At 41.1% G+C, this 238,856-nt stretch overlaps 2 protein-coding genes across 19 annotated transcripts in view; both read left to right on the forward strand.

Annotated features, from left to right (window-relative positions):
* The window catches only part of NRCAM (neuronal cell adhesion molecule), a 318,604-nt gene extending 254,012 nt beyond the window's left edge, over window positions 1–64,592 (forward strand). For 3 of the 18 annotated variants that reach the window (XM_082399714.1, XM_082399731.1, XM_082399725.1), the window contains 18 exons: window positions 10,056–10,199; window positions 11,465–11,576; window positions 13,251–13,417; window positions 13,822–13,969; window positions 15,343–15,467; window positions 15,912–15,941; window positions 17,496–17,597; window positions 23,100–23,297; window positions 23,395–23,465; window positions 24,466–24,691; window positions 25,088–25,203; window positions 26,541–26,745; window positions 30,072–30,194; window positions 31,467–31,652; window positions 32,682–32,717; window positions 45,373–45,504; window positions 46,487–46,565; window positions 56,597–64,592. In XM_082399714.1, coding sequence (XP_082255840.1) covers window positions 10,056–10,199; window positions 11,465–11,576; window positions 13,251–13,417; window positions 13,822–13,969; window positions 15,343–15,467; window positions 15,912–15,941; window positions 17,496–17,597; window positions 23,100–23,297; window positions 23,395–23,465; window positions 24,466–24,691; window positions 25,088–25,203; window positions 26,541–26,745; window positions 30,072–30,194; window positions 31,467–31,652; window positions 32,682–32,717; window positions 45,373–45,504; window positions 46,487–46,565; window positions 56,597–56,834 — 2,438 coding nt within the window. In that variant the 3' untranslated portion in view covers window positions 56,835–64,592. The remainder of the gene's footprint in view (window positions 1–10,055; window positions 10,200–11,464; window positions 11,577–13,250; window positions 13,418–13,821; window positions 13,970–15,342; window positions 15,468–15,911; window positions 15,942–17,495; window positions 17,598–23,099; window positions 23,298–23,394; window positions 23,466–24,465; window positions 24,692–25,087; window positions 25,204–26,540; window positions 26,746–30,071; window positions 30,195–31,466; window positions 31,653–32,681; window positions 32,718–45,372; window positions 45,505–46,486; window positions 46,566–56,596) is intronic. The other 15 variants (XM_082399724.1, XM_082399716.1, XM_082399726.1 and 12 more) reach the window with 6 other exon arrangements.
* A 43,219-nt stretch (window positions 64,593–107,811) lies between these two features.
* Window positions 107,812–223,493, forward strand: LAMB4 (laminin subunit beta 4). Its single transcript, XM_082400401.1, is given in 51 exon segments — window positions 107,812–111,236; window positions 111,238–111,339; window positions 114,440–114,575; window positions 117,169–117,242; window positions 118,364–118,384; window positions 118,388–118,552; window positions 119,937–120,000; window positions 120,179–120,339; window positions 120,343–120,393; window positions 121,512–121,628; window position 121,632; window positions 122,934–122,999; window positions 123,002–123,121; window positions 137,824–138,003; window positions 140,383–140,429; window positions 140,431–140,493; window positions 142,842–142,921; window positions 143,850–144,021; window positions 148,188–148,319; window positions 155,309–155,384; window positions 155,387–155,472; window positions 158,576–158,685; window positions 159,463–159,569; window positions 159,572–159,582; window positions 165,470–165,647; window positions 167,201–167,244; window positions 167,248–167,344; window positions 168,797–168,956; window positions 168,958–169,005; window positions 169,449–169,606; window positions 171,077–171,157; window positions 171,160–171,274; window positions 171,276–171,289; window positions 172,148–172,311; window positions 172,315–172,368; window positions 177,146–177,242; window positions 181,876–182,251; window positions 185,826–185,858; window positions 185,860–185,915; window positions 185,918–185,980; window positions 188,624–188,660; window positions 188,662–188,871; window positions 189,771–189,832; window positions 189,835–189,971; window positions 192,834–193,122; window positions 198,182–198,389; window positions 201,135–201,279; window positions 204,173–204,346; window positions 205,626–205,809; window positions 212,589–212,653; window positions 212,657–223,493. Coding segments are annotated over 51 exon segments (5,502 nt in total). The 5' UTR covers window positions 107,812–111,197; the 3' UTR covers window positions 212,729–223,493.
* Window positions 223,494–238,856: the final 15,363 nt, after the last annotated feature.

The following is a 238,856-nucleotide window of genomic DNA, read 5'->3' on the forward strand; positions in this document are numbered from 1 at the left end:
GAGTCGGAGGAGATGGATGGGGAGGCTAGGAATAGAGACAGTGGATATGACAAGAATAAGAAATACAACTGTCTTAATTTAAAGAGGTTTTCATTCCTAAGTAGAGCCCAGATGTTCCCACGTTCTGCAGTCTTGAAAGGTCACCATCCCATTTAATACCCAAAGAAGAACACATCCTCTGACCCCAGTCCTCTGCTGGGTGCTCCATCTTTGACCAGTTTTCCCTCCCTCCGTATTGCTGAGCTCATCCTTGAGCGATACCTGTATGGTCCTAGCTGCCACGTGTCACCTCTTCTGCCACCTTCCCTGGACCACTCGAGCTGTCTCTCAGCCAGGTTGTCCAGGCTGCCCACCCCCCGCTGCCAGGAACAGTTCCCCAAAGTGTGACCACAGGCTTTCCATCAGTCTTCTAAATCACAACAAAGACCAGTTTTACAAAACTTGGTTAAAGGCTTGAGCATAATATAAGGGAATTATAGCAAAGAAAACTTAAAACGGATATTGCATCTTTCTGCTCCCGGATTCCTAAGCCGTGGCCATTCACAGGCACCCTACTGCCTTTCCTTTGTCTTGACCCCGCTCACCACCAGCTGCTACCGAGAGGCGAATCTTTGGACATTTTCCCCTTCTTGAAGTTCAGACCTTCTCTTAGACCCAGAGAGAGAGAGAGAGAACTGGTTTCTGTTTAAAACCCAGCCTCAGGTTCACTCTCCCAGTCAGTAGCATAATAATCTGCAAAGATATTCTTTACCCCCAATAAAGACAACCTTCAGGATTATGATGTAGAGCAGCTTAGCTCCTCGTTGCCTCCAAGCGAGAATCAAAAATTGGTTCTACTCTTACATACCCAAAAGGTCCATTAAACTGGCTTTCCTGAAATAGTCTTCACCCTAAGATGGATCTGAAAGCTGCTGGCAGATTTTAAATGACACACGTCCCTTCTTCTCACCATCAAGGTCTTAACCACTGCAGGTCTAGAGGGGGTGAGAGACCTGGTTCCATGAGTGTTTATTAGGAGTGTGTGTCACACAACACAGTACTTATCGGATCCTCAGAAACAGACAGCCTGTGTTTACTGTAAAAGGAAATAAGTTCCTGGGAGAACACAGACACTAAGGAGGCCAGCATTTCGGGTTTGGATATTTCCATTCCCAATTTTAGCTAGGATCAGGATCAGGAAAAACTGCAGAGAGTATTTGGGGTTGTGCATTGGGAAGCTGTTGCCACTCTCAGAGACGTATAGGTGAAAACTGAGAAAAAGTGGAAGAAAGCCCAGAACTGAAAAGTAAGTTTTTTGGTAGAGTATCTGATTTTCTTAGGAATGTGTTCAGAATGGCATAAAGGATGGTGCGTGCTCAGCACTTTGGCACTGTGTTTTGTATCTCAGAGGTTCTGTGCCAGTTTATGGAAGGTTAAATGTGCCCCTGAGGTCTGGCCTCAGGGAAACTGACAGGTGGGAGGGGACATCCATCATTTCTGAGCAGGAAAGCCAGGGAGCCAGGGAATGTTGGAAAGATAAATCCTCAAGCTCCGCAGCCAGAATGCAATCATAAGCAGGGGAAAATGGAGATGTAGGTGGGTCAGTGACACAAGGACGAGGGGAGATAAAATAAGGAAGCTGATCTTTCCTCCTGATGGGCTCAGCTTGTGAGCCTTCCAAACCGGGCACAGGTGGTGCCTCTCAGGGAACCCTGTAACTGCAGCTGTAATGAGTTTTGAACTTCTAGGTGTAAAATAAGATTCAAGGGTGTAATGTCCAGCACAGGGATTATAGCCAGTATTTTATAACTTTATATGGAATATAATCTATGGAATATTGAATCACTATGTTCTACACCCGAAACTAATCTAATATTGTAAGTCAACTAGACTTTAAAAAGTCAGCTTTGAAATTGTACTCATAGACACTCCCCTTTAAATGAAATATCTGGGGGGAGGATCAACAGTGAAAAGCCTGCATTTTGGGGACAGGGGGTGCAGGACAGTGGTCCCTGGAGACAAGTGGAACCTGTCTGCCCTAACCCCGAATCATCTGATTGGGTCCAGAACAAAATCTTTCAAATCAGGTTCCAGATCAGTTCATTTCTTCCATCCCCAAAGTATGTGTTAAGTGCACGCTGGAAGGAAAACAGGAGGCTCAGCAGAGCTAGGATGAGAGTTCCACGGTGCCTGCAGATCCAGGGCCCCTTGGCCTCTGGCGCGCCTCGGAGCAGTCATTCTGGTGGGCGAGCAGGAAGAGAAACCCCGTGCGGTCTGGCAAAAAAGCCGGGGGCCCTGGCCGCCAGGCTGCCCCACAGTGCTGGGAGCAGGTGCTGTGTATTTATACCGAGGTGATGAGAAGTGTCCCTGGAAGGTTTCTTTCTCCACATCTGGTAGCCAAGCTAAAAGTGCGTGGATTACTGTTTGGAATCTCGGAACTGAAAGGTGACGTTGGGCTTGAGGCGCCGGCGGGGGGGGGACCCTCACAGCTCTCTGCACGATGGTACTGCAGGGCCACCACTGTTCCCCATCCCCACCCTCAGCCGCTAGTCTACCTACAGCTTCTGCTGAATGACTTCTTGGCTAGACACTGTCTTTTTTTTTTTTTAATTTTTAATGAAAATTTTTTTTAATTTTTAATATAAAAATGTTTTAAATTGTATTCAAGTATAGTTGATTTACTGTGTTGTGTTAATTTCTTTTTTTTTTAATTTATTTATTTTTGGCTGTGTTGGGTCTTCGTTGCTGTGCATGGGCTTTCTCTAGTTGCAGTGAGCAGGGGCTACTCTTCATTGCGGTGCACGGGTTTCTCATTGCGGTGGCTTCTCTTGTTGCGGAGCATGGGCTCTAGGCACATGGGCTTCAGTAGTTGTGGCACGTGGGCTCAGTAGTTGTGGCTCGTGGGCTCTAGAGTGCAGGCTCAATAGTTGTGGCGCACGGGCTTAGTTGCTCCGCGGCACGTGGGATCTTCTTGGACCAGGGCTCGAACCCGTGTCCCCTGCATTGGCAGGCGGATTCTTAACCACTGCGCCACCAGGGAAGTCCCTTTGTTGTGTTAATTTCTGCTGTACAGCAAAGTGATTCAGTTGTACATATACATATACATTCTTTTTCATATTCTTTTCCATTATGGTTTATCATAGGATGTTGAATATAGTTCCCTGTGCTATACAGTAGGACCTTGTTGTCTATCCATTCACTATATAATAGTTTGCACCTGCTAATCCCAAACTCCCAATCCATCCCTCCCCCACACCTCCGTCTCCCTTGGCAACCACAAGTCTGTTTTCTATGTCTGTGAGTCTGTTTCATAGATAAGTTCATTTGTAGATACTAAGTCTTAAACAGCTACGTTCCAACTGAACCCTACCTGTCCCGCCCTGTGTGGACCTCTCCTGATCCAGGAAAGGGAGAGGGAGTAAATGAAGAAGAAAACTGTCCCCAAATCGGTAGAATTCGAAGAGCCTCGTGCTTCTCCCCTGTCCACCCTGCCCATGAATTCGGACGCCTCTAAACAGAACTGCCTTTGAGGTTTGGGTCCCATTCTGGAAACAAGAGACTGGGGCTTGTTTCTCATCTGCAGTTTGCTGAGTTTGCAGCCCACAGATGCTTTCAACAATGACAGGGCAAGGAGGAGGGATGGCAGAGAGGCAGGGGTAGCAGGAAAGAGCAAAATTTACCATAGTATATAGTGGCACAGGGTTGGCATGGTGAGGATTCAAGGGGAGACTAGAGTAGACACCAGAGGTTAGCTGGGAGCACAGGCTGGCTTGCTGACACCTTCTACTTAAGACGCTGCAGAAACCTTGGGTGGACCATTTGCCAAGGGGCAGGGACAGGGAATAGCTGTGCTTCTGCAGTATCATCGTGCAGCACCCCCACCAGGTGCCTGACATCGCCGCCAGCTGCAACACAACAGAGACATTATCAGGGGACCACAGTACCAGATACACAGCCTGCCCACTCCTGACTTGTGGGCAATCACCTAAGGACATTGCCACTCTCTCCTCCCACCTCTGCGGGCTCTGGCTGCCAAGGGCACATAAGGACTGTAAAAGGAGAAGCTAGATCAGGAGGGGGAGGGGTCAGACTTGGGTTCTGTTAGCCAAATACAGTGGTTTTTTTCAATATGTATTTTATTTATTTATTTTGGCTGTGCTGGGTCTTAGTTACAGCATGTGGGATCTTTTAGTTATGGCATACATGCGAGGTCTAGTTCCCCGAACAGGGTTCGAACCCCGGCCCCCTGCATTGGGAGCGCAGAGTCTTACCCACTGGACCACCAGGGAAGTGCCAGCAAAATACAATGTTATTGATTTGTGACTGTGCATTTCAGTCCTGGCACCTACTGTTTTACAAAACCGGAAGAATTCATTCAAAAAGAGCCTGGGCTCTAATCTCAGTATCTTCCAAAGCTCTGTCCCTCCAGGACTGGCCAGGTTACTTTTAACTTTCCTTGAAGCAAAAAGCAGACTTATTAAATATGGAATTTGTCCAAAACCACCTAAAATTTTTTTTTAAACATCTGCAGAAGTCAGGAAAAAGAACACAGCTGCAGAGGTGCTGGTGCCGAAAAAGAACTTTGATTTTTATTGTGTGACCCGCAGTGTCTGGGAGGATGTGGAAGTAGAACCCAGGATCAGAAAGAAAATGTCCAAGGTCAAGACTGTGGACACCGAGATTCCTGTCCCTGTCCTAGAAGGCAGCATAGAGCCTAACACTTGTAGATCTTTAATGATCTCACATGTGAGTTGGGGTAGATCTCTCAGATCCTTCCACATGGAGCATATGTAAGATCACACTATTATTACGTTAAAAGACCCCTTTTCTCTGAAAGATGAGAAGGGGATGGAATGAAGGGAATAAGAATGGACAGAAGACCTCCTCCTGCCACAGTTACATATTTTGCTGGCATGGGAGGAAGAGATTGAAAGCCAGTAACACATGATGAGCAGGCAGAGGAATGGAGGCGTGGTCCAGGATCGACCCAAGATTCCACCAAGGCATCTTTCTTCTTCCTTTTCTCAAAAGTGAAGGGCTCAGGGACTTCCCCAGTCGCACAGCGGTTAAGAATCCACCTGCCAATGCAGGGGACACGGGTTCGATCCCTGGTCCGGGGAGATCCCACATGCCGCAGAGCAACTAAGCCCGTGCGCCACAACTGCTGAGCCCGTGCGCCACAACTACTGAAGCCTGTGTGCCCTAGACCCCGTGCGCCGCAACTACTGAGCCCGCGTGCCGCAGCTACTGGAGCCTGCACGCCTAGAGCCCGTGCTCCACAACAAGAGAAGCCACCGCAGTGAGAAGCCCGCGCGCTGCAACGAAGAGTAGCCCCTGCTCGCTGCAACTAGAGAAAGCCCGCACACAGCAACCAAGACCCAACATAGCCAAAAATAAATAAATTAATTAATTATTTTTTAAAAAGTAAAGGGCTCAGTGACATCGCTTATAGGGGATAGAATGCCTAGATGGAGAAGAAAAGTCATCTCTTTCCGCAGAGATTTGTTCTACATTACGCTCAGACGTTCAGATTTCAGGAGATGTTTATAAAGGAGACTAACTCAGAAAATCTGAGCAGTAATCAGGCATTAAACAAACCATTAAGTCTGTAGTTTCTCATCTCCGAGGTGCATATACTACTATCTACTTAATCTGTTTCACAAAGCTCTTTTTATTTTTATTTTATTTTATTTTTAAGTCTATAGCACCCAGTATTCCCAGGTAGTCTGCCATCCAAGCACTAACCAGGCCTGACCCTGCTTAGCTTCCGAGATCAGACGAGATTGGGTGCATTCAGGGTAGTATGGCCGTAGACCACAAGGCTCTTTTAAAAATCAAATTATGCAACAGATATAAAAAATATTTTAAAACTTGATAGTACTTTTTACATGTAAGGTGGCACTCACTGTTATTATTCTCACTTTCTAAATGTTGGAAGCGTTCATGGTTTTGGCCAGCTGTGTCAGGAGAGGTAGAATAAAAGAAACCATTGTTGGGAGACTGTCACCCCAGTTCTGAACCTTATCTTTGGGGCTTTAAGTTGTATGGTGGTAATTCTATGCTCTTCAGTTTCTTTCCCCAGTGTGCATTTATGGCAATAGAAGTTGATTATTCCCAGAATTAGTTCTTATTCCTTTGAGTAATTTGGGTTTGGATACTGGAGAGTTACTCCCACCCAGTAGCCAGGACACAGAGTCCAAAGGCTTCAAGTCTCTCTGCACTAGCAATTTGATTCTTTGTCCAGTACCCGTTGAGCTTCCATATGTCACCGTGAGAGTTCCTGGGTTTGCTTGTGTTTCTTTAGTAAGTGCTTAAGGAGAATGGAGACCAAACCCCCATGGAGAAATATCTGCTTTTCCACTCTTAATACTCTCACCTAAAGGGTTTATTTAATTTCTAAATACCTCGCCAAAAATAAATATTTGGAGGCTGCACCATTTAGCAGAAATAAGGCAGATACACTCAGATGCCTCTCAAGCAAAGAATAACATCGGAAAGAGTTGATAGCAAAAAAAAAAAATGCAGCTGTGAGCTACATAAAAGCTCTTTTAAATGGTGTATATTGTGGTTGATGAATCCCTACTAGGGGAAGATCGTCCTACTGGCTTTGTGAATTGAACTAGTCTTCCATGTTCATGGTGAGGTAACTTTTTATTGTGGTTAAAAAAACACATAACAGGTCCTACTGTGTAGCACAGGGAACTATATCCAGTCTCCTCGGATAAACGATAATGGAATGTAAAATAGTTAGCTAGTGGGAAGCAGCAGCATAGCACAGGGAGATCAGCTCGGTGCTTTGTGATGACCTAGAGGGGTGGGATAGGGAGGATGGGAGGGAGGCTCGAGAGGGAGGGGATATGGGGACATATGTATGCACATGGCTGATTCGCTTTGGTGTACAACAGAAACTAACACACACACAAAAACAGATTATTGAAAAAAGAATGTATATATGTGTAAAACTGAGTCACTTTGCTGTACAGTAGAGACTGGCACAGCATTGTAAATCAACTATACTTCAATTTAAAAAAAACATGCATAACAGAAAATTTACCATCTTAACCGTTTTTAAGCATATAGTTCAGTAGTGTTATAGTACATTCACACTATTATGAAATAGATCTCCAGAACTTTCTCATCTTGCAAAACTAGAACTCTATACCCATTAAACACACGGTGATGTAATTTTTAAGAGCTTAGTATATTCAAGGAATTTGGAGGGACTCCTGGCCCTCCAACGCCTGCTGGGTCCACAGAGGTGCAGTCAGAATGGACACGGCGTGGGCGCTGGGAGTCCCCTGAGGAGGCCCAGCACTGAGCGCTCAACTACTGGGTCCAGAAGTGCTAAGAATAATTGACAGAGAAAGAGATTCCCAAAATGCTGCTCTGTACCAGCACGCCTTGCTGAGGCAGCGGAAAGACATTGCTGAGGGTATGTGTCAGAAAGGCCCCGATGATCCTGGACTTGCGATGTGGGACAAGGAACACGGGCTGCGCTGAGGGATGCTGCATTCTCAGGGCACCTGGCCGCCGGCCGCAGCACCAGTCCGCTTCCTAGGCTAGTGTGGCGTGTCAGTCCTCTGCTGTCATTAACTGAGGAAATCTATACTCTGTCAAAGGAATTGCAACTTGTATTTTTCTTCTGGTTACAAAGAACATGTTCCTTAAGGCCATTTTGAAATCATTAGAGTCATAAACAGCAGATGTGAGCTAAGATGCCAACTCAAAGCATCTTGGCTCACCTATCATTAGTTGAACTAGTTGGAGCATCTAAGATGATTTCCTAAATTAGCTACTGACTGTGGTCAGAGTGTCAGACATACAACTACATACAGAACTGTGTGATAGTAAATTTGTGTGATTTTAAGCCACTAAGTTTGGAGTAACTTGTTCAGCGTCAGTAGAAGCTAACGCAGTACAAGTAGGCATGATACTTTGAATATGCGTGATAAAACAAGGATAAATAACTATAGTTTGATTTATTTTTATTATTTATTTTCATTAATAAACCACAGACGAACCAGCTATTTGAAGCTTTTTAAAGTGATAAAGGAGTCTAAAGGCAGTGATAAATATGTCTTAGGTGCCCATCCTTTCCTGCCATCAAAGAGGAAAAATGGGGACTTCTCTGGCAGTCCAGTGGTTAAGACTTCGCCTTCCAATGCAGAGGGTGCGTGTTCAATCCCTGGTCGGGGGAGCTGAGATCCCACATGCCTCGTGGCTGAAAAACCAAGACATAAAAAAAAAAAAAGCAATATTGTAACAAATTCAATAAAGACTTTAAAAATAGTCCACATCAAAAAAATCTTTAAAAAAAAAAAAAAAGAAGAGGAAAAAGGGTGTTTAGAATGAAAGTAAAGGCTATTAAGTGGTTCAAGGTGCAAGAGCAGTTTAAGAGGAATGGTGCTGTTATTTATTTTTTTAATTTACTTTATTGAAGTATAGTTGATTTACCATGTTGCGTTAATTTCTGCTGTACAGCAAAGTGATTCAGTTTTACATATATACATTCTTTTTCATATTCTTTTCCATTATGATCTATCACAGGATATTGAATATATGGGTGCTGTTATTTAGATTTGATTTTGATCAGCATGCTGAGACAGACACCTACTACCCCTTTCAGTGTACTTTTTTTTCTTTATTTTTGGCTGCGTTGGGTCTTCATTGCTGCACGCAGGCTTTCTCTAGTTGCAGTGAGCGGGGGCTACTCTTTGTTTTGGTGCGCAGGCTTCTCATTGCGGTGGCCTCTCCTGTTGTGGAGCACGGCCTCTAGGCACATGGGCTTCAGTAGTTGTGGCTCACGGGCTCTAGAGTGCAGGCTCAGTAGTTGTGGCACACGGGCTTAGTTGCTCCGCGGCATGTGGGATCTTCCCGGAACGGGGCTCGAATTCATGTCCCCTGCATTGGCAGGCGGATTCCCAACCACGGCGCCACCAGGGAAGTGCTTAGTGTACTTTTAAAGCCTTGTAATGTCACAGCCTAAGATTTAGTGTTCACAAAAAGGAAAATAGGTCCAATAGCACAGCACTTCCAAATTGTTGGGCATGCCTTGGACTGAATTCTCATATATTATATTACCAACCTGTTCCATTCTGCTTCAGTAAGGATCAATCCTGGTCTTGACATTTTTTTAAGTATTTGAGAGATTTAGTGGAAACTGCTGCCTTTAAGAGAAATCTCACATAATTTATTTCTACTTCAGCCTCAGGAATTGTCAAAACAAGAAAATACATATTTTCCCATTTGATTATTAGCCCTATATTTGTTTACATATTTTTTTATTTATCAATCTATTTCAATAAGAGGCTCTTAAAAGACTCAGGTTTGGATGATCTAAAGGATTTCTATTTTTGGAGTAGATTTTGCTGTCTCCTCTTGATAATTAATTTGCCTCCTCAAAAATAACCATAACTTCTTTGTGAACAAGGTAATTTTTTTTTTTTTTTTAACATCTTTATTGAGGTATAATTGCCTTACAATAGTGTGTTAGCTTCTGCTTTATAACAAAGTGAATCAGTTATACATATACAATATGTTCCCATTTCTCTTCCCTCTTGCATCTCCCTCCCCCCCACCCTCCCCATCCCACCCCTCTAGGTGGTCACAAAGCACCGAGCTGATCTCCCTGTGCTATGCGGCTGCTTCCCACTAGCTATCTATTTTACATTTGGTAGTGTATATATGTCCATGACACTCTCTTACCCTGTCTCATCTCACCCCACCCCCTCCCCATATCCTCAAGTCCATTCTCTAGTAGGTCAAGGTAATGTTTTTCTGAATTTGTATTGCAGTTTACACCTAACGTGTTGCTCTTTTCCCCTGCGTCTCTCAAAATAATATTGAAAAGAATCAATCCATTTAAAACTAAATGGTTATCAAGCATATACCCATGATGATAAGTGATAACTAAATTATGAGGAAGGAAAACTGGTTTCTGCTTGGGTTGTTGGTCTTCTCTTTCTTACTGCGTATACCTAGATCAGTCTTCCACTTACTGTAAATTAGAGTTCAAGCTTTACATCTTTTAAGTAAAGAGGAATGAATATATACTTTTTATTTTTACACCCAAACAGTTGCCCCTGATGACCCCAGCAGAAGAATAGATGGCGATACCATTATTTTTTCAAACGTTCAAGAAAGATCAAGTGCGGTGTATCAGTGTAATGCCTCTAACGAATATGGATATTTACTGGCAAATGCATTTGTAAATGTCCTGGGTAAGCTCTCCCTTTATTAAAGACATGGCAAATTAAATTAATGACCGCTGTTGTTTTTCATTCATTCAGCAGAAATATATTAAGCATCTACTAGGCAGTGGCACAGAACTTGGAGCTGTAAGGGATATACAAAGATGGATAAGATAACAAACCTTGCCCTAAAGGAAATTACAGTCTGGCCTTAAAGTTCTTTCATAACATGGTTTTTACAAAGGCAGATTCCTCATTGTAGAGATAATCAAAGAGGCTGCTCTGTTCATAGACAGTTACATTGTGTCAAACCCCTCAAAAGGAAAAAGGCATGGGTGGGCTCTTCCTAACTGAATGTGACTGCTTGTTCCATCCTTAGAAACTGACAAGCTGAATGACAATTTCATGATTCTGATTTTTGAAAGTAAGTCATTAATCGTAATGTTTGGCCATGACCTAAGTCACAGATGTACATTTATTTATCAATTCATAATAATATGTTTAGAAAACGGTGACATAAACATACTCTGAAAGGGTTGGGTTTATGTGAACATGGTATTTCTCATATGGGGCGAAACTACTAAAATACCAAATTTGTTAAGAATTTATGTGAGAGTTGTTTTCATGATGCCGGGGAATTATATTTCACCCCTGTAAGTGGAGTAGGTTCCCTTTCAAACAAAATTAGGGTCAGGAAGCCAACCGATATGTGGTATTTTTTCCCTCATGCTTGAAATGAAGGTCAGTAAATCACAGGAAGAGCTGAGCGGTTAAGATGTTGGTGGAGGGAGAGGAAGCAGTTTTGATTCTGGTGCTGTTTTGAGTCATCAACATTCTGCCTTTTTTCTGCCGGCTTGGATGTTCGCCACCACTCCCCCCTCCACCCCCCATTATTACCCCGAGGTTCTGATGGGTCAGTCATCCAACAAAAGTGTATTTGGCCATTATTTTTTGTGCCAGACACTGTGCTGGTTTATGGGGAGAAAACAATAAAAAGTCCCATTCCCTGCCTGCAAGGAACTCACAGTGTAGTTGGAGATATAGATAAAGAAATCAGTTATTAAAATACTGTGCCTGATTAAGATTCAGGACGTGAGGCAGAGGGAGGAAACTTGTATTTTTCCACTTTGAGTGACTGGCAGGGTCATACTTGCCTGAGAACATAAGGGGAGAGATACATTGGCTGTGCCTTAACATGGATTCTAATGGCCTGAAAAAAAATACAATAAAATACGGGTGGGCCTAAGTGTTTATTTTATTTTAATATTTACTTTACCTTTCCAAAACGTTTTTAGCTGAGCCACCACGAATCTTTACGTCTGCAGACACACTCTATCAAGTCATTGCAAACAGGCCTGCTTTACTAGACTGTGCCTTCTTTGGGTCTCCTCTACCTACCATCGAGTGGTAAGTAGTGGCCATATCTGTTTGTCATATTTACATTTGCCAAAGCCTTCAAATTTCTCAATATGTGGGGTTTTAGAGAACAGACAGGAAAAAGGCAGTGCAGAAGCCATCATCCTATTAATTATTAAATGTATTCACAAATATTTATTAACAACTCACTCTGTGGTAAATACTGTCACATGGATGATCTCTTTGGCAGCACGCTTTGTCCATCCCAGAGGGATATGTAAATGTTTTTGAAAGAAATTAAAGTGGCTGTATTTTACAGTGCTACGGACATCACCCGGGACGTCATGAATGATGGCGAGAGGGACGGGTTGGGGGACATTCCTTGGTAATAAAATATCATTTGGAGCAGACACAGGGTCCATAAGCTTAAAAAACAGAATTTGCTATTACCAGTGTTCCTCTCCCACTGAGTGTCCTAGCTTGGAGCCAGCCAAGCTCCCCTGTATCCTTTCACTCCCTCTTTATTTTTTAAACTTTATTTATTTATTTATTTATTTTTGGCTGTGTTGGGACTTCGTTGCAGTGCGTGGGCTTCTCATTCCGGTGGCTTCTCTTGTTGCAGAGCACAGGCTCTAGGCATGCAGGCTTCAGTAGTTGTGGCACTCGGGCTCAATAGTTGTGGCTCACGGTCTCTAGAGCGCAAGCTCAGTAGTTGTGGCGCACGGGCTTAGCTGCTCCGTGGCATGTGGGATCTTCCCAGACCAGGGGTAGAACCCGTGTCCCTTGCATTGGCAGGCGGATTCTTAACCACTGCGCCACCAGGGAAGCCCATACAGCCAAGCTCCCCTGTATCCTTTCACTCCCTCTTTAGACCATCCCTTTTCACGTACCACTCATGGTATCAGTCCTGGTCATCCTCGCAGCTTGCTTTAGCATGAGCTGAAAGAGACAAGGCCAGGAGAGGCAGCAGCTCAGAAAGAATGAGTGAAAGAAAATTGGAACATTCATTTATGGATTGTCTATCAGGTGCCAGACACTATGTGGGGCTCCACTTCCTGGTGTGAGATTAAAGCCAGGTGTAGGATTAAAGCCCAAACACGGATGCTTTTGCAGAAAATTTCCTAGCAAAGGAGATGGATTAACGCTTAGTTTCACACGGCTTTTCATCCATCCTCACTTCTCCTGTCTGACACTAACCTGGAAGCTCAATGTGGACATACTTTACATGCGTACTTTCTTCTTCTCCTTCCCTGAATATTTTCCTATTTATACTCTCAAAAGTACAACCCTTGTAACCTTGAAGTCAAAATCTCTTTAGAATTGTAACGTGTAGATGGAGTTACAAACACATCACAGCAGGGGGGAAAGGTCAAAAAGAGCAGTCTTCATTGTGTCTATTTTATTACTTATTAGAGATAAAATAGGTAATAATGTGTTTATTAAGTTATGAATCTCTTATAATGAAAATTACAAATTAAGTGTTTTGTATTGTCATCCTAATTCTTCAAGCACCATTTATCACTGAATTCTCCAGTTTGACATCTGTCTTTGCATTAACCCCCCTGATTTACAAGCATGCAATATACTTGTGCAGATTCCAAACGTCTCTGACCTTGATACTGTAATGCAGATCGTGTGGTGTGTTGGACCTTGAACAGGGCATTTCATGTCTGACTTCAAATTATAATATTTTTATTCCTCTTTGTGATCATTTTCATAATGAAGGTTTAAAGGTGCTAAAGGGAGTGCTCTTCGTGAAGATACCTATGTTTTACATGAAAATGGAACTTTGGAAATTCCTGTGGCCCAGAAGGACAGTACAGGAACTTATACATGTGTTGCAAGGAATAAGTTAGGAATGGCGAAGAATGACATTCACTTAGAGATCAAAGGTGAGGCAGAGGTGGCAAACACTTTTTCAGTATTATGAGACTTTGAGCAAATTCTCCAGCTTTTAAAAAAAAATTTTCTTTATTGAAGTATAGTTGATTTACAATGTTGTGTTAATTTCTGCTGTACAGCAAAGTGATTCAGTTATACATATATGCATTCTTTTTCATATTCTTTTCCATTATGGTTTATCACAGGATATAGAATATAGTTCCCTGTGCTATACAGTAGGACCTTGTTGTTTATCCATTCTGTATGTAATAGTTTGCATCTGCTAACCCCAAACTCACATTCCTTCCCTCCCCCACCCTCCTTCCCCCTTGGCAACCACAAGTCTGTTCTCTATGTCTTGATTCTGTTAAATTCTCCAGCTTTGGCAATGGATAACGGTAACTTTCCATTTCAGATCCAACGAGGATCATTAAACAGCCTGAATATGCAGTGGTGCAAAGAGGGAGCACGGTGTCCTTTGAATGCATAGTGAAACACGATCACACTTTAATCCCCACCGTCACGTGGCTGAAGGACCACGGGGAGCTGCCCAGTGACGGAAGGTATTTGAAGACAATTTCTTTCCTTTCTCTTCCTTCTCTCTTTAAGCTGCTCTTGAACTAAAGGTTTATTGCACAGTAACTTAATGGTTATGTTTTTAAAGTTTCTGAAGTCTGCTCTCTCTCCAAAGTAGATATACATTTTCTCTTCATGCTATAGAATATTTGGACCTAAAAAGGTATCAAGTTATAGAAATAAGACCCTGAGAATGTTTGTCTATCTTTGTGTTGGTCTCCTGTGTAATTCAGGATGTGAAAAACCTTTCAGGTTTTGAACAACATCCATTGTTTTCTAACTTGTACCGTGCACTCTCAACAGATGTTTTCATTCCCATTTTACAAATAAGCAGAAATACGATCTCTTTAATCATCAGAGTGAGCCTGAATCTTCATCAGTGTTTTACAGGACACTAGTTTTTTTTTGGATGGGGAGTTTTCATTTTACCTAAAGCGAGTAGAAGGAGGAGAAGAAAAAAAAAACAGGTAAAGAATTTGAAAGAGCCTGAGCACATTGTATTGCTTTAGCTTGGTATGAAAGAAAGGTCATGCCCATTTTCCAGGTGAGGCTCTCGATTTGTCAAAGTACACAGAGTCAAAGACGAGAACTTTAGCTGATGCAGAGGGGCTACAAGCATCACCCCGACAGGAAGGAGTGTTGTCTGCTGGTAGAAATGGTTTCTGTGGCTTCTTTCAACTATGCCCAAATGGTGCCCTGTTGCTTGTAAATGGCCCTTAAAAGAACTATGTGGGAATTTGTGATTAACGATACACACTACTATATATAAAATAAACAGCAAGGACCTACTGTATAGCACAGGGAACTATATTCAATAGCCAGTAATAACCTATCATGGAAGAGAATCTGAAAAAGAGTATTATATATATATATATAAAACTGAATCACTTTGCTGTATACCTGAAACATTGTAAATCAACTATAGTTTGATTAAAAAAAATAATAATTAATATCAAATTATTTAAAAATACACACTTTGTTAGAAATTGAGCTGGCTGAGTGGTAGCAGCAGAAGCCTAGGAAAGCCCTCTTTTCAGGGTAACTGGAGCTGCCCCCGCTCAGCTCTAGAGGCCCCTGGTCTTAAGGAAGCTCCTAAAAACTCCAGAGGCGTGGTTGAAAGCCATCAGACTAAATGACTTGACATCACTTCTAACCCAAGCTTCTCACTCATTCAAAATGTTTTCCAACTTTAATCACTATCAAAGTGGCATGTATTGTATAGGATTTTAGCTCTAATGTGCTGCAAACCTTTATCATCTTTCCCTTTTACCAAGTTCACAGTTGCTTTCATGCCAGGAAAACCGTCATTGGGTGTGGTGGGATGTCCATTCCAGCCGCTTTGAGCATGTGATGATTACAGGTTCACTGTTGACAAGGACCATTTGGTGGTCGCTGATGTCAGTGATGATGATGGTGGGACCTACACATGTGTGGCCAACACAACTCTGGACAGCGTTTCGGCCAATGCTGTGCTCAGCGTTGTCGGTAAGAGCTAGAACACGTACAGCACAGCTGGCTGCCCTGTTTTAGGTTGAAAGGAAAAATTGTCAGTAGTAACTGTTTGCTTGTTACAGTTTTAGCATTTTATAGGTGAGTTAAATACCCACATCTTTCTTCTGTGAAAGATGCCCTTGAGCCAGTAATTTCAGTATAAATATACTCTGTAGCAGCACTGCAGTAAAATGGTGGTTAAGCACATTAGTGATATTTTTATGAGAAAACTGGGGGGAAATGATCTACCTTTATTTAAAATCGAAGGGGTTTTCCCCCTATGTTGTTACTGCATGTTTATCAATGCTGTGTCTCACAGCTAAGCGTAAGGCTCAGGTTTATAATCTTAATCATGCTCAGTCTTTGTCTTCTTGTGCTATCTTATATCTGTCCGCTACTAATTTTGATTAAACTCCTTTATATTACTGTCCTTTCTAGCTCCTACTCCAACTCCAGCTCCCATTTACGGTAAACTAATATGAGTCCTTTTCTCTGTTTTGTTTCAAACAATTTCACATGTACAGAAGAAGTCCATTACTTTCTTTTCTCTATCATGTCATTGTGCTTCTTTAAGGAAAAGGGCTCTGTCAGGTGTTCTGCCGTGTTGTCCATTTACTGCTATAAATCATTTCTTCATTATAACTCTGGAACTTTTCACTGAATATATTGCCACTCGCTTCCAAGTATTTCATGTGTTATTGCAAAGTCATTTCATTTGCTAAAAGTCCCTCTTTGACAGCATTTCCTTGTAAAGTAGCATAGTGCTTTTTCAAAAGCTATCGTCCATATTTTACAGACTGAAAAAGCAATTTCAAATATCATTCCACAACTTAGGTTTTCATTTCAATCTATTAAAAGTTGTTCTGGAAAACTAAATGTTGTTTGGGGATTCCATTTTCAAGAAATTTACATAGGAAAACAATGGATGCTTAGTACAACATTTGACCATTCTATCAAAGAAAACCACCAACTCACTGTGTTCACAGAAGATAAATCACTAAAGAAAGACGAAAAGGAGGACACTTTCACGTCACATGATTTTTCTGAGTTGGGAAGTTAAATCAATTTTTTTCCCGAAATCTTTTTGATTAAAGAACCCTCATGTTTATTCAACATATAAATACAAAAATTAATTTTGTGGTGAAAACTCAGCTGGATGTTACATAGTATTATGAATTATGCTATAGAAGACCTGTCCTTTGTAGACATTTACTGCTTCTTTACTGGTAGGAAAGAAGTGCTCATATTTTTCTATGGCCTCTGGCTCCCCCAAGAGCCAGAGTCACTGCCAAGAGCAAGGTCAGGAAAAGACCCAGGGGGAACATTAACTCTCTAGATCTCAGAAGCACCATTAGAAGAGGCAGACACGCTCCTCAGACACCTTCGTCCCAACAGGCATCTGTACCCTGGTGTCCTCTGAGAGGACACACCTGAGAATAAACACACCTCCCTGTGTGCCTGACTCACTTGTACTGAGCGTCCACATAAGGTTGCATGCCGAGGTCTACCTGCATAGCATCAATTTTAGAATTCCCTTAAAAATATAAATATTCTTCAGGTGCCCCCAAATCTGTAATTTAGCATGTTTCAGAAAGAACACTTGCATTTTCTTTTAATAGTACGTACATTTGCCTGTATTTGTTTTTCAGCATTTCCTATTCTCTGTTTCCCATTTATTAGAAATTCAGCTTCCGTATTAATTTTTCTGTTTGTGCTCCTCTATGTTTATGAGAAGACACGCACTGAGAGTGCTGGAGAACCATACATGTCCTCCCCTGGCTTTGGTGACAAGGGATTTAGTTTCATTTCAAAGAGAAGCAAGCAGAGCTCATTGAGGGGTTCTCTTGGGTGTGCGTGTGTGTTCCCAGCAGCCTCAGCTGTTTTCATTTCCTTTCAGTTGCATGCTCACTGGCCATTACATGTGCTGTGTCTTTAAGAGTCCCCTCCGAGAATAGTATCATGAGTAAAGGAGAACCTCCTAAGGTCGGGTGGTTAACTATGATGTGTGTGTTTGGTCTACAGATGTCCCAAATCCTCCCTTTGATTTAGAATTGACGGATCAACTAGACAGGAGTGTTCAGCTGTCATGGACCCCAGGCGATGACAACAATAGCCCTATTACAAGTATGTGGTGTCATTTGCTTTTTCACTGATAAACTTAATGATTATTTTCAAAGCACTGTATCCCATGTAATTGAAATTCCTTGCAAAAGATATTTGCTGGCATTCTCTGCTTCATTGCTAATAGAATCAAAACATTTATTTATGTTCTGTTATTCAGAGCTGGAGTTATTCCTGGTTACAGCTTCTGGTTTGGGACACTAATTAATTGCTGAAGATGTTAATTAAGCAAATACACTATCATTTTGTGTTTAAGATCCATAAGAATCACCTTCAATTTCTACCACAGTAGGAAGATGTATTGCAAGTTATTCATTTTGCCCATTAATATGGGAGAAAACAATAGAAGGACCAGTCTAGCTATTAGGAAATTGAGACTTGGTGAGTAAAGTGACTTTTCAAACCCACAGTTGGTAACAGAACTGGGGGTAGACATCAGGTCTCTTTCTTTCCATTAGCCCTGGCTACAAAGTGGCACAGTCACCAATGTCACCTCCTCACCTTGATGACATCAGCCTAGACAATAAAATCAGGTGAGGGACCATGCCATAAGGGTACTGGAAGAGCTTAGTAAAATTAGACTATAGATAAGCTTATAAGTTTTAAAACCAAAAAGATACCTAAGAGAGTAGACACAAGTCTGTAATATATTATTACCTTCAGGTATATACTGCAGGAAGACTAAATTCCTTTCCGATGATGACCTAAGATACTGCTGAAGTGACATGTGTGTTGATTTATTGCACCTGCTGGTAAAGCAGACCAGATCCAATGAAATTAAACAAAAGCGTCCTCTCTATCTTGTGTTCTTTGGTGGTGTTCCTTTCTCAGTGGAGTTTTTGGTCCTTGATCAGAATATGTATTCATTCATGCTGAATCTTCCAGTCAATTCAGTACATTAGCCAGATTTAGCTGGTGAGGATGGTTGGAGACTCTTTTTACCCATGTTAAAATGATACCATTAGATTTCAAGGCATTTCTACTCTTCGTTCATTCATTCAACAGACATTTATTGAGTACCTATTATGTACCAGGCATTCTTCTAAAACAAAACAGTCAAAAATCTCTGCGCATATGAATTTTATATCTTAATTGAGAACACAAATAAGATAAAATTAATACGTGTTATGTTATTGTGTATAATGTCATTATATATATGTATATATGTGTGTAAATATATATATATATATGTATACACACACACACACACACACACACACACACACACACACACTACTCAGATCTCCTTTTAAGAGACAACCCACTACAAGGAATGTCAGCAACAGGCTGCATCTGCTGCCCCCTCCCTAGGGATCAGCTGCAGTGTTCCCGTGAGGCCCCTCTCTTCCTGAGCTAGTCCAGGGACTGAGCACAGCGAGGGTCCTAGATTCAGCCATGCCTCCTGCAGAACTTCACTCTGGGCTCCTCGCTGACCTGGCTGAATCTATCTGTATTGGAGACTGAGGCTTTTTCCACACAGACCTCCTTCCCCTCTCCTTTCTCAGCTGTCAGACCTGCATTACGGTCTGAAGATCTTCCCTGCCGTCTCCTGCTTTCTCTCTCTTTTATATTCCATGGACTCTTCCCCAAATAAATCTCCTACACATTTAGTTCTGTCTCTGCATCTGCTTCCAAGAGGAGTCAAACACACATATATCTATACACATGATTATGTGTGTGTCCATGTTTAGGCCATGCAAAGAACAAAGCAGGAGAAGGGGAGTAAAGAATATGAGGGTCAGGGGTATAATTACAAACAGGGTGGTCAGGAAAGGCTACCTTAAGAAGGTAAGATTCCTATGGAAAACAGTATGGAGGTTCCTTAAAAAACTGAAAATAGAGTTACCAGATGATCCAGCAATCCCACCCCTGGGCATATATCCAGAAAAAATGAAAGCTCTAATTCAAAAAGATACATGCATCCCAGAGTTCATAGTGGCACTATTTACAATAGCCGAGACACAGAAGCAACCTAAGTGTCCATCAACACATGAATCGATAAAGAAGATGTGGTACATATATACAGTGGAATACTACTCAGCCATAAAAAAGAATGAAATCATGCCATTTGCAGCAACATGAATGGACCTAGAAAGTATCATACTAAGTGAAGTAAGATGGAGAAAGACAAATATTAGATGATATCACTTATATGTGGAATCTAATAAATAGTGCAAATGAACTAATTTATAAAATAAAAATAGACTCATAGACATAGAAAACAAACTTATGGTTACCAAAGGGGAAGGGGGGGGAGGAATAAATTAGGAATTTGGGATTAACAGATGTGCACTACCATATATAAAATAGATAAACAAGGATTTACTGTATAGCACAGCGAGCTATATTCGATATATTGTAATAAACTATAAAGGAAAAGAATGGGGAAAAAGAATATAGTTATATACATCTATTTATGTATAACCAAATCACTTTGCTATACACCTGAAACTAACACAATATTGTGAATCAACTATACAGCAATTAAAAAAATAATAAATTTTAAAAAAGAAGGTAACATTTGAGTATGTCAATAAAGACATGAGGAGGGAGGTAGTGAACGCACTATGCATTTAACTGAAGCAAGACCTTTCCAGGGAGAGCAAGAAAAACAGCAAAGGCCCTGAGACAGGAGCATGTCTCTCGGAAGCCGCTGTGGCTGGCTGGAGTGAAATGAACAAGAAGAAGTGAAGGAGGAGAGAAGGTCAAAGAGGCAGAGAGTTGGTGGGTGGAGTTGGATGTCCACTGTGCAGGGCCTTGTAGGGGTTGGGAAGGAATTGGAGGGATTTAAGTAGAGCAGTGGTCCCCAGTCTTTTTGGCACCAGGGACTAGATTTGTGGAAGCCAGTTTTTCCATGGAGGGGGAGCGGGGGGATGGTTCAGGCGGTAATGTGAGCCATGGTTCAGGCAGTAATGCAAATGATGGTTCAGGTGGTAATGCAAGCGATGGGGAGCGGCAGATGAAGCTTCACTCGCTCGCCTAACAAGCCACGGACCAGTATCGGTCCACAGCCCGGGGGGTTGGGGACCCCTGAAGTAGAGGAATGGATCACACTGGCTATTGTATTGAAAATGGTCTAGAGAGGAACAAGAGGGAGAATGGGGAGACCAGGCAGAACTACAGTTCTCAAACCATGCATTGAAATACCATACAGAACCTCAGCAAACCTCAGGGGTGCCTCTGGATATTAAGTTTTTGATTTTTAAATTTTGGTTTTTATTTTTTTTATTTTTTTTGGCTGCGTTGGGTCTTCGTTGCTGCACGCGGGGTTTCTCTAGTTGTGGTGAGCAGGGGCTACTCTTCCTTGTGGTGCGCAGGCTTCTCATTGCGGTGGCTTCTCTTGTTGCGGAGCACGGGCTCTAGGTGTGCAGGCTTCAGTAGTTGTGGAACATGGGCTCAGTAGTTGTGGCTCATGGGCTCTAGAGCACAGGCTCAGTAGTTGTGGCACACGGGCTTAGCTGCTCCATGGCATGTGGGATCTTCCTGGACCAGGGCTTGAACCCGTGTCCCCTGCATTGGCAGGCAGATTCTTAACCACTGAGCCACCAGGGAAGCCCCAAAATTTTGGTTTTTAAAAAACACTGTGACGTCTGTCAGACACCCCATGAAATACTAGCTGGAGGCAGTTCACAGTTTCAATATTAATAGTGCTACATCACACTGTGACAGCGTCATATCTCTGCAAAGCCTTTGTGGTGATAAAAAGAGAGTACCATGTGAAAATAAGTGTGAAACAGGAAATGAGGAAGATGGTGTCAAATCTGTTTACAAGGTTGGACAAGTTATGTGGTGCCCAGTAGATTTTAAGACATAAACACTTATTAGATTATATAGACCTAACTCCTTAATACACAGAAATGTATATCTAAATACCTATTTTTTGCATTTCTTTTTTTTTATTGAAGTATAGTTGATTTACAATGTTGTATTAGTTTCAGGTTTACAGCAAAGTGATTCAGTTATACATATATTTTTTTGACATTCTTCTTTATAGGTTATTACAAAATATTGAGCATAGTTCCCTCTGCTATACAGTAGGTCCTTGTTGGTTATCTCTTTTATATATAGTAGTGTGTATATGTTAATCCCAAGCTCCTCATTTATCCCTCCCCCTACCTTTCCCCTCTGGTAACCGCAAGTTTGTTTTCTATGTCTGTGGGTCTATCTCTGTTTTGTATATAAGTTCATTTGTATCATTTTCTTTTAGATTCCACATATATGCAATATCGTATGATATTTGTCTTTCTCTGCCTGGCTTACTTCACTTAATATGATTGTCTCTAAGTCCATCCATGTTGCTGCAGGTGGCATTATTTCATTCTTTTTATGGCTGAGTAATATTCCATTGTATGTATGTGCCACATCTTCTTTATCCATTCATCTGTCGATGGACATTTAGGTTGCTTCCATATCTTGGCTTATTGTACATAGTGCTGCAATGAACATTGGGGTGCATATATTGTTTCAAATAAATACTTATTTTTTACAAGGGTAAAACATGTACATACCACAAAATTTTAATAGAGACAAGAGGGTAGGTATGCACTGAAAAGTAAGTGTTCCTCCCACCCCTGATTCTCAATTCCTCTGGTGACACCAGTGTTACAGTGTGTATCCTCCAAGAGGTAACACATGTACTTTCAAGCGTATGTGTATGTGTATATGTTATAGTAAATCTTTTTATTTTTATACAACTGTAGTATCCAGCACACGCTGGATTATGTTCTAAACCCTACTTGGTTTCACTTAACAATATATTTTAGAAATCATTCTGTTTCAGTACACGTGGAGCAGCCCTATTCATTTTTTACAGCTGCAGAATATTCCATTGTGTGGATGCATCATAATTTATTTAATCAGTGTCCTATTGATGAACATTTAGGTTGTTTGCAATTAGGTTGTTTCAGTTGCAAACAATGCTGCCATGTGGATTCTTTTTCATGTGCCTTCGAACATATGCATGAGCACATTAATTCAAAATAAATTGCTGGAAGCACAATTTCTGTGTCAAAGGGTCTCTGAGTTAAATATTGTTAGATGTTCTAAATTGTCCTCTATAGAAGTACCAATTTACACTTCCCACAAAGTATGAGAATGCTTGTTTCCCTGTGTCATAGTTCACAAAGTGTGTTAAATATTTGATTGTTGCCAGTCTGTTTGGTGGGAAATGGTATCTCTCTGTATTTCACGTAACATCTCCTGTTATGAAAAAAATCAATCATCTTTTCGTATGTTCAAACTTTCCTAGGAATATGTGGGTCACTTCTAAACAGTTTTAAGGAGCTAAACTCAGCATGCTAGAGAAAGCATACTCTTATTGGATTTGCTTAAGTGTTGAGGACGCTAGGCTTCTGAAATCAAAATATTCTAGTGAATTTTTCTTGAAAGTGAGATAATTCACATTCAGCTGCTCTTGTTAGATTGTCCTGTTCGTTATCCTCGCAACCTACCATTGGGTGACTGAATTCATGTCTTGGACTTGTTGTGTGTGTGTGGTGTGGCCAGAATTCATCATCGAATATGAAGATGCAATGCATGAGCCGGGGCTGTGGCATCACCAAACTGAAGTCCCTGGAGCTCAGACCACAGCCCAGCTGAAGTTGTCGCCCTATGTCAACTATTCCTTCCGAGTGATGGCAGTAAACAGCCTGGGGAGGAGCTTGCCCAGCGAGGCATCTGAGCAGTATTTGACTAAAGCTGCAGGTAAAGCAGGACTTCTGTGATATGAAATAAAATAGAAAGGTTTTCCACTGTTTGCAAAAGACCAAAGTTTACGAATATGTGGCTGTTTAACTTCTAGAACCAGATAAAAATCCCACGGCTGTGGAAGGGCTGGGATCAGAGCCGGATAATTTGGTGATTACGTGGAAGGTGAGCTATGTCTGAAATACTCAACTGTATCTTAGAGTGGAAAGAAAAGTTGTTTTTAAATAATACCTGTATTAAAATCCCCTTTCACACATTTTTTGGAGTATATACATATATCATATATTTATTAATTGTGTAGTAGTTAAAAGCTTGATCCTTGGAGCCAAAATGAATGGTACAAACCCCAGCTTTGCCACTTAGTAACTGTGTGACTTTAAGGCATTTCTTTAACATCTCTACTGTGTATCTGTGTGATGGGAATAACAATGAATCAACCTCATAAGATTAAAGGAGTTAATGCACTTATAACGCACTTAAAGCGGTGCCTATCACATAGAATGTGCTCAATAAATGCTAGCTTGTATTGTCACCATCGTAGAGAACCATCTAGAAGACAGGTACCAGTAGTCAACTTCTTCTGCTTTTTTCTTTTTTGGCCTGTCTATTTTCTGGACTTGGAAAATTAATATATATTTACTTGTGTGATCTAAAAACTTATTTTAGATAGATCCAGACATCCATACTTAGATACATACATGTTTGTATATACTTAGATACATACATGCCTGTAGAAACAGGATAGAAAGACAAGCCAATCTCTTTTTTTTTTTAAAGAAAGAAGTAGTTCACAATTTCAGTCTCCAAGTAAAATAGACAGTGAGGTGCTGTCACACAACCAGGAACACATAAAGGAAACTATATACCTGGAAAGTTTTATGTCACCTACCCATGACTGTGGAGCCAGAATCTGAGAGACCTAGGTGGTTTTTACTACTTCAAGATAGAAATTAACCACCTTTGAAATGTTGATCCCAAACAAGCTGTGAATCTCATCACAGGTGAAAAAAAGGACAGAAGGTCCCTGGAGAAAATTGTTCATAGCTTGTACTTTAGTGGCGCAGCGCTCACCGTCTTTAAGTCTGAGAATTGAATTTACCGTTCCAGTAAGAGATAGCACCGCTGATCTGTTTTGTAAGCTCTGATGGTCTGGCTTTTCTTGTAGCCCTTGAATGGTTTCGAATCTAATGGACCAGGCCTTCAGTACAAAGTTAGCTGGCGCCAGAAGGATGGTGATGATGAATGGACGTCTATGGTTGTGGCAGATGTATCCAAATACATTGTCTCGGGCACCCCGACCTTTGTCCCATACCTGATCAAAGTTCAGGCCCTGAACGACGCGGGCTTTGCTCCAGAGCCAGCTGTGGTCCTGGGACATTCTGGAGAAGACCGTAAGTGCCTGATGCTACTTCATGTCTGTTTTTCCCCAGCAAAGCAGACTTACCAAAGTGCAAGTCAAGGCCATGTCCAGAGGTGCTGAGATTGGGAGGGAGGATGGGAGGCAGCCATGATTTAGCTCAACATTTCTACATCTAAACAGCCTGCTACGTAGAAAATAGGTTCAGCGTGTTAAAAGTTATTACTTTTTAAAAAGATATATTGTTCTCACAAAGTCAAATGAACAGAGCTCAAAAAAAAAAAAAAACTAACATCTATTCTCCATCCTTGATAATACATAGAATCAGGCTGGGGCATGTTTCAAGCCAAAATTAGGAGACGGTGACATTTTTTGCATGAAATTCAAAATGACACTGATACTTCTACCCCCCTTTCTCATCTTTCCCTAGTCCCAATGGTGGCTCCCGGGAATGTGCACGTAAACGTGGTAAACAGCACCTTAGCCGAGGTGCACTGGGACCCGGTACCTCTGAAAAGTATCCGAGGACACCTGCAGGGCTATCGGGCAAGTGAAAGAGACCTTTCGTGTTCTTTTCTTAGAAACAGTCCGTCGGCCAATGCCAGACACCCTTTGCTTGGCCAGAGGAGGCCTTGAGAGTTCATCAGGTGTACTGCCTCAGGAAGCCTACCTCTGAAGCATCCCAGCTAGAGCTGGATTGAAATCTCACTGCACACAAAGGGAGAAAAAAATTCTTTCTCCATTTTTCCCACAGATAGTCTACATTCTGCCAACTCAACAGTAACGGCATGCACGAAATGGGGAAAACTAATGTTCAAAAAGCTAGAATGTAATGAAATGCACCTAGCTTTAAAACCACACTGACTGTGGTTTTAAACGAACAAAACTATGTGCTGAACAAACAAAACTATCCAGAAAACAATGTAGACTTTTGTTTTAAATAGCTTATAGTTCAAGATCATAGAGTTCCAACTCAGTCATTCTTATAAACATCACTTATCTGTGTTCTTGGGACGCACAGAAAGACCGATTCATAGTTTTGATTGAGAGGTGGTCAAAGAACTTTCACACCTACCAAGGAAGTCAAGGCTTTGATTGGTCAAACCCTGACCTCTAGAGGTCAGTTTTTGCACTGCATCATGTTCAACTTTGGGTTTTTGGTTTTTCTTCCTCTAAGACTGCTAGATTCTGTATATATGTTGATTTCTCTTGAAAGTGCCTTTAAACTCCTAAGATGACTTTAAGAGGGCTTAGTAAACAACAGTTCTGGATTTCTATCCAAAGTTAATCAACACTTTATCTCTTCAAAATCTGTGTCTACAATTTCATACCAAAAAATAAGTATTTTTAATTAAGTGATGCAGTTTGGCATAGTGAGAAAGCCCTAGACTTGAAGTGGAGGGTCTTCTTACCTCTTGATAGCCCAGGGGCTCTTCTGTACTGTAGGAGTAGTAATAATAAAAGCTTCACTGTGGTTTTTAGTATTAAACTAAATGATATATTGTACATGAAGTTGTATTAACTCTGGAAAAGTATGTAAATATTGGGCAGTAATTTTTACCATTAGAATATTTTATACAAGTAAAGGACACTTAAATCCTTCTGTATGGGTCTCATGCGGTTTCGTTTCTTTGGTTTATTTCACTTAGACTTCTCCAACAACATGGCATAACCGAGCTTCATGACGATTTCTTAATTTCCCTCATTACCTGTGCCTCCTACTCTCCTGCCTCAGAATTGATATCTGTCCATTGTTCCACTAGTCTAAAATGTACCAAGGGAACTTTCTGGGAAAAAAGATAATAATAAAGCTTTAATTTTGTGAGCCTGAGGATTCTGTTGGCTCCCTTGTCCATCCCTGACTTTTACTCTTGCCGTTTCAGATTTACTACTGGAAGGCACAGAGTTCATCAACAAGAAACAGACGCCATATTGAGAAAAAGATCCTCACTTTCCAGGGCAGCAAGACTCATGGCATGTTGCCCGGGCTGGAGCCCTTTAGCCACTACACACTGAACGTCCGCGTGGTCAATGGGAAAGGGGAGGGCCCAGCCAGCCCCGACAGGGTCTTCAATACCCCGGAAGGAGGTAGGGTGGACGTGTCACTGAGATCCTAGCAGCATGTGGTGCATCCTGAGAGACTTTGCGTGACCGATGGGCCCCCAAAGAAAGTATATTCTGGAAGCCAAATGTGATTTTCCCACAGATGAACACGGCACACACAGAGCTGACAGAGTGTCAGCTCGTCTATGGCCTGAGGGTGTGGGGAAGGCTTCAGAGGCTTCCCTGAAACCCCCTTTCTCTTGACTTAAAATTTTTCTCCACAGTTAATCACATGGTCAAAAACTTGGCTAATTTTTTGTTTTTAATTTTTAAAATTTTTATACAATTTTTTTTTTTGGCCGAGCTGCATGGCTTGCAGAATCTTAGTTCCCCGACCAGGGATTGAACCTGGGCCCTGACAGTGAAAACACCAAGTCCTAACCATTGGACCACCAGGGAATTCCCTATTTTTATACAATTTTTAAATGTTACTTTCCATTTACAGTTATTACAAAATATTGGTTATATTCCCCATGTAGTAAAGTACATCCTTGAGCCTGTCTTACCCCCAATAGTCTGTACCTCCCACTCCCTCACTCCTGTATTCCCCCTCCCTCCCACTGGTAACTACTAGTTCATTCTCTATATCTGTGAGTCTGCTTCTTTTATGTTGTATTCACTACTTTATTGTATTTTTTAGATTCCACATATAAGCACTATCATACAGTATTTATCTTTCGCTGTCTAGCTCATTTTACTTAGCATAATACCCTCCAAGTCCATCCATGTTGCTACGAATGGCAAAATTCCATTCTTTTTTATGGCTGAGTAGTATTCCATTGTGTGTGTGTGTGTGTGTGTGTGTGTGTGTGTGTGTGTGTGTATGTATATATATATATATACCACAGCTTTTTTATCCATTCATCTATTGATGGACACTTAGGTTGTAGAACCTGCTAATTTGATGCTGACTTGGGTCATTAACTTTCTGACCCGAAGCAAGTTATACAATTTCTCTAAACCTCAGTTACCTTAGCCAGAAAGCGTGAGAACTAGATGTGATCACCTAAGAAAAATATCTAGAAAGGAAAAGAATCCTCTAGGTTGTAGTTTACTTCTTTCTCAGTGCACCTTTGCAATTCATGCTAATGTGGAACTGAGTTAGAAGGTTGGCGGTCTTGACAGAATGTGTTGGAAAGAGAAAGGAAGAATCATTGCAAGTGTGGGCCATGGCAAGGGGAGGAGGAAGGGAGAACCAAACATAACTGATGTAGGAGCGGGGGCCAGAGGAGTCAGGACACAGCCACCTGGGAGCCTAGTGGATGAGGAGAGAGGGCCATGTAGTAAGAAAGGCACTAGCATGGCCTTTGCTTATCTTGAATTTTGCCTCAAGCCAGTATTGAAAATGATCCAGATAGCTTCTGTGGATTGCTTAGGTCTTTTTTTTTTAAATAAACATTTTGGTTACAATTTTGTTTTAGAGGACAATTCTTTTTTTATTGAAGTATAGTTGCTATACAATATTATGTAAGTTACAGGTGTACAGTCTTTTTTATGACTGAGTAGTATTCCATTGTAGATATGTACCACATCTTCTTTATCCATTCATCTATTGATGAACACTTAGGTTGCTTCCATGCTTGGGCTATTGTAAATAATGCTGCTGTAAACGTTGGGGTGCATGTATCTTCTTGAATTAGTGGGTTTTTTTTTTTTTCGATATATACCCAGGTGTGGTTAAAAGCAGTTCACAGACAAACCCTGTCCTGGCTCCTGGTTGAAGGGCTCATGGTGTTGGCAGCTGCCCAACAGCCTCTGAGAATCATCTGTGTCCACCTCCTATCTAATTACAGTGGCTTGTCCTCAGCCTCGTTGCTCCTTGGAGGTTTAGGGCTCCTTCCACTAGAGGCTTTCGCTAGTGAGACCCTACACTGGCCCTTTAGATGGCTCAGGGGAAGGTGCCATAGAAAAGAGAACCAGGGAATTAAAGAACAGACAAGAGAAGAGTAGTCTGTCCAAAGACACAAAGGTAGGAAACATCATGGCTCCTTCAGGGAACGGTAAGTCAGGCAGCCGAGAACGGTGAGAAAAGGGAGGAAGGTCAGCTAGGGAGGACCAAAACAATGGATAGTCTTAAATGCTATGGATATTAACCCTCAAGCCAGGAGCTCTTAACCTGAGGACGGCAGTCTCTTCGGGTGTCAATGAATGGGTTTAAGGAGCTCTGTGAACCCCCTAATATTATATACAAGGTGCGTATATTTTTCTGGGGAGAGTTTGGGGCTGTCATCAGATTCTCAAAGGGGTGATTTGCGGAAGCTTAGAACTATGGGCCAGGACTGTTCTAGGCAAGGCCACCAAGGGTCTGAAGGGGGGCAGTGGTGGAGAGACGAGGAGGGAATGGATACAGTTGAGGTTAGCAGGGTGGATGTGGCAGGATCTAGTGTCCCAGGAGATGGTGGAAATGAGGCAGAGGGGGAAATTCAGCTCGACTGCCTGGTTTCTGGCTAGAGGGACAGGAGGTTTTAGGGAACGTGGTAGGTTGGGTAGAGAAGGTCATGATCGTGAGGGAGGGCTGCCATCGTCCATCATGCTCTGAGGAAGTGAATAAAAGAAGACAGGGCATGTTTCCGCTGGTAATTTGCCAGCCTCTGCCACGGAGAACCTGACACCCTGCGCTCCTTCCCCAGAGCCAGGGCTGTGCCAGCACCCAGGCTCTTGTCCATCACTGCGAGCTGCCGGCCGTCTCTCAGCTCTCCGGATAAGAGCTCCTCTGCACTTGGGGCGGCTGGCTCAGGCCCAGAGCCCGGCAGGCAGGGTATTCTGACTGTTTGGAGACACCTGGTTTGCTGGAGAAAACAGTCCTTAATAGCCCAGAAAACAGCTGCTTCTACTCAACGGTCTGGTTAGAATAGTTCCACTCAGTCACTAGTTTGCTTTTATTAAGACCCCATTCACGAAACAAACAAGTACCATCTCTTTTAAAACCATTGGTTTGGGTCCATATAAAGGCAAAGCCCTTATGTATTTGGAGAGGATGGTTTTAATGAATCTAAATGGAAATGGTGAGGGAAAAAGAGGAAAAGCGAAACAGGTTTCTATTAACGTATTTTCAGCTGAATCAGGAACAAAAATGAGTTACAGAAGACAAAAATCATGGGGAATTCCCTGGCAGTCCAGTGGTTAGGGCTCCGCACTTCTGCAGGGGGCACGGGTTTGAACCTGGGTCAGGGATCTAAGATCCCGCATGCCGTCTGGCGCAGCCAAAAAAAAGAGTCTTGATGAGTTGTGTGGACCTGGTGAAATATGTCACTTTAATACAGTTTGAAACATTCAGAAACCTTTGTGTTGACTGTATGTCTCATTTGAAGTCCCCAGCGCTCCATCCTCTTTGAAGATTGTTAATCCAACGCTAGATTCTCTCACTTTGGAATGGGAGCCACCAAGCCACCCGAATGGCATTTTGACAGAGTACACCTTAAAATATCAGCCAAGTAAGTTATGGGGAGAAGGAAACAGGGAAATATGGTTTACGAAGGAAAAAGACTGTTATCTTAAAATACAAACGGGGTATTTCTTTACAGCTGTAGAATATATACATATACCTTCAAGTGTTATTCTAGAAGGAACTTCAAATCATACTTTTTAAAGAAAAATGACATGTGCTTTTGAAAATTAAATAACATGTAGAATAATACAGACCTTGAGCATGGGGTTTAGGTGCATGCTGTCATTATGTGTGTAGGCGTCATGTATTGTATAACCAGCAAATGGTAAGAAGAGGGGTTCCTTTGGCACAAGGCCTCTGAAGATGAGATTTGGGGTTATTTAACAACCCATGACTCCGCCTGCAAAAACAAAGACATGAGAAATGCTATTGCGATTCAACCAGAAAATTCTCCCAGCTTAGAAGCCCATGGAAAATGTATTTCCCCTTGTTACACCATATTATAGGATTTTTTTTATGGTTTATCCCATAGTTTATTTTTTTATATTTAAAATGTATGCAAAAACAATTAAATATCTATGTATATATATTTACATATATACATACATACATTAATATATGCATTTGTATTAGAATCGCAGTGTGACCCTTGAGATTATCATTTTTTAAAATTTTTATTGGAGTATAGTTGATTTATAATGCTGTGTTAGTTTCAGGTGTACAGCAAAGTGAATCAGTTATACATATACATATATCCACTCTTTTTTTAGATTCTTTTCCCATACAGGTCATTACAGAGTGTTGAGTAGTGTTCCCTGTGCTATACAGTAGGCCCTTATTAGTTATCTATTTTATATATATAGCAGTGTGTGTATGTCAATCCCAATCTCCCAATTATAGGACTATGTCAGGTTATCAATTATGTCAGACAAAGAGTGAGTAGGATTACAAAAGTCAGTGTAGTCCAGGTTTAACATTTTTGGTTGACACATTTATTTACGATAGTCTTCCTACAGCAATGAACGGGGAATGCACTTTGTTCTTTTTTTTTCATGGCGGTAACATTGGTTTATAACATTATGTAAGTTTCATGTGTACAACACTGTATTTTGACTTCCATATACACTACAGTGTGCCTACCACTAAAGTTTAGTTTCCATCCGTCTCCATACAGTTGACTCCTTTACCCATTTCAACCTCCCCCCATTCCCCTTCCCTTCTGGTGACCATTGTTCTGTTCTCTGTATCAGTGTGTTTGTTTTCTTTTGGCTTTTTCATTTATTTTATTACTTTATTTTGTTTATATTCTTATTGACAGTTAACAGCACCCATGAATTAGGCCCTCTGGTAGATTTGAAAATTCCTGCCAACAAGACCCGCTGGACTTTAAAAAATTTAAATTTCAGCACTCGATATAAATTTTATTTCTATGCACAAACAGTAGCAGGATCAGGAAGTCAAATAACAGAGGAAGCGATAACAACTATGGATGAAGGTAAGATGGGTATGTATAAAATCCATATAACGAGAAGTATCGTGAGACAAAAATCTTTAAGTTTATGCTTTTTCTTTCCTTCTTACCATGGAAGTATCCATGCTACCCAATTAATACAAACACTTATCTGTAACCTCTCATTCTGATATATATATATATATATATATATATATATATATATATATATATATATATAAGCAGCTATTTAATTCATACTGGAATAATGATTTGATGTTTGTTTTTTAAGTCCCTATGAAATTTTTAAACTTATATTAAAATATTGAGGTGAGAGTGGGAAATTACAGTATTTTGCCACACTTAAATTCAAAGTTCACGGCAATGTTTTTTCCTATCTGCAACTTTACCTATATACCCACATACACATATGTGTAATACACGCACACACAGACATGCATACCTACACACAAATAAATATATGTAACTGTGGTTCTGGTCTTGATTCACCAGAAAATAATTTGCTAGTCTGCATACTGATTTAGGTTTTCTAGCAAGGAAATCAAAACAGTTATTAAATAATGCATGTACTTTGTGTTTGAGCATGGGACTTCATAGTTTGCTATGCCATCTGGTACAGAAAGCAAAAGAGCCCCATTAAAGTATTTAGAAAAAGAATGAACACTTCCTTTAATACTTCTAAAAATGATTTTGAAAAACTTGAGATTCAATGAAAATGATCAAAAACATTGTAGAAGGTTTTGCATGTCTCTAAATTGTAGAATTGCTTAAGGATCATTTATTTGATTATCTTCCATAGCATAAGAAATTGACATTTTTACCCCAAAATTGGCTTGAAATCTCCTAAGCCTTCTTACATAATAGGCAAGTATGAATAAAGCGCTTTAAGTAATGTGGAGATTTGATTACTGGTAAGTTTGGGAACAAAAACGTACCTTTGTCCCCTGTACCTGATGTGGTACGCTCCATTCTTCTTGCATGCTTTAGCATTTTAAGAAGTGTTTTTATGTAGCTTTACATGCTAACTATATAGTGTCCTATTTCTGTTTCCCTTTGTGAAAGCTGGTATTCTCCCACCTGATGTAGGTGCAGGCAAAGGTAAAATCATTCAACTGCATGACTTTCTACATGTGTGAAATTTGCCATGTTAACCATGGGGAAGTGCAGCATGGGTTAAAAGAGAAAATATTTAAAATAAGCTTTGAAGCACCAAAAGGAAGATAAGATCCTGCAAGATCTTGACTTTAAAATTCATGTCTAGTCTTTTTTACAAGGAGAAGGCCACCCATTGAATTCACCTTTTCTCAAGACTTATCCCAGGTCCAAATCCTAATCTTGGCTTTTAATGCTATGACCGTGGCTAGACCAGACAGGACCCAAACTGTACCTTTGCCGCAGACCCTCATGATGGCCATGCCGTCTGTGAAGGGTTCAGAAATGTTAGTCCCGTGATAAAAACAGCCAGTCAGAAATCAGACCAGCCGAGCTTCCTGTTCTAATCTGATTTACCTGTACCCCTCCTAGACACAGTGCACACGTTGCTGGCATCACACTACACTGTCCTCCCGGAATTTCAGCTTAGCCGTACTCCAGCTGCCCTGGGACTGAAAGCCTCCCCAGTGGGATCCCCTCTGACCAAGTGTTCAGGCAGCCCGCATGCTCTGCTCAGCTGTGTTATTCCATTTCTGTCTTCGCCAGACTGCTTAAGTCTCCTCCTGGGGAAGAGCCAACAATCACAGTGAATTACTTTTGTTCTCCTTTATTGCTCACAGCTCTCTGGATGAGGAGGATTGGTTGGGAGAATGGTGCTGGAATGAATTGTAGTATTTCTTCCACCCAAAGATCCCCCCAGTCTTTGACTCTTGGCTCTTGGTAGATTTGTCAGCTTTTTAGGGAGCAGTGGAGGCCGCCCTGCCTCACATGGCAGTGGTCTCATGTAGAGCACCCCTGGCCAGGGATTTTCTTGGGCTTTGACAGACTGAACAAGTACAAATTGGAATGAAGAAAAAGTCGACCAAAAGAAATAAGTGCTTTGCCCTAAGTTGTTCAAATCTCGGGAGCTTAGGCCTGATCATATCTTCTCTTTTCTTACAAATCTTATGTTCAGAGTCTTGGTAAATTTTAAAACATAGATCAGGTAGATTTGGGAATGATTGAATAAGAACTGTAGCCATTTTCAATCATCTTAATAATGTTTTATAGGTGTTTTTACCCTTGAAAGAACAAAGTTGTAAACATTCAAAATGTTCGCAAGATCGTGGAAGGATGGGAACCTCTCTTTTATATGTGTGCTTCTTTCTGGGGATGATTAGATAGCCATTAAAATCCGTGGTGGATTTACAATAATTTACTGCTGGGTTCCCCTTAGACCCTTTCATGGAAGCGTTCCAGAGAAAGCCTGGCCGCTTTCCCTGTGCAGTGGCCATGCCACTGGGGCTCAGCCTAGAGGCAGTAGCCGATTAATTGAGCTGCAGCAGGGCAGTTCGTGCTTTCCGTTGACTTGTCATATTGGAAGAGGACGTGCATGCCACTGGAAAAAAACATCACCCGCTGATTTTTTTTTTTTAATTTTATTTATTTATTTATTCATGGCTGTGTTGGGTCTTCGTTTCTGTGCGAGGGCTTTCTCCAGTTGCGGCGAGCGGGCGCCACTCTTCATCGCGGTGCGCGGGCCTCTCGCCATCGCGGCCTCTCCCGTTGCGGAGCACAGGCTCCAGACGCGCAGGCTCAGTAGTCGTGGCTCACGGGCCTAGTAGCTCCGCGGCATGTGGGATCCTCCCAGACCAGGGCTCGAACCCGTGTCCCCTACATTGTCAGGCAGATTCTCAACCGCTGCGCCACCAGGGAAGCCCCTCACCCGCTGATTTTAATGAATTCAGACTGACTAAAAGAAATGTCAATTAATATAGTTGAGGTTTTACCATTTGATCTTACTAAATTGAATTGTGAATTACTTCTGATTATAGAGACAAGCAAAAAGAGAGTCTCCGAAGGTTCCTAAAGCCCCCAGTGTTGAAATCTGGTGGAACTCAGATATAAAGAGAAACGGTGTTTAAAATTTTTTTTAAAAGCTAAATCTAACCTTCTTTTCTATATTGTTTCATTTAATAGTGCATCAGTAAGTAAACATTGCTTGCATAAAATGATGATATTTTACCATGATGAGACTTTAAACTGCTAGAGAATAATTTGTTTCCCTGGGTTTCCCTTCCTTAAAAATATTTCTTTTTTCAATCTAGGAATGAATTCTATCCTCTTCTCTGTTTTCCTTCTTCGTGTAGAGTTTAGGGACTTTCTGGGAGACAAGAAAAATAAAAATTCTCCACAATCGTTCCCAATTTTAGTATTTTTAATATATCTTTTATATATATATTTTTAATCTTTTATATTTTAATTTGAAGCACCATGAAACAGAGTAAGAGATGAACCATTGAGAGAAAACAGGTGTGATATCCTTGGCTATAGAAACATCAGCCTCTAGGGATTTTCATTCACTTATGAAGAGAGGAAAAGAGATGGCTCTGAGTTTACATTTTAAAATTTTCTTACAGACTTTAAGAGATGTGAATGAAACCCAGGCTTCCAAATATACAATTACATTGTATGCATTTTGTATACAATTACAAAATGATTATCTAAACCATGAAGTAGAAGCCAGGAGAGTTCAGTTAGCTGTATTATGCCAGGCTAACCCTTTTCCTTACCGTTATCCTCAGTTTGAGCATGGAAATAGGTACTCGAAATCTTCAGGAGTCACTTATTTTGGTCTGTGTCTTTGGTCAAAACTCTCAATATCGGTGTAAGAAACTGTAGATGTTTGGCTGCTTTTGTTCAATTTCTTTGTCCATTTAAATAACTTCAGGGTCTGGGGTTCTAGGAAATAGACCTGTGAAGGCATCTATAGAAATGAACTGAAAACACGCAGATAATGGATTTGACTTACGGTCCCAGTATTGCTGATGGATGGACCCTGCTTTATCTGTGGACTATTATCTGCTTTCTCACCTTGGGACCAGTCATCAGGACACTTTTGTGAGGTGACTAGTTGGGGCACAGGAATAGGGAGAAACTAACTGGAAAGTCAGGAACTGAACCTGGCTCTTGACCTAATTAGCAGCCGACTGTGGTCAAACAGGACAGAGCAGAGGACGGCACTGAGGCGCAGGTGACGAATCCTCTCTGTGGTCAGACTCTCACTGTATCATTACACCAGAGTCCATTGCACAGCTACCACTTAGGTCAAGAAACAAGGCCAGTGAGTAAAAATCAAGTTTAAAGTTCACAACTTTATTTGGCCTGAACTAAACCAAACCAAACAAACAAACAAAACAGAAATCTCCAACTATATAGAAGGTTCAGTCAATCAACAGCTCATGTCTATCTGGCCCATAAAAAGCATCAGCCTTTTTTAAGGCACTGTGTGTTAGGACAGTAAGGCAGACTCTGCCTTTGATGTGCTTACAATCTGGCAGGTAAGACAACACATAAAAAAAGAGTGAAAAGAGATGGAATTTGAACAAAATGTTACCTGAGCTTAGAGGAGTGAGCCATTTATTTTGCCAAACAGGATCAGGAAAAGCTTCCCAAAGAAAGTAATATTGAACTTGAAGGACGGATAGAATTTTGGCAGATGAGTCAGGGGGGTGGGGTGTATAAATTCTTAGGAGAGGGAATAAGCCAAGGCATGGGGTTTAAAAATCCACAGGATGTTTGGGTTATACCCAGCGGTCCACCTGTGGGCAGAGGTAAGCCATCCACATTTGAAACAGGGAAGTGACAGGATCAGAGATGTAGTTTCGGAAGCTAAAACGTAGGTAACCACGCTGGTGGGCTGTACAAAGAAAGACTTAGAGTAGGAAGAGAGATTAGATACAGATTTAAGAAAGCCTGGAGGAGAAATGACAATAGCACATCCAAGGAAACATTGCCTGGCATGTCATAGGTGCTCAGTGAGTGTTAGTTCAGTAAGTGCATGAGTGGGGATTAAAAGCAAGGAGGGTTAGAATTCTCTATGATAAAAGGGGCCAAACCGCATAACCTTAGGAAATTGCACTGTCTCCTCTGGGTGTCTTTAAAAATAAGCTGATTGCTCTTCTGTTGGAAGGTATGGTTCTGCCTTGAACATCTTCCATAATTACCCCAAGACTAAATTCCTCAGTTTCATGATTCCAGAAATTTTTAAAGAAAAGTAATGTTTTGCCTGGGTTCTTTGCCACTGATGTGTTACACACATGTTCATTAGTACTGTTGTAAATATGTCTCTGTTGCTTGATCATACTCCTATCATTATTCCTTTAAGAGGAGAACCTCAGACAACTGAAGTCAGTTAGGTCCACAGAAAGACTATATATAATTCCATAATCAGTTTTGTTTTCTGCTGTTTCCCACCCTTAGCACAGAGGGGCACACAGTATATATGTGATGGTGCATTAGATCACAGAGGTCAAATGCATTATTGAATTTCTTTAATATACTTCTCTTTTTGATCCCAGGAAAGGCTATTTCATCGAATTTGTTGCAGTGGAGGGCTTTAGCTTCTAAATTATATAACATACTTGGGAATTTTAGAGTCTGAGTAGCCCATTCATGCTTTCTGGTTTACTATGCTAGGATGTTTTCCCAGGGATAATAATTGATCTTATCATTGTTTAACTATCCAAGTTAACATAGCTGTAAATATGTCATTTTTACTTTAGGCTATTGAGGAAAGGCTGATGGAATTGTCAGGCTTAGGTAGCCAAATAACATCTTTTAATGACTGTAGATGTCATCTTAACTAGGTGAAAAGCATATAGCATCGCGTAGGCTCCGTAATTTGGTGTTTCAGGCAGCCGTTTAGATTGCACTATGATTTTTCAGAACATGATACATAACGAACACCCGGCAGGTAAGATCATCTTGCTTTCTGGGGTGTGTCAAGTGAAGTAGTTCTTCTTCCTTTTATTTCTTGGTTCTTCACTTCTGATAAAGAGTATTGGGCATTTTTTTTTTTTTTTTTGCAGCTTCTCTTCCAGTGTGCCCTAACTATCCAACCTTCTCCAGAGTAGGTGCTCCTCATCTGGGGTCCCTGAACTCCCTAGAGGCAGATTCTTAAAGAAATGTGTGACTCAAAATAAGTCAGAAGCTGGTATTCTAAGGAGCATCTTTTTCTCACCCAACACAAATTCCTTAAAGACCTGCACTGAGATGATAAATAGCGTGGAAAAGCAGCCACTAGTATGGGGTTTTACCTTGCAGTCTCCCATGTTCTGTGACCTCTGCCCCCGGCATTGTTTGGCAGCTCCCTTCCTGCTGTACATCAGTAAATGGAGACTCTGATGTTCCCTGGGACTGTCTCTCATGGACAACAGTTTACACTGTTCAGGACCCACATCACAGAACTCATACATTTTAATTCAATAGAACTCATTATTTCTGATTACTAATTTATTTCCTAATGCTGTAGTTTAAGAAATGAAAACCCTTTCTGTAATGAAAGTGAAGTAAGAGGGAACCCTGAATTTCAACAGTCAGTTCTAATTTCATTTTACTGGAACAATTTCAGGGTACTTAAGCTTATTTTACATGTTGTGTGTGTACGTTTTTGCAGTTGGATTGTCTGTCTGTTTTATTTTTCTGTTGTATATTTACTTCAAGCAGTAAACCCCAGGATCAGCAAACTTACTACTGCCACTGCTGAGACCTCAGCCAATATCAGTTGGGAATATGAGGGACCAGAGCATGTGAATTTTTATGTTGAATATGGTGTAGCTGGCAGTAAGAAATGATTTTGTTACCCGGTTTTTAATTTGGGGGCTACATTTGAGGAGATTGAGAACATTTTCAGGATGTACTGTGGATCATGTTGAAAAATAACTGGATCCAAATAAATGGATCAGATGTATCTGAAAAAATCAGAGCGAACCATCAACCTATATATTTTATATGTAACTAGGAATCTCTTTGGTTCATGTTATTAAATACAAGGGACATAATAAGTTCCATTGCATATGTTATTTTCAGGTTGTGGTACCTAAAACTGTTCTTTATCCACGACTTGTAAACAAGAGTAATAATGAATAATTATATTTCTATGTTTAATGGATCCCCAAGTCAGGCACTCTACTACATCCTGGCCACATCTACTAGGAGATGGGGCAGCTTTAGTTTTCAGCAGTTTATGAGAACCCGGTGCCCCCTCCTTAATGAAGTGTGCTCTGCACGTAATGAGCTGGGTGGCCAGTGAATGTTTGTGACAAAATGTTGAATATAGTCCAACTTTCTGTTTAGGCCTTTATCATGCAAATAAATATTAAAAAAAAAAACTATGGGTTTAGAAAAACCAGTACTTGGGAAAGGTTGAATCTATAACTTGGATAAATTTTAAGGTATTTAAGTTTACCGAACGATTCATCTTGTGGACCTTAAAAAACAATCCTTTCCATAGTTCGATCCAGCTATTTAATGTATAACAGTTCTTTTTAGAAATATCATTAGAGAAACTCAATTTCACAAGGCAAGGTTCAGATCAAGAAGCTTCCTTTGTATCAAAAAGATTTAACCCAATGGGAATATATGCAATTAAAATGCAATCTGATATCCAGTCGATTTTTCTCTGAGGACGTTTTCATTTATTTCTTCATTTTCACTGATTTATTTGACATGACTCAACTTATAATCATCTAAAATGGTGAACTGAAGCACCCTAGATTTTGTCTTTAGCTTATAAAGTGTATTTTCCTTTCTGGAACGGCATTAAGTGACTTCTGTTCCCTTAAAAGATTCAAATGTGTTGTTTTTGCAAAATTTCCATAGGCAAAGAAGAATGGAGGAAAGAAACTGTAAATGGTTCTCGGAGCTTCTTTGGGTTATAGGGTCTAATGCCAGGAACAGCATACAAAATTCGAGTTGGTGCTGAGGGGACTCTGGTTTTGGGGGTTCAGAGGGTATGTTTGAGACAGGCCCAGGTGAGGCACACACCACGCCCGTTCCGGCTCCCAGTCAGAGGTGAGGCCACCCAGCGCTCCAGCTGGAGGCGGGAGTGCTGGTGGAGCTGTGTTTTGGGTAGGGGTGTCAACTGTGCGGCCCAGTTGGGTGAGGAGTTAGGTTCTTGATTGTCTTTGGCTCTTTATATCAAATGAATTACAGAATTGAGCACATCATCTTCTAATCACACGATGGCCAAAACCATTACAAAAGCAGAGGGAAATATGATTCTTAACCTACATGATTTGGATGATTCAATTTTTCACATCATTTACATGTCTAAACTTTCCCTCGGAGTTAGGATGGAATTTTTGAAATGCTTTAGAGCTGAAATAACTCATTGATAAAGTCACAATTTTTTATGCCAGAATGGACTGTAATCCAGCAGAACCCTGCAGTTTGGGTCAGACAACTGATGCAAAGAACGTTAAACTGGTATAGAGCAAGAAATTGTTCAATGCGTGTATTTCATTATCATACCATATTTGACTGCCTGTATGTATTTTAGTTATGTGAACATTATCACAATACACAAGGACATTACAGTTTCTAAAATAAAGCAAAAAGTTTCTAAAATAAAGAAAAATGTTCTTGTAAGATGCAAGAATATTCCTATTTACTCATAAGATGGAAAACAATCCCCACTTGCTTCAATTTTAAGAAGGGTCGTGTGGTGTGTGTTCATTTTGTGATTCATAAAACCATGTTATATTCAGTCACTTCATGCATTCTTGGGGGCATGTTGCATTTCCTGTAGAACCTTTAGGCAAAAATGTGTTTTTTTGTGTGTCTTTCCTTACCCAAGCATTATGATTTTTAAAGTCATTTCTTCTAATTTAGAAAAGATACAAACGTGAGTGGTTTTTTGAAACAGAAAGAAACCAAAGGTAATAGTCAATAACTTCTTAAATAAAGGTAATATTAAAATACCTTATAAAAATATTCATGTGCTAAAATCATAATGCTTAAGGAAAAAAATTTTTTTCCTTTTTTTGTTTTTGTTTTGGATTTTCATATCCACTTGCGTACAGAGTTCTAGGCAAATACTGTTTTAAACTTAAAAGAGGAATATCCATTCACAGCTAGTGGGATGAGGTACTCAAGTAGATATTCTGCCCATATTTACAACTAGGATGCTAATAATAGTAACAGCCGTGGCATTTATTCAGAGCTAATCTGTACTAGGTGAATGGTTTTCTTGGCTTTTCTCCTTCGGTCCTTACAACAATCCTGTGAAGGAGACAATGTTGTTACCCACTCACACCCCACGTCAACGACCAGTAATGAGAGGTAGAAGGCCTACCCTGTCACCCAGCTAGAACGCAGGAGAGCTCAGCCTTTCAACACTGAGGCGAGACTCTCACTACACCCTCTGTTCAGGGCCACGGAGGCCCACATCCCAAGGGGAACGGGTTGTCTCAAAAATGACCACCCCGTTCAGCACTTGGGGCATCTTTCCAGCTATTGTGGACCCTTCGTGGCCCCAGTGTACTCCCCACCTTACAGATCTAGCTAGAATTGGATTCCACCCACAAAATCAGGTTGTGGCATATTTTTTTGGTCCTCTTCTAGGACAGAGGGCAAACCCTTTAGAAAAACATTTTGTCTTCGGTGTTACTATACCTAAAGTAACAGCTGCAGCTGGCAAGTAAGTTCAAGGTGAACAACTATCATGGGTGGGCCATTTTTGTGTGCCAGCGAAGGAGAAATAGGACAAGGTCACAACCACTTATTGTCACCTTTGATGTGAGAGAATAAATATCTATTAAACCCTAGTGACTTTAGTTAACATATTACCTCTAGGAGCAAATACTGTTAATCCAACTTCCTTGTTCTTCCGGTTTCCATGTCTGTCCTGTAGGGATGAACTCCAGGGCGACAGTATTGTCTTCTGCTGCTCTTGCTTTTCTCTCCTTCAGCTAGGTTTTGAGGTGTGAATGCCAGTACTTGGCGTGGAAACATACCATCCTGGCTGATTTTTTAACTCTTCGCGTGAATGAGCTCCTTCTCTCTCTGAGTTCTGCGTATTTCAGGAACTTAGACTCGACTTTCATCTGTGCTTGTTTTATGAATCTTCTTAGCATGACACTGTCTCTGCCTTTGATAGTCTGGATTTTTAAGGTCTATTTCTTAATTTTTTTTCCTATGGCACACACCGGAAAACAAATCAAAGAAGACTAGAGGCGGTGTCCTGCTGTCATGCTTCTCACCCACACTTTTGTTAAGACCCCACCTCCTCTTCTTGCTTTCTCCCCTCCTTCCCTCAATCATTGTGTCTCTTCTCTACTTTCACAAAAGATGTAGAGCAGATTTGCTTTTACTGGGCCCAATAGTTGGGGTGTATTTTTTAGTGGATTGTATTTTTTTGGTCAACTACCTCCAAACTTTGGCCAAGGTCATTGTTTTCCCTTTCTAAACATTTCTAACTATTTTAACAGGACACTTTTATACATAATGGGTTCTTCAAAAATAGCCATTTATCTCACTCTTTTTCTTCCATGTTTTTAAAAATTTTTTAGTTTTTATTTTATATTGGAGTATAGTTGTTTAACAATGTTATGTTAGTTTCAGGTATACAGCAGAGTGATTCAGTTATACATATATTCATTCTTTTTTAGATTCTTTTCCCATTTAGGTTATCCCAGAATACTGAGCAGAGTTCCCTGTGCTATACAGTAGGCCCTTGTTGGTTATCTATTTTAAATATAGTAGTGGGTATATGTCAATCCCAATCTCCTAATTTATCCCTCTCCCCACCTTTCCCCTTTGGTAACCTTAATTTTGTTTTCTAAGTCTGTGAGTCTCTTGTCTTCCGTGTTTATTCTGTTATTCTAAGTACTCAAGGACATTTTCCTCAGAGACCTACTCCCACACAGCACAGGTTAAACATGAGACAACAAGCAACGTGATGGAGAAGATTGTTGTTAAGACTAACTTCTAGGAAACAAAATCAGTTTCATGCCTCTGGCTTCTTTTCTGTTTTCGGATTGTTTATATTTGTCTATTTGTTTAATGTGTTGCTCTATGGCTTATTCAAGTAATACATGAATATAATTTTACTGTAAAAGTTTTAAATAAAGGGACAATCCTCTGTCACTTTCCTACCCAATCCTACTATTACCCACCCACTGAAACTCAGATTCAAGAAGAAAAAGCCTCACAGGCTTCATTGTGTGTGTGTGTGTGTGTGTGTGTGTGTGTGTGTGTGATGCACAGTGGTGGCCATGACTTGGGTTTGTATGTGCATCTGTAGTTAAGATGATTTTGGAATGTCCTGGGAACACTTGAAGCCTCTTATAGTCATTCTGGGCTTCAGATCCCTTTTCATATGGATGGGAAATCAATAGAAGCTATTTTCACTTACATAATTTTTGTTTTATAACAACTTGTGGTGCGTTTGTATGTGTGTATGTATACATACGTGAGCATGCATACACGTGCACCTCTTAACATACTGTGTCCGCCCAGTCTTAAATAAATGGGATAGTGACATATTTGAAACTTTTTTCTTTAGACATAGGGGCAAAAATTCAAAGTCAACTTGGATGTTCCTTTATCAGCTGTCAAGAAACATTTCTACTTTGTGCATAGTTGCATAGCTGCAAACTGCCAGCCAGCAGTTCAATTTTGACAGTTACCATCTCTGTTAAGACACTGTTAAGACAGTGTCTGTGCTAATACTTGAGGATCTTATTGCCGTTTGCCCTTACCAGTTGCATTTAATTAGATGAAAAACGTAAATGCAGATACTATTTATTAAAGGGCTGTAAATCATTAAGCATATTAAAAACAAGGACTCTGTAACTTCAGTCAAATGCTCCATAGACTTACACCAGTTGGTTTTTGGTTCAGTTTCAAAGAAAATGTACAAATCAGAGACCGTGTGTGAATTGACAGAACTGTGTTGCCAAAGAGTATGTACTGATGGACTTTTAAAATATTTCAAAGATAGGAAGTCCCTACAACATTTTATTCTCCGTAAAGACTTCTGCAGAGTTGATGCCTGGACATCAGTGCATTATAGCAGTAGCGCATAATGGCTGGTACCATGTTCTTTGGAGTCCGCAGTCTTGGGTGAAGCTCCAACTCTCAGGCAAGGTCTTTACCCTTTCTGAGCATAGGTTTATTCCTCATGCCTACCTCACAGGATTTTTGTGAAGACCGAATGAGATTTTGCCCTCATCACAGTGCCTAGTATAGAATAAGTTTCAAAATGCTAGCTCTCGTTATCATTGTTTTCATCTCCATCCTGATGATGGTTATGGTATGTGTATGGTAGGGGGGCCCTGCCCATACTCATGTTTCAGTTGTGTCTAACGATGATACAACTCAAAACCCCGATAACCAATGAGACACAAGGGGCTACTGGGGAAAGGCTACTGGCAATTTAATTTATACTCCAGAGAATGTATTTCCACTTCTCATTTTATTTCTTCAACACACATCCACATATTTTTCACATTCCTCTTCACACTTGATTTTAAAAATTTCATTTTTCTCCCTATCCTTTGGGTGGAGAAAAAAGGCAATGAGGTGCTATTTTTGCAACATAGAGCAGAGCCTGGGATAGGTGTCGCCATGCTTCTTTCTGCATCCAGCAATCACATACATCTAACCCAACCATGTTAAGTGGATTCAGAAGAAATTTAATCAAAAAAGAATGATATAGGCATTCTTATGAATTAAAAAAAAAAACCTTTTACCTTGATTATGGTCAAAAGAGAAAAAAATCAAGACCTTTTTTAAAAAGATTCATACCAGTGTTTTCAACAAATTCTCATGGGCTTGTCTGAATAGCCATTGATGCTGCACTTTGTCCCATTTGATTGTCACTTTTGAATAATACTGGAAATGCTAATTATTCTGTGTTTTTCTTAGGAGATTTGCATACTATGATTGGTTGAATAAGGGGCTTCACATTATTTGACTCAAAACAGAATAGAGGAAGACTTAAAGTACATGTATACATGTGAATGAGTATTTTCTTTCTAAACTGGACACTTATTCCAATAATGATACCACTGATCAAGATATATCTCAAAGTCTTTTGATTGGATTCTGAACGATATTGAATATTGCTTACTGATCCTTTGAGGGTAAATAGGATTTTTCAGAAATTTCCCCAAATCCTTCAGAACCAACTCTTATAAATGAGATGAATAACAAATGAGATGAAAAACAAATCTAAGTAATATTTTGGGTGCAAGTCGAGATGTTATAGAAAATAATAAGGTTGGTTATCTTATGTGGACAGGTTTCATGTGTGGAAAGTTTTCTTTTTAAACAGAAGGTTTCCAACACATTTGGGAAAATTGCAACATCATTGCAATGATATTTTAGCCTCCCAAAGTGGTTCCTTTGAAAGAAAAATACTCAATTAGATGTATACATTCTGTTCTGTTTAAAATGGTTTTCTATTCTTATCATTGTAGTTAATGTACAATTTATCCCATAAACAGTAAAAATTTTAATTGGTTTGGGACTGTGTTTCTGTTGAAAATATATAGTGAAAATAACTATGAACGCAGTGCTCAGCAGGGTTTGTTAGCATTGAATGGTGTTAGCAGTCGGATTTCTCTATTTGAATTTTTTTAATTATTGAAGATTTTTCAGAGTTAAGTATTTATGTAACTCCTGATCGGTAACTGACAGATTCCAAGGCGGGGCCACATGTAAAATATAGAAAAGCTTATGTACTATGGCAGTTTTTTTTTTACTACAAGTGACTACAACAGTTGTCACCTCCCCCTGAACCCATTCACACTGACACCATTGATTTGTTTTCCAGCGATGGCAAGCCGGCAGGTGGATATAGCGACTCAGGGCTGGTTCATTGGTCTAATGTGTGCTGTCGCTCTCCTGATCTTAATTTTGCTGATTGTTTGCTTCATCAGAAGAAACAAAGGTGGTAAATATCCAGGTAAGAAAGAAAGATTGAAATTGCCGTATAATACTGCATGATGATCCATTAAACTAAAAAGAAATCATGAGAGTAATCACAGAGATTGCAATAGGTGTATCCTCCCAGAGCCATACATTTGGACTTTTCTTTTCAAACAATTTTTGATCCCTTTATATGTAATGGAAGACTCAACATTGCCAAGGATCAGAAGACACTTGGGGGAGCAGATGAATCAGTCCTCTGAAGGTATTAGTGACTCTGCTTCCTTAGGCTTTACATGAGTCATAGGTGCTGAAATAGCACCTAAAACCAACAGGCAGAGGGAGAAGGTACCTGAAGTTTTCCAGAAGAAGTGATGCATGAACTGGGTCTTGATATCATGATGAGTACTGTTGCTTTCCCTATATGGTTAATGTTTTGTTCAATTTAGTGGATCCAGTGAATTTCTATTTTCTTTACCTGGCCATTTCCCCTTCAGTGGCAGAGAAAAAAATCTGCAAAAAAATTAGATTTACAAAAACAATTTGTAACCATGAGAATAGTTAATAGATAGATTGGTAAAATAGAGGGAAATCTTAGAAGCTTCAGACTTATTCCTTTAGCAGGTGAGTAAGAGACTTGTGCCAAAATGCTTATTATATGAAGTCAACTCTGTATGTTAATTAGATGTTCATTCTACTAATTTACCTCCAAGAGACTAGAACATCAAAATATATGCATAGGGGGTTCCCTGGTTGCCTAGTGGTTAGGATTCCGGGCTTTCACTGCCGTGGCCCGGGTTCAATCCCTGGTCAGGGAACTAAGATCTGCAAGCCACATGGCAAGTAAATAAATAAATAAGTAAATAAATAAATAGCCACATGATACATCTGGTTGTATAACTCTATGGTGTATAGAATTATTTCCCACTGCTGTATAGCTCATAGAGTGCACTCCTAAAAACTTTGAATAAGGAAACCCAGGATCAATAGATAATAATGTCACTTTGGAATATTTTTAGTTAAAGAAAAGGAAGATGCCCATGCGGATCCTGAAATCCAACCTATGAAGGAAGATGACGGCACTTTTGGAGAATACAGGTGAGCCCTTGCTTCTCAGCCACCCTTCCCCCTCCCTGCCCTGAACAGACACCACACTCAGTCTCCCTAGAATGGGATTCAGACAGGAATGCGCTCTGCCTGGGATTTCCTATTTATCTCAAAAATTAGTTTAGAGACACTTGCGTGTCTAAATGTTTACATACCCCGCACAGTTAAAATAATCTCACTTTCATTAAAAAATAAATTTCCGTCTTAGTGGTAGGTTTGGAGATGGAATATCTTCCACTCTGTCCTATTTTCCAGAGACCTTTGCTGTAATTGATCAACATAGAAAAGCTGGTGTGTGATAATAAGAGTTAAAACAACAATAAAGACCCTACAAACCTGCATTGTAAAGCAAACTATCCCTGTCATTCTCTAAGCAGTGCTTTTGTAAAATTTATGTTACTCTTTTTCATCTTGGATTTGAAGCCTTTTTTTCCAAAACAGGTACCTGTACCCCCTCCTATTAATCATGAAATGATGACCAGGCTGTTTTAGAAGCCGTTAATTATTAAGAAATAGCACAGCCCTGGAGGCAGTGTATTAACTCACAAGGTTTTGCTAAAACATTCTTGGCTTGGCTCTGTCTTTAAGGACAAATTTAATGTAACCTATGTGCTAAATACTTTTTTTTAAAAAAAGGAAGAAAGAAACTGTTTAAACAAAGATATTCTTGCCTAGGGGGTATAGGTCTTTTTAAAGAGAGATAAGTGGTTATTTTAGATATGTTCAAAAACAAAAACAAAAGATATACTTATTCATTTAAAAGATTGGGATTTTGGTGTTCCAAAAGAATACATCTATTAATCAAATGCCTTTGCACAGTGTTCTTTCTTTCTATAAGCCTCTTGTTTATATAAAGTATAATCTTTTAAATGTGTGCTGAGCCGGTGCTGAGGCTTTTTTTCATATCCATTATTCAGTGATCAACTTGTAAAATAAACCCTAATGATATTCATTATATCCAAAGAAATAAATAATCAAAACAAGAGGAGAAATGAATGAAATTGATGACAGATGCAAGAGTTTATTAATAATGTTAGCTGCTGGTACTTTGAAAAGATCCTAAAAATTTTTTGCCGGAAGAAAAGGCTTTTGGGTGAAATAAAATATGTCACTATTGTGATTGCCAGATGACATTTACAAATAAGATATGTGTCTTAATTTTCACCTGTCTCTAGAGCTCATTTCTGGTGTCTCCGTGTCAATATCACAAGGGGCAAAATAATGCCAAGGATAAGAAATATGAGAACTGATTGAGAAAAACTGTGTATTTTTTTTACAAAATTAGATTCACGCCAGTCTCCACACAGATACAAGTGTTTTTCCTGTATATCTCGGCACCTCAGCTTTCATTCTGATCCCCTTTTCAGAGGAGATGACTGTGATTTTTAAAACTCTTCAGAATTCTGTATCTTAGGATACAGAAAAACATCTAGTGAGGGTTGTCTTGATGTCAGATGTTGACTCTGAGACTGAAAGGGTATGAAAACCTCATTCAGCATCCGCACCTGTCCACCCGCAAGGTTTTATAACGCATTAAAGCAGCCTGCAGATGGCCACAGCCTAGGGTTGCCAGGCCTTAGGTTGGGTGAGTTGAAACCTTTGCTGATTTCATTCACTCTTCTACACATTTCTCCTGTAAAGCAGGGGAGCTCATAATTACTAAATAACTTGTTATTTTTAGTGTTCCTGTGACTAGAATTCTACCCAGGATATGCACACCACTCCCTTATTTGTAGTGCTAAAGCTGGATCTTTAATATAACCTGAAAATATCATGTATTTGCATGAACTGAAAACAAACCATTGCACTCCATACATTCTTCACATGGTGATGGGTTTCTGTTCTACATTATCATGCCCAAATGAATCTGGCAATGTACTGCTTACTCCATGCGTCTCAAATGTCAGCTTGCTCTTAGAGTGATGTGAAACCATGATCTGATGTGATATGACTTTCTCAGGGTCCCTCTGCTGCGTACTCCATTAAAACATGATTGAAATTGAAGTTGAATGTGAACTCATCTGGAATCAAGAGACTTAGTTTTACTGTCAACTCAGCCACTACCCTTGATTTCTTTAGATACGGCGTTTAATCTGTCTCATTTTTTTCATCTATAAAACGATAGAGTTGTTGAAGTACGAGATGATCTCCAAAGATTTCTAGTTCTATGATTGATTTCTGTGCTCCTTTACAAACTATCTGCTAATGAGTTTTAATGTGATTTGGGGTTTCAGAGCAGTACATAGCAAATATTTTGTTACTGGCCTCATTATTACTGTGTTTACATTTATTTGGTCATATTTATTTGTCTTGGTGTTAATTCATATGTGATATGTTTGTGAAGCATTTTCAAATGGCTGTCTTTAGATTGTGCCCTGAGTTTCTCGGAAGAGAAAGATTTTTCCTTGGGCTTATTGAGTACACACACATTGGTTCGTGTGTGAAGAAAAAAAAAAACGTGTAATTCCATTGATCTGGGAGTTGCCAAAGGAAATAAAGTTCTGACGGGTGTCTTAAACCTGAAACACAACTCAGTGACTTTTTTTCACTGAAGCTGAAAATTCATAAGGACAATGTCACAAGTGAGATCACTTCCGAAAACACCCAGCCACCCTTTGCTACAGAGGTGGCTTTGTCCTGTGACTTCCTGACATGACCTCAGAATTTTTTCCCTTTGGTTTCTTTTCTACTGAAAAAAACTAAAAGACCTTTCATTTCATAGATGTCATAATGAATGAAAATGGTTCCAACTGTTTATTACAGAATTTTTTTAAATAATACATTTAAATATCATTCTTCTCCCTCAATCACAAAAGTCCCTTCTCTGCTTTGCACCTTCTAGAAATTTTGAGTTCTGTATTATTTATTGATTCTTATTCTTTTTCATTCTGAAACTAAATTAATATGCTGATCACACACAGACACACACAAAATCAGGGCTATTGCCTAAATGTAAATGAATTCTGTTGATGATTTGCTCGTTCTCAGGCTTGAAGATGAAACCATTTCTACATGGTTGGCTCTGAACCAGCAGGTATTTCATAGTGCAAAGAGGGATGGAATGTCAGTGGCCAAATTTGTTGTTTTTTTCATGTGCTCTAATCTTGTACCCTCACTCCAACACCCACCCCCAAGCAGTCACCCTCTGGTGGAAGCCTGCAGCTTTCTTTGTTTGTTTCTTTAATTATACAGACAGTAGGATCTGCACCCTTACTAGCATATAGAAAAATCAGAGAAACAATGCAACTAACCGTGTAAGTATTTTTTTATTCTTCAGATCCATTCCTTTAAAAACCAGAATGAACATAGGTCATAAGCCATATGACCATGGTACTTGAATTCATACCATAAATGGAGGCTCTTGGCATGGGAAGCTTGTCACATGAACTTGACCCTGCTGCAAGCATGTTAACCCGTGCTTGTAAGGCTTGGATGATGTGAAGATGTGTTGCATTTGTTATATACTTTAGATTTATTCTGCTCACAGACATAAACTGATATGTGAGCAGTATAAATAATGACAGACTTTCACAGGGAGTGTTTGGGTCATGAATGTCAAAAAAACCCTGCAGTATGGTTCGGCCATGGTAGGATGGTGACTACAGGAAAATCAGACCCAACGATCACAGATGTATCCATCGTTGCCGCATTTTACTCAGCAGGCATTCAATGGATACCTTCTGTGTGCACAATCCTGAACAAAGTGCTGCTGAGAAAAAGTGAACTCCCTAAAATTCATTCTTTAGGGTAAGGGAAAGGAAAGAGTATGTTCCGATGCTTTGTCTCACATCATAAAATTGATGAAGAAGAAATGACAAATGTGTTAAAGTTAGAATTTTGAAGAATTTCCAAAATGCCCACTCTCTCTTTTATTGTTATTTTACAACGAATTCATTCAACCAGTATTTATTGAGTGCCTACTGTATGCTAGGCTATGGGGATATTAAAACCAATAGAATGTTATCTCACTAGTTTATAGTCTAGTGAGGGATGCAGGGAAGTAAAAGAACAATCTGAGCATAGTGTGAAGAGTGCTATGAAAGGGAAGGGATACTGCTGAGGCACCAAGGGGGCAGGGGCAGGAAGCCAAAGCCAAGTGCATGGCCTTGAAGGAGGTGGTACAAGAAATCTTCCCAGAGGGAGTAATGCAGGAGCTGAGTTTTGAACATTCCTTTCATGGCACAACTTATAGCAATGAATAAAGATAATCATGGATGTAAGTATCAAAAATATATTTTATGGCTGTATATACTATTTTATGACTGTTTTATTACTTATTTTGAAATTTGTTCAATCTTTGACATTCTAGGCTAAGAACATCTTGACACCTCCTGTCCTTAAAAAATTCTTATAAAAATGTGGATTTTTTTAAAGCTTTGAATACTGTATAGCTAAATAGGGATGTGACTATTCAATCATCTTCTGTAACTTCTAAATTCCTCTCATTTCACACTTAAACTGGACCAAGCAACTTCCCTTGGCACAATGTCAAAAATAGTTGACTTACTCTTTCATTTGAAAATTCATCTTTGAGTTGAAAAGAGGCAAGCACTCATCCAGAGCTTCAGCAGAGACTTGTCACTGCTCATCACATCTGGAAAGTTCTAAGTGTGTGTGTTATACAAGGGATTTCTTAGAAAAAATATCTCTCTGAGGTGGGGTCTGGAGTGGAGAGAAGAGGTGTGATGGCAGGTGGTGATTTGTTAGGTACAAATCACGTGCCAGGCACTGTGCTGGTGCCTCATATACATTTTTCTCATTTAACCAGATTGTAATTCCTGAAGCAGGACATTACATCACACCACTTTCTAAAAAGTCTTAAAAAGATCTTGAGATGCCTTTGAACACCTTTTTCTGGAAAGACTCTGTTTGTGGGTAGAGCCTCCCTTTTCTTTACTTCTCTTCTTTCAAGCACAGCCCATGTTGCTGTAGATTCTCATCCACTATGGCCATTAAGCTGGAAACGATGTTTCCAGGGAGCCCCTTCCCTGGCCATTACTCATGACTGGTGTGATGGTGTGTATAAAAATCCAAATGAATCTGCAGGAAAGTATTAGAATTCATAAGAGAGTTTAGTAATGTTGCCTGACACAAAATTAACATAAAAGTCAATTATATTTCTTTGTACCAGCAAACAGTTGGAAAATAGGATTTTAAAAATGATTCCAGTTATGATGACATGAAAATTTGATGTAGGAATAAAGCCAAAAAAAGATCTCCCTGTATTCTATTCCACTGATCAATTCGTCTACCTCTGCCCCAAAACTACACTGTCTTAATACAGTAGCTTTGAATGAGTCTTGATAGCTGGTAGGTCAAGTCCTCCAACTTTGTGATTCTTCCTACAGAAGTTTTTAGATATTCTTGGCCTTTTTCACGTACATATACATCTTAGAATCAGCTTGCCAAGATCCACATAAAAACCTACTGTGTTTTTATTGGAAATAAATTGAATCTAAAGAGCAATATAAAGAAAGTTAACATATTTACCATGGGTCTTCCTGTCCATAGTTATGGTATATCCCTCCATTTTATTTACCTCTTATTTAATAGCTCTGAACACGAGTTTCATTTTCATGGGGGTCTTACACATATTTTTGTTCGATTTGTTCTTATCTACTTCATATTTTTATGGTATCCAAAATGGAATTATTTTTTAAATTTCATTTTCCACTTGTTTGCAAGTACTTAAATAAAATTTACTTTTATGCTGATATGGTATTAAGCAACATTACTAAACTCTGTTTTTATTCTGATGTTTGCCTGTAGGTTCTTTTGGATTTTTTACATACATAATCATATCATTTATGAATAATGACAGTTCTTTTCTTCTTAATACACGTCTTCTATTTCTTTTTCTTATCATATTGCTTAGTACTTCCAATGCAGTTTGTTTGCTTGTTTGTTTTTGGGTGGCTGCGTTGGGTCTTCGTTGCTGCACGCGGGCTTCCTCTAGTTGCAGCAAGTGGGGGCTACTCTTCATTGCAGTGCGCGGGCTTCTCATTGCGGTGGCTTCTCTTATTGTGGGGCACAGGCTTTAGGCACGTGGGCTTCAGTAGTTGCAGCACATGGGCTCAGTAGTTGTGGCTTGCGGGCTCTAGAGCACAGGCTCAGTAGTTGTGGCACACGGGCTTAGTTGCTCCACGTCATGTGGGATCTTCCCGGACGAGGGCTTGAACCCGTGTCCCCTGCATTGGCAGGCAGATTCTTAACCACTGCACCACCAGGGAAGTCCCTCCAATACAGTTTTGATTAGAAGTCCTAATTATTATTTCTGATGTCAAACAGAAAACTTTCAACATTCACCATCAAGGATGACATTAACTCAAAGTTTCTTATAGACACAATCAGATTAATGAAAATACTTCTGTTCCCAGTGTATGAAAGTTTTTTTGTGAATGTGTGTTGGATTTTACCATATACCTTTTTTCTAAATCTACTGAGATGATCATAAAATATTTTTCTTTTCTTCTGCTAAAATAGTGAATTATATGAATTGGTGTTTAAATGCTAAAACAAGCTTGCATTCCTGGAATGCAACCCAACCTGGTCACGATATATTATCTTTTTAGCAGATTGCTAAATTCTATTTGCTCATGATTTCTTTGGGATTTTTTCATCATTTGTGTTCATAAATGAGATTAGCATGTAATTTTACTTTCTCAGGGTATTCTTGTTGGTTTTAGATATCAGTGTTATACTAGACTCACAAAATGATTAAAGGAGTGGTTCCTCTGATGTGTCAAACTTGAACATGTCCAGAACTGAACCACTGATCTTCCAGCCAAAACATGCTGTGCTCCTGAGTAAGGGTAATTCCATTCTTCCTGCTACTCAAACCAAAAATGTTGGTGTTGTCTTTTTCTCTGTTATTCCATATCCAATCCATCAGCAAATCCTGTTGGTGCTACCTTCAAAATATGTCTGTAATGACCACTTTGGACCACTCCCAGTGTTCCACTCAGGCCCAAGTCATAGCCCTCTCACTCCTGGATTATTGCTGTAATTCCCCTAGCCCCCTAGAGCAGGGGTTGGCAAACTTTTTCCGTAAAAGGCCCAATAATAAGTATTTTAGATTTTACAGGCCACACAGTTTCTGCTGCAACTCTACAATTCTGTTGCAGTGCAGAAGCAGCCAGAGACAATACATAATAAATGGGCATGGCCCAATTTTGCTGTAGTTTGCCAACTCCTCCCTCTAGGGTAGGCTATTCGTAACACTGATGACAGTAATCCTTTTTTTTCTATAAATTTATTTATTTTACTTATTTATTTTTGGCTGCGTTATGTATTCGTTGCTGCTCACGGGCTCTCTCTAGTTGCTGTAAGAGGGGGCTACTCTTCGTTGTGGTTCGCGGGCTCCTCATTGTGGTGGCTTCTCTTGTTGTGGAGCACGGGCTCTAGGTACGCGGGCTTCAATAGTTGTGGCACGCGGGCTCAGTAGTTGTGGCACGTGGGCTCTAGAGTGCAGGCTCAGTAGTTGTGGCGCATGGGCTTAGTTGCTCCGTGGCATGTGGGATCTCCCAGCCCAGGGCTCAAACCTGTGTCCCATGCATTGGCGGGTGGATTCTTAACCACTGTGCCACCAGGGAAGCCCGACAGTAATCCTTTTAAAATGTAAATCAGATCATGTCACGCATCCATTGAAAACTCTCCAGTGACTTCCCATCTCACTCAGAGTTAAAGACAGAATCCTTACAATGTCCTACAAGACCCTGATCTAGCTCTATTACCTCTTTTATTTTAATCTCTCTCTGTCTCCCTCCCTCTCCCCCGCTCCACCCCCCACCTCCCTCTGAGCTCCTTTGCCATTCCTAGAACAGGCTTGCCCCACCTCAGGGCATTTGCACTGCTGTTACTCCTGTCATAATGGCTCTCCCACCAGCTATCCACCTGGCTAACTCAACCCTTTTAAGTCTTTGATCAGATGTCACTTCTTAACAGGGCCTTTTCTGGACATCCTATTTGAATGTCAGTCTTCCATCCCCTCCCCTGACACCTTCCATCCTCTTTACTCAGCTCTGTATTTTCCATAGCACTAATCACCTTCTGACATACTCTATAACTAATTTTTAAAATATGTTGATTGTCTGTATTTTCCCCTACTAGAAGTAAGCCCAGTGAAGTCAGGGCTTTAGTCTATTTTGTTGCTGCTCTATCCCGTACGACTAGAACATTATGTCTTAGAGTAGGCACTCAGTAAACATTTATTAGATGTATCATGGATGGATGGATGGATGAATCAAAGAAATGCCATAGACTAGAATTTCCTGGAGTGTACACCTTGGAACACTAGTTCTACAAAGCAGAATAATACTAATAGTTGGAATCCAGGTGACAAAATTCTGCTCACTATTGAAATCCTCAGTAGAATTAAGTGTCTCACCAAGTCATGGGCAGTATTTCACAGGAAGTATTCAAGCGCAGCCTAGAAGCTAATGATTAAATTCCAAAAATGTGCAAGTTATTCTTACAATGGGTTGGAGAACTGGATGCTATGTTCCCTACAATGCCCCAAACACAGGCCACCCCAAGACTCTGTGATACCTCCCCAGCTGTTTATTAAAACGATAATATCATTTATTTAATTTGTGACAAGCACTTGTGTATTGCTAAAACAGGTAATTTTCAATAGCATATGCCAAAGTCATGTGAAGCCAGTATTATTTTCTAGTCTTGAAATTTTCTCCTTGGTGAAAAACTGGAGACCCTAGTAGAAATTATTGGCCGAAGAGCCAGAATGTTTGTGCATCGTGAAATATTTGTATCTTGGCTAAAAATAAAAAAGAGTTACTCTTCAAAGGAGAGGGAGCAGTTAAATCCTAACACAAATTCCTAGGTGAGATACTGCAGCTCATGGGACCTGTCTTTTACATGAAATCTTTTTATTTTTTACTAATGTTGTTTATGTTTCCCATTTTTGCCTTGGATTTTTGTTCTTTGAAAGAATACAAAAGATGTCATTGCCTTTTTTTTCCTTTTTTTTTTGAAACCAAATGTTACCTGTTAGGGACTAGGTTAGTATGCATACCTAGTTACTTGACGTGTGAGTGAATGTTCTTAAACATAGTGATTACTCTGCTACTTCCAGATATTGTGCTTAGGGGTTCAAAAGAGACATAAGCAAATATAGAGAGAGAGTCCTACACATTTTTATAAAATTACACTCCTCAGATTCCACACTGCGGAGAAGGGAGTAGTAAGGTAAAAGTGAGGGCAGGAAATCTTTGCTTTTGCATTTGCACTCACACTCTTCAGAATATATTGACATGCCATTAATAGTACAGATGCAGTGCCCTGAAGTTAAAGTATGTCTCTTTCCAAATTAATAAATCTTTACCCATTAACTAAAATTCTTACAGAAAAAAAAAAATACTGTATACAATCAGTATAAGGATTTTGCTTTTCTTCTTAGGCTATTTTCATTTGTTTCTTCTGCATCCTTTTAATGGAATGTGTAGGTCTCTTGAAAGGTAAGGTTCAAGTTTACAAGTCTGGCCTGTACTCAGTAACAAAAAGATTTGAGATGCAGGATTTTGCTTCTTGCTCAGAAAAACAAAAATCCATATTTCACACTTAACCAAAATCATTCTCCATTCATATCCAAGGAATCAGAGATATTATGCAGTTTAACATACTAACTTCTCAACTTGTCATAAGCTTTTACCCCCTTTCTAATTCTATTAAAGTAGTGATGATTTTCAGCTTTTCTCAATTCTTCCTTTTGTAATGCTTGTGATGATTTCCGAATTGCTTCCAAATCAGTAGCCAGAATGTGTCATTGATATTGACATGCACCCTACAAAGCCATCCACCTACCGAAGACTTCATGATTAAACCATTTCTGCACTTGCCTTTCATTCCAACCATGTCCCGGTCTTTGGAGGCCACCTGACGATTAAATTGGGCTAGAGAAGCTCAGGGCTCCAAATGCTTTCTCATAATTTGCATGCATGATCTTTGGGAACCAAGCCTTTTACCTAAATGCCAGTCTTGACGAAAATGTGTTCTCTTTTTTCCAGTGATGCAGAAGACCACAAGCCTTTAAAAAAAGGCAGTCGAACACCTTCAGACAGGACTGTGAAAAAGGAAGATAGTGATGACAGCCTAGTTGACTATGGAGAGGGGGTGAATGGCCAGTTCAATGAGGACGGCTCCTTTATTGGACAGTACAGTGGTAAGAAAGAGAAAGAACCAGCTGAAGGAAACGAAAGCTCAGAGGCACCATCTCCGGTCAACGCCATGAATTCCTTTGTTTAATCTGTGAGCTCTTTGCCAATATCCCACTTTTCTCGAATGTTTATCTTAAGTATTTGTCTGTCCACCTTCTCATACTCTGAACATTGAGGCAGAAAGTCTGTGTTCTGCTGTGTGTTCATATGATGAGAACCATCAAAGCAAGAACCTAACTCAGTCAAATGATATCTTAATGTGAACTGCAGTGCAAAGTGCATACTTTTTCATTCAACATAGGTTATCTTGATTTCCTAAGAACTGATAAAAAATAACACAGTGTCATCAACAGATCATGTTCTTCCCTCTTCGGGATACAGTTCACTAGGATGCATGAAAAATGCTACACCTTTAAAGAATATACCTGTGTATGTTATTCAAATATGGGTTGGTACTTTGTTTATACTCTCCTCCGCTAAACCCCTAAATATGAATTCCGTTTTCATTGTCAAGAGTGTTACTGTAGTATTCTCTAGAACTTCAATGTCTTTGTGGGCATTGTCGTGAAATTGGTGACTCTATGTCTAGCTGTCGTTAGTCTTTTTGGGAGACTGTTAGGACAGTGTGTACAGTCTCTCCTTGCTGAATGAGTTAATTATGACAGGTGCGTTTGCTGATGCTTACTGACACTCTCTTACCTGCTCTTTGCCCCTCTTACTCCATAGACTTCTTAATCGTCCAGGTATTACAACGGTACAGTGTTCTACCTTTGACATCCTCTCTCCTTTCAGTGCTTTTTAGGCATAAACAATGCGTATTACAATGCATCTTGGCATTTGTGGCAGACCGAGAGAATACCAAACAGATCACTCCAATTCAGTGTCAAAAATTATTCCAGAAAGCACAGGGCAAGACACATGCAGTGCCTTCAGACGATAAGCATTCCACAACGTACCGCCTACTGTATCATTCGGTACAGTCGACTCGGAGTCCTAGATTACTATCATTGTCTAAAAGTAACTTTGAAAAAGCATAGTTCATGAAAACTGCAATGCTGAAAAAAAGAAAGCAACTGTGAAAATAAAATTAGGAAGACAGTTTATTTTAAGGAGCATGATTTCCCCCATAGGTATAAAAAGGAAAGCTTTATCACCAACTGGAGCAAGTGATGATTTTGTGGTCTTTTATGGGTCCTATGAATACAAGTCACATTCAGTAAGAAAGATGTCAACTTGGTAGGTAGAAAATTAAAAAAAAAAACCAAGTTATTCCAAAACTAACAGGATACAACAGCACACCAACAGGAATGTATTTTCCTCTAAGTCTTTATGTATGTGGCAGCTTTTGAAACTCTGCAGCATTAAACAGTGTGTATACAAATTGCATGGACACCTTGCAGGATCTAAGAAATCTGACAAGTGCTAACAAGGCCAACAGTCAAAGGGATTACATCTCCAGGTTCAAAAAGAAGCGTATATATTCTATCACGTTCATAAATAATATCTATCAAATGGTTTCCTTCCAAATATGAAATTCTATAACAACCTATGGTTGAAGGAATGCTCAGTTTCATTTGCCAATAAATTGGTTTCTCATAACTTGCATCAAGTTTAATTTTAAGTAAAGCTTTTTATATGTAGATATTTTGTTGAATCTGTAAATACACTTAAAGTGTAGATGCTATATGCTTATAGGTGTTACGTGCAAATAAACATGCCAGCGATGTTTATGTTGTACTGTATAAGATGTTAGCTAATTAATACAGTGCATGGGATTGGAAAGCATTTACTTAAATGCCTTTTGGGTGTTTATTTTCCCTTTTTTGCTGTGAAACTGAAAGAGTGAACTATTTTCCATATTGACAGCAGGTTTCTAGAAGAAATCTTCAGAGCTTTGCCTAAGCACAGTTTGAAGTAATCCCAGGTAAAGGTGGCCCTACCTAGTTTCATATCTCCAATATTCACTTTTCACAGATCAACCTTTCTAGTGGAAATCCAGAAAGACAAAACAGGCTGCCTTGCCATCCGAGAGCACAAAGATAAGTTACTTAAAATTTGCCAGTGTGTGCGGGGACAAGAAAAGTACAGTTTTTCCTCTTCCATAATGGTAGATGCTAAATTTGTGCATGAAGGGGTCATTTCTGTACTTGTGCAACAGAGTTTGTATTAAAAATTAAATGTGGTTTTAAAAGTCCCTCTCTCTTTTGTAATATATCATGTTCCTAGTGGAGTGTGAATGTCCAAGTAATGGTATATGTAACGGTACAGGCAGATGTGACTGGATTTCCGTCAAAAAAGTGACTATTAAACAGTCGTGATCTCTTTGTGATTTTTAACTTCTTCAAACCTAGATTTCCTAATGTTTTATTTTATTTAATTTTTTATTGGCCGTGCTGCGCGGCTTGCGGGATCTTACTTCCCCGACCAGGGATCGAACCCGGGCCCCTGGCAGTGGAAGTGCAGAGTCCTAACCACTGGACCGCCAGGGAAGTCCCTGCTAATGTTTTAAAATAACGCAAATTTTGATTTTTGCTTTTAAAAGGCAGAGGAAATTAAATGCAAAACTGGACGCAATATAAAAGAGAGCTAATAAAAGAAGGGCATATCAAACATTGTAATGCAAAGGCGAAGTAGATATTACCAGCCTTTGGAGAAACAGTCTGAGAAGTCAGGTGCTGCTTCCTTTCCTGAAGCCTGACCTCTGCAGGCCTGTTCCCTGGTGCCTTCGGTCACCCTCTCTTCTGCCCTCCTGGACCTCCACTGTCCCCGGCCACGGCAACTGGATTCCTTAACCTCTCCTGCTTGATGACACAGTTTGGGCGTTGACAGGTATCACTCCCGGGTGTGTCATCCACCCCCTTCTCAACAGCCCAATTCTTCTCGTGTCTCACACCTGTCCAGCTCTGCAAACAGCCGAAACCTGGCTTGTTCCTCTGTCCCTCCACCTGCCCTTGGTCCCCTGGTCCCAGCTTTCCATCCACAAGACCTTCTGCTGGCACAGAGCTCCCTCTCCCTATACAGTTACTTGGATAACAACATGATATATACATCAACGTAAGATGCTAATAGACCCTATGTAGACCTTGTTATTAGTCTTTTTACCATGGAGAGCATTCACTTCTGAGCAGCAAGTCAGGGTCTCCAGTCTACACCGTGATCCAGATTCACAATCTACATCCTCAGGCCACGTCATCAGTCACAGCTCTGTTTAGCAATGGGGGCTGGCGAGCTGTAAAGCCTGACTACAAAAAGCATTGGTCTGTTGATGCCTTCTTGTTCAGATGATTTGTAATGGCCCTGGTTTCCTTTTTTTTTTTCTTCCGTAAATTTCAAATTTTATTGAGGACCTACGATGTGAAAATTCTCCAAAAAAATGTAATTGATATTTCTGTATTTTAAAGCATAATGATTAATTTTACTTTCATAATTTAAGTAATTTTAGCAAACTTTTTTTTATCATTCAGTTCCTTAAGATCTGTATTTATAAAGTTGACTTTGCAGGGTGAAGAAGAAATTAGACAATTGATATAACCCAGTGTAACCGCGTTTACTTTTAATGTCTGATAAAATAATTGGAAATAGCTCGTGGAGGCAAAGGAAAGAAATGCAAAGAACTGAGAAGTCTCACCTGAACTCAGCAAATCTCTCCGGCTCATGAGATTTTTCTACAAATTACCACCAGAGGGCTCCCGTACTTTATTCAATGCAAAAGAAACTGCAGGAAAAGGAAGCCTCTGGAGAAACAATGCCAACCGCCTTTGATAGTCAGACTGGGTCTGATCATGCAGAAAATGATTGCCTGCTGTAACCAGGGAAAATGCAGCTTCCTCTGACGAGTTCACGACCTCCAGGGAGTATGCCTGTGTCACCTTGAGCCTTGTTAATCTCCTCCCTCGTATTGATTGTGGCTGGGTGGCTGGCAGCCCATCAGCAGGGGCAGAAGGAGGAGTAGGGGGCCTCCTGGCTCCCCCCAGATACCCCCTCGTCTGCCAGGTGGTGGGGCTGAAGGAGGGGCGGGTCCCGAAAGTGGTCCCCCGTTTCTCCCGATCGTGCCATCTTGTCTGCCCCCAGTGGTTTGATGTCTTGTGGTTGGTTAGCACAAGAAGCACAGTTTAAGCACAGACAGCTTTTCTTTTGCGCTTTAGAAAAAGCAGCAGAGGGAAAGAATACTCGCAGAGGATTTATATTAAAGAAACAAACAAGCAAACAGTTCCCAGGTGGAGGTGGAAAGAGACCAGCGTGTACCTTCCAGGTCTGCCATCAACCAGCTGTGGAACTGTGTACAAGTGAGCCCCCCTCTCCCACCTCTCCAGGCCTCCGTTTCTTCAACTTTAAAATGACAGAAAGCAGATGACTTCTAACATCCCTTTCTGCTTAAATCCTGTGATTCTCAGTCATCGCCGCCGCCAAAAAAAAAAAAAATGTTTGAGCACCTACGACCACCAGGCATTTTGCTGAGTGGGGAGGGTCCAGATGTGCAAAACCAGATGTGGTTCCTGCTCTCACGGTGCCTGGAGTCTGGTGTGAGAAGACAGACATTAATCAGATAACCACCTGAATGACTGTGTAATTCCACCAAGATAAGCGCTCCAAGGGGAAGGAACGCCGGTCCATGAGAGCAAGTGATGGAGGAGGCTGACCTGTTCAGAGCGGTGGGAGGCTTCCCTGAGGAGCTGGGAGCTGGGGGATAGTAGGACCCAGGGGAGACGGCAGGACAAAGCAGCTGCCCAGCAGAGGCCCGTGTGCCCAGAGCAGATGCAGGGGCCAGAGGTCCTGAGCACCAAAGGATAGGTTTTTGTATTTATTCAAGGGGCAGTGGAAAGAGGGGAGTAATTGAAGGAGTTGAAGTAAAGCGTTATATGACCAGATCTGTTTGGGGAGGAGGCGGAATTCATAGGATTTAGTGCAGAGAATGGGCTGGAAAAGAGCCAGAGAGGTTGATAAAAGCCACTGGGAAGCTTCACAGTAGTTTAGACAAGAGATGATAGAGGTTGGATCCAGATCATATCATTGGAGATGGAGGGAAGCGGGTGGATTCTAAAGATATTTAGGAAGGAAACTGATGGGAGTGATAGATCAGATATGGGAGGTTGAGGGAAAGGGAGACATCAAAGATGGCACTGAGATTTCTGACTTGTGTAACCAGACATGAAGTTCACTTAGGTGGGAACATGAGGAGAGAACCAGATCTGGGGTAAGTTATGAGTTCAGGTTAATAAATGAGGAGTTTGACAAGCCTCTGAGACATCCAAGTGGAAGTCACTAGTAGCAATTGGATATATGGGCTTAGTGCTCAAAAGAAACTTCTAAGGTGATGAATAGTGATTGAAGCCAAGAGGCACAGGATGAGATTGCCTAGGGGAAAATAGACAAGAGAGCTGAGGATTACCTCCTATTAAGAAACTCCCTTAGGGTGTGGCTAGGAAGAGGCAGCTGGACATCTAAAGGAGACCAGTAAACAGGAGCCAGAGAAGTTGGGAAGAAATAAGGAGAGTGCATTGTCTTGGAAGCCAGTGAGAGAGACCACTTCAAGAACAGGGAATGGTTTACAGTGTCACTTAATGCCGAAAAGTCAAGCAAAATGAGGAGCAGAAGATTTTTGGATTTGAAGATACGGAGGTCATCTGAGACCTTAGGAAAAGCCGTTGGGTGGAGTGTAGTGACAGACTGAAGACAGCTGAGGAGTGAGTACAAGGTGAGGAAGTGGAGACAGTGAGATTTGCCATCACCCATGTGGACAACCCATCCACCCCTGGGCTCGCTCCTTCACATCTGTGCCTCCCTAATAATAAAATCTAAGCCTCCCGCTCTCTGCCCACAACCTCCCCTCCAACCCACTGTCCCCTTAAGCTTCTTCCTATTCTTTTTTTTCCCCTCTCCTCCCCTGTCTTGCCCCTCCCCTTTCCCTCTCCCCACTGGGAACCACTACTTTGGGAGTCTTTCTTTTTTTTTTAATTTAAGTAAGTTTGTTGTATTTCTTTCTCCATCCCTTTTCCAGCATGGATTTTATAGTCCATTATTTTTGAAACACTCCTGCTTTACCCCAAAGCCCTTTGCCCTGTGGAGGTATCATGTTCCTAAGGATCAATCTACTGTCTGCTTTCTCCCGCCTGCCCCTAGGAGCTGAGAAGTAGAATAGAGGTCGGTGTCATTATAAAATCATAAAATTTTCAAATGGTTCTACTCTCCACACGGCCCTGCTTATTTTTCTCAGGTGAACTTATATTCTCACACTCAGCAATGGCTCTTTCAAATCTTCTCTACTCTCCTCAAACATTCAGCCCTAACCCCTCTCCCCACACAGCCTCACATCAGACTCTACAAAATGACCTTATATCACAATTCACTACAGAAAGAAAAAAAAATAGAGATGGGAATTCCCTCATCTTCCTGCTAGCAAACCACAATGCCTGCTGCAATACGCCTTCCGTTAAAATAGGGGATCAGTCCTTCTACCTGCATCTGGGAACTTCTCCTTGGTGGATTCTTACCCATCTTAACCCTTCTTCTGCTCAATGGGACTGTCTATTGACATTTAAACACCAGGTCTCTCCCTTCGAAAACTAACAGACCGTCAAAACCTGATTCCCCTCCCCATTCACTCCCTTCCATTATCATTTTCTCTCCTCCACTTCATGGTCAAAAAGGTTGAAAAAGTTGAACTAATCCCAGGAAAAGTAAACGATGATAATCACAAAAGCTACTATTCGCCAGACAGTGTATTCTTTGTTCTTCCTGTAGCCATCAAACCTCTCCAGTCTCATTCAGTGTGTCCTATAGACACTGTCTTGCTTCAGCTGTAACTCTTTAGCAATTATCTCAGTGAATGACTCAGCAAACTTTTTTTAATCAACAAACTTTGCGCATGTGTGTGTGCATGTGCACGCAGACTCAGCCTGCATATTGGACTCACCTGGGAGCTTTAAAAGTCCTTATGCCTGCCCAACCCCCCCCCCCATGGTGTCTCTAATTGTCTGAGAGGTAGCTTGGCATCAGGGTTTTTCAAAGCTCCCCAGATGATTCTAATGTGCAGCCAAGACTGAAACCAGCGTGGAGAAACAACACGTTTCCACACACTTGTGTGTGCACTTAAAATATTTAATGAACAGTGTTTTTGAATATATTTCTTCATACAGGTTGATCTCAAATTCTCTTGTATTCCTCCCATGAAAAACAACAATATATGTAGGGAAAATGGACCCCGCATTGTTGGTGGGATTATAAAATGGTTCAGCCACTTTGAAAAACAGTTTGGCCATTTCTTAAAATGTTACACATAAATTTACCTTACGACCTAGAAATTCCACTTCTGGTATATACCGAAAAGAAATGAAAAAATCGTCCATGCAAAGACTTGTATGCAACAGTTCACAGCATTCATCATAATAGCCAAAGAATAACCCAGACGTCCAGGAACTGATGAATGCATAAACACAATGTGGTTTATCTGTGCAATTAAACAATAAATCCATACAATTAAATGGAATATTATTTGGTAATTTTTTTAAGTACTAATACCTGCAACAACATAGAAGACCCTCCGTAACATTATGCTAAATTAAGAAGCCAGACGCAAAAGACTTCATACTATGTGATTCCATTTACTGAAATGTCCAAAAAAGCAAAACTACAAAGAAAGAAAGTAGATTAACGTTTGTCTGGGAATGGGAACGGGGATTACTGTAAATTGGCAGGAGGGATTTTACTGGAGTGATGGAAATGTTCTAAAACTGGATCAGTGTTGATGATGTCACCATTTGATAAATTTACTAAAAGTCATTGAATTGTATACTTAAAACAAGTGAATCTGTGGTAAGTTATACCTCAATAAAGCTGTTAAGATAAACCATCCCTAGGCTTACGTGTATCTGAGAGTGATCAGGTCTGTGTATAAATTAGGCTTGTGATGAGTACAGTACCCCCTTATAGGTCACTTCCCCTCCCTGTCCTCCTTTTTTTCTAGGAGACCCCACAAGATCAATGGTTCTCAAAGTGTGGTCCCTGGAACAGCAGTGTCAGCACTACTGGATAGAAATGCAAATTCTTGACCCACCCCAGGTCTACTGAGTCAGAAGTTCTGGGGGTGGAGATCAGCACCTGTGCTTTAGCAAGCACTCTGGGTGATTCTAATGCATCCTAACGTGTGGGAAATACAGCACTCTACCTACGTGCCAGCCTCTCTCCTCTCCCACCTGTAGGTATGGGAGTGATTTACCTTCTGAGATTAAAAGAAGAAACTAGGCTCTTTTCATAATAGCAAAAAACTTGAAATAACTGAAATGTCTATCATCAAGTAATAAACAATTCTGTTATATCATACCAAAATTCATAGCAGTGAAATACTAATCCACAATAAAGAGGAATAAACTACTGATACAGGTAACTCATTCTGCTGAAGGAAGCCAAACAAGTTTTATTTATATGAAACACAGGAACAGGCAAAACTAATCTACACTGATGGAAAGCCTATCAGCGGTTACCTGGGGCGAGGAGTGGGGAGGGATTTACTACAAAGGGGCTGAGGAAACTTTTAGGGATGATGGAAATGGTCTATATTTTGATTATGGTGGTGTTTACAGGGGTGTGTTTATTTGTCAGGACTCAAAACTATATACTTAAAATGGGTATGTTTTATCGTATTGTAAAAAGCTATAAAACAGAAACTTCAAACTGAATTGGGAGACCAGAAGGGGGAGCTCTCATGCCCTGTGCTGATAGAGCCAAACAGGAAAAAGACTCCTCTTCTTTCCTGGCAAGGACTCAGCCAATGAGAAGCCAAGGCTCTTTGTTTACTCACGCCCTCCCAACTCCCTCTATAAAAGCCTGCTGCTTCCCGTGCTGGGGGGCATTTGCTCAGTGGCTCCTCATGGTTGTAGGTCCGGAAATGCAATTCTTTTCTGATCCAGAAGAAATACGTTTTTGCTGGGGAAATAACTGATAGTCTGTTCGTTTGGGGACAACAGTATGTAAGTTATATCAATATTGCTGTTTTTTTTAATTACTTTATTTCATTTTTCTACAGTTTCATTGAGCTTTGATGCAATATAACACTGGTTTTTAAGGAAAAAAGGAACTGGGCCTAAGTGACTCCTCTCTTGGTTCTCTCTTTGTCTCTGGATGGCCTGCCCAAGGAGGCGGCGGGGAGGTGGAGGGCCTTTGGCTCTGCCCCCATCTCCAGGTGGTAAATGCAGGGGTCAGGACCCAGCCTGCCTTCTAGAGGAAGGTCTTCCAGAAGCCATCTCTCCCACTCCACCCGGCCGTGGGGTGGATGGCTGTCTTGTCAGGCATCTGAGGATGCACGTCGGCTCTAATACACACCCAAACCTCGCAAGGCCTGGGAGACAGTCCCCCTCTAATTTGCGTCTCTGTGTGGCAAGTCCACCTGTGCGGCTTTTCCAAAACCCTGGCTTGTTGACCTCTTCAACCCAGTGCTTCATGGCATCCCTCTTCTCTCTTATTTTTCTCTCCCAGGCTTTTCACTCCCGTCCTTCCTCCTTCCTGCTGTCTCTCATGTTTGCTCTCCTGGGCCTTAACAGCATCTGTTTCCTAGCTCTCAATTCTCCATCCAAATAAGGCGGCATTGACATCTCAGAATTAACCTGTTCAAAATTTAAGTCTTGAGCTGTTTTATTCTCTAACTCTTCCCTGCCCGATGCACCCAATCTCAGTAACCAGCCTCACGTTGGCTCAATCAAGGCAAAACACTCAGGAGTCATTGTTTTTTTCCTTCCCCACCCAGCAAACCCAACAGCCAATTCACTACGTTTTTTCCAAAATGTGTGTTGAATACATGTAACATCTCTTCATCTCTAGTTTCCCAACCATACTGCCTACCCTTCTTGCCCTCCTGCAAGCCAAACACCACACAATAGAGCAGGGTTGGCAAACCTTTTCTGTAAAGGACCGGATAGCAAACAATTGAGGCTTTTAAGGCCCCAAACTACTCGGCTGTGCAGGGAAATCAGCCACAGGTGTGGACGATACTTCAACAAGTGGGTGTGGCTGAGGCCCAATAAAACCTTATTTACAATATAGGTGTGTCTTGTACTGGTCTCAGGCTATCAATAGCGATGCTATTGGCTAGAAATGCCCGGGGCAAGAGTTGGATCCCTTTCGGGGACCACTTGCCTGAAAGTAATTTAAGGAGTGCCTCTTTAAGAAGGTCATTAAGATGCTCCGTGAGGCCAGCTGCCTGCGGCCCTAACGTGGATGGGAGACGCGAAGAATATTAGGTTGGAGAGGCCACCGTGGAGTGTCCTGAGAGGTAAAGTGGGTGCCCTGGTCAGAATCAGTGATGTCTCTCCATCCAAAAGGAGCAGGAATAAACAGGAAAGGGATGACCTGTCTAGAAGAGGAATTCTGGGTAGGGGTCGCCAAGAGGGGTCCCTTGTAAGTATTGGTGATTGTGACACCCTATCTGGAAGCCCCAGCAGAAGGGGGCAGTGGGCCAAGGAAATCGGTCTGCTAGCGGGAGTGTGGTCGGTCTCCCTGGGAGTATGTCCCCGTCTGGATGGCCTCTGTTTGGTTTGGGAGCAGAGAAGGCACTTGTTGGTCTGTCGCAAGCTTGGCTGCTGCTGGAGAGGGAAGTCCCCTCCCTTGAGGCCAGGTTGTTAAGGCACAGCAGCTCCCCAGTGACCCAAACTTGTGTGGCCCATTTCTCGAGTTGATGGAACAGTCCAGAACCCTGAGGCATCTGGGTGGAGTGTGGAGGGCTTAGTGCCGGGGGCGTCTGCCGGATTGTTAACAATGGCTTCTGATATGGCGCCATTAGTGTGAGCGGAAATGTGAGTAGAAATGATAGCAACTGGGGACTCGGCTAATTCCTTGCATATCTGGTCCCCCAGGTGGGCTTGCCTCCTGTGAGAAAGCTGCCCCTTAGCCAACGGCTAGACCAAACCACAAGGCCATTAGCAACCACCCAAGAGTCTGAAAATGTGGATCTGTGAAAGGCCCCTTGGTATGGCCTCCTTCAGGGCTGAGTTCCATCACCTGGGCTGAGCTGGAGGGCCTCCTCCACTAGCCAGGTGCCCAAGGCGAGGCGGGTGGAGCCGCGTCCTCCAGCTGCATCGTGTACGATGGTGGCGCTGCCATCCCTGAAGAACACCAACTCCCCATCCATCCCAGACGGTTGGTCCCAAGGGGCTCCCCAAATAGCCAGAGCTAGGGAGGTGGGGGCACTGTTGCTTCCTCAGGCATCCCAGGCAAGGGGCTGAGCATGGGGGAAGCCACATCCTCCTGTAATTTGGAAAGGCCTTTGACCTCAGGTATCGCCCTATCCTGAAGGTACCATTTCCATTTTACCAAGGAGGCATGAGTAGCCATGCCGAGCTTCCGCTGGGTGGCATCTCAAACCCAGGACGTTATAGGAACGTGGGTCTGGAGGAGTCAGGTGGGGCTTGTTAGTGCCTCCGTTTCTATAAGTGCCCAAGAGGATGCCCAAAACTGGCACTCAGGGGGAGTATTTTGGGCTGCTACTGCGCGTGGGTGCTTAGTCCAAAACCGCATAGGAAGACAGGTGGACTCCTGTCTGGTCCAGAGACCCCAGGAGGCATAGTCAGGCGTGGCTGACGACTTGACTCGGAACGTGAGGCCAGAGGGGACTAAAGGGAAGGCTTGCTGGACTGTCCGCTGGGCTGCTTCTGAAACCCACTGTTGGGCTTCATCCCGATGGAAGGTGGCAGAATCTCGCATGTGATTGCACATCTGGGGCAAAGCCTTAGTGAGAGAGGAGGGGTGGGTTGCCTCCAGAACATGAAAAGACCTAGTACGTGTTCTGCCTGAGTGTGAGGACGGGGGTGGGGAAAGTGAGTAATTGATGTTTGACTGTTAATGGGGATTTCTTAGCCCTTAGAGGACCAGATGATGCCCTGAAACTTGACAGGTGAGGCTGGGCCTTGGGTCTTGAGAGGGTTGGTTTATCCCCTCATGTTGCTTTAGCTGGTCTGCAAATTTGCCCACACCGCTTCCTCAGAGGGACCCTCAGCCTAAGGTCATCAAAATGATGCCGAGAACGGCACTTTCCAATCGTACGGTATTTCAATCCTGGCAGCAGAGGTTATGTAGGCCTTGCAGGACTGTTCAAATATCCCATTGGGAGCCTCGTAATATATACGGAGCCCCTTCCAAAGTGAAAGCAAATTGGGCCTGGGATTTTTCCATGATAAGAACAGAACATATGAGCTAGGTGAGTGTCCTCGAAGCACTCTCCTTGGGACTGTTGTATGACCTCACTCAATCCTAAAATATTAGGAATTGCCTGAGCACTGTGGTTCCGACAGTCGATGGTGAGGTTCCGTGCATTAGTGGTGGCTTAAGTACTGGCCACATGGGTATTGAAAGGGCCTGGTCACTCCTGTCTCAAGCATGTCATTAATGACAGGGTGTAAGCCTTCAGTGCTCCGTGTAAGTCGGTACTGGGGACTGTGCCGTCCTGACCGGAGGAAGATGAGTCCCTGGCGTCCGTTTGGCGAGTCCCACCAGGAGGTCAAGAACCTGGGCTTGTCCCAGGTGGCATGGTGTCACGTCGGGACATCCGTGCCCACGGGAGGGAAAGAGGAGCCGGCGGGGAGGGGGAGGGCAGCCCCAGAGGAAGCCCTTTGAGGTGAACAGCCCAATCCTGACGTCCGAATGGGTTTGTGTGAATGGGTTGGTGTACGTTTGATGGTTTAACCAGCAGGGCCCTGTAAGAGAAGGCTCCCATTTTGGGAATTTAGAGGGATTGCCTGGAATGACAGTGATTTGGGCCCTGGGGTCTAACAGGGCCAAAAAGGACTGCTTGTTTACTGTCCCAGTGGACCACCAGAGCGGTCCAGGGGGGATTGTTCCCGGAGGTGAGAAAAAGCCCGGGGAGCTGGCAGTTCCCTAGGATAGGGGCCCGAGGTGGCTGCAGTCCGGGAGGTTGGGGAAGCGGGAAGAGGGGTCTGGGGGCAGCTGGGTGGCAAGAGGGTGGCTGGCAGAAGGGGGCTGTAGCTGGGAGAATGCCAGTTTCAGGTCATGGAGTTGGAGGTTGGCTGTCCAAAGATTAAGTGGCCAGGAACCCGAGTTGCCGAGACTCCTAGTGGAGGCTTGCCTGCACCAATGACCACCTTCCCACTCGGCTCCGGAAACCCTGGGGAGCCACGTGAGCAAGTTTAACTCTGACCACCCGAGGACTGGAAAGTCTCTGGGGGTGTTAGGGGACTAACAAATGACTATTAGTCTCCTTTCCCCTTCTCCCAGACAGTAGAGCTCTCGGCCTAGGGAACCACTCTGCATTCCGTGGGCATTAGTAATGAAAATGACTCCCCAGACCACCAGGGCAGACCTAGATGTCTTTCCTTCAGCGCAGGCATCCGTTTTCAAAGCTCCCGTTTGTGGCTTTCCCTTCACACCTATTTTCTGTCTTCTCTGGCTAAAAGGGAACAGAAAAAAAGGTTACAATGCCCTAAAAAGAAAAGATATATTTTAAAATAATACTGCTGGATACTAAGTACAAGAAAACGGGCATGGAACAGCTTTTCACAACAGTGATCAAAGGCATTTTCAGAATACGGCATCGCCGTACTGAGTGGAGATACGGGGATATCGCGATGAAAATGAGCAGCAACTGGCATCTTGCTGCTTCCCATTGACAACCAACTAGGAAGGAGGACGGGGGGAGGGTTATATGGGGAGAGACCACGCAGTCTTTGGAGGGGAGGGGATATGGGATTCGAGGGCTGTTGTCTCTCTCGCTCCTTCCTGCCCTGCATCTCTCTCTGCAAACTTGGAAGGGCTGAGTCCTGGTTCATGGAGGTAACACTAGAAGTCCCATTTCATCTGTAATGAGCCAGGGGAACACTCATGGAGCAGGTGCATCCGGAGACCTGCAAGAAGACCCCACTTATCCCCAGAACTGCGGGGAAATGCGGAAGCATGGCCATGCTGACACGGCTTCTGGTCTCCTTCCCGGCCACGGGTAGAAATGGAGAAGTAGGGGAGGAAGCAGTTGTATAGGTCTTAACACAATCGAAACTCCCCAGGGTAAAATCTGAAATGAAAGGAAAGGTCAGGTATAGACATGATCATACAATCTGTTATGGACTGAAGGTGTTGCCCCAAAACTATTATGTTAAAGCCCCAACCCTACATTAGGATACGGAGAGAACACAGCCACTTAAAAGGCAGGAAGCAGCATCTCACCAGGAACGGTGTTGGCTGGCACCTTGATCTGGGACTTCCAGCCTCCAGAACTGTGAAAGATCAATTTCTGTTGTTTAAGCCACCCATTCCAGGGTATTTTGTTATGGCAGCCTGAACAGACTAAGACGTAATCCTGTGTAAATTACTTCATATTTTTTCACATTCTGTCCCCAAATGCAAACATTCTTTGTGATGTTTTCCTACTTTATATATGTTTTCAGCATTTAATGCTCTTTAGTTAGCAAGAATTTGTTGCGTTGAAGGGAGGTTGGAGAAGAAAAGAAGTAACCCGCCTTTAGTGCCTTTGAAATGCCAGGTGCTCTAGGAAGCAGTGTCCATTCCCACTGAATATTTTCATCAATCCTGTGAGGTGGCATTGCTTTTCTTTCCAGAGATCACGCATCCATAGAAGAGATCTAGCACATGAACTCAAATGTATCTGACTCCAAAATACTAGCTCTGTCCTCCTTTGAATTATTTCTCCTGAAACCTAAACTACATTCAATAAAACTCTGATGTTCCAAATGGGAGGAGAATAGGCCAAAAACAAACATCTGTTCAGTTGTGGAAAACTAATATTTAAAAATATAAGGAGAGCTTGTTGTATGTAAAAAGTCAGTAGGCGCTCAGTCCAAAGGCTGTGAAAGGGAAAGACGCGATGTCTGGATACCCAGGCTTGAACCCACATTCATGTAAGAACAGAGACCCACATGTTACTCTTTTCTGATTTTAGCACATAGAGCACAACCTCAGGACAGCCAGTTTTTAAGAACCGTCTGGCTCCACTGGTTGTGAAGCTGCCAGATGCTCCAAGACAGAACCAAAGCCTTCTTGATTTTCCCCACACTTATAAGTGCTTCATAAAGTCCTTTAAACACTGTGGGGACTTGTTCGAGGTTGTCGGCTGTGTCATGGTTATTATTTTCCACAGAGATGGGAAGGACACAGTGAGAATGTGAAGGTCATGCTAACTGCTTACCAGCTGTACTCTGGGGAGTAAGTTCACGGGCAGATGATGATTTGGTGCTCTCAGCTCTCTGCTCAGCCAAGCTTAGTCCTACCTCTGTCTTAAGTGAGCAAAGGGAGGAAGAAGAGGGCAAACTTGGAGGTATGGATTTGCTGCTCTGCATCTCGTTACTCCAAAGAAGAATGGATCCTTCCATCAAGCAATTTTTACATCTGGGGGTGCATGGCCAATATCCAGTGTTGCAGGAGAGCCAGCGGAGTATAAACAATAATCTGTACTCAAGGCATCTTCAGAGCAATTAGAGAAATTGAGTGACCTCATGTCCAACAATTAGGGATCTAGGACCAGGCCCTGTAGTGGTATATAAACTATAATTATGGATACAAAGACAGATGTCACCGTGGGCTGAGGAAGAGGAGAGGACCTTGAAAGATGAATGGAATTTGGAAAGGATAAGGATGGAAAGAGAATAATGGCCCCTGAAGAGGTCCACGTCCTAATCCCTGGAACTGGTGAATATGTCACGTTACATGGTAAAAATGACTTTGCAAATGTGATTCAGTTGAGTATCTTGAGATGAGATAATTCTGGGTTATCTGGGTAAGCCCAATGTAATCCTTGGTCCTTACAGAGGGAGGCAGGAGGGTCAGAGTGAGGAGTAGAAGATGTGACAATGGAAGCAAGAGATTCGAGTGACACAAGGGGCCACTGGCAGCAAGCCACCTCTAGAAGCTGAACAAGTCAAGGAAATGGATTTTCCCCACTGAACCACAAGAAGGAACCAGACAGGCTGACACCTTGACTTGAGCCCAATTAGACTAATTCTGAATTTCTAACCTCCAGAACTGTAAAATAGGAAATTGTGGGGTTTTTTAAGCCACTAAATTTGTGGTGATTTGTTACAGCAGCAACTGGAAACTAATAAAGGGGGGCATTCAATCTGGAAAAGGAGCAAGATCAACAAACCCAAAAGACAGTGACTTCTAGGTGATAATAAACCCCCAGCCCCAATATTGGGGTCAGGGAGAAGTAGTATGCAAAGCATGATTCCGGATTGTATTTGTTTGCTAAGGTCGCCATAACAAGGGACCACAAATAGGGCAGCTTAAACAACAGAAGTGTTTTGACTCACAGTTCTGAGAGAGAGAGATCCAAGAAGAGATAGAGGTCCAGGATCAAGGTGTAGGCAAGGTGATGCTTCCTTCGAAGGCGGTAGAGAAGGATCCACTCCAGGCCTCTCTCCCAACTTCTGGTAGTTCCTTGGCTTGTGGCAATGTAACTCCAGTTTTCTCCCTTTGTGCGTGCTTCTGTATGTCGTAATTTCTCCTTTTTATAAGGACACCAGTCATATTGGATTAGGGGCCCATCCTACTCCAGCATGACCTCATCTTAATTAATTATATCTGCAATGACACTGTCCCCAAATAAGGCCACATTCTGATGTACTGGGGGCTAGGACTTCAACAGATGGGTTTGGGGGAAGAGAGAGGACACAATTCAACCCATAGCATGATAAATAGGAATTGAATCCTGCCAATGTCAACGCCTCCTGTAGCTTCCACAATATGCTAGATGGATGAGAGTTGCAAAGGGAAGAGAAAATCACTGGCTTCTAGAAATTGGCATTTGTGCCATGGCTTGTAGTAGCCTAAGGTGGCATTGAACTCCTCATGGTTTCAGAATTTTTAGGTCATCTGAGAGATGACAAATCCTGTAACAGGACAAGGTGAGAAATCCATGCCAGAAGCTGAGAAAGAGAATCAGCTGATTCAAGAAGGAATTTATGCCAGTGTTGGGGGCACTTGCAACCGGGCAGTGCTTAGCTCCTTCAAAGTGCTTAGAGTTTCCTGCAACTCTTGTTCCTAACCATATTTTCATTGACCCCTGGGCTTTTAACACCTATGGTGCCTTCTGAAAGTGAAAGTTCAGAGGAGTAGAAAGATCCGCCAAGATAAAAACAAGATTGGACTCTGTGAAGTGTTTAACTCAGACACACTGAGTGACACAGGATGTCCCAGGAGCTCGGGGAAAGCTCCTCGATGGGGCAAGGGGAAGGCAGAAAAACCAAAGAATGAATGGAGATGGAAAGACAAGCTGGAGAGGCCTGAAACCCATGGATAAGGACATAAGTGGCAAACGATGAGAAAGGTAATCCCAGAAATTGTGCAACCTGCCCAGATTGGGATGTTGGTTAAAGCTGGTCAGTCCTCCAAAGACTTTTTAAACCTGTGCTCTCATCTGGCACATCCCACATTCACAGAGTTCAGTCACTGTGTTTGGCCATGACAGGCTGGTCTTCACTCTTTCTACCTTCCTTGCTATGTCATTTCATTTCAGGGAGGATTAAAATAAATGGTTTCTGTCATTTTATATTTTTAAAATTTTTATTGAAATATAGTTAATTTACAGTGTTGTTTCAGGTATACAGCAAAGTGATTCAGTATGTATATATATGTACTTTTTCATTATAGTTTATTACAAGATATTGAGTAGAGTTCCCTGTGCTATACAGTAGGTCCTTGTTGGTTACGTATTTTACATATACTAGTGAGTATGTTTTAATCCCAAACTCCTAATTTATCCCTCCCCCCATCATTTTATTTGAAAAAAATTTTGGTTCTTATTGTTGCTTCAACACCCCCCCCCAAAATAAAAACAGGTTGATAATTAAATACTTATTCAGAATCCTCTGATATTCAAATACACTTGTTATCCAGTCCATGTCCTCAAGGGGTTTGCAGATGAGGAATGACAGCATAAAGAGACTCACTTATCACAACACAGATGACAGCAGCTACACGAGACACACGTACCAGGTGTTGCATGCACCTAGTGGGGCAGCCCAGCCCAGACTGGAGAGTTAGGATGTGTTCTGGAGGAGATGCTGAGACATTCATGGCATAAAGTAGATCATGGGTGTCTTAGTCCGTTCAGGCTGCTATCACAAAGTACCAGAGACTGGCTGGCTTACAAACAACAGAAATTTATTTTTCATAATTCTGGAGGCTGGAAGTTCAAGATCAGAGTGCCAGCATGATCGGGTTCTGGTGAAAACCCTCTTCCCAGTTCCAGACTGCTGACATCCTGCCATGTCCTCACCTGATAGAAAGGGCAAGGGATCTCTGTGGGGTCTCTTTTATAAGGGCACTAATCCCATTGACGAGGGCTCTACTCTCACAACCTAAGCACCTCCCAAAGGCCCCACCTCCTAATACCACCATCTTTGGGCTTAAGATTTACACCTAAGAATTTTTGGGGGAACCCATTGTAACCATAGCAATGGGTAACAAACTTTTTCTGAAAAGAGCCAGGTAGTAAATATGTTTGGCTTTGCAGGTGGTATGTTCTCTTCCACAACTCTTCAACTCTGTCATTGTAGACACTGCAACTGTAGATGGTATGTAAACAAATCAACATGGCTGTTTCAACTAGACTGTATTTAGTTTCAACTAAACTGTATTTATGAACACTGAAATGTGTATTTCATATCATTGTCATGTGCCATAAAATATTATTTTTATTTTTTAACCTTAAAATGTAAAAGCCAATCTTTTTTTAAGATCTACTGAAATTATCACTTTTTTAAAATTGAAGTATAGTTGATTTATAATGTGCAAATTGCTGCTGTACAGCAAAGTGACTCAGTTATACGCATATATACATTCTTTTTTATATTCTTTTCAATTATGGTTTATTCTAGGAGATTGGATATAGTTCCCTGTGCTATATACAGTAGGACCTTGTTCTTTATCCATCCTAAATGTAATAGTTTGCATCTACTAACCCCAAACTCCCAGTCCATCCCTCTCCCTCCCCCCTCCCTTGGCACCCACAAGTCTGATCTCTATGCCTGTGAGTCTGTTTCTGTTTTGTAGCTAGTTTCATTTGTGCCATATTTAGATTTCACATATAAGTGATATATGGTATTTGTCTTTCTCTTTCTGACTTACTTCACTTAGTATGATCATCTCTAGGTCCATCTGTGTTGTTGCAAATGGCATTATTTTGTTCTTTTTAATGGCTGAGTAATATTCCATTGCATATATGTACCACATCTTCTTTATCCCTTCATCTGTCGATGGGCATTTAGGTTGTTTCTATGTCTTGGCTATTGTGAATAGTGCTGCTATGAACACAGGGGTGCATGTATCTTTTTGAATTATAGTTTTGTCTGGATATATGCCCAGGAGTGGGATTGCTGGATCATTTGGTAATTCTCTTTTAGTTTTTTAAGGAACCTCCATACTGTTTTTCATAGTGGCTGCACCAACTTACATTCCCACCAACAGGGTGGGAGCGTTCCCTTTTCTCTGCACCCTCTCCAGCATTTGTTATTTGTAGACTTTTTAATGATGGCCATTCTGACCAGTGTGAAGTGGTACTTCATTTTAAGTTTGATTTGCATTTCTCTAATAATTAGTGATGTTGAGCATATTTTCACATGCCTACTGGCCATCTGTATGTCTTCTTTGGAGAAATGTCTATTTGGGTTTTCTGCCCACTTTTCGATTGGGTTGTCTGTTTTTTTGTTGTTGAGTTGTATGAGCTGTTTGTATATTCTGGAGATTAAGCCCTTGTGGGTAGCATCATTTGCAAATATTTTCTCCCATTCCGTAGGTTGTCTTTTCATTGTTTTTTTTATGGCTTCCTTTGCTGTTCAAATGCTTATAATTTTGATTAGGTCCCATTTATTTATTTTTGCTTTTATTTCTGTTGCCTTGGGAGATTGACCTAAGAAAACATTGGTACGATTTATGTCAAAGAATATTTTGCCTATGCTCTCTTCTAGGAGTTTTTTGGTGTCGTGTCTTATGTTTACATCTTTAAGCCATTTTGAGTTTATTTTTTTGTATGGTGAGAGAGTGTGTTCTAACTTTATTGATTTACATGCAGCTGTCCAACTTTCCCAGCACGACTTGCTGAAGAGACTTTTTCCCATTGTATATTCTTGCCTCCTTTGTCGAAGATTAATTGACCATAGGTGTGTGGGTTTATTTCTGGGCTCTTTATTCTGTTCCATTGATCTGTATGTCTGTTTTTGTACCAATACCACACTGTTTTTTTTTTTTAAATAAGTATTTTAATTAATTAATTAATTAATTTTATTTTTTTTGGCTGTTGGGTCTTCATTTCTGTGCGAGGGCTTTCTCTAGTTGTGGCAAGTGGGGGCCACTCTTCATCGCGGTGCGTGGACCTCTCACTATCGCGGCTTCTCGTTGCGGAGCACAGGCTCCAGACGCGCACGCTCAGTAGTTGTGGCTCACGGGCCTAGTTGCTCCGCGGCATGTGGGATCCTCCCAGACCAGGGCTCGAACCCTTGTCCCCTGCCTTGTCAGGCAGATTCTCAACCACTGCGCCACCAGGGAAGTCCTACCACACTGTTTTGATTACTGTAGCTTTGTAGTATTTTTAAAAGCTAATCTGATTTTTTTTTTAATTTTTAATTTTGGCTGCGTTGGATCTTCATTGTTGCATGCAGGCTTTCTCTAGTTGTGAGCGGGGGCTACTCTTCATTGTGGTGCATGGGCTTCTCATTGCGGTGGCTTCTCTTATTGTGGAGCACAGGCTCTAGGCATGCAGGCTTCAGTAGTTATGGCATGTGGGCTCAGTAGTTGTGGCTCGCAGGCTCTAGAGCGCAGCAGGCTCAGTAGCTGTGGTGCACGGGCTTAGTTGCTCCGTGGCATGTGGGATCTCCCGGACCAGGGCTCAAACCCGTGTCCCCTGCATTGGCAGGTGGACTCTTAACCACTGTGCCACCAGGGAAGTCCAGCTTTGTAGTATTGTCTGAAGTCAGGGAGGGTTATGCTTCCTGCTTTGTTTTTTTTCCTCAGGATTGCTTTGGCGATTTGGGGTTTTTTGTGGTTCCACATAAATGTTTGAATTATTTGTTCTAGTTCTGTGAAAAATGTCATGATATTTTTTTTGATAGGGATTACATTAAATCCACAGATTGTTTTGTATAGTACTGCCATTTTAACAATATCCTTTCAATCCAAGAGCATGGGCTATCTTTCCATTTCTTTGAATCCTCTCTAATTTTCTGTATTAATGATTTATAGTTCTCAGCATGTAAGTGTTTCATCTCCTTGGTCAGGTGTATTCCTAGGGTTTTTTTTTTTTTTTTTTTTTTACATTCCCTTTCTGATATTTCATTGTTAGTGTAAAGAAATTGCACTGATTTCTGAATGTTAACCTTGTCTCCTGCTACTTTGCTGAATTTATTTATCAGATCTAGTAGTTTTTGTATGGAGTCCTTAGGGTTTTCTATATATAGTATCATGTCATCTGCATATAGGGACAGTTTTACCTCTTCACTTCCAATTTGGATACCTTTTATTGCTTGCCTGATTGCTGTGGCTGGGACCTCCAGTAGTTGGTTGAATGGAAGTGGTGAGAGTGGACATCCTTGTCTTGTTCCAGATTTTAGCAGGAAGGCTTTTAGCTTTTCACCATTGAGTATTACATTGGCTGTGGGTTTGTCATAAATGGCTTTTATTATGTTGAGATATGTTCCTTCTATACCCACTCTGGTAAGAGTTTTTATCGTGAATGGATGTTGAATTTTGTCAAATGCTTTTTCTGCATGTATTAAGATGATCATGTGGTTTTTGTCTTTTCTTTTGTTAATGTGTATTACATTGATTTTCATGTGTTGAACCATCCGTGTGAATTTGGGATGAACCTCACTTGGTCATGGTGTATGATCTTTTTTGTGTTGTTGGATTCGGTTTACTAATATTTTGTTGAGGATTTTTGCATCCATATTTGTCAAAGATATTGGCCTGTGATTTTCTTTTTTTGGTGGTTTCTTTGTCTGGTTTTGGTATCGTGGTGATGGTGGTTTCATAGAATGTCTTTGGGAGTGTTCCCTCCTCTTCAATCTTTTGGAAGAGTTTGAGAAGGATCAGTATAAGTTCTTCTTTGCATGTTTGGTAGAATTCGCCTGTGAAGCCATCTGGTCCTGGACTTTTGTTTGTAGGGTTTTTTTTTTATTACATGCTCTAATATTTTACTTCTAGTGATTGGTCTATTCAAATTATCTATTTCTTCTTGATTCAATTTTGGTGAGCTGTATGTGTCTAGAAAATTGTCCATTTTTTCTAGGTTGTCAAATTTGCTAGCATATCATTGTTCATAGTGTTCTCTTATTTTTTTTGTATTTCTGCAGTATCAGTTATGTCTCCTTTAGCATTTCTTACTTTGTTTATTTGGATGTTCTCTCTTTTCTTCTTGGTGAGCCTGGCCAGAGGTTTGTCAATTTTGTTTACCCTTTCAAAGAACCAGCTCTTGGTCTCATTGATTTTTCTTCTATTGTTTTTTAATCTCTATTTTATTTATTTCCTCTCTGATCTTTATTATTTCCTTCCTTCTGCTGACTTTAGGTTTTGTTTGTTCTTTTTCTAATTCTTTTAGGTGGTAGGTTAGGTTGTTTATTTAAGATTTTTTCTTGTTTTTTGAGTAGGGCCTGTATCACTGTGAACTTCTCCCTAAGAACTCCTTTTGCTGCATCCCATAGATTTTGCATGGTTGTGTTTTCATTGCTGTTTGTCTCAAGGTATTTTTTTAATTTCTTTTTTGATTTCCTCATTAACCCATTGGCTTTTTAGTAGCATGTTGTTTAGTCTCCATGTAATCTTTTTTATTTTTCTCATTTCTTTTCCAGTGGTTGATTTCTAGTTTCATGATGTTGTGGTCAGAGAAGATGCTTGAAATAATTTCTATACTCTTAAATTTGTTGAGGTTAGTTTTATGCCCTAGTATGTGGTCATTCCTAGAGAATGTTCCATGTGCACTTGAAAAGAATGTGTATTCTGGTTTTTTGGATGTAATGTCCTGAAAATATCAATTAAGTCTGACTGTTCTATTGTATCATTTAGGATCTCTGTTGCCTTATTGATTCTCTGTCTGGAAGATCTGTCCATTGATGTGAGTGGGATGTTAAAGTCTCCTACTATTATTGTATTCCCATCAATTTCTCCCTTTATGTCTGTTAGTATTTGTTTTATGTATTTGGGTGCTTCTATATTAGGTGCTTCCATATTAGTTGCATATATGTTGATGAATGTAAAATCTTCTTCTTGTACTGATCCTTTTATCATTATATAGTGTCCTTCTTTATCTTTCTTTATGGCCTTTGTTTTAAAGTCTATTTTGTCTGATATGAGTATTGAAACTCCCACTTTCTTGTCATTTCTGTTTGCATGAAATATCTTCTTTCATCCTCTCACTTTCAATCTATGCGTGTCCTTTGCCCTTTGTCCTTTGCTGTCTCTGCTGTCTCTTGTAGACAGCATATTGTAGGCTCTTGTTTTTTTATTCAGTCTGCCACTCTGTCTTTTGGAGCATTCAGTCCATTGACATTTAAGGTAATTATTGATACATATGTATTTATTACCATCTTAAACCTTGTTTTCCAGTTGAGTCTATGTTTCTTCTTTGTTCCTTTTTCTTTTTTGTGGTTTAATGATTTCCTTGTATTTTACATCTGTGTTCTCTTCTTTTTGGTTTTTGTGCATCTATTGTATGTTTTGGTTTGTGGTTGCTCTGTTTTTCAAGTATGTTAACCCCTTCCTATATCTGCTTGCTTTAGACTGATAGTCATATAGGCTCAAACAAATTCTTTTAAAAAAAGCCCTACATTTTCTTATTGTCCTTTTTTACATCTACATGTGTATCCTTTTGCAGTTCCTTGTGTTTAACATCACTTTCACAAATAGGTTTTTTTTTTTCTTTTTGATCTGTATACTGGCTTATTTAAGTGATTTACTTTCCAATTGTGATTTCCTCCTTCCTTCCTTCCTTCCTTCTTTCTTTTCTATTTAGAGAAGAACTTTCAATAATTCTTTTAGGATAGGTTTAGTATTGCTGTATTCTTTTAGTTTTTGCTTGTCTGAGAAATTCTTTATCTCTCCTCCTATTCTAAATGATAATCTTGCTGGGTAGAGTATTCTAGGTTGCAGATTTTTCTCTTTCAAGACTTTAAATATATATACATATTTTTGGCCACAACTCGTGGCCGTGGCATTCAGGATCTTAGTTCTCCCACCAGAGATTGAACCCAGGCCCTGGCAGTAAAAGCACCAAGTCCTAACCACTGGACCCACAGGGAGATCCCAGGACTTTGAATATATTTTGCTATTCCCTTCTGGCCTGCAGCATTCCTGTAGAGAAATCAGCTGATAGCCTTATGGGGGTTCCCTTGTAATTAACTCTTTGTTTTTCTCTTGCTGCCTTTAAAATCCTCTTTTTGTCTTTAACTTTTGTCATTTTTATTATAAGATGTCTTGGTGCAGGTTTGTTTGGGTTCATCTTGTTTGGGATCCTCTGTGCTTCCTGTATCTGGATATCTGTTTCCTTCCTTAGGTTTAGGACATTTTCAGCTGTAATTTCTTCAAATATGTTTTCAATCCCCTTTTCTCGTTCTTCTGCTCCTGGTATCCCTATTATGCATAGATTGGCACATTTTATATTATCCCATAGGTCTCTTATATTGCTTTTTTTTTTTTTTTGCTTGGCTTTCTGTCTGCTGTTTTGATTGGGTAATTTCCATTAGTCTATCCTCCAGATCACTTATTCTTTCTTCTGCATTATTCATTCTATGATTCATTGCCTTTAGCTCAGCTTTTGTCTTGGCAAATGAATTTTCTAATTTTTCTTGGCTCCTCATAATTTCTAGATCCTTTTTACAGCACTCTGCATTTCTGTCGATAACCTTTCTTAATTCCTTCAGTATTTTCATTACCTCCTTTTTGAACTCTGTGTCTATTAGACTGAAGAGATCTGTTTCATTGTTCGTTCCTTCAGGGGAATTCTCTTGGTCTTTTAACTGGGTGTGGTTCCTCTGCTTCTTCTTGCTTATATTTCTCGTACTCTGTGTGTTTAGAAGAAACAATTATCTACTGTAGTCTTGGGGGGCTATTTATATGTGGGAGCATCCCTGCATAGCTTGTGTGGGTTTAATTTTTTTTTTTGGCGTGAGGGCTGCTTTTGGTTTGGATGCTTGTCCTCTCTCCTCAGTGTGTGCTGGCTGTTATCCCCTCAATAGGGGGTATGCAGATGCACAGCCCATGCACACTCCCGGGAAGACGGGTGCAGTGCTTGGTGCCCAGTCACAGGACTCTTGGCAGTGGTAGTGGTCTGTGCCCACCTCTGGAGTCTGAGATGGCAGTGGCATCCCTGGAGCTTGTGTAGGGGGTGTCCTGCCACCTGAGAGCTCATATGAGGAGAAAGAAGCTCCTATGGCAGTCCCGCCCCTCTCCTTGTATGCCCCCCCCAGTGGTGGCACATTGCATCTCTGGCAGGCCCAGGCTTCTTCCTGTACTCCCTTGGTTGTGGCACACCACACTCTAGCCCCCTCAGGCTGTCTCCACACAGCCAACCCCAGGCCTCTCCCCAGGCTCTGACCTCTGAAGCTCGAGCCTCAGCAACCAGCCCCCGCCCACCCCTGTGGACCAGCATCTCAGGCTGGGGAGTGCTGGGCGGTGGCACTGAATGCCTGTGCAGGTCTCTCTCTGCTTTGCCCTCTGCAAACAGGTTGCTGTGGTCTCCTCCGTGGCTCTGAAGCTCCCCCTCTGTCCCAGCTGATCTTCCCACCAGTGAGGGGACTTCCCAGGGTGCTGAAACCTTTCCTCTTTCACAGCTCCCTCCCTGGGGCACAGGTCCCATCCCAATTCCTTTCTCTCTCTCTCTCTCTCTATTTTTTTTTTCTCTTGTCCTACCCAGTTACATGGAGATTTTGTTGCCCTTTTGGAAGTCTGAGGTCTTGTGCCAGTGTTCATTAGATGTTGTATGAGAATCCTTCCACGTGTAGATGTATTTTTGATGTATTTGTGGGAGAAGGTGAGCTCCATGTCCTACTCCTTCGCCATCTTGATCCAATCCCCTGTAAAAGCCAATCTTAACTTGTAGGTCATCACAAAAGCAGGTGGCAGGACAGACTGAGTCTGTGGCTTGGAGATTGCAGACCCCTGAACTAGATGAAGAAGTGGGAAAAGCATACAAGAAGAGGAAATAGCTCATGAGAAGGCATAGGCACATTCAGGAACTACAAGTAATTGTTAATGATTAATTTTTTAAAAAGGTAAAATGATGACTCTCATACAAACACTAAACAAACATGTGCCAAAGATTTTAATTAATGAGGGAACCAGTAAAATGTTATTACTACTTCAAAGAGAAGTTTTTCAAAAACACATGTATATAAGCCATCAGAAATGCTGAAATCAATTGGTCAATATCTATAAGGCATCTTATCAATTGCATCTCCTTAGGACACATTTTGCAACTCTATAGACAAGAATTATTTGCATTACTATCAGTAGTACTCTAAGACCTACAGAGTCGTAAAGTAGCTCAAAGACATAGATAACCAGGAAGGATGCACTACATGGGAACACTAGTCATTTTTTTCCCATTTCAAAGATTTTCACAATTTTTCCTGGCATAATTCAGTGTGATTGGAGGGAAGGGCTCTAAGAGGATTGGTTCTGTCCCTCGTTACCCATGACTGTCCCCGACATCCTGGTCTTTATTACTTCTTCTTCCTCTGCTTCCTTGTTATATCAGTTCATTTCAGGGGAATCAAAGGAAGTGTTGATATCTTTGTAACCATGGGCAAGTTACTTCTTTGTGCCTCAGTTTCCTCATGTGAAAAATGAGGATAATTTAGTACCTATTGCCCAGGGTGGATATGGGAATTCAATAACTTAGTATGCTTTATTCTCCTACTTCCACTTCTGTGGATTCACTGAAACCCTAAAGTGTGCTAACGTGACACTGTGCCACAAAGCCAGCACACCAAGGAATGAAATAAAAGAAGCATGGCCGTCCACCAGGGCTGTTAGTGTAGAGAGGATGGAGGATGGCTGTGGACCGGTGTATGGCTTTAGTGGAGTCATTTAACACTGTAGATCTTAGTTTCCTCATCTTGAGGGCAAAGAGTTAGGACTGTAATGATCTATGACTCTGTTAACCATTTTTGCATAGAAATGACACAGCTTTTACACATTTATCAGCAACTTAAAACTTGGTACATTTAAACACTTTCCTATAAGTACTGAAATGCATTTTAAAAATTCTGATAGGAATTATAAAGGTTCATGCATGGACTTGAGTCCCCTGGCTCACTCTTAAATGCCCTGTGAGCTCCATCTACCTTAGTCTGGTAACTAGAACATTCCAAGGCAGGTTCTGAGGTGGGAGGTGCCAGGATTACTTCAGGCCCAGGTCACTGTAGACTGTATGCATTTTCCCTTCTTCCTCTATAAGGAGAGGAACTGGGAAAGTTGGTTATAAAAGAAAGCAAAGGATAAATTTACCAGGGTTCTCTCCAGGTGCCAATGGGCTCTGCCTGGGATGACTGACTCTGAGATAACACGGGGCGGTTGACATCAGTCCAGTCAGCGAGGGTTTGGCAGCTTCCTGACTGCCTGAAGACTTTGCAGGCAGCCCCATCTGTCCTTTCAGAGTTCTAGCAGCCTGTGTCAGCTCTAGGGCACATAGTAATCTTAGCTTCATTCGGGTTCACAGAAACTTCTGAAAGGCTGATTAGCTGTCTCAATGTTTCCCGAGACTTCGTAATCCTCCACACATCCCGTCAGGACTTGCAAGCCTCCTTGTGCCCAGTGAAGACTCCTGAGCCCTCGAGAAATCCCATTGAGTCTGGGCAAGTCTCAGGAAGTGCTGCTTCCTCCCCTGTGCTGAGGTGGGTCACCAAGGAGCAAAGGCAGGCCAAGCCACCGCCGGACGAGGCTTGTCAAGCGTTTCTGGCTGAGATGAGGCTGCATCAGGGAGTTTCCTCCCAAGCTGCCTTCCAAGGAAATACCCTGTCCCAGGGGTATGAAACGTTCACTTTCCCACATTTGAGTTCAACTGGATGCATTGAACTGTGTGCCTAAAACAAGTGGATTTTATGGTATGTAAATTATACCTAATGGAATTTGCCTGCTTTGGAGGTCTTGCAACTTCGAGAAGTAGAGCTAGGATCCCACACTGCTGAGTGTGGGACCTGCTCCTGCCCCTGCAGCCTGCCCGCCCTCTGTTTCTGGGAGATGATAGAGCAAGAACGAGAGTGAGAGGGGGGAGAAATCTGGAAGGATCTTCACCGAAAGACCGTGGGCTTCCAGGAGATTTTTATTTTCGTCTTCATACTTCTTTGTATTATCTGATGTGGGGTAAATGAGCATATATTATATTTCAGGGAAAGCAATAAAGCTGTTTTCTTTGTGGAAAAGAAAATGAGAGAAGCCAAAACCTTTGATTAAGAAGAGCTATACTGAGAGGCTGCTTCTGATTACCTGATAGACTGACCTTTTTGTCCCATGGGCAAGATATTTTTTGGAAAATACCTTCTGTCTGACAACACTCTAACCCCAACCTTAATCCTAAAAGGTAAATAGTTAAGCCATTCTGAAGTCAGATATCCTAAGAACGTGGCATCAGTTTATAGGAAAACAGCCCACAGTCACCTATACATGGTTATTTGAAGGTAAATTTATGAAATGTAAATGGTGCTGTCCCTTCAATTTTCATTCTAAAACTGGAGATATGCATATCAGGCGACAACCTTCAAGATACAATAAAATCACCCAAGAATGAAGCAAACCTTTTAAATTTACATATTTCAAAAGGAAACACTTTTTATGGAATACCAGTGTTTGGAATAACTTTTAAATATACACCAATATTTAGTGTCTAGGGTTTCTTATTTTGTACAAAAATTTAAAAGACTAAAGGGAAAAAATAGTATTCAATTAATAAAACAGATCACAAACCAATCAAATGAACAAACTGAAAAGTCCCTTTATTTCACTCAAACCCCCTGTGGAAGTTTCTACCTAAAAATCAAATGCTACTCTCTAGTCTCCTACCCCCTGGTGCTTTGTGGGAGTTGTTGGTTTGTAAAAAGAAATGAAACAAGTTACTTCAGTGGCTACTGATGGCAAGTTTCCTCTGTGTTCAGTCCTGAAATGGAAAAGATGTAATTTCAGTCTTCGGAGTTTTCTTTCCAGTATGTCAGAAATCAACAGGTTCATCTGGCCTGTTTTAAGGAACAAAATTAAAAACAACAATGGCATCAACTTAAAATATAGCAATAAACGAAAACACACAAATAACAAGAACCTTTGAAAAACATTTCTGAAAGAGCTTAAAGATCTACAAAAGTGTATTTGAGGAACGTTTGTTGAATCTATTCTCTAATCTGTCACTGTTGTAGAAAAAATGAACATCTAGTTTTGGCTTAGTTCACAACCATTATTCTTCCATGAGGATATTCTCCAAGAGCTTGTAGGAAACCCAAATATGTTCTTTCAAGCAACCAACAAACTTACCCACTGAAACTGCATAGGATGTTTGAAATGGATAATGTAAGATACTGATAGGTGAGTGAAATTTAAGACATGCCTTAGTTTCATTCCTATCCTATAAACCGTCTTTGGAGGACAATGGCATTCCAAACCACATGGAGTCCCAAACCCCTTAAATCTACAGTTCCTGCACTGGTTATATTTGGTGAATCACAAGGCAAACAGAAGATGCGTGAGACATTTAAGATGACCCTGAGTCAGCTGGGACTTGACAGAGTATTGAGAACTAAAAAGGAAATATTCCACTTCGTCCCCCTGGAAGTAGGTTGGGGGGTCTCCTGTTTCTAAGAAACAAGCTCCTCTAGTTAAGCACGTTTTATAGGTGATAAACGTCAAGCCACCTGAAAATGATTACTAAAGCATGAACCAGAAAAAAATGAATGAGTAAAACAGGGAAAAAAAATATCCCTGCATTATCCTGGCAATTAAAATTGGCTTTAGGGAAAACGAGAGGAGAAAATGAGAAGGTCTATGAGAAGAAAACAAAAAGAAGGTCTAAGAGATGGGGGGAAAAAAAAAGATTACATTTTGTGAAGAAAGGCAAGACAGTGACTGACAAGGGAAATAACAGTCGGCTTAAATTACCACAGGGCCTTATTAGGACATGTAGGAGAATTTTCCAGCTGTTGTAAATTAGTGACACTAGAGAAAATTGTCCCTCTTGTCTTGAATGCTTTACTCCCTGGAAATTCCGTTTGATTACTTTCCAGGTCCATTCACTCTGTTTGGTAACTTAGGCCTGATGAAAGCCAACCCAAAGCAGGTCAAATCACACGCCCCCCAATTTTTTTTTTAAAATAAATTCATTTATTATTTATTTTTGGCTGCACTGGGTCTTTGCTGCACGCGGGCTTTCTCTAGTTGTGGTGAGTGGGGGCTACTCTTCGTTGCGATGCACAGGCTTCTTATTTTGGTGGCTTCATTTGTTGCGGAGCAGGGCTCTAGGTGCACAGGCTTCAGTAGTTGTAGCACACGGGCTCAGTAGTTGTGGCGCACGGCCTTAGTTGCTCCGCAGCATGTGGGATCTTCCCAGACCAGGGCTCAAATCTGTGTCCCCTGCATTGGCAGGCGGATTCTTAATCACTGCGCCACCAGGGAAGTCCCACTCCCCAAATTTTAGAATCTAAGTTCTAATCTAAATTTAGCAATTGAGATTTTTCTGATACATATTTCTCCATACGATTTTTTTTGGTGGTTTCTGCAATTTAATATCCGTCCATTCAAAAAGAAAATGCCTACTGTGTGCACCGCACTAAGCTTGGCATGTGGGAATACAGTGTGATATATGTTATATCCTTGGCCAAAAACCTTGTGGGGTAGAAGATCATGGCAGGTGAACTCATCACAGAAGGGTAGATGACAAGCTGTCTTAGTTACAAAAAGTGGCTAAGAGAGCAGCTTCTTAAGGAGAATCAGTTCATTCCAGGACTAGAGAATGGGGGAGAGGAATAGGCCAGATTCATCTAAATTCTGCTAATGGTCAGCTCAGTGGAGATTAGGCAAGACCCAGCAGTGGAGAATACATGAGAGTTAAAATACTAAAGATCTGGCGACTTCCCTTGTGGTGCAGTGGTTAAGAATCCTCCTGCCAATGCAGGGGACATGGGTTCGATCCCTGGTCCGGGAAGATCCCACATGTCGCAGAGCAACTAAGTCCATGTGCCACAACTACTGAGCCTGTGCTCTAGAGCCAGAGAGCCACAACTGCTGAGCCCGAACACCGCAACTACTGAAGCCCATGTGCCTAGAGCCCGTGCTCCGCAATAAGAGAAGCCACTGCAATGAGAAACCCGCACACCACAATGAAGAGTAGCCCCCGCTCACCGCAACTAGAGAAAGCCCGCGTGCAGCAACGAAGACCCAATGCAGCCAAAAAATAAATTTAAAAAATATATATATATTGAAGATCAGTCCCATGTGGCAGAGCCATGGGAAGAGGCTGATGTAAAGGGGGACTCACCCCAAACGAGAAAACAAAGTGCCAGGTTCCCAGTCAAAGGAGAGGGCTCAAGGTGGATACAGTAAAGCAGACTCAGAATGGGAAGGGAAGAGAAAGTCGGCTTGGTGGGTGAGGAGTGCTGCCCCCTGGTGGGCACTAGAATACCTAGCATTAGGTCGTCGGGCCCTGGACCATGAGTCTGGGGATGATGAAGATCGGAGGATACAGAGGAGTTTACCTGCCAGAACTGAGCCTTTGGCTTCTGGGCACAGGAACCATGAACAGCTCAGTTACTGGAGTCAGAGGAAGCGCAGAAGGATAGGACTTCCCTGTGGTCCTTGCCATCGCATTGCTCAGAATAATTAGGGGGAGACAGACAGCAGCACTTCATCGCCATCGAAAGGCTGTCATTTCATCATGAAGGAGATGGAGTAGCCAACTCTGCCTGGAGGGGACAAAAAGGCTTTACAAAGGGTGAAAGCTAAAGGACAAATGGAGATGGCAGAATGGTGTCCTGTGCAAAGGCCTAAGTCAAAAGTGCCTGACGTATTGGGGACAGAATGAGTGACACATAGCTCTCCTGCAGGGAACGTGGAAAGAGACGTTGGGGCCAGCTTGGGAACATGTTTTGTTATGCCACACTAAGAAACTCGGGTCTTGACAGCTAAAGGAAGGTTTGTAAGCCAAGAAGTGACGAGTATAAGTCTGTGTTCTCTAGTGACAATGAGGATGATGGTCCAGAAGGGCCCAAGGATAAGATTTAGGAGGCAACCGGAATCTGGGTTAGAAGTGTGAGGACAGCCCCCAGCTAATGTATTGATGTAAGTCTGTAGAAGAAAGAAAAAATGCAGGAAAAAAAAAAAAAGCTGACTTGACAGCACTTGGAAATCAAGGAATTTCCTTCATAATAATATTTGATGATGTCCTCTTGGGAAAAGCTAAGAGTCATACTGACAGTGTAATGTTTTAAAATTTCTGCTTGGAGTTGTTGAGGTACACATAACTTTTTTTTTCTGTTTGTTTTTTTTTTAATGGTTTCTTTATTATTTAATTAATTAATTTATTTATTTATTTTTGGCTGTGTTGGGTCTTCGTTTCTGTGCGAGGGCTTTCTCTAGTTGCGGCAAGCGGGGGCCACTCTTCATCGTGGTGCGCGGGCCTCTCACTATCGCAGCCTCTCTTGTTGCGGAGCACAGGCTCCAGACGCGCAGGCTCAGTAGTTGTGGCTCACGGGCCTAGTTGCTCCGTGGCATGTGGGATCTTCCCAGATCAGGGCTCGAACCTGCGTCCCCTGCATTGGCAGGCAGATTCTCAACCACTGCGCCACCAGGGAAGCCCCATAACTTTGTTTTGTCATCAAGACCTGGCCAACAAAATACTAAATTTGGTCTCTCTAAGCAAAATAAAAGAGTTCAGTCAATAAGTTAGCCTTCCCCTACAGCCAGCTCCCCTTCCCCCTCTCCACACTGTTCTTGAAAGGATCCTCAGAGTAAACGAGCCAGTGAAAGGTAAGATTTTCTAACTAACAATCTTGGGGGAGTAGAAATGGCTCAGGTGCTGTCTCAAACCGACAAGAACACGGGAGGAAGCGCTCTGTGGACTGCGCCTTTAAGCCTTCCACTTGCGTGATGCTCTGCGACCCAGTCTGAGCCCCACAGCTTCCCTCTGAAAGGACATGAGCAGTATCCCAGGGCCAGCAAGCCAAGGCCCAAGGACAGTAATAACGCTGGGCTAAGGGGAAAAACAGCGGAAGGAATAGCTAAGGTCACTTCCCCGTTTTGTCAGTGGACCCCATCCATCGTTCAGGGAGTCCCTGCTCAGAGATTTTGACTCTGTGTCTCAGGAGAACAGAAGGGCAAGGAAGAAATTAAGCATAGCTGAGGTTCCTGGCTTGAACAAATGGGTGGATAAAGATGCCATTAACTGAGATGGAAGTGAAGAAGATGGATAGATTTGAACAAAAGACTTCAACTGCGAGTATCGTGGGATTGAGGTGCTGGTGGGTCGTCCAGATAGAGACGTCCAAGTTGGTTGAAAACATGGAGCCAAAGCTCAGGATGTAGGTGGGTTAGAGAAGAGGAAGAAGTGGATTCAGCCGTTAAACTGTCCCAGTGAGTCTGTCTGAAGAATACACACAGGAAGAGAAAGGAGATGCTCAAATGATAAAGCCCAGGGGAAACACCAACATTGACGGGGAAGGTAGAAAAAGAGACTATTACAATGTTCACTGCAGCTCTATTTACAATAGCCAGGACATGGAAGCAACCCAAGTGTCCATTGACAGAGGAATGGATAAAGAAGATGTGGCACATATATACAATGGAATATTACTCAGCCATAAAAAGAAACGAAATTGCGTTATTTGTAGTGAATTTGACGGACCTAGAGTCTGTCATACAGAGTGAAGTAAGTCAGAAAGAGAACAACGAATACCGTATGCTAACACATATATATGGAATCTAAAAAAAAAAAAAAAAAAAGGTTCTGATGAACCTAGGGGCAGGACAGGAATAAAGATGCAGATGTAGAGAATGGAGTTGAAGACACTGGGAGGGGGAAGGGTAAGCTGGGACAAAGTGAGAGAGTGGCATGGACATGTATACACTACCAAATGTAAAATAGATAGCTAGTGGGAAGCAGCTGCATAGCACAGGGAGATCAGCTTGGTGCTTTGTGACCACCTAGAGGGGTGGGATAGGGAGGGTGGGAGGAAGACGCAAGAGGGAGGAGATATGGGGATATATGTATAGCTGATTCACTTTGTTATACAGCAGAAACTAACACACCATTGTAAAGCAATTATACTCCAATAAAGAAGTTAAAAAAAAAAAGTTTGTTTCACCTCTTTGGTATCTGAAAATATCAACAACATTGTTTGCTTGGTGACATTGATATACTCAAATTCAATTAAATAATGGAGCCATAAACCCATCACTCCCAATCTAGGAGGTACTGAATAGTTTCCAGAACTTCTATATTACAGCATGCACTACCAAAGCCTCTGGGTAAGGGTAAAAATGGAGAGAAGTCTTTCAAGGCTGAGTAAATCCTGAAAGACTGACGTTTTGTTCCCTGAGGATGAACACACGTTATGCTGGGGGCAGCAGTTACAAGGACAGCAGAGACCATGACCCAGCCATGCACTAGACTTCTGGATTTTTAATTTAATTTTTTTTTGTTCAGAATGAGCCAAGTCTTCTTTTTGACACATGTCACTATAAATCAGTGAAATGGGTTAGGTAATTTTGTCTTAATGTCTTATTTGTAGAGGATAACTTTACTACTCCAATTCTAGGAGCTAAAATATTCCGTGGATTGTGTCGCTCTTTCTTCATAAGTTTCATCAGATACAGCTTCTTTTCTCCAGGCCACCAGAATCTTGGTTTCTGAAGGCAAAGTTGGATGCTTAAGCAAAAGACACCACAAGTTAGTGAATAGTGAAAACATCTGCATTTATCAACTGCTCTCTTCCAGGTTCAGTTTACTTTGTAAACCATTATTATTGCAAGTAGTAAATAAAAATTATTTGAATAGACCCGTACCTTTCATCCAAGTGAACATAGAGCATCCCCCCACCCCCAAACAATTTATTCCTCTAGAGGGTGTGGCAACTCAATTGCTTTTGTGAGCACGTGTAAGCCTCTGATTCTCGGTGAACTTTCCTCCTTACTTTCACAGCAGCTATAAGTAACCTAAGAACTTGGTTATAAATTTGGCAGGAATGTTGCAGTTTGTTGCTGTAGCCCTGGTATCAACTCCTAGTCATTGTTTTCCGAAGTTTGGCACCTAAATGAAGATGAACATTTGCCATAATAATCGATTTCTCTTTTCCTCTGTATACGGGTGTGTGTGTGTGTGTGTGTGTGTGTGTGTGTGTGTGTGTGTGTGTGTGTGTGTGTGTGTGTGTGTGTGTGTGTGTGTGTGTGTGAGTGTGAAAACCTAAGGCAAGTACCTTCGCAAATCACCTTTTTTGGCAGGTTTCGGAATACCTCTCATCTTTTTTTCCTCCCTCAGGTGCCTTGGGAAAAGCATTTTCTACTTAAATTGAGTCTCACTTTCAGGTGTGGCTCTACACGCCCTGTTTGCTGCCTGCGCCTCTCAACGCAAACTCTCAAAGCGGTAAGTCTCACCTTGGGTCTCCCTAGCAAGTTGGCATTTTTTGGATTAAGTGAAGGCAGCAGCAAGTTTAGAAGTTGTTGGGTAGGTGGGGGACCAGCATAGAGGATAATCATTCCTTTTTCAGAACGATAATTAATCTGATAACATTTATACGTAAGACACGTATACATAGTACAGTATCCAGTAGAGTGGTCGATGCCTAGTGCAGAGTGGGGTGCAGCCAATGATCTGAGCTTTTCTGTTCCTTGAAGAAGGCTTCAAACGATGTAGTGTTGAACTGAACAATTTTAAATTGTGTATTTGGGGAATATTTATTTTATCATGGTGATCTAACTTGTGACAATTTAGGAAAAATTCAAATTCTATAGAACTATCCTTATCTTCAAAATATGTTTGTTAATATCCTAGGTATGTGTAAATGATAAGTTTTAAGGAAAACATGGTATCCGCTGTCATTGAAAGAAAAGTAAGCTTTAGAGCGTTGCATTCCTCATGGCGATGCCATTTAGGCAACACAGTTGAAATAGCTAATGATTCCTGATGTAATGTGAAAAAAGTGTTACACAAATAAGGGGAAGTTAAGCATAAGACTTCTATGAGAACTGTCATTTTTAAATGTATAAAATAACCCATCTGAGGTGAGCCAGACAAGGAATTAAGGACTAACATAAATGTTAAAATATTATAACATAATATTATATATCATAAATTTATTGCAATTATCCCCTGTGTTAGATATTACTGTACCATTTGCAAAAGAAACGAACAGTAGTAGAAACAGGAGTGGAATGCAGGCCTTTCTATGGAAAGTGTTTACCGAACACTGTTTGCACCTGTGGGTCCTGGGGCTCGGCAGTTTGACATGATATGCCCTTCGTGTCTTCATCTATTTTTATCCAAACTGTTTTGACAAAAAAGAGGAAACTCTTGGACAAGATGTGGGCCTGAGCACAACCTTCAAGCGAAGGCATATGAGGTAAAGTGAGTGAACAATCAGTAAATGAAAACTAATCAGCAACCCAGAAAATTAGTTATTGTCAGTTTCATGTGTTTTACAGTTTATCGCAACACTTCCTCATTTTAAGACCAGCATCATCTAGCAGCTGTCATGAAACAATTACCAGGATGCATCCAGTTCCTTTGTAAATATACTGACATGCTTTTCATCCAAAGAAGGGGTAACATTATGTTGATTCATCCTGATTACTTGTACATAGATCACTTAAACTCACCGATGAATTTAGCAAGAGAAAAAATTTCACTCAGCGGCCATGAGGCTTCGTAAATATCAGCGCTGATTAAACCAACCAGAAAAGCAGCACCAGTTAAATGTGTAGCTTGATGTAGGAAGGTATGGACGAGATGACCACAATGCCTGGAATTGGGCTGTTTGTGAAGCTGGGGGTTTATAATGACTGCATAGGTGATTGCAAATAACAGAATTTCTAACAGCTGTCGGACTTACTATAACACTCTTCTAGTTTGAGGCCAATCAACTAAAATGGGAAACAGGAAACTGGGAGTAAGACCAGGCCTGAGTCACTTAGGGAAACAAAGGCGGGGTGATGGGCTCTGACTAGGGACAACTACAGGGGTTCAGAGCTCAGCACTATTGGTATCTGAGGCTGATAATTCTTTGTTGGGGGAAGTTGGGGGGCGGCGCCCTGTGCATTCTGGGATATTCATTTAGCAGCATCTCCGGCCTCTACCCACTAGATGTCAGTAGCAGCCCCCTCCCCTACTGTGACCAAAGGAAATGTCTGCAGACCTTGCCAGATGTTCTCTGCGGGGCAAACCCAATGAGGTGAGAACCACTGCACACATGAGAAGCAGGCAAGCTGCTATGGGCCTAAGCAGTTCAGTGTAATTACAGGATCAGCCATCATCCATGTTCACTGAGAAGTAAGGAGATTCAATTTTAGGAGGTAAACTTGAGTGAGGGGGAAATACAAGGAATCAGTTGGTAACAGGAAGTCCAGGGTCCGCTTGCAGGATGACACAGAGAAGTAAGAAAATCAGGGATGATTTCAGTCCCTTTATCACATTTTATTGGCTCATTTCAGGGAGAATATATTCAGTAGCCTGAATTAACCAGAACTAACTCACCTCTGCCTCAGGGATTTCTGAGATAGCTGAAGGATTTTAAACCCCAATGTTGGTAGTCCTCTGGGGCCACTCCCATTGTCTGGGTGGAGGAAAGGAAGCCAGAAACCCCAGCCCATTTCCACCCATCATTCCACTGGGCCCTGGAGAACCCCACAGGGTGAATGCTTCAGGCCCCAGGCCAGTTCTTCTGACCTGAAAGCTCTAAATCCTTCACAGGATGTGGTTCAGGATTGTTTCACAAAGTACACTTCTAAGATCAGTTCTAAATGGAGACAAAGACTGTCTTCCAGCTATGACAGAAAAACATGTGGCACTACTGCTGAGTAATTACATCTGTAGCCTTTTTACCTTCCACGTGCTTCCTATTACACTACTTAAATCGTCAGATTAAAAGACAGCCCCAGTTTCACACTGGGGCTCTGGAAAACTATATATATATATATATATATATATATATATATATGGAGAAAATCAGGAGCTAGAAGCCACAGAATGAGGCTGTGGAGGAAGAGGGAGGAAAAAGGTCAGCGCCAGGGAACACCCCGGATTGGCAATTTACACAGAGATCTTGAAACCAAGGTTAATGCAGCCCCAGCAGGAGGGGCACCTCCAGGGCACAGCTGAGGCCTTCAAGTGAGAGCAGAGGAGCTGAAGTTGGTGGAATAGCCAGTAAATTAAAAGCTAGAAATGCCATATGTCACTTAGGGCCAAGGTCAGAGACTAATTTTTTTTTTTTTTAATTTATTTTTTTATTGGCTGTGTTGGGTCTTCGTTTCTGTGCGAGGGCTTTCTCTAGTTGTGGCAAGCGGGGGCCACTTCATCGCGGTGCGCGGGCCTCTCACTATCGCGGCCTCTCTTGTTGCGGAGCACAGGCTCCAGACGCGCAGGCTCAGTAATTGTGGCTCACGGGCCTAGTCGCTCCGCGGCATGTGGGATCCTCCCAGACCAGGGCTCGAACCCATGTCCCCTGCATTGGCAGGCAGATTCTCAACCACTGCGCCACCAGGGAAGCCCCAGAGACTGACATATTTTAACCCAAGAAATGCAAGCTGCAATGAATTCAAGTCAACAAATGTTTTTGATATTTTTCTAAGTACTTCGAGAGGTTAAAAGATGAATGTTTGCCTTCAGGGGCTTACAACCTATTAGGAATGTTTAGATAAGGTCATAATTAAAAAAAAAAAAAAAGAATGTTTCCACTACCAGGTATCTAACCCAAGAGAAATGAAAATACGCATCCATACAAAAATTTGTAGGTAAATGTTCATAACAGCGTTATTCATGGTAGCCAAGAAGTAGAAAAAAACCCAAATGTCTACAAACTGATGAATAAACAGAATATGGTATATCCATATAATGGAATATTATTCAGCATAAAAGAATGCAGTACTGATTCATGCTACAACATGGATAGACCTTGAACATATCATGCTAATTGAAAGAAACCAGTCACAAAGGACCACAAATTGTATGGTTTTGTTTATTTGAAGAACGCAGAATAGGCACATGTACAGAAAGAGAGATTAGTAGTCAGAGATTCGTAGTCCCCAGGGGCTGCAGGAAGAGACAGATAGGGGATGACCGCCCAAGGGTATGGGATTTCTTTTGGGGGTCCTGCAATGTTTAAAGGTAGATGGTCGGCGATGGTTGCACAACCCTGTGAATATACTTTAAAAAGCACTTTAAGGGTGAACTTTATGGTATGTGTATTATCTCAGCAAAGCTGCCACCAAAAAAAAAAATCGAATACACTTTATGCTTTAAAAGAGGTAATAAGAGGTATGGAGATAAGGTACCTCCACTTAGAGAAACGAGATGTTTCACGGGAGAGACCTCATGTAAGAAAGAAAACTTTTTTCTGTTTTCTCCCTAGAAGGCTGTTAGAAATATAACAAGCTGTTACTGAATCAGGTCTGGCTGCTTGCCGCTCAAAAATGAATACTTGCAAATGTTGGTAGAAAGGGAAGTTGCTTTTAATCAGAATCCTGGCAATCCGGGGAGATAGTGGATTCAGGGTCCCCCCAGAACCGCCTCTAAAGATTCTGCTTGGCCATGAAAAATTTTAAAGGGAAAACGGGAAGTCATCTCAGTTAACCATGGAGATAGGGGGTCAGAGTCATCCCCTACTGTGTGCAGGCTTGTTGATTTCTTGTGATCTTTCTCTAGATGCTATCTTGTTCACACAGTTTGTTCACAAGCTAGGGAAGAGATCTGGTCATCTGTTAATTATTTATTCTTCATTTCTACTTCTTTGATCTATGGAAAAACCCAATAGATTAGGCAAGGTATTGTGTGACCCAAAGATTTGAAAGCTGTGCTTGGGCCAGAGATGAATAGAGCATGGGTGGGGGAGCACCTGGTTTAAGGTTAGTGTCAAGACAAAAGGGACCTCCTGCAGGGAGCTCTTTGCTGCCAAAAGTGGCTTACAAAGCTTCTGTTCTAATGGGAACATCATTTCGTGATATTGAGGGGCTAGAAAAAGAAGCCCTTCGCTGAGCAAGCTCTGAGAAGACCATGCACATTCAGACAGGGCCAGATCCAGGTAAGACAGCTCTGCTCACCCCGACACCGCAGCCAGGACCTGCCCAGACCACACAGATAGCTACGAACACACCCTCCCTTGAGGTTCCCATTCAGTGTTAGCTGCCGTCCCCAGGAGCACCAGCAGTTCTGATCTTCACTGCGTGGACCTGGGAGTTACGTAGGACAGTGGTTCTCATACCTGAGCACACGTAAGACTCACCCGCAGGCCTTGTAAAAGCCAAGAGTGCTGGGCTCTGTCTCTAGAATTTCTGAACCAGTAGATCCTGGGCTGGGCCCTGATCATTCGCATTTGCAGCAAGTCCCCAGGTGATGCTGACGCAGCGATCCAGTAGGTGACCAACATCCGGATTGGCCCAGGACTCAGGGGGGTTCCCTGGATTTGGGGACTTACAATGCTAAAACCAAAAAAGCCCAGGCCAAGCGGGGTGAATTGGTCACCTTATTAAATCCATGGACCACACTTTGAGAAGCACTGTTTAAGGAGATCAGATCAATTTAGATTTGAAGGGTGAGACAAGGAGGAATCAAGGATGACCCTCAAGTTTCTAGTCTAAAGCAAATTGGCCCATGGTAATGCTGGGTGGGAGGGTCCCAAACTTTGCTGCATGTTGGAATCACCTGGAATCTTGTAAAAAAAAAAAACAAAAAACAAAAAACTGATGCCAAGATTCCACCCCCCGATAATTCTGATTTTTTTAAATTTTTTTAAATTTAATTTTTATTTTATATTGGAGTATAGTTGATTTACAGTGTTGTGTTAGTTTCAGGTGTACAATTAAGTGAGTCAGTTGTACGTATGCATATATCCATTCTTTTTCAGATTCTTTTCCCATATAGGTTATTACAGAGTATTGAGTGGAGTCCCCTGTAGGTCCTTGTTGATAATCTATTTTATATATAGTGGTGTGTACATGGTAATTCTAAACTCCTAATTTAACCCTCCCCCCCCAACTCCGTTTCTCCTTTGTTAACCATAAGTTTGTTTTCAAAGTCTGTTTCTGTTTTGTGGATAAGTTCATTTGTATCATTTTTTCTTTAGATTCCACGGATAACTGATATCATGATTTTTATCTGACTTATTTCACTTAGTATGATAATCTCTAGGTCCATTCATGTTGCTGCAAATGGCATTATTTCATTCTTTCTTATGGCTGAGTAATATTCCATTGTATATATGTACCACATCTTCTTTATCCATTCCTCTGTCAATGGACATTTAGGTTGCTTCCATGTCTTGGCTATCGTAAATAGTGCTGCAATGAACGTTGGGGTGCATGTATATTTGCGAATTATGGTTTTCTCCAGATGTATGCCCAGGAGTGGGATTGCTGGATCATATGGTAATTCTATTTTTAGTTTTTTAAGGAACCTCCATACTGTTCTCCATAGTGGCTGTATCAATTTACATTTCCACCAACAGTGTAGGAGGCTTCCCTTTTCTCCACACCCTCTCCAGCATTTATTGTTTATAGACTTTTTGATGATGGTTATTCTGTTGGGTACTAGGTGATAACCTAATTACTTTTGATATGCATTTCTCTATCAATGAACGATGTTGAGCATCTTTTTATGTGCTTTTTGGCCATCTGTATGTCTTCTTTGGAGAATTATCTAATTAGATATTCTTAGGACTACTGAACTGTAAACTTTAAAATGGTTGAGATGGTAAATTTTACGTTATGTGTATTATAAAATAAATAAATATTTTTAAGAGAAGTCATTAAAAAGTAATGTCTCCAGGTGTTTCTAAGGTGTAGCCAGGGCTGTGCCCCACTGATCTAAGTGTAGACACTCAGCAGGCAGGGGAATGATGGGTAAGCCCTGCGACTCTGTCATTTATTTCCTCACTGAGTAACTGGTGATAATCCGTAAGCAGTTATTAATAGGGCACCTATTCTGGTCCAGTCTGGATCTTATTCTAGCTCCTCCTCCTCCTCTTCATTTGGGCAAGTCATTCTTGAACCCAGCTGATTTATGCTGGGAAGTGCATTTCTTCCTCTCATGACTTGATCATTGCTTGAAGATAACCCTTGGACTGAGAAAATTCCCAGAGGTTCATTTTCATCACAGAAATGTGACGAACTGTGATACGAAGGCAACTTTGTTCCTCCCAGATGCTCTGCAACAGGTATTTCATGCTTTCTTTTCCTCCTGCCATCGCCACTACTGTTCTGCTTCCTTTCTCTCTAAATCTGAGTCCTTAGAATTCTGCAATCTGCCTCCTTCCCATCTTTCCAAAGGAGGGAGATTTTATCCCATGGTCGGTAGATGGAAGCAGTCTTTCAGTTTGGAATCTGCCCTGTGAGTGGACTCCCCACTGGGGAAGAAACAGGAATGCCATTATATTTTCTATGCAGCACTTTAATTACCTTCAGCCATTCAGAGCCTAGATCATTTCAAGCCCTGAGTAGTAGGCTATTTACACGGGTTATAATCTCACTGAATTTGGTTTCTTTGGTTATAGAGGATAATATTTTCAGACTTTGCTTATGTTGCCTGTTCTTCTGAAAAGGATAATCACATGGTTAATGATTCCACGTTTCTGGACAGAAGGAGCATGCAGGCAGGAGTTCTGAATCCAGGAGGACATCAGGAGTGGAAATTTCATGTTATCTAAAGTGTAGCTGGGTAATTGACCAAAGCCACATGCTCTGACTGAGGAAAAGGCAACAAGAAAGCACCACCTAGAAAAAGTGCTCAGGTTCGGGCAATTTTTAGTGATGGACCTTCCTAAGGCTCCATCCTGGATTCTCCTATAGGACTTTGCAAGGTTTTGTGTAAAGTCATTAGTCCCAAATTGCGGACTTTTATAACAGATAGAGCTCATTTTCACATGGGGATGCTGCAGGGGGGACCATTTCTCAGTGAGTGATTTCCTTATGACATTTGAGATGCAAAATAAACCCCAAGCTATGCAAAGAGCTTGGATGACAGAATGGGAAATTTGCCTACATCAGGCTTTTCAAAACACCCTAAAAAGTCTTCATAAAGAAGCTGGCATTGACGTTTAGGGGGGTGGTATTCAAGGCAAAGGAAACAGCATGAGAAGAGGGTTCAGAAAGCAGGAAATGGTGTACTGATGCTAGAGGGCAGGGAATGAAAGATTAGAGGGATTGAGAATGTGGGGTTAGTAGGAGAAACCAAAAACTCACTAGGAAAAGCCCTGGAGGTGAGAATGTTTAAAAAAAAAAAAAAAAAAAAACTCATAGCGCAGGTAGTTATATTCAATATCCTGTAATAAACCATAATGGAAAAAAATTCTCATCTGTAAGTACATGAAAAATATTTGACATTCACTGCTCTTCAAACAAAGATATTGAAATAATAATGATGAGGTATAATTTTTTGCTTTTTAAATTGACAGAGTTTTAAATGATTGTTCCCATAGGCTGTTGGTGGGGAGTGTAAATTGGGACAAACGTTCCATATGGCTCTTAACAGTAACATCAAAATTTTATATACACACAAGCATACATATACTCTTTGATCCAATATTTCCCCTCCCCTTAATATATCCTGGGGAATAATTAAGGATATGAACAAAGATTTAGCAAAAATATTTATAACAGGAAAATATAAGAAAGGAAGTCCACATCAACCAATAGGGCCTTTGTTAAATAGATTCTGGTCCTGGCATTCAGAGGAATATGATCCGCTCATTTAAAATACTGGTGCCACTGTGCTGTACACTTGAAACTAATACAACATTGTTAATCAACTGTACTCCAATATAAAAGAAAACTTAAAAAAATTTTTTTTAATCTTAAAATGAATAAATAAAATACTGGTGCAGGAGAGCATCTCACCTCCTCTCCTCCTAAACCACTGAGGTGTGTGTATACTGCCATTTATATCAAGGTCCCTTACAACAGTGAGTTGGGGGCGGCCCTCTACCTAGAGAGGCATATCTGGATCTACAAAGGGGGACACAGCTTGGATTTGTGGAAGCCCCCAGGTGGTCCTAATGTCCTTCACTGGGTGGAAATTCCCTGATGTAAAAATGTTTTTGCTGGTACAGAAAGATGCCTGGGTTGTATAGACTGAAACACAGTATGATATCATTTTTGGAAAATATTTATATGCGAGGAAAAAAGCATGGAAGAACATATAGCAAGATATTAACCACTTTTCTCTGGGTGGTAGTTCAACGGATAATAATTCCTTCATTTTGTTTTCTGATATTTCTATTTTTTCAACGAGTACATGTTAATCATATAATTAAAATTGTTTTCTAAATAAAAATGGACAAAATAGATTAACTATTGCCTTCTGTTTCTTCAAAAAAATAGAAAACAAACATTTGTAAAACTTGTATACACTCTTTTTTTTTTTTTTTTTAAAGAAATTCACGTTCTTTTATTTATTTATTTATGACTGTGTTGAGTCTTCGTTTCTGTGCGAGGGCTTTCTCTAGTTGCGGCAAATGGGGACCACTCTTCATCGCGGTGCGCGGGCCTCTCACCATCGCGGCCTCTCTTGTTGCGGAGCACAGGCTCCAGACGCGCAGGCTCAGTAATTGTGGCTCACGGGCCCAGTTGCTCCGTGGCATGTGGGATCTTCCCAGACCAGGGCTCGAACCCGTGTCTCCTGCATTGGCAGGCAGATTCTCAACCACTGCGCCACCAGGGAAGCCCTACACTCATTTTTTAAGGAATTGGGCCCTGTGGGTATTTTGTGTCTCAAAAGTATAAGAACCATCAGACACACTTGAAACTAAAACAACATTGTAAATTAACTACAATTTAAAAAAGAGAGGAGAAAAAAAGACTATAGAAGAATAAGTACCAAAAAAAAAAAAAAGAAGCATCAGACAAATAGTCTCTTAAAACTGTTGACAATTATTGATTTTATCAGTGACTGACTTTAACCTCCTTTTTTTTTAAAACCTAGCAGAATTGAATTTAATCATTTCCTGACAAAAGAATGCAATTTCTTTTTTATTTTTTAGCTTTTTATTATATGTTGGAGTATAGTCGATTAACAATGCTGTGATAGTTTCAGGTGCAAAGCAAAGGGACTCAGCCATACATATACATGTATCCATTCTCCCCCAAACTCCCCTCCCATCCAGGCTGCCATATAACATTGAGCAGAGTTCCCTGTGCTATACAGTAGGTCCTTGTTGGTTATCCATTTTAAATATAGCAGTGTGTACATGTCAATCCCAAACTCCCTGACTATCCCTTACCCCCATCCTTCCCCCCGGTAACCATAAGTTCATTCTGTAAGTCTGTGAGTCTGTTTCTGTTTTGTAAATAAGTTCATTTGTATCATTTCTTTTAAGATTCTGTATATAAGGGATATCATACAATATTTCACTTTCTCTGCCTGACTTACTTCACTCTGTATGACAATCTGTAGGTCCAACCATGTTACTGCAAATGGCATTATTTCATTCTTTTTAATGGCTGAGCAATATTCCATTGTATATATGTACCACGTCTTCTTTATCCACTCCTCTCTCGATGGACATTCAGGTTGCTTCCAGGTCTTGGCTATTTTAAACAGTGCTGCAATGAACACTGGGGTGCAAGTATCCTTTTGGACCATGTTTTTCTCAGGGTATATGCCCAGGAGTGGGATTGCTGGATCAGATGGTAGCTCTATTTTTAGTTTTTTAAGGAACCTCCATACTGTTCTCCATAGTGGCTGCATCAGTTTACATTCCCACCTACAGTGCAAGAGGGTTCCCTTTTCTCCACACCCTCTCCAGCATTTATTGTTTGTGGATTTTTGATGATGGCCACTCTGACTGGTGTCAGGTGATACCTCATTGTAGCTTTGATTTGCATTTCTCTAATAATTAGCAATGTTGAACATCTCTTCATGTGCCTCTTGCCCATCTGTATGTCTTCTTTGGAGAAACGTCTATTTAGGTCTTCTGCCGATTTTTTGATTGGGTTGTTTGTTTTGATGATATTAAGCCTCATGAGCTGTTGGTAAATTTTGGAGACTAGTCCCTTGTCAGTCACATCATCTGCAAATATTTTCTCCCAATCCGTGGGTTGTCTTTTTTGTTTTGTTTATGGTTTCCTTTGCTGTGCGAAAGCTTTTGAGTTTAACAAGCTTTTCTTCTTCTTTTTTTTTTTTTTTTTTACCGTCTTTATTGGAATATAATTGCTTTACAATGGTGTGTTAGTTTCTGCTTTATAACAAAGTGAATCAGCTATACATAAACATATATCTCCATATCTCCTCCCTCTTGCATCTACTTCCCACCCTCCCTATCCCACCCCTCTAGGTAGACACAAAGCACTGAGCTGATCTCCCTGTGCTATGTGGCTGCTTCCCACTAGCTATCTATTTTACATTTGGTAGTGTATATATGTCCATGCCACTCTCTCACTTCATCCCAGCTTACCTTCCCCCTCCCCATGTCCTCAAGTCCATTCTCTAGTAGGTCTGCGTCTTTATTCCCATCTTGCCCCTAGGTTCCTTTTTTTTTTTTTTGGAATTTAGAACCTTGAACCCTGTCATTGTCATGTGACCTTTTTATTTTTAACATTTTTATTGGAGCATAATTGCTTTACAATGGTGTGTTAGTTTCTGCTTTATAACAAAGTGAATCAGATATACATATATCCCCATATCTCTTCCCTCTTGAGTCTCCCTCCCTCCGAGGCACCCTCCCTATCCCACCCTTCTAGCTGGTCACAAAGCACCGAGCTGATCTCCCTATACTATGCGACTGCTTCCCACTAGCTATCTATTTTACATTTGGTAGTGTATATATGTGCATGCCACTCTCTCACTTTGACACAGCTTACCCTTCACCCTCCCTGTGTCCTCCAGTCCATTCTCTAGTAGGTCTGCATCTTTCTTCCCGTCTTGCCCATAGGTTCTTCATGACCTTTTTTTTTAAAATTTTGGATTCCCTATATATGTGTTAGCATACGGTATTTGTTTTTCTCTTTCTGACTTACTTCACTCTGTAGGACAGACTCTAGGTCCATCCACCTCACTACAAATAACTCAATTTCGTTTCTTTTCATGGCTGAGTAATATTCCATTGTATATATGTGCCACATCTTCTTTATCCATTCCTCTGTCGATGGACATTCAGGTTGCTTCCAGGTCTTGGCTATTTTAAACAGTGCTGCAATGAACACTGGGGTGCAAGTATCCTTTTGGACCATGTTTTTCTCAGGGTATATGCCCAGTAGTGGGATTGCTGGGTCATATGGTAGTTCTATTTTTAGTTTTTTAAGGAATCTCCATACTGTTCTCCATAGTGGCTGTATCAATTTACATTCCCACCAACAGAGCAAGAGTGTTCCCTTTTCTCCACACCCTCTCCAGCATTTATTGTTTGTAGATTTTTTGATGATGGCCATTCTGACCGGTGTGAGATGCTATCTCATTGTAGTTTTGATTTGCATTTCTCTAATGATGAATGATGTTGAGCATTCTTTCATGTGTTTGTTGGCAATCTGTATATCTTCTTTGGAGAAATGTCTATTTAGGTCTTCTGCCCATTTTTGGATTGGGTTGTTTGTTTTCTGATATTGAGCTGCATGAGCTGCTTGTAAATTTTGGAGATTAATCCTTTGTCAGTTGCTTCATTTGCAAATATTTTCTCCCATTCTGAGGGTTATCTTTTCGTCCTGTTTATGGTTTCCTTTGCTGTGCAAAAGCTTTTAAGTTTCATTAGGTCCCATTTGTTTATTTTTGTTTTTATTTCCATTTCTCTAGGAGGTGGGTCAAAAAGGATCTTGCTGTGATTTATGTCATAGAGTGTTCTGCCTATGTTTTCCTCTAAGAGTTTGATAGTGTCTGGCCTTACCTTTAGGTCTTTAATCCATTTTGAGTTTATTTTTATGTATGGTGTTAGGGAGTGTTCTAATTTCATTCTTTTACATGTAGCTGTCCAGTTTTCCCAGCACCACTTATTGAAGAGGCTGTCTTTTCTCCATTGTATATTCTTGCCTCCTTTATCAAAGATAAGGTGACCATATGTGTGTGGGTTTATCTCTGAGCTTTCTCTCCTGTTCCATTGATCTATATTTCTGTTTTTGTGCCAGTACCATACTGTCTTGATTACTGTAGCTTTGTAGTATAGTCTGAAGTCCGGGAGCCTGATTCCTCCAGCTCTGTTTTTCTTTCTCAAGATTGCTTTGGCTATTCGGGGTCTTCTGTGTTTTCATACAAATTGTGAAATTTTTTGTTCTAGCTCTGTGAAAAATGCCATTGGTAGTTTGATAACGATTGCATTGAATCTGTAGAATACTTTGGGTAGTAGAGTCATTTTCACAATGTTGATTCTTCCAAGAACATGGTATAATCTCTCCATCTATTTGTATCATCTTTAAATTCTTTCATCAGTGTCTTATAATTTTCTGCATACGGGTCTTTTGTCTCCTTAGGTAGGTTTATTACTAGGTATTTTATTCTTTTTGTTGCAATGGTAAATGGGAGTGTTTTCTCAATTTCACTTTCACATTTTTCATCATTAGTGTATAGGAATGCAAGAGATTTCTGTGTGTTAATATTGTATCCTGCTACTTTACCAAATTCATTGATTAGCTCTAGTAGTTTTCTGGTAGCATCTTTGGGATTCTCTACGTATAGTATCATGTCGTCTGCAAACAGTGACAGCTTACTTCTTCTTTTCTGATTTGGATTCCTTTTATTTCTTTTTCTTCTCTGATTGCTGTGGCTAAAACTTCCAAAACTATGTTGAATAATAGTGGTGAGAGTGGGCAACCTTGTCTTGTTCCTGATCTTAGTGGAAATGGTTTCAGTTTTTCACCATTGAGGACGATGTTGGCTGTGGGTTTGTCATATGTGGCCTTTATTATGTTGAGGAAAGTTCCCTCTATGCTTACTTTCTGGAGGGTTTTTATCATAAATGGGTGTTGAATTTTGTTGAAAGCTTTCTCTGCATCTATTGAGATGATCACCTGGTTTTTCTCCTTCAGTTTCTTAATATGCTGTATCACGTAGATTGATTTGCATATATTGAAGAATCCTTGCAAGGAATGCAATTTCAACTGACCTGTGTTTTGCACCTTGGTGAGTATTATCAAAATACATTTTCTGCTTGTATTGAGTTGTTCTAAAATATTTAGTGGAGATAGGTTTTAAACATATCCACCTCTTTTTTCTATACTAACACATATTCGCATGGCTCTTCTGTTGTATAATTGTGTCAACAACTAGAAAGTTCCATTCAAACATGGCCATTATCCACCCATAGCTATTTCTGTCACTCTTTAATGGAGTATTAGCAGCAGCAGATAAATAAGACACTAAAAAAAGCAAGCTACTTTCAGATTCTTAATTTACACATACAATGCATTTTAATTTTTAAAAATAGCTCTGCTTTGAATGTAGCACTTATCCCAGTGATGAGGTCTCATAAAGAATTTATAGGCAAAATTCCATCTTCTGAGTAAGCTGCAGCTCAGAACTAAAAGGCCAAATTCTCCATGACCGGGCTGTCTTTAATAAGCTGAGAATCATTTACATTAGTCATAGAGAAGATGTTTCCAACAATTACTCTCTTTGATCCTGCTTTTCTGTATCTATAACAGCCCTGCTTTGGGTGAGTACTAACTAAATTGCTTAGAACCTTCTCTTCAAATATTCCTGCTGAATTTCTTCATGGCAGTAGACTTTAAGAATCTCCTCTTTTAATTTGGCAACTCCCAAACCCTGAGGCAAATTCTCAGTTAGCTTGGCTGGTCATGGAGCAAAGAAGAACAGCTCTAGATGGTAAAGGCTCATTTGTTCTTTGTTGAAAAATTTCTGCCTCAGAGGCAAGCCACAAGCCAGCCAGTGGAAGTGGAGACTCACTGTACTGCGCTTTCCCCCCAGGACTAGGAAGCTTAGATCTGGTCTCAAAGAGTCAGAGAAGAGTTGGTCTTGTCTACATCTGCTTTGTTTTTTGTTTGTTTGTTTTGGCCACGCTCTACAGCATGCGGGATCTTAGTTCCCTGACCGGGGATCGAACCCGCACCCCCTGAAGTGGAAGCGTGGAGTCCCGACCACAGGACGGCCAGTGAAGTCCCCATCTATATCTTCTTTGGATGTTCTCTTTGGGACTAAAACAGTATTCAGAATCAGAAGCAACCAATCATGGCATCTTTTCCCGGCCTCTCCGTAGGATAACTTACACCTTGCCAAAGTTCTAAACCACACCACAGAGCCTCAGTGAGTCCTCCTCAATCAGGAGACCCTTCTCTCTGGAGGGAAAACCTTCAAAACTAAATTAGCTTGGGCGGAAAAGGCCTTCCTGTAACAGATCCTAGGTTTCTAAACCTAACCTTGACCTGCTGTAACCCAAATCTCTAAGGTAGCCTGTCGTCAAACTACCAACCAGGTTAGACCCACCTCAGCTGCATGGGCATTTTCTGGTTTATAGTTCGACCATAGGCATTTATATAAATACTGAAACCTATTTAAACCCTCTGTCTTGTATTCTAACTAAGGAAGGTAAAGAGAAAGGATCATAAAATTGGCCCCAGGTTTGGGGAAGTGTATACAAAGTGCAAATCTTATCCAACGTGCATCCTTTGCACGTTTGCTCACTCATAGTAAATAATGTGTGTGAGTACATAAATGGTTGTGTGTGTTTATAGCCTCTAAACTCTGAAGTGAAATCTAAACTAGATGAAAACATCACATGTGTTTAAGAAAATTATAACAATATCCAAAATTACTGAGAGATCATATAATAATGGTTGTATCTATAAAATGACTGACTTTACCGAAAATTTACTGTATATTTTCTTTAAATGACCAGCTTTCCTAAATTCGTTTTTAATAAGATCCTATCGCCAAGTTTTATGTCATTTTTGAGCAATACATTGATTTTCTAAAGACGGAAACATTATTCTCGAAATCAATTCCAACCTATAGGCATGAAGGTTTAACTACTTAATGTTTTTCGCCACTTTCTGCCAAGAATTTTAGACCAGAAGTTCATATTTGCTGGTGGAATATTACATGAGTAATAGTTCAATTTCCCAAAGTCCTGGAATACTTTTATTTCTGTAAAGTACATGTTTGATTAAAACATGTTTGGCCAAGTCAGTTTCTAAAAACATGTTCAATCTCTAAGGCAACAATTCCAATAAAAGAATTCAGGATGGAACTTGTCTAAAAGAATAAAGCCCTGGAAGGGGAATCTTAGCTAATCCACATGTAGCATTAGCAGAGATTTTATACCTGCCCTTTTTGAAAAAGCCTCTGTCTATTGAAGTCCAAACTTTAGGTTAGTTATTTATCCTAGATGCCAATTCTAGGAAATAAAAGGAGATCTGGATTTGGATTGTTGGGTGAATAAAAAGAAACATCCAGGTTAACCAAGCTAGGATCATCTATTATATAATGAAATAAAGTGTGTCAGGGGCCTAACCACATCTCAAAGAAAGAGAAAGAAATATTGTGCTCTGTTTTAGTATAATAATCTTTGCAATGAGATGGAAGGTGGAAAATTCCCCATTCAAACTGACTTTTGGTAACCTGTGGGGAAGGAGACATTATGGATCATATTCTTAGCTATAGAACCGTGATCTATATGTGTTTAACACCTAATAATAATCACAAAATGACCATATTAACAGAATAGATGTGGGAAATGTGTACACAAGAGAAAGAACATTATTTTTCAATAGGCTGTATTTTTGGAGGCCAGCTTGAAGGAAAGCAATCCGTTAAATTCAAAACAAGTCCATGAAGAAGATTCTTTATATTTTTACCATTAGAAAAAACTGAGGAGAAACCAAGTTTATTCCACAGTATGGTAATTATTTTTCCTTTTAGGCCCATCCCTCCCACCCCTGTTTGCTGAAATCAGAACTTGGCATACACTTTCATGTCTCAAGGGAAAAGTATATAGGAGCAGCTGGAACCTGTCCTGTGTGTATTATTTTAGAGTGTGGGATTTACATGATTCACCATCCAGAGGCTGATGGGGTGATTTTGAAGGGGGAGAGAGTTGTTTGGTTTTTTGTTTTTTTTTTTAAATTTTTTGTTTTGAGGTCATTGCAAGTTCTCATGCAGTTGTAAGAAATAATACAGAGAGATCCCATTTCCCTCAATTTCCCCCAATTTCCCCCAATGGTAGCATCTTGTGTAACTACAATACAATATTACAGCCAGGAAACTGACTTTGAAATAATCCATTAACGTTATTCAGATTTCCGCAGTTTTACATGCTCTTGTTTGTGTGTTTGTGTGTGTGTGTATTTAATTCTATGCAATTTTATCACGTGTATAGATTCATGAGACCATACCACAGTTAAGATACGGAACAGTTCCATCACCTCCAGGATCCCCAGTAATACTCTTTTATATCCACACCCACCTCTCCCCCCTCCCAGCCTCCCTCACCCCTGGCCACTATGAATCTGTTTTCCAGCTCTAGAATTGTGTCATTCAAGAAATGGAATTATGTAGTACATAACCTTTTAAGATTGGCGTTGTTTACTCAGCATCATTCCTTGAAGATCCATCCATAGTGTTGCATGTATCAACGACTCCCTCCTTTTTATTGCTGAGTACTATCCCATGGTATGGAAAGACCACATTTTACTTAACCATTCACCCATTGAAGGACATCTGGGTTGTTTCCAGTTTGGGGCCATTATAGAGATGCTATACAGATTTTTGTGAAAAGATACTTTAATTTCTCTGGGATAATTACCTAAGAGTGTAATTGCTAGGTTGTATGATAAGCACATGCTTAGCTTTATAAGAAACTACCATACTTCTTCCCAGAGTGGCTGTTCCATTTTACATTCCTACCAGCAGTGTATGAGTAATCCAGTTTTCCATATCCTCTCCAGCAGCTGGAGTTATTACTATTTTTTATTTAACCATTCTGATAGGTATATAGTGCTATTGTGGTTTTGATTTGCGTCTCCCTAATGGCTAATGATGTTGAACATCTTCTCAGGTGCTTACTTGCTATCGGTCTGTCTCCTACAGTGAAATGTCTATTCATGCTTCTTGCCATTTTCTACTTGGATTCGTTTTTTAATGTTGAGTTTTGAGAGCCCTTTATATACTCTAGATCAAGAGCTTTGTCAGATATGTGATTCGTAATTATATTCTCCCAGTCTGTAGCTTGCCTTTTTACCTCTTCACAAAGTTTTTAATTTTGATGAGGTCCAATTTACCAATTTTTCTTTTTACTGATCATGCGCTTGTTGTCAATTCAAGTGTGTAACTTTAACATAATGGAGTAAACCCTGCAGACAATCCACGCAGGCAGGAAATAGTGTGGATTACCATACCCACCCCACATTCACATATAAAGATTTAACAGTTATCTTAACTCAGAATTTAACATTTTAAAACAAACAGAACTTTAAAAATCATTTTTAAACCAAGATTTAAAGATACTATCTCAGAGGCTACACGTGAAAAGTAAAGAACTGAGGTGACAGTTGAGATAGAGCTGCCCTTTAATGCTCTAGCTCACCTGTGACCGAAACCTTCATAACAGATCTGTTGGACAGCAGGTACCAACGGCTAAGTGTACTATACAGGCTGAAACTGCCACCTGTCCCATCCTTTATCCCAAAGGGGTATGATTTGGTCCATGGTGTATCTGAACCCAGCAATTCAGGTTATAAAGGGGTCAGTTGAATTTATATATTTTAAGAGAAAGTTATTTCCCAAGGAATTCTTAAATTCTCCAGTTGATTTTCTCCATGTTTGAACAACAGGTATAAGAGGCAGGATTAGGATTCTCCTTCCTCATGTCTATGCATTTGTCTTTGTTATTTGCCCTAAAATGACACGTAGAGAATTCCCAGCGAATGGAGGCTGTCTCAGATCAGGTCTCCCAGAAGCAGAGCCTGAGACAAGGATTTGTGTGCAAGTGATTTATTGAGGGAGTGCTCTGAGGAGGGAGAGTGAGGGGGGTGGAGGCAGGATGGGGCCCCATCAGGAGTCTGGCTTCAACCTCCTCCCAGGAGAACTTCTGAGCATAAATTGCACCACAGAGTGGATCCCAGCCTGAGGCAATGACTGGGAAATATGTATCCATCAGTCACTGGCTACCAGCTGGGCCAGGTGGGGACATGAGCACAGATGTCATAACCTCCCAGGCTAAGAGATTTCCATCAGGCTGAGGGTGCCAACAGCATCCACCACCAGGATCTTAATAATCACAGAAGTAGTATTAAAAATACACGGACTGTTAACTCTCCCACTTAACCAGTTGCTTCTCTAAGCCTTCTGCTACCCTTAGACTGCCTCCTCTGTCCTGTTTGTCATGATCAAGGGTTGCTCAGTTACATGGAAGCTCAAGATGAATGCAACAGAGGTACCTGTCGCCCCCCCCACCGGCAATCTACTGGTGGGTCACAGCGCGCAGCTCTCCGCTTCTACTTGCGGGCTCGGCGGGGCTCAGAAATACTGCATCCTCAGCTACCTTCAGGTGGGTTGATTCTTTACTTGTTGGGACATGATTTAGTCAATGATGTAGATTTTTCCAAGTACATCTAGGGCCGTCGAGACAACAGTAAAAAGGAGAGACAGCACGCTTTCCCAATCATCAGAGACACAAGTGATTCAATTCAACATCCGGGAAACCTTCCCTGATCAGAGAAAAAGGAAAATGGGCTTCATCTATTTCTTGTTACCTTTAGAGTTAGACAGAAAAGCCTTTTTCGATTCAGTCTTTGAAGGGAATACTGTACAATATACTGTTCTGCCTGGCTGCCTTAGTGACTCTCATGGAGTGGACTTAATTGACTAGTTGGGTGAAGATGGAAGATCCCTCAGGGCCGCAAGGCTATTATGCTGAACATGAGTTCTCACTGCCCTGCTTCAGGTAGAGATGGAGCTGGGGCAGACTTGGAATTGTCTACAATTCCATGCTACTTGGAAATTGTCTTGTCTAGAGACTGTCAAATCCCGATGTGAACATATTTTTGTGCCTTTTTTTCTTAAAGACCAGTTTTATGAAAGGACCAGTTGCTTTTTTTTTCCTTCCCTGTGCTCTGAAACAAGCATCCAAGGTCATCTGAGTATCATACCTGCTGAAAAGCCCAAGGCAATTACGTCAACCCCTTAACTGAGAGGATGTTCAGGAAGGAAGTTGGATGTAAGCCTAATGTTAGTGGCCCAGGCTTTTCCATGTATTGTTCGTTTAAGGCAACTCCCGGAGGCTCTGGGAAAGGCTTTGTATTCTCATTGGTTTCTAGTAAAAAGAAGATGATTATAAATAAGTGGAGACAATACCTGAATGTTGAGCCCTGGTCTAAGTTTGGGAAGTACTTGTATACGAAAGCAAATCCTCTACATGTGCAAGGAAATGACACTATAGTTTTGCTCAATTTTAGGTCAGGTGGGATGGAAGGCCCTTCAGGTAACTTCCTGAAGTCCAGGTCCTCTGGACAAAGAAGTGGTTCCCAACTTTAATACTAGAAACTTTCCAACACTGGCATCACCCCTCTTGTCCTTCTACTATTGGCATTTGCTTAAGTTGTCATGAGCCAATATACTCTGATGATAATTAGAAATCGATTTTCCTATATTGCAAAGTTACACCAAAAATAGAAGTAAATCAAACTGCAGAGCTTCTTTGGTCTAGGTAATCACAGAAATCTTCATCTTCAAACTGGAAAAAAAATCTCAAAATATCTTCTGCTGACAAAGTATTGCAGGTGGGACCACAAGTACTAGTTACGTAAACATTTGCCTGGCATGTAGGATAAGTTTTTTTCATCCATTGTCTAGCAAAGAGCTATCAAGTGAAACATTCTCTTCCGAATCTTCAAGTCAACATTGACTCCGAGTGCTACCCAAGTCGGACCTCCCATATCTAGTTGCCACAACTAAGCATCCTCGGTAGCCATTTCCATCAAAGATTGTGCTTCTAAAATGTTTACAGAAAAAAAAAAAAAAGGCCCACAATCAAAATGGCCCTTGAAGTTAAACATTTTCCACAATAATTTTCATAGTATTACTGGAATGAAGTCTTGACACCTTGTAGTGGAATCACAGGGCTCCTGCTACTCTTTTAGGACAGATCTGGGGCAAACCTCCCTATAGGCAGAACTGATGTTGCTTGTATCGGTCCTTAATTTCCAAAGGGCATTTTGGTTTTCTTCAAGTATAAGGCTTATGGTGGCCCATGATTCTAAAAAGATTTTATAGATCTCTTGAAAGGCTGGTTTACTTTGACAGACTCTAGCTGAAACAGTCATTAAAATCATCATGCATTTGTTCAACAAAAGAGGTGGGCCCGGTCAGATCGTGTAGGCCCTTGTAAGCCATGGTCAAACATAAAATCAAACATTCGCTGAATACCTACCAGCACATTTGCTGTTGTAGGCAATTTCCAATATGGAGGACTGTAAGAAATAGCTCCTGCTTCCTGGAAGCTTTGCAAAAATGCTCCTCCAGAGTCCCGCAAATATTAGCCAGGAACAACCGTGCAGGCCATTGGCAGTCCTTTGGAAATCTTGGGAGTTTTCCCCAGGAGTTTTAAGTAAGTATAGCTGCAAGTGGATGCATTAAATTAAGCAAACTCGAAGGCCAATCTTGACTGTTAAAACCTTTGAAAATCCATCCCAAGCAAAACTAGTTCCAATTAACTAAAACCTTCTAGTCTGTAAGACAAGAGGGTGGGTCTCTCTGTTGTGAGTTTAATGAAAATCTTTTATAAAATCCACATGTGTGATGTAAACATTTTGGCCCTGGAAGCTTTTATGCCAAAAATACTGTCTGAGAGGGAAAGGATGATGGTTGCAGATAAACTAACGGCCAATTATTTCATTAATTTCTTACTAATTCTTTTTTTTTATATAGCTATTTGAATTTTATTTTTTTAAATTTATTGTTGGCTGCGTTGGGTCTTCCTTGCTGCACATGGGCTTTCTCTAGTTGCGGTGAGCAGGGGCTACTCTTCATTGCGGTGCGTGGGCTTCTCATTGCGGTGGCTTCTCTTGTTGCAGAGCTCAGGCTCTAGGCCTGCGGGCTTCAGTAGTTGTGGCACACAGGCTCAGTAGTTGTGGTTCACGGGCTCTAGAGCACAGGCTCAGTAGTTGTGGGACACAGGCTTAGTTGCTCCGTGGCATGTGGGATTTTCCCAGACCAGAGCTCCAACCCATGTCCCCTGCATTGACAGGCGGGTTCTTAACCATTGTGCCACCAGGGAAGTCCCTAATTATTCTTTTTTTGGCTAAAGAGAGTCATTCCAACTCAATAGTATATCCTAATTATTTTTCTATAGTTTAAAATAACCTCCAGTTCCTCTGCCCCTTGTATGAGAAAAATTATTAGTTCTACATAAATTTGCATTTTTGTCCCAACTGTTTAAATTTATAAAATTTCTAGGCCACATCTTAATTTTGTTTGTTTTTGTAGTTAAGCACCTATTAATGGAAAAAATCGATGTCTTGTTACTTCCTCTGCTTTCTATTTTTAGCCAGACTGAATGACAAATATAGTAAGTACAGCTTGTTTTTAATTCATATCAACAATAAGTAATGATGATTCTTTATTTTTAATTTTAATGATGCGTTTTCCAGGAGGAACAAAAGTGCTTCATCTGTGACTCCAGATTTCCATATGATCCGCACGCCCAACCCAACAGCCACACCACTGAGAATGTAATCCCAAGTTTTGAACCAGATGGAGAAAACAAATGGTGGCAATCAGAAAACGGTATGATTAAGTTCCTTTCCAGTTTTTTATTTCTTCAAATTTTTAGTAAGGCATCTTTCACTCTGTATGATTTTGGCACTATCACAACAAGGAGTTATATTGAAATGGAATAGTATCCACTGAGAATATAAAACCCTGTATAAAAACAAAATTTAATTTTCATTTTAAGAAAGATTATTTTCCTCTTGAGAAATCGAAGTATTTTTTAAGCACATAACTCAGAATGTTTCACTTTTTCCATGGTGGGAAAGAACATAGCTCTGCATCCTCTTGTTCTTTGTTTAAAAAAAAAAAAAAAAAAAAAAAGAAGTTACGAGGTGTTGGTAAATTAAGACTTATACAAAACACACTGCTGTAAACAGAAATAATAACGAAGGGGAAGTCTGAAAGTCAATACCATGTGCTTTTTCCTTTTTCAACTCCTGAAGGGAAAAAGAGAAAGGACATTTTATTTCTTACTGTAAGCCAAAAATTTTAATATAAAAATTGAATTGAAAGGAGAGTTGGCTACTCACTGCAGTTCTTTCCTTCCTGGATTGATGCCCTTCCCTGTTCATGAATAATTGTGATACTGAACCTCACACTGGCCCTGACCATCCTTATTTCCTAGACACCACTGTAAGTTTGGACCTGATTGGGGAATTCTTGTTTCCAACCCCAGTCTTGGGCCTTATGTGTTTAATGCAGCTGGTTGGGCTATATTAAACGCTGGGCCCTCTTCAACACTGGTCTGGAACCCTTAACCCAGAAAAGGACTCCATTGCCACATCTCTGTATGTTGCGCTTTGGGCTGCAGTTCCTCTATTCTGTTCAGACGCCTAAACATAATTCCCTTCGGGGATCCTAGGCCATGAGAGGGGAGTGTGGGAATAATCATAATAGGTAAGATCATTTAGGGCGAGCGTCATATGAGGCTGGTTTTCTATGTCACCCATTGGACAGGGACATGATTGGTGTCTATTAAATGCTGGTTCATTTTGGATCCTAATGATTGGTCTGTCATTGGCCTCTCCTTAGTGAATGTTGGTGGTTTTTACCACATTGACGGATGTGGCCATTTTTACTTCACAGCTGCTTTGACCCACATGTCCAGCATTCGTTCCACGTCTCCTTACAGAAGGAATGCCCTTCGGTCAAAGCTGACTACACAGAAGATGGGTTCTCAACCAAGAACTTTAGACAGGGGACAGGAGATGTCCTTTCCAGAAAGAGCTAGGAGCCCTTGACACAGAGCCTGGAGTATGGCTGCTCTCTCGGCAGCAAATCCTTCCCCAAGCCATTCACTCTAGAATGCTAAGCTGCTCCCCAATTCACCACAGTGCAGCCACTGTTCTCTGGAACTAGACTGTCCAATACTGTAGCTCCACACATGGCTCCTGAGCACGCAAAACATGGCAAAACCAAATTGAGATGTACTGTGAGTGTAAAAACACCCCGGATTTCTAAGACTGAGTTTAGAAAAAAATATATGTGTAATAAAGCGCTACTAATTTTTCAAATGTTGATTACATATTGAAATGAGAATATTTTTCATATATTGGATTAAGTATATTATATATATCATATATGACATTATAAATAATATATATGATAATACAATATATTATATATTATATCATGTATGACATATATAAGTAATATTCAATATATTATATATAATATGTATTATAAATAATTTATAATAAATAAATATAAAGTATTATTTCTTATATTTATTTATAATAAACATAAATAATTTCTCCTGCTTCTTTTTACTTTAAAATGTGGCTGCTAGAAAATTTTAAATGACACATGGGACTCATTCCCATTGGACAGTTCCACTTGAGAGTGGCTTCTGTCACGTCTGGATTGGGGTTGATCCTCTATGTCCATGCTAGAACTGGATGGCAGCTATCTCAGTGCAAAGTCCTGGCCAGGATGCTTTGGGCTACAATCCCTCTGTTCTCTTCGGACACCTAAATATATCTCCCTTGGGAGATCCTAGACCATGAGAAGGGAGTGTGGGAATCGTCATAATATATAAGCTTATTTAGGGCAAGCATAATATGAGGTTGTCTTTCTATGTCATCCATTGAACAATTACATGATTGGTGGCCACAGAGGAGCCCACAGACCCTCAGTCCCAGGGAAATAATCCAAGCTGGGTTTTCTGCTAAGTGACAATACAACTAGTTCAAATGCTTGTTTGCAGCTGTTGGAAGGAAAGGGTGTCTGGGTGTTTGCCATGCTGTGCCTGCTAGCTTATGTCGAGTCAAGATTTGAGGTCAAGGAAATGAGCCCTCTCTTTCCACCTCTAGGGAATGTCCGGGAACTCCCTTGGCGGTATGTAACGCTGCCACACAGTGGCCGTGTGAATTGCCACCAAAAGGTGGATGTGGGCACAGTCAAGGGAAAACGGGTATTACCCTCACGTGGACCTTCTCCTGGGCATGGGTGGCTTAGGAAACCACTCCAACAGAGTAGGCAAGAGTGTTGATCACCAGCCATGAGATTTCAAAGGGTTTCATTACAAACAAGCCACAATGAGGGGTTAGCGTGATAAACAGGGGTCTCTCAAAATCACTGATTTTCTTCTTTCTGGATTTTCCTTTAGGTCTTGGTCATGTCAGCATCAGACTGGATCTAGAGGCATTATTTCAGTTCAGTCACCTTATTCTGACCTTTAAGGTACAGATGTGTAGGCTTGCTGTTCCCTTATCTATTTACCAAATGCTTGGCATACCTACAATTTTGCTTCCTGGCTTCCCTGCAGAGAACAAAAAGCTGTTTAAATCCAACTGAAGCTTTGTCATCTGGGTTTTTGTTCTTGAATGAAAAACAAAAAAAAACCCACTGCTCATTAATAACTTATATAGATTAACCAAAAAAATAAAAATAAAATAAAATCTTGGAAGATACAGCAAAAGGGAAACCTCCAAGCCCTGGGTTGATAGAGATTACAAGAACTAGAAAGATAATTTTCGGCATAAGAGGGCAGGAACTGGAAATTATTTAGGGAAAAATTGTCATCAAAAGAGGAAGAAAATTTAAAGGCTCTTTACTGAGATTAGTTAGATGCCACAGAAAATCCTGTACTATTGTCATTCTTTAATCGTTCATCAAAATTCTAATTTTGATGTCAAGCCTGGAGCTAGGTTTTGGTAATAAAAAAGGAATATAAAATTAAATGTTTAAAAAATTTTTTAAAAACCCCAGTCTTTGCCTCCAAAGAGCTCACAGTCTAGTCATGGATACAAATATATATATAATATGTATATTATATATATATTATATATATATTATATATATACATACACACATACATATATAAATTTGAAACTATAATGCCAAGTGACAAGTGCAGAAATAGATGTATGATTAGAATGCTGGGGGGTTCATTGACATGGCTAAGATGGCTCTGGGGAATCGGTAAACTTCATGGTAGATTTTGAAGGATGTGTAAGAGTTTGCCAGAGGAAAAGCATTCTAGGCAAAGAAAAAACACATGCAAATTGCTGTAAAATATCTGCTACACTGGCTTTTTAAAAAATGTGTATGCTATCTTTCTTCAACGAATAATTCACAGAACCATAAGCAATTTAAAAGTGGAATTTGATTCTGGGGCAAAGCATGTGCTCATAAATACTCGCCCGCTTGTTAGAAAGAGATTTCAGTGTTTTCATGGTAGAATAGATTTTTAAAGGTAAAGTTTTAAAAAATGGAATTTGAAAATGGAAACATTCAATCTGGAGTGGGTAATAAAATCAACTTTTGTGAGGTATGACAAGTTTAACTCATTTTTCTCCTAGACTCTTCGGCCTGCTGCAATGTGAGTTGAACGCTCCACAGACTATGGACACACCTGGAGAGTGTTCAGATATTTTGCCAAAGACTGTGCTACTTCCTTCCCCAACATCACATCTGGCCAGGCCCACGGAGTGGGAGACCTTGTTTGTGACTCCAAATATTCGGATATTGAACCCTCCACTGGTGGTGAGGTAGCATTTCCTTTCTTGGATTTCTTTGCCATAAGTGAAACCTATTTTTGTTAATATGGTTAATTGAGATGAAAACAATTTAGGTAGTGTCTACTGAAATAGAACTTGAGCTGCTGGTTGTTTCAGAATGAAAGTGTCTGGATTGAAATGAGTCCTGAATTCATCTTATATTCAGATAAATTATAAATACCTTATATAAATTATAAATACCATCTTATATTCAGATAAATTATAAATAAGAAATGATCCTGTAGAGGAGTGCCATGCTGAAGGTAAGCAAGGGCTAAAATGCAGCCTGGGCACCAGAGAAAGGAAGATCTTTTTCTAACCCTTGTAAAGGAACCACAGAGGCTGGCGGAAGCCCTGGATTAGTTGTCTCAGCTTCGTGCTCTGTAAGTCCCCACCCAGGTGGAATCTGCCAGGAAATTCCTCAGAGCAAAGCTGGTGATGGGCAGAGGGTCAGGGGGTAGGAGTGTACTTGGGAGATATGACCTTATCAGGTAGACTAGAAGGAATGGTGGCAGAAGGCAGGTCCAGAATCCCCCGCCAGATCCAAATTGACGATGACTTGCTGAATAGTGACCCTATCACTCCACCCCAACCCAGCAGAGGAGCCCTTCCACCAATGGTATCAGCACTTCCGTCTACATGGACCACTTGTGCGTAAAGAGCCAGAATGACTGTTTAACAACCTTCCTTCATTTTCATTCTTGGTATTTTTATTCATATGAGAACCTGTTACCGACCAGGATTCTTGGCCTTCCCCAATCAATAAAAATTGACTAGAGGCCAGACAAGAAATTCAGGCAAGGCTTTACTGGGGTCCCTGCTGCAGCAGAGGGGAGCGAGAACAAACAACAGTTTCCCCTGCTTGCTTGCTCCCTGAAGGGGGGGCAAGCTTGTTTCTTATACGGGGTGAGGGTAGGGGTGTGTCCAGGGGTCAGGCCAGAGGGGTGGCTTGGGTGTTTTGCCCACCCCTTAGGTGGTGTTGCGTGCAGGGGGCACACGCAGGACCCTGCTTTTGCTCCCGACACCCTGTTTTTGCTCCAGGCTCTTCAAAAGTGGCAGTTGGGTTTTTTGGTCTCTTTGTATCTTTTGGGTCCAGAATTTGCCCCAACTGTGCATGCATGCAGTTATTTTTAGTCCCATACAGTTTCTCTGTATTGTTGCTGGAGGAGAGGTGTGTTCAGGTGCAAGCACTGCAGCAAAGGGTCCCGGGTCCCAGCTTGTCTCAAACAAACCCAAATGATAATCTGCATTTTACACCAGGTGGGAAGCAATGGCTCAGCCTTCTTGTGAGGTCAGAATCTCTTCTTTAAGAGTATATTTAAGAATTATGTTTTTGGGGTATAATACTCTAAATTTACCTACATTTGTTTTACAGGTTGTTTTAAAAGTTTTGGATCCCAGCTTTGAAATAGAAAACCCTTACAGCCCCTACATCCAGGGTATGAATTGCTTTATGTTTTTCACACCAACTCCTTTTCTAAAATTTCACGTTAGGGGAATTCCTTGTCATTGCATGTCTATGGGACATTAAGGGGATGTCATTCAAGCAGGGTGCATTGAACCCATCCAACCTAAATGCACTTCGATTCGTTAATTTCATTATTTTCCTTTCTCTAGACCTTGTGACATTAACAAACCTGAGGATGAACTTTACCAAACTCCATACCCTTGGGGATACTTTGCTTGGAAGGAGGCAAAATGATTCCCTTGATAATTACTACTATGCTCTGTATGAGATGGTGGCTCGGGGAAGCTGTTTTCTCAATGGCCACGCTAGCTAATGTGGCCCAACACAGAAGGTGCGCGGAGACGTTTTCAGCCCTCCGGGAATGGTGAGTTACAAACCTGAAAGCGTGGTTGGCTCTCCCATCTTCCCTTCACTGTCTTGGTGCTGGATGTAGATCAGACTCTGTATGTGGGGATCAACAATGTTGTTTCATTCAACCTGGTCCGTCAGGCCATCTGGGGGCCTTTGGTTCTCTGGACAGAGGTTCTTGTGGATTCTGCCACACGTGGGCATCATTCAGCTAATGGGCAGAATTTATAATTTATGATTTCAAGATAGTCCGTTTTGCTGTCTTTTGTCTATTGGTTTTTTAGGGAATGGAGATTTGCTAGGGACGACCCATAAGTTCACGTGCTTTGTCTCACAAAAATATATTGAAGGTCCATCATGTGAGAGCCTGTGCTCAGTGCCAAGGTGTCTGAGTGACATCTGACGCTCTGAAAATGGTCACCCCAAGTAACACACTACAAATGACTCTATCTTAAGCAGTGCAGATCTCCTCCATTCCTGGGACTAATCGTAAAAGAGTGATTTAGTAGAAGAATGGTATTTTTGTGCAGAGTCCTGGGGATGTGTCTAACTCAATAGTTTTGAACTATTGGTCATAACAGACAAGGCTGGATGTTGAGGCTATTGCATCTTCCCACCTAGACACCTCTGTGTTTCACTGGAAATGGAACTTTTCCCTGGGAACGTGGACATGGAGGGCATTTTGTAAAAAAAAAACAGGAGAATCACATACCTTTCTCTAGTTTCTTTCTGTTTTCTAATTCCCTCTTTTCCCTGATGCTCCTAAATCACCCCATACACGCACACGCACGTGCACACGCACACCCACGTGCACACACATACTCCCCATCCTGGCCCTCATTTTGCCAAAGGCTGCAAAATGTGTGTTCTGTGTTCCCTGAAATTAGAATTCAGAAATGCAGAAACATTTATTTTAGGTGTTCACTAAACATCTTAAATTTTTTTAAATTTAAAAGCTAGTTAAGCAAATAATAAAAGATAGTCAAGGCTGGTATTGTAACTAACAGATGGGAAACTAAGACCCAGAGGGACCCCGTGGCCTGGTATGTCATTTTCCATTTAAAGAACCCCTGCATCCTCAAAGCTCTAGGATAAGCCCTGTGTTCACACTGTTTATGTTCCTCACACCTTCAGGTTCATGGTCGGTGCATCTGTCAGCACAATACAGATAGCCCGAACTGTGAGAGGTGCAAGGATTTCTTCCAGGACGTTCCTTGGTGGCTAGCTGTGGGCCCCCTGGACAGCACTTGCTGAGGTGGGTGGACCTCTGCTCTCAGCATAGACCGAGTTTCCTTATATGAGCTCCTTACACGATCTCTGCTTTTCCTTCTTTTGGAGAATATTTAGTTTGTGTCTGTGGGGCTGCAGGCAGCACAGGTGGTGAACCTGTGGCTTCCAGCTCCAAATGTGTGATAGCCTCATGTCTCCCAGTATCTCACACAGAAAAATCACCAGCTTCTCAAACCTTCACACCAAAAATTCACATTAATTTGAAGAATGAGACAATATGCATGTTGTGTGGCCCCTTTCCAGAGGGAGGCATAGCCATGAAATGGTAATATCTGTGGGGATCGTGCCACTCCAGGAATGTGGTGACCCCTAGAATGGGTGCAAAGATCCCCACTGTTTTCCTGAATTATCATACACTCAATGAAGGTGACCTTGAACCATATGTCAGCTAAGATGAGAAATGAGGTCCCGAATGGAGTTGGACAGGCTATTGTATTTTTTATAAAACATTGAGGCTAATAAGATAGGAGGAGTTTTTGTCATGTGTTTGCTGCCTCTGAATTTTGATGAACTTCCAAATAAACTTGTTATCCAGTTTCTTTTCCCAAATATGGGGAAAACAGGATTCACAGGAGAGGTTGTCAGATGAGCTTTTATGGAAAAGCCCCATCCATGAGTGCCACAGTGGATAAGACCCAGCAAAGCGCAGCCAGAGATCATGCCCTTTACAGGGAAAAACCCAACGGGATGAACAGCATAGACATTACCACAAAGACACACAAATCCCTCTAAACAGACTGCCTTTCCTTCCGACGCTCTGGCTGAGCCCCTGATGGGAGGAAAACAGCCTGCAGCCCCCCTTCCAGCAATTCTGCCCTAGAGAAGCAGAGGCTGGCTGGGCCCAGCTCTAGCATCCGATCTGGAGAATCCAGTAGTACCATACTACAGAGTATATGATGTAAAAAATTCAGGTTTACAAAGCCCGAGTCAGTAAAAGTATTCTTTACTGAAGGACAACAAAAATACTGCATGCTAGGGCCTCTAGGTCACCCAAATGATTTATATTTGTTCGCTTGATTAAAAAAAAAAAAACGAAATATTAAACATTTCGGGAACACATTTTAGAGAGTGTATGAGCAGAATCGGAGTACTAGAAAGATCCTTGGAAGCACCTGTTTTAAGCCTTTGTGTATTTGGTGAAAGAAGGCGGGGTGGCTGAAGAAAGCAGAGGAGGGGAGAATGGGTGATGGAGCGTGGAGGCTCCATCCTGAGGATGCTCATTCCTGGGACCTTGGCGAATCTCTCATAACTCCGCTCGGTTCTCAGCTTGTCGCTGTAACGGACACTCTGACCGCTGTCACTTCGACAAGACCGTGTACCTGGCGAGCGGGAGCCGCAGGGGGGCGTGTGTGACGGCTGCCTGCACAACACCGAGGGCCAGCACTGCGATCGCTGCAGACCCCTTTTCTACAGGGACCCCCTCCAGGCCATCTCGGATCCTTACGCGTGCATTCGTGAGTCCCCAGCCTCTGACCCGTCCTCTCCCCTCATCTGAGCAGACACTGATGAAGCTGGTGTTCCTGGGGCCGCCAGCCCACCCTGGGTTCAGCGGCGTCTCCAAACTGCCCTCTCGGAGGTGGGAACTGCAAAATCGCTTCGGCTCTGAGAGCTTTCCTCTCTCTGAACAAGTTGGGCCAGGTAATCCAGGTCCGTCCTGGTGGTCTTGCGGCCGGGGGTGATACTGATGATTCGGGAAACTGTTCTGAATTCAACCAGGACGGGGCGATGGTTTCAGAAGAGGCCGCATGCACCTGCAGTGTCAGCTTAAGGAAGTAACTAGAGAAACTGGCTACAGCATTTGGCTGTAGATGATTCAATTTTGCTAAGCTATTACCTCGTTTCGTTTTTCTTTTTTTAACCTTTAAAAATCTTTCCTTTTATCTTTTTTTTTTTAAATATTTTAAATTTATTTATTTATTTATTTAATTTATGGCTGTGTTAGGTCTTCATTTCTGTGCAAGGGCTTTCTCTAGTTGCGGCAAGCGGGGGCCACTCTTCATCGCGGTGCGCGGGCCTCTCATTATCGCGGCCTCTCTTGTTGCGGGGCACAGGCTCCAGACGTGCAGGCTCAGTAGTTGTGGCTCACGGGCCTAGTTGCTCCGCGGCATGTGGGATCTTCCCAGACCAGGGCTCGAACCCGTGTCTCCCGCATTGGCAGGCAGACTCTCAACCACTGCGCCACCAGGGAAGCCCCTCCTTTTATCTTTAATCTCAACTTTTTCAATGGGACTATTTCACTCATAGACAAAATAATAGAGAATAATATTATTTATATATGTATATATATGTATGTAAGATAGACCCACCACTAGCTTTGTCAAAATGTAATATCTTACCCTCTCACCTTCAGGCCATTTCTAGAACACTACAGCATTGTGGCTGGGATGTCCTAGCTGCACACCTGTTCCCTTTGTCTACCCTCCTTCCTAGGGATAAACTCTCATATATTTGGCAATCATCATTACCATGCTTGTTTTTACACTTTCACACGTTTTTATCCACAAACAATACATGTTGACATGTTTTCAAACTTGAGATAAATGATATTATGCTGTATGTACCCTTGAGTATTTCATTCAACATTGTATTTTTGAGATTTGTCCATATCAGGTAGCCTCTAGTTCTCCCATTTTAACTTCTGTATAGAATTCTTCCTTCCTATATATATAACAAAATCTATTTGTCCATTTTTCTTTCTATGCTTCAGTAAACATTCTTGTACATGTGGCCTTGTGCACATGCACAGAGACTGTCCCTAAAAGTCATACCTAGGAGTGGAATGACTGGGCCATAGACTGTGAATTTCTCCAAGTTGATTAGATAATAGTGAATTGTCCCTTAAGTGGGTGTAACAATTAACAGCCACACCAACAGTGTATGAGAGTTCCTGTGACTCTCTTTCCTGGCCAACACTGGGTTTTGTCACATTTTAACTCTTGGTAATGTGGGTTTTGTCACACTTAATTTTTTTTAACATCTTTATTGGAGTACGATTGCTTTACAATGGTGTGTTAGTTTCTGCTTTATAACAAAGTGAATCAGTTATACATATGCATATGTTCCCATATCTCTTCCCTCTTGAGTCTCCATCCCTCCCACCCTCCCTATCCCACCCCTCTAGGTCGTCACAAAGCACCGAGCTGATCTCCCTGTGCTATGCGGCTGCTTCCCACTAGCTATCTATATTATGTTCGGTAGGGTATATATGTCCATGCCACTCTCTCACTTTGTCACAGCTTACCCTTCCCCCTCCCCATATCTTCAAGTCCATTCTCTAGTAGGTCTGTGTCTTTATTCCTGTCTTGCCCCTAGGTTCTTCATGACCATTTTTTTTCTTAGATTCCATATATATGTGTTAGCATACGGTATTTGTTTTTCTCTTTCTGACTTACTTCACTCTGTATGACAGACTCTAGGTCCATCCACCTCATTACAAATAACTCAATTTCGTTTCTTTTTATGGCTGAGTATTATTCCATTGTATATATGTGCCACATCTTCTTTATGCATTCATCTGTCGATGGACACTTAGGTTGCTTCCATGTCCTGGCTATTGTAAATAGAGTTGCAATGAACATTGTGGTACATGACTCTTTTTGAATTATGGTTTTCTCAATGTATATGCCCAGTAGTGGGATTGCTGGGTCATATGGTAGTTCTATTTTTAGTTTTTTAAGGAAACTCCATACTGTTCTCCATAGTGACTGTATCAATTTACATTCCCACCAACAGTGCAAGAGTGTTCCCTTTTCTCTACACCCTCTCCAGCATTTATTGTTTGTAGATTTTTTGATGATGGCCATTCTGACTGGTGTGAGATGCTATCTCATTGTAGTTTTGATTTGCATTTCTCTAATGATTAATGATGTTGAGCATTCTTTCATGTGTCTGTTGGCAATCTGTATATCTTCTTTGGAGAAATGTCTATTTAGGTCTTCTGCCCATTTTTGGATTGGGTTGTTTGTTTTTTTGATATTGAGCTGCATGAGCTGCTTGTAAATTTTGGAGATTAATCCTTTGTCAGTGCTTCATTTGCAAATATTTTCTCCCGTTCTGAGGGTTGTCTTTTTGTCTTGTTTATGGTTTCCTTTGCTGTGCAAAAGCTTTGAAGTTTCATTAGGTCCCATTTGTTTACTTTTGGTTTTATTTCCATTTCTCTAGGAGGTGGGTCAAAAAGGTTCTTGCTGTGATTTATGTCATAGAGTGTTCTGCCTATGTTTTCCTCTAAGAGTTTGAGAGAGTCTGGCGTTACATTTAGGACTTTAATCCATTTTGAGTTTATTTTTATGTATGGTGTTAGTGAGTGTTCTAATTTCATACTTTTACATGTAACTGTCCAGTTTTCCCAGCACCACTTATTGAAGAGACTGTCTTTTCTCCATTGTATATTTTTGCCTCCTTTATCAAAGATAAAGTAACCATATGTGCGTGGGGTTATCTCTGGGCTTTCTATCCTGTTCCATTGATGTGTATTTCTGTTTTTGTGCCAGTACCATACTGTCTTGATTACTGTAGATTTGTAGTATAGTCTGAAGTCAGGGAGCCTGATTCCTCCAGCTCCGTTTTTCTTTCTCAAGATTGCTTTGGCTATTCGGGGTCTTTTGTGTTTCTATACAAATTGTGAAATTTTTTGTTCTAGTTCTGTGAAAAATGCCATTGGTAGTTTGGTAGGGATTGCATTGAATCTGTAGATTGCTTTGGGTAGTAGAGCCATTTTCACAATGTTGATTCTTCCAATCCAAGAACATGGTATACCTCTCCATCTATTTGTATCATCTTTAATTTCTTTCATTAGTGTCTTATAATTTTCTGCATACAGGTCTTTTGTCTCCTTAGGTAGGCTTATTCCTAGATATTTTATTCTTTTTGTTGCAGTGGTAAATGGGAGTGTTTTCTTAATTCCACTTTCAGATTTTTCATCATTAGTGTATAGGAATCCTAGAGATTTCTGTGCATTAATTTTGTATCCTGCTACTTTACCAAATTCATTGATTAGCTCTAGTAGTCTTCTGGTAGCATCTTTAGGATTCTCTATGTATAGTTTCATGTCATCTGCAAACAGTGCCAGCTTTACTTCTTCTTTTCTGATTTGGATTCCTTTTATTTCTTTTTCTTCCCTGATTGCTGCGGCTAAAACTTCCAAAACTATGTTGAATAATAGTGGCAAGAATGGGCAACCTTGTCTTGTTCCTGATCTTAGTGGAAATGGTTTCAGTTTTTCACCATTGAGGACGATGTTGGCTGTGGGTTTGTCATATATGGCCTTTATTATGTTGAGGAAAGTTCTCTCTATGCCTACTTTCTGGAGGGTTTTATCATAAATGGGTGTTGAATTTTGTTGAAAGCTTTCTCTGCATCTATTGAGATGATCATGTGGTTTTTCTCCTTCAGTTTGTTAATATGGTGTATCACATTGATTGATTTGTGTATATTGAAGAATCCTTGCATTCCTGGGATAAACCCCACTTGATCATGGTGTATGATCCTTTTAATGTGCTGTTGGATTCTGTTTGCTAGTGTTTTGTTGAGGATTTTTGCATCTATGTTCATCAGTGATACAGGCCTGTAGTTTGCTTTCTTTGTGACATCTTTGTCTGGTTTTGGTATCAGGATGACGGTGGCCTCATAGAATGAGTTTGGGAGTGTTGCTGCCTCTGCTATATTTTGGAAGAGTTTGAGAAGGATAGGTGTTAGCTCTTCTCTAAATGTTTGATAGAATTTGCCTGTGAAGCCATCTGGTCCTGGGCTTTTGTTTGTTAGAAGATTTTTAATCACAGTTTCAATTTCAGTGCTTGTGATTGGTCTGTTCATATTTTCTATTTCTTCCTGGTTCAGTCTCGGCAGTTTGTGCATTTCTAAGAATCTGTCCATTTCTTCCAGATTTTCCATTTTATTGGCATAGAGTTGCTTGTAGTAATCTCTCATGATCCTTTGTATTTCTGCAGTGTCAGTTGTTACTTCTCCTTTTTCATTTCTAATTCTATTGATTTGAGTCTTCTCCCTTTTTTTCTTGATGAGTCTGGCTAATGGTTTATCAATGTTGTTTATCTTCACAAAGAACCAGCTCTTAATTTTATTGATCTGTGCTATTGTTTACTTCATTTCTTTTTCATTTATTTCTGGTCTGATCTTTATGATTTCTTTCCTTCTGCTAACTTTGGGGTTTTTTTGTTCTTTCTCTGATTGCTTTAGGTGTAAGTTAGGTTGTTTATTTGAGATGTTTCTTGTTTCTTAAGGTAGGATTGCACTGGTATAAACTTCCCTCTTAGAACTGCTTTTGCTGCATCCCATAGGTTTTGGGTTGTCGTGTTTTCATTGTCATTTGTTTCTAGGTATTTTTTGATTTCCTCTTTGATTTCTTCAGTGATCTCTTGGTTATTAAGTAGTGTATTGTTTAGCCTCCATGTGTTTGTATTTTTTACAGATTTTTTCCTGTAATTGATATCTAGTCTCATAGTGTTGTGGTCGGAAAAGATACTTGATACGATTTCAGTTTTCTTTAATTTACCAAGACTTGATTTGTGACCCAAGATATGATCTATCCTGGAGAATGTTCCATGAGCACTTGAGAAGAATGTGTATTCTGTTGTTTTTGGATGGAATGTCCTATAAATATCAATTAAGTCCATCTTGTTTAATATATCATTTAAAGCTTGTTTCCTTATTTATTTTCATTTTGGATGATCTGTCCATTGGTGAAAGTGGGGTGTTAAAGTCCCCTACTATGATTATGTTACTGTCGATTTCCCCTTTTATGGCTGTTAGTATTTGCGTTATGTATTGAGGTGCTCCTATGTTGGGTGCATAAATATTTACAATTGTTATATCTTCTTCTTGGGTCAATCCCTTGATCATTATATAGTGTCCTTCTTTGTCTCTTGTAATAGTCTTTGTTTTAAAGTCTATTTTGTCTGATATGAGAATTGCTACTCCAGCTTTCTTTTGATTTCCATTTGTGTGGAATACCTTTTTCCATCCCCTCACTTTCAGTCTGTATGTGTCCCTAGGTCTAAGTGGGTCTCTTGTAGACAGCATATATATGGGTCTTGTTTTTGTATCCATTCAGCCAGTCTATATCTTTTGGTGGGAGCATTTAATCCATTTACATTTAAGGTAATTATTGACATGTATGTTCCTATTACCATTTTCTTAAGTGTTTTGGGTTTGTTATTGTAGGTCTTTTCCTTCTTTTGTGTTTCCTGCCTAGAGAAGTGCCTTTAGCATTTGTTGTAAAGCTGGTTTGGTGGTGCTGAATTCTCTTAGCTTTTGCTTGTCTGTAAAGGTTTTAATTTCTCCATCAAATCTGAATGAGATCCTTGCTGGGTAGAGTAATCTTGGTTGTAGGTTTTTCTCCTTCATCACTTTAAATACGTACTGCCACTCCCTTCTGGCTTGCAGAGTTTCTGCTGAAAGATCAGCTGTTAACCTTATGGGGATTCCCTTGTGTGTTCTTTGTTGTTTTTCCCTTGCTGCTTTTAATATTTTTTCTTTGTATTTAATTTTTGAGAGTTTGATTAATATGTGTCTTGGCGTGTTGCCCCTTGGATTTATCCTGTATGGGACTCTCTGCATTTCCTGGACTTGATTGACTGTTTCCTTTCCCATATTAGGGAAGCTTTCAACTATAATCTCTTCAAATATTTTCTCAGTCCCTTTCTTTTTCTCTTCTTCTTCTGGGACCCCTATAATTCGAATGTTGGTGCATTTAATGTTGTCCCAGAGGTCTCTGAGACTGTCCTCAATTCTTTTCTTTCTTTTTTCTTTATTCTGCTCTGCAGTAGTTATTTCCACTACTTTATCTTCCAGGTTACTTATCCGTTCTTCTGCCTCAGTTATTCTGCTATTGATCCCTTCTAGAGAATTTTTAATTTCATTTATTGTGTTGTTCATCACTGTTTTTTTGCTCTTTAGTTCTTCTAGGTCCTTGTTAAACGTTTCTTGTATTTTCTCTATTCTATTTCCAGGATTTTGGATCATCTTTACTATCATTATTCTGAATTCTTTTTCAGGTAACTGCCTATTTCCTCTTCATTTGTTAGGTCTGGTGGGTTTTTACCTTGCTCCTTCATCTGCTGCATGTTTCTCTGTCTTCTCATTTTGCTTAACTTACTGTGTTTGGGGTCTCCTTTTTTCAGGCTGCAGGTTCGTAGTTCCCATTGTTTTTGGTGTCTGTCCCCAGTGGCTAAGGTTGGCTCAGTGGCTTGTGTAGGCTTCCTGGTGGAAGGAACTAGTGCCTGTGTTCTTGTGGATGAGGCTGGATCTTGTCTTTCTGGTGGGCAGGTCCACGACTGGTGGTGTGTTTTGGGGTGTCTGTGGCCTTATTATGATTTTAGGCAGCCTCTCTGCTAATGGATGGGGTTGTGTTCCTGTCTTGCTAGTTGTTTGGCCTAGGGTGTCCTGCACTGTAACTTGCTGGTCGTTGAGTGGAGCTGGGTCTTGGCGTTGAGATGGAGATATCTGGGAGATTTTTGCCATTTGATATTACGTGGAGCTGGGAGGTCTCTTGTGGACCAGTGTCCTGAACTTGGCTCTCCCACCTCAGAGGCACAGCCCTGATGCCTGGCTGGAGCACCAAGAGCCTTTCATCCACACGGCTCAGAATAAAAGGGAGAAAAAATAGAAAGAAAGAAGGTAAAATAAAATGAAATAAAATAAAGTTATTAAAATAAAAAATAAAACAATTATTAAGAAGAAATTTTTAAAAAGTAAAAAACAAAAACAAAAACAAAAAAAATGGACAGACACAACCCTAGGACAAATGGTAAAAGCAAAGCTATACAGACAAAATCACACACAGAAGCATACACATACACCCTCACAAAAAGAGAAAAAGGGAAAAATATATATATATCGTTGCTCCCAAAGTCCACCTCCTCAATTTGGGATGATTCGTTGTCTATTCAGGTATTACACAGATGCAGGTACATCAAGTTGATTGTGGAGATTTAATCCGCTGCTTCTGAGGCTGCTGGGAGGGATTTCCCTTTCTCTTCTTTGTTCGCACAGCTCCTGGGGTTCAGCTTTGGATTTGGACCCGCCTCTGCGTGTAGGTGGCCTGAGGGCGTCTATTCTTCGCTCAGACAGGACGGGGTTAAAGGAGCAGCTGCTTCGGGGGCTCTGGCTCGCTCAGGCTGGAGGGAGGGAGGGGTACGGATGCGGGGCGAGCCTGCGGCGGCAGAGGCGTCGTGACGTTGCAGCAGCCTGGGGCGCACCGTGCGTTCTCCCGGGGAAGTTGTCCCTGGATCACAGGAGCCAGGCCGTGGCGGGCTGCACAGGCTCCCGGGAGGGGCGGTGTGGAGAGTGACCTGTGCTCGCACACAGGCTTCTTGGTGGTGGCAGCAACAGCAGCCTTAGCGTCCCAGGCCCGTCTCTGGGGTCCGCGCTGATCGACGCGGCTCGCGCCCGTCTCTGGAGTTCGTTTAGGCTGCGCTCTGAATCCCCTCCCCTCGCGCACCAGGAAACAAAGAGGCAAGAAAAAGTCTCTTGCCTCTTCCGGCAGCTCCAGACCTTTACCCGGACTCCCTCCCGGCTAGCTGTGGTGCACTAACCCCTTCAGGCTGTGTTCACGCCGCCAACCCCAGTCCTCTCCCTGCATCCGACCGAAGCCCGAGCCTCAGCTCCCAGCCCCGCCCGCCCCGGCGGCTGAGCAGACAAGCCTCTCGGGCTGGTGAGTGCTGCTCGGCGCCGAGCCTCTGTGCGGGAGTCTCTCCGCTTTGCCCTCCGCACCCCTGTGGCTGTGCTCTCCTCCGTGGCTCCGAAGCTTCCCCCCTCCGCCACCCGCAGTCTCCGCCCACGAAGGGGCTTCCTAGTGTGTGGAAACCTTTCCTCCTTCACAGCTCCCTCCCACTGGTGCAGGTCCCGTCCCTATTCTTTTGTCTCTGTTTTTTCTTTTTTCTTTTGCCCTACCCAGGTACGTGGGGAGTTTCTTGCCTTTTGGGAGGTCTGGGGTCTTCTGCCAGCGTTCAGTCGGTGTTCTGTAGGAGTTGTTCCACACGTAGATGTATTTCTGATGTATTTGTGGGGAGGAAGGTGATCTCTGCGTGTTACGCTTCCGCCATCTTGAAGCTCCTCCACACTTAATTTTTGCTAATGAAATAGTACCTCATCGTTAATTTGCCTTTCCCTACAGGACTGAGACTAGGGAGAGGCAAGAAAAGTACCTAGGCCTCCAAATTTAAGGACACTCTCACTCTGAGTCATGTGAGTACAGGGCTGACAGCAAGTGCCTCCTTAAATTGTGTGCCCTGGGCACCCAGCTTGCCTCACTCTCGCCCCAGTAGTGCTATAGATTGTTGCCTAGAAAGATACTCCAACATGAGTTCAAATGCCCAGTGCCGGTTACTGGGTCCGAGATCTTAACTCTACTGGCCAACTAACAGGTTAGCTTGTTATTGTTTCATGGATGCTGCCAGAAGACATGAAACTCCTGGGTCAAAGACAAAGGACTTTATTGCTCATGGCACAGTAAGCAACGAGATGTTTGTATTTGTGTGAGTTCCCATGTCCCCAAGGCCCATGGGGCAACTCAGAGGATACCAGCTGGATCCTGCACACCTAATGAGCTTATTTCACAGCCCAGGAACACTGAGTTTGGAGAATTCATTGCTTTTATAGCAAGTGGAAGCAAGCCCGTTCTTTTTCCGGGGGAAAATGTTACCTCATCCCTCAAGGTAGCTTACTACAAACACAACCTGGAGAAATGGCCTGAGCAAAGAGCCATCAAGGCCTTGCATTGTTAACACACGCAGCAAAAATGTTCAGATGCCCAGGACCCATGGTAGATGGCCTCTCCCGCTATCCAGAAATCCTGCTTCTTAGGCTATATCATCAATATAATGTTATTTTATATTGGTGGCGGGCAGAACTTGCTATGAAACTCCAATTTCAAACATTATATAATCATAATACATAAATTGAAGTCTTGAGCAAAAGTAAATCAGTAGCCACCCAAATACATGCAATGTCCTAGATTTCAAACTTTAAATATTCATGATGTGGAATAAGCATAAATGAAGGTTTTTTTACTCAGATCACTCAGTAGGTAGCTGATTGTATAAAAGTTTACCTTACATGACCTGTTTGAAATAATACAGGATCCTCAGAAAATATATTTCTTTAAATCAATGTCCTAAGTGTCATATATTTTTTTTACCAGAATCTGTGATCAAACTCCCTGTCTCTCTCTCTGTCTCTGTTTCTCACTCTCTCTCTCTCTCACACACACACATATACACATACACGCTTTATTAATGTTTATAAAGCTCTGCATTTGTAAAAGAAGATGAAATTTCTCTCTTAGGTGGAATCAGGAAAATAGGGGTTTTTATTTTATTTTTGGCTGCATTGGTTCTTCGTTGCTGCGTGCGGGCTTTCTCTAATTGTGGTGCCTGGGCTTCTCATTGCAGTGGCTTCTCTTGTTGCAGAGCACGGGCTCTAGGCACGCGGGCTCTAGAGCACAGGCTCAGTAGTTGTGGCGCATGGGCTTAGATGATCCACGGCATGTGGAATCTTCCCAGACCAGGGCTCAAACCCGTGTCCCCTGCACTGGCAGGTGGATTCTTAACCACTGCGCCACCAGGGAAGTCCCAGGGAAATACAGTTTTGAAACAGATAATTTAGGAGTCTGGAAAGAGATTGGAAATAACTAAACCAAATATTTCAGATGCATCAACCGGAGTCTTGTTCCTTAAGAACCACTTAGTATTAACTTGATGGTGCTTTTGGAGGAAAACAAGGAAAGAAAACTAGTACCCCTGATATGAAATTAAGAAACCATCCTTTGTAAATAAGGAATTTCTTGAGGAAAGGCAAATGAGAAGCTTGTAAAAATGACCATTATGAGACTTCCCAGTTTTTCCCAGTTTACCTAAACACATGTTTCTGTGTGAGTGTGTGTATATACAAATGACGTGTGTTAAGACTGACCAGCATTCTCATATAAATTTTCTCTAAGTTGTCCTAGTTTGAGCCTAAATGTTTACATGATCAGATTCCAATCCTAAGAGATGACAAATTTTAAGTCTTCTGTGATTTAAGACCCAGTCAAATGTGACACAGAAAAAACAAATATTTGGAAGACTCCACCACTGATAGTATAAGTTTGCTGGAGTTTAATTGTGTGACACCAAGAGATTTTATTGGACTTCTACTCTAAAGACCATACATAGGGTTATTTCAAAGTAAATGTCCCAAAGAACATTTCTGTGTATAATTAAATTATACTCTGGAACTCACTGCTGACCCTTTGGAGTGTCTCCCAAATAAAGCTGAGCTTTTTCCCTTTTGGCTTCTTATAAAATGAACCCAGTTTGTCCCTAGAAGCAACTGGCTTTGATCAGAAGAAAATTGTGGGCTTTTTTCCCAAACTTAACAGAACCTAATGTTGGTTTTCCACAGTAAGATTTTTGTCACCAGTCACAATCCAATAACAAACAATTGAAAACCAAAAGAGGACTTCCCTGGTGGCTCAGTGGTTAAGAATCCGCCTGCCAATGCAGCGGACACGGGTTCGAGCCCTGGTCCGGGAAGATCCCACATGCCGCAGAGCAACTAAGCCCGTGCACCACAACTACTGAGCCTGAGCTCTAGAGCCAGCGAGCCACAACTACTGAGCCCACGTGCCACAACTACTGAAGCCCATGCGCCTAGAGCCCATGCTCCGCCACGAGAAGCCACTGCAATGAGAACTACACACACTGCAATGAAGAGTAGCCCCCGCTCAGCGCAGCTAGAGAAAAGCCCGCGCTCAACAATGAAGACCCAACGCAGCAAAAATAAATATATAAAGAAAGAAAATCAAAAGATTCTGTCAGACAACTGTTTGCTTCAGTGTTTCCAAACTGACTGGATTTTTTCCATTAAACTCACTAATAACCTAAATGGGGGTTAGGTAAACATTGCTTTAGACTTGAGGGTTTTGTTTTTATTAGTCCAAAGCAAACATGTATAAATCTTACATAACTGTTTCTTAGAATATTCATTTTTTTCATTTTTATTTCTTTCCTTAAAAGTGGAATCCCTTGGAAACACAGCACCAAAAAGATACAAGAGACCTTGATGGTCATCTAATGTCTACCAGTGCACTTGTCCTGTATACCAAAGCCACAGCTAGTGCTGTGCCAGCCCCTGCCTGGACACCCCCAATGATGAGAGGGTCACTGCTCTATTGGGAAGCCTTAACTATTAGAGATTTCTTCCTTATACTCGGTCAAGCTCTACCTTTTCTAACTTCCACCCTCTGGAGTTGTTCATAATATCAGCATCCTTTTTCATATAACATTTCTTCTTGTAGTTGTTTGAGTTTCTACTGGGAAAAAAAAAAGTGGGAAAGGTGGTTACTTTTTGTTACAACTTTGCTACAGATGACTGTTTATCTCATTTTCCAGAATCTCTTCATCCAAGCTTTTGCCCCACCAATAGATTTCCAAAAATAAAGATTTGAACATTTCTTATTCCTTTTTCTTTCTTGTAGGTGCTCCTTCCAAGACGAATCAAAAAGAATGATAGCACTTACCCTTGCAACATATTTTTCTGTGCTGGGGAAGGACAGATTTACTTTATTAACCATGTTTCAGAGATTTGGTTGACATTTTATGTGATGTTTTTCCCTCTATGTCATGTCCCTTTATGCCTTTATAGTGAATGAGATCAAATATATATGATATATATTTCATTACAGCATCCCACTCTTATCTCTTGACCTTATTTTCACCTTTTAGAGCCTTTTAAAAATTGAGGTGAAATTCACATAACATAAAATTAACCATTTAAAGTGAACAGCAATTCACCAGCACAGTGTTTTGCACCCACCACATGGACTTAGCTCCAGAACATTTTCATCACCCCCAAAATAATCTAATTTTTAAACTGAGATACAATTGACATATCACATTATATTAGTTTCAGGTGTCTCACATGATTCATATTTTTCTCTTTTATTTTATTTTTTAAAATAAATTTATTTATTTATTTTTGGCTGCGTTGGGTCTTAATTGCGCGCAGGCTTTCTCTAGTTGTGGCGAGCGGGGTCTACTCTTCGTTGCGATGCACGGGCTTCTCATTGCGGTGGCTTCTCTTTGTTATGGAGCATGGGCTCTAGGCACACGGGCTTCAGTAGTTGTGGCACGTGGGCTTAGTAGTTGTGACTCTAGAGAGCAGTCTCAATAGTGGTGGCGCAGTGGCTTTGTTGTTCTGCGGTATGTGGAGTCTTCCCAGACCAGGGCATTGGCAGGTGAATTCTTAACCACTGTACCACCAGGGAATTCCACATGATTCATATTTGTATACATTGCAAAACCATCACCGTGGTAATCTAGTTAACATCCATCATCACACTTAGTTACAGTTTTTTCCCTTGTGATGAGAACTTTTAAGAACTATTTTCTTAGCAACTTTCAAATAAACCATACAGTGTTATTAACTATAATCACCATGCTGTACATTATATCCATGACTTATAACTGGAAGTTTGTACCTTTTGACCCCCTTGACCCATTTCACCCATCCCCACTCCTGGAAACCAGCAATCTTTTCTCTGCATCTATGAGTTTGGTTTGGAGGGTTTTTTAAGATTCTACATATAAGTGAGATCATACGGTATCAATATTTGTCTTTCTCTGTTTGACTTATTTCATGTAGCATAATGCCCTCAAGTTTCATCCATGTTGTTGTAAAAGGTAAGCTTTTGTTCCTTTTAGGCTGAATAATATTCCATTGTATATATGTGCCACATCTTCTTTATCTATTCATCTGTCGATGGACACTTAGGTTGCTTCCATGTCCTGGCTATTGTAAATAGTGGTGCAGTGAACATTGGGGTGCATGTGTCTTTTTGAATTAGTATTTTCATTCCCTTCTGATAAATACCCAGAAGTGAAATTGCTGGATCATATGGTAGCTCTATTTTTAATTTTTTGAGAAACCTCCATACTGTTTTCCAAAGTGGTTGCACCAGTTTACATTCCCACCACCAGTGCCAAAGCATTCCCTTTTTCCTACATCTTTGACAACACTTGTTATTTCTTGTCTTTTTGATAACCGCCATTCTAACAGGTGTGAGGTGGTATATCCTTGTGGTTTTGATTTGCATTTCCCTGATGATTAGTGATGTTGAACAGCTTTTCATGTACCTGTTGGCCATCTGTATGTCATCTTTGGAAAAATATCTGTTCAGATCCTCTGCCCACTTTTTCAGTTGGATTGTTTGTGGGGTTTTGCTATTGAATTGTATGAATTCTTTATATATTTTGGATATTAATCTCTTTCCAGATATATGATTTGCAAATATTTTTTCATATTTGGTAGGTTGCCTTTTCATTTTGTTGATGGTTTCCTTTGCTGTGCAGAAGCTTTTTAGTTTAGTCCCACTTATTTTTGCTTTTGTTGCCTTTGCTTTTGGTGTCAAATCTAAAAATCATTGCCAAGACCAATGTCAAATACTTTACTGCATGTGTTTTCTTCTAGGAATTGTATAGTTTCAGATCTTACAATCAAGTCTTTAACCATTTTGAGTTAATTTTTGTATATGGTGTAAGATAATGGTTCAGTTTCAGTCTTTTGCATGTGGCTGTCCAGTTTTCCCAGCACTATTTATAGAAGAGACTGTCCTTTCTCCATCTTATACTCTTGCTTCCTTTGTCATAAATTAATTGACCATACATGTGTGGGTTTATCTCTGGGCTCTCTATTCTATTCCATTGAGTTATGTTCGTTTTTATGCCAGTACCATACTTCTTTGATTACTGTAGCTGTATAACATGGTTTGAAATCAAGAAGCATGATGGCTCCAGCTGTTTTCTTCTTAAGATTGCTTTGGATATTTGAGGTTGTTTGTGGTCCATACAAATTTTAGGGTTGTATGTTCTATTTCATCAATCTATTCTTAACATCCTGTTTTCATAATAGCACACTGTTTCTGGTCCTCTTCCTTTAGAATCACTTTATATATATATATATCCCCAGAATTATTGAATATTTTCCAAGTCCAGAGATGTGGGAGATATTTCTGAGCAGCCCTTGCTCACTGGTCTAATTATTTAAACATATTTATTGATTTAAACAAACTAAAATAGTTATAGTGAAGGTAAAATGCTACACTTATATTTCAAGGTTCCCACAATTTGCAGTTAACTAAGATAATGCATGTCTGTCTCCCCAGCTTGTGAATGTGACACTGATGGGACCATTTCGGGTGGCCTTTGTGTGAGCCACTCTGATCCTGACTTGGGGTCTGTGGCCGGCCAGTGCCTGTGTAAGGAGAACGTGGAAGGAGCCAAGTGCGACCGATGCAAGACCAGCCACTACGGACTGAGCGTCACCGACCCCCTGGGCTGTCAGCGTTAAGTCAACAGGGCCTGGGCTGCCAACCTGAATGCATTTTAAGGCTTGGAGCTGCCTCTGTCAGGTCTAAAATTTGGTCATTGTAAGTACCTAAGTCCTACCAGCCTCTGGATTTTTTTTTTTTTTAAGTGTACCAAACCTCCCACAAATTTTAGTAAGTTAGTGGAGAACTTTTTTAGGTGGTTTGCTGAGTTTATCATGAAGAACCAGCAGGGGGCGCTCACATTTTCGCTGCTGGAGGAAACACAGGGGAAAATGCCAAGAAATTTAATGCCAAGTTATGAAAACTTTAAAAAAAAAAAAAAAAAGTCCTCCACTAGGAGTCTACTCTACAAATTTGTTAAATTACATTATGCATTTTTGCATAGGTTGATGACTTCTTAGGCAATTTTCAAGTGGGGGGTTTCCTTTTATTTTTTAAAATTATTTTTTCCCTCTCACACTGCTCTTAGTATTGTCTTATGTTCTCTGTCAAAGAAAAGGAAATAAAGAAGCAAGGAAGGGGCTGTGGGGAAATAGAAATAACCTCAGAGTTTTCTGGGGCCAAATGGGGAGGCCATTGGCTCTAGGATCACAGAAACTCAGGGCTGCCTCGGCTGTCACAGAGCTGCTGATTCCACAGAGAATCGGGGTTAATTATTTCCCTTTGGTCATAGTGTCATGCTCTATGGTTTTGCCCATATAAGGAACTGGATTATTTGCATGTTTAGAAAGCAGCAAGATGAATCATTCTGTTTAAAAAAAAAAAAAAAAAAGCTCTTCTTTTTGGACTTGATGCAAAATTAAATTTCAGCATAATGAATTATATAATTTCCTATTATACCTTTCAGTACTCCAGGCATTTCCCCTTGTTCACTAACATTATGCCCTCCGAGAAATGGGCCAAACGTTGGTTTTTTGTTTTGCTTTGTTTTTTCTTTTGTAAGAGCTTCAGTTACACATAATTCACACACAGTTCACTTTTTAAAGTGTACAATTCAGTGATTTTTAGTATATTCAGAGTGTATAATCATCACTACAGTCAATTTTAGAATATTTTCATTACCCCAAAAAGAAATGTGAAGAAGCATTATTCACAACAGTCAAAAGGTGGAAGCAACCCAAGTATCCATCAATGAATGAATGGATAAACAAAATGTGGTAGGTAAACACAGTGGAATATTATTCAGCCTTAAAAAAGGAAGGAAATCCTGATCCAGCCTATAATATGGATGGACCTTGAAAACATTATGCTAAGTGAAATAAGCCAGACCCCAAAGGAAAAATATTGTATGATTCCACTAATATGAAGTATCCAGAATAGTCAAATATTAACAGAATGTAGAATGGTGGTGGCTAAGGGCTGGGGGGAGGGAGGAAGAATGGGGAGAGATGGTATTTAATGGGTACAGAGTTTCAGTTTTGCAAGAGGAAAAGAGTTCCGGAGATTGACTGCACAACAGTGTGAGTGTACTTAACATTGTTGACCTGTACACTTAAAAATGGTGAAGATGGTAAATTTTATGTTATACGTATTTTACCATAAAAAAGAAAAGAAAGGAAACCCCATATGCTTTAGCCTCTATCTCCCTATCCTCCCAGCCCTAGGCAAGCACTAATAAGCTTTCTGTTTCTATAGATTTGCCTATTTTGGACATTTCATACAAGTGGAGTCATATAATTTGTGGTCTTTTGTGTCTGGCTTCTTTTGCTTACCATAATGTTTTCAAGGTTCATCCATGTTGTAGCAGATATCAGTACTTCATTTCTTTTTATTGCTGAATAATATTCCATTGTATGGGTATACCACAATTAATCTACTCGTCAGTTGACGGACATGTGGGCTGTTTCCATGCACATTGGCTTTTCCTGCAGGGGAAATACACATCTTGCTCTGGTTGCACAATTTCTTAGCCTTTACAACATAAGCAGGGCTAGCAATGCCAATGGGTGGAAGAGAAAGAGGAGAGAGGGAATGGGAAAAAAAAGTAACGAGGTGCTAAGAAAGAGAGAGGAGAGAAAGGGATATCATAGGTGCGTCTGCCAGAGAGGGAGCTGTTGGTAATAACGGTGACACTCAGAAACCCTTCCCCTAGTCACCCGACCCAGCCAGCCTCATTCAGAACTGTGCCCAGCTCCGCAACATGCATGATCTCTTGTCTCCTCCTAATTGCCATCCAGTAGAACCACATGAGGGCTGCAAAAGTGTCTGGTGCTGCATTTCCTGTGCGGGGTTAAATGCAGTCCAATAATGGGGCAACCAGGCAGACAAAGAACTTGGCAGGGCAGGCTGCTCTGTGTTCTCGTGGCCACGTGTTTGGCTCATTGTAAGCTGTTAAGGACATTTACCAGTGTGGAGAAATCAGAATGAGAATAATTGTGTATGCTGTGCTTTCAGCCTGTGACTGTAACCCCCTGAGGAGTCTGCCACTCTTGACCTGCATTGGCCACTCAAGGCCAATGCTTGTGTCAGTCTCTTGCTACTGGACCACACTGTGAAGAATGCACTCTATGTATTTGTCTCTGATTTCGCCTTTAGGGAGTGATGCAGTCTTCTACTGGCATTGCCTAGAAGAGACTTGGCCCTGTTGATTGCTTTCCTTGTCCTATTGTATTTCGGTACTCCCGTGGTAAAAGTATTTACACTACAGGAATCAGCAAACACTGGAAATCAACCCCCATCTTTCTGCAGAGAGCTAGTTGTTAAACATTTACCAGCACCGTGACATTTACCAGTTGGGACTGAATCAACCCAGGCACCGACAGCAATAGTTTTATCCTCTGTTCTCTTGGAAGTACCAAGCAGTAGAATATAAGAGCATTTATCTGGACCCCTTGTTAAGCCCACCAGATCATGGGGCCTTTTCTTCTGTCTCTTATACACAGTCTCTTTCCCACCCTTACCACTCCATGCCTAAAAATATTTTGGATGAGCTCATTAAAAAAACAAACAAACAAGCAAAAACAAAACCCTTAGGTTTAAATGTATTGTAGATTCCTGTGGGAAATAAACCGTTGGATTTTTCACAGACTCCACTACCCACATGAGCATGTATGTCTCAAATTAGCAAAATAAAGCATTCTTCACTCCGTAAGAAATGTGTCACGCATTTAGGGAGTTAAAAACCCAGCTCTTTTCTTTGTCCTCTGATCTTGGCAGCCCACCGTGACATTTTAGAAAGAAAAAACAAAAATTTAACCTAATAAAAGAACAGTGACCTTGATGTGTCTGAAGAAATGTAGCTGATAAATAAGAAACATATGTCTGTTCCGACATAGTTTTGTACTAATATTGTAAGTTGCTTTACTGAAAACACATGGGGATGGGGCAGAAGAGGTGGGGAAAGAAAGCAAGGAAGTAAATATGAAGAGGGAACTCTGTGTAAAACAGGACAAGTAATCTAGAAGTTTCACGTTGGAAGGTGCGCCACGCCGAGCTCCATGACTGTGAGTGGACAGCACAAAAAAAAGTGCAGAGCTGGTGAACAGATCAACGGACACACCAAGTCAGATCATTCCAGACAAACCTTAGACTCGGGCTGACTTTTTTTGTTGGCTGGTGAACTGCCACTGTGTACTTAATTGTGTCTGCAAAAGGAAAATAACTGAGCAGGGGCCAGTGATGGCGGAACTTGTCCATCATGGCTGAGCCGAGGCATCTGCCTGGTACCGCACATCTATCAATGGTGCCCTGGATGGTCCCCTGGGGGGCCAACATGGCAGCGTACCCTGCCTAGAGGGGGTTTTCACAACCCCATCCTGGATAAAGCAGCTCAGTTCACATTGTTTTTGCCTAAACTAAAGTTTGGTTTGGGGAAAAATATCAAAAGCCCTTTGCTGCGTTTTGTAACAAATTATGTCAACTTTTGATATTTAAAATCTTTTTGAGTAAACTGGGCATAAAATTTTTCCAAGATAACAACCAAAAAATACGGATACTTAACAAACCAATTTCAAATGAGAGTTCCGTGCCTACTAAGATCTTAATTCTATCTGAGTTTGTTAAGTGGAGATTTGAGGGGGAAGATTTTTCTGAGTATTTTACAGTAAATGTCAGACTTAAGAAGTAGTTGTTTATATCTCACCAGCTGTTTATATCAAATAAAGGTCAAGATGTTGCAATGATGACAAAAGTCTTGAATAGAGTTGAGTCTCTCACACAGGGAGAGTTTGTTAGCCAAAACAATTATTTATAAGCAAGTGATTCTACTAAACTGTGATATTTGTATAAGATTTCAAAATCAGCCTGAATGATTTTTTTTAGCCCCAAACATTTGCCATAATGTGTAAGTAAAAATCCCTAGGGATTTCATGGGAAGGGACTGAAAGCAGTTGCAAGTAAGCTAGTCAAAGAATTTCTCCTGGCTGACCTTAGACAACCCAGCCTGAAGCTAACATTGACGCTGTCAGAGGAACTGTGAGATTTCCACTGCATTTCTTTCTTTCTTTTTTTATTGGAATATAGTTAATTTACAATGTTGTGTTAGTTTCAGGTGTACAGCAAAGTGATTCAGTTATACATATACATATATCTATTCTTTTTCAGATTCTTTTCCCATTTAGGTTATTGCAGAATATTGAGTAGAGTCCCCTGTGCTATATAGTAGGTCCTTGTTGATTATCCATTGCATTTCCATTCAAAGCAATACATAGGCAAACCCCCTGTCCCTTTCATTTCAAGTCCTGGAAATGGGAGGTGTGCATTACCAAGTGCGTAGGCAAGCAAGCTACTGTGTGATTGTTCAGGCTGCATGGCTGTTTGCTATGCATCGATGGAACTATAGTGCTTTTAATATTACACTTCAGAGCAGCAGATGTCTTGAAGGCTGGAATCAACTGAGCATTTTCTCTTTGTAGGTTGGATACTGGGGACTGGAAAATCACCTCCATGGATGTTCTCCCTGTGACTGTGATATTGGAGATGCTTATTCCAATGTGTAAGTCAGTAAAATGAATGACTAAGTTTTGTGGCAATATTCCTCACTCCCATTTCCATCAAATAAATAAAAGCACATTTCATTTGGACATGCTCATAGTCATAGGTGAAGGAGTTCATTCCATGACAAGCAAAGGGCATTGAAAAGCGACGATCTTGAGACATTAACGATAGCCCAACTGATTTCTTTCACTTCAGATATTTCCACGGGTGAGATAACAGTTCTACTGCCTGGGTATCCCGAGGGGGTGTGAAAGATGCCTGCAAATGTGTGATCTGACCTGCCTAAAACTCCATCTTTTTGTCAGCCTGTAAAGAGAGGTCCTGCACTCTCCTTTGCCTGGTTTTTAGAGCAGAATCAGAGAGCCTCTGAGGAGAGAAGTGGCAACCAAGGTTTCACTGATCTGGATTTGCTTGTCAAGACTAGACCTGTAGAATGGAGAGAACAAACTTATGGTTACTAGGGGAGGAAGGTGGCCGTGGTGCGGTCGGGGGGACGGATAGTTAGGGAGTTTGGGATTGACATGGACACACTGCTATATTTAAAATGGATAACCAGCAAGGACCTACTGTATAGTACAGGGAACTCTACTCAATATTATGTAACAACCTAAATCGGAAAAGAATTTGAAAAAGAATAGATACATGTATGTGTATAACTGAATCACTTTGCTGTACACCTGAAACCAACACATCATTGTTAATCAACTCTACTCCAATATAAAATAAAAAGTTTAAAAAACAAACAAACAAAAATACCAGACCTGTAGATCCATTGTTTCTCCACATCCTCCCCAGAATGGTTGATTGATGGTTTCAAAGAATGGGCCCAAACCCAAGGGGCATTTAGCCCAGCACCCCCAAGGCCCTTATCTTACACTCGTCCCTCCTCCACGTGTTTTTTATGAGGTGGGTTTGTTTTCCCTCAGGTGTTCACCCGAGGATGGGCAGTGTGATTGTCGTCCGCATGTCACAGGTCGCAGCTGCACTGAGCCAGCGCCCAGCTATTTCTTTGCTCCTTTGAATTTCTACGTCTACGAGGCAGAGGAAGCCACACCACTCCAGGGACTGGCTCCTTTGGTTCGTATTTCATTGACTCTCTTTACAGACTTCATTTGATGGGGTGTGGGTAAATACACACACCCTTGAGATCATGGGTAAGTTACCTGGAAGAGAGTGGTTTTGTCCACAAACACAGAGCAGAGTGGATTCTATCATGGAACTGCAGATTCTATAAAGTCTTGAGGGCAGAGTCTGCATTTTGTTCATCTTTGTGTCCCTGTTCTGGCACAGAGCCTGGCACAGAAGTGTGAATTGCATTAAGTTGTGATGAAATGGACTTGAGTTTTGCTCTTTCAAGGTACCCATCAGATAGAGTGTGTTTATTGAGCATTTCCTGGTCTGTCTCCCTGACAACACTATAAACCGTGAGAGGGAGGGGAGGATGTGTACCCCGTCGCCACTGTTGCTCTAGTGACGAGCACTCTGATTGGTGTGTAGTAGGAAGCCAGGGATCTCTGCTAATGAATGAATGAATACAGTACTGAACCAAGTGTAAGATGTGCTCGCTGGCCTCCTGAAGCTGATCTCGGATTAACAGTCCTCAGTGCTGTTCATAGGAGTGTGTGATTGGAAATGTCGCTTGGTCTGCTTCATTTTCCCTACAAGTCAGAAGTCCTGCGGGAGATGCTCCCTAAAAATATTTATCTCAAAGTGTTATGAGGGGGGCAAACGCAGGCATCTGAACCCATCAGAGAAAATACAAGTTAGCCTCCCATAACACTCTTATGCCTTTGACTCCAGCCACAAGCAGGAATCTGACAAAGGAGAAGGCAATGTGAGGCGAACAACTTCAAGGAGAGAAGGCATGTGAAAGTTGGTTCTGGAGACAGGATTTGGATAGAAAATTGGGAACTCATTCCAGGTTCCAGTGACTAAGTCTTTTCCTGAGGTCTCTTCCTTATCTGGACACGACTGGTGGGAGGGATGAAAATACCCCTTAAGAGGCTTGGAATTTGCTCTTTTACTGACCGAGATTAGGGCAAGAAAAGGAGGCTTGCACTGTCCGGACCTAGACTCACAACTGCGGTGGGTGGAGTCAAGATAAAGCAATCCTATGTCTAGATTCTTCTTCATTGCTTTTAGCATTGCAGGTTTATGATGGTAACTGAAAAAAAAAAAAAAAAAAGCTTTGGGAAAAGAATATTGATATTTATATTTAGGCTAAATTTATATTTAGGCTGAAATAATAGGAAAAAAATATATACGTATATACATAGTGACCTTGGCCCCTGGTCCCTGGCACAGAGCTCCCAAAACCTTTGTAATCTTCTAAGGGATGTGAACACTAGGAGCATCTTTTGTTCTAATTTGACCTTTGACCCTGGTTCCTGACACAGAGCTTCCAAATCCTTTGGACTTTCCTGGGTGATAGGAGTGTCATTTGTTCTGATGAGGTGACTCTGGGTGGGCTCCTGGATGGCTTCAGGATGGAGGCTAGTCACCAGAAAGACCAAGCCATGATTAGAAGCTTGAAACTTCTGGCTCCACCCGCCAGCCTCCAGGAAGGGGAGAGGTGAGGGAGATTGAGGTAATGATCCATCATGCGTGTGGGGTGAAGACTCCATACAATTCCCAAAATACTGGGTTCAGAGAGTTTCGAGGCTGGTGACCATATCTGTGTGCTGGGAGGGTGGTGCATCCCAGCCACAAAGGGACAGAAACTCCTGTGTCTGGGATCCTCCCGGTCCTCACCCTATGTACATCTTCATCTGAGTGTTAATCTGTATCCTTCATCATATCCTTTATTATATAACAAACCAGTAAATATAAATAAGTGCTTCCCTGAGTTCTGTGAGCCATTCTAGCAAATGATCGAACTCAAGGAGCGGGTGGTCACAGGAACCCCAGTTTATAGCCAGGTGCATAATGCTGAGCTCCAGGCTAAGATTGGCGTAGAAAGGGATTAGTTAGCATCTCTGCTCTCTAGGAGTTTTTAACCATAGCTGATGTTTTTCATAGATAGCTCAGGATGGGAGCAGTGCCATACAACAAGGGGGGTCCAAAAGTGCATTAGGATTTTGGAGCCACGACTGATCCTTTACGAATGGGCTTAACACACGGGTAGAATCATTTGGCCTGAGACTAGAAATCCATGAGCATTTCCATTGGTGGATGAGGGGAGAAGACAGTCCAATCAGAAAAGTTCTAAGTAACAGCTCAGAGGAGAAACAACACAGGTGTATTTGCAGGTAGAACAGAAAGTTTATATAGGAAAGAAGTACCAGAAGAGAAAATTAGATTCTCCTATTAAAGAGGCTAAATTTTCTTCTTGGGACAATGAGAACTCATTGAAACCTTCTGAGCAAAGGCATGACGTGATGAAGATTGTCCTCTGTGCCCTTACGGACACCATCCAGCAGAAGTGGAGCCTGGGGTGGAGGGGCTCAGGGGGCAGTAGTCCAGACAGGGATGGAGAAGGGGCAAGGTTCAGGGAGAAGAGAGAGGATGGGGATGGAGACATGAAAGGACATGAATCCAAGACCCCAGCTTTCAAATAATTGTTTTAATACTCAAATTGGAGAGCTAAGAAGAATGACAATTAACTTTCTTGGTGGGTCTTCAGAAAGATATCTATATTTGTATCTACATCTACCTATCTATCTGTCTATCATCTCTCAATCACCTGTTTACCTATTATCTATCATCTATCTATCATGTATCTGTTCACCTATCATTTACCTACTTATCTATCTATCTAATCTTTCTTAGTTTGTCTGGGCTACTAAAAATACCATAGACTGAGTAGCTTATAAACAACATAAACTTATTTCTCACAGTTCTGCAGGCTGAGAAGTCTAAAGTCAAGGTGCCTGCAGATTCAATGTCTGAGACCCACTTCCAGGTTCTTAGATGGCTGAGTCCTCACATGACAAGGGAGCTCTCTGGGACCTCTTTTATAAGGGCACTAATCCTAATTACCTGCCCCAAACCCCACTTCCTAATACCATCAACTGGGGATTCGATTTCAACATATGAATTTGGGAGAGGGGCAGTGGGATACAAACCTTCAGTCTATGGCGATATCCTTGCTACTCAAAATGTGGTGTGTAGACCAACAATAGTGTCATCACTTGTGGATTCATTAGACTTGGAGACTCTCAGGCCCCACCCAGACCTATTGAATCCATTCTACATGTTAGCAAGATCCCCGGGTGATTTGTACACTGTTTGGGAAACACTGGCTTGCTTTCTTATAGAAACTAACTGTGATCACAAAAGTTAATATTGATTGAATTTAACATGGTATGGCATTTAATATAGTATAATATAAAGTTAATTCCATTATATGTTTTCTGTATAAAAGTGGTAAAGTAGCTTATAATTTTGTCTTACAAGATGAACACAATGGGTGAGAGAGAAAAAAATGAAGAGGACAAATAAACGTAATCCAGTGTGGCCTTTCCAAAGGGTCCTCATCACAGAGGTTGAGGAGCTGGTCAGAGAGCATGGCTGAGAGTCTGAATAGTGACCACAGAGTATGAGGGTTCCTGAAGTTGACTACAGCTGACCTCAAGGCTGCCTGCTTACAGTGAACAAGCAGAGCACCTGTGAAATTCAAAACCTTGACTGTAAAACCAACAATGAAACATCAAGCAAACACCGATGACTAGGGTACAGTGAGAATTTGGAAACGAGCAATTGGAGATTCTAACTGGGTCGGCAGCTGAATGACTAAGGAGATGATATAAAACAGTCCCATAAAACCCAGGATTTTAAGGAAACTGGAGTTGCATGAATGCTACTCTGCTGTTTTAATAGTTTGGTTGGTGGAATCTTGCTACCCCGGTATAATCTCTCATGGGAATATTTAAGACCAGATTCTGCAAACCATGAGAACTAAGAGAAATTGGTCTGGAGAGTGTTAAAATTACAACATCTAATAATCTTTGAATCTGTATATCATGCATATTGTTAATTTTCAAAACACCGCAAAACCAATAGAAAAGAAGAAATGCTTTCGAAGTTTAGAACTGCACTAGTTGAGCAGCCCTTAAAAAGAAAACCCAACACATAGTCTTAGGACCACTAAAAATTTCCCCTTTTCACAGAGAAACAAAAAATTATAAGCTGCCTCTATGTGTGCTTCCTGAAGCTATTAAGTGAGAATCATGATTACCTTGTAAAGTATGGTATAATCTGAAACTCTTGAACTCTGGTAAAATTGGAAATTTTGTTGGTTACTTAAACTGTCCTTTCTTTTTAAGATATTAGCAACAGCTCTGCCTACATGTGATGTGTATTTCCAGCAACAAGGAGATGATTTCATAACTGACAAAGGAAGCATAATACTGAAGAGAAATAAGAAGCGAAGCATTCGAGCAGATGAGCAGAGTGAGGTAAACCATTTCTTCAGGGTCGTTGTCTGTTGTGCTATAAGCAAATAACCCGGGTAATGCACTTAGAACCATGCGTGGCCCATGTAAGTGATCAGCCAGTGTAAGCCCTATTATCCTGAAGAATAGAATGAAGGAAAGGTAGAAGCCAGCTCAAAGTAATTCGAGCCTCTGGGGAAAACTTCAATAGCTTTATTTGTCTACAAAATGAAAATTTCTGGAAAATAAGATTTTGGAGAGTTGAAGAGTCAGACTCTGAATTCACAATTTCTTATCATGTTAGAAAGGCGAGATACAGTTTTGAGGAATGGCTGTCTTCCCAGTTAGAGAAGAAAGGACATGCTAATGTCCCTGGGGATGGTGTGTGACTATGCCCTTGAATCTGAGATGGATGTAGTTGGTCATTGCCGGCGTGAGTGCCAGGGTGATGCCGCCTCCACAGGTCCCTGCCTCCGATGGCTTCAGAAGGCCAGAGGAGACCTGAAGACCTTGTAGCTAGCCAACTAGCATTCACTCGAAGTCAGGGCCAATTTAGGCCTGTTTGTTTGTTTGTTCATTTGTTATGCCCGGCTCTTTACTGAGCATTCCTGTGTGCATATGCATTAAGGGGCATGTTGGAAAAGCAAAGGAAAGCAGGTGTTAGCTGTCTTGTTCATAAACCCAGCAGCTGAAACAGTTCCTTATTCATAAGAGACTTTCTCGAGTGGATGAAATGATTGGTTGAATGGAAATGGAAATACCTAGACATAGAGCCTGCCCTTAAGATTGTGGTGGGGGAAATGAGCCACGTATACAAACAATGAATGCATGGCAGGGTGGGGTAAGTATCATAAAGAGGTGTACATAATGTGATACGGATTTCACTTAAGGAGAACCACCTCCAACTGAGAGGATAAGAGAAGGCTTCATAGATGGTGTTCCTCCTTCCAGGCCCATGTACACCAAGTCACAGAGGTTTTGCTCTTTATTCTACTTGTTTCTGTTCCCATGCCACATGCCCATGAAGCCTTCTCTAACTCTAGGCATCTCAATCTGAAGTCCACCTGAAAGAGAAAAGTAGGGAGTGCCCTTGCTCCCTGTGGCAAAGATCAGTGAACCTCTAAATTTTACTGTGCATAAGTATTGCCCAGGGAGATTGTTTAGAATGCAGATGCTAGGGCCTTCCACTTGAGATGCTGAATCAGGGAATGTGAGACTAGTCAAGTTTTTTCAGGTAACTCTATACATGGGACTATTGTATTGGGTAGTGCAAATATAGAACATTTTCATTATTGTAGAAAGTTCAATTAGGTAGTGTTGCTCTAGAGCAAAGAGGTTCAAATTGGAACCATCAAAGACTTAGGAAAACATGGGTACATTTTGTGATCTTCATTTGGATTTAAATATTTGAGGTGTTTGGCACAATGATTTAAAAAAAAAAACCCACACGTTTTGGATCATTTGGGGGGAGAAAAGAAATCTGTGTGTTTGCTGAGCACCCCAAGTGATACGAGTGGTCCCTGGCAGCACTTTGAGAGACACTGCTCAAAGCATCCACGGCCTCCTCTCCTGACTCTTGCCTGAAATGACCACCTCTGTATTACTGACTTGCAAAACTTCTAGTCATCCCTTAAGACCCAATTCAGATTTATCTTTCTCTGACATTCCCTACCCTGACGTCTGGACATAATTAATTGTTTCTATCTCTGGAGTCCCATAGGTCAGTAATTTTCAAACTGTAGGTCATGCCTATTAGTAAGTAGGTCATGAAATCAATTGACTGGATCAGTTTAGTACAACAGAAGAATATAAAACAGGAGCATTTTTTTGTGAAACTTTTCAGTTTTATATAAATGTGTGTGTGTGTGTGTGTGCGTGCGCACACGCGCACTGAGTCACTGTCTTAGGTTGGATTCCCTGCAATCAGAGATTACAACAGAGATCTGGGTGCATGTGTTTTACTAAGGAAGCACTCATCAGGAGAAACCTGTCAGGGTGGAGGGCAGTAGGCTGGGGAGAGGGGAAAGTGAGGCAAGGATGGCGTCTAGGCCTTGCCTGAGTCTAGCCTTGCCTGATCCCCTGGGGAAGCTGTGAAGCAGAAATTGCACCACAGAGTTGTCCCCCATTGAGGCCCCAGGGCTGTCTTCTTATGTCAGGCAGACATGGCTGTAGGCTGCCAGGGCAGATGCAGATCGCCTCCCAGGTGAGGTGGCTCCCATCAGCCAAGGGCAATTCTCAAGAGAAGGGAGCAGTGGTGAGACATAGCAACCAACAATCCCAGGAGCTGGTGGCGAGATAGAGTGGCCCAGTAAAGGGGACCAGGCAGTACACTAACAGCATAGACTCAAGTTCACTCCTGGCATGCTCAGACCCATGTGCAGGGCCAGGGCAAAATAAAAATTAAAATGCAGGGCCCCTTATTCAGAAATTAGGGAAAGGGCCCTTGAAGGTAGTAAAGTATAAAGCTTTTTACTTTCTTCCATAGTCTCTCTCAACTTGTCAAAATATTTTTATGTGCTATTTAATGTCATTCTAAGTAAAGAAATATTAAACATTTAAATTATTAACCTGAATTATACTATTCATCTCTATAGCATGCAGTGCCAATTTTAACTGCAAACATAAGAAATTCATGGTCACTGGGAGTGACAATGAGCTTGGCTACTCCTACTTGGTTCCCAAACCCATGCTTTTTCCCTGCTGGGGACACAGCATCACATAAAGACCATTGGTTTAAGGAGTAAATAACATCTAGAAGAAAACTGCCCCATCTCACAGGGTGTCATTTCCAAGCTAGTGAAGCTAATGCATCTTTTAGGGGCCCCATCCCACTGCCATCTCAGGTCAGCATCTTCTGGATGCCATGGTTTGTGCAGGAACAGTGGATCCCAAAGTCACATGACCACTGATACACTTCTTTTACTGTAAAGTGGATCCCTTGGGTTGAGGAAGTTGTGCTTTCCCACATTGCTGAATTAGACACTCTGTGAGCTGTCAGAGAGTGGTGCTGACCAAGGCCATAGAGTGTCTGATTCTCACTGTGGGACACCACATGACATTGCCTTAGACCAAGGGATCCAATTCACTATCCTTCAATATAGGGAGTCAATGTCATATTTTGTAGAACATCTGGATTGTCCAGATTCTTTTGGGCTGTACTATTACAGAGAGCAGGAGAATTAATAGCCTTGGGGCAAGACTAAATATACACGACCGCCCATCCCAAGTGAATACAAATTGCTTCTGTTTCTTCTTCCTCATGGAGATGGAAGAAAACACGTTTTGCATTTCAATAGCTGCGTATCATGCACCAGGGTGGTGGTAACCAGCTCTGGTCATGATACTCCTTCCATCAGGACAGCTGCCAAGTGGGGCTACAACTTAGTTATATTAGTATAAAATTTGTAATGGGGATATGATATGAGACCCACCACCAAGTCTTGAGAGTGGCACTTTGAGAATGCCTCTGATTTGCAATATTGCTTTTTATTTACTATCTTGGCTTGGTGGTGGTGGGGAGGGCAATGGAGGGTGGGCATTTCACAAGGTTTTACTCGGCCTTTCCTACTATAGGAGCGCTAATATCAATGCCAACTGCTAAGCAGGTCCATTCCAATACATATACAAGAATTGGAGGAAACAATCAATGGTTCAGTAAACCCAGTGAACTGACTGTGAAAAGAACCTAAGTCAGATCTCCATTTACTACCTGACCCCCATATGCCCTGTTCTAACAGGGGGACCATGATGGCACTTTGGGTACATGGTTATCAGTATCAACTCAGATCCTGTATCCATTAGCCCTCGAAAGATCTAGGCATTTCTGCTTCCCCAATAGACTAGTTAAATAAACATAGATCTCTTTGGGAGATAAGTGAGAGAATTAACACTTGCTGTGGTGGTGAAGAGTCTTTCCTCATTGGGACCCGGCCTCTCATTCAGTCACTGGGGTCTGGGTCTGAGAATTTGCTCAGCTCTATAAATTTGGGAAAGGATTATGTCCTTCTGTTGAGGTGGCTGAACTCAGCCTTCTGCCAGTTCATACTTGATCACTTTGGATTAAACATATTAAGCAATATTTTGTCGACTGCTCATCTGTCTTGCTCCTAGGAACATCATGTTCTATTAGTCGTCTCCACAGAAGATTCCTGTAGGTCAGGCCCCCTTGTCTCCTATTCCAACCTCGCTAACCATTATAATTATACCCATCTTGCTTTTGAGAGTTAAATGCTCCCCAGCCCTTGATAGTCTGCGATCCTGTCCACCACACTGATACTAAGGAGCTCAATTTTGTAATGGTTTAGCCTACCAGCCTACAGAGGGTACCCCATCCTCTGCTTCTCAGTGATGCTGGTGGCCCCGTCACCAGTTAATTCCTCACTGTCTTGAAAAACGGACACGGAGCATAGTCAGCTGATGGGTTTTCCAGCCTTGTGGCTTACATCCATTCAAGCATGCCTAGTTCTTTGAGCCTTGTAACCCATCCTCCCCAGCCTGCTACAGCAGTTCTGGCAGCTCTGCTTCATTCCTCTGGACCACAGCTTTCGCCAAGCATCTCTCAGGGCTCCGGGGCCCTTGCCAGGCTGCTAAATCCTTTATCACCGGTGACCCCAAACCAACAAACTCTCCTTACCTGATTTCATATTCTGTCCCCTTGATCTGGCACCCCTCACGACCCATGCCCAGCCATCCTCTCCCAGTTGCTACTTGTTCGCGTTCACCAGGTCCCTCTCGGAGATCCAGCCCTTTCCCATCAGATCATGCTGCAACTTGACCCTAATTATCAGGCAAGTGGTCAGGAGGGGCAGATCCTCAGGAATGCACACGTTTTCTTTTAAGGTACCTGCATCATTTGAGGTTTCTGCCTCGTCTTCAAATGTGGCAGGGATGGAGATGGGCGAGGATGGGGGGGGGGCCTCTATTTTCGAATAAGTGTGAGTGGATTACTTCTACAGTCCAAGAGTGCTCAGGAGAACCTCAAGGTTCACGATTCTCAGGTGCATCACCCATGCCTCAAGATGCCCCTGCTTCCCTGTGAAGGGAGGGTCTGACTTGGGCATAGGTGACTTACCCAGGCTGAGAACTCCGCCTTCCCTGAAGTTCCGCAGCTCCTCCAATTAAGTCTCGTGCCTGGTCTTTGGCTCTTCCTGCCCTCTCACTAAAGGAGATGAGTTTCTTTAAATGCTGCCAGGGAGCCCTTCTGATTCTCACACTTGACTCTAAGTTGCTGATCGATTGCCCTGAGCCCGCCATCGTCTTTCATCAAATGCGTCAGTGGTGTCCAACAATAGCCACCCACGTCCACAGTCCTTGTAACTACTCTTTCCCCTGTATCAGAAATCTTGCTCAAGTCAGTGCCTCCCCTTCGCCCTCTATCCTGTCCCAGGTGGCCACAGATGACTGTTTTAGCAATGGCTCTGCTGCTACACAAGGGTCATCAACACGTTACCCACTGGGTTCCTCATTGCCAGCCGAGCGGTAAATGATCCACGTCCAGGAATGCATCTAGAGTCCACACTGTCTGCTACCAACTCTCTCAGGTCAGCGGCCCTAGAAACAGAGCCTAAGACCGGATTCAGGTGCATGTAATTTATGAAGGCAGTGTTCTTCGGGAAAACTCTTTAAGAGAGCGAAGGAAACATGACACAGAAGAGGAAAGAGTCAGAGGTGGTCTCAGGTAAAACAAAACTTGGATTGATCCACAGAGAAAGTCAGAAACATAAACTGCAGATAAATTTGTCCTGCCCCTTGAGACGACAGGGCCAGCCTTTTATAACCTCCTATCAGGCAGTCTTTGGCTGTGAGCTACCCCAGGGGTAGGAGTGGGCAGTTGGGGTGTGAGAGGGCAGTTCTCCGGAGAAGGGGGGCAATTGTGAGCTGTTGGAAACCACACACACGCAACTGGGAGATGTGTATACCAACCAAGTAAAGGGGGATCCCGGGGTGGGGGTGGGGGTACCTACAGTGTCTGTTGCAAATTCCAGAGTACTTTTTTTAAAGTTTGAAAAACGTTGCATAGAGATGAGTTTACATACACCTCCGTCTCATTTCTTATTTACCTTTCTGTCTCCCACGCAAGATTCTAAACCCCTCTGTGGCTGGGAATCTGTCCTATTCGTATATGCATTCCTGATTCAGAGGCGGGGATTGAATCGTTACTAAATAAACATTTGTCAAATGAAGAGCAGTTTGTGGTAGATCACAGAGCAACTTGAACTGCAGGCTAAGTAATTTGGGCATGATACTCTTGGCAGTGAGAAAGCGTTTGAAATGCTTGTTGGCAGCAGTGTGCGGTATGTATTGGACTAGCGAGATCACGGGGAGAACAGCCAAGAGGTTGTTGCAGCAATAGAGGCAGAAACTAACAAGAGGCAGCATTCTGGTGGAGGCTGGAAGTGTCGAGAGGCAGATGCAAAAGTCATCAAGGAAATATTATCTATAGGGTCCAGATGGCCCCAGGCTGACATCCAGCACTGAGACCGGCAGGGCTGCTAATCAATCAAGTGTGTGAGCAGTTTTGTACTTACGTGCCCCCAAGCAGATGGGAGAAGATCATTTCTCATATTTGCATGGAAGAAACATCTAAAAAAAAAAATCTGGGTGGGTTTTATCATTGTCATGCACAATTAGGCAAAATCCATGAAGTGTAGTCATGGGAATATTTTCTTGCCCTCCGTATTTTAGCCAGAACTCCACAGTCAGATCTGAGAAAAGCCAAGGTCACCAATGTGGAATCACTCAGTACATGACACGTGGAGTACATAACGTACTGGCTAGTGACAGTGTTTTCCAAGTGATTACTCTATACAGTAACATATGTTCCAAAGCTGCAGATTCAGCATGTTTTTCTCCGCTGTATTCTGGACTGTATCCTGGTTGGAATAACTTATTCGGGACTCAGATGGATCATATACACATCAAGAAACCCATGGGTTTTGTTTTTGTTTTTTTCCCCCCTGAACTCTTCCAGCCCTTCACTCTAGGCAAAGTTGTGTTTATTCCTCTCTGGCTAGCTGCCTGCTGTTTCTGTCGTTCTCCGAGGGCCAGCTCCTGGCGTGCCTGTTACGTGGACGGGACCTGGATTTGCCAGGTTCTCTCTGGGGCCGGCTTGAGATTTGCTGTGGGGAACATCCCCATTCCCATGGATTTTGCTGTTGCCATTCACTATGAAACTCAGGTATCCTTTACTCCACTTCTACGGTGGTGGTTCCGAGCTGACTGAAATACGTTCTCGAGCTAAGTGTTTCCATTCCAATCTTGCCTACGTTCATCTTAACAGGATTTGCAAAAAGTCGAACATCTGGAGAGCATTATAAACCAGAGGGTTTCCTAAACATATTAAAGCAACACAGCCATATGCACACACGCCTTATTCCGTGGAGAGAAGCTAAAGCTGGGGCTATAGATTTAAGATACTAGTTCTAGGGAAGTGGTGATGGAATGTTTGTATAAGAACAATAAATAACTAAAACAACACAAATCCTGCCCTCCTGGGACTTTTTTTTTTCTAAAAATGTAATAAACCTTTGTAGAGATTCAGACTCATAGGGATGCAGTAGAGGCATTTATTTGCACTTGGATTTTACCAGGAAACAAGAGAAAAGCTAAAAGCAGCCTGTTCCTCTTGCCTGCTCCCTTTCTAGCCTTCCCCCACCCTTTGAGAAATATCTAAGAGGAAGAGAAACCAAATTAGAAAAACACTTGATCTAGAGCAGTGGTTCCTAACCTTTTCTTTGTATAACCTTTTCTTTGATGATCTGAAACCCCACAGACCTCTGCCCTGAAAAATATTTTATATGGCTGGGGGTGGCCTCAGAGCCCCTGGAGTCTCTCTAGGGACCACATTCTGGAAGGGCTCACTTTCTATGGTATGACCAGAGCTGATGCTCTGCTTTGAAACTCTTAACATGACATAGTTCTCAATTTCTCACTTACACATGAAAGGCAAAGGACTTCAAGGAACTTTGACCTGGTGAGTATGACAAGAAACTCATTTTTTTTTACATATGTGTATATACACATAAATATATTTAATTTTTGTATAGAGAGAACACATCTCTGACAGCTTTTTTTTTTTTAATTCATTTTTTAAAATTTATTTATTTTTTTGGCTGTGTTGAGTCTTCGTTTCTATGCCAGGGCTTTCTCTAGTTGTGGCAAGCGGGGGCCACTCTTCATCGCGGTGCGCGGGCGTCTCACTGTCGCGGCCTCTCTTGTTGCGGAGCACAGGCTCCAGATGTGCAGGCTCAGTAGTTGTGGCTCACGGGCCCAGTTGCTCCACGGCATGTGGGATCTTCCCAGACCAGGGCTCGAACCCGTGTCCGCTGCATCGGCAGGCAGATTCTCAACCACTGTGCCACCAGGGAAGCCCTCTCTGACAGCTTTAAAAAGCTTTTCCTAATTGTAAGGCTTCCAGAGTTTAGCTAATTAGCATATGCACTGTCTTTCTCTCTCTCTGTCTCTTTCTATATATGTGTGTGTGTATGTCTCTCTATATATGTATGTATTTATACAAATACGTATAAATAGATCTAATAATATAATATAAATTTATATAATAATGTATATGTACTAATATGAAAGAAATATATATCTTTTTGTGAAGGAATTTTTTTTTTTTTGGTTCTGTGATCCAGGAACATGATGATTTTTTAAAAATATCTTTATTGGAGTATAATTGCTTTATAATGTTGTGTTAGTTTCTGTTGTACAACAAAATGAATCAGCTATAAGTATACATATATCCCCATATCCCCTCCCTCTTGAGCCTCCCTCCCACCCTCCTTATCCCACCCCTCTAGGTGGTCACAAAGCACGAGCTGATCTCCCTGTGCTATGCGGCAGCTTCCCACTAGCTATCTATTTTACATTTGGTAGTGTATATATGTCCATGCCATTCTCTCACTTCGTCCCAGCTTACCCTTCCCCCATTGTGTCCTCAAGTCCATTCTCTACATCTGTGTCTTTATTCCTGCCCTGCTACTAGGTTCATCAGTACCGTGTTTTTTAGATTCCATATATGTGCTTTGGCATACGGTATTTGTTTTTCTCTTTCTGACTTAATTTCACTCTGTATGACAGACTCTAGGTCCATCCACCTCATTACAAATAACTCAATTTCATTCATTTTTATGGCTGAGTAATATTCCATTGTATATATGTGCCACATCTTCTTTATCCATTCACCTTTCGATGGACACTTAGGTTGCTTCCATGTCCTGGCTATTGTAAATAGTGCTGCAATGAACATTGTGGTACATGACTCTTTTTGAATTATGGTTTTCTCAGGGTAAATGCCCAGTAGTGGGATGGCTGGGTCATATGGTAGTTCTATTTTTAGTTTTTTAAGGAACCTCCATACTGTTCTCCATAGTGGCTGTATCAATTTACATTCCCACCAACAGTGCAGGAGGGTTCCCTTTTCTCCACACCCTCTCCAGCATTTGTTGTTTGTAGATTTTTTGATGATGGCCATTCTGATGGTGTGAGGTGATACCTCATTGTAGTTTTGATTTGCATTTCTCTAATGATCAGTGATGTTGAGCAGCTTTTCATGTGTTTGTTGGCAATCCGTATGTCTTCTTTGGCGAAATGTCTATTTAGGTCTTCTGCCCATTTTTGGATTGGGTTGTTTGTTTTTTTTTTTGATATGGAGCTACATGATCTGCTTGTAAATTTTGGAGATTAATCCTTCGTCAGTTGCTTCGTTTGCAAATATTTTCTCTCATTCTGAGGGTTGTCTTTTCATCTTGTTTACGGTTTCCTTTGCTGTACAAAAGCTTTTAAGTTTTATTAGGTCCCATTTGTTCATTTTTGATTTTATTTCCATTACTCTAGGAGGTGGCTCAAAAAGATCTTGCTGTGATTTATGTCAGAGTGTTTTTCCTATGTTTTCCTCTAAGAGTTTTATAGTGTCTAGCCTTACGTTTAGTTCTTTAATCCATTTTGAGTTTATTTTTGTGTATGGTGTTAGGAAGTCAGGAACATGATGATTGAATCGACTCTTTGGGAGGCAGAGGTTAAAGATTAGACCTGTCAGGAGTGCCAGGGTTTTTCTAGACTCAGGAATTACAGCTATGGCCAGAAACAATATTCTTTCTACCTGGATCACAATTCAAACACCAGCGACTTGAGCCTGAGAGTGAACCTCTTCTCTCAACTCCAAAATTCTGTTTTCTGAGCAGGCCGTGGGTTGCAAATTTATTCCACGCACTATCTATTAGGAACATGTTGGTGCATGCATCCTCGCAGGGACGTGCTCTTATGTGATGCCTGTCTAGTCTGCAGATGACTGGACTGTCCAGATGGTGGTTAACCTGGCCGGAGGGAGCAAGCACTGTGCATGCGAGACCCCACAGCCAAAGCCTCAGCCTTTACCAGCAGCTTCCAGGTATGCGGGGGGCCTGTCCTCAAACGTTGAACGTTTCTTAGAATGTTGTTCATCTATCAGGAATTTGTATCCAGGGACTAAGTGAGAGTAGAGATGTATCAAAGCAGACATAATGTTTATTAAGTGTTTACTATGTGCTACACTGTGCTTTACATTAATACCACGCTGAATCTTCCTAACAACTCAAGGAGGTAGGTTTTGTCTTCATTGAGAATGAGAACACTGTGATGACTTGCCCGAGTCTTACGGCTAATGTGTAGAAGAACCAGGGCTCCAGCCCAGATATCCTGACCCTAGATCTTGAATGTTTGTTTCCCGTTCCCCAGATGCCTGGAGATGTGAGAAAATGAAATGCTACAAGAATAAGAGGACAGTATTCAGCTTGAGTTATCTCAACAACTGAGAGTCTAGTTTTGAGACCACTAATTTTGCATTGGAGATTTGTGGCTGAATAAAGCAGAGACCCTGTTGATATTAGCCTGATAGATGGGATGAAGGACCTTTGCTCCATCCTTTTCCCAGAGCAGTCATGACAAACCACGGCCAGTTTCCAAAGCTTTGCTGTTTGGCACAATCCTACAGAAGAGCCACAGAGAATCTGAGTGTGAACTGACTGTCCACCCAACACACCTGAGCTGGTCTGGACCTCAACCCGGTCTCCAACCCACAGTGGCACCCACTTCACGACACACGTGAAACACACCAAATTCGATGGCCGCTTAGCTTATATAACTGTACTTTTGTCACTGAATTTTTGCTTTATTTCTCTTAATACAGAATCGTGCTGCTTCCCACACCCATCTGTTTAGAACCAGATGTACAGTATTCCATAGATGTCTATTTTTCCCAACCTTTGGAAGGAGGATTCCAGGCTCATTCACACATTGAATTGATTCTGTAAGTATAACAGACCCTTGGGGGTGCTTCCTTCTGAACTGAGCTCCATTCTAATTCTAAAAGTAGGCTTGTGCTTTGAAGTGTTTCATGAGAAATAGAAAAGTATTTGTTTCATTATAAAAATCACCTACTCTTTATAAAGGTCATCTAATAACAATGGCAAATCATCCAGAATAGTATGTGCCAGCCACGGTTTGAAGTGTTTTCCATATTCTGTTAGTTAGACTTCACAACTACTCTATGAGGGAAGTACTGTCATTATTCCCATTTTACGGACGACGGAACTGAGGCACAGAGTCACAAAGCTAGTGAATGAGGAGTGAGAAATCAGAGCCAGAAGGCCTGATTCACGCATCCCTGCCTGGAGCCACTGCTGTGTACTGGCACTGCAGAAAGTCTGGGGAGAAATTCCACCAATCATTAATTATTATCAGCTTACAAGTTCCCATTTTTTGCATATTATGCTTTCATATCATTGTAATCAGAGTGCTTAGACAAGATTGTACATGGATTTTTTTCACTTCCTATTATATCATAAGCGTTTTCTTATTATGCTTATGTACTCTTACCATTCTTAGGAAGCATGCATAGTATTTCTTTAAGTGGCTTCTTTTTTAAAAATTCATTTATTTATTTATCTTTGGCTGTGTTGGGTCTTTGTTGCTGGGCGTGGGCTTTCTCTAGTTGCAGCGAGCGGGGGCTACTCTTCATTGTGGTGAGCGGGCTTCTCATTGCGGTGGCTTCTCTTGTTGCAGAGCGCCGGCTCTAGGCACGTGGGCTTCAGTAGTTGTGGCACGCGGGCTCAGTAGTTGTGGCTCACAAATTTGGGCCACAGGCATTCCTTCCAAACTCTCACTCTGTGCACAACTTCAGGCCCAGGCCTGTCCCTGGGCAGAGTTTGGACATTGAATAAATTTACTTAATTTACTTATTTATTCCCCTACTTGTGGTCATTTAAGTTGCTTCTATTTTTTCTACTCTGCGTAGTTGGTATATTTTTTAAAATTTTGGAAATACAGTCCTACTTTACCCAAGGTTTTATGATTCTTGAAATAATGTGTCATATTAATATCTGGAAGGTATTAATTAATTTATACGTCAATTAATTTTCAGGATCATCAATAATGCATGAAAGTGCCAGTTTCATTCCACCTTTAGCAGAATTGTGGAGAATTGTGTGCGACATTTTTAAAGTACTTTTGTGGATAAAATGGAATTGCTTTGTTAAAATTGCATTTTTAAACATTTGTAACAATCTTCTAATATTGTGATTTAATTAGCAAATTACGGCTCTATGAAGTTTTATTGGAACACAGCCATGCCCATTCATTTACATATTATCTACACTACTTTCAAGGTACAAAGACACCGTTGAATATTTGCAAGAGACCTTATGACCGCAAAGCCCAAAATATTTATTCTCTGGCTTTTTATAGGAAGTTTGTCAACCCCTGATTTAATTAGCTATATCCACATTTTGTGTATTGTGTCTTTAAAGTTCAATTTTTAACTATTGAACATTTTTAATTTATACCCTAGAACTTTTTAATTTCATCATCTACTATAGAATTTAGTATGAGGCAGGTATATCTTAGATTTTATTCAATTAGTTCAGCTTTTATAATATGAAAAAAAGCCATTGTTTTAAGATTATTTTACCAAAGGTGAGGTTGCAAGATATAAGAAAGGAAGGAAGGAAAGAGAGGGAGGGAGGGAGGGAGGAAAGAAAGATACAGGGTACCCAGTTAAATTTGAATATCATATAAATATGTCCCAAATATTGCCCTCAAATATTACATGATACTGCGGGCTTCCCTGGTGGCGCAGTGGTTGAGAATCTGCCTGCTAATGCAGGGGACACGGGTTCAAGCCCTGGTCTGGGAAGATCCCACATGCCGCAGAGCAACTAGGCCCGTGAGCCACAACTACTGAGCCTGCACGTCTGGAGCCTGTGCTCCGCAACAAGAGAGGCCATGATAGTGAGAGGCCCGCACACCGCGAAGAAGAGTGGCCCCCGCTTGCCACAACTAGAGAAAGCCCTCGCACAGAAACAAAGACCCAACGTAGCCAAAAAAAAAAAAAAAAAAAAAGTAACAAATGTTCAAGTACAATTGGTGTCTTTAAAAAAAATAAGAGTATCTTGGAATTCTTTATAAAAAAAAAATTACATGATACATACTAAAAAATTATTCATTGTTTCTCTGAAATTCAATAGAATTAAAGTGGAAAGTAGAAACCAACTCTTGAATTGGAAATGTAAACTATCATGATTTCCCTATCCACATAATTCATATTCTCTACCGAGGAGCTTTAAATAGAACTGTGCTCATGACCAACGTGTGAATTACAAAGAAAGAGACTCAAATCCAACAGGTTTAATTCAGGAAAAAAAGCTAAACCCAGGCAGAGTAAAGAAAGGGAAAGGAAGAAAATAAGGATTTGTAATCACCAAGGGATGTTATTATTGTAATCATAACAGTCATGAAACTCAAATTTATGAGAGCCCAGTACTCCTCTTTTTAAATCCATGTCCTAAATATTTCTAAACTTTGTAAATTCCAAAGATAATCACTGGATGCTGTGTTAAATGCATCCATCCAAATTGTCCATTCATCACTGCTTCTCTGAGGGTATGTGGGCCAGGCACTGTGCTGGTTCCTGGGGGCTGGGGGTAAAATCTGGTTTTTGCCCTCAAAGCGTCCTCAGCCTGACACAGAAGACAGGCATGTAAACAAAATCATTGCAATGATGTTTGATAGATGCAGAATATAAATGGATAATTTGAAATGAACATAAATATGTCCATTTGGTCAATTATCAAGCAATCATTCTCCTTATAGATAGCCATGAAAACCCTGAAACCAAAATAAAAATTAAGAGAGCAACCCGATCTTGGCAAACTGTCCAAAATCCCAGAAGAGGCCCTAGATCCCCATTTTAGGTTAGATTTCCTACAAGCAGGGACTCAGGTTCGCCTGATTTATTGAGGGCATGCTTGCGGGGGAAGAGGAGTGAGGGGACGAGGAGGGGACAGGGGAAGGAACCCGGCAAGGATGTGGTCTCCAGGGAGCCCTGGAGCATGAATTGCACCACAGGGTTGGTTCCACCTGGAGGCGAAGGGGTGGGGCTTTGTGTGCCCACGTCATCATCAGCTACAGGCGCCCTACCCCACTCTCCATCCCCCCCAGAGAGCGCACTCACTCCTGGACACAGTGGCTAGGTCCAATTTTCTGGAGAAGGGAACAGCTGTGAGCTTTTAGCAGCCAGTGCCACAGTAGCTGGTGGATGGGAAGATCCAGGCAGGGCACCTGCAATGTCCCCTAGAGTCCCTGACCCAGGATGGCAGTAGGAGAAAGTCGTTACACGTTTTGTGATTCCAGACTAAAGCAGTTTTGCCGCTTTGGGAAGATACTCGATTGTTTGGAATTGACCCTTTCAAAGTTCATTCTTCTCTGCAGCCGGATTAACATTTGCATCTAAGACTGAGATGCATTACCAAGAAGACCAGAGGAAAGCTTTGTTCAACCTTCTACACAAATATCTTTTGTTTGGCAGGCAGAGTGAGATGGTTGGGTTTTTTTTTCAGTCGCCCTGATTACATGATGTGTGTGCCCATAAAAATGTGCTGAGAGTCAAACATAAATTATGCATTCTAGAACATAAAACTGCCATTCTTCTTTTAAACCATGGGTTGGACAACACTTAGTAAACATAAAGCCCTTAGAAGTTTCTAGGAGAAGTGAGTCATGGCATTACAAAATCCTATCGCTGATAGACAGGGACTCTTGTCATCTGCTCTATCGGCTTGGTGCCAGGAATGGCCAACTCTAAACCAGCTCAGACCAAGAACTGTAAACAATTTGTCCTTGATTGCCTGCCCTCACCACCAAGCCTAGCCCATCTGGCTTCCTTCTAGATGTCACCCTGCTTGGTTTGTGTTTGGAGAATGCAGAGTCATTTTAATATCAAAGATACAATACTAGGAATGTATGTATACTTCTTTACTGCACAATTTTTAATAAGCATTTACTGTAAATTAACCACTTGGGCAGGCACAGGGTAAACGAGACCAACACCTTCCCTGCCCCGCCGGGGCTGATGCTCTAAAGGGGAGATGCAGGCAGTTACACAGGAAATGACAACACAGTGTGACAGATGCTGGAAACTGTGACAGGTCATTTGGTGTGGCTCGGACAGTGGCTCTCAATGTCATCTGACTCAACCTTCCTTTTTTTTTTTTTTTCTCCCCCCTTGAACCCACTCTCTTGTAATTGAGATCACACACCTGGTCTCAGGACTTGCTGAAGCTCAGGTTCTTCCTGTCTCTTTGCTGAAAGAATGTAGTGAGAGACAAAGTGATTGGTTAGAAGTAGATTTATTTAGAGAGGTACACATTCCATAGACAGGAGGCAGTCCATCTCAAAAGGCAAGAGCAGCCCCAGGGCATGGAGTCGTCTTGGAAAGTGAGAGCAGCCCTGGGAGAAACACTCCACAGACAGTGTGGGCCATCTCGGAAGTCTAGCGGGCCCCCAACCTTCCCTTTTTATTACAAATATTGATACTTTGTAACCCTCTTTCCTACCCTGCAATGAAATTCACAGGCATTAGAGCCGACCTGCACACATAACTTCCAAATAATATCAATGTTATGTGCAAACACAGTAAAAGGGAAGTAATTTATGAAGAAATAATATGTACTTCAATACATACGTCTACCGACATGAACACACCGGGAGACATACTGAAGTACAGACATGCTCAAACACGTAGATTGACTACATACGAGATAGCCATGCAAGCAGGTGTGTTGTAAACATGTTTAACGTGTTTTAAAAACACAGAGTAAGGTTTTCAACTCATAATTATAAGCACGGAATCCTCCTTCATGGATGTTCAGTGAAATATTCAAAAGCTGTCGGAGACATGCGATGATTTTCCTTGTTGTGAGAATGTCTAGCATGTCTGATCCCCACCCACTAAATGCCAGTAACACACCTCACCTAGTAGCCATGACAACCAAAATCACCCCTTGGAATTTCTAAAATGCTCCCTGGGGTGGGTACCTCTCATATTGAGAACCACTGAGCTGAGAGGTTGTTGGTTAGCAGAATGGAAACTGAATCACTGGGCTGTACACCTGAAACTAACATGTTGTAAATCAACTATACTTCAATAAAAACAAACAGTGTCTTTCTTGCAGTACTCCTCAGCGGTTTAATATGTTAATCTGTACTGTGAATCTCCAAGAGGCAGATAGTTTGATGTAGAACAGCACTGTTCATATGTAATTGAAAAAGATAAAACTTTCTAAAGGAGAGTTTTAGAGTTCCACAGTAATACTACAGAATGCAACGTCTAAGCCATAATTTCTTTTTTTTTTAACATCTTTATTGGAGTATAATTGCTTTACAATGGTGTGTTAGTTTCTGCTTTATAACAGAGTGAATCATCTATACATATACATCTATCCCCATATTTCCTCCCTCTTGTGTCTCCCTCCCACCCTCCCTATCCCACCCCTCTAGGGGGTCACAAAGCACGGAGCTGATCTCCCTGTGCTATGTGTAAGCCATAATTTCTTAATCTATCACAAGTAGCCTAGTTAAAACTCTTTCAAATCTAAGACAAATTGATTAGCAAGTAAAAAATATAGTAATAAAAAGATAAAACCTTATTTTCTTTGCCGTAAGTCAATAAATGTAAATATTTAAAGATTTCTTAAATAAATTGAAAATCTTAAAATCTTCAGTCATATGCAATTGAAAGGATGGAATTGAGTCTCTTTTCAACCACGATTCTCACAGATCTAACTTTTTTTTTTAATAACTGGAATCTTGAATAGAGGACAGTTTTGAACATAAGTCTTCTTTTCGCATTATTTCAAAAGGTTGGTCTTATTCCCCAAATCAACTCATTGGAGAATTTCTGCAGCAAGCAGGATTTAGATGAATATCAGCTGCACAACTGTGTTGAAATTGCCTCGGCAGTGGGACCTCAGGTGCTCCCTGGAGCATGTGAAAGGCTTATAGCCAGTTTGTCTGCCAGGCTGCAAAACGGGGCCGTGGGTGAGTATCTGTTTGGTTTTTTTTTTTTTTTTTTTAATGGAAATTGCCTTAGTAAGTATGTATGTATGTATGTATGTATGTATGTATGTATGTATGTATGTATTCATTTAGCTGCGTTGGGTCTTCGTTGCTGCGTGCGGGCTTTCTCTAGTTGTGGTGAGCGGGGGCTACTCTTCATTGCGGTGTGTGGGCTTCTCATTGTGGTGACTTCTGTTGTTGCAGAGCACGGCCTCTAGGCCTGCAGGCTTCAGTAGTTGTGGCTCATAGGCTCAGTAGTTGCGGTGCATGGGTTCTAGGGTGTGTGGGCTTCAGTAGTTGCAACACGTGGGCTCAGTAGTTGTGGTGCACAGGCTTTCTTGCTCCGCGGCATGTGGGATCTTCCCGGACCAGGGATCGAACCCGTGTCCCTGTATTGGCAGGCAGATTCTTAACCACTGCACCACCAGGAAAGTCCCTGAGTATCTGTTTCACTGGCTCTACCGAATCACCACTATCTGTACAACGGCTTTTAGGAACAGGAGTGAAATGATCTAATGTATTTTAGTATCTACTCCTACCAGCCAATGTAGATACCAACTGCCCGATGATTAGGTACACAGAGCAGTCTGTCCATGTGTTGGAATCATAACTCGCAGTACAAGAAGTGTATAAAAGAGGAGCCTGGCAGTCGCTTGGGGATGCCAGATTCCTGGAACAATGGTCCTAAAATATTTCTTTGGAATCCTGGAATGAACTTTAAACAACTTCTTTCATCCCTAAACCTTCATTTAATAAATGAGACTGTTGGGTCCAAAACATAAGGTAACTTGCCCATTTCACTAAGCTATAGAGTGGGCTTCTCACCCTCAGCACTTTTAAAACTTAGGGCTGGGTAAGAGTTCACTGGGGAGGGGTTGCTGTCCTTTGCATGGTAGGACGTTTAGCACCAACCCTACCCTCTACCCACCTGATACCAGTAGCACCCTCCCCTCAGCTGTGACATCCAAAAATGTCCCCAAACTTTGTCATATGTCCCCCTGGGGGGCAAAAGCTCCCCCTAGTTGAGAATCACTGCTATAGCGTGACAGCCACCAGGAGAGTCTGGGCTTCCCAAGTTCCAGACAGATGCTTTCTCCGTGCAGGACTCTGGCTTTGGGGATGCCTGCAATCTCATGAAAGATATGGAACAAGGGAAATGAAAGGTATAATCCAGCACCAACACGGATCATCAGGGATTGAAGAAATAATAATTACATTGGAACAATTAATGATTGAAGCAATTTATTTTAAGCCTTTCAGTAACTTGTTAAGTAATGTTCATTGCTAAGTGATGTTTGTTAAGTAGTGTTTATTGAGCACTTACAGGCGCCAAACACTATTCTAAGTACTTCACAGGCATGATTGTCTTTAATCCTTATAATCCCAGGAGGTATATCGTATATTATCCCCAGTTAACAGATGAGGGAGTTAAGGATTAGAGGTAACAAATGAGAAAGGCATGAACTAGAGCCACTAATAGGACGGAGTGCTTCTCTGTCTCTTCCTTTGCCTCTAACTTGTTTTGTTCCCTGCAGCCTGCAACTGTCAACCACAGGGCTCAGTGGGACCCAACTGCAGCTGACTGGAGGGCCAGGGCCAGTGTAAGCCTCGTGTGACCGGCCGCTGCTGTGACACGTGCTCAACAGGAAGCTACAGTCTGGGGCATCACGGCTGTCACTGTACGTAGCGAAAGCCAGAGGGGGGAAACGCACGTGTTCTCAACCTTGGAGTTTTAAAGGCAGGAAAATCAATGTGGGGAGTTGAAAAGGGGAGGGATTAGGAATTTGGCTTCATTATTCAGATTGTCTTGTCTATGTAGATAAAATATACTGAATGTTTTTCCGCTATACTTTATTCTTCCATTCAGTGGGCACTGACTGTGTACAGAGCTCTATTAGAAAACATGAGTGATGATAAAAAAAAACATGGTCCATGCTTCAGGGAGCTTTCAGTTTGTATCAGATAGATGGTAGTCCAGGGAGGATGTGAGGACACCATGGAGTTGGCTGTGTAAACCCAGCTTTAACATCTGGTGCATAAGCCCGGTGGCTGGAAAGGCTAAAACAATGAGATTGGGATGTGGAGAAAAGGGGACCCTCCTACACTGTTGGTGGGAATGTAAATTGGTGCAGCCACTATGGAAAACAGTATGGAGGTTCCTCAAAAAATTTAAAAGAACTACCATATGATCCAGCAATTTTGCTTCTGGGTATTTATCTGAAGAAAATGAAAACACTAACACAAAAAGATATTTGCACTATCATGTTCATTGCAGCATTATTTACAACAGCCAAGATATGGAAACAATCTAAGTTTCCACCAACAGATGAATGATTACAGAAAATGTGGTATATACATGCAGTGGAATACTATTCAGCCATAAAAATGAAGAGGATATTGCCATTTGCAACAACATGGATAAACCTTGAGTGCAGTGTGCTAAGTGAATAAGTCAGAGAAAGACAAATACTGGATAATCTCACTTACATGTGGAATCTAAAACGAACAGACAACAAAAAAACAAGCCCATAGGTATAGAGCACCAATAGACTGGTGTTTGCCAGTGGCGAGGGTGGTGGGTGAACGAAATGAGTGAAGGGGGGGGGGTCAAAAGGTACAAACTTCCAGTTATAGAATAAATAAGTCACGGGGATGTAATGTACAGCATGGTGACTATAGTTAATAAGACTGTATTGTATATTTGAAAGTTGCTAAGAGAATAGATCTTAAAAGTTCTCATCAGAAGAAAAAAAATTGTAACTATGGTGATGGATGTTAACTAGACTTACAGGGGTGATCATTTTGCAATACATACAAATATTGAATCATTATGTGGTACACTTGAAACTAATATAATGTCGTATGTCAGTTATACCTCAAAAAAAAAAAAAAAAACCAGTTGTCCACAACATTCTGTTGATTGAATCAGTGAATTCTTATTTAACAAATATTTTTACCTGGTTCTCTGTACATGCCAGGCTCTATTCTAAGCACTGTATACACTCAGTTTATTCACCTTGATAGGATTGATACGGTAAATTAGAGATTGTGAAATCAGAACTGTAACTCTTTCACCAGCACACCACTGCCCCCCTCCCCGACCCCAACAGGCTTCTCTTTGCTTTATCCAGCATGTCACTGCCACCCTCAAGGCTCAGAGAACACTGTATGTGACCAAGTAACAGGACGGTGCCCCTGCCATGGAGAGGTAGCTGGCTGCTATTGTGATCGGTGCCTGGAGGGCTATTTTGGATTTCCTAACTGCCGCCCCTTCCTTTGTAATGGGTTCTCTGTCATGCTTCAGTTGTGGAGGTTTTACAACTGGGAGAAACTGTGAAAGGTATGGAATTCATATGCACTCTTATTTTTTGTTCTTTTGTTCTGATTTCACAACATTATCTGAAGGACCATTGAGTAGAGAATCAACAGTATTTAAGTGTAGAGTGATGACTATGGGCGAGGAAGATAGAGCATCAGTTTATCATCCTTCAAAATCTTGTTATGAGCCAAGCAGTGTCTAAGTAAATCAATAACAGGCATTTGCCTGGCACCTTGCTTTTTATATTCCTAAAATGTGCATGTAAATTAGGTGCTTTTATATTGAGTTTAATGACTAAACCATGGAACTTTCAATATGAAGCAAAAAAACCCTTTTACAGAGCAAATGAGCATCTTCTAAAAATATTGAATTTTGAGAGTTGCACTGTCCTAAAGCATAGCAAATCTACATTGGCTAATGTGAGCTTTTCCTGGTAACATTTTAGTAAAAAATTGCCTTGACAGATGCATGGATGGTTACCATGGAAATCCTTCTTCAGGACAGTCCTGCCGTCCTTGCCTGTGTCCAGATATTCCCTCAAGCAATCAGTATTTTGCCCATTCCTGTTATCAGAATCCTTGGAGCTCAGATGTAATCTGCAATTGTCTTCAAGGTTATGCAGGTATGCAGTATAGTTCATGATGGTTTTTTCTTATCCCACATTGCTATCTAAAAAATGATAACATGTTCATAGTTTATCTGCCAAATGAGTGGTATAGGATATAAGTTAATAGTAAGAAGACACAATTTGGTAAATTGCTACTTTACTGAATAAAGAATTTGAATGATTCAAAACCAATGACAAAAAATCATTTCACTGAGCTACAATTGTTTTTAAATAATGTTCTAGAAAACTGACCAAATAAGTTCAAATCAAATTAATTTTTTTAAATAAAATAATGGCTCATTAAGTAAGATACATATGTGATTAAATTATATATGTATATATAAACATATAACATAATTTAAAAGTTAAGAATTAATCAGTCAAATGCTTTCTTTATATAATTCCAAGTAATCAATTTGACTGGTATTTCACAGATATAACTGATTTTTTCAGATGTTTTGAAGCACCAGTTTGGGCATTATACAGATACTGCCTAAATTAATTCAATATTTGTGTCTGTCCTTCAATCAAAAATTTTATTTTGAAGAGTTTAAGCATAAGTGTAAACATGTAGTGCAAACAAGGAAAAAAATTATAAAGTCTACTTGATTGAATCATAATAGAAAATATGGCATTATTATTTTCTTCAATGATAATTAACATCATGATAAATTACATGGCCATTTTTTTTTCTTATTTGTTATGTCTAAGGTTACACGTGTCTCTAGTTAATTCTTATAGCCTCTTCTCCATGTGCACTCTGGCTTGGTTGGTCAGTTGTTAAGAACTGAGACCACAGTTGGGCTATGAGACCATTTCTAAATGGAATGAACCAAAACATGGAAGGTGGACCCATGATTTGGGCACCTAAACAATGGCAGTTGCCCCGTGATTGAAAGGGTAGAGTGTAGGAGAGATGGGAATGGTTTCTCCATCATCCTTAATGGAGACACCCTCAAGGTGTCTTAATGAAGGCTAATACAAAAACACCCTCAAGGGCCCACACATCAAGACAATTACTCACCCCTCTTCACTTCCAGGCACATTATCTCAGGCTGCTGCTGTTTCACCTCTAGGACCAGGTGAGGGTTGGGGTGCTCCCCCGCCTCGGAAAACAGGGGCTGAGATTAGCTTTGGGTCTGGAGGCCTTTGGGGTGATCCTGGTTATACGATGACCCAGGAATCCTGCACTCACAACTCTGTAGTTTTTTAAGAGAGTCCATTCTTCACCAAGGGCTTTTAAAATCCAAATAATCTTTTTTTTCTCTGAATGGAATAAATTTAAATGAATGTTCTGTCTTAATTTAGAACACTTTTCCATATTCATCCCAAATGTGTGACCTCTCATTATCCCCAGAGGAGTCCAATTATCCACATCAGTCTCCATATCCCTCCCCCAGCACACACACACACACACACACACACACACACACACACACACACACACCCCTCGTCTCATTCCCTTTTCCCCTCCCCTTCTTTCAGGTGTGCAGTGTGGAGAATGCTCTGCTGGTTTCTATGGAAATGCAAGAATTTCGGGAGCACCCTGCCGACCTTGTGCCTGCAACAGCACATTGATGTAACTGACCCAGAATCCTGCAGCCCAGTCACGGGGGAGGGCCTTAAATGCCTGCACAACACTCAAGGCCCCAGCTGCCAGCTCTGCAGCCCAGGTTACTTTGGCCCTCAATCAAACCTGTAGGAGAAAGTCTGCAAAGCTCCCCGGGGGGCAGGGGCGGGATGTGGCAGCTCGTAACTGTGGTGGCAACTCCTGTACTTATTTCAGTTAGGCCAGTAGTGCCAGTGCCCACAGGGTGATGGGCTGTGACATCCTGAGCTCAGCAGCAGAAACAGGTGCAGTGCACACGCAGCTGCAGAGTACTCACTGGTGTTAGTAGTTTGCCTTCTGTGACTGTTTTCTTCAACACGTGCCTTAGTGGATTCGGAACCTTGTTTCTCAGAGTGTGGACTACTGTGCACTGTACCAGAGCCGCCTGGGGATGGGGGTGTGATATCAATATGCAGATTCCTGGGCCGTGCCTCAGACCCGCAGAACTGAATCTCTGGGAGCCGGGCCCAGGAATCTGCCTGGTAACCGGCTTGTCAAGTGACTTAATGTACAAATAGGAAAATCACTGATGTAGAAGAGGACAAGGGTTTAATTCTATGATGAAGAAAGAGGAGGAATATACTCATTTTTAGGAGATATTTTAATTATTTCAGTTCACCCAAGTCAGTTTGTTTCTGGATTGTTGACATAAGTGGAACTTTGGTGAGTGGCGTGAGGAAAAAGTGAGACTTTCGTTTATCCTAATTGTGAGCTCTTGGAATGTAGTAGTAGGTAGAACCATAGGAAATTGCATTTTGGGGAGATCAAAAACATTTGAATGGGTTCAACCTACTTAGATTCCTTGATAAATTCTGTTCTACTGTAAGATGTTTCTTCCTTGAGTCTTTTAAAGAAATGATGCCTCCACTCTAGTAAGTTGTTTGCAGGGGTTGTTGATGACAACGTTATCACGGATTTACCCCCCAACGTTGGCCCTGTGCTCCCAGGGTTTTCCTGTCATCCTTCCGGCATGAGTCCCTCTGAGTGTCCCCCTGGCGGAGGAGCTTGCCTCTGTGACCCTGACACTGGCACATGCCCTTGTATGCCCAATGTCACAGGCCGGGCCTGTGACCATTGTGCTGATGGATGCTGGAATGTCATCGCCGGCAGATGATGTCAGCCATGCGATTGTGACCCCTGGACCTCACTCAATAGACACTGTGACCAGGCAAGAGACTTTCAATTTCCTGTGGTGTCAAAGTGAGATGTGATGGGGAGACATGCTTTCTAAATATGTAAAGAATGTTTTCTTTACATACTGCTGTTCATCAGTGTTTTTAGATAGGATTGGACTTATATGGGGGCGGAGTCTGCATTTATCAAGGAATGAAACACAGACCACCTTCTCTTTCACTGTTTCATATGTGTAAGCATAGGCAAGCCCCTAGAAATCCATCATTAATTGGAATTGATTATGAATCAGAATGAAAGTTAACGGGTTCCTTCAGAATCCATAATTCCATTTTAAAAAATCAAGCTGTTATTCCCTGCAGCTCACCAGTTGCTTTACAGATGGTTAAATAAGATGTCTTCTTATTTAATTTATCTTATTTATCTTATAGCTACCAGACCAGCAGCAATTGTTTCTAAAGAATGCAGCCTAGGAGCAAATCTTTATTGTTTAATATACAGTTAACACTACTTAACTGCACATGTGATTTTCAGTCAATAAAATAATGAGCATGAAATTTTTTAAAAAGAATATTAACATTATTTATGGAGAAAACAATGTCATGATTAGGGTTTTTTGGCTTGATAAATGTATTCTTTGAAACACTTTTACATTAGTAGAGATGCAGGAAGAAGGGTAAAACAATGACAAGAAATTTTAGAGTCCAATCCACAAAACAGGGATTAGGGTTTAATTGGAATCAAAATGCTCATTTCAGAAGCTGGAGTCTTCCTGACTAATAAGTATGGCTCACCTCCAATTTCAGCTCCACTGTTCAACTTATTCAAAGGCCAAATTTTGTACAAGTAAACTTTTGAAGGTAGTTCTTATATATTGAATGTGTTTTCCCTTCTCTTTTTCTCTCTCTCCAACCCTCCCTACTCAAACCCATACCCACACAATGCACACAATGACCTTTTTTCCCTTAATAAATGTTTATATTAGAATAGACTTAGGTTTACAGAAAAGTTGTGAACATAGAGAAGAGGTACCCCACACCCACTTTCCTCTGTTATTCATGTTTACATTAGGGTGGAACATTTGTCCTTAATGAATCAGTGTTGATACATTATCATTAACTAATGTCCATAATATATTCAGATGTCCTTAGTTTTTTTTACCTAATATCCTTTTTCTGTTTCAAGACCTTATCCAGTACGCCACATTACATTTAGTCATCATGTTTCCTCAAGTTCCTCTTGGTTGTGACAGTTTCTTAGACTTTCCTTATTTTTTTTTTTTTAAGTTTTCGGTTTTTTTGTTTTATTTTTTTATTTTTTAAATTTTATTTATTTTTGGCTGTGTTGGGTCTTCGTTTCTGTGCGAGGGCTTTCTCTAGTTGCAGCAAGTGGGGGCCACTCTTCATCGCGGTGTGCAGGCCTCTCACTATCGCGGCCTCTCTTGTTGCGGAGCACAGGCTCCAGACGCGCAGGCTCAGCAATTGTGGCTCACGGGCCTAGTCGCTCCGCGGCATGTGGGATCTTCCCAGACCAGGGCTCGAGCCCGTGTCCCCTGCATTGGCAGGCAGATTCCCAACCACTGCGCCACCAGGGAAGCCCGACTTTCCTTATTTTTGATGACCTTAACAGTTTTGAGGAGTATTTTGTAAAATGTACTTCAATTCAAATTTGTCTGATGTTTTCCTCACGATGAGACTTGGATTATGAGTATTGAGAAGAAGACCATAGAGGTAAAGCGCTATTCTCATCACATCACATCAAGGGTACATACTATTTACACGACTGATCACTGTTGACCTGAATCTTGATCACCTGGCTGAAGCAGTGTGTGTCATTTCTCTACTGTAAAGCGACCCTTCTCCTTTCCATACTGTACTCCTTGGGGGGAAGTCACTAAACACAGTCCACACTTAAGGAATGGACAGTTATGCTCTGTCTCTTTGAGGGCAGAGTATCTCCATAAATTATTTGGAATTCTTCTGCACTGGAGATTTGTCTGTTGTCCCCCATTTCTTCATTTTTTCAATCATTTTTTAAAATAAACTTATTTATTTTTGGCTGCTTTGGGTCTTCATTGCTGCGTGTGGGCTTTCTCTAGTTGCGGTGAGTGTTGGCTACTCTTCTTTGTGGTGCACGGGCTTCTCTTTGCGGTGGCTTCTCTTGTTGTGGAGCTCGGGCTCTAGGCATGTGGGCTTTGGTAGTTGTGGCGTGCGGGCTCGGTAGTTGTGGCGTGCGGGCTCAGTAGTTGTGGCTCGTGGGCTCTAGAGCGCAGGCTCAGTAGTTGTGGCACATGGGCTTAGTTGCTCCACGGCATGTGGGATCTTCCCGAACCGGGGATCGAACCCATGTCCCCTGCATTGGCAGGCAGATTCTTAACCACTGTGCCACCAGGGAAGTCCCTCAATCATTTTTTAATATCAGTGGACTCAGGATATTTGTACTATGCTTTGAGTTATAATCCAGCACTACTTAATTTTGTTATTCAAGTTTTTCCAGCTTTGGTCATGGGGAGCTCTTTCAGTTGGCTTCTGTATGCATTTGACATATTATTGTTTGTTTGTTTGTTTTTAAGTACTTCCTTACTTTCTGCACTGCAAGATGCTCTAAGCTCATCTTGTGTATTTCCTGCCCCATCCTAGAATCAGCCATTTCTTTAAGGAGGGCTGGTTCCTTTTATTGGAGAATGGTATTAGAAACCAAGATCTGGGCACTAGGGGACCATGCCTATTTTATATGTTCCTCTTCACTCCTCACACCTGCAGCCACCAACCATGGAACAAATTGGTAGATCTCTACACACTGCATGGCTTCCTAATTCATGAGGAACTCCTAATGCTCATGACATCACTGTCTGGCATACTTCTTAGACCTTTTGGGAAGCATATTTGTAGCAGGACTTGACAGAGACAAGAGTTCAGTCATGGAGGCTAAGGGAAATCTACAAAGCTGAAAAGCAGATGGTGTTGGTTTAATCAAAGACCCCCTTATGACAAGGGTATTTGCGGTCATCTGGTCCATAGGGGATTCCTTGGGGAAGTTTGCTCTTTACAATCAGGAAACACTTTCATTGGAGTATAGAAGAGACATGTGGACATTTAGATTTCCAGCTGTTTAAACAACTACTGATAAATGTCTCTATGTCAGCCAGTAGGTGGTCCCTAGTGCATTCTCACAGAGAGATCCAAATGTGCTGTCCAATATTTTCATCAACAGTTTAGATGGAGTTGGGGAAACATGCTTATCAAATTTGCAGATATTATAAAGTTATAAGTTAATGTGATCAAGACAAAACAAGAGACAAGATATTTTAACAGCCTGTCTTGTTGGCTGGCAACAAGAAGATGACATGTCAATGGGTTAAAAATAAAGTTTTGCAATTGGGTTTTTTAAATCCACTGCATAAATACAGGGTGGGAGTAATAACTTGGAGCTAGCTTGTGAGAAAAACATCTGAGGGATTTTGATTACATGCTTCAAGTGAGCCAGTGGTGTGGCTGGGCTGCCAAAGAGGGGATTGGGCGTGCCATGCCCAGCTCCAGGGCGGCCGTTGTCCTATTGTCCTCTATATGGCCAGATGGCTTCCAGGAACATCGTTCTCATTTCTGAGTATCATATTTTAAACATTGTATTGACAAACTAGTATGTGTCCAAAGGAAGACAGCAAGGATAATGGATAGAACCATGGTATTTTGTGATGAAGTCTTAGGGGTGGTTGGCTTAAAGAAACGAAGCATATGCAAGTTGAGAATGGCCACCTCTAGTTGGGAGATGGACTGTAAGTGGGAAGAGGGAGGCTGCCTGTTTTGTGCAATTTCCTTAAGACTGGACTCAGAACAATGGGAACAAGTTACAAGGAGCAGATTCTGCATCAACGTAAGACAGCATTGCCCAACAAAGACAATATGGCAACAAGCTCCCATAATTCCTTATATTTGAGTAGAAGCCAGTGGTTACTCCAAAAATGGGTAGAAGCTTAGTAGACGCAGTCACTTTATGAATCCAGCTACTTCTGGAGTTGTCATTGGGTAAGCAGCCTTGGTCAGGTATAACCTAGGACCACAACAATAGTGATTTGATTTTATATTTTTCTCCTGTTAATTTTCCAGTCTCCTTGGTGTTCAGAAAAGCTGATCAAGAATCCAGTTGGGGGAATTCCCTGGTAATCCAGTGGTTAGGACTCCGCCCTTCCACACTGCAGGGGGCACGGGTTTGTTCCCTCCCTGGTCGGGGAACTAAAATCCCACAAGCAATGCAGCCAAAAAAAAAAGAGTCCAGTTGGGAGGATGCAGGAAAGTTCAACCCTCTCCCCAAAACACAGTTAAATAACTGTCAATGATTAAGCTTCATTTACAAAAAAATGTTTTGTGGAGAAAAACATTAGCCCAATTGGGAGAAACTCCAATTTACATTCCATAATGGAAACATTATTTGCCAAATTAATTGATGGAGGTTAAGTCCAGGTCTTGGGTCTGTCTCTGTTAGGGGAGAACTCCCAGAACCTGGGAGTGAATGTGGCCCATTTCCCATTATGTGTTTCATTTTCATTTGCATCTGTGGCTGTTTCCCGATTTGGGGCCACCTGTCCCTGAACAGCTGGAAGTAGGCGGTATATTCAAGGGCCCTCAGCCAAAAAACATTAACTTCTGATCCTTGGTGCTGTCGGGGGTGGTTGCTGGCTGCGGGAATCCTCCTGCCTCTGCCTTTGCACAGCTGTATGTTCTAAATCACTGGAGGGAAAACTGTTTTGTATTAAAATGCATTATTTTTTTAGATCATAGAACTTGTCAATTTCTCACCCATGATTGTTCTCACAGCTTATAGGCCAGTGTCCGTGTAGATTAGGCTATGATGGGAAACGCTACAGTGAGTGTGAGGAAAATTATTATGGGGATCCCCTGGGGCGACACATTCGTAAGTATTGGTAATTCTGAAAACGTGAGTACAGTCAGCCTGGTCCTACCACGGGCTTGCTATGAACCACCTGAGTTTTAAATTCCTTTATTTGGTCGAAAAATCACTAACTTTAAAATAAATTTTCCACAAAATATTAATAAAATGAAAACTGTGTAACCAATTAGTTTTTTTTTTTCTTTTCCATTATGATCTGTTACAGGATATTGAATATAGTTCCCTGTTGCTATACAGTAAGACCTTGTTGTTTATCCATCCTATATATAATAGTTTGCATCTGCTAATCCCAAACTCCCAATCCGTCCTTCTCCCCCACCCCTTGGTAACCACAAGTCTGTTCTCTATGTCTGTGTGTCTGTTTTGTAGGTAAGTTCATTTGTGTCATATTTTAGATTCCACATGTAAGTGATATCATATGGTATTTGTCTTTCTGACTTACTTCACATAGTATGATAATCTCTAGGTCCATCCATTTTGCTGCAGATGGCATTATTTCATTCTCTTTTATGGCTGGGTAGTATTCCATTGTATATATACACTACATCTTGTTTATCCGTTCATCTGTCGATGGACATTTAGGCTGTTTCAATGTCTTGGCTATTGTGAATAGTGCTGCTGTGAACATAAGGGTGCGTGTATCTTTGTGGTTTTTTGTTTTTAAAGATTTTTTTGATGTGGACCATTTTTAAAGTCTTTATTGAATTTGTTAAAATATTGCTTTCTGCTTTATGTTTTGGATTTTTGGCCCCGAGGCATGTGGGATCTTAGCTCCCCAACCAGGGATCGAACCTGCACCCCCTGCATTGGAAGACAAAGTCTTAACCACTGGACTGCCAGGGAAGTCCCCTCTTTTTTGAATTATAGTTTTGTCTGGATATATGCCCAGGAGTGGGATTGCTGGATCATATGGCAACTCTACTTTCAGTTTTTTGAGGAGCCTCCATACTGTTTTCCACAGTGGCTGCACCAACTTACATTCCCACCAACAGTGTAGGAGGGTTCTCTTTTCTTCACACCCTCTCTAGCATTTGTTATTTGTAGACTTTTTAATGGTGGCCATTCTGACTGGTGTGAGGTGGTACCTCATTGTAGTTTTGATTTGTGTTTCTCTAATAATTAGGGATGTTGAGCATCTTTTCATGTGCCTGTTGGCCATCTGTATGTCTTCTTTGGAGAAAATGTCCATTTAGGTCTTCTGCCATTTTTTTTTTTTTTTTTCCTTCACAAGAATTTATTTGATAGAAATGCACAAAAATCTATGCATTTTATTTATTTTTTTCCCAATCCTAATATATATATATATTTTTTAACATCTTTATTGGAGTATAATTGCTTTACGATAGTGTGTTAGTTTCTGCTTTATAACAAAGTGAATCAGCTATACATATACATATATCCCCATATCTCCTCCCTCTTGCGTCTCCCTCCCACCCTCCCCATCCCACCCCTTTAGGTGGTCACAATGCACCGAGCTGATCTCCCTGTGCTATGCGGCTGCTTCCCATTAGCTATCAATTTTACATTTGGTATTGTATATATATATGCCCATTTTTTTATTGGATTGTTTTTTTGTTATTGAGTTGTATGAGATGTTTGTATATTTTGGAAATGAAGCCCTTGTCCATCAAATCATTTGCAAATATTTTCTCCCAGTCTGTAGGTTGTCTTTTCATTTTGTTTATGGTTTCCTTTGCTGTGCAAAAGCTTGTAAGTTTGATTAGGTCCCATTCGTTTATTTTTGCTTTTATTTCTATTGCCTTGGGAGACTGACCTAAGAAAACGTTGGTATGATTTATATCAGAGTATGTTTTGCCTATGTTCTTTTCTAGGAGTTCTATGGTGTCATGTCTTATATTTGAAAATTCACAAACTTGAATCCTAGTTTTGAAAAAAAATGTTTTAGCCCTATAAAATTTTTTTCTCTTATATTAAAACTTTACGCTATATTGAATGTTAGCCTATATTGAAATTCCTCCAAGTCATTAAAATGGAACAGATTTCTGAGATCATAACTTGTAGCCAATTTTCTGCTATTTGGAAACATGCTGACAAAAGTAGCTACTTTGGATTAAGGTACATGCTGGGAGATGGATCATAGAAAGTCAGCAGAGTGGATGTTTTTTCAATGTGGCTCTCATAACTTGGGGTCCATCACAGATTCACTTATTTATTTAAAAATATTCACAGAGTGTCTACTGGGTACTCTAGGTAGTGAACAAATAAGGCAAGGCCCCCAACCTATGGAGTTTGTCTTCTAGTGTCCTTCATTCCATGCCTTAGCAATAGTTACAGGATTTAGAGGAGGGCTGTTTGATACTTTCTGCAGAGATGGAAACATTCTACATCTGCACTGTCCAGTTCGGGGGCCACCAGCCATATGTAGCCACTGAGCACTTGCAATGTGGCTAGTGCATGTGAGGAAAACAATTGTTTATTTCATTTAATCCATTTACATTTAAATAGCACATGTGGTTAGTAGCTACCGTATCGGACAGTGCAGATTTAGAATCTGGGTTGGTTCTAGGAGGAGGGATCTTTGAATCTCTGTTTGAAATCGGCTTTCAAAAGAAGTCAATCCGAAGAAATATCAGATGTGATGGATTTATCATTGTAGTCACCTCAGTGTAGCCACATATGGTAACTCTTTCCTCCTCTCCATTCCTTTATAAATGTGCTTTTGTGGCTTAAAAAAAAAAAAATGCCTTTGTTTTTTTGCCCCATTCAAATACTCAATTTTCCAAATGGAATTGCTACTTTAAAAACCAGGAAGAAATGTTGGCTCTTAGAAAAACTGTTTTAGAGAGCTTCTATTCCTGTGCCCCTCTAATATTTTAATAATCTTACTTTATAAAAATGTTTTCATCTTTCACAGAGGAAACTTTGCAAACGGTCCACTCAGGCCGCAGATCCCACTAGGGCTCCTGGGGAGGAGCAGGTAATAAGGGGGAGCCTTGGCCTCCAGCTGGTGAAGCGCACAGAGCTCCCCCAGGGGTTTCTGCAGAGGCCTTTGGACCAAAGGGAATGTGCCAGACAGGTGATGTCTATTGGAGGAGCCTAGTGTGTTAATCAGATTTTATTTCTAATTCGCATTATTTTCACTCAAGCTGGCCAAATGCATTTTTAAATCGCTTGTTCCTTGTAGTCAAGCCAGTGGCATAGGTTAGTGATTCCCTGACCTTTTGGAAATTGCTGTAACTTCAATAGCTCTCCCCGTCCTCCATCCTCAGGCTTAATCAAAAACCTATTCATTTGAAGTGCATGTAGCATCAGGATTTTTTTTTTTTAGTTAAGACAAAATGAATTTAATGTTCTCTATTTTTTAAAAGACTTTTTTTAAGAGCAATTTTAGGTTCACAACAAAATTGAGAGGAAGATACAGAGATTTCCCATATACCCCCAGACCCCACCATGGCCTCCCCCATTATCAACATCCCCAGAAGAGTGGTACGCTTGTTACAATTCATGAACCTATATTGATACATCATAATCACCAAAGTTCATATTACATTAGGGTTGACACTTGGTGTTGTCTGTTCTATGGGTTTAGACGAATGAATAATGACATGTATCCATAATTATAGTATCATGCAGAGTATTTCCACTGCCCTAAAAATCCTCTTTGCTCTGCCTATTCATCCTTACCCACCACCCAACCCCTGGCAACAACTGATATTTTTATTGTCTCCATAGTTTTGCCTTTTCAGAATGTCCTACAGTTGGAATCATGCAACATGTAGCCTTTTCAAATTGGCTTCTTTCACTTAGTAGTAAGCATTTAAGGTTCCTCCATGTCTTTTTATGGCTCAACACTCATTTCTTTTTAGTGCTGAATATTATTCAGTTGTCTGGATGTACCATGGTTTCTTTATCCATTCACCTACTGACAGACATCTTGGTTACTTATAAGTTGACGATTATGAATAAAGTCGCTAGAAACACTCGTGTGCAAGTTTTTATGTGGGCATGTTTTGAACTCCTTTGGGTAAATACCAAAGAGTGATCCGCCCGCCCACCCACCCCTTTTTTGATAACAGAACAGTTTTCCTTATGTAATGGAAGACAGCACATCCACGCTGGGTTTCACTAAGAAAAAGTGTGATCATGGGCCTTCTTAGAGAGTCTGTGACACGCCTGAACCACCCTGGGGGGGCGGGGGCAGTAGCAGCCGTCACAAGTGTGTCATCCATTAGATCCATATTCTTCACTCACATACTTAAAGAAACCAGATGGGAACAACTCACACTTGCAGTAAAAGTGACACCTAATAATGTCCATATAAAAACCAAGAGCTGGGAATTCCCTGGCGGTCCAGTGGTTTGGACTCCACGCTTCCACTGCAGGGGGCACGGGTTTGATCCCTGGTCAGGGAACTAATCCTGCAAGCCACAGTGGAGTGTCCAAAAACAAAAAACAAAAAAACCAAGAGCTGATTGGTCAGTGGGATGAAACGAGGTATGCTCTGTTTTAATGGCCATTGCACAGATCTCTGAAATTATCCTGCTTTTTAACATTCACCTTAGAAATGGGAGTTAGGAAGATTCTCAGGGGAGAGGGGAGAACTTTATTCTTGAGCTGGTCATGAGCTAGAGGCCAGGTGACTGACATTCTCTGCTCCTTCTCCCATCCTTTTCAGCATGTGACTGCAACAGGAAAGATTCCCAGAAGTACATCTGTGACCAGGACACGGGCATGTGTCACCGCCGAGAGGGTGTTAGCGGCCCACGATGTGATTGCTGCGCCCAGGGTCACGGCCAGGAATTCCCTGCTTGTCTTCGGTGTCACTTGTGCTTTGATCAATGGGACCACACCATTTCTTCCCTCTCCAAAGTGGTGCAAGGGTTAATTAGGCTGGCTGGTAACATGGAAGATAAAAGAGAGACCCTGCCTGTCTGTGAGGCCGACTTCAAAGGCCTCAGAGAGAACATGTCTGAAATAGAAAGGATTTGGAGACATCCTGTTTTCTCATCTGGGGAATTCTTAAAAGTCAAGGATTATCATGACTCTGTTTGGTAAGGTTTGTATGCAAGTAATAGATCGTCAAGTTCCTGATTTACCTTAACTCCTGTGAGCTTTAGCAGCCTTCAACTTAGAAATGAACCTTTGTTGATGTTAGGGAAATGATCATTGTTCCATTAATAACCAGGCTGGGAATCATTGTTGTCTCTTTCTTACCTAGTTAGAATGACATGATTTTGGGAGATGTCATTGATTATAACAAAAAGGCAATCATGAGGTTAATTGAGAAACCCAAACCCAGCAGAGCTGAAAGACGAAATTGGAAGTGGGGAAGTTTCTAATATAAAAATTTTTTTTCAGCCATGCTCTCAGGGAAATTTGCTAAATGTTCCCAAATTCTTCAGTTGTTTATAAGCCCACACATTACTGTGAAGTCATATAATGAGTACAGTAATTCTTTCAAAATGCAGTATCATTTTTATTATTTATTATTGAGTCCTTCTTTTCATTCATCAAATATTTCTAGAGATTATGTTGGCTGCTCTGGACCAGGAGTCAGGAAACCGTAGCCCACAGGCAGTATCTGACCCATCACATTTTTTGTAAATAAAGTTTTGTTGGAACACAGCCACGCCCATTATTTACATCCTCTGTGGCTGCTTTCTCTCTACAATGACAGAGTTGAGCGATTGCGACAGGGCCACTATGGTGCCTAAAATATTTACTCTCTGGCCCTTTAAAGAAAAAGTTTGCTGACCTGCTCTGGGCAAAACGAGGATGAGCTGGGTATAGTTTCCACCCCTCTAGGAGTACACAGTCTACTAAGAAACCAAAAAGATTATAGTTCTATAGAAAAATATCCCTCCTCCCCCAGAAAAGCTCCTGGATTAAAGAATAGTTGAAGCTGCAGAGTTTTATGTTACATAAAACACAAGCGTAGGGACTTCCCTGGTGGTGCAGTCATTAAGAATCCGCCTGTCAGGGCTTCCCTGGTGGTGCAGTGGTTGAGAATCCACCTGCCAATGCAGGGGACACGTGTTCAAGCCCTGGTCTAGGAAGATCCCACATGCTGTGGAGCAACTAAGCCTGTGCACCACAACTACTGAGCCTGCACTCTAGAGCCCACGAGGCACAACCACTGAAGCCCGTGCACCACGACTACTGAACCTGTGTGCTGCAACTACTGAAGCCTGCGCAGCTAGAGCCTGTGCTCCGCAACAAGAAAAGCCACTGCAATGAGAAGCCCGCACACCGCAACAAAGAGTAGACCCGGCTCACCGCAACTAGAGAAAGCCTGAGCGCAGCAATGAAGACCCAATGCAGCCAAAAACAAACAAACAAACATACAAAAACCCACAAGCATAAATATAAGGCCATTCGTCATTACCAGACAAAAAAATCCTGAAGTATATGGCAACTGCTTAAAAGTTACACAAGGAAGATGATACAACTCACCTGGATAGTTCAGAGGAAGGGCCACCTGCATCAAAAACGAAGCTATAGGGCCCAGACAGGTCACATAGCCAAGTCAAGTTGGCAGGTGAGGACTGGCACTTCTATGCCCTGGTAAAGACTGTGGCCCCGGGTTCCCAGATCTCCTCACTTTTTAAACGATGTCAGACATCCAAATTTTTATGGAAATGTCCCCACTTTAAGATATAGGCAGCTAATCCAATAGTGCTTTCAAAAATCACTGTATAGGCCAAAGAAACTTGTCTGAGAATGAGTTTTGGCACATGGACCACTGGTTTGTGGTTATAGGACATGGCAGATGAAGTGGAACTGAGAAAGCAGAAGGAGCCAATCCACAGTAGATGCTGTAGATAAAGATACTGCAAGAGCCCCGAGCAGGACCAGAGAGAAGAAAGCAAGAGAAGCAGGAGTCTCGGGGCCAGGCCTGAAGCCATGAGGAAAGCCTGCCCCCTCTTGGTCCACCTGCTAAGCTCCTATTCCTCTCTAACAACCACCCAAACACCACCCCCTCACTGAAGCCTTCCCTGATCTCCTGAGAGAAAGGATGTGTTTCCTTCTGCATCTTCCCACATCTTTGTGGCTCAGCCATTGCCTCACTGAGGGACTCCTGTGGGCAAAGCTGCCTTCTCTGTACCTTTCTCCAGGCCTGGTTTAGTTAAGTAATAAATGTTTGTTGGGTAAATTACAAATCAAAGGGGAAGGGGAGGACAGAGAAACCAAGATATCATAAGCATAGACTGAGAAGTCAGACTACTGTGGTTCAAATCCACCTGCTGCTGTGTGGCCTCAGAAGTTACTTCTCCAAGCTTCAGTTTCTTCATCAAAAGTGGGGTTAAAGTCTCTATTTCATGGGATTCTTGTGAGAATCACTCAAGACAAGCCACTTTGCATGGTGTCTGGCACATAGTAAGTGCTTTAAGAGTACCAGTTATAATAATAGTAATTACTGTTATTGTTATTAGCCAGAAGGATTAAAGTGCTAACGGTTGGAGCTTGAAGGAAAAGTCTGTAGATTAGAAGGGAGAGTGAGAGCAGAAAATGCTAGGAAGCATTGGTTAATACTTTGCAATCATACCAAGATAAATTAGTCCCATAAATTTGTATTGTAGCTTCCCTGAACTGTACTCTTCAATTTGTCCCCAAGTTCCTCGTAATGAGGGATATTCTAATTATTCACCTGAACCAACTGTGTTTGCTGAACCCAGCCAACTGAAGTGGGACAAAGGTGGCACCATCAAAGGTGATGTAGAAAGGACACACCCAAATGTACACTCGCCAGCAAGGAAACCTGTCACTTGTGGAAATTCAAAGTTAAGACCCTGTACAGAAGTAGCCGTAAAAGGAACCTTGCTGGAGGCAGATTTATTCTAAATGAGGTACTGATTTTTATCCTTGGCTGTGTGAGGGATTCTGTTAAAAGCCTAATATAGGTTGGCTCCCTTAGACTGATTTAAATGAACCATGTCTGAATACGTGTTTTTGAAAACCAAAGCAAAGGGAGACAGAGTATAAACAGCTGAAATTGAAAGATTCAAAAACCTTTATGCTAGGAGACCATTTTAAATGAGTGCTGAAATACTCTAGGAAGCGGAATTAACAAGAAAGAGATAAGCCATAAACAGAATCATAAACTGTCAAATGAAAATTTGGGGGGGAAAAAATCCATCCTAAGTATGAGGATACCTAATAATGAGGGCAATCTTTTTTTTAAAATTATTTAATTGTATTTATTTATTTATTTTTATTTATTTATTTTTTGGCTGTGTTGGGTCTTTGTTGCTGCGTGTGGGCTTTCTCTAGTTGTGGCGAGCGGGGGCTACTCTTTGTTGCGGTGCGTGGGCTTCTCATTGCGGTGGCTTCTCTTGTTGCTGAGTACGGGCTCTAGGCGTGTGGGCTTCAGTAGTTGTGGCACATGGGCTCAGTAGTCGTGGCGCACGGGCTCAGTAGTCGTGGCGCACGGGCTTAGTTGCTCCGCGGCATGTGGGATCTTCCCAGACCAAGGATCGAACCAGTGTCCCCTGCGTTGGCAGGCGGATTCTTAACCATTGCGCCACCAAGGGAAGTCCGAGGGCAATTTCTTTACGTGTGTTTTTTTCACCAGTCTGTAGAATGTAATATAAGCTTAGCTACATTTACTCTCATTTTCTGCTATAGGAAAGAAATCATGCAACTAAGTGAGCAGAGGAAAACTGTATGAATTTCAAGATCTGAAAGAAACAAGAGGAAGAACGAGGAATAAAGTGAACCTCTTGAAGATCTTCAAGAAGAAATTAATTCGCACTCCCGTGCCCGTAATGCAAGCATCATGGGTAAGAGAGAAAATGCACCTCAACTGTCTGTATCTGGACAGGAGTTGATAAAATCCCTAGTGCATTCCATTAGTGAATCTCCCTGTGCTTATTGCCACAGCACCTGAGCACTTTAGAACATGAAAACACACCCATTAAAGGTATTATTTGTGCATGAATATTTCAACTTTTTAAAACATTGCAAAGCTGGATAGCATTTGCACAAAATAACGCTAACAATCTGCGATACTAAACAAATACTGAAACCCAAAGTATTGTGATTCCAAACCATGCTAGGATCTCGTTTAATCAGCAGCTTGGAAATTCTATTATGGCCATAAGGAAATGAGAGAGACATGTTTCTATGCCTTCCTGAGTATAAGCCACTCCATTTCCAGCAACCATAAATGCAAAGGAATATGAGGCAAAAAGGACCTAAACAATTTCTCATAAGAACTTTGTAGGAATTTGGAGACATGTAACATACTGGAAGCCTGTAATTCATATTACATAGTTCTTAAAAATGAACGGGAATTATGCCAAAGCCAAAATCAACTTGGAGGAGAAATGGAACTCTAAAGCAAAACTTGCCTTAGCTCATCTGCTGATCTCCCATGAGATCCTTGTTATGTTTTGACATGGACAGACAGCTTGTTAGTACCAGGTGAGGCAGCACTGAACTTATTCACACCAAACCCATCTAGTTGAGCCGTATAAGGGAAAATATACGTGAAACCTATCTCAAGGCAAAAACATTGTCTGCTTTTCCTTATCCTATGTCTATGGTCATGTTTGTCATCTGATCTTGAGCTAAGAGAGAAAAACACAGATGGCAACTATGACCCTAAAGGAAGGTCTAAATTTGATGAAATCACTATTGACGATGCTCAGTAAATGCTACATAAAGAGTAAGGAATTTGTTCCGATTCCTAATCTGGAAGAAGGTGCCCACTGAAAGAACTGAACATCCGTCAGCAGTCACCCAGGCCAGGTAGAAGAGAGCAAAACTGCCCCATGCTGATTCTCTCAAACTTGCAGTCCAACAGCAATCACTGGGCTTTTTCTCGATGCCTGACACTGTGCTGAGCAGCAGAGACGGGCAGTAAGTCTCGCCCTTAAGTCATCCCAGTCTCGTGGCGGGAAGACAGGCGTATAAACAATCCCCAAACAGTGAAAAGACTCTATCAGAACATTTTCAAGCTGCTTCGGGAACAGAGTAGAGAGAGTGGGGTTCTTCCTGGGTCTATCAGAAAAAGCTTCTCAGAATAAAGATAAATTTGCCAGATAAATCAAGGCAGAAAATCATTCCGAGCAATAGAAACATGGCTTTTTGTTTGTTTGTGTCTGTGTGAGATGGGGGGGGGGGGCGGGGGAGGCGGTTCATGATAAATGAAAATCACGATATATTGAGTCTGTTAGTGTAAAAACCAGGAATGTTGAAAAGATAAAGTGTGGCTATCGTGCCTGGACTATGGCTACATAGGAGTAAAGATCAGAACCCTGGGCCTTTGGTTCCTAAAACAGTTTAAAGCCCTAATATACTCTCGTTTGCATTAAAACATCCCACATTACTTTCAGGAATTTGTATTTTCATTATAATATGGAAAATACAGAGACGTATTTAAGAACACAGGCTCTAGAGTCAAACTACGTGGCTTCAAATCCTGGCTTCACATCATACTCTCAGTGAGACCTTGCTATCATCAGAGCCTCCTTTTCTCACTGGTAAAATGGTGGTGGTCGTGCTAACCACCTGACAGTGTTTTGTGAAGATCAAGGATGAGAACTGATCGGAAGGACAGGCGTATAGAAAGCACTCAGCACGTTAGCTGCTGTCATCAGCCTCAACATCAGAGGTCAGCAAACTACAGTCTGCCAGCAAATCCTACCCACAGCCTGTTTTTGTAAATGAAGTTTCATTAGGAGACCACCTCACCTATTTATGTGGTGTCTGTGGCTACTGCCACTCTACAATGGCAGAGTTGAGTAGTTGTGACAGCAATGTGATGGCAGGTAAGCCTAAAACATTTATTCTCTGGCCTTTTGTAGAATGACTTTGTCAACTTCTGCTCTATATAGTGAGGTGAACTTAGTTGTTTCATCATATTAGATTCATATGGGTAGTCAAAATTAATACCTTACATTTGAGGAACACTTCACAGAGGGTCTCTATATTATCTCACTTAATCTCCACAAATTATCATCATCAGTTTACAGATAAGGAAACACAATCTAAGAGACTTAACAGATTTGCTCAAGGCCATACCCAGACCGTAAAGGGAGAAGCCAGCATTCAAACCCATGTCTGCAAACTTAAGTCTCAGTGCTCTGTAGCTATTACATGTATATCTATGACGCGACATCTGCAAGTTTGAGAGAATCAGCATGGGGGCACTTTTGCTTTCTTCTGCCTGTCTTGGGTGACTGCTGACAGATGTTCAGTTCTTTCAGTGGGCACCTTCTTCCAGATTAGGAATGAGAACAAATTCCTTACTCTTTACTTCCCTATTAAGTGCAAATTTAAGGGAGAGGATGTTGAATTTTTGTACTGATCATTGAGACCAAGACAGTCTAGTCAAACTGGGGAATGATTATCTTGATAACCCATGTATAATTTCATTTGTTTTCACAAAATTTATCTTACTTCACTTTGTGTTGATGTAGATTCCTCAAAGAACATCAAGAAGTATTATCAGAGCTCTATCTGCTGAAAAGAAAACTAATGAAACTACTTCCATCATAGATAACTCTGAAAAAAACAGGAATGACTTACTTACCATCTTAGATACACTAACCTCAAAAGAAAACTTGTCATTGGAGAAATTAAAGCAGATCAAGATACCAGATATTCAAATATTGCATGAAAAGGTAAATATTCATGACAGTATAGTCCAAGTGTTTGTGGTTTTTACTTGATATACAGACCTCTTCAATTGTATTTCCCTGTCTTACATTTTATTTTTTTATTTATATTTTATAAGTGTAGAAAGTATCTATAAATAATATATATTTAATCTAAAAATAATATAAATATTTATATATTTTTTTTTATTTCTTAAGTCAAAGTTTGAGAAAAATCAAAGAGTAAAGATTGTGGCTTGATTTTATTATTTTATGCTATTTACTATTTCCCAACTGGTACAGATTATGGACATTTACTCCTCCTGCCTCATAAGTAAAAGGTACTTTTTATTTAAAAAAATAAATGAAAGTAACATGGAAATGCTAGACATGTGACTATTTCCCCCAAAACTATAAGTGTAAAAGTGACATTGATTGGCCCAAATGCTGATAACAAATAATTTAGATATTTATTCAGTGAACTAGGAAATATTTAATCGGTCATATCCATGTACTAAGTGTGAACAGCTATTGAAGAAACACATATGAACAGAGCAGTGTCTTGCCTTGGTGAGCCTGGAGGATGTTAGAAAAAGCTCTGCCAACAAGTTGCTTTTTTTTTTTAATTTTTAAAAAATTTTTGGCTGCATTGGGCCCTCATTGCTGCATACGGGCCTTCTCTAGTCGTGGCGAGCGGGGGCTACTCTTCGTTGCAGTGCATGGGCTTCTCATTGTGGTGACTTCTCTTGTTGCAGAGCACGGGCTCTAGGCGTGCAGGCTTCAGTAGTTGTGGCACGTGGGCTCAGTAGTTGTGGCGCATGGGCTTAGTTGCTCCGTGGCATGTGGGATCTTCCCGTACCAGGGATCGAACCTGTGTCCCCTGCACTGTTGACAGACGGGTTCTTAACCACTGCACCACCAGGAAAGTCCCAACAAGTTGCTTTTTAACATAGATACTTTCTCCTGTCAGGTGTGTGGAGGAGGCACATATGCCCTGTGTGCTATTGTCCTGTGGTGGCCCGAGCTGTCTCGGCTCCTGACCCTCTCGAGGAACACCCTCCAGAAAGCTCAGGAAGCAGAGTTCGTGATTCGCAATTTGAACAACCAAGTTCAAGGGTTGAAAAATCAGGTAAACGATGTCTTCTCATGCTTTATTTGTAAAATTAATAGCAATTAAAAAAACAAACTATTTGAAATTTTAAAAATTTCCATTTAACTTCTAAGTGAAAGGGTAGATTCTAGATGTTAGATGTTCTTGTGCCTGACAATATAGAATAAAAATATAGATGTGGATAAGAATGGTGATTTAGAAGTAGCTGTGAATATTGACATACTTTCTCATATATATTACATATACACATATATACATATAATATATGTGTGTGTGTATAGTGTGTATGTGTGTATATGGTAAGAAAGAAGAGAAAAATCTCAAAGTATATGTTTGTAGGACATATATAGACTTGTGTGGATATGTTTCCTTTATAGCAAACACTGCATAGAAATGTGTAAACTCCTAGCCTTGAAGGTTTGAAAACTATAGAGCTCTCAAAGTAAAGAATATTTTTCATAAATTCAAGGGTATGTTTGAAATTCTACTAAATAGACAAATTTTGATGTTAGAATTTAATTTAATATTAGAAAATATTTTAATGGGAATATACTCTTAATGCCTTGAACTCTTTCCTATGTTGATAGACATGATAAAGTTGTTTTAATATTTAAGTACCTGATAATGTAAAATAATTTTAAATGGTTTCATTTACTTTTCTGGTCATATTAATAAATGGGTATAATTTTTAATTACCTAGCTTTCTTTAGTGTTTTTTTTGTGAATACATTATATTTATCTTGAAAGGATGAATACAATTTTAGGTGTTTTGTGAATACATTGTGTTCAACTTAAAAACAAGATGATGATGTGCTTCGTAGTTTGCTTTTTTTTTTTTTTTTTGGACAGTATACATAGAGCCTTTGATGAAGAAGAAAAAGCTCCAAAAGAGCTGAATTTTTTACCAATATAAGGTAAATATTTTATCAGTTAGCATTCTTGTTTGCAAGCAACAGAAACCAAGTCCTCACCAAAAAGGAAGACATCTGGGTCTCAGAAGTGAGAGGAGAACAGAGAGCCAGCCTTGGGAATGGGGTGAGAACCACAGCGATGAGACACACTCCTGCGCATGCGCACACGCAGAGCACCAGTTTGCTCCGTGAGCCTCGCCTCCGTGCATCCGAACCCCGGCTGGTCCTACGTGCTTGCCCCACAGGCTCCGGATCCAAGTTCCAGAGCAAGTCTCTGATTAACTTAGAGAACATCCCCACACATCCTAAATGTTGAAAATTTTTATTTACATAGTCATAATTCTATATTGCCACCTAGTTTTTCACTTATATGTTATTCTTCATTGCTTTAACAAATATTCATTGAGTACCTACTGCGTGCTGGGCATTTATCTAGATGCTGGGAATACAGCAGTGAACAAACGCAAATCCTGGTCTTGCATCCCTGTGGTTAAAACAATCCTTAATGGTTTAATGTAATTTTAAACTACTCTATTGCCCCTTCTCAAAAACCAGAAATCTCACACCATTTAAATAATTCCCGTGTTAAGCTATTACTTTTAAAAGGTAACCCCTGAAGTGTATAATAGCAGAATCTGGCTTAATCAGCACATAAATGGAGAACTGGAAAAGGATGGGGGTTGTCATGTTGATAAAATGATGTGCTATTTTCCTCTTGATTAGAAGGGGGAAGCATGCCAGAAGAGATTACGAGAGAATTCTCAGGAGTCATGACAGAGGATGGATTGCAGAGAGATGTTTTAAGAGTGAAGTAATTTAGCAATCTCTTTCTTTCTGAATATGGCATCGACTAATCTACACTGAGATTTCATGTGTATAATTTGGTGCTTCCTATCCAGAGTATTTATTTCTGGAATTCTCATCTTACTTCTGTGCATTCTTACTCACTGCTTCTCCATTTTATTTTTTTATTGAAATATAATTGACATAGAACGTTGTATTCGTTTTAGGTATACAACATAATGATTTGATATATGTATATATTGCAAAATGATTAGCACAATAAATTTAGTTAACATCCATCACCGCACATAGTTACATTTTGTTTCTTGTGATGAGAACTTTTAAGATCTTTCTTAGCAACTGTTATCCATTTTAAAGTTTAAAAAGTTCTAGAGAATTAAGGAACAACTCCAAAAAATTAAATTACATATTTTTAATCATGTAAATATTTCTTTTTGTTTCATCATTTGCCAATGACTACCATTAAATCCTTTTCCACAAAATCTGTGTGGCTTAAATTAAGCTGGCTATTTTTGTGGGGAAATAAAGGGAGATTTTCTTTTTTCCTTAACTATGTTTGATCCTAATTAGCCCTGCTTCTGTCACAGTTAATTTATTAAATACAGCTCAACTTGCAGATGATATTGTCCCATTTCTCTTTGTTTTTTCTCTTTCTCTCATTTGTTGGAATCCCAAGAAAAAGTCCGTGACCTTTCTCAAATCACACAGTTAAGAATTTGCACTTCTAGGTTGTAAACATTTTAGTTCTATCATTCCTCCACCAAGTGTACACAGTATCTGGAATTTATCTTTGTAGCCTTCTCTGAGTTCAAACTCGTTTATTAAAAGGAAGAATGCTTTCTTTTTACTCTCAAAGAAAGTACATTATCTGAATCTGAAGAATGTTTAAAAGAGTAAGTATTTTAACTTATATTAAACTTATTATTTAAACTTAATATTTTAACTTATATTAAAGAAAATGTTCTCAACTTATTAAACATAATGATCACTGTAAGTAATTTCTGTGACATTTGTTGATATGATAGAATGCTAACATCTTATTAAAACAGAATTTGTGTTTTCGATTTGTATCAGGAAAAGTCATTAGTCCTACATCAATAATTGTTTTCAAATAACAATTTTGATCACTAAAAATGTTTTAAGAGATAAGTTCACATTATTAAGAAAACATGGTAATGAAAACAGATAATATCACCTTTTAAAAGAGTCCTTTAACATGAATCTATTGTTTAAGTATGTAGACTTCTATTATATTTTTAGTGACCTCTATTTGGTCCAGCTAAGTAAGGAAACGTCACAGAATGTGCCTAATTGTTATGTTTGCCTCATTGTTGTTTTTTTCTTATTCCAGATCAAAAATATAAATAAACTGGCAGAAGTCTCCGAAAACAATGCCTTACAGCTAAGTGAGAAACTGAGGAATATGAGAAACCAAAGTGAATCTGAAGAAGAAAAAATGAATCTTTTAATCAAGAAACTGAAAATGTTCTTGTTAGGTAATTTTTTTTTAAATATTAGGACTAGTTTCCATCCCTCCCCCACTCTTCCTCCTCTTCTCTCTCCCCATCCTCCTCCTCCTCCTTCTTTTTCTTCCTTTTTTAATGTATACTCAAACATCACAACCAACTCCAAATTACATTAACTGGAAATGACATGGCTAAATCAGAAACATGATATACTCCTTGATTTTAAATTTCTTAATGAAAACAATTCCAAAATATTAACTCTGTATCAAAAAAAATATGGCTCTCTGTATAAGATTAGTTTAGTAATAAATCCTAGAATTTAGTTAGAATTCCAAAGAAGTGAACATGGTGTTTAAAGTTATTTTTTTAAACAAGGAAAATCTAACATGAAGACTCTGTCAGATTCCATAACTTTCTCTGCTGACAGACTGTGTGAGATCAAGGTATGCCAGCTGTTGGTTAGTACATCAAATACTGTAGTGTGGTGGCATTTAAAATATTGGTTATTTTAGATAACTATTATTGACTATTTTCCAAGACTCATGTTGGCTTTCTGTGACTGACCAAAGGGGGAACTATTTGATTCATTATTATTATGAATTATAATTATGAACTTAATGCCCCTCCTTGTGCCTTATTTTCGGAGAGGTTTGTTTTAAACTCCAGAGAACTATTAGTTAAAGATAAAAATCAAATAGTACAGCTGGAAATTGATGGGAAATCTCGCTCTCGGTAAATAATGTTGTTTGGGTACAACACTACATGGAATTGATCTGAGGAGGCTTTCTTTCCTATGGCTGTCTTCCAAGTTCAATAATTTAATATTCTCCACATGAATTAATCGACAGTTGGGATGTCGGTTATAATCACTGCAATCACTTTATTAAATCTGTTTATTTATAAGACACCCCTGTGGCCAAGTATTCTTTCCATCTCACTGTTTCTAGAAATTGTATTAGCATCTTTAGTCCTGATTTTCAAAATAAGAAAAAAATAGGGAGTAAAAATGATCAGTAAAAATGACCAAAATAATCAGTAAAAATGATTGGGTGTGGGATCAGTCAACTGGACATTTTGTTTGTTCAAAAGCAAGTTTTCAGTGAGCGAGCGAGACGGATTGATATTAACTAGACACAGATCCAGGAACTGTGTGAGGAACACGGTAGCTCTTTCTGCAGATACAAGTCAATTCAGACACCAAAACTAAAACGAAATCAGAACTGCCACAGCGTCCTCAGTTCCAGCAACGGGTCAAAAAGCAGGTTCTACCTGTTTTCCTCCTAGTTCACTGGGTCACAGAGCCTACTCCTATACTGGTCCTAGTTCTCATTGATACTAAATAAGTTTCTAATAAAAATGTCACTTTAATTAGCCTAAGGAATTAGGGGGAAAAAAAACTGTGCTCAGATAATTACAATAAAAATTAGAACTAGGCATCAAGAAAAATCCTATTCCATAAAAGGAACTTTCCTGATCAGGGTCCAAGACTCTTGGTCACCAGGAAGCAGTGCCCCTCACCCACCCAGTTCTTTGCTTTTCTTGGCTATAAAGCCCAAATAAAATGATCATTACATTTATGGTGGCCACACTATTCAGCTCTTCTTTTACCATCTTAATATTTTCCTTATGGTCTGAATTCCTTATTAACAGAGTTATGTGTCACTTCTCCTGAAAGTGAATTTATAATCACTTGAATATGAATTTTTAATCTCATAAGAAATGCCAAGAAATGTTTCATGACTGAATACGGGGTTAAATTCAATTCACTTTTTATTAGAACTTTTTTTTTTTTTTTAATGTCTGAAACATTTATATTAACATATTTCCATACATATTTCCATACACAAACAAATAGAAGATTTTTAGAAATTTCATGTAATGTCTGAAACATTTATATTAACATATTTCCATACAAATAACCCAATGAAAGTTTAGTATTAGTTGTTTTGTTTTTTTATACTGCAGGTTCTTATTAGGCATCAATTTTATACACATCAGTGTATACATGTCAATCCCAATCGCCCAGTTCAGCACACCACCATCCCCACCCCACCGCAGTTTTCCCCCCTTGGGGTCCATATGTCCATTCTCTACATCTGTGTCTCAACTTCTGCCCTGCAAACCGGCTCATCTGTACCATTTTTCTAGGTTCCACATACATGCATTAATATACGATATTTGTTTTTCTCTTTCTGACTTACTTCACTCTGTATGACAGTCTCTAGATCTATCCACGTCTCAACAAATGACTCAATTTCGTTCCTTTTTATGGCTGAGTAATATTCCATTGTATATATGTACCACATCTTCTTTATCCATTCGTCTGTTGATGGGCATTTAGGTTGCTTCCATGACCTGGCTATTGTAAATAGTGCTGCAATGAACATTCGGGTGCATGTGTCTTTTTGAATTACGGTTTTCTCTGGGTATATGCCCAGTAGTGGGATTGCTGGGTCATATGGTAATTCTATTTTTAGTTTTTTAAGGAACCTCCATACTGTTCTCCATAGTGGCTGTATCAATTTACATTCCCACCAACAGTGCAAGAGGGTTCCCTTTTCTCCACACCCTCTCCAGCATTTGTTGTTTGTACATTTTCTGATGATGCCCATTCTAACAGGAGTGAGGTGATACCTCATTGTAGTTTTGATTTGCATTTCTCTAATAATTAGTGATGTTGAGCATCTTTTCATGTGCTTCGTGGCCATCTGTATGTCTTCTTTGGAGAAATGTCTATTTAGGTCTTCTGCCCATTTTTGGATTGGGGTGTTTGTTTCTTTAATATTGAGCTGAATGAGCTGTTTATATATTTTGGAGATTAATCCTTTGTCCGTTGATTCGTTTGCAAATATTTTCTCCCATTCTGAGGGTTGTCTTTTCGTCTTGTTTATGGTTTCCTTTGCTGTGCAAAAGCTTTGAAGTTTCATTAGGTCCCATTTGTTCATTTTTGATTTTATTTCCATTTTTCATGACTGAATACGGGGTTAAATTCAATTCACTTTTTATTAGAACTTTTTTTTTTTTAACAAAAGTTACTATTCCTAGAAAGAGCTAACTCCTTGATTCTGTTTAAAATATGGTTTTAATTTATTCATGAAAAATTCTCGTCACATTTTTTTCAAAAACATTATAGGAAGTAAAATATTCCTTTTGGGGATTCCCTGGCGGTGCAGTGGTTAGGACTCAGCGCTTTCACTGCCAGGGCCTGGGTTCAATCGCTGGTCGGGGAACTAAGATCCCACAAGCTGCAGGGTGTGGCCAAAAAAAAAAAAAGGAAGTTAAATATTCCTTTTATATTAAACAAGAATAGCTAAGGCAAAAATGATTGCAAAGAAGATATATACTAGGGTCATGTCACTCAAATACTGAAAGCTATCCAGGGCTCCTATTGTCTCTCTCTTTTTTTTTTTTTTTTTTTTTTTAGTATTTATTTACTTATTTAGCTGTGCCGGGTTTTAGTTGCGGCACGCATGCGGGATTTAGTTCCCTGACCAGGGATCGAACCCCGGCCTCCTGCACTGGGAGCGCAGAGTCTTAACCACTGGACCGCCAGGGAAGTCCCCGCATTGTCTCTTGAATGAAGTCCAGTTTCCTTAGCCTCACATTTAGGGGCATGTGTGATCTGCTTCCAGCCTTCCCGAACTTCCACTCCTTTTTTTTTTTTAACTTTTTTAGACACTTTTTTGCTTTTTTAGTTACTTTTTTAGACCCCCCCCCGCCCCCCACCGGCCAGCCAGGAGTGACCCACGCACTGTTACCTGTTCCACCCTGAGCTTTGGCCTCGGCGGAGAATGCCCTTACCCTCTTCTCACTGCACGTCTCCACAAATGTAATCTGTGCGGGCCTCTAAGACCGGGTTGAAATGCTGTCTTGAAGTTCTTCCTGAAGTATTTTCTCCTCCCTCTGAACCCCACATCATTTTGTCTTAAGTTTATCACTTCTGTTCGTAAGGGATCAGTAATCATCTAAAATGACTTATAATTCCCCACTTGGTGGTGAACCCCTTGGGGATCAGACCTGTGTCTGATTCATCTCTGACTTCCCCCGTGGCGCTCAGCATCTGTGCCTCGATAAGGAGCCAGAGAGAGACAAAGAGCTATTACCCCACATACCGAGAGTCCATCTTATGCACTTTAGTTCTCAAAGGGGGCCAATTTTATTCTTCTGAAAAGCAGGACATAGATGTATTTAAAGGTTTCTTCCCCCCACCCCCCGGGCTGCACTTGGCGGCACGCGGGATCCTAGTTCCCCAGAGATGGAACCCATGACCCCTGCCGTGGAATCACAGAGTGCCAACCACTGGACCACCAGGGAGTTCCCTAAAAGTTTCTTTATAATATGTTAATCATACTGTAAATTACTCTGTTTTGTTGCATCCCCTTCTCAAAATAGGCCCTTGAGAAGTAGCATCAGTTATAATTACCCAGTTATGCAGGTGAGCAAAAATTGTGAGCCTTTTTAATGTCATGGAGGATTAGAGTGGAGTTTTGCTGAGTCCAAACCCAGTGCTTCCCCATTGTCTCATTCATGGTATTTGAATCTCTTTTTTTTAAATTGAAGTATAGTTGATTTATAATGTTGTTAATTTCTTCTGTATAACAAAGTGATTCAGTTATACATACATATGTACATTCTTTTTAATATTCTTTTCCATTATGGTTTATCACAGGGTATTGAAGATAGTTCCCTGTGCTATACAGTAGGACCTTGTTGTTTATCCATCCTATATATAATAGTTTGCCATTGTGTTTGAATCTTAATGACATCTAAACATTTTAATTGCTTTTGAAACTGTACTTATAATAAACAGTTCTTGTGAGGACATTTCGAAGAACACACAGTATCCCAGATCTGTCATTTTTCGTTTTTCCAACAAGCATTGAATGAATTCAGCTTCACAAGAGCAGCATTTCTTTCAGAGAGAAGGGAAAATTGAGGATGAAGAAGCATCTGTGAGACATATACAATAATCCCTGTATTCTAGGGACACATAATCAAATGCAAATTAACTTAGAATTCGTTGTGGTGATATTTACAAGGTAGAATGATAAGGAAACACAATTACCTAAAACCCATCTTCTTATTTAAGAGGATAACGTGCCTCCAGAGGACATAGAGAGGGTTGCAAATCGTGTACCTGACATCCACCTACCAGTAACATCGCAAAATCTGACCCATGAATTTGACAAAACACGGAAACTTATGCAACTCTGTGAGGACTACAGGACAGAGGAGAACAGGCTAAATAAAGCAGCAGATGGAGCCGGAAAGGTTTTGGTGAAGGCAAAAGCAGCTGAGTAAGTACAGTATTAATATTCTCCTCCTCCTCTAACAGGCCATCTGCCAAAAGGCCATCTGAAAAATATTTGCCTAAGGAGCTATAACGTTCAAATGAAATTACCCTCTGATCGTTCATTGCCCAAAATGAGCGCTAAGCTGTCTGTGGAGGTGCCCCAGAAAGCTGGGAAACTGGGAGGCATTGTGCAGAGATGCTTGTTTCCCATTTTCCTTAGTGTCTGAATGCCCTTCCAGTGTCTGCTACCTCTTTATACCAATATACACCAGTAAATGCCATGTATTAATTATATGCCAATATCTTAACAAGTGCTGGGATTGTCTGTGTATTCTTCCTTTCTTGCATACCTATTTATTTTTTTAAAAAATCTTTATTGGAGTACAGTTGCTTTACAATGGTGTGTTCGTTTCTGCTGTATAACAAAGTGAATCAGCTATACATATACATATATCCCCATACCTCCTCCCTCTTGCATCTCCCTCCCACCCTCCCTATCCCACCCCTCTAGGTGGTCACAAAGCACCGAGTTGATCTCCCTGTGCTATGTGGCTGCTTCCCACTAGCTATCTATTTTACATTTGGTAGTGTATATATGTCCATGCCACTCTCTCACTTCGTCCCAGCTTACCCTTCCCCCTCCCCGTGTCCTCAAGTCCATTCTCTATGTCTTGCATACCTATGTTTGTTTCTTTCTGTATTTACTACAATATCAGTACTTTGAAAATCTAGAGTAAAAAAAGTATATCACATTAAAAATATGACGGTGAGACAGAGAAGAAGTGAACACTAGTGCCCCAGGAGTAATACAGGAGTAGAATGATATATACGGTACACAAAGTCCACTAACTCTTGCTTCCTTTTGCCCCTGTCGACTTAGCCAAGCAAAGAGGAAAAGCCACCTTGATGTTTTTATGATCATGGGGTGCTGTGAGTCCAGGTCATAGGGTCAGTGGATGATGGTACCATCATCAACACCCACCACCATTTTTGGACGCCCAGAAGCAGAGTTGAGACCTGAGCTGCCTTCACTGTCTCATCACCCACCTATACAGATGAAGTGCACCAGACTCCACTGAAAGCCCAGCCCCTTCTGGTTTTAATATTTCAAACTAGGAAGATTAAGCAACTGGGCACAATCATGCAGCAATTAAAAATGATGCTGATGAAGGATTTTTAGTAACATGCAGAGATTCTTACAGTGTAATGTTAATGCTTGTAAAAAGAAGATAACAGATTATACGTGGAAGAGGATCTCAATCATGAAAAGAAAAAAACTGGTAGGACAAAAATGCTAGAATGTGCCAATATCTTAACAGGTGGTGGTAGGATTACTGGTAAATTTTCCCTCCCTGCTATTTTTTTCTTCTTTCTTCTTTTATTGGGGTACTTTCTAAATTTACTATAATGAGCAGTACATTGAAAATCTAAAGGAAAAAAAGAATTCAGTAAAAAGATATGGGGGAGGGGGGAGTTATGAGAAGGAAAGCCTCCAGAACCCTCACAGTAATTGTAGAGAAAAAAGTATAGAAAGGGAGAGCAATATACTGTATGATTCCAACTATAGGATATTCTGGAAAAAGCAAAACTATGGAGACACAGTAAAAAAAGATCAGTGGTTGCAGGGGTTGAGGGGAGGGATGAATAGGCAAGCACAGGAATTTTAAGACAGTGGAAACACTCAGTTTGATACTGTAATGATAAATACATGTCATTATACGTTTGTCCAGACCCCTAGAATGGACAACACCAGGAGTGAGCCCTAATGTAAACTGTGGACTTTGGGTGTTTACAATGTGTCAGTATAGGTTCATCAGTTGTAACAAATGGACCCTCTGGTGCAGGATGTTGATAATTGGGCAGGTTATGCATGTGTGAGGGCAGGGAGTGTGTGGGAAATCCCTGTACCTTCCTCTCAATTGTGCTGTGAACTTAAACTGCTCTTAAAAAAAAAAAGCTGTGTGTTTTTTTTTCTTCTTCAACGGAGAGAAGGATTATCACCGGGAGGAGAGGCTGGGTTGGATGGGGAAGGGGTTGTTTTGCCATTTAGCTGTTTTTGCTCTCACACAAGCATTTCTAATGATGCCTCTGCTAAGATCTATTTCCCTGACTTTGTACCTTCTTCCAAAGGTGCTTCTGAGCCCACAGATCTAAGTATCTGGTGAATGTTGACTTGAGGTGAGCTCATTTCTGTAAAATAGACTATCACCTGGAATGCTTGTGATGGTAACCTCTGACTGGGCCCCTGGGCAGCTGGAATGTCAGCGAAGCTTAAATAAACCTGAATAAACACAGCCTGAAAACGCAGGGCCTTTCCTTCTCTTTTGCTCCCTTTGGAGCCTCTTGACTACCCCGCCCCCTATTCCAAAAAGGATTTCAAGAGCGTTACTTAAGTTTGAGAAATCAGAGAACTGGAATTGGCCAAAGATAGTTTTTTTTTGTTCCAAGCTTGGCAATTTTATCCCCCAAACCTCTCTGCTTATGACAAGTTAAGAAGAAACGAGACCTGTAACCTTGATTTCAATATCTGGCAAAATCTGTATCTATGCATGCATATGTATGTGCTTTTACTGGCATCTAAATGTACCTTTGTCTCAAAAGGAAGACTTCAGCACTTTGCCTTGCTTAAGAGTGATTTCAATTGACTTTATAAATAATTCAGTAAAGTTTTTGTTGAGTCGAATGAACTCTCAAGGTGAAATAAATGAATAATTGTATATTTATCTAATCTGATATGTTAATATCTTAGAAACGTAGCAAATGTTCTATTAAATCTCGACAAAATGTTGAGTAAGTTGCAACAAGTTCACATCACTCAAGTACGGGCAAGTTCTACCATCACACAGCTGACTGCCCAGATAACAAAAATAAAAAAGAACGCCCTGCAGGTATTTCTCTATCTTCCTTGAAACTAACCTGAAATAGACTTTGAGTGTGAAGACAGCACAGTTTTTATATCTCATCTTACCTGTCTGATGGAATTATTATGATGATAAATAAGATTATGATAGTATTATGTGTTTAATTAATGTTCTACAGAGTTATCCCGGCATTATTTCATCTCATTGTTGACCAAGCCTGGGGGACAAAGCAGGTGTTACCATCAGCTTGTAAATGAAGAAACTAAGACTCATGGAGGTTAAGTCACTCACCTAATGTCTCCCAGCTAATTAATGGTAGATGTGAGGCCAGTATTTATCCCTTCTGATACCAGGGAAAGTAACGGACTTCTGAAAGCTCACCAACCAAAGAAATTAAGTTAATTGTTGCCAGATTTTTATAACAAAATATGCATGAAATCTCATCAGCGTATCCTAAGACTGAAAGACTATCTTACCTGAAAGAAAGGGTTCCACCCACTGTTTGGCAGGAATAAAGCCACGGTTTAACCCAGGGGATGGATCCAGAAGAGGAAGCCTGGCAGCTGGAGGACAGAACAGGACCTAGACTGAGAGTCTGTGACGTATCTCCCTCCAGCACATCTTCTTCCCAGCAGATTGCAAGCTTCTCAGTCTCTGTTCTTCCCCGGAGTCTTAGATATCTAAATACATGCATCATGAAAAGAAAAGCAGAAAGCACCAGCACAGGAAGTTGTGCACCTGGAAATAAAAAGCTTAGATATGAAGAGGTTGCATATATACAGGAGCAAAAAATAAAGAAGGTCTCCGGGTTTTCCCCTTCTAGACATCTACTCTAGAACAGGGGTTGGCAAAATACAGCCCAAGGGCCACAGGGACCCACCAACTGTTGTATCCAAAGTCACACCGCTTTATTGGAATTCAGCCACATATTGTCCATGGATGCTTTTGCACTACAATGGCACAGAGTTGAATAGATGCAACAGAGATTTTATGGACCACAGAGTGTAAAATATTTACTAGCAGGCCCTTTACAGAAAAAGCTTCAAGATTCCTGCTCTAGAAAAACTCCCACCTATGCCCAAGGGCCTAGGAAGGGGCTTCGATTTCTAACAGCATGGTAGACCAGTATACCAAGGAGCCACCTAGTAGAAAAAAACCTGAAAATGTTAGATATTTTAACAATTTTTTAAATGCATAGCTGAATTGGTAAAAAATGGAGGAAATCTTCAGAGGCCAATAATGACCGGAAAACATGATCCCGACAGATAATCAAGCATGAACCTGATGGCAGGCAGAGGGCAGCTGTCAATCCCTGGTGTATTAAAGCTGCTGGTTTCCCTGGCTGCCATGAGTAATAGACAGAAAACGAAGCCCATGCAAAGAGGGGATGAGGCCCCTGCACAGAGAGGAGACCCCAAAAGGCAAACCCTCAAGGAAATGTTTGACTATTTCAGAGAGAGGAAGAGGCAGTAAAGATATTAGCCTGTGCATGGGCGGGGGAGAGTCTTCACTAAGAATTATTAACAAGCTGGCTCTCAGGTGAGATGGGGCCAGAATTCACACTACCTGGGTGGCCTTGGTAAACCAAGCTAAAAATGTCATTTAAAGTGGTCCTGGGTTGTCAGGGCCCTCAGATGCCTGACGGAGGCAATGAGAAATCCTTTCCAAAGGAAATGTACCTTAAAACCAAGCCTCAAAGGATTCCCTTGAAACACACAGTAAAGAAACAAATTGCCTTAAGCAAGAGTCCATCAGAAACAGTAAACAAGAGAATCAGAATGCAGGAGACTTCGGATATTACCATTATTGGATATCCAGTACAAAATAAGAATGTTTATTACGCTTAAGGAAAATCAAAGAAGGCATGAAAGTTTGACCAAAGAACAAGAGACAAGAGATAACAAATGACCTGTCAGACTTCTAGACGTGACAAGTATAGTCGCCAAAATAAGAAGTATAAGGTGTTCATTATTGTTTATAAGGGAGAAAAAAATTAGAAGCCACCTGCATCCATCGGAAAATAGAAAAATAAATTTTTGTATATTCAAACAATGGAACACTTTAAATTGGTAAAAGTGAATAAAGAATTTAAAAAATTAAGAAAAACAGAATAAAAAGAGTTATGCAAATTAGGTGACCTGTACCAGAATACTTTTTTTTTTAATAGCTACTTTATTTATTTATTTATTTATTTTTAACTGTGTTGGGTCTTCGTTTCGTGCGAGGGCTTTCTCTAGTTGCGGCAAGCGGGGGCCACTCTTCATCGCGGTGCGCGGGCCTCTCACTATCGCGGCCTCTCTTGTTGCGGAGCACAGGCTCCAGACGCGCAGGCTCAGCAGTTGTGGCTCACGGGCCCAGTTGCTCCGCGGCATGTGGGATCTTCCCAGACCAGGGCTCGAACCCGTGTCCCCTGCATTGGCAGGCAGATTCTCAACCACTGCACCACCAGGGAAGCCCCAGAATAATTTTGAATTAAAAAATTCAAGCTGCAGAAATACACAGGATGATGTATTTGCATAAAGTTTAAAAGTAGAAAATACTGTATATTGTTAGAAATACCAAATAAGATGAGTTAAAAGCATGTAGAAGTATATGGAATGAGAAATATTAGATTCAGAGTAGTGGTGACCTTTGGGGGGGAGGGGGAGATATGATGGGGGTGGTACACCCACGGTCTTGGCTCACTGGCAATGCTTATTCTTAAGCCAGCTGGTGGGTACACAGATACGTGCCGCATCTTCTCCTAGACCCTCTTGTCTGTCTGAAATATTTTTTTATAACATTTTTTTAAGGAACAGAAAAAGCAAAGGAACGATTTTCTTTCCCTTTACACCTAGCTTGTTTTCAGAGGGCTCATTACGTCATGTATTTTCTTGTTTGTTACATAAAGAGACTTTCTCCTTTCTGGTCTTTCAATCAACAACAGGCTGAAAATCAGGCCCAGGAGACTGAGAATGAGCTGGACTTAGTAAAGCAACAGTCAGCGCTGGAGGGTGGACTTGCCCGGCTGCAGACCAACTTGCAAAGGAATCGAGACGAGGCCGTCCGTGTGGGAGCTCAGGCTGAATCGCCCCGGCACCAGGCTGGGGTTCTTGAGGAGGTCATTGGTCCTACCCCTGCCACTAAGAGCAGACAACAGTGCTTCTTTGAAGGATAATCCCTTCACCCCAGATTTTTGTGCCATTTGTCAGCATTTCCTTTAGTGCTGGTCCATGCTCAGCAGTGCATGTTTGTAGGGACCCCGCTGGGCATGGAGATGCTTCTGTAAGTGGAGTGCTGTCTCCGAAGAAGACAGGTTTTTGGCCAGATTATGTTAGAGTGTTCAGCCCCATCTACTCATCCTGTATTACTAGTGACATCTTAGTCCAATTTTTCCGAAACTTCCAACCTTTCACAATTTATGTCATGGGTCTATACTGTATGTATTCACATCTGCCCACATATACAATACAATCTGATCCCTTTACTCTAATTAAATCACAAAACAAAGAAGTGAAAGTCATCTGCCAAAGAGAATAGATCAAGTTACAAAAATCAGAGTGAGTTCATGAAACAGTTGTGGAAAATGGCCTGTTCATTTCGGTTGCTGAAAGAAGCTATCAACTCATTTTCTTAGCAGGAAATCTTTGGTTGGTCACATTAATATAGCAGCTTAAGCAAAAGAAAGAGGTTGAAGTGTTCTTGTAATTGGTGTATTCTCTTGCTCTTAATTCCTAATGTGCTGGGTACATTTTCCACTGACTTGGGAGTTGAGGGCGTTTTCTATTGAACAGAGGATGAGAAAGGTGATTCCTGCCCACCCTCTACCACTTCCATAGTGCGTTCCTGGGTCTGGCGGTTATTCATCTCTGTAACATTCCAGGTTGTCAGCCACTCAGCTGACCCTGAAGATTTCCCTTCTAAACACGAGGAACCCTTCATACCCTCCTGCCTCCCTGCCTCCCTTCCTTCCTCATTCCCCTTTCACCTTTGTGCCAAACAAATACTGTGTCCTTGCTGCTTCTGAACCTTCACCACTCTCTCTGACCTTCACCTTGCACTTGCAGCTGTTCGACCCCACTGAACCAAACGTTTGTCACGGGCAGAACGGGCTCAGTTCTGTCCTCTGTTATCTCTGACCTTAACGTAGTTCAGGACAAGTCGTTGCCTTAACATGAAAAAATGCTTGATATTTTGTAACAGAAACATTTTATTTGTGACTAACTAAAGCTGAGCATTTTTTCAACCTGAAAAAAAAAGACCCAAGCCATGCAAATAAAAGCCCTGTCAGAAATATCAGAGTGACTCAAGCGTCACTGGCTGGCTGATGGTTGCGCTTATTCCTTTTATGAACGTTATCAGGCAGACATCACGCACGTGTGCACGCTTTATAAATATTTTCTGATGATGGGAGCGTTGCTTTGTTACAGGAGCTTGCTGAGCTACAATGTCAATATGCTATTCTTCAGCATAAGACAAGCGCGCCAGGACTGGCAAAGGAAACCTTAGGGAAAGTGAAACAGCCAAGAGATACAGCAGTCAAACTGGCTGCAGATACAGAGGACAAGGTAAGAAGAATAACAGGTACCTATTCTTTAGATGTTCTCAGCTTTATTGAGGTATAATTGCCAAATAGAATTGTATGTACTTAAAGTGTACCCCATGATGATTTGATGGACGTGTGCATTGTGAAATGACTACCACAGTTAACACCAGCTCACATGTTTACTTTTTGTGTGTATGTGGTGAGAATGCTTCAGATCTACCCACATATACAATACAATCTGATTGATCCCCAGAACCCACGCATCTTATAACTGGAAGTTTGTACTCTTTGGCCAACATCTCCCCCCATTTCCCCATCCCCCAACCCCTGGCAGCCACCGTTCTACTCATTCTATGAGTTCACCTTTTTTTTTTTTTTAGATTCCATATATAAGTGATACCATACAGATTTGCCTTTCTCTGTCTGGCTTATTTTCATTTAGCATAATGTCCTTTAGGTTCGTTCATGTTGTTGCAAATGGTAGGATTTCCTTGTTTGTCGTGATGAATTATATTTACACATATATGTGTATATATCTGATGTGTGTATATATGCCTCTCACATTTTCCTTATCCAGTCATCCATTGACAGACGCTCAGGTTGTTTCCATGTCTTGGCTATTGTGAATAGTGCTGCAGTGAACACAGGAGTACAGATATCTCTTTGAGATACAGATTTGGTTTTCTCAGATATATACACGCATCCGGGATTCCTGGACCATGTTGTAGCTCTCTCTATCCTTTTACCCACTCCCCCAGTTTGACAATAACATCATAATACTCCACCTTTCTGGTAGAACATATACCAATTTCAATTTATCATTGACACAGTTTAACCACTTCTGAGTCCACCGAGGAGAGAGAAGTAGGAGCTGGGTTTGTGACTGTAATGGAATATGCCTCGTGCCTGATTTTATGTCAACAAATATTGATGAGCTCTGTCTGCATTAATTGGAACACACTGAGATTGCCTATGGTCACCTTGAAATGCCCTTGTCCTAACTTGGTACTTCTCAACCAGGGGTGATTTTATCCCCTCCCCTGGGGATAAAAATGTCTGAATACATTTCTGCTTGTCACAACAACGTCTAGTGGACGGAGGCCAGGGATGTTGCTAAATGTCCTGTAATGCACAGGACATCCCCCAACGGTGAACAATTATTCTGCCCGAAGTATCAGTAGTGCCGAGGTTGGGAAACCCTGTCCTAAGCTATGCTGCTCATTTTCTCCTCTCCTGCAAGTTACTTTTTTGGAGTTATGATCTAGACTCTAGGGTGCTAAGTCATTTATCATGGGTCTGTAGGTAGCAATCCAGAAGGAAAAATACTCTGAAAAAAATGGAAATTTTGATGCACAAAAGGTGCAGTGAACATAAAACACATACAATCAGAAAGGTAATCAGAGTGTTTTTTCCACAGCTGATATTCATGATTGTTCTGGGCAATCATCATGTCCTGAACCACCTCTAAATCATCAAGAAATATCGAATGGTAAGTGGTCTAGTTTTACTTCTAGTCGTATTTATTGTCTCCCAAAACTTTAAAATTAACCATATTCATTTCGAATATAAGTAACTCTCAAAATACTAAAATAACCCAGGGACTTCCCTGGCAGTCCAGTGGTTAAGACTCTGCGCTCCCAATGCAGAGGGCACAGGTTCGATCCCTGGTAGGGGAACTAAGATCCCACATGCCGCAGGATGGGGCCAAAAAAAAAAAGAAAAAACCAACTCTCACTTACAAATGCTACTTTATTATAAAATGAGTCGTTGGCCCTACAACTATTTATATCATCGTTATGAAATGAAAAAAATGAAAATGCAACATTAGTGTGGGCCAAAGTCAGGAAAAATACATACCAAACTGTTACCATTAGATATCTCTGGGGGCAGGGAGGGTGAAGAGGAAAACACTACTTTTTACATTTACAGAATTGTTTTAAAAAGTAGTGAGTTTTTTTCACTTTCAGTATTTTCTTAATAATTTTAAAAAGGAAATACTAGGAAAGATTCAAAAAGACAAATGTTGTTTTTACCTTGCACTCCATAGGCAATACCATGAAAAATCAGTTTCTATTATTCCCAGACCTTGGTCCTTCCTGTGAGAACAAAAACACAGGGAGGACCTTTTCTGTCTTATATTTTATGTCAGGGTCTACATTGTTTCCACTTTTCCTTATAGACTAAAACTTTCACAGTTCTTAAAATTAGGTTGGAAGAGAAGTTTAAGTCAGGGGACTTCTCAGATCAAAAGCAATGCATTCTACTACTTTTTTTTTCTCTCACTGTAAGGCTGTTTTCGCAACTCAACAAGATAGGAAACTAAGACAGTGGTTTGGCCATCTTCCCAACTCTGTCACTTGAGAAGAGGCTGAACCACAAGGTCTGTGCTCTATTCCCCTCTGTTAGGAAGAGATGCCCATGGGATTCCAGAAAGAAGCCCTGACTTAACCTGACGAGGTCAAAGTGGAGAAAGCGGGGAGTGGGCCCCAGTGTGCAGCCAGGGTCCCTCCACAGAGTTTTGTGTCAGTCAGCATCCCAGCAAGGAACGAAAAGCACACTTGGATGTAATTCTGGATTGTGTGTTTATAAGCGGAGTTGTCTCAGTTATCTATTTACTGCATCACAAACTGTTCCCCAAACTTAATGGCTTAGAACAACAAGTGTGCACTGTTTGTGTGTGGTTTGCCTGGGTGGTGCAGGTCTCTCCTGGGGTGTTACTCAAGCAGCTGCATTGTCTGATGGGTCAGCTGGCAGGTCTGCCAGGGCCCAGGCTTGGCTGAGATGCTGGGTCTCTCTCCACAGGGTCTTTCCTTCCAGGCTGCTTTACAGCCTGGTGGATACAGGGTTCCGTAAGAATGGGCAGAAGGCCCGAGGCTCTTGATTGAGGTCCAGCAACATCATTTCTTCCACTTTCTATTGGTCAAAACAACTTGCAAAGCTGGACCTGGTTTGGGGAGTGAAGGTAAATAGACTCTATTTCTTGGTGGAAGGAACTAGAAAAAAAAAAAAAAACCACAGGAATTAAGGGAATCAACCAAGGGTGTGGAAGTCCTGGGTGACCAGCAGAGAAGCCATTAGTATCCTTGGACCTGAATGAGCCACGGGAAGGAGGAGTGTGAGTGCTGGAAGGCAGCGCTGTGAGCACAGAAGGGAGGAGGCCACCCTGTAGGAGCTGGACTTGAGAGAGAGCAGGACTGCCAGACCCTGCTGCTCACCACGAGTGCATTCCGCTCGCACTTCCCACCCTCTGATCCCTTCTCAGAACTGGCCAGTGGCCAAGTGTGAACGAAAGCCAGAGGTCAAGGGAGCCAGGTGATGTCATCTGTGGAGGCTGGCTTTCTTTCCAGGACACAGAGCAGGATGGGGCAAGGATCTGGTGGGGCAAATGAAAAGTATCCAGCACGATCTTGTTAACTTCCTTGGTAGAAACCCAAGGATCTATTTTTCTTTTAGTACAAATACCCTTTCAATGCTGACTCCCCTGTTCAATCCCAAATGGCCCGTATTTGAAAGTTTCTGGCGATAGAATGCTCACCACCTTCCATAGCAGCTCCTTAGTCTTTGAACTGCTGTGACTACTAGAAAGTTCTCTACATTCAGACAAAAATCTTCCTTCACGGAGCCTTCACCTGCTAGTTTCATTCTGTGTCCTCAGGATGACCAAAAACACATTTACTATGCTTTTCTGGCCACAAATACTTGAAAATAGCTACAGCACACGCCCTGAATCTTCTTTCTCTGTATGAAACGTAAACATAAAAGTTAATTCAACTTTTGTTCACAAGACAATTTCATATTTCTCTAGCAATCTAGCTTGTTCCTCTAAACACATGCTACATGCTAGTTTGACAGTTACCCCAAACCAACTGAGTATCCAGGTGTGATATGACCAAGTGAAGTGGAACATTTACCTTCCTTCCTTTAGAAGTTCCCCTTCAACCTAAGGTCAGTTTCTTTTCTAAAGGCCACCTCACACTGTTAACTATAGCTCTCTGTGCCTCTTCCATCCACTACTCTATGGGCTCCTGGTTAGGGTTTACTATAATTCTCAGGTATTTGTTGGATGAAGAATGGATAAGTGAATGGATGGATGGATGCATGGATGTGTGCATGGATGGATTCATGGATAGATGCATGGATGGATTCATGGATGGATTCATGGATAGATGCATGGATGTGTGCATGGATGGATTCATGGATAGATGCATGGATGGATGCATGGATAGATGCATGGATAGATGCATGGATGGATTCATGGATAGATGCATGGATGGATTCATGGATGGATTCATGGATAGATGCATGGATGGATTCCTGGATGGATTCATGGATGGATTCATGGATAGATGCATGGATGTGTGCATGGATGGATTCATGGATAGATGCATGGATGGATGCATGGATAGATGCATGGATAGATGCATGGATGGATTCATGGATAGATGCATGGATGGATTCATGGATGGATTCATGGATAGATGCATGGATGGATTCATGGATGGATTCATGGATGGATTCATGGATAGATGCATGGATGTGTGCATGGATGGATTCATGGATAGATGCATGGATGGATGCATGGATAGATGCATGGATAGATGCATGGATGGATTCATGGATAGATGCATGGATGGATTCATGGATAGATGCATGGATGGATTCATGGATAGATGCATGGATGTGTGCATGGGTGGATTCATGGATAGATGCATGGATGGATGCATGGATAGATGCATGGATAGATGCATGGATGGATTCATGGATAGATGCATGGATGGATTCATGGATAGATGCATGGATGGATTCATGGATGGATTCATGGATAGATGCATGGATGGATTCATGGATAGATGCATGGATGGATGCATGGATAGATGCATGGATGGATGCATGGATGGATTCATGGATAGATGCATGGATGGATGCATGGATAGATGCATGGATAGATGCATGGATGGATTCATGGATAGATGCATGGATGGATTCATGGATGGATTCATGGATAGATGCATGGATGGATTCATGGATGGATTCATGGATAGATGCATGGATGGATTCATGGATGGATTCATGGATGGATTCATGGATAGATGCATGGATGGATTCATGGATGGATTCATGGATAGATGCATGGATGGATTCATGGATGGATGTATGGATTCATAGATGGATGCATGGATGGATAAGAGTGAAGAGCATCACTTTGCTTTTACTGTTCAGGGACTTCCATATCAGCAGGGAAGAATGAAGAAATGAACATGTCTTTTTAAAAAAATGTCTTCAGTCTATTTCCTGAAAGATTGGGAAGCCCTAAAGTGATGGACACTTGTGTAAAAGTGAATATAGGAAGAACAAACCTTTGGAAATACAGCACTTCACCAAATCCAGTCAAGGTTTGTCATCTGTCTTTTCATTTCTAATGAATTCTAACTAGCTTTAGACAAAAATATCAGTTTGTCTACTGATTTAGGTGAAAACCTTGAGAAATCTGGTGAAAATAAGTGCTTTATCCATTGAATCAAAACAGAAAACTAAATATGTCCTTAATTGACACATAAATCCCTGTGTTTGGTATAACATGGGTATCCAGGACGAATCTATCAAATAGATATCATTTACTCCACTTTCTTTTTTTAATTAATTTTTATTGGAGTACAGTTGATTTACAATGTTGTGTTAATTTCTGCTATACAGCAAAGTGAATCAGTTACACATATACATATATCCATTCTTTTGTGGATTCTTTTCCCTTGTAAGTCATTACAGAGTATTGAGTAGAGTTTCCTGTGCTATACAGTAGGTCCTTATTAGTTATCTATTTTATACATAATAGTGTGTGTATGTCCATCCCAATCTCCCAGTATATCCCTCCTCCCCTCCCCACCTTGGTAACCGTAAGTTTGTTTTCTACATCTATGACTCTATTTCTGTTTTGTAAATAAGTTCGTTTGTACCATTTTTTAGATTCCACATATAAGCGATATCATATGTTATTTGTCTTTCTCTGTCTGACTTACTTGACTCAGCATGACAATCTCTAGGTCCATCCGTGTTGCTGCAAATGGCATTATTTCGTTCTTTTTTATGGCTGAGTAGTATTCCATTGTATATATGTACCACATCTTCTTTATCCTTTCATCCGTCACCTGACATTTAGGTCGCTTCCATGTCCTGGCTATTGTAAATAGTGCTGCAATGAATATTGGGGTGCATGTATCTTTTCAAATTAAGGTTTTCTCTGGGTATATGCCTGGGAGTGGGATTGCTGGATCATATGGTAGCTCTAGTTTTAATTTGTATGGAAACACAGACGACCCCAAATAGCCAAAGCAATCTTGAGAAAGAAAAATGGAGCTGGAGGAATCAGGCTCCCTGACTTCAGACTATACTATAAAGCTACAGTAATCAAAACAGTATGGTACTGGTACAAAACCAGAAATATAGATCAGTGGAACAGGATAGAAACTCCAGAGATAAACCCATGCACCTATGGTCACCTAATCTGTGGCAAAGGAGGCAAGAATATACAATGGAGAAAAGAGTCTCTTCAATAAGTGGTGCTGGGAAAAGTGTACAGCTACATGTAAAAGAATGAAATTAGAACATTCTCCAACACCATACACAAAAATGAACTGAAAATGGATTAAAGACCTAAATGTAAGACCGAATACTATAAAACTCTTAGAGGAAAACATAGGCAGAACACTCTCTGACATAAATCACAGCGGGATCTTTTTTGATCCACCTCCTAGAGTAATGAAAATAAAAATAAACAAATGGGACCTAATTAAACATTTACTCCATTTTCTTCTTTAAGATTTAGAAACAAAGATCCAAGCTTTGAATCTAAGTAGACAAGAAAAAGCTGATCAGCTGAAACAGTAGGGAGATCAAGTCATTGCCATTAAAAATGAAATCATCGAGCAAGAAAATAAATATGCTACCTGCTACAGTTAGGCAGAGTTAAAGTGCAAAATCACCTGTGCCTTCGTTTCTGGCTTCTCATGAGCAAACCTGAGGTGCAGTGCTGAAGTTGGGACGCACAAATGGTCAGCCTCTTCTGCCTCCATCCCCGAGCCCTCTCCTTGCCCAGTGTAGCTGTGGAGTGAAGCTTGGCCAAGGCAATGCCACTTTATATGGAATAGAAAGGGAGCAGTAAAGGGATCATCTCTGGTTTCGGAAACCTTTCCTTTTGCCTTCCTTTCCTTTCATAGCCTAAATATGACATACAATAGATATAGACATATGTACATATAACAAGTACAAATCTACAAATAAGTATGTATTCAAACTCATTTCAGTCCAGTGAACCTGAGTGTTAAATAAGTTGCTAGCAGCTGGGGTGGGGGGAGTGGGGAGTTCTAATCAATGGGAGTAAAGTTTCAGTTAAGCAAGATGAGTAAGTTCTAGAGATCTGCCGTACATTATACATATAGTCAATGATAATGTATTGTACACTTAAGCATTGAGTGTAAATCTCATTAAATGTTCTTACCACAATAAAATAAAAATAAATAAATTTAAACAAATTTAAATAAATCAATATTTCTAATACTGGGTTGGCATAAATATGGATGGGATATACTAGACTGTTCTGTAGTTTCTATTTGGATTTGCTTTTGCTTTGTCTGTAAAACTCTTATTCTGTTCTGAATAAAATGCATACAATTCAAAATATAACTCGTTTTTACACCCACTCTCCTACATATTCATTCTCTCAACCAAAGGATTCTGTTTTTCCCAAATGGCACTAGAACAATATACAAGAAGATAAATATTGAGCTACTTTTCATAATTTGTCTGCAAGCATTTTTTTAATATAAATTTATTTATTTATTTACTTATTTTTGCTGTGTTGGGCCTTTGCTGCTGCGCGCAGGCTTTCTCTAGTTGTGGCGAGCGGGGGCTATGCTTTGTTGCAGTGCACGGGCTTCTCATTGCAGTGGTTTCTCTTTGTTGCGGAGCACGGGCCCTAGAGTGCGCAGGCTTCAGTAGTTGTGGCACATGGGCTCAGTAGTTGTGGCTCACGGCCTCTAGAGCACAGGCTCAGTAGTTGTGGCACACGGGCTTAGTTGTTCCGCAGCATGTGGGATCTTCCCGGACCAGGGCTCAAACCCGTGTCCCCTGCATTGGCAGGCAGATTCTTAACCACTGCACCACCAGGGAAGTCCGTGTCTGCAAGCATTTTTGCTGTAAGATCTGCTGCTCATTTTTAAAAGACTAGCAATCATGTTGCTATTGTTTAGTATAAAAGATCAGATTGTTTCATTTCAAAATGGATCTATGATTTTGTATTAACTTTTCTTGCATGTATGTTATATGATAGAGCACACTGGGAATGCTCTCCTTCGGAGGGATTGTTTTAAGGGAATTTGACCCCACATCTGTGATTGAGAAATCATATACATCAACACTGATGTATAAAAGAGAAGAAGCAGCTGGAACCATTTCCATTAAGGGCTGGCTCATAACAGATGGATTTAATAATTCAACAAAGGAGCTTTAGGATTCCATATAAACATGGAATTACTTTAGATGTAGGTTACTAAGGAAAATCGCAGTTTCCCTGGTGATTGTGAAGAATAAGATGAAACTTTTCTACAGGAAGGACCACCCCAGAAGTCTCTCTTGAAATACATGATTGTAATCCTCCACGCATCCAGCACTTGGACTTTTGGAAACTTCCACCAACGAACAGCCCACAGAATGAACCAGAGTCGAAGAACACGACTATCACAAACATGATTGTTTACTCCAGTGTAGAGAGTGGAACACACTCCAACTTTCCCACTAGGATGCTGACTTTCAACTTGGTACAAATGATAGTCTTAGTTTTGCAAGCATGGTGATCTGTTTGAAATAGCTACGTTCAATTGTTCTACCTTTTCAGTGGGCAGACTCTACAAGTAATAGACTGGAGAGTGAGGAAAGGGTTAAAGAGGGAAGAGTTTCTGTCCTCTCTCTGGGGAGGCTGTTGAGTTCCAGAAAGACCGAAAATTCCCCAGTCATGAGGAAAGCACAGTGATCTGGGGAATCAAGTAGAAGGGCAAAGATAAACCCATCATCTCTGTGGGCCTCCAGGGATTGCAGTTTGATGAGGTTGGAAATATGTGATGTACTTTGGAAAGACTGCAACTAAAAAGTGGTTATGGTTTCTAAACTTTGGTGTTGAAAATAGTAAGCTTTGGTTATCTTTTTTTAAATGTACATAGGTGGAAAATCTCATTCCTCAGTAATGTCAGATAAATCATCTTAACTTCTATTACTTGCTGTATCAGTTCAAGATGTGACCAAGGCAAAGATTCAGTGGAAACAGTATCTCCTATTCATTGCGAAGTAATTTGACAATGTATAGCAAGATCTATTCTAAGACCAGTTAAACCTGTACATTAAGAAAAAATCTTAAACACGGGGGCGTGGGGGGAGGAGCTTTGGGGATAATTCATTGCCACACTACTTATGGTAAAATGAAAAGAATCCAAATAACTAAAAGTAAAAAGCCAACTAAATATTATGATTTTCCCAGTCTGAGTTCTTGATTGCAAACACTGAAAACTGACGAGAGTTTATCAAGCAGGAAGGGAATGTACAGGAAGGATATCTGAAAGCACATAAAATTGAAGAAATGGCTGGAGAAAATGTAACCAAGGACAATTATGCATCTGGGCGTATATTCAAGATCACACCTCAGGGACACTCAGGTAAGGATGCTCATGCTGGCCCTGATAGACACTCTCCACCATCCTGTTAATTTCCAACCGTCTCTGCCTCTTGTGTCACTTCTTTTTTATTAAGTTATTTATTGGCTGTGTTGGGTCTTTGTTGCTGTGCGGGCTTTCTCTAGCTGCTGTGAGCAGGAGCTACTCTTTGTTGCGGTGTGTGGGCTTATTGCGGTGGCTTCTCGTTGCGGAGCACGGGTTCTAGGGTGCACGGGCTTCAGTAGTTGTGGTGCGAGGGCTCAGTAGCTGTGGCTCGCGGGCTCCAGAGCACAGGCTCAGTAGTCGTGGCGCATGGGCTTAGTTGCTCTGTGGCATGTGGGAACTTCCCGGGCCAGGGATCAAACCCGTGTTCCCTGCATTGGCAGGCAGATTCTTAACCACTGAGCCACCAGGGAAGTCCCTCTTGTGTCACTTTCTCATGACTCAACATCCCTAGTAGAAGTGCCCAGTTGGCTGAACCTTCTCATGTGCCCTGGCTGCCAGGGAGTGAGAAGAGAGAATGTCTGCCCCCTTGGGCTCTGGTGGTGGGAGGGGAATTTTGCCTCCACCTATTTCGGACTCTTCCAAGGTAGGAAGGATTTTGCTTCCAGGCATCAATGAATGACAAATTTCCATTCTAGCCCACCTCTATGACTTCCTAATATCATAATACATTCTTCATCCCATCTTTTCTTCTAAAACAAAAACAAATGTTTCCACCAAACACAGTGTTGCATGCACTCAGCCATCTGAAAGCATATCCCCGGTGTTCGGGGGAACCAGCCTAAGAGCCCGTCCCTCACTCAGTGCATCCAGCTCTCAGGTGGTGTCTCCAGCTGAACTCTGTTCCTTTTCTACTTCTGTTACAAGTCTGTCTTGATGTACTGAATTCATAACTCAAAATGATAAAGTTCACTACCAACATATGCTAAGTACAGAATAGCAGTGGGGAAAGAGATTAAAAAGTTAAATATATTTTCTATTTCATAATAAAAATAGAAGTACCTATAAAATATCACATATTGAGAAACACAGATTGAGGTCGCAGACTTCTGTAACTACTCAAGAAGCTGTAGTTGGGATTTCTGATCTTTACATTCTGTCTTCAGCAAGCATCTCTTTGCCAGGTAGAGTGACCCAAACCTTCTTTCCTGAGGATTCTGAGCCTTGGAAGGTCCTGCACGAATGGAGGAGATTGCTCTTACATTTTTCCCTGGGACATGGCAAGACTAGACTGTCCGGATTCTAGCCGCTGTGCACCAGCGGCTCTATTTCCCTTTAAAAATCGAGATCAATTACCCCAGACAAAATTATAATCCCCCCCCCCCATTTTTTTGTCTTGTTTATCCTTTAGCATGAGAAGCCTGAAAAACTGGGAAATGGTATGTATTCTAGTCAGTGGAACAACTGTTGTGCTGTCAAGTGACGAGACTTCCTTAGGGACAAGAGCCCAGAGTCATAGGTACAGGAGGTAAAATTTTGCCTGTGAGTCATTTGGATGTAAGTGTGAGCAGCATCACACGTATTTCCACTCTTGGTTTTAGATCCATGTATTCTGCCTATACGATGCTTCATCAACTTTCCTGGTAGAAGGCGTGGCTCTGCCTCCCATCTAAGGAAGATAATTTGATGTAAGTAGCTAAGAAGAAGAAGAATTAAATGAATTAGAGTATGTAAAGCGCCTATATATGATAGTCAACAAATAATGTGATTAGAAGATACATTTTAATTCTTCCTGTAAATACTTACACACGTCAACATGCATCCATTTCCTTTGCCTCTATTATAATTATTCTAATAGTTTCCTAAATTTGAGTTGAGTGAACACTACATCAACTACCCAGCACTGGGAGGTCTGCTGAGGCATGAGAGACCAACACAGAGAAGGGTAGACTGAATTCTGACATCTCAGAGCAGGGGTTGAGGGAAGGGTAGGAGCCAGGAGCCAAGGTCACTGGGAGGAGTGACCAGGCTGGTAGAGACTGAGACTGGAAGATTCGATAGCGGGGATGGGCAGATAGAACCTAAGACACTGACTGTGGAAGACAGAGCAAGATGGTGGACCACGGGCTGGGTAGGCCACACAGCAGGTGTGTGGGCCAGTAAGTGTGGGGAAACCCTGTTACCAGAGACCAGCTAGAAACATTTGCAACTTATCTCTGAGTTCATTATGAAGATCAGGAAAATCATTAGAGAAATTATGAATATCAGGAGACAACCGATGATGAGGTAGCTGGTGTGGTCCATTTAGGAAACAATTCTGTCTTCTCCTAAATTAGAAACCAATCCCAGGTGAAGGGCGGCTCAAGGGCAGTAGGTGAGTGCAATTAGCCAAAGCCCCAAGGGGGCAAAATGAAGTGAAGGGAAATGGAAAGTAGATCCCGGCAAGAGCAAAGGAGACTGATGGGGCACAGGCTGGAAAGTGCTGTTCGATATCCCTCTTCTTTCTTTTGGTAATAGAACTCCTCCATGGTTTAACCAGGCACACGGCTGCCTACTTAGACTCTATTTCTCAACCTCCCTTGCAGTTCAGTATGACCACGGGACTAAATTCTGACCAACAGGATGTTCGTGAGAGTGTTGAGTGTAACTACAAGGGCACAACCTTCAAAGGAACCTGTTTAGAAATAGACTCAGACACAGAAAACAAACTTATGGTTACCACAGGGAAAAGGGAGGAGAGGGAGGGATAAATCAGGAGTTTACGATTAACAGATACAAACTACTATATATAAAATAGGTAAACAACAAGGACCTACTGTATAGCACAGGGAACTATAGTCGGTATCTTGTAATAACCTATAATGGAAAAGAATCTGAAAAAGAATATATATATATACACATATATGTATAACTGACTCACTTTGCTGTACACCTGAAACTAACACAACATTGTAAATCAACTCTATGTCAATTAAAAAGAAAAAGTAAAAGGAAGCTGTTTGCCCTTTGTGGTAGGCAGAATAATGGCCTCCAAAAGATGTCCATGTCCTCATCTCTGTAACCTGTAAGAATAGGTTATATTACATGGTGAAGAGCAATTAGGCTTACAGGTGGAATTATGGTGCTAATCTACTAATCAGCTGACCTTGACGCAGGGCAATCAGCCTGGATTACCCAGGTGGGCCCAATGTAATTATAAAGGTTTATAAACATGGAAGGAGGCAGCAGAGAGAGACGCCAGGCTGGGAAGGGTTTGGCCGATGCTGGTGGTTTTGAAGCTGGAAGAAGAGGACCCTAGAAGCTGGAAGAAGCAAGGAAAAGGATTCTCCTCCGCTGGTTCCACAAAGAGAGCACAGCCATGCGACTCCTGGACTTCAGCCCAGGGAGACCTGTGTCAGACGTCGAACCCACAGAACTGTAAGGTAAAGTCATGTTGTTTTAAGTCCTGTGTTTGTGGTGATTAGTTACAGCAGCTCTAGGAGACGAATCCACCTTCCATTTGTTTTTTCAGCCTTCCGCTGGGCCAGAATATGGTGAGTCAGCTGTAACCATGTAGAAGAGGATAACACTGGTGAAACAAGGTAAAAGCAGTACGGGTCCCTGCACGACTGTACCAGTGAGGGTTCTGGCAGGAGACAAGGGCATGGGCTGGACAGTTTAATAAGGAACTGTTGACAAAGATGTGGGCAGGGAGAAGGAAAGCCATAAAGGACAGCAGCCCAGATCCAGCACCAGGCAGGGGGCTATTGCCACCGTTGGACAGGGGTGAGGAGAGAGGGTGAAAACAACAGACTAAAGATGGAGTGCGTAGAAGGGGCATTCAACAGGACCTGTAGGGACTTCCCTGGCGGTCCAGTGGTTAGGACTTGGTGCTTTCACTACGGCGGCCCAGGTTCAATCCTTGGTCGGGGAACTAAGATACCGCAAACCGAGAGGGGCAATGAAAAAAGAAAAAGCAACCTGTGATCTCTGGTTGAGGGATGCAGCCAACTGTGACCACCCTGCGGAGAGTCGTGGGGCATAAACACCCTGGAGTCCTGCCCCCTCCCCAGGTCTGATCTCTTGCTAGTGCTTCCCATTAGCTGAACCAAGGAACTGGGTTGATGTGTCCAAGTAGCTCCGCCTCTGGGGGCAGGGGGAGTGGGGGCACGTCAGTCTCGAGAGGTCCAGTGACCTTGTGGTTTAAAGCTGTCTGTACCTGACTCCCCTGGACTACCTGCCAGCTTGAACTTGTATAAGGTAGAAAAGCAAACCCCTCCTATTTATGTCACTATGATTTTGGTCTGTGTCAAAGCAGCTGAACCAGCGTTCTCACCAGTATCTTCGCGGTGCTAAGGGGACTCTAAACCCTCTCCAGACTGCTACAGCAGTCCCCTCTCTGCCCCGCCTTAGGGGGACAGGGGCCCAAGGGTCAGGTGATAAGTGCAAATCCTGGTTTGTCCCCTACACGATCTCAGGTGATTCACAGTCTCTCTGAATCTTAAGTCCTCATTGCCTTCAGCTGTAAAATGCCAGTGACTAGACCCGGGCTCCCCACCGGGATCACAGAGCCAATTCGAGTGAAAGGGCTTTGAGTAGAGTGAGGTGTTACTGAAATCCTTTAAGACATAATGACTATCCCGTTGTATGCGGTACCTCTGTATTTCCCTTCCGCCGTCGCTCCTGTAGTGTTGTCCTCCGTGAAATCCTAACTCTTATCTCTCCTCCGAACCAGCCCTTTCCTGAAGGGAAACCTCACTTTACCCTGCAGTCCCCTCTCTCTGGCCTGGTTCACAGCCCTTTCTCTGAAGCTCTCTCTTCTCTTGCCAATTGGCTGATAAACCTTCCCCGCCTAACCCGAGAGTAAGTTCCCTGAAGACACAGAGTATGTCTTTGGCCACATCAGCGTCCCTTTTAGAACTCGGCACAATGCAGAACATGCTAAATATTTGTTCACATACACATTAGTTTCATAAATCCACTCCAAAGTGTTGGAAGTCGGGCATTCTTTGGACCACTGCTGACTTAGAAGTTTTTCCACTGTAATGTGAAACCAGCTCACCCTATGGGTCAACTCTCTAAACATGTATTCGAGAATAATTCAAATCTCTACTTCCATATTTGGAGGAAACACTGCCACATGGGAAGAATACGTAAGGCAACAGAAATCCTCTTCCGCGTCTGCCTCCCCCTCGGTAACTAACCCGCTCCAGAGCAGCTATTGCAAATCCTTTCCCCCCCACCACCTTTCTCTGGAAACTCCTCCCCCGCTAAAAGCTCCCCCCAAGCCAAGCGCTTCACTCTCTTGTGTTGCCTCCTCTGCCCTCAGATCTAGTGTCTTCGCTTTGCTCTTGCTCGCGCTTGCTTTCCCCCGACCACGTACGTGTGTTTACAGGACTGTTGACGTTTTCCAAGTCACAGGGCATACACGAGGGCAAGTCACTCCCCAGCCAAGGTCGTCCTCACTGACAGGTGACAGCGCGCTTCCCAGGCAGAGCCCACTGAGCCGGGGGAAGCACGGCCTCTCCTCTCCACTCAGTCAGCCTTTGTCTAGAAAAAGTGACTGCGGTTAAGTGACTAAGCATACAACGCTAAAGGACACGTTTGAAAACCTACTTTTATAAATATTAGATATATAACGGTTTATATATTTATGCATACACTTCAAGATATATGCAAAATTCATATAAATGCAACTAGAATCGGTAGGCTTCTCAGTAACCCTTAGTCATTAAACAAATCAGTTTAATCAAACCCTCCTGTGTAGGAACCGTCCCGCTGCCCTCACCACCCCTTGCCCCCAACCTCACCCACCCCTCACAAACATGCTACACCCCTCCCCAAGCAAGCTTGACTAGAACTTTCTTTTTTTAACTCACTTTATGCTTGTAACTAAAAGTTCCTTCCCAGCCCTGATTCTCGTGCTTCGGAAAAAGGAACAGTTTTGAAACGTGAACGGAAGTTCTCACCGCCTTTTTCCATTATAAGCTTTGAGGCTTTTAGTAACGAGCTGCCTGCTTACAATTTCTCAGAAGAAGTCCCCTGTTTCTTCTTTCATGTTCCATGCCCTCAGCCCTCTGTTTCTTCTCTTGTGAGAGTGGAAGAAGGAGGATATTTTTTCCCTCTCCAACATAAAGCAGCCAAAGCAGACCTGCTCTTAGCACCTCAGACGTCAGCACCTAGCTTTGTCTCTTCTGGGGAATAACTTGAACCGACATATAATCTTTTTTTTTAGTTGAAGTGTAGTTGATTTTACAATGGTTCAGGTATACAAGTGATTCAGTTTTATGTATATATGTATTCTTTTTCAGATTCTTTTCCCTTGCAGCTTATTACAGCATATTGAATATAGTTCCCTGTGCTACACAGTAGGTCCTTGTTGTTGATCTATTTTATATATAGTAGGATGTATCTGTTAATCCCAAATTGCTAATTTATCCCTCTTCGCCTTTGCCCTTTGGTAACCACAAGTTTGTCTTCAATGGCTGCGAGTCTATTTCTGTTTTGTAAGTTCATTCGAACCTACATATAATCTTTAACTTATCAAATTCTGAGTGCCATGGCAGAAGGCTTCTCCTGCTCTACCTACATGTCCCTGATTCAGCCTGCCACCTGAACGAACTTTGTTACACGAAGCAAGCTTACTACAATCTATGTTAAACATTAATCCGAACATACAGGGTTTTTGGACAGAGACATAAAGTGTCTTCTTCACTGTCATGGAATTTGTGATTTTATTTTTTTAAACACTCAAGTGTTTGATTTACAGCGATATCTGACATAGTTCCACATGCAACCATAGCTCTGTTGATGACAAGCACCAAAGGCTAGGGTTAGATAGTTGGCTGCATTTTATCTTACATTCACTAGGTAGTAATAGATTAAGGATACTGCATTTCAGAGCTCTCTCTAGTCATCCCAATGTGGCACCAAGAATTAAAATCTAACCTTAATAGTACTGGTACTTTCCTGCAGTGAAGACTTTGAAATATTTAGCCCACAAAACGTTCTCAGTAGTGTAAAAAACCAAACAAAAAACCCCAATAATAAAATCCCCCAGTGGAAGAGGTTACCTCTCAAGGGAACAGATATAAAATGACTGTCAGAAATACTAGATGCAGCTGGGCAAACCCTTAGACACTAGATGCAGGCATCTCCGGAGCTCTCACACCTAATATGCTCCCTGACCCTGCCTCTTGCTCAGGAAAGAGGTTTAAGAAATCCCAAATGCAAGAGATCTAAACAATTGCCTAGTCCCATCCCCTCATTTTGTGTAGAGCACCTAGGTTAATTTAGCCAGGGTCACACAGCTAGTCGACAGAAATGCCAAGGCAGGTGTGATAGGAAATACATCCCTCTCTCTCGCCCTCTCTTTCAAGACCACTTGCTCTTTTAACCAGTCTTAGGCTCTACTTAATGGGCCATCAAATCCAGCAAAACCATTTTCTTAAAATTGACTAACCCATTTCTTTACATAAGTGGCTTGCCTTAGAAGTTAAATATTTTTAACGTTAATATTTCACAGAAAGTCTTCCTTTCTGCTTGGAAAAAAAAAAAAAGGTCAAAGTAGCTAACCAAATAGAAATACTTTATCCTTAATGTGTGAACAAAAAAGTATACCCTTTTCAAACTAGTATGTCTTTTGAGAGAATATCCAACTCCATGAACATATCATTGTAGTTATTAAACACATTCGACTGAATTATTTTCAGTCCTCAAAACTCTCCATGTAGTTTAAAAAAGAAATAGGACTACAATGTAACATAAGTACAAGATAGGCCAAATTTTAGGTATGAAGCTTTATTATATCTAAAATTTATTACAATATATATTTAACAAATTCATTTGATCATGTAGGAAAAGAAAATAAACCTAACTACTAAAAGAACTACTTGTTTGGGGGCATTAGTTCTAGATGATATAAAAATTTCTAGGACTCTGTAATAACCAAACAGCCATCCAGATTATTACTTCTGTGAAAGTACATATCTAAATTAGTCCATGTTTTTTTTTCCTAAAGTATAGTTGATATACAATATTGTGTTAATTACTGCTGTACAGCAAAGTGATTCAGTTATACATATATATATATACATTTTATTTTTTCCATTATGGTTTATCAGAGGATATTGAATGTAGTTCCCTGTGCTGTACAGTAGGACCTTGTTGTTTATCCATTTTGTATATACAAGCTTATATCTGCTCACCCCAACCTCCCAATCCATCCCTCCCCCAACCCCCTCTCTGTTGGCAACCACCAGTCTGTTCTGTATGTCCGTGTTTCTGTTTCATAGATAGGTTCGTTTGTGTCATATTTTAGATTCCACATGTAAGTGATATCATACGGTATTTGTATTTCTCTTTCTGATTTACTTCACTTAGTATGATCATCTCTATCCATGTTGCTGTAAATGGCATTATTTCATTCTTTTTTATGGCTGAATAGTATTCCATTGTGTATATGTACCATATCTTATTTATCTTTTCCTCTGTCAATGGACATTGAGGTTGTTTGTATGTCTTGGCTATTGTGAGTAGTGTTGCTATGAACATAGGGGTGTATGTATCTTTTCAAATTATGGTTTTCTCTGGATATATGCCCAGGGGTGGGATTGCTGGGTCATATGCCAACTCTATTTTTAGTTTTCTGAGGAAGTTCTGTACTGTTTTCCATAATGACTGTACCAACTTACGTTCCCACCAACAGTGTAGGTGGGTTCCCCTTTCTCCACACTCTCTCCAGCATTTGTTATTTGTAGACTTTTTGATGATGGCCATTCTGACTGGTGTGAGGTGGTACCTCATTGTAATTTAGATTTACATTTCTCTAATGAGTGATGTTGAGCGTCTTGTCTTTTTTTTTAATACATTTATTGATTGATTGATTGATTTATGGCCGCGTTGAGTCTTCGTTGCTGCGTGCAGGCTTTCTCTAGTTGCGGCGAGCAGAGCTACTCTTTGTTGCGGTGCAGGCTTCTCATTGCAGTGGCTTCTCTTGTTGCAGAGCACAGGCTCTAGGTGCACGGGCTTCAGTAGTTGTGGCACATGGGCTCAGTAGTTATGGCTCGCAGGCTGTAGAGTGCAGGCTCGGTAGTTGTGGCACACAGGCTTAGTTGCTCTGCGGTATGTGGGATCTTCCTGGACCAGGGATCAAACCCGTGTCCCCTGCATTGGCAGGCAGATTCTTAACCACGGCGCCACCAGGGAAGTCCCTTGAACATCTTTTCACGTGCCTACTGGCCATGTGTATGTCTTCTTCTGAGAAATGTCTATTTAGGTCTTGTGCCCATTTTTCAGTTGGGTTGTTTTGTTGTTGAGTTGTATGAGCTTGTTGTGTATTTTGGAAATTAAGGCTTTGTCGGTCACATTGTTTGCATATATTTTCTCTCAATCTGTAGGCTCTCTTCTTGTTTTGTTTATGGTTTCCTTTGCTGTGCAAAAGCTTGTAAGTTTGATTATGTCCCATTTGTTTATTTTTGCTTTTATTTCTATAGCCTTGGGAGACTGACCTAAGAAAACATTGGTATGATTTATGTCAGAGAATGTTTTGCCTATGTTCTCTTCTAGGAGTTTTATGGTGTCATGTCTTAAGTCTTTAAGCCATCGTGAGTTTATTTTTTTTGTACGGTGAGAGGGTGTGTTCTAACTTCATTGATTTACATGCAGTTGTCCAACTGTCCCAACACCACTTGCTGAAGAGTCTGTCATTTTCCCATTGTATATTCTTGCCTCCTTTGTCAAAGATTAATTGACTGTCATTGCTGAAGAGTCTGTCATTATTCATATGCTCTCTATTCTGTCCTTTTGATCCGTATGTCTGTTTTGTGCCAATACCACACTGTTTTGGTTACTGTGGCTTTGTAGTATTGTCTGAAGTCTAGGAGGGTTATGCCTCCTGCTTTGTTCTTTTTCTTCAGGATTGGTTTGGCAATTCTGGTTCTTTTATGCTTGCATATAAATTTTAGGATTATTTGTTCTAGTTCTGTGAAAAATGTCATGGGTGATTTGGTAGGGGTTACATTAAACCTGTAGATTGCTTTGGGTAGTATGGCCATTTTAACAATATTCTTCCAATCCAAGAGCATGGGATAGCTTTCCATTTCTTTGAATCATCTTCAGTTTCCTTTATTAATGTTTTATAGTTCTCAGTGTATAAGTGTTTCACCTCCTTGGTCAGGTTTATTCCTAAGTATTTTATTTTGGGAGGTGTGATTTTGAAAGATATTGTATTTTTAACATTCCCTTTCTGATAGTTCATTGTTGGTGTAAAGAAATGCAACCGATTTCTGTATGTTAATCCTGTATTCTGCTACCTTGCTGAATTCGGTGATCAGTTCTAGTAGTTTTTGTGTGGAGTTTTTAGTATTTCTATATATAGAATCATGTCATCTGCATATAATGACAATTTTACCTCTTCACTTCCAATTTGGATAACTTTTATTTCTTTTCCTTCTCTGATTGCTGTGACTAGGACTTCCAATACTATGTTGAATAGGAGAGGTGAGAGTGGGCATCCTTGTCTTGTTCCAGATTTTAGCAGGATGGCTTTCAGCTTCTCCCCATTGAGTATTATATTGGCTGTGTGTTTGTCATAAATAGCTTTTATTATATTGAGATATGTTCCCTCTATACCCACTTTGGTAAGAGCTTTTTTTTTTTTTATCATGAATCAATGTTGAATTTTGTCAAATGCTTTTTCTGCATCTATTGAGATGATCATGTGGTTTTTGTCTTTTCTTTTGCTTATGTGATGTATCACGTTGATTTTGCATATGTTGAAGCATCCTTGTGAATTCGGGATGAATCCCACTTGGTAGTGGTGTAGGATCTTTTTTATGGGTTGTCGGATTTGGTGTGCTAAAATTTTGCTGAATTTTTGCATCTTTATTCATCAGAGATATTTGCCTTTGTCTTTTTTGGTGGTGCCTTTCTCTGGTTTTGGTATCAGGATGATGGTGGCTTTCATAGAATGTCTTTGGGAGTGTTCCCTCTTTAATTTTTTGGAAAAGTTTGAGAAGAATTGGTATAAGTTCTTCTTTGTATGTTTGGAAGTATTTGCCTGTGAAGCCTTCTGGTCCTGGACTTTTTTGTAGGGAGTTTTTAAGCTACAGATTCTATTTCACCTCTAGTGATCAGTCTGTTCAAATTATTTCTTTTTGATTCAGTTTTGGTGGGCTGTATGTTTCTGGAAAGTTGTCTATTTCTTCTAGGTTGTCAAATTTGTTGGCATATGATTGTTCATAGTATTCCCTTATGGTTTTTTGTATTTCTGTAGTATCGATTGTTATGTCTCCTTTTTCATTTCTTATTTTATTTGGGTTCTCTGTTTTCTTGGTGAGCCTGGCCAGAGGTTTGCTAATTGTGTTTACCCTTTCAAAGAACCAGCTCTTGGTTTTGATTTTTTTCCTATTGTTTTTTTAATCTCTATTTTCCTTATTTCCTCTCTGATCTTTATTTCCTTCCTTTGGCTGACTTTAAGTTTTGTTTGTTCTTTTTCTAATTCTTTTAGATGGTAGGTTATATTTATTCGAGATTTTTCTTATTTTTGAGGATGGCCTGTATTGCTGTGAACTTCCCTCTAAGGACTGCTTTTGCTGCATCCCATAGATTATGTATGGTTGTGTTTTCATTGTCATTTGTCTCAAGGTATTTTGTAATTTCCTCTTGGATTTCATTGTTGACCCATTGGTTTTTTAGTAGCATTTTGTTTAGTCTCCATGTCATCGTTTTATTCTCGTTTCTTTTTTTTTTTTGCAGTTGATTTCTAGTTTCATGCTGTTGTGGTCAGAAAAGATGCTTGAGATAATTTCTATACTCTTAAATCTGCTGAGGCTTGTTTTGTGCCCTAGTACATGGTCAATCCTAGAGAATGGTCCATGTGCACTTGAAAAGAATATGTGTTCTGGTTTTTTGGATGTAATGCCCTAAAAATACCAATTAAGTCTAACTGTTCTATTGTATTATTTAGGATCTCTGTTGCCTTATTGATTCTCTGTCTGGAAGATCTGTCCATTGATGTGAGTGGGATGTTAAAGTCTCCTACTATTATTGTATTCCCATCAATTTCTCCCTTTACGTCTGTTAGTATTTGTTTTATGTATTTGGGTGCTCCTATATTAGGTGCATATGTGTTGATGAGTGTAAAATCCTTTTCTTGTATTGATCCTTTTATTATATAGTGTCCTTCTTTTTCTTTATGGCCTTTGTTTTAAAGTCTATTTTGCCCGATATGAGTATTGTGACCCCTGCTTTCTTGTCATTTCCATTAGCATGAAATATCCTTTTCCATCCCCTCATTTTCAATCTATGTGTGTCCTTTGCCCTAAGGTGGGTCTCTTGTAGGCAGCATATTGTAGACTCTTTTTCTTTTAATCCAATCTGCCACTCTACCTTTCGATTGGAGCATTCAGTCCATTGACACTTAAGGTAATTATTGATAGATATGTATTTATTGCCATTTTAAACCTTGTTTTCCCATTGATTTGATTATATTTCTTCTTTGTCTATTTTTCTTCTTGTTTTTCTTTTTTTGGTTTGATTTTCTTTTGTATTATATTTATGTTGTCGTCTTTTTGGTTTTTGTGAATCTATTGTATGTTTCTGATTTGTGATTACCCTGTTTTTCAAGTATATTAACCCCTTCCTATCTTTACTTGCCTTCGACTGGTAGTCATATAGACTCAAACACATTCTAGGAAAAAAAAAAAAATCTACATTTTCTGGCTCTCCTGATGTCCTCTTTTACATCTTCATATCCTTTTACTGTTCAATGTCTTTTTTTTCTTGATTCTCAGTTAATTGAGCCTATTAAAGTTATCACCATACTGTGAACATTCTTAAAAGGAGTAGAAATGGAAGTTAAATGGAGCCCGAAAAATCTAGCAAACAAACTAGTGTTTGAGGATTCCAGGGATTCATACCATGGGAAGAAGCTCAAATCTTGGAGAAGCTGTATAAACATTCCATATCTAAAGATAAACACTTAGGATCTTATGACCTTCAGGTTTAGCTTTTTGTTGGCCATAACTGCATTATGACTCATCTAGGAAAGGCAAGATATGAATGGGAAAAACCAAATATTCAGGATTAAGGGAACAATTGCTTTCATTTGGAAAGAGGAAGTATAATCTTTCTTATGAATAAATGTAAAAAAGTCAATCTATTTAGATATGATTGATAAGTTACAATTTTTTATTTTTAAAATCCCAGCTCCCTGGTGGTCCAGTGGTTAAGACTCCACACTTCCACTGAAGGGGGCACAGGTTTTATCCTTGGTCAGGGAACTAAGATCCCACATGCCGCACGGCCAAAAAAAAAAAAATCCCAGTTCTGTTCTTCAACTCTCTAGACCACCATCATACATGCTAAACAGCAGATACAGAAAAATATGTATACTAAATTTTCTACTTAAACTCAATTTTCTTTCAACCTACTATGGGAGGCACATTTAATAATACAGACAATCTTAAAGATTTAAATTTTGACATAAACACACTCTCTAAGAAAAATCTACTTTTAACTGTGAACACAGCTTACCATATTTTGATTAGAACATAGGAGCAAAGGAAGTGGTTAAAAAATTAATCATGGCTGTTGTAACACTGCATTCAAACCCAGATAGACCATGACACTTCCTACTGAACTCAAACTCAAGTTTCTATGGGAGTACCTGCATATTTTAAGGAATATCTGCAAGATTGATTTGTTTTTCCTCAGTCTCGGCTGGCCAGAAGACTGACCCTTTTCTTAGAGATATGAACATTGTCCAATATCTCCGTCTAGGTTGTAAAGTCTATTAACATGACCTTCACTTCTAAACAGAGAGAGTCACTCTTTTATGCAACCACAGGAATGCAAATACTGGAAGCTATCTTAATTTTGATTTTTTAGAACAAGGGCTATATATGTTCATTATGGAGAAAAAAGAGGAGAACTATCATGTAATATTTGGGGCTGTACACACAGATAATTCCTGGGTGACACCTCTTTTTAATCTCAAGAAATATGAAACATATACTTTTTTCATAATTGGAGCCTACTTTTTCCTTCAGTTGTATCCTAGAAATAGGTCCAATCTTTTTAGGCAACGGAGTATCCCATTACAGGGGTCTAGCATGATTACTTAACTTATCCCCTAGTGAGGACCTTTTAGGTTATTCCCAGTTTTTCTCATTGCAATAGTGTAAACATCTTTATATGCTTAATTTGACATATTTTTCCAGAGTCAGTTTGATGTATATATTAAATTTTAATACATTGTTCAGATTGCCCTCCAGAAAGGCACAATTTTACCTTCCCCATAATCACTTATACTAGTGCCCTCATGAGTTTGATTACAAATAAGACTTGGGGACATTGACTTAACCATGTCATCACCACCTCGCAGCTTCTCACATGATTGTGAAAGTGTAGTCACTTCTTGGTCATCCTTGTGTAGGTTTACATTCTCCACATAATAGTACAGAGCAAGTGTATGTTAATACTGTATATTGATTAATCCTTCATGTATCTAAATCAGAAACTGTTCACTTTTGTTTATTTCCCATGGTATAAAATGAAATGTACTATATGCTCTTTTAAAGTACTAGTGTGTATTGAGTATGACTCATTTTGGCTAAAGAACTACCTGGGAATGATTTCTCCCCAAGAAGCACAATGGACATAGTGCCAGGTGTTTACTGAACAAATGCATGCAACAGATACCTGCTGAGGGTTGTGCTCAGTGCTGGGGAAATTAGGATGCTCTGAAGGTACTTGGAGTTCAGCCCACACAGAATCTAGCCGTGCACTAACCATTTATTTCCTTAATACCCATTATACACCTACAATGTGTTCTGTGCCGTGCTGGTGTTGGGGGTACAGCAGCGAGTGGGAGAGAGGGTGTGCATGACCTCATGAGTGGCACATCTGTTCTAGAACAATCTAGCAAGGCCTTCTCCAATAGGTGTATGTCCAAGTATTGTACCTGGGCAGTGGCATTGAGAAGCTTCCACAGGTGAGGTATCATCAGAGGTAGACTTTGAACATAAGTAAAAGCTGGCTTGGCAGAGAAGAGAGAGAGGCATTCCAGGCAGAAGCAACAGTCTGAGCCATAAAACAGGGTCTGGGTTTGGGGACTGGTGAGTATACGGAGGCTTAGTGGGGGTGGGAGACTGATATCCTGAGAATGCAGAGATGAGAGAGATTGTATTGGAGCCAGATTACAAAGAGCCTGTTTAGTGTGCTAAGGCACCTGAACTTTTAAAAAATATTTTATTGAAGTATTTTTGATTTACAGTGTGTTAATTTCTGCTATACAGCAAAGTGATTCAGTTATGTATATTCTTTTTCATATTCTTTTCCATTATGGTTTATTATAGGATATTGAATATAGTATACAGTAGGACCTTGTTGTTTATCCATCCTATATGTACTAATTTGCATCTGCGAATCCCAAACTCCCAGTTAAGGAACCTGAACTTTGTACTCCTTTTACAGATAAGGAAACTGAGGCACACAGAAATGTGACTAACATGGTCCCAACTTAAGAGCCTTGTAATGTTATTCATTAAACTCATTAGTGACTAGAAACAATGAATTTTAATTCTGTAGGTCTTTGAATTTATATTTCAAGTTAAGAACCCTGATTTCGTCAACATTTATAGCACACTTCATTCAAAATATAACATTTTATACTTCAAAAAAGACTTTTGGTTCTGTTTTTTGTTTTTAATTATACCAGTTGTACACAAATAGTCTCCTTACTTAAAAAAAAGTTAAAACATTACAGATAAGGCATAAGTTCCCTTTAACTCCCATCCCAAATACAATCCCTGTACTTTCCTTCAAGTTACCCACTATTATCTGTTTGCTCTGCCTCCATCTAGAACTTTATCATTGTCTACTCCTGTGTATATGTTTACAAAAATAGAGAACTGTAATGTTCTTCCTTCATCTTAGACTTTACCCCTTGCTGATCTTTACCAATAGCGTGTACAACTAAGACAATCCTGGCCTCCTCAAAATGTAGAATATACACCATTAGTACATAGCAGAACTTGGCACATAGTAAATGCTCAAGAAATCTTAAAGAATAAGAGATATATGTCACTGCTAAGGCTTAAGGTACTAATTAGGCAGATGGGGGAGTTGCCAGAGTCAAAGGTCAACAAAGTAGTAGGGATTATCACCACCTGGATTAAAACATCCTCAGAGTAGATGACTCGATTGTCAGCTCCATATTCCATGATTTCCAAATAGGATCCCTGAGAAATCATGCAGTCCTCGAGGTTGATGGCAGCATTTTACTAGCCATCTTGAAAAGGGCAGACACATGCTACAACTTCTTTGTCTGGCAAACAGCCCAATATATGAGACGGCACTTAATCCTGGAGTGAGACCTAGTGCTGACTTGTCTCTGATGTGATAAAAACACAGCCATTGTGCTCTGGGTGGGCTGGCCTTCCTAAATCTGATTAGCAGCCTTGGCGGCAGCAGTACAACAGCCATAATGAAATAAATGCTCTCTTTCCAGAAGTGCAGGCTTATTCCTTTAGAGGAACTGCAGTCGTGGCGTTAATGCGTCTAGAAAGCCAAGGGCGTAGTGGTTGGGGGAGATGAGGCAACACTGCATCTCTTTGAGAGTGGAGATGGCTTTCACTAGCATTTCCATCACTTCTGAGATGTGCTCAGAGCAAAGATCCCATTTTCCCAAGGTAAAATTACTGGATTGAGAACTAGAACCTGTTCCTAGTACAAGCCATGAATATTAGTGGAACATTTAACTTGCTAATTAAATCCAGTTTCCTGGATCACTCTATGTAATAATTAACAACCCAGAACTATGAGAGAGGTTTGCAGCCAGCAAGTAGATTAGACTATCGCTTCAAGCCTCTGGTACAAAGATATTGCCTGAACCTTGCTAGGTTCAAAATATAGACTAAACAAGAAGTGCTTTTTCATTCAATAAGCATTTCCTAAGGACCCACTAAGTGCCAAGTATGGGAACTCACAGGGAGATGCAGCAAGGACTTCAGAGGCTCACTAGGAGCTGAACTTGACCTTTCAAATGGAGAAAGAGAGAATCTGAATTTTTTTTTAAAAGAGTAAAGGAGGATTTAAAAAATTAAAATATTGGAATACAGAAAGTCCTTTTTTCCCTCCTGGCTAGTGCTGAATTTCAGCATCCTTAAAAAGCTGAGGACGTAACACTACCAGCTAAGATAAAATTTTCAAGATAATCTTGAAAATACAATTTTAGGTGGATTGCTATAAGAGATGAACTTCCTTTTAATTAAGGAAAGTTTTTCTAAAACTTAGTAACCATCAACCACTGAGTGTTAGTTGCCTACTCAATTTGACATTGGTGACTTTCAATAAACATTAAAAAAAAGCAGTCTTAATACACTTCATTTAAAAAAAATTTTTTTTAAATGTATTTATTTATTTTTGGCTGCATTGGGTCTTCATTGCTGCATGCGGGCTTTTCTCTAGTTGCAGCGAGTGGGGACTACTCTTCGTTGCAGTGTCTGGGCTTCTCATTGTGGTGGCTTCTCTTGCTGCAGAGCATAGGCTCCTCTACCGTGCGGGGTTCAGTAGTTGTGGCACGTGGGCTCAGTAGTTGTGGCTTGTGGGCTCTAGAGCGCAGGCTCAGTAGTTGTGGCTCACAGGCTTAGTTGCTCCGCAGCATGTGGGATCTTCCCGGACCAGGGCTCGAACCCGTGTCCCCTGCGTTGGCAGGTGGATTCTTAACCACTGTGCCACCAGGGAAGTCCTACACTTTAAGTTTTAGATGTCAATGTGTTTTTGTCTAAGTATCTTATATAAAATATCTTAAGTATTTCTATAGTAAATGGTTGTAGTCATTTCTTAAACTTCTAATTATACAAATAAAAATGTTTGAATGTAACTATTATAGGTGACAAAAGCTAACCAGAGAAACAAAAGCCTTTACTTTTGAAGGCCTTAAATCTTACCTGTGAATTGGCAAGTATTTGTATTTTTTTAAATTCTTACTGCCCTTCTTTAGTTAGGGCACTCATGAATGAAGGTAAAGATAGGATACGCCAGAAAAATGAAACTTGGGCTCATGACTAGTATTCAAATCTTAAGGTGTTTAATTGACTACATTTAAGTTAATCCTGCTATAAATCTAATTTTTTTTAAATTGTAAGAGCTTTCCTGAGGCTCTCTAGCCCAACCTCAGACATTAATCTCTTCTACTCATTTTTAAATGAGGTTAGCAACCAGAAGTTAAAAATCCACAAACAATGAACTGAGAGAGCTTGCCCCATTTAGGGTGTTTCTATGGCATTCATGTTAAATATAGGTTAGAAATTAAAGAAAAAAAACCTTGGAATTCATGGGCATAGATAGGGAGGCACTTTGTTTCTACCCATCTCCTGTTGGATCTAAACTATCATCTTGCTACTTACTGGGAGGTGAAATGCAATGTGTGTGCAGCCTTGCAGAAAACCTGTAAAGAGCATGGATGAGGCCTGCCTACACCTATTTTAGCGACTATCTTACAACACTCAAATATTGACTTGGGTACTCTCTCACTTGTGACATTTCTTTTTGAGATATCTAAGAATAGACAGGTGACTATTTTTTTTAAAAATTAATTAATTTATTTTTGGCTGTGTTGGGTCTTCGTTTCTGTGCGAGGGCTTTCTCTAGTTGCGGCAAGCGGGGGCCACTCTTCATCGCGGTGCGCGGGCCTCTCACTGTCGCAGCCTCTCTTGTTGCGGAGCACAGGCTCCAGACGCGCAGGCTCAGTAGTTGTGGCTCACGGGCCTAGTTGCTCCGTGGCATGTGGGATCTTCCCAGACCAGGTCTCGAACCCATGTCCCCTGCATTGGCAGGCAGGTTCTCAACCACTGCGCAACCAGGGAAGCCCCAACAGGTGACTATTTTTAAGACCATATTGATAAAAACCTGCCGGAACCAGTCAGGATAAATTAGGTTATGTTGCAGTTAAAACAGAAGACAAAAACCTCCCAATCTCAGGCTAAAAACAGCAAAGATTTATAACTCTCTTATACTACATATACAGAAAAATTTATTGGCTAAGGTAATATCTGCTGGCTTCAGGCATAGCTGGATCAAGATAATCCAAGGTGATCCTTAAGGATTTGTCCTATTTCATCCCTTAGTTCTGCTTTCCTCTGTGTTGGCCCCAATCTCAAGCAGCCTCTACTAGTTCCAGGCAGACATCCATATAACTCCAAGTCTAGGGAGAGAGGTATTCTTCTCTCCCATGAAAATTCCAGTAATTCCCATGAAAATCCCACAGGTCGGGCTTCCCTGGTGGTGCAGTGGTTAAGAATCTGCCTGCCAATGCAGGGGATACGGGTTCGATCCCTAATCCGGGAAGATCCCACATGCCGCAGATCAAATAAGCCCGTGTGCCACAACTACTGAGCCTGACCTCTAGAGCCCGCAAGCCGCAACTACTGAGCCACCGTGCCGCAACTACTTAAGCCTGCACACCTAGAGCCCGTGCTCCGCAACAAGAGAAGCCACGACAATGAGAAGCCCGTGCACCGCAACAAAGAGTAGCCCCAGCTCACCGCAACTAGAGAAAGCCCGCGCACAGCAACAAAGACCCAACACAGCCCCCCCAAAATAATAATAATAATAAATTTATTTTAAAAATAATCCCACAAGTCACCCTAACTGGAAATCTTGAGTTGCATACCCATCCCTGAACCCATTACTGGGAAGAGGGAGATGGAAATGCACTGATTAGCCTGGAGCCCATGGAGGGATGAGCCTCATCCAGTGATGTGGGTTGAAAATGTGGAAGGACTAGTCACCTCAAATCTAGGAGCTGTTTCCTGATTAAGGGATGTTAATGCAAGCCCAAGCAGCAGTTTCTATTGTATGGGTCCCAGACTGAAAATGCCTGACTCAGCCCCTGATGTTTTCCATATTATATTACTAGTGACAGTAATAATCCTATGTGCTCTCTAAATGGCTATAAGTAAGGGTTATTCAATTTTAGTTATTCATCCAACAAGTAGATATTGAGTGTACAGTACACCAGAAACTCTGCCACCTTATGGGAATACAAATTCCACTAAAATACAGTCCTCGCCCTCAAAGAGCTCCCGGGTATTGGGGCGAGGGGAGGACACTCAAAACTACAAATGACTCTCCTGCATATTATAAGTATGTAGAAGGTACTGTGACTTTTGTCCTGAAATTTACTAGTCATCGAACCTACTTTTCTAGATGAATTCTGAAGCTTGCAAAGTACACTTAAATTTAATTTTCAAAACAGCAAAAACCTAGTAATTTTCACGAGAACAGTGTTAAGTAAATAGCCAGGTTTTAGGACCTAACGATCAAAGTCTAAAATGTGATGTCCTTGTTTCACTGTCAACCCAAGAATTTAAAATGAGACACATAGGTGGCATTCTAAGATGATAAAGGTGATCTTTTTTAAAAAATTTATTTATTTATTTATTTTTGGCTGTGTTGGGTCTTTGTTGCTGTGTGCGGGCTTGCTCTAATTGTAGAGAGCGCGGGCTACTCTCCGTTGCGGTGCGCGGGCTTCTCATTGCAGTGGCTTCTCATTGCAGTGGCTTCTCATTGCAGTGGCTTCTCTTTGTTGTGGAACACAGGCTCTAGGTGCACGGGCTTAGTTGCTTTGTGGCATGTGGGGTCTTCCCAGACCAGGGGTCGAACCCGTGTCCCCTGCATTGGCAGGCAGATGCTTAACCACTGTGCCACCAGGGAAGCTCTGATAAAGGTGATCTTGAAAGCACCTCTTGGATTTTTTTTTTGAACAAAAACAATGCCTCAGGGCAACAACTGTCACACATTCTTTTGAGATGGAACAGCCAACAACGGGCAATCCCATCTGCCATTCAGAACTGCTGTAGAACTGTCCAGTAAAGACTGCCTTATGAAGCACATACTGCCAAGTCAGTCAGTTCAGGTATGGGACAAGAGGCCCCTGTCAGCAGGAGTAAAGTGTTGATAGCCTTCACTAGCAAAGGGGATTCATTCCTCCTAAACTGTAATATCTTCAGAAATCAAAGGAAGTTGAATGAAATATAACAGAAAGAATTTGTTCAGCAGTGAAATTGGGAAGCATTCCTAAAGTGAACTCAAGTCTGGTGGTGATAGCCTTTTGTCTTGGACTGGAAATTTGTTAGGCGAAAGTAGATATTTAAAGATTTAAGAAGGTTTTTAAAACATGGAGACAAGTCTTGATTTACGTTGATTCCAGAAGCATTTATTGAGCACCTAAGATGTGCCCCATGTCACATGAGACAATGTTTATGCACAAAGGAATGTTACACGATGATGGTATTTGTCTCACTGTCTACTGGGGGAGATAAGGGTATAAACAAATAGTTACAGGATTATGTCACGTATGCTGTAACAGGCTTTTACAAGGTGTTGGTAGACAGAGTCCAGACTGGAGAAGAGAGAAGGGAGGAAGTCATGTTTAAGTAGAAGCGCTGAAGATGTGTGGTAGCTCACTAAGTTGATAAGGTCAAGGAGGGTCCAAGGAGCAGAGAAATGAAGGTATAATATAAGGAGCATGTCTAGGGAACTTCAGGAGGCTAACGTGGGCAGGGGGAAACCATTGAAAGCTTTTGAACGAAGGAGTGATGTGATCAAAGTTATGCCTCTGAAAAATCCTTCCGGCAATGTTATAGAGGGTTAGGCTGGACAAGGGAAGAGTTTGGCAGTAGGAACACAAGCCAGGAGGCTCCTGCTGGCTTTCAGACCAGATGTGAGGAGAGACTGAACTAAGGCAGCGTGATGAGGTTGGAGTGATGGGGACATGATGGCTAGTTGCCACTAGAGTGAAATGATGGGACCTGATGAAGGGAGGAGGTGAAGGAGACGGAAATGTTCAGTGTGATTCCCAGGCTGAGCTGACTTCAAGGGTGTGTGATCCGTGCAGCCTCACAGGGCCTCCCGCTCAGAAGAGTCCCTACTGGCACCATCTTGAAATCAGTGATAATTTTTGAATAAGGGGCCCCACGTGCTCATTTTCCTTTTGTATTGGGTCCTGTGAATCGTATGGTCTGTCCTGTCCCCAGGTTTCTGCGTTCAGCTAAGGCGGGGATCATGGTACTGGTAACTGCAGCTGGAAGCAGAAGAGGTGGGTGGAGGGATGAGTTCAGTTTTGCAGCCCATGTGCCTATGGGTCATCAAAGTAGTGATGGTCAATAGGCTGTTAGAAATTAGATGTAAATCCCAAGCAAGGTACGTGCTAGAGTCATCCATGTGGGGCGTACCAAGGCCAAGGTGGTAGAGCCCCGGGATGTGGATGAAAGGGTGTAGAGGAGAAAGAAGCTGGAAACGGAACCTTCGGGGGCAAAAATGTGTAAGGGATCAGAGAGGGAGAGAGAAAATGGGGATGGGGGGAGGAGTCAGAGTCCTGTGGGAAATTTTTAGAGGGAATTGTGTCCTGGAAGCCAAGGAAAAGTCTTAAGAAGGGAAGAATCGTGAGGAACACATGCCACAGAATGATCAAATAGGGACACTGTCTATTGCATTTGGCAATTAGAGGGTTGGTGGTCATTACGGAGACCAGTGGTGGAGATGGAAGCCACATTCCAGTGGGATGGAGGAGAAACCAGGAGGAAACAAAAGTGAGTGCAGACTCTCCTTTTAAGAACCTGGGCTGTGAAGTCAAAGGGAGGAAAGGAGGAGAGGGGTGTGGAGAATAAAGCTTTTTGATTTTTTTTTTTCTCTTAAGACGGGGGAATCGAGCAGGTTTGTGTGTGAGAGAGCATTGCTCTCAGGAGGTGAGATGAGGGCGCACTTTCCAGCGCAGAAGTACAAAAGGTAAAGGTGGGAACTGAGACGGACACATTCATAGATGGAGTGGTCAGAATATATGCACGCAAAAACAAACAAAAACCAACAAATCTAATTTTTTCAGTAATGGTAAGTTTACCACTGTAGGTGAAGTGTTAAGGCCCACAGGGGGCTTTAAGAGAGTGTTGAAGGTGCTTGCCCTCTGGGAGAGGACACTGACCGGCGACAGATAGAACTGCCAAGTAGCAGGGAGGGTTCAGCTGCTGTGAGAGCAGAGGCCTGTCTCCCAAAAGAGGCAGAACCGAACGCTGCCTGCAATTTGTATGCATGAAAACCTGTAATAAGCAACTTTGGCCCAGGGTATCAAAAGTTCCACAAAGGGAGAAGACATGTGCTTGTGAATCTTTTTTAAGTTCGGAAGACCCTCCATCACAATATTAGACCGTGGCAAGGGCACCCGCTTTCTCGGTGTTCGGGGCTGCCCAGACAGCACCAAGGAGCCTGAGCATCAGGTAGAGGCAAAAATCTCCAGAGGCTGCAGCAGGGCAAGCCTTGATTTGGTGAATAATTAATGTATCACCGAGACCTAAGGCCTCCCTCCAGTGGAAAGGATGTAGATAAACTCACAAAGCAGCTTACTCTATGGTCTAATGATTAAACTTCCCTGGGCACTATTTTATTGCAACTAAGTTAAAAGC

This window comes from Balaenoptera borealis (genome assembly GCF_965194805.1).
Source record: "Balaenoptera borealis genome assembly, chromosome: 7".
Lineage (NCBI taxonomy): Eukaryota > Metazoa > Chordata > Mammalia > Artiodactyla > Balaenopteridae > Balaenoptera > Balaenoptera borealis.